This window comes from Poecile atricapillus, chromosome 1, assembly GCF_030490865.1.
Source record: "Poecile atricapillus isolate bPoeAtr1 chromosome 1, bPoeAtr1.hap1, whole genome shotgun sequence".
Classification (NCBI taxonomy): domain Eukaryota; kingdom Metazoa; phylum Chordata; class Aves; order Passeriformes; family Paridae; genus Poecile; species Poecile atricapillus.
In genome coordinates this window covers 108,023,604-108,311,961 of record NC_081249.1, presented here as the reverse complement: position 1 = coordinate 108,311,961, position 288,358 = coordinate 108,023,604, and the positions used below count along the sequence as shown (strand labels likewise).

The 288,358-nt window shown below is 37.4% G+C and overlaps 1 protein-coding gene and 1 long non-coding RNA gene across 3 annotated transcripts; one reads left to right on the top strand and one right to left on the bottom strand.

Annotated features, from left to right (window-relative positions):
* Window positions 1-73,111: 73,111 nt before the first annotated feature.
* LOC131577795 (uncharacterized) lies at window positions 73,112-85,836 on the bottom strand. Its single transcript, XR_009277282.1, has 4 exons — window positions 85,138-85,836; window positions 76,095-76,233; window positions 74,543-74,686; window positions 73,112-73,576 (listed from the first exon to the last, which is right to left on the bottom strand). It is a non-coding gene; the product is annotated as an uncharacterized LOC131577795 (long non-coding RNA).
* GBE1 (1,4-alpha-glucan branching enzyme 1) lies at window positions 84,972-223,174 on the top strand. Of its 2 annotated transcripts, XM_058835917.1 has the most exons (17): window positions 84,972-85,169; window positions 119,381-119,550; window positions 127,119-127,231; window positions 143,217-143,342; window positions 145,055-145,190; window positions 147,802-147,892; window positions 149,017-149,226; window positions 170,177-170,292; window positions 171,041-171,168; window positions 175,617-175,715; window positions 178,309-178,419; window positions 181,257-181,428; window positions 204,112-204,296; window positions 205,379-205,509; window positions 211,908-212,025; window positions 213,724-213,771; window positions 221,445-223,174. In XM_058835917.1, the coding sequence occupies exons 1-17, from the start codon at window positions 85,078-85,080 to the stop codon at window positions 221,499-221,501; spliced, it is 2,103 nt and encodes a 700-aa protein (XP_058691900.1). In that variant the 5' UTR covers window positions 84,972-85,077; the 3' UTR covers window positions 221,502-223,174. The 2 variants fall into 2 exon arrangements, with proteins under 2 accessions (XP_058691900.1, XP_058691909.1); XM_058835926.1 differs by lacking the exon at window positions 213,724-213,771 and having other exon boundaries at window positions 84,974-85,169.
* The last annotated feature ends 65,184 nt before the right edge of the window (window positions 223,175-288,358 follow it).

Sequence of the window (288,358 nt, the reverse complement as noted above, 5' to 3'; positions counted from 1 at the left end):
GTTACAGTGAGTCTCGCTATAAGGGAAGAAGTCGGACAAACGAGAATGAAAAGGACAGGAAGCAAACCAAAGACCTCAAAGAGAAGGATTTTTTTTAGATAAGTTAGTAGAAACTTACATTCCCACTCTCATTTGAAACAGCAGGGTTTTTATCAGGACAGTTCATGCCCTTACACGTGCCTGTGAGTAGGAAAAGGGCAGCTGTGACAGCTATTTGAGATGACCTTATGTTACACCCTTGTTAAAGCTGATGGCAGTGATTTCAGCAGAGCTGGCATTTCGCTCTCCCTCCGGTGTCCCCTGCTGGTGACACATCACAGGCAGGTGGCAGCTGGAAAGGGTCTCAGTCCAAAGTTAGAAAAGAAGATAATTAAAAACACTTGTAGTAAATGTTCCATGCTAAAGCAACATGCAAAGGCTATTTGGTGGTTATTTTTTCGTCAGTTCTCATATTAAATGAGACAACATAGCAATCCAAAACAATTGTAAATTCAGAATCTCTATTTTGAAATAGTTGCTCTTTCTGAAAATGGAAATATGATGTTGGTCCCATAGGAATCCTGTTTAGGCAGGAGGAAATGGTACTGTCAGTTATGCCTGCAGTGAATAAAGTATAATAAACCAGTCATGCTATCCTAAGCTTGCTTAAAATGGAAAAAAGAAAAGGAAAGGATTGAAGAATATGCTTCCAAAGGTCATCCATACAAAAATACCGAGTTTACCATTTAGAAGCCATAGATATTTTTACACTAGTGAAGCATCTGTGAGTTGCTGACTACTCTTTTGTTAAGAAAACTATGTTACAGCGTGTCAACCTATACTTGATGCACCTAAAATGTTTAAGATACTCTGAATTATCCATTGCAAAAAAGTCAGACACACACTCTCATGCATTCACTCTAGTCCCACTTATCGTATTGACAAGTAGAAAAGACATTAAATGGAATATAAATGATACAGAGCCTCGTGATGCAAGGAAACTTGACTTGATGCTCTGCTTAGCTGACAGAAAACCAAATACTTGACAGCAGTCACAGCAGCAAACATGGCTGTTAAAAGTTTTAAAGGATTTCCTAGTAGAAGCAGAAATACACTTCCAAATCTGCTCTGAGGACCATACACAGCATATGTGAAACACACACCAAAATCTGAAAAAGAGCCTTTTAATCCGCCCAAAACTAAATGCTCTCTTTCAGTTCAGTTGTTTTCTGATGTGTACAGGAGATGTTGGAAATCTCAGACTTGTTTGGAAACAATTTCTCTGTGACTGTGGAGAAACAAATCCTATGTCCTGTCCTAAAGAGCTGAATGTGTTCTCAGTGATCATTTTCCCATTTGTGTTATTTTCATGCCGCAAAAAGCATCTTAGAACTCAATAGTAATATATCAAATGAATTAATGTCTGGGTAATAGGTATTCTGAAGTGATTATTGCAGATCAGTTAGGAAGAAAGAATTTCAGTAGGGAAGATAAAATGACAAAGTGCAAGAATTCTACAGAAATGTAGAAAGTATTTAATAAAAATAAATAAAAAATAGAAACAAATATTTAATAAATATTTAATAAATATTTTAAATAAAATAAAAATTAAAATTCACGGGTAAATTATGAAGTAAAAACGTACTGCCTCAGAGAATTCTATGTAGGTTTTCCCTGTGTCCTAATTTTTTTTTCATTTTTTTTTTTTTTGTCTTGTTTCATTCCATGCTGCTATCCTGAGTTGATTTGAGTAATTGTGTGGGGTAACTCCACTCCACTACTGAGATTCTTAGTCTTTTCAGAAGTTCTCAGGTAATGTACCTTGGTTTATCCTCGTGCTTTTCTTTGAGTCTACCACAAGGATATTTCCAGAATACCTCTGGCTCTTCTCTGATATGGAAGAGGAGCAGATTGGAATGTTCTCTGATGACTCAGAGCAGAAGTGGAGAGGAATGAAAGCTGCTCTTTGATCCCCAATTTTGTGGTGTATTCTTGTTAGGGAAAGACATCCCTACAGAAGGTTGGTGCATGTGTGGTTTAGCAAAGGAGTAAGGTTGGGTCTCTTCCCAGTCTATGCATCATCAATATTGTTTCAAATCTACAGTATTGTGATAACAGACATAGCCTGCTCAGACAGAACTCTGTGGTGTGGTGTTAATAACATCTGAGATCTCTTAGCAAATCTAAGTTTGTTTCTTTTGTTTTTTAACCTCACTCATCAGTCCCAGGGGCTGCATGAGGAGCACTCATGACCATTAGAGAAATTACATCATTTGAGTCTTTTTTTTCTTTTTTTTTCTGAGCCTCTAAAATGATCCAAGGAAGGGTTCTAAAGCCCCAATGTAGAATTGATTCCATCTTAGCTGATTGTTGTAGGACAGTGCTAGAGAGATGTAAAAGTTGATGTTAACCTGCGATATTTTAAAAAAGCATATGGGTGGAAATTCTGCTCATATTCTGCTCCATATTTATTTATTGAGATAATTCCTACAAGTTTATTTTTTATGTAGTAAAGAGTGTGCTGCTCTTTACTGTTTCATGTACATTTCTGTGAAAGGTACTGAGTACTGATATGGCAGATCTGGTAGCTCAACACTTCACTGCCCATGAAACAAACCGAGGGAAAAAGAGCCCAAGGTTACCTACACATATACAACACATAGGAAATGTGTTTAATCTCACAAGATGGGGTATAAGAGATAACACATTCATATTTTTAGACTGATGCAAGGTGAATCATTCTTAGCTAGCAATGAAGTATGTAGCAGTTGTCACTCCATGTTCAGAGGTTGGGGTCATATTATTGAGGGTTCCTTAGTTTTTATCCGGAGCTTTTGCAAATTCATTTGCAACAGCCAAACAGCTTCCTGCTCTTCTGTTCCTTTACTCACACAACATGCCATTTAGTGGGCTTTTAATGTTTGTACAGCACTTTGATATCAGAGTTTTAAGTGAAATTTGCTGCATCTTTACAAGATACTGATTTGTTTGCATGAACTGGCCCTGGAGCATCTGAGTACAGCCAAGGAGATGTACCACAAGGGGAGACAGAATCTGGTCTGAGGGCACTGGCTGCTATCTTAATAGCACTAGTGATCTGTAGAAAGCATCAATTAGTCTCATACACTACTCAGTTCACAATAGCTGGTTTTGGTGACACAGTGTTATTAAGGTTTTCTGAGATTCAATTGTTCTTGTGGTTCTAAAAATCAGACAAGAGTATTTAGTAGTAGCAGGTGTTAGCAAACTATCATTACTAAGCTCCCTCAGAAACAATTTATGATCTATTTTATAGATCCTACCACGCTCATGAATCTAAGCTTCATTCCTGATGCAATTGATCAAACTAAGCCTTGCAAAGGCAGTAACAAGGCCTAGGGAGGGGATGGTTTTTAGAAGATTCTTTGAGCAATTGAGAAAATGAGAAAGGAACTGGATGACACTGTGCTGGTTAGTAAACCCAGCTAATCGATAACCTTATTATTAGAAAAGGCTAAAATGTCCCACTCCGGGAGCCTTCTGTACAAACACCATTGTAAGTGGGGGAGTATGAAAATGGGAGCTTGTGGGGATGCATAAGGGAAACAGACACAGTGTTTGGGATTTCAGGCCATTCATTATTTACAAAATGCTTGTGGCTGGCAGTGTTAATTACTTCACTTCTGAAGAAAGTAGAGGGCTTGTTCTGCTTTTCAGTCGAGAAGAAGCTCTTTACTATGCAGCATTATTTATGTGTTTGCAAGGAAGCAAGCTTGTCAGTTGATCTTATTTTATTTAAAAGCTGAAATCATTACAAACTGATGAAGTAATAGTTGAGGTGAATCATGGCTGTTGGGGAGCTGCAGGAAAAAACAAAGCCCCTGCCACAACCACACTTGCCTTTGGAAGGAGCTGAGGGTCCTGCTGATGCCATGGGAATTTACACCACAGGGCAAGGAGCTGGCTGGGATCAGACTAGTGGCCTCTGCCAGAGAGAGACAAAGAGAGAAGGAGAAAGAATGTGTTGCAGTTGTTTGACAGCCGCTGGTAAATTATGCCTCTTACCTGTAAAGTCTCTAAATCCCCTTTCAGCATCTCACAAAGAACAATAATTGTTTATTGATCTAAACGTTAACAATGTATCGCTTGTTCTTCAATAAGGTCTAGAAATGTAACTCAAGGGCAATAACTGCTTTGGATAAACAACAGACTTGATGGATGTGTGGCTTTTTTTATTTTATTTTTTTTTTCCTTTTTCTAAACTATGAGCATACTGCTGAAGCATTTTGTTGTTATCTTGATGTAATCCTTGTACACACCTGTACCTGTATGGGCTTCAGTCTGTCTTTCAAAGAGGCATTTTTCTTAGCAGTGTTTAATGCTTCCCTATAAATGGCTGTTTTAAAGCACATAAAAATGCAGAATTCTGTTTCAAATAGTTCTTTTTACTTTCTTGCAGCATCTGTGCTTTGTCAGCCGCTCAGATGTTATATAGAAAAATAAAAAGCAAAGTGATATGAGATAAAACACTTGGCAGCATAAACATCAGTGGAGGAATTTTCCATGCACTACCAGCATTGTGTGTGCACTAGGTGGGCACACAGGAACAGAATGTGTTTTTTGGATAACAACCACTCACGCTTCCAGAGGAATGTGCAATAATATGGAAGTTTGTGTTTGTGTATATTTAGTGGATTTTTAAATGAGTCTATTCTGCTTCATTTCAAGATAGGGTGGTAAGTTTAAAATGAAAGTGATTTGGTGGCTGCCTAGCGGAACACCAGGCAGGGGTTTGACCTGGCCTTTGATAATGACACCGACAGCGGGAGGCTCTAACCAAGTTATAAAACTCTCTCATGCAGAATGAGTGCAACAAAATTTCCAGATGTAGGAACATCTTTCAACCAGCCTGGTAGACCTGGACAGCTGATAAACCCTAGTGTATCTCAGCAACAGTTATTTATCTTCAAATCTTGAAATTGGAGGTTGAAAGTTAAGTAGCCACAAAAAGCTAAAGACCTCTGGGACAGGTCTCGGGTCCAAGCGAGGCAGAAATGACAGAAAATCATTGAGAACTGAAAACGTTAAAAGGTCAGAAATAAATTGTGATCTAGCCCTGTTTGACCAGTTTATCAGTTGGTATTTTGGTCTCCTTTTAAGAATGAAACAACATTTTCCCTTCTCTGATGCTGTTTGTGTTGGCATTAAGTATTTACCTACCATCTAAATATCTCATCTTATTTAGATGTGTTTCATACTCAAGAAGGGTCATGTTGTTAGAGGAAACTTTGATTCAGGAAAGTTTTCAGCGGAAATATCGATGATAGTGTAAGAAATGAGTGGCAGAGGGTTGGGAAGGTGTGGCTGCCTGACTTAGTTACACTACAGTACATTCTAGAAATTCCCCCTTGCAATCTGGGGAGTGAAATTCTGGCTACAAATAAGCCAAAAGTGAAGCTATTCTTGATTTCTTTGGAATCTCAGATCTTTAGCCTATATAACTTCTTTGCAATCTTGGCAGATAAAGTAGATTTATTGTAACAAAGACTTCAAATTAAAATATAACTATTTTAATGGCTGTACCTTTTAAATCATTCATGTGTACACCTTTTAGATTTTGATCTTTCTGGGGAATTTCAATCACTAAAATATTTCCTCTGCCTTTTTCTACCGTATTTAAAATTTATCAGAAGCCTATTCTAGAAATGTGGGATTTTCCTAGAAATTTTAGACCATTCCTATACATTTGGAAATATTAATTCCTTTTGCTGCTAAAGTCCATGAGGTTCTTGGAGCTGCAGTACTTATGCTAAGTCGTTGGGACCTTGGAATGAGTGTCTAGATGTGACAATATTTGGCATTAGGAAATTAAGCTAGGTGGATTTATATGGAGACAGCTGCTGAATATAAGCTAAAGTTAAGATGGATTTTTTCATCATTATTTCTTCTATTCCAACTATTTGCTACATTTCACTGTTTATTGTGTTTTTGTTGGTTTTTTTTTTTCTTTTTCCTGAGGCTGAAAACTGCTTTCAGCTTCATATCTTGACTCAATTGAGATGGTGTTTTGTTCTTCACAATTGTAGAACTTTGAAAAGAGTTCTGACAAGAAACTTCTTTCTATGTGATTTCATTAAACTTCAAGATTATGTTGCCCTGGAAATTCTTGGACTGAAAATTATTTAAAAGAAAGTAAGGAAAAGAAAACACAAGGAATGGGTTTATTGAATGTAGTGGAAGTGTTACTGGAAATCCTGTGAGTGTGCTTCACAGGATACCACCCTTTCTTCTAGGTGAACAGCTTCCTGATCTGTGCCAGCCAGAATGAATCATTGTATTTTGCTGGCAAAACAATTATTAGGAAAACTAAGCTGAAGATGAAAAGAACAACAGAACAGAGAAGAAAATTTGTTTGTCTGATTTTTTTTTTTTTTTTGTTCTGATTGATTTTAATTCCTCTATTCCTGTTTCTTTAAAAATCTTAACACTGCTTTTGGAATATATGTCTCCTTCCCTAGTGAATTATATTTTATACCTGATGAATCTGGGGGTTTTTTTGGTTGATAGGTAATGGTTCACATTAAGACAGATGCCATCATTTCTCCAGAAGCTCTGAGCCACCAACAGCCTAAATATTTAATGCAGAGCATTACAGACTTTAGAGGGAAATGCAGGGAGGGAGTTTAGTTTGGAGAACTCCAAATCTATTCTCTTTGGTTTTGTGCCTCCTGAAATGTTGCAGTGTCTTTTAAATCATCTCCAGTAAATGTATTGAGACATATTGGCCATGTCACTCTGTGTTGTGTGGAACTGGGAGTGATTTAGAGGGCCCATTCTACTTTTTAGGTAGAAGCTTGTCATTTAAACTCCCCTACAGATAATTGTGGAAAGGGGCACTTTAACTACATTAAAGTTTTTCCTTGCTTTTGCTTCACTCATGTGCATTAGAACTTCACCATGATTCCTGTGGAATATTTGTAATCAGTATCTTTATTTTTAAGTTAGCTGACACTAAAAGTGCAAACTCTTAAACATCCAGCTGTAATTCTATCTCATCTCTTCTGTTACTTTCTAATCACAAATGAAATTCATGAACTTGTCTTCAAGGGCACAAATCCTGCATTTCCTGTGGATCTTTGTCTCCTTACAGGTTCTTTGTCAATGGGATTGGCTTCCATAATGGAATGCTTTGAACCATTAGAAAATTCAATGCTTCCTGGAACCCAGTGTGGGCCAAAATCTTTGAGTATTTAGGACTGAAACTTTCTGAAGGGTAAATGTTTTGTATTTATTCAGAAGAGAATCTGCAAATGCTTTGTTGATATTGTTTTTAGGTTGGGTTTGGGTTTTTTTTTGCTACTCTTGTTTTTAAATCCCTGTATGTTCATGTGTAGATAAGTTTCATGTTGACCTGGCAATGCTTGGCGTTTCTATATTTATTGTCTGGATAACTGTCTTATAAGCCAGTTGGTGGTGATGCTTCTTTTGTATCTGAAGTCAATATGGGATTATTTATTTCCTGGAATGGACCTTACTCTGTAGAGCTTGGTGTCAACTGACATTCATTCATGAATACACTTGAGTGCCAAAAGGTATGAAGTGACTACAGCAAATGGGCAAAAATACTTCTTTAATGACTGCAGATATCTTTTATCTGCTTACTTCTGATATAAAGACAGGAAGGAGGACTCTTTTTAAGTTTACATGATTATTTTAAGGGATGATGTCTGGGATCAAATGTTTTTCTTTGTTATACTCCAGAAAATGGTTTCATTCTCTCTTCTGTGTTGCCATTGTCCCTGTTCTCTCTTCTGAGACTCTGTAGCAAAGGAGTCCTCGTATCTAAGAGGATTAATTTCAGGGAATATCTTTGAGGGGTATCTAATGCTGGAGATTATCCAAATTCTAACACATTGCTACTGTACATGTGTGAACTGAGATTCTTGAAGCTTGTGGCTTAGCAGAATAGGAGGATATTCTTTCGAAGAACAGTTTGAATACCCTCATATCAAGATGAAACCTTTGTCAAAATTAGTTTATTTCTTGGAAGAAGCAGAAATATGTTAAGTGACATAGGAAAGAGAAATAAAAAGAAAAAAAGAAAAAAGTTGAGCCTTGGGGCTAAAAAATCTTACAACTACAGTCAATTGAAGAGAGAGTCCTGTCATGGGAAGTGACTCAGATTCTACTTCTAGCTGCTGTTGTCAGCTCTGCTTATTATACATGTAATATGTGAATGAACACTTAGTTGGTGAAGTGCACATTTTATAACTACCCATTTTTTTTAAAATCTGAGCATAATTCAAGGATGAAGTTTGCAAAGTAAAAGGAATTACAGGCCTGTGTCCTGCAATTCCTTTGGCACATGCATCATTTTATGATAGAGGGTTACAAGCTGAATGAAGAATATTCTGTTGCTGGTTTTGAGTAACATTAACATGTCCTTTGCTGTCATTTTGCAAAGCTATTCCAAAATTTCCTTATTTTTCCTTCTGCATTGCTGTGATACTGTTTCTTACGTTCAGCTCATTGTTTGTGCACAGGTCTTTTTGGTAAAAATTAATTTAATAGTTTACTGCATGTGAAGGAAGTGGGAGGAAAATTTTAAGCAAAAGGAAATTCAGAGTGCCACACCTGGACAAGGATAAACTGAAACGCAAATAAAGGCAGGGGGCTGGCTGGATGAAAGTCAAATGGTCAGAAAAGGACCTGAGGTCACTGGTGAACACCAAGTTGACCATCTCCTGACAGTGCTCCCTTGCAGCAAAAGCCAGCAGCTTCCTGGGCTGCATGAGGCAGAGCATTGCCAGCAGGTCAGGAGAGGTGATGCTTTCCCTGTGGGGAGCAAAAACCACAAGCCATGGGGTAGATGCAGACATCCAGGTTTTTAGCAAAATACCAACAGATGGCTTTGCAGCACTGCTCCCTGTAGCTGGATGGATCAGGTTGCTCATATTCTTCACCTGCATAGGTCTGTGTTTGGCTGGAGTCAAACACATCAAGCTGGCCAACACACCAAGCAGATGGTGTGGCCAAGTTCTCATCATCAAGCACAACAAACTCACTCCAGGATACTTTTGCCAAAGACAGAAGAGTGGAGCCCAGCAATCTTTTACGAACAGAAGGCTTTTATTTCTTCTTTTTCCACCTTGTTGATGTGGCAACCTGCTAGTCCCTACCACAGAGAGTAGAGGCATTTTGTTTTGTCTCAATTACGTCACCTAACAGCCCTTCTTACAGCAGGAGGGTTTTTCAGCTGAGCTTTTCCTTAGCTGGGAGTGATGGAAAGCATCAGCACTAAATGCACTGATCTTAAGGTATTCAAGTACTAAGCTGAGATTCCAGAAATAAGAAAGATGGTCCTTACCCATCTGAGGTTCAAGAAGCTGAAATGTGATTCATCAAGCTGTGATGGTCAAGTGATGTAAACCTGTGAAAAGGTGAAAAGCCAAAAGATGTGGGGCTGGGGGGCTGTCTGCCTACATTTGACCATGCACCCTAGGGCTGTGAAGTCACAGAGTTTAAATACATCCTTCCTTTTTAAGTCACTTTGTGCCTATGACAAGACAGCAAGGAGCACGCAGAATGTGTGACTGTGTCCAAAGGCAGAAGTAGGAATAACTTGTTTAACTGTATCCATATACAGAGAAAAAAATTTTGTTCTGTTGTTTTAATTTGTATCTTATTCTAATGAATTATGTAGTGTTGGAGGTTTGGGGTTTTTTGGGGCTTTTGATTTTTTTTTTTTTTTTTGGTTCTTTTTTCCATAAAAATTACTTATAATATCCTTGCTGATGGTTGTGTTGATGAAATCATAAGGAAAAGAGAAAGGTGAAACTCTGCTGCAAGTTGTACAGCATTGCTATTATTTAATTCCACGGCTCTGCTGTGAGGTAGCTGTGGAGGATCTGGCTCACAGATTAAAGTTTGTTTTTTCTTTTCTTGTGTCATCTTTTCATAAGCATTAACTCCCCAAATGCTTTACTTGTACATAGAATGTACTTAGAGAAATAATTGCAATGGCAAAAAATGGGTCAGGAGCTTGAAGAATAGAGATTTCACTTGAGATAAAATGTTAAAATGGACAAGAAAGCATTGGATTATTGAGGAATAGAGGAAGTAAAAGAGCTGGCCTTTTTATTCCTACTCTTATTTAAAAAGTAGAAGACACTTCCCTATTTTTGTATAAGGGCTGTTAAATATGATACAGATTTGCTGTAGTAAAGGTGATAAAAGATTTTATATACCTTTTTCCCCGCCCCCAGTCTCTGATATATCTTTGCCTAAATAATGAAGAAAGAATTGTTGTAAATTGTTGTAAATAACAGAGATGGAGATACAGAAATTCAAGCAAATGTTAATCTCCATCTGGCATAATTTATTCCATATTTTTCAATAAATTTGAAATTCTGATCCAGTAGATCTCTGGTCAAAGTTTTGAAAATGCACTTTTACTTTATATTTTAATGTCAGCTGTGTCTAAAGGTTTGTTAGCTTGCAATTAATTATTCATCCACTGGCTATCCCCATAACTTTTCATATGGTGCTTCATACTAAACAAAGGAGACCGAGTTGGACTCATAGAACTGATTCTTGGTGGTTTTTGGAGAAAGTTCCTTCTGCCTAAAATAAGCTGTATTCAAAGCACTATTAACTCTGTGCTTGCTCTTAACATTTGAATTTTTTTCGATATTTGTAAACGAACTATTGCAAATGACCAGCCTTTATCTGTGTGGCTCTGTATGTACCTATATGTAGAGATAGATGTAATAAGCAGTATTAATCATAAAGCTATACAGAATGTAAACAAAACTTAATTATGTTGTCATGTAACTTTGTTCTATGTGGAATCCCATGGGCTTGCTTGGAAGTCTCTCTGGATAAACATGTTCAGCTCTGCAGGCTAAATTTCTTGGCTGGAGTTAACTAATGAGATGCCACAGCTCCTTAGATAAAGTCATCTTTAGGTTGAAAACTTTTAAACTTTTATAACTTTAGATTTAAAAAGAAAAATTTTAAAAAATCCCCAAATCCTTCATTTTACTTAAAGCGTTGATGATTTTCCCTTTGTGTTTGAAATCTCATTAATATATCTTCACTTTTTATCTCACATCTGCTTCTTCTTTCTTGCCCTTTCTGGCAGTGACCATATCTGTGAGCTAGCTGCATAAGCAGCACTCATCATTTGCTTATTCAAGTATTGCAGGATATTCAATTTCAGGTTTGTGAATTAAAGAGAGACAAGATGCCTCCCAGTTCTCCAGGTGACGCTTAAAAGAGCTCAGAATTTTATAGTTCACTAGTTAAGATATCTTTCTGAGGTTAAGTTAATGACATTTTTTATACCTTATTAGCTATCTGATGGTGCACTAACAAAAATATATGAAACTTTATTTAAAAAAAAAAAGATAACTAATGCAATCACATGAAGCATCAGTTAATACTGAAAGCCCCAAGCAGTATTGCAGAGCTGCACTCTAAGTTTGAATGTAATATATTATGAAAAAACAGAATGTTTATGATCCAGTGTTCCTGTAATTTTCTTTATCTCTAAGTGATTCATTTTCTTTTTTTACCTGTTGTATCATGAATGGGTTAAAAAGCAGAATATGTGCTCCCAGCCATGATTCCTTGTCCTCAGTAAGGAAATCAGATATACAGAGGAGAAAAACAAACAAACAAACAAACAAACAAACAAAAAACCCCAAATAATTACAGCATCACTTAAAAACCAACAGCTATTCTGGGGTCTCTGGAACACCAGGGAGCAACAGGAAAAATTATCCAAAATTTTATCTTGGTGATCCATCTCTTTTGATCTCCTTTAGTCTGACTGCATCACTTCCCTAGCACAAACCCTAAGTGATGCAAATATCCCTTTTCTCTTGGTTAGAGATGTCTATTTACCTTGTATTAACACCTGAGGGTTCAAGATTTACTGCTGCATCATGTTCTATTATCCTACAAAAATTATCCTGCAAAAGAATAGAAGGAAAAACATTTCTGTGTTGCACAGCATCCAGTTTAGATACTGTGAGACGTAATTGATATTTCAGAGTAAGGAAGGAAGAGTAGATTGGGAGTTAATTATGGAAAAAAAAAAAAAGGAATTTTAATCTGGGGCAATAAATAGCATGTAATCTGCTTTATACTTTTGAGGTGTTCACAGGTCTAAAAAGGGGAAAGGGTGAAAAGCAACACCTGCAGCTCCATCTTGATTCTGAGCAAAACAGGAGCAGGAATTGTGAATATGGCTGTATGCATTCAAAAACGGTGCTGCTGTTCTCTTTTGTATTGTTCAGTCACTTTTACCATCCAGCCTTCAGCACTGATACTGCTGACGACAGCAGCTATAAAATGGCAAGCCCATAAAATATCTTATACTCAGAAAGGAGCTTGCTGAGATAAATGAGGGAGTTGATGCCAGAGCCAAAACAGTTATTTTGGCAGAAAAATTTGAACAGATAGAAGTGAAGACATATGGCATTCAGGCCACAGGGGTGGCAACTGCAGCAGCTGAGACACACAAGAATTAAGACTTGGATGAAAACTCATTTCTCCTTTCATTCCGGACAGCTCAAGTGCCTGAAGAACCTTAAAGATCTAGATTATATTGCATGAGGTTATGTGGATGGACAGCTATAGAAAAGATTACAAATTGTGTAAGTCAGTTGGAGAAAAGTTAATGTGTTGCTCAACCTGAGACTAGACTGACAGGAAGATATCTAGGGAAGGAAAAGTGAGAGGGCTCTGTTTGAATTTTGCTGAGGGCAAAAGAGAGATGTCCAAAAACAAGAAAACATTAGAAAATAAGACCAAGTTAGGTACAGAGAAAAGAAGGAATTCACAGTCACCTGAACTTTCCTTTAGGAAATATTGCATTAATAAAATATAAAGTGTGTGTCTACTCTGTAGTTTCAAGATTTTCCCAAATGTCCCTGGTTGCCATGGAGATGAGAGCCTAAGGACTGAAAAATAGTTTGTTGAAATTTAAAATTCTACCCTGTAATACTAAACGTGGGTTTTGCCTAAAGTGTGGAGACTCTTTGGGTCAGAAGAAGAGCAGCTTTTGCTTTCAGAAAGAGCTTGACAGTGTCAGGAAAAGTATTTTCACCGGCAGTTACAAACAGCTAAATTCAGCGAATATCTTCTTTCTTCCTGGGAGGAGAAACTGTAAGAAATGGGAGTGGAGTTGGTGAGGTTTACCTCCTTTTCTCAAGCTGAAATGCTCTGACACACGGAGCAGTGCCAGCTAGGCAGGACAAAACACACTTGAAGCTAATAACTGCAGCAGAATGCTCCCTCATCCGTGCATGGTAAGGCGATAGGGATCTGTTCCCCCTGTGCGCAAATTACATAATCCTGCGCATCGCGGGGCTACGGCGGCGGGAGAAAGGGGATTGCTGAGTGAGGATAAAACCCAGCCCTCACATTTGGATGACCAGCACAAAGCCATAAAACCTGTTTCTGAAGCTTTGAGTGTGAATCTTCTGGTATTTTCTAAAAATATGCCCAGAAAGCTTGCTGCTTTGAAAGAAAAGTGCAGTTCAGGAAATCTCAAAGGGGGAAAAATAATACTGTTGCATTTGCTATTACTCCTTTGTTTCCTTCATTTTCTCAATCTATTACTGAAAATTGAAGACAAGCTTATGATATGTGCATCAAAAGAAAACTTTCCCTGTGATGGATGACAACAGGACAAGGTCAATAGCAGAGGTGATTTAAGAATTTGCTAAGATCTGTTGCATTATACCACTGCAAAGTCTGCAAGACAAAATAACACTAATAGAGACCGAGCCACATTATTCTGCTTGTGTCTCTCTGTTCATAAGAAGAAATCTTTCTGGAAATTCCATATTTGACATTCTTTCCACCACTTCAGTTGGCTCTGATTTCATGTTTGCTTGAAAGATGCTCAAGAAGTGCTTACAGTTATTTAGGAGTAACCAAGCCATTCTATGAGCTTTGAAACAGAATAAAATGTAGATTATTAAAGCTCAGAGAAAATTAAAATAGTTTACATCTATTATTACATTATTATACTATTATTATATTATTTATTATTTATTATTATATACTTTATTACATTATTACAATATTATTACTCTTATTACATTACAATATATAATATTACATTGATACTTATATAAGAAAAATAGTGTACATTTTTTAATTTAAAAAAAAAATCACTCAAGCTGAAGAAAAAGAGTTTACATAAAATGATTAGCTGAACATATTGATAGTAACAATAACAAACACTAACAAAACATACTCCCTTTGGGACAGTATCACTGTCATGAAGAGATATAAAAACGTTAGGAAGGAAGGGGAAGTGGAAAGAACAAAGAGAAAGATGTAAAATAAAAACACATTTGCACATTTTATAACTATAGCCACGTCCTCAAGTGAAGCAAAGAGGCAGAGGTGGCACAAACAGTATTTTCCTGATGAAATATTATTGCCAGGGAGAGAGTCTTGATGTAGCACAAGCTCCCTATAGTGTACATTTTTTATTCTACAGCCTGTTTACTATAGCACAGTGCTCATCATAATTGCACTAATAGGTTTTGGTTTCCTGGAGTGACCAAACGTGTCTTGGCAGGAATCACACAGGCAAGAGGGTCCGGGCAGCATCATCTGTGACCCTTTCCATGTTCCCATAGCACAGCCCTCCCCTGGTCAGGAGTCCCCAGGCCATGGGACATAAATTTTTTGGGTCCATAGGTCTGGGAAGAGCCCCCCCTGAACTGCTAATTCCCCAGAAATCAAATCTGCCAGCGTAGGACTTCTTTGCCTTATTGTTTCAGCAATTCAAAAATTATTGCACCACTGTGAAATTCCTTTAATAAAGATTTCATAAATATTTAATGCATATTAGGCCTTAAATAGAAAATATTTATAAGGAATAAATGGTGTTCAATTAAGATGCATAATTTCCAGTAACTTCTCTTTTTATTAATATTTAGAGAATTTCTTGTCTAACCCTTTTTAGCAGACCATTCTGCTTGGGGCTGCTGTTTCAAAGGTGCTCCATTCTTGGCCTTGTCATTTAAGTTCCTCATTTAATTTAAAGATAAAAAATCGTATAAATTTAATGTTCTAGTTTCTCATTGTTTTATATTAAAATGGAAAAATATATCCACTGAATATTTGAGCCATTAAAGCAGCTTTAATGAAATCTTTTTACAAAACTTTCCATATTCTTCCATCAGATAAATGGGAAAAGACAAGCAAGATGATAAACTTACTTGAACTGAATCTTGAATCTGTAAGAAATATGATGATCAATAATAAAATTTTGCTTTGCTAAGGCATCTCTAGGTTTTGCTTTCCTCTAAATTAACCCAGCCCACCAATTTCAGTGGGTTTTTTTTTTAATCAGATCTCTGCTTTCATTTTTTATGGCACAGATTGCTCTTGTGATAAGTTACAGGGCTTAGAAGACCTTTGCTTTTTCACAGTTGTGCTGTTGGGTTCTATGAAACCCTCCATTTCTGGCAGTAGGAGCATTGTAACTCAGCAGTGCCTGCTGCCTCCAAGTGGGAAGCCTTGGTTTACATCCAGTAAAAGCAAAGAAAGAGTGGTGTTAACTTCCTGGAGACTCAGGTCAGAACCTGTGAGAACACCAAGTCTGTTTGCCCCCAGAGTGCTCGGAATGCCCTGTCACAGAGGCTGGTTGCAGTTTTTAATCTATTTCCATCCAGAGCTTTAACAAATCAAGTCTGAAAAGCAGAAACTACCTCCTGTTCAAAGAAGTACTAAAACGATCAACTTCAGTCAGGTAATCTTGCACTAGATCAGAATCCCTCAGGGAAATATTTACATTTTGCCAGTTTACTCAGAGGAACAGCTCTGGGGATCTGGAGATATCCTCTGCATATATATTTTAATTTTTTTTTTTTTTTTTTTAACTACAGGAAACAGTGCTGCCAGAGCTGAAGCTAGTGATTTAATCATAGGATTGCTAGAGGCTGCAGTACCCTATCTGCTCAGAAATCAATATCTGTACTCTCAGTTATATTAGAGAAATGTTTGCTTCTTTACCTGACCAAGATATTAATTTCTATATGCTGTGTTTCTGATTTTTGTTTTTTTTTTGTTTGGTTTTTTTTTTTTTTGGAGCTAATGATTTTCAGGGAAAGTAGCCTAATTTATTTTGAAGTCCTTTAATATTGCACCATTTTCCCGTTATTGACTGGTTATTTTGTGTGTGTATATAGCACCATTCACATGCATCAAGATGCTCTGCCAAGGATTTGGAATGCTCTGTGTGTAGGAAGCGATGCTCTTCGCTGAAACACAGCCATCAGCAGGGCAGGGTGGACAGGGTGTAGTAGCAACCTTTGTGTTGCTGGTGCTACTGATTTCAGCTCAGGAGGTGAATAGGAGAGCTCAGCTGATGCACCAGGAGAGTTTAAGCAGGTGAAATGCAATTACCTGTGCTGGAATATGATCAGGATACCGGTGCTGAACCCCAGTCTGGTGAAAAGCGCTGTGGGATTTTTAATGACCACGAGTCAGAGAACATTTTATTTCTCATCCCAAGGACAAAACCTCTATTAGCAGAGTGCCTCCTGCCACTCACTGCAGTGTTGGTTTAATAGGCACCCGCAGGGAACAGTGTCACCTCCTGTGGCAAGCCACCATTGCCACATCTGCCTTGTGCGCAGGGGAGGGGGACACGGAGGCGAGAGGAAAGTGCAGAGGTTTGCTGGCTGTCACGGGCAGTCCTTGGCAGGACACAGGGCTCAGTGGGATGGCAGGGGCTGCTCTGGTGTGATTTTGGCAATGGCTGAACACATTTCCTGGTGGGAGCTGTCCCCAGAGGATTCCCATCCACAGACTGACCTACCTCCACTTCGTTCGCTTAATGAGAACAGATGAGATCGCGGCTCAAGGTGCTTGGTTACAAAAAGCACATTAAACATGTCAGGGCAGGTGATTCTCCCACTATAAAAACTGACAGTGTGGGATTAGCTGGTGCTGCGTTGGAAATCTATTAACATTTGAAGCAGTTTGAATTAGAAGTCTTAATAGAATTACAATTACTATCCCTCTCCTCTGTGAGTTTTGTTGCTATCTTTGTGTACCTTGTAACGAGAAGACTTATAAACCAAGGAAGATGTTTAACCAAGTCTCGCGTGGAGCCATACTTCTCTGTCAGATTTACAAGCCTCTATGGATAAGGCAGTAGGAGAAAAAGGACAGAAGAAAGAAAAGCCAGCGGGTTTCTGCTTATCAAGTCTGACAGCACACACCAAAGGATGGAAGTGGGTAAGTGGGGAGGCATAAAGGTCACGGCCCTGAGAGCAGGCAGGCATTGGTGCTGCTCAGAATTACCCAGGACGTGGGTAAGAGTATCCTCATTTCTGTGCTCTCAGTGCAGGGTGATGCAGGTAGAATAATAAGAGAAGGCATCATCTCAGACAGGGAGTTGGATTCATGTAACTTTTTCTGACTGAGATTCTGTTTCCTTTTGTGTTCAAGCTGACAGACAGGAATTAACAAGGTGTGCTAGTGCCAGAGCTTGAGGATAAGCAATGATTTCCTCATAACTGCATCTAAAAAGTTAGGAACCTGCAATCTTCACTCCTCTGGTGACTCCTAGACAGTCTTATAGCAGAAGAGTGAAAACAAAAAATACTAGTGATGATTTTAACAATGTGAGTGGTGCCAGAATTAGTGCAGCATGGGTGGAGGTGAGGGCAGAAAAACAGGAGGTGGACAAGTGAAGCCTCCTGGTTGGGGACCTTAGGATGGAAACGTGGGAGCTTTGAAATACACATTGACCTGCTGGGAAGCCACAGAAAGGCAAAAAAAGGAGAGAAAATGATGACTAACATAATCTGGGGGAAAAGTGAATGGCCTTTCATCCCAATGAGAGAAAGGTTGTCAAAGGAGGTCATGTGGTGATCTGTAGATAAATTGTGAGCAGGAAGAAAAATGGAAGGACCTGAGAACTGGTCTAAGGATTTTGATATGGAAGCAGTGAAATAAAATTCACATTATAGAAAAATGTTGCCTACTCTATGGACACATATGTATTATTGCATATTTTACTCTGGACCAGAGTTTGCTTTAAATTAATGGGGACAAAAGAGAGGTGACACATGAGCTGCAAGAAGGAGAAACACTCTTACATGAGTATGCATCATTTATAAAAATAGCATTTGTTTCTCATGCTGTATTTCAGATCTCTTATAGAAACTCAGAGACATCTGAGATTTAATTTCCATCAGTCCTGCTGTTAATTTTTTAAACTTCAGAATATTCTAGCTTAAAATGTAAAGCTGTTCTTTTTGGAACTTGACCTCTGTGTGTCTCAAATAACTTACCTTTGGGCTTAATTTAATCTTGATCCTTACACAAATACAGTACCTATATGCTCAAGTAAGTCTCTCTTGAATAACCTCTGTCTTCTCCTGGTGGAACATTTCAAAATATTCCAAATTATTTTTGTCTTATATGTCTTTATTTTCATCTACAGATGTTAAAATATCACTTCACATTATATCCTCACCATAATGTATTTCTGTCCTTCACCTGGCACAGCCATCTCTGAGTCATGCCAACAAAATAATTGTTTTTTTAATCTCAATATACAAACTCATCAGCAGACCCATTTCCATTAGGATTCTTTGTGGCCCCTGGTCAGCTTGTAGACCTTATCTCTGGCAGGCAGCATGACATTTCATGCAATTTTCACCCCTTCTCCAGCAATGTCCAGGTTACCTGTATTTCCTATTCCTTTACATCCTTCAGGTAAACCTTCCTGCAAAAAAGGTTCTATCATATGCTCATTTAAGTGTGCCCACTGTAAATATATATCACATCTGAATTCGGTTATTTTGGTTCATATATGCAAAAAAATATATTAATCCTTTTATCTAAGTAACAGTTCATCTGCTGATAATGTCTGCAGTTTTGAAGCTCTTGAAGTTCATTCCTTAGGGGTTATATTTCCTTTAGTTGATTAAAAAAAAAAAACATCTCTGAGATCAAAATATAGGATAAACATTTCCTGACTATAGCACAGGTACAACAAAGGAGAATTTTTACATTTTGGAGGCTCAAATGTATCCTAATTTTGAGGGGAAGAAATCTAATACCATTGTTGATAGTCTATCCAAGGTGCTTAAGGAACTAATATTTACTAATCACTAACAATCTGGGTTTCCAAATATCATAGGTTTTGATTTTTTTTTATCCATTGATAACTTGACTTTGACATTAGTAAAAACATAGGTGGCAGTTCAGTTTTGAAAGCACTTCATTTCATTAAAACCAATAATTCTATTTTTCTATATTATCTATTATTCTATTTCTAGTCTATACTACATAAAATTATTAAATTTCTGTTGCTATTTTAATATACTTTTTAATTTCTATAAAGAATAAAATATTTTATATTCATTTAGGCAATGTACCATTAAAAATTTTTAAAAATCACAAAGGTCATATTGTGAAATATCCTATAATGTATTTTATCGTGCCTTCTAAAATAATGTTCATGAAACAGGAGCAAATCAGATAAAGAGACTTCCTAAAATCTGTAATGGTAACTCCATTGTTAACTCCAACACAGAACATTTGAGGAAAAATGGAAAAAAATTATACTTTAGTTTATAATAAAATCCCGAGCAGAAAGGAAATGTCAGACAAGTATTACATTTTAAGTAACAAGTGAACAAGTCAATATTTGCACTACATAATCAAAATGGTCTTAACCATCCTCTATGTATAGGTCTGGAGAAATAAATATCTCAAAATTTGGATCAAAGAAAATATTCCTCCTTCATTTGAATCATGAATGAGCTTGGAAGTTAGCTGTACTTATTTAAAGAGATGTTCCTTTCACTGTATTTTTTTTTTTGTATAAAAAGATTTCTAGGCTATTTTTATTAGTAATTCTTTTAATATCATGAATAAAAATACTTTGATAATATTGGGTAAACTAAAATAATTAGAATTTTGAGACACTGCTGTCTCCACTAGAAGTTATAAATAGATTGAATGTTTCCAAGCATGGATGAATGGAACAAATGATTTATCAACTAGATCAATATCACTTGCTGTATCTAAAACCAGCAACATGTGAAAGGAGAGCAATATTTTCAGGCAATGCATTTTTTTTTTTTTCCCTTAAGCTAACTTACAATGCACCTTGCAGTCCTATAACACTCCTGTATAGTGAAAAGATCCTCTACTTATTTACCTGAATATTTGTCAGGCAATTTGCAAGCCATTCTCTGTTCCTGGATGATTTTCATGCCTGCAAAAGAGGGATCCCCCAGAAGATGATGTGGCCCACAGACACTGCCTTGTGCAGCTCTATCCAAACAGACTGGAAATACCCCTGGTGAACTCACCTGTAATAATTGGATAACTCTGGTAAAAATAGGAGAACGGGGGTGCTGAAAATGAATGCACAGGTGATGCTTTGGAGGGTGTGTGGTCACTGCTCTATTACCTTTTTTCTCTGGTTTGAACTGTTTTATAATGGTATGACTGAGTTAGTCCACAGCATCTTACAAGTGCTCTCGCTTTCCTCCAATGGCTAAGACATTTTCTCATCTTTTTGTAGCTCTCTGACCTTTATGTTCCTTGATCAGTAAAAAAATCATTCTCCTGGCCAGTCTTCATGTGTGATGGATTGTCAGGAGGCAAAAGGCCCCTATTTGCATTAATGAGGCTGACAAGGACCAAGCAACACAGGTAGCAGAAAAGGAATTTATTTACTTCTATCCATTGCACTTGCAGCATGAAAGCAGCTGTCTGTTGTTTTAGGATATTGAGACTTTCTCAGAGCAGCCTTTTGGTCAAATGTCAGGCTGTACTTAAGGACTATGTGGCTCAAATTTTAACTTCTGTTGCAATCTGTGATTCTGGACACAGATTTCATTTGCTAATTCCTTCCCAGACAACATGAAGACAACTTGACTTTCTTGCTCAGGGAATGCAATAATTTTCACTACATATCACAGTCCATCTCCCCCAACAATAAGATGGGCTAAGGACACCTTGTGTTATAAAGACTAATACCAACTTCTTCCCATAAGCGGTTTGAGCTGAAGAAACAAAAATTATTTCCCCCTCCCTCCAAAATCTTGAAGGAGAGAGAATTCCAGATTGCTGAGGACTTAGCTTGTATATAGAGTTCAGGAAGGAGTGGGAAAATAATGACCAGAACTGAAAGAAATTTTTGAATAAGAAATAATTTGAATAAGAAATGCTTTCTTATTCTTGTAGACTGTAAATGTATACATATAGCATGTATAACCTAAGTACATGCACATATAAATACACGATATATATAAAGTAATATCCATCTATGTAGACAAGCTGCATGGTATGTTTTATATATATATATTTGTGATTACATTAAGAAATAAAGGGTAGACGTTTTATAATTCACAATTTATTACCTGTGGTGATTACCACTTTTCATGCCAAAATGAAACACAATATCTAAACACAGACAAAGGGTCAAATTCCTTTCCTGGAAATTGCATGTTCTAGACCAATCCATATCTTCTAATTTTGGCCTAAAGCTAGGGAAATTCTCTTCTTTGCTCCTGCCAATGTCAGAACTCCCACTTCAGTGGGATCAGGGCTTACACCAAAATGTTATGTGGTACATGTCACCTTCCTGGTGAGACTAAGGCAGGAGTTGTAGCACTTCATTCCTTCCTCTGTTTTTGTGCAATACAGACATAACCTTATAGCATGTCATCTTCAGGCTGAGGGCTTTGCAAGCAAGGAAACATGAAGATTTCAGCCTTTTTGAGCATGAAGCTGGAGAATATGTCATGTTCTTTTCCCTGGCTTTAAAGCTTGCTGAAGTGAATAACCTCCATGCTTCACGATCTGCCTTTGCTGGCAAGGAGAATGTGATGGCTCATAGCTGCTTACAGCAGTGTGCATATGGCATGATGGCATACCTGGATTCAGGTGAACAGAATAACTCTGCTCAGAGGTCACTTGACATTTTGTTTTGCCTTTCTCTTTATCCTTGTTGGACAAATGGTTGTGTGTACTTGCTTGCCTCCCACCACCCACCGTCCCCCTTTCAGAGATTAAAATGTGGAAATAAACTAGTTCTTGAAAGAAAGGCTATGTATGCAGGGAATTATGTATTCCAGTGTTGTTTATGTGGATAATTTGGAATATGTATTATGAAAAGGGTTTGTATTTGCAGGACTTGCATTCTGAAGCTATTGAGAGGTGCCAGGGAGAATGCACACTTCTCTTCCTCCCGCTCTTACAGAGTCCTTGTGTGATGCTAATCGGAGCAGATTTATAGAGTGCATAGTAAATAAAGCCTGAACAAAGGGAGGTATCCTTAGAAGAAGTAAAGAAAATATTGGCTAGTTGTTACAAAAAGTGAAGTGTCTATTGTGTGCTCTGAATGGCTCTAGTATTGCAGGGAAAAGGAAAACCTCAAGATTAAAGCCAGACTATAAGCACAGCCACAGCATACCTTAAAGTTTCCATTTAAAGTTCCCAATGCAACTTCAAATGGCATTTTTTTAGGTTGGTTCTGGTTTGGTACTTTTTTGAGGGGCTGTTTATTGCTTGTTTTATTTTTTTTATTTTTTTTTTTTTTTTTTTTTTGGTTTGGGAGTTTGTGGGTTTGTTGGTTTTTTTTAAGTTTGATTTTGAAACATTAATATTTTTTAAAAGGGGAATTTTTTGCTTTCACTCAGTATGATTGTGAGTGTGCTGGTTCATAAGTACACTTTCTGACAATAACAGCTAGCCTTACAGATCTGTGAAGAAAACTTGGCAAAGAGACCTAAGGTTAATGCCTGGTATGAAGCTGTTATTCCTTGCCTCACAGTACACATAAAATTACTGACCTGCCTGAATAAGAAAATTGCTATTTTATCATGGGTTGATTTGCTGTCTGGATAGATCTCTTTAGCTTAAGAACTTTCTGTTTAAGTAATCCTGGAGCAATTTGTTTTGTTTCTAGCTAAGCTTGGACAGTAAATGTATAGGATAAAAAAAATATGCAGAGAAACTAAACATTTGAAAGTCACAGTGGATCAAAAATGGCTGCCTTACTAAATTACCAGAGGCTGGGGGTTACTTTGCAAGGTTGCAAAAAGCAAGAGATACCAAAAAAAAAGTTTAATTATATATGTTGAAATACTATATCAATGAAAACTGCACAATGAAGTTGTTTACTACAATAATTCTGATTCATCCCCAGCTGGTGAGTAAATACAATAAAAAATATTTTTTATTTAATGTTATTTGGTTAAATATATTAGCAAAGAATGTAATTGGTTTTCCCTCAATTTATTAGAAGATTAAGAATGAACAAGTGACCTGGGTTAGTCAGTGTAATCAAAAAGGATATGGAAAGATTCTCTTCCTTCTTTGGCTCAGTCTTATTTTAAGTATTCCAAGCAAGAATTCCAAGAATTATGCCAAGGTTGGCTTTCATGCCCTGACATGTCCTATGTCAGTGTCAGTCCCTGGAAATGTTGACTGCTAATGGTAGAGGAGGACCAGGAAAGGAAAACAGGAAACAGGAGAAGCATGAGCTTGTGGGACTGGGAATGTTCAAGGATGATGAGGCACAACCTGAAGTCACTGCAAGGCTTCTTTCTGTCCTTTCGGAGAGGCTGTGGCCGTTTGAGAAGGTCACAAATTATGAGAAAGTGGCAAATCAATCTGTACTCATTAAAAGCAAGGGTAAATATTCAGATAATTATAGGCCAGTCAGTCTATCTTTGGCCTTGAATAAGGCTATGGGGAAAATTCTACTGATATGCTGTTTGTAGGGACACAAAATACCCCCAACATGTTGACTTACTATCTACTTTGCCTTCCCTAAGGGAAAGTTCTGTCTTACAAACCTCTGGTTGCCTTTGGAGATTACACAAACGGCTTGGTGGATGAGGAGAGAGCACAGGATGTTGTTTACTCTGATGGCAGCAGAATTTTGGGCATGGTCTCTCATAGTAGTGTTTCTGCAGCCAAAGTGGTAAAAATAGGCTGGACAGATGGAAAACTTGCTAGGCTGCCAAATATGATCAGTGGCGTGGAGTCCAACTGGCATGTGATTATTAGTGGCATTCCTCAGCAGCTGATACAGGGGCAAATACTGATTAATGTCTCTATTAATGAGCAGAGTGGTGGGAATGATGATAAATCCTCATCAAGTTTCCAGATGACACCACTGCTGGGACCAACAAATAAGTTGGAGGGAAGGACTGTCATTCAGAAGTAATTCAGTAACCCCAAGAAATGGGCTGACAGAAATGTCATGGAGCACAATAGTGGCAGACTGAAGAACATAAGGCTAGGGGAAGATCTAAATGTCACTTTCAACTTCTTTAAAAGGATTTATAGAGAAGATGGAGCTAGACTTCTGTCAGAGTTTCACAGCAAAAGGGCAAGAGGCAGTGAACAGAGGCCGCAGGAAGGAAAAATGCAATTAGATCTAAGATAAAATTTCTTCGCTGTGAGTATGGTTGAGCAACAGACCTGGTTGCCCAGAGAGTTTTGGATTCTCCATTTCCAGAGACAGCTACATTGAAATTATTCCTGCACTGAGATGGGAGCTGGATACAAACAACTCCCAAGGTCTTTTTAACTTGACTTATTTAATGACAACAGGAGAACTGGTTATCTCCAGTGTCCCAGGATTCCAGGACTCAAGTTTATAATGTTAGAAAAGGCCTGTTAGATGGTCACATCTGTTATTTACTAAGGGGAAAAAAGATAATTGTTTGATACAGGTACAAACGAGGTCTTAGACACACTTTCTTGTTTGTGTGAATGTAGGACAGGAACCACCACATTTACTGTGCTCCAGAAAAAGTTGTAGAGAGTCTTTTGATCTCTAAAAGACAAATTGTAGCAAAGCAGCACACCACACATACAGCTGAGCTTTGTTTGCAGTGTAACTGGGAATGGAGCTCACCTTAATTCAGGTCCTGCTGATAAAACAGAGTCTAGACTTTTGGAAAGACTTGGGTAGGAAGCATCAACCAGTCAATTTTAGTGGCTGAAAACTGCACAAGTTTATGTATGACTCCTGTGGTAGAAACTTTTCAAATTTTCTATCCTGGAACACTAGCAAGTGTTTCCAAATACTTTCTTTTAAGGGTTGCAGTTATCCCCAGAAATAAAATGGAATAACTCTTGTTCTGTATAGCAATTAACCAGTATGTAGTCCTACTGACTTAGATCAGATAAAGCCAGTTCCTTACATTTGACTAACTCTATTTTAGTTTTGACCTTTTCATGCACATTAATCTTCTAACTAGCTTAATGCTGATCTCCTATATGCTACTCACATCATTAATGCAGGTTTTCTTGACGTAGACTGGTGTAAGAAATTCAGAGTTTTTTAAACCTGTTTCAGTGTTAGCAAAACTACAGTCATCCTAAGTAAAGAGGAAAGATTTAATCATTTCAAAGAATTATGATGCATTTGTAAGTATTCTGATAATTTTGTTTTATGCTGTGACACACTCCCTGAAGATCACAGTTATTTTAGTATTCATGGCCATTTGTCCCTCAGCATCACTCTTTAAGGTGTATCATGAGATATGACCACCAAGGTGCATTTGCAGAACAGGCTAATTTAAAAGACATTAAATTAATAATTTCTTGTTTATGCTAATAAGCAAGTATTATAAGTCAATTTTGCATAAAATTGTTGGCTTTACATACACTAGTTTGCAATGTAAAATGAAGTTAGATTTAAATATGTTCTTTTTAATTTATTTCCTTCAAGAAGGAGAAATCTATCCCTTTGAATAATTTTTGAGAAAACTCAGCACAAAACACAAATATCTGTGCCCATTTTTTTGTGACAACACAGCCTTAAGCCTAAGGAATTCATAAATTACATTTGTTTGACCTTGATTCTACTCACTTTGCAGAGATGAAAATAATTGGTCTAAACTTTGGGGCTTTTTAAAATTTTGATTCTGCTCTAAAGGGATGTTTTAGCTGTGATAACCACAAAAATTACCAAAGAAAGAGGATTTATATTGAAAGTCTCTCTTTAAAAGTCAAGCATGACTGCAGGAATCTTAATTGATCCTTCAGTCTGTGCACATTAGATGGACATTGAAAGGAGAATCTTAATTTTCTAACATTTTGTTAGGAACATTGAGATCTATTCTTTCCAAGATGGATGCAGGACACTACATGGCTCAGGAAACTGGTAATGCAACACCAAGTCTATTATTACCCAATTCACAGCCTCAGATTCAGACATGGTGATGACTGAAAGTCATTACCATCTGACAACTGCTCCATAAATTTACGTCAAAGGCAATGATAATTCCAGTCTGGTTTGTTAAGGGCATCTGTCCTCTTAATAAAATCATCTCTGCTATTGGTTTGGATTTTGAAGGCTAAACAGGCATAGAAAACAACCATTCAGACAAAAACCCAGGAGTGCAGAGGGGTTGTGCATATAAATACACACAGCCCGTGCTCCTCCCAGGAGGTTTCTGGAATCCTTAATTGATTCCTAGACCTCAGCCGCTCTGGAACGATAAGCAAACTAAAGGCAGTTTGCCTGGCTGTTTTCCTTGAGAGAGTCCATGATATTTCCTCACAAATATAGAGATGTTGCATTCAATCACCGAGGTTGGAATGGGGATCTATCTCTCCCAAAAGCAATAATTTTCTGATATAGAACTTAAACATTTTCTGAAGCTCGTGAAGAAGTTTTTCAGTCCCACGTTCCCACTGCTGCAGTTTAATGTTTATAGGATTGCATCTTCAGTGTGAGGCAGTGATTAGCTCCCTGTTTCAGAGGAAAACAAGACATCTGGCAAGCTGTCAAAGCCATATCTTTTAGTACATGTCCTATGTTCTTTTGTTCTCAAAATAAGCAGCATAAATGTGATGAATGTATAGATGTGAGCGTATAAATAACTAGTTCAAGCCTTCTTTCATGCTGCCTTGTTAAAGGTGTGAAATTCAAGAATTTAGGCCAGTTTATTTCCATACCTGGAAAATTATCTTATTTTATTTCATTTTCCACTAATAGAAAAGAAAAAGAATCTTTTTTTTTTCCTGTTTCTCATTGTGTGTGCAAATTTGTAGATATTTCATAAAGTAAACTTTCTTTTTGCCAAAGATGGCTTTTATTGTAAACACAAGGCTGATTTTTTTTTTTTTCTGTTGCACTGCATTTCCAGGTGAGATTAAAACTCTTACCAACTGATTCTATTCAAAAGTAATTTCATGTAGCAGCCACAGGCCAGTGGCTATTCAGCATTTCTTTGAACAGGCCTGACAGGCGTGCAGGTGGTGGTTGCCCTGTTCAGTTGCATCTTCTTAAGTTAGTTTCCCTGCTGGTGTAAACCAGTGTCACTCCACGAAATTCAAAGGATATGTTTGAATTTAGTTACGGGTGCATATATCAGAGCAGCATATTCTGAGTATACGTTCTGGGTATATTCAGACTGTGTCATCAAAAGCTGAGGCAAGACCTAAATATGAAAGCTGCAGTCCAGCAGCTTTTTAAATGAGGAAGAAAATGGTAAAAGTAGAATTCAGAAGTACACATTGTGGGTTTGGGATGCCTAAGTATGAGTGTAGGAAAATGAAAATTTCATATTTAATTTTCCTCCCCCTTCTCCCCTTACGTCCCCATTTTCCTGTTGCTATGCAGACAAACATCCTCAGTTATGTTATGATGTCTGCTCATAAGGCTTTCTTTCAACCCAACCAGGGAATTGATTTGCTCTAATAAAAAAGGCAGTCAGGGAAGGCTTTCTGTATTTTAAAGAGAGAATCCTAATCAGAGCTGTAGCACAAAGTAGGAAATGATTGTGCCAACGTGGTAGAAAGCAAAGTGCACCATGAGACAGGGGAAAGAATAGTTTAAGGTGCCATTGCCACCAAACACTTTGCATTTTGAAATGATATCTTTAGAGGAGTTCCTCTAAAACACTGTTGTGTGTTTGTTCAACAAGATGCTAACAGCTGCCCACCAAAGGCTCCAACAATTGTAAAAGGGAAAGTTTTGGGTTTGATTATCAGAGATTCAAATTAAGTGGGGAATCTGGGTTGTAGCAGCTGTATGTCTTTACAGAGAAACTGGCTGCATGGTATTTTAGAGATGCTGTTTCTAAGCTTCAGGGTACAAGTCAAGAAATTTGACTCATAACCTGACATGAAATAAAAAGCAAAGCATATGAGAAAGCAGCAGACCAGAGGGATCAGATTTGCTGGCTGTTACCTTGATACTTTTTTTGGCAGGTGATAAAGGTTAAAGGATAAAGGATTTTAAGCAGCCAAGAGGGTGCACAAGTGAAGCAGGGTCAATATCACAGGAGGAAATAAAAGGCATGCTCTGCCCCAAAGTCTAACATATAAAATTGAATAAGCTTTCAGCTTTATGCAATATTTACTCTAGGGTGGAAATTAGTAGTTTACCTTAGCAACACTAGTATCACCAGAGACATAGCCATGCTGACTCTGATTTATAGAGATGCATTTACTTTGACAATGTATTAAGTAACCTTTCTGAATGTTTTACTGTGCTTTTATGACAAACAAGGCACATTGCAACCAAGAGAAATGGTTTCCTCAGATTTCAAAACACTACATGCTGGTCAGACCCTTACCTGGCATAAATCTAAGGCTTCATTTGCCAAGGAAATAATGTTGATTTATTGCAGTGGAAGAACCAGCTCATCATTTTGAGCAGCACCATGGTTTATTACTATTCACTCTTTTAACTTGTCAGCTATGGAGTGGTTTGATTTTGTAATATCATGGTCATGAAAATGAGAATGGTTAACAACCCTCAGTGCTGCCAGATCTACTGGGGTAATTGAAGTGTGCCTTTTGCTCTAAATTCAGGGTTGGCTTAGATTTCCTTCTGCCACATAATACTTCAAATTTTAAGAACACAACAAAGAAGTCATTACTGAAAGCACAGCTTTTTATCAGGAAAGTTCTGAATTTGGTCTGATGATACTGCATGGTTCATATTATATGCTAGTTGAATTATTTAATCCAATAAAGTTGTCAGCAGTCTGAGCTTCCTTATACATATACCACGCAACCATCTTCAAAAGATACATTAAAGTATACTGAATCTTATTTTAAGTATGCCAAGCAAGAGTGAGTCTGCTGTCTTCCAGGCTAAATTATTAGCTCTCAATACATGGAAACTGCTTCTTATTTGGATGCTGAATTTACTAAATTTTTGGCTTCTTCAGTTCACGCATTGTGAGTGAATTCTGATGCTGCAGATACTCAGCTTACTTTAAAGTACTGTGGAAAGTTTTAACATTATTTTCTCCACAGTAAACGAAACAGATTTCATTTATGGCATGACTCCCTGAGTTATTTTGGGAATCTTCTTAGAACTCTACTAAAATCTCTCCTTGAAGCACAAGCACCAAGAGGTGGTACATGTTATCCCTCTACCACCTGTAGACACCTTGTCCCCAGAGGCAGAAACACGTTCCTAATTTTGTTTCACTTTTTTATACCTCCCAGGTCTACAGCTTATTGGGTGCAAGGAAGCTAGGTATTGATTTTCATTTTGTTTCTCCAGTTTTATACTCTCTTTCCACCTGGACGTCTTGTCCTGTCAATTTTGAGAGTTCGTTCTTTCGGACAGGATTTTCGGGCATGTGTCAGCCAATGCTAAATGGAGAGTTCCATCCATCATATGGAAGTGGGTCATAGGATGCATGCAGGGAGCCACAACAGCTACCACATGTACAGAAATATTAGTAATTTTCCAGGGGAACACCCTGAGCATAACAAAAAAAGATGCAGAGTGACCTCATGGCTAAAATGTGAAATCTGTCCATAGACTACAAAGATACCAACCCCACTTACAAACAGTGGTATGCTGTGAGATTTCCAGACATGCATGCATTAGGCAATTCCCAAACAATACACATGTGCTGCAGTTTTCCAGCAAATTCCAAATGAACCAATCCATTTACCTGCACCACTGACGCTAGAGCTCATGTCCAAGTTTCTTCCTGCAAAGATTTTCTTTGGTTGATGTTTTCTGGAGCAAACTCTGCTGCCCTGCAGGGTAAAATCTTCGTTCCTCATGACCAAGTGAATTTTCCTGCATTTTGCCATGTTAGTACACAATGTTGCTCTGACAACATCCCCATCAGTAAATTTGCACCTTTGTGTAGCAGATTTATTTATTTTTTTATAATTTTCACTTCCTATCCTGTAACCTTCACACTACCTTCAGACATCACTAGGCATCACACAGACTGCTGATAGAATTACTCAATAATTTTGGATGATAGATTTATCCTTACTGGACTTTACTAACAGTGCATTTACACTCTATAATCAGTTATGGTTTTTAGAGATCAGCCAGTTTTTCAACTAATTCCATCTATTAATTGCACCATTAATTTTTTGTTAAAGATCTTGCCAAGATGAAAGTAAAACAAGGTAAACACTTCTAAGAAATGTTGGTATATTCCATTGCCATATGGAATATACCAACACAGGCATGTGATCATGTCCAGAAAGAGATAACAGTCCTGTATTTTATAATAAGATCCACATCTCACAACTACCATTAAATTTCTGGGTTTGGTGCCACAAAATCTTGAGTGAACTGCCTTTTATTTGTGTGTAAAGTCTAAATGCAGTGTTTGTTTAGTACTCCCAGCAATCTCCTTATCAGAAACCTTTTCTAATATCAAAATCTGATTTTGACTTTTAAAATCCTTTAACACTTTCTCAGATTGATTCAGATCCTTGATCCAAGCCAAGGTCCCCTGTTTGCAGGGGCAAACTCTCCAGCTATATTTTTAAACATCCATTCCAGACAGGTTAAAACATAATGCTTTTATAAGTTTATAAATTCTGATACTGAATCATATTGTCTCATTATGTTAATAATTTTCTCTTTTTTCCATCCCTGTATTAAACTTGCTGTTCTTGCCATAACATTTTATTTTGTGTGGAAACATCTTACTTTGTATAAAGTATAATTGCAATTGTCAGCTGTAAATTTATTTACCACTACCTCTGATTTTTCTATCGATGGTTGCTATGGCCTATTTAATCATCAAATATTTTTAATATTTTTTTTTCTTTTCCTGCCATACAACATATTTATCTTTTTCTTTCTTTCTTGTTGGTTGGTTATAAGTTTAGTTTATGATTGGTTTTGTTTTTCTTTTTCTTTTACCTAGGGCTCTAAACTTGCTTTTTGTCTTCTAAAATTAAATGCTTAAAATTTTTACTATAAAAAAAAAGTTAATTAGTAACTTTATGTTGCTAGAAAAAAAAAAGTGAACTATATCTTCAAACTAATGGATTAATTTGTAGCCAATATTTATCAAACACAAAAGTTGATAAAGTACTAAATATCTGTATTTTCAGTGGGAATTAGAGGTTTTAAATAATTAAAATTTTAATGGCATTAATCTCTGCAGTCTGGGGTGGAGAAGTGTGTTAGTCATTTCCTGGGTTTGGGTATCTTTTGTTTTTTACCTGCCTATTATTTTTGTTCATAATCTTACCAGTTTATTTTGCATATGGTGTCATCATTTGAGATGAAAGCAGTGTTTGTTTAGCTTTTATTTATTCTTCACATTTCTAATAATTAAGAAAAGCTGAGTGATACCCCTGGTCCTGTATGAAATTTCTGTGGTTTGTGGATTTTTAATACATGCTCAGAAGATTACCAATGGTGCAGCATAACCCTGGAGAAATTGTGGGAACAGGTGAATATCCATTCTCTTATTTTGCTAAACATATGGGAGACAAGATTATTTAAATGTGCCTGCTTGCTCCTGGCATTAGAGATCGGTCTTGTATTCCTTCCACCGTGGGCTGTTTGAAGCTTTTGTGGGATGAATGGAGCAGATTAATTCCTGAATTGGTTATTGTTCCACTGAAACACTTGTGAGTGAGACGTGTGTTTGTGGCCCTCCTTTAGGTCACTTTTTCTCTTCTACATGAGTGTAATCATGCTCTTCACCACTATTTTCCAGTTCAAATCCATCCTGACTGGTACTATTCCTGTACTCTGTGCTTTCTACTGCACTCATTTCATCCCACAAATGAGCAGTGCAAGACTTGGCACTGCTATTGCTTGAACCCGATCTTGATGCAGGCCACCTATTTGTTTTCATCTCATTACATTTAGTGTTGTTATAAATGCATATCATATTATTGGCTTTTCATAAGTATTATAATGAATATTATATGTATAAGATTAGAAAATTTAGCTGTAATAATATAGTCTTCTTTATTTCTGTTATTAATGAAACTTAGAAATAGTGGTATAATACATGTATGTTAAGATATGACATAGCATTAAAACAAGAACTACTTTTGTCTGTGTAACCCAAAGACTGAAAAAGATAGCTGGAGATTTTTTTTCTTTTGTAAACTATCTCATTCTTAGATGAAGACAGCAGTGACCAGACCTCTGGGAGGGGAGGAATTTATTGCATTTCTGGTATCAGGGAATGTAAATCTCGATGGCACCAAGAGGATTGATCTATTGGGAAGGGGGCAAGAGAAAACTAAACAGAAGAACTCTAAAGATCCTAAGAAGAATGTATGAATATGTATGAGAATTTATGGATATCTAGTAGGGTTCTGTTTTTAAGAGACAGTCCTTTGTTAGTAAGGTGTGCTCTCTTGGCCGAATGCAGAGACACCCGGCCATATCTGTATATTTTACTTTATTTTTTTCTCCTAATTGTTTTTTTTATAAAACTTTTAAATCCTATAAAAATTATGTGAACCTCGTTTTTCACAGTGTGAAAAAGTCTAAACAGCCATGCTTAGAGTAGAAACTTCCCTTAAGTGCCTTGTTTCAGCTGTAGAATCAGTCTCCAAGGTGCACAGCTGAACACAGAGCTCCTGAGTTCACCCTCTTACAGAACCAAACCTCCTTGCAGCGCAGGTGGGTGCAAGACTGGACACTTCCACTTCGAGGTTTCTGTTTCTTGAGTTACTGAAATATTCTCTTTGCTAGCAAGCTACGTTAAAGAACAGCTGCTATGTGTTAGAAGTGTCAGGAGTTAAGGAATTACTTCCTAAGACCACACGAACTTGCAAACAAGTTTTTGGGGAGGGGTTGAGTTCAGTTTAAGTGGCAGATGAAACATGTTTTTAATTGCTTTGAGAGCTGCAGAAATGTCTAGAGAACAGATGATCCTGTGAATCTTAGTGCATCTATCCCTGCAGTGTTGCAAGGGCACAATACAAGTCCATGAAATAAGGCAGGTCATGGGTAAAATGGAGATGTATAACAGCTCTAGGAAAAAAAAAAAAAAATTAGAAATATGTTTTTCTACTTGTAAACACATGGATAACAGTAACAGTGCCACTTCTCCAAATAGAGGTTAAAATCAACTCCTTAGGTGCAAAGAAAGAAAAGCAAACATTTTTTGCATACATTTCTGGATCCTGTGGATTTCTCCCATAACAGTTCCCTTGGAATTAGTTCTTTCTTGATAGGAGGAACTAATTTTTATGTACAGGAGCAGTGCCTGAAGAAATCATTAGGGCAATGAATATTTCAGAAAGAGCATGGGGAGCACTTCGGGGAGAAAGGCATATCAGCAGGAAACCTGTTCTGAGGAAGTTTATGGCATTTTAAATCATTTCCTGGCCTCTTTTTTGCACGTTAGAAGATCATTATATTGGCAACATATTCATCACAAATTTGAAAGCTGAATTTTTCCCTGCTACAAGGGGAGAGGGTCAACAATAGCTGTGTAAGAAATGCATTATATTTCTTAACTTATTTGCTGCAGTAGTGCTTGGATTCTGATTTTATTGTTTGTTGTTTTGGGTTTTTTTAATAGGAGTTATGAATGACCAAAGAGCATAAAAAGCTAGATCTTGTCAGTCCACAGATGTGCAGGGTGACAATATGATACTGAACACAGCAAGAGGTGGAAGTCTGTCTCTTGCTGCTGATCCTGTGCTTGACCCCTTTGCATTGTCTCTGTGCAAGGCAGGGGCTCAGAGCTCCTGCTGCTCATTCCTCAGGAGCAAGCCCAGTTTGTGACTCCAGTCTGTGAAGTTTATCCCATTATAACCATGAGATATATTTTTTTTTTCCTTCTGCAAGCCACCAAACCCCAATGACAGGAAGAAGCTCTGACCACAGTGTCCTTTGAAGGCCTTCCCCACCCAGCCAAACACCCAGCCCCATGTCAGCACATTTGCCTGCAACAAGTTCAGGAACTTGTACTTCTGCCTCCTCCACACAATTAGGAAGAATGGATGAACCTTCCTCATTCTGAAATGTTTTCATAAAGGGGTGAGCTGATCTTGGTTGGCTGCTGGGTGCCCACCCAACCTCTCTCTCACTCTCCCTGCTCAGAAAAACGAGGGGAGAAAACAGAAAAAGCTGATGTGCTTAGGTAAAGACAGGGAGATCTCTTGCTCATTACTGATGCAGGCAAAACAGTTGTGGCATTAATTAATTAATTAATGAGGAGATTAGTTAATGGTAAAAATTAATTTACTTCAAATTAAATTAGAATTGGATAGTGAGAAACAAAGATAAAACTAAAGCATCTTTTCTTCACCCCATCCCTTTCACCCAGCTTCAACCTCAATGCTTCATTCCCCACTCTATCTCTTCCCCCTTTCCTAGCATTGTAGGAGGTTGGAGGCTTGTGGTCAATCCATAACAGCTGCTTTCTTCTTTTTGTTTCTCTTAACATCACCTGTCCCCTGCTCCAGCATGGCCCCTTCCCATGGGCTGCAGTTTTTAAGGATAAACCTAAACCAGTGTGGGCTCTTCATGGGCCACAGTTCCTTCAGGAAATATCCATCACTCTAGCATGGGGTGTCCCACAGGCTGCAGGGTGAATATCTATCCCAGCATGATTTCTCCAAGGCTGCAGAGGAAGCTCTGCTCCAGCATCTGAAGCACTTTCTCCTCCTCCTGTTACATATTTTTTTTGTTTCCTTTGTCTACTGTGTCCTGCCTTTCCTTAACCAAGTTTTCCTTGAGACACCACCAGCTTTGCTGTATCCTCTGATAGCCAAATTTTGGAGCCACACAGGGCTGTCCCTGACTTCTGCACCTGAGGGTTGCTCTGTTTTACAAAACTGTACCTTGGCTGGATGGGATGGAGTTAATTTTCTCCATAGCAGCATCTGCGATATTCTACTTACAAAACTGTCTTTATCTCAACCTAAAAGTTTTCATCATTTGTTCTTTGATTCTTTCCCCCATCCCACTGGAGGTGTGGGAACAAGTGAGTGGTTGCAGGCTTAGCTGCTGGCCAGGATCAACCCACTACAAAGTCAGGATTTTGCCCAACAGGTAGCCTCAGGAAGACAGCAGCTCCCAGCTTCTGCTTCATGTATAGATAATATACTTGTATAGATAATATACTTGTCACAGCTCAAGGCAGCCTGTGTCACAGATCAGGAGCTCCACAGCAGAAAGGACCTCTCATTACAGAGGAGGGGGACAGGAACTGTCTCGAGATGAAACCTCACTAAAAAGGTTTTAAAACAAATTTTAAAAATGAATAGGAATAAATTGCCAGGGCCAGATGTCATTCACCCATTTCAATATGAAACTGGTGAACTGCTAACTGCAGTTTGCAAATATATTCATTGTATCATCCTTAGTACCTAAGGAGAGAAAGTGCTAAGTATGACAGAAACTCTACAAAGAACTCCAGAGCAATCCTAGTTAATATAAACAAGTAAATCAGATTTCCATGAGAATAAAATTGGTAGGAGCCGTAAAATAAAGAGAATTAATTAGCGGATCCATGAATAAATATGATGCAGCAAATGAAAGTCAATACGTTTTTTGTAAGGGGAAATGATTTCTCCCTCTATGTGACAGACACAGGTGATACAGTCAGTGTCATTTACCTAGTTATGTAAATTAGCCCTGAAACACAGGGCTTCCTGAAAAACAGGAAATTATCATTAGGAGGTGTCTTTGTTGGATGATAAATCATTAGGAGGTTAGGTTTTATAATGGAAATTCATTATCGAGGAGGCCCCAGGTCCTCTGTTTGGGACTTACAGTGCTTAATATGCAAGCATATTTTCACCTTGGAGAAAGGGATGAATTGGAAAGTTAAACATGGTGATGCCAAGCAGGCTGCAAAGATGCCTTGTGTGGTGAACAATTAGATAACACAGGGACAGGCAGTAGATATTCCCAGTTTTGTGTATGGTTTTTTGCATGTATGCATAAGTGCATGTGTTTGCAGCCCTGATGAACTCTAAATAAGCTATCAGGCATGAGAGATCTGTGCTGCTGTGAAGCTGTCAGTTTTCTGAGTCAAAAATCCTCAATTTACACCACTCTGTGTATTTCTAGTACAAGAAGAGTTTGAATGCTGAGATATTGCACTTACCCCATCTCAGAAAAGGAGAATTAGAGCTCAAAGCAGCATGTGGAGAACAGGAAGGTCAATATTGCTTCATATGACAAAAGATTAAAAATACTAGGATTATTTAGAATGGAAAACAAGTGGCTGAAGTAGAGGTATGGCCTAAAAATCAGTTAATGAGGGGAAAAGGGTTTAGGTATCAATGTCTGATTGTTACAGAGGAAGCAGGGGACATCTGTTGAAATTATTGGAAAACAAGATAAAAGCAAGTGAAAATGTTTGGGTTTTTTTTTGCTAAGCATAAATTGTGGTGAACATTGTCATACATTTCCATGGCTGTTTGCACACAAATGAGTTCCAAAAGGACAAGGACACCAAAAAGTGTTAAACTTTGGGGTTCTGTATTTATCTGTATTTATCTGTTACCTTAGTAAATTTGCATGTTTCAGTTTGCCAGATCTGACTAAGTGATTCAGCATAAGGATCATAAAGGTCAATTTAATGCTATTTTACCTAAACATTTCTTCCTAGTCTATAATTTTACAGTCCCTGGCATAATGAAGAAATTTAGCCTTTTCACATTAATTTGTTCTTTTCATTTAACTTCTATTTCTATTATTTCAGTGCAAATAATGGCAAAAACACATTGGAACCCCTCCTAAATTCATGACCAATTTAGTGGGGAGTCATAGATGAAGGGAATCAAATTCCCAGATTAACTAAAAGATTACTTTCCAATGAAACATTTCTTCACCCCAAAAACAGGGAAAAAAAATCACTAGTGCACAAAACTGTGCTCTTGGTATTTGCTGAGTGTTAGACCAGCAAGTGTTTGTTGATCAGTACCAGAAGAGGTGTCCACAGAGGCTAAATTTGTCCTGTCTATATGTGTCTCCAGATTAGTGAATGAGAAGACTGGGATGTGGGAAAGAATATTTTGCAATTTCCTTAAACTGTAACAATCTCTATGAGGAAGCCATGAAACTGTAGTTTCATGTAGTGTGCACGTAATCCTAATGATACCAAATATTAAAAATATATATGTGCCATATACTATTCTGCTACAGCATATATATATTTTAAAAAAATAACAACACAATTTTCTTTAACTAATGGCATCTGCATGTATTTATTTTGGAAGGAAAAGTGAGAAGAGAAAGGGTGAATGTTTCCAGGCTAATATAGACAAGGACAAGATTTCTCACCTGCAGGAAGGGATAAAGGCCAAGGCTTGCTAAAGATGTAACCTAAAGAGGAGCTCCCTAGGCTGCAATTAGGCATCTGTCTGCTCTGTTGTGGTGCAAGGCACCTACAACAAATCATGTGGAGAGGCTGGTTGCTCATCACACCTCAAGGCAAAAAAACGTGCCTAAGAATGACTTTTGGCAACCCAGCTTAAGGAATTCATATTCAAGATTCTTAAATGATGCAACACCCTTTGTAAGAATTTTCTATAAATGTTTGTTTATGGTGGTATGTCTCAAGACGTTCACTGGGGAAAAAAAGTTACATTTTGAAACATCTGAAAATTACAAGTTTACTGAAAAAATCTCATTTGTAAAATTTTCATGTTCTCTTTCTCTCTTTTCTGCCTTAGGATCACATCGCCACCTTTAAAGGACAAGTGTTGCTACCTCGTAAAAGTGTGCTCTCAGCCTCACTCTTCAAAGTTCAGATCAAGTCATGCTGCCAAGATGTATCCTTCTGTGGCAAATAATTCACAGATGCCAACTCATTGGAGAATCCAAAAGCTTTGTCTTATGCCAGGGTAACTTCAGCAGTATTTTCCAGAGCTGAGGATTAAGTTTGCTGAAGCAAAAAAATGGCGATGCGTCTGATCTATTTCAGCAGCACTGCCAGACGTAAAGATGATTCATCAGTGTTCCCTCTTTAACAGAAGCTATCTCCAGTGGGCAGTAAAGAATGACCAAGCTGACTATCAGATGGCAAGGAGCAGAAGTTGGAACAGCATTTGACTTGCTCACTTTGTACTCGATTGTGTATCCAGGCGTTCCTGTCTAGACTTGCAGGGGTTGCTCGAGCATTTAATTACTTGAATCCCAATGAGCTGAAGCTGCTTGGTTCAGGAGATAGCATAATAAAGGCATTCTTCTGAGGTGGCTATATCATTCTTTTAAGCTTTACTGACAAGCCAGAAATAGTCACAGATTTTAAATGTTGCCAATGATTATATTCAAAAAGCATGGAAAATATGAGCCTACATTTTCCGCTACACCCGTGTTCCTTCAGGAGCAGCAAAAGAAGGAAATGTGGGCTTCACATGGAACTACTTAATTATCTGTCTGACTACACACCAGCTTTGGCCAGTGTTATAAATTACACCATGTAATGGTCCCAAAAGGGGACAGTCTGGTTGGTGCTAAGCCCTCCCACTCGTGTATTGCTGTGTAACCACATCAAGGAATGGGAGAACTGACTTCATGTTAGCTCAAGATTTTCAATGCCTGAAGTACTCAGACTAGAGGTGTCTTGCCAAAATCAATGTGGAAAGATAGATCTGACTAGCTAAGAGACTCAGGGAGGTGTAAAATATTGAAAACTTGGATTCTGCGTTTCACAAGTTTTTTGAGGACATATGGATGTCTTCCAGGTTTTTGTATGAGTGGTGTCACTGGGGTGTGTGGTATCAGGCTAAGCATGCAGCTACCTTGTGTCAGTAATTTTAAATGAGACAATTGTCTCAAATTTGCTATTTCACAATCTTTTATGGGGTTTTGCAGTTTGTTTTTTGTTCAGTTTTGTTGGAGTTTTTTTTAATAGCTTTTCCCATAGAGTTTGCATGAGAGGGTGAAGGTTTCCTACGTAGTAGAAGAAAAAGTGCATGGACTTGGGATGCAAATCCAACTGGAGAAAAACATTACCAAAGAAATCCAGATAGTCAGTGACTCATGGAAAATATAACTTGACATTTGAGCACGCAAGATGATTTGTGGCATGTGGCTTAAACAACTCCCAATTTTTTATGTCTCTTTATGAGGAAGGCTGTCAAGTCTGGAATAGCATATATGATTTATTTTTATTTCAGGGTAGAAATTGTCTTTTTGATTTTCAGTCTGCAAAAGATGAGCACTTGCCAGTGCACATTTATACACAGCCAAAAAGGAAGAGAGCATGCTTGGGGCACACAGGAGCAGAATTAGTTGCAGACTCTGTTTTTTTCTCCACAATATGACTTATATTGATACATTCATTATGTTAAATGACATCGCTTTGTATTTTTCACTACTTTAAGTAAGAAAAGGTCATACTGTTGTAATCCGTATGGTTCTGACTTAGGCAAGTAGAATAGGAATAAAAATTCTCCCCTTACAGATGAATAATTCTCTTCAGACTTTCACTTAATTTTACACTATGGACTATATAAATACAACCTTTTTACTAGCTGGGAGATACTCTGAGCTCTAGTTTAACAAGCCTTTTTTATAGCATGGGATTCTTTCACTTTAAATGTTCAGTTTTCTGGGATTACCTTCTTAAGACAAAGCATCTTCTGACTGGGTTTGCATCTGGGAAAGAGGTACATGATAATCCATTCTAGATTTGAAGGATGGGAAAAAATAACAACATAAGATCTGAACTTCCCTCATAATACTTTCATTTCTCCTGGGGAGGGAGGGTGGGTAGGAAAGGGCATAATAGGCCCTTGAAGTAGCAGAGAGAGATAGAGAAAAAGCTGTGATAAACCTCACATTCTTGTTATTGTTGCCTCTTTGAGTCACTTTGCTGCTGATAAGGCTTGTGTGCTGCTTCTTCCTCCAAGCTCTGTTTAAATTCCTAGTTTAACCATACGTGCCTTGCCTCTGGTTAACAGTGATTTGACTGTGCCTGTAGCATTATTTTACTATCATAGAAGGATCCTTGGAGGTGATAATACTGTGCAGTGCAACTTTGCTTCTCATAGTACTTACCTGTTTCCTTAATATATTAACTTTCACTTGTAATTCTAATTTGGAAAGACAAATGCCATAATCCATGGATAATTAAGAGTCTAGACTAATTCTGTCATGTCAGTGCTTTCTTAATCTTCCCCTAATCAGATTAAACCCCTTAATTTAGACGTTATTGACATTGCAGATTGCAGAATTCCAAGGAAGATGCTACTGTGTATGGTGTAGTTGGGAGTTCTTTTAAAAGAAGTAGCTGTAAATGCAATATACTGGCCATTAATAACCTCTTTTATAACCTGTTTTGCAAAGAGTATAAAAAATGAATTAAGAAATCCAAAAGCTTATTCTAACACAAGGAAAAATGAAAGCTTGCATCTGTCAAGATTTTAACTCTATTGTCTCACTTATCTTTTCAAGAGAGAAGTCACTAAAAGAAAGTAAAGATGAGGGAATTATTTTCTCAAGAACTTTTTGCAGCTAAGAGCTGCACAATGAGTTTCGCTGTATGTATTAGTGAACCAACACAAAACCAGTCCATTAATTAGAGAAACCACAAACTGTTTGTTCTCTATTTCAAAATCAACTGCAAACACTAATATTTTGGTCCAACTGTTGGCAATTGCCAACATGCAGGAGGAATGGTTTAAACCCGGAATTTCTGTTTTGTAGCCAACCCTGACTCACTAACATGGTTTGCACCTAATTAGGACATACTTTGATCTGGGCTGATTGTGTGTTGCTAATTCATTGATTTCATTGAATAAAACCACGAATGATGCCTCAGGATACATCAAGAAAAGTGAAGATAAAGAACCTATAATTACAAAATTGCATCAGCAATTGTGACCAAGTTTTATTTTTATCTCTGTCACAAAATATATTTGAATAATTATCATTAGCTTTAAAAGACATTCTCCTGGTTTTGTTAATTCTCTTCTAACTATTTTTCTCTTGATCAGAACAACATATTTTTATAGCATTTGATTTGAGACTGTGTACTTGTGATGGTGCCAGTCAGTTCTGAACACAAATTAAATTGTGACCTTGACTCTGGAAGGTTATGACTGCTTTGGACTTAGTCTTTGCTTACAGCATCAGCAGCTGGCACATCACAGGTAGTGACCATTCTCTTCTGAGTCTGCTTTGGCAAAAGAGGTCATCACAAAGCATCTGTATTCTCACTCAGAATATCCTGTCAAGAACTGTATTTAATTTTTAAGTTAAAGTAACTCTTGCTCTGATCTTAAAACAGAAGACCAAATTTATTCTGAGTGAAATGCCTACTAAATTTGTTTTACTGTGGATAAGTTTATTTCCCTATGTCAGATTTCAGCCTAAAGCAATTACTTCTGAAAGTTTATTTTGTGATGTCTTATATGTGTTTGCAGAAATGTTTCTCTGTAAATAATGCCCAAAAGCTGTTGTACAACACAGTACAATACCATTAAAATGTAGACTCTGTGAATTTGAAATATCAACGGACAATGGATGATAGAACAATGGAAGAGATTAATTTATCTTAAAGAATATTATGCTGTTCTTCATGTCTCTCAGACCCACACAAAGTACTGAATCAGATTTTTTCCATTATTAGCACTATAAAATTTAACTGATACCTGCACAAAATGTACTTGTATAATATGCATCAATCACAGTTGCTGTAATCTGAGGAATAGTAGCACTTACTTGGCTTGGAGAAAAAGATAAAAAATCTTTTGGTAAGTTGTGTTCTTTAATGTTATTTAAGTACTCAGGATGTTTTTACCCTTTAGGTTTTGTTCTTAAGCTGAAAATGGGGAAAGAAATTAAAAGGATGGGAGGAAGAAAAGATAGAAATTATTGTGCTCATATCAAATGCTAGGCTAAGAAAATCTCCCAGCTAATTGTTTCTAAGACGGACTAGCTACAGGGTTGTAAACTAATTAGGATATAATTCACATCATTTGATAGGATAGTTGCTACAAAAATTGTATCTAACCTTTATTACCAAAAGCATTCTGTGCTACAGATCAAAATTAACATTTAAATTCAGCCTGCTGACTCCCCTGCCAAAAGCCCAATTCGGTTTCCAGAACTTTGCACATTCTTATTACAATGAGATTCTTTTAACACTCTAATTTTTCTCTTTTTCTTTGTTACACTTGCGTAATTCTCAGAACTGTTTCTCTTTCCTTCGTATACCAATTACAGTTCTGCTGGTTTAGATGGGGCACAGGAACCCTGGTATAAATCGTCCACTGGCTCTTCATGGGTGGCTTTTAACTTACTTATTTTCCATTCTGGCTTTTTGTTTGTTTTTTTGTTTTGTTTTCAAGTTGTGCATTCCTCTTATAGTTTATATATAAGTTAATGCAAGTTTTCCCCCATGCACATTAGGCCTGAGGATCTTTCCCTACTTGACTAGAAGCTGAAACCTGGACCAAGCAAGTGGTGCATGTGCTTGTGGCTGGCTGTGGGAGCAGGTGACACCCTCAGCACAGCTGGGATACAGAAAGAAGGTAAGTCAGGAAACCCTTTAAGAAGACATGAAGCAGGAAGTTAATGATCTCAAGCTAGGAAAATGTCATAGAGATCTTTCAGGAAGTGTTGTAGTTGAAAATGTGAGCCAGGAGAAGTAACTTTTAGATTGAAACATGGGGATAATCAAAGATATCCTGGCTCTAACTCTAGTAACAGGAACAGTGGTGTTAAGACTGTTAAAGATTTATCTTGACCCACAGAAGGATCCCAAGTTTCCCAGAGAAGCTGTGGATGCCTCATTGCTGGAAGTGTTCAGGGCCAGGCTGGATGGAGCTCTGAGCAGCCTGGTCTAGTGGAAGGTGTCCCTGCCCTGGGAGGGGAGTTGGAACTGAACGATTCTTAAAGTCTCTTCCAAGTCAAACCATTCTATGATTCTGTGGCATAGAAGATGAGATGAGCCCTCCTTCAAAAGGGCCAGAATGGCCTCAGTGTCACCCACACCATGTGTGAGTCACTGTGTGCATGCCTTGAAACCTCTCACAAGATCAGGGAGTTCCAAAGGACCAAAAACTTCACTTCCAGTGGTCTAGACCTGTGGGGTCACTGCCACGTCCATCTCAATTCTGACTCTTCAACCCAAAGATTAGGTAATTTAGAATCTGGATTTGTAGACATACACCCTAGCAAGATGGCAGCCTTAATTGCATAAAATATTAAGAGAATTAATGCTTTCACTTCTTGTTTGAAGGTTTTTTTGAGAGAGGGCAAAACAGTGGAGAGACTTTTAAATTAAATGACGATTAAAAAGTCCACTTAAAGAGTATACAAATTTCTGCATCTGTAAGATGATAGTTGCCATGGTAATGTTGGTTTCCTATTGATTACTTGAGTAAACAGTCTCCAAAATCCTATTGACAATTTCAGACTGCAAAATAACCATTTTATTCTGCATTTCTTATTACATGCATTCAGTAGCTATCACCCTTTACTTGTGATATTGGAAGGGTTATTGTTTTAATCTCTGTTCTTATTCAGATTGTAAGGAGAGATCAATCAACATTCAGAAGTAAAAATATCATCCACACTGGGGTTACCTCTTTCTATCCTGTTGAAAAGTCATGCAATGCTTCCAAAATGCCTGTGCTTATACCTTATGTTCTGTCAAAACTATGCACCACGTGTCACTGGGTATTCTCAGCTTGGATTTTTGATCTTCCTGGTGATGACAAAGACCTTTTCCTTACTCTTCAATCTGGTTTTAGTCAGTCCCTCTATTATTTTCTTTTAAGACTGAAGCTGTTGTGGAAGTTGCCATATAAATGTGTTCATGCTTCACTTCTGATGTGTTCAGTTTGTGTCTAGAAAACAGCGGCAATTCTTTTCAATTTATTAGAAGGACCTTCCTGATAAGAGCAGTGCATTCTAGAAAAGTTCCTCACTGTTGTGGTGTTTCAGAAATATCTCTGAAGGAGAGAAGGCATTGGAAAATGTTATTACTGTGTCAGTGTCGAACATGCTTCTGCAGCCAAAAGTATTTCTAGTTTCTGAAGGACATTTCTTGCTTAAGATCACCTTATGCCTGATGTTACTATTACAGCACGGATCGTTTTCAAGATAAATAAAAAGACTTGAAGTTTATAAAAAAAGAATGAACCTGGAATATTAACAGGTGTGCATTTTTTTTTTGCCTTTTTTAACAAAACCAATTCTGATTAATGTCATCACCAAACTGAAGGTCACTCAAAATGTGTTATTCCCATTTATGATTATCTTGCTCTTGATTCCAGCAATAAATAATGTGAAAATAGCAGGGCATAAGAAGTCCTGGTTTTACTCTTTAGCTTCCTCTGCCAGTTCTTGGATGCTGATCATCCCTTCTGTTCAATCAGTATGATCACAAAGGACCAGGAGTATTTTGATTACACTGTCCTATCACTTCCTAGTATTTTTTTTTTTTTTTCACAAAACTATTTCTCAAAAGGTGTTTTTGCTAGAAATACCTTCTGTCATAAAGATTATTTTTTATGCTGCAGTTTATAAAGAGATTTAGTATTTTTCCTTTTGGGGGGGGTATTTCTTAAGACTGCAAAACTCAAACTTTTTTAATTGATCAAAAGTGCATAAATAAATAATTCACATTTATGTGTCATATAGTTGGTAAGAAAAATTATACAAACATATGATTATGAGATATTTGTAAAATGGAGAAGAGAGACCCCTACAGTAAGTCGAATTATCACCTTGTCAAGGGAATATTGCTGAAAATTTTCCCCCAAACAAATGCACATACACATCTATAATTTCTGTTCTCCAGTCTGCTCTCACTGCAGTTGTCAGAGTCAGAAAATGCACACGGTATCTCCAGCAATGTCATATCTCTGGCCTACATGTGGTGCAGTGTTTGACTTTGTTCTCTTCAGGATACCTGTCATCTACAAAGCAGACAGCCTGCAGCTTCCACAATCTGGCCATTTTTAGATCTTGGCAGTGCTCTGAGAGAGCTACTTATTCGCAGGACGTACTTGTCATCATCACCAATTCTTCATTTTTTGTGTTTTCAGAGCATCACAGGTAATAACAGAATGGAGTACTTGATAATCTGAAATAGACTTTCAGATACATTTGTTTGGAAGTGTTTCACACAGCTCCTTGAATATTTGTTTGTATCCAGAAAAAAGGATTCAGCTGGCTTCTATCTCTGCTTTCCTCTTCATCTTTCCTAGAGTTCTGCTCTTTAAACCTTAACAACAACTTTTGCAGCTAGCAGAAAAGATGATACTTTCAAACCTTAAGCGAGTCAAGTCCAATTGAAAAATGAAGGACAATTCTTCAAAGACCAGGATTTATTAATAAGATTCATAGAAGCCAAGGCTAGCGTCATTTGAACTATATCTTGCAAACTTAAATATTATTTTTATTGGAAAATATTTTGCAATTTCACAATTAACTCCTACTGTAAGTCTGATATGGTACTATAAAGTGTATATGTTTAATGCATATACTGTAATAATACCATTCACAAAATGTTAAAATATAGTTAGCATGCATTTGATAGTTAGGAATGGATTGGAAAAGATGTTTCAACAAGCTACACATATACGTGTGAAGTCAAACACTCCAATTTTTTTCCATGTATGAAAGTCTTCATGATATCATAATTTTACAAAACTACAGGCCAGAATCTGATTAACTGATCTGGAATGAAAAGGAAAACTATACTTTTCTTTATATAAGGTGTATTTTATATCCATATCTATATCTATATCCACATACATATATACATACATACCTATATATATATATACACACACACATACATATATATATATATACATATATATATATATATATTTATGATGCACAGGAAAGAATTTTTTTTTATTCTAGTTTTCTGAATATTTATTAAAACAGAAGATCTTGACTATGGCTTCAGTAATACAAATAGGAAATCTGCTCAGTGGAATATGCCTTGTACCAGGGTAGGGTTATTTCCCTGCCAATGGAAAAATGAGCTTCACTACTACAAGCTTCTTTGTAACGATTTCACAGCAACAAGAAAGTGGAAGAACCTTTTAAAAATGCAGGAGATTTGAAAGGCAGAGCTTTGGCCAAGCATACTTATGAAAATGGCTTTATACAGAAACTGCACTGAAACTTTTCCTCGATATCAAATTGGTTATAGATGTTTGTAGAAAGAATTATTCAGATCTCTTAAGGAATTTAAGCATCTAATGATTTTAAGGAACACCAAGATTTTCAAGGATCTTTCTTCCCTTTTGCTTCACCTATTTAGTCAAATTTGGAGACTAAAAAAAAAAAGGGGGGGATCTTTTAAAAACTTTTCAAGAGAAATCTATAAAATTGTTGTTAATGACTACATTTAAAGTAGGGGTAACCTAAATTACAGCTCATAAAATATTAACTTATATGGTTTAAGGACCATATTGCACTTTTGTAATCATATATGAGTTTGATTATTTTAGTAATGAAATTATGCAATAACAAAACAACATCAAACAATAGAAGAGATCATAAAAGGTCAGGGTGAGTCTGATATTTGGACTGAATTTTTCTATACCATTGAACAAAGCTAACTGACCTGAATAAAAAACTTTTATCTATTGAACAGAGACTTTGAAAGCAAAACTGGTTTATTTCACACAGCAATTTAACTCAGTTCAAAGACACATATGATTAAGTTTCTTGCAGAGCTCTGGTGCAACCAGGTACTGACAGATCAAACAAGTATTTTCATTTTTGTTTTACCACCTGCCATAGTACTCAATTATACCTGATAATATAAAAAAAATCATCATTTTTATTAAAGCCCATAATTTAATGTCAAGATGTTAACCTTTTCCAATATTATTTTTTTTCCTGCAGTTTTCTGAGCACATGGCTCTTAATTCTTCCAGCTAAACTCCTCATGTTTTAACTGCAGATACCCAGAATAGGCATTTCTCACAAAGATAACATTCATTCTACCTTTTTGAAAAGCTTCTTGAACTTTAGAATGGCCCTCATGTTTCTTCAATAGATGATTTGTTTCATTTATTTTTCTACTTTACATTCCTAATTTTCAAGGCTGCCATTAAAAATCAATTTGGCATTTTACCAGTCAGAAGCAAATAGGTAACTCATAAAAGACATGGAGTCTAATATGTTTAGAAACTGTGCAAAAGCCCTGTTATTTTCATTCTGTAGAGGAAACCCACACTTTGATAGACTAGCAGAAAGAATTACCAATACTCTTTTTGTTGTTGAGTTTCACTAGGCAGCTATAAATGTTAAACAGAGTGTTAAACAGAAGGCGGAAATTTGAGACTAGTTTTCAACAGGTTTTGTTTAAATTTGTCAAAAATAAGTTCTGAAGAAGGTATTTGGCTTGCATTTGGAAGAGTGATAATCCAGTCACTACTTTTACATCACATGGAAGCAATAAAGATAAAAATGAAGGCAAAATTGCATATTATATTAAGATCCAATTTGTAAATATCAAACTATCCATATGGGTTCCTTACTTGTCAGTCCTTTCATCTGTAATTTACTCCTCATTCATACTTTTGGACTACTCTATATTTAATTCTGTCAATTAGCAGATCTTTTCAGTTTAGAACTTAAACTTTTGATTTACCAGTTACTGCAAAGATTTTTGTTAGATGTAAGAAAGCAATTTATTTGACCAAAAGACTCCAACTGTTAAGAAAATGAGAACCTGAAAATATTTTGTGATTCTGGCTACAATTCAATAGCTACCTACATAGAATATAGTCTAGCCCATTACACAACACTTTTGGTATTTTTCTTATACATATAATCATGAATGCTATCAGTACATAGGCCTCGCTGGTGGTGATAATCTAAATAAGGCAAGATTTTTTTCTTTTTAAACCCAAAAGGATTGTATTTAATATTTTTGTCTTCCCAAGGCTGTGCCCAGAAGAGAAATTAGTACATGATCTCTGACAAATTACATTAAACCAAATGGGATCTTGAATAAAAATAATATTATTTAAGTTATAAAATGTTCTACTTGAACATGTTTAATCCAAATGACTTATTTTTAGTACTGCCAAGAGCAATACAGAGATATTTGCAACTATATTATTGAATTTCTGCTTAAAGCCAAATAAAGGCAAATGCTTTTCTGCTTTTACAGAGATTACATTTATGTAATATAATATAATAATGCATACATATCTATGCATATACCTATCTCTGTGGCATTATTCTGGTGCACAGGAGTCTATTTGTGTAGGGAGGAGGGTGAGTAAGTGGGACCTTCATCATCAGTATTGGAGAAGGTCAGAATATGCCAGTTGTTTCCAGCAGAAGGTAATAGACTGGCATGGGAGTGGGGATTGACCCAGGGATCCATAGGATCTGCAGCACACAGCACAGCAAATATGCCAGGCACCTACTAAACCCAGAAACTTTAGCTCTTCACACTCTGTCATGTAGCAAAACTTATAAAGACTCCTTTTTATGGGTCAAAATATACATTTATGAGCGGTAACATTTTGCCTAAGTGGTATCTCCCTTAAAACTGAGTAGCCTGGTAAGAAAATGCCAGGATATGCACCCTCAGTCTACACAGAATATGACTTTCCTCTCTCAGTGTGTGTAGGAGACTCATCAGAAACCAGCAGCTTGATCTTAATTTCTTTATGCTGTGACCCTTCTACACTCTGTTAAAGGGAGAGAACCTTAGCAATGCCTTAGAAAAAACTCCTTAATTTCTTGTACAGTAAGCTTCCCACTCAGCAAAGTACATAATTATGGAGTTTTTGATCTGGGATTCCTCCTCTCCCCAGTCTGATGTCCATGGAGGGTCCAGAGTGCCAGTGAGTGTGTGCTCCAGTGTGGCTGCTCTCTTTTTCCCAGGCTAGAAGAGCCACAGTTCTCCAGAAGCCCAAGAGTTACACACAGCATGAAAACCCACATGAAATTGCTTTCATTTAGCCACTGTGGTAGATTCTATATGGCCTCAGTGCATGCAAGGTATAGAAGAGTTATGAAATCAGCTTAAGCCCTTTTCTAGGGGTTAAAATAAACTACAAATAACATCAACTGCAGCAACATATTTTTCCCTTAAAAAAAAAAAAAAAAAGAGTTGTTTTGGGTGTTTTTTTCCCTCATACTACCGATGGGATTTTTTTTTTTTCCCAAGATTTTATATAATGTTTTCACTGAAAAAAAAATTCTAACAATTTAAAATATTTCCACTACCTGATAATAACAGCAAGAAAAATTGCATAAGTGTAGAGAATTTGACAGCATCTTTATTTGGGTGAGTTTTGTTTGTTTGATTTTTGATTTGTTTGAGCTTTGTTTTGGTTTGGAGGGGGTTTTTTTGGTAGTAAGGCATGAAAAGCCAAAGAACTAAAGCTCTGCTTTTGCCATATTGACACATAAACTTTCACTAATGCAAATGTTAATTGGATTAAGTCAAAGCTGAATATGCAATAAACAGGGGCAGGGCCAGTTCAAGGCTGAAACAGTGTTACCTTACAAGCTTGATCCAAAAACATTTCAAATTAGTGGCATGGGTTTTATGAAGCTGTATAAATTAAATATTGTTTCAAAAGTGGTCATTATTGAAGATCAGAATAAAAGGAAATAATAAAATACAAGAAACTTGCAATAGGATTCTTTAGTATGTTGCATATGAGTATCCAAATACCTTTTCCTGAGGTTCTTCACAGAAAAAAAAATCAGCATTATTTTTAACTGGGCATAGTACCCAAAATAATTCTGGAAATATGTGTTGAACACTTGAGAGAAGTGGGTTTTAACTGTTAACAATGCTATGGCAATTTCAGGAGGTGAATTGCATCATACATTCACTTCCATAGAATTAATTTTTATTTCTTAGCACTTAATTTCTTAATTTCTTAGACTACAAAGATTAATAAACTAAGATTACCAACTTTCAGTTGTTTAAAGCTTTTTAAAGATTCACAGGATATCTCTACATCATAAATAACTTAATGGTCATAAGTGTTATAATTAAATCACTGTTTTCTTGTTCAGGCATGCTGAAATATCTTTAGGACACTAAATTGTGTGTATTGGTTCACTATGTGTTCACGGTTCCTTTCAATTCTGTCACTCATTTTGAGACAAGATTTAAAAAAAGGTGAGGTGAAAGTGGCTGTACATACATTGGTTGCTTTGCAATCCAAAATCTACCTCCTGAGAGTATTATGAGAACAGATATACAAAATTTTCATATTGTTTTCCAGTTCAGAAATTCTGAATTGAATTCATGCAATTAAATTGTCTTTGCTTGTTTCTACAGGTTGTGGCTTGTTGTTCTAGTAGTGTTTTAATTGATTTAATGCACAAAATGTCCAGGGGGGTTAAGATTTTTGACTTGATGTTGCAAGTTAGATGCCACAGCAGAAGGACAAATTATGAGGAACTTTTAGGTTCCAACCAATTATTTGGGCAGCACAGATGGCCTGTCTGACTATTAGTTATTCTCTGGCAAGTCAGAGGTCAAAATGGGAACAATTTCAAGTGAGGATCTGGATTATTTATTCAAGACAAATTCAACAACTTTGACTTAAAATTCTGCAAACATGTATTTTTTCTTAAGAAAAATTCTGAGGAATGTAGCAAGGCTAAATGAAAAATTGATTTGGGGAGTAATTATTGTGACTGGCTTCCATTATGTAAACTCATGAGGACAATCGTCATAAAAAATTTTATGAGTTTACCTTTCCTTTGCTTTATCAGGTAGCCAATATTTGATGCCTTTGCATTTCCATTAGGAAAATGCACTATGGATTAGTTGTCTTCTGATATAAATGAGTGTCATCTATAATAATGCAGAGGAAGCTGAACAAAACTCAGCTTTTCTGTTGAACTGCCTGTTTGTTTGACTTTGCTGAAGCTATGATGGCTGTTTGTTTCTGCTCTCTTTCTCTGTATTTCTGGTTGCTTCTTCGAGTCATTAAAGCACTTCCAGCTATCAGGATGTTGATTCTGGTATTGCAGGCTATCCTAAACTAATTCTTTGGTCCCTATTCTTATTTTCTAACAAACATGCAGCCTCACAAAGTAGTCTTCTGTTCTTAAAGTTATTGTCAGAAGAACTAAGCCTACCTAAGCCTGAATGATAGGCTACAACATTGAATTTAAGTAGATCTGTGATAGAGCAAATATGTACACAGAAGGAAAATCAAGATAAAAAAAAATCTCATTAGTATGGAAACCTTCTTGGAATGAAATTGTAACTAAGTTTTGCTTCAAAATTTCAGTATTTCAGTATTTCATCAAGCTATTTCAGTAGGTTGTTTTTCATTTCTCAAAATAAAAAAAAAATATTCTTAAAATAATGGTTAAATGACAGAATCCATCAGTTGTGAAGAAGTGGAAAAAATTTAAACTGAATCATTAAACAACTTGCTTTATTAAGTAATTTTGAACTTAAAGCAACAATTTTAAAATTTTGTCAAATGTCATATTCTCACAACTCCCTCCTCTTCCACAATTCCACCAATACCTTTCTCTCAAGAATATCTCCTTTGTCATGTGTTACCATCTCTTTCTCTTGGCCATGAAACTTTGAAACACTTAATGTCTTAGAATCACTTAATTGCCAAAGAGGAATCTTGTCAAATACATTTTGTAGAAGCTGAATACAGAGAAAGCTAACTAAATTACTTTTGTAATGATTCTAAGAATTCCTGCCTTTTTTCATGAGCTCCCTTACCTGATCCCACAGATGTCACTCTTTGGATTAATGCTGAATCTGTGTATTTTTCACACTCAGAATTTACGTAGATCTTCCAAGATTGGGGAATGGAGTCAGTGGTCACCCTATAATCATTCTTCTCTGCCGCTCCTTACTCCTCACAGTTTTCCCCAGCTCCAGTGTGGGTCCTGCCCACAGGCCCCAGTCCTTGGGGATAAACCTCCAGGAAAACCCAGTTGCTCCAGGTCACATCCTCTGCTCCACCACAGTGTCCCCCATGTCTGCAGTGTGGTTATCTGCTCCACAGGCTGCTTCAGCATCTGGAGCACCTCCTCTTCCTCCTCCTCCTCCTCTCACCTTGGTGCTCACAGGGCTGTTTCTCACACATTTTTGGTGCCTTTTCTCCCTGTCCAGCATTTTCTCCCCTTCCTTAACAGTGTTTTCCCAGCAGTTCCATCTGTTTGGTTGATGTCCCGTGGCACATCCATCGTGGATCTGGCTCTGTCCAGGCCAGGGCAGCTCCTGGACCTCTGTCACAAATGTCACCCCTGCAGCCCCCTTGCTGCCAGCTCCTTGTCACAGACACCCCACACTTAAATACATCATCCCACTTTTCTTGCAGCACTTTTAAGGTTTTGCAGTGCTGGCTTCCCCACTTCAAATCTCATATTCTTGCAATCCATCAATAACCTAATTTAACATTGAATCTTAGTGATTAAGCTGAAAATGTGCTTTTTGAAGCTTGTATTTGTGGGAGGTCTGGGATTTGCTTCACAAGTGACAAGCTGTATGAGCTGCATAATATCATTTACTATCTCTCACAGGTAGAGGTAATTCCTTATTCTCCTTACTCTGGAAAAGAAAAACAAATTTAGGAGTTTACAAGCTTTATTGCTTGTCCTGCAATCATCAACATTATTTTAAGAGCAATGAAGCTTTTTTTTTTTTTTTTTTTTTATTTTTTTTTTTTTTTTAATGAACCAGCAACCTCTGATGCCCATGAACTCCTGCTAGACATACAGGAATGAAAATGACATTTTTGTGGATGCTGCATGCCATGCCCTGCTTAAAGGCTCCCAGGGCAGTAGTCACAGCCCCAAGCCTGCCAGAGCCTAAAAATGTTTGGACAAAGCTCTCAGGCACATATTGTGACTCTTGGGGATGGTTCTGTGCAAGGCAAGGATTTGGACTCCATGATCCTTGTGGGTCCTTTCCAACTCAGCATGTTCTGTGATGATGTGATACTATTTAATAAGTAGCTTGTGCTAATAAATATTACTTAGTTCTGCATCCTAATCCATCAGATATTTATCAAACTGGACTGTGTGCTGTGAGACTTAGCTCAGTGATCTTATCTCATTTATTTGAGTAATTCTGCAGTGATGGAGAGTTACTCTGTGCTTCCCTGCTGCAGCTCCTCTGTGACTGTTCACCCAGGGCAGGGCAGAGGCACATTAAAAACAGTACTCCACTAATGTGCCCCCTGGAAAAAAAGATCAGTGGGAGTTCCAGCAGAGTAGTGTCTCATACAGGCTTTGGAGGAAGAACTTTGCCCTGACTGGGGTGAAAGTAGGAGGATGCAGAGGATGCACCCTCTCTCTTAAACATGAGAATGGTGCCTCAGCTTTATGCAGCGTATCTATTCTGCATGGAAAGGCATAATGAAAACTTCCAATTTACAGGTGGGATTTTGAGTCACAGAGTAGATGGTTTGTCCACAGTCACATAGCTGTAACAAGGAATTGCAGTTGGATTTTTGAAAATGTTAGCCAAAATGTTTTTTCTGTGTTATATTTTTCAAAAAATAACCAAATCAAACCAAGAACTAAAATGCCATTGATATTGCAACACAGTATGAATATTAAACACCCATCAGTTATTGGAATTGACTTCAATGGTTATTAAAATGCACACAGATTTAGACAGTCATTCAAATGTATATTTTTGTATGTATTTGTGTTCAAGCAGGATAAGGCTCAATAGTGCTTGTTCCCTGAAGTTTGACCTGGACTTGTTTCTAATTTATGAACCCTAATATTTAGCAATATAAAGGCTAATGTTGTTTATAGATTTTGAATGCTAATAATTCTGTTCTGTTGTATAAATATGTATTTACATTGGAAAATCCTTATGAAGCTGAATTAAAGGAAAATGTAAATATCTGGGTTAATTTTTTGCACATTTTCAAGCACATACCAGAAGGGAAGAGCAAAATTGGTCATTATGAGTACATAGTGATGAAAAATGGCTAGACACAATAAAGGATAATTTCTTTGGTTTCCAGAGCATAATGGAGTATGAATCATATTTAAAATTAATGACTGAGAAGACAGATCATGATTTGAATGTCATCAGTAGCTATTTTACTCCTCCCTAGAGCTGCAACAAGTCTTTAATGAGAGATGAGTTCCTGCAAACAAGCCCTTCTAAGCTGCCTGGAAGCTCCTAATTTACAACAGAGCTTTAGAAAATGCTTTATTTTTACCTTTTTCCATGCTTGGGGTAAGAGTAGCAGACTGGGAACATCACCTTACTGTCCAGTAATTAATGTGAAGTTGTTTGTTTCCAACTAATTTTTCAAACACAACTTCTTTGAGGGGTGATGTTGGCAGCACTTGTCCATGTTATTGTTTCTATTTATGTGATTACCTTTGAATTCTGTCACTATGTGTGTGGGGTAGACATTAAGTAATAAGTCTTTTTCAAGAAAAAGGCATCCTGATGTTTTTGATAGGGCAAGATATTGAGCAGCAATGAAAGGGGGAAATCGAGGTGGTTTTTTACTTCTACATGTATGCAAAGTTGTTGTTTTTCCAGCATCAACAACAGTCCTGTATTGAAAGCTGAAGTCTGCTATTGGAGATCAAGCTTTTACTAAAAGATGAAGCAGACCTTCTGTTTCAAAGGACTGCAGGTTAGACCTCTCCTGACATTCAAACTTTGTGTTTACTGAAGCTGGTGTGTACTTTCAGTTCACAGGTTGTCCTTAAGTTGTTGGAGTTATTACAGTAGTGTATTACCTTTCATTCTACCCACCAAATCTCTCATGGCTCATTTGGCCTGCACAATGATGTTCTGCGAGATTGTTTTCATTTTTCAGTAACTTATATCACAGAGTATCTCAGATTTAGCCATAACTCTATTTTCACTGACAAGCTCCTCTCTCCCCTTCCTTTTGCAGCTGGCTCTTGAGGGGAGCACTCATAAAGCATGGCCACTTAGGATCTCAGTTTAAAGGACCTGACAAATTACACCTTCAAATAGGCACGAAGGCAGGACCACATGTTGAAAGCAGGCATTGGAATGGTTTATTTTTACAAACAGAGATAGACCAGAAAGGATACTTTCATGTATAATGGCTAAAATAATAGTCAGACTTCTGGTTTAGTGCATCATTCTTTATGCTGCACTGTCCTGTTTACAGTCTTGTAACGCCAGAAAACCACTTTCTATTGTATTTAGGTTCTCTTATTTTATGGCAATATGTAGAAAGATACAGAAGCAATTCTGCTAAAGGTAGCTGATATTTTGTTGAAAAATGTTCCCCTTGACATCATTACAGTATATTGTTTTGCAGGAGCTGGAATGGGTACAGTGAAAGTTAAGAAATCTGGTGATCTGTAGCTTGGCAACTACAACACTGGCCTGAGATCTGGAAGGCACAGACATGCTCAAGTTATTGCTATGGTGAAAAAATTTCTGGGGATATACATACATACAGATATATATAAAAATATACACACAAGTATATATATATATGTAAATATAAATACACATAATAAATATATATATGTATATATATGTATATATAGACACACATATATGTGTGTCTATATATACATATATATATGTATATATATATGTGTATATATATGTATATGTTTATAAGTATATGCATATGTATATATATTTATATATCTGTACATACATATATATATAGGAATATATATTTGTATATATATACATGCACATATATATAAATATGTATATATGCACATGCCTACATAAATATATGTATTATATATATATGTGTGTGTGTGCTATGTGAAATAACAACAACAAAGTAAAATCATCTTCCTGCATGCTACTTTTGTACATTTCAGGGCACAGTATCCTGAGTACTACATGGCAGGATTCTGTCATCTTAATAAATGCATCCTAAAAGAAAAAAGAAAGTACTCAAATGTACCCCACACCCAATATTTTGTATCATTTTCTCGATAGAAAAGACTTCTTATTTCAGTGTGATGAAAAGCTAGGTGTCAAAAATTAGAATTTAAAAGAGAAAAGTGATTGCTGTCTCGTGATCAGTTATAACATCATTTTCCATTCTCACTGCCAAGGAGGCTCATGAACTACATGGAGTAACCCCCTCTGCTCCTGGTGAGTCCTCAGTTAACAAGGCACAAGGACTAAAGGAAAGTACTCATCTTTCTCACATCTTGTAAGGGATGCTAATATTGGGAAGTTCACGGGGACATGAATAAATGGAAGGCATTCTCTGCTGTACAAAGACAACCAGTGGAAGTTATAAAACTGCTACTTCTAAAGGTAATTGCCTCTAGGAATTTCTCTGTTTCACATTTTGTTTTGCATGAGCCACACCTGGTGCAGTGTTGTCCTGTGTGGGAGTGGTTCTGATGGCTTAGAAAGGCAACCCAAACTATGTATGAACTAACGAGTTCTAATGCTCATAGAAACACATTAGAAAAACATTACACAGGAGCAATAATTTGAGATCCCAAACACGTTTTTTCCCCATTAGTGATATTTTAAAATGCAGAAAGTGCTTCTGTGAAGCATGAAGGATGGTCAGGGTTAGCTAATGAGGCTGATAGGTACAATTGCTGCACGCTTGATCTGCCTTGGACCCTAATGCTTATTTGGACTTGTCTTATTATTTTGTGGGTGTTAAGTCTGTCCAAGCTCATAATCAATAGATATGGTCATTCACAGCGTTTATGTCTCTGTCTTGGATAGCTGGAACAAAGTGATCAGAATGTAGTTTGCTAGGTTCATACAGAAAATTTCTCATGGACAATCTGAGCAAAGTAATTGCTGGCATTAACATGGGAGTCATATGAGCTGTGATAATGATACAGATAATGAACCCCCCCCACCTTTGGCCATCACTTCATTACCTACAGGGTCAGAAATGAATTTATTCAAACCTCAGTTGCATTTTATAATTGGCAATTTGTACCTGGGAAGATTTTGGTACTGTACAGTATCTTCAGGTATCATCCATCGACTGTAAAAGTGCTTTAAGTGCATCAGAAAAAAGAACGCTGGGGACCCACTGTCAAACTCTGTTGGGAAATGGAGAGTTAAAAACCCCATAATTTTCGGTCAGGCATCTTTGAGCTTTAGAGGAAACAGTCTGAACTGACAGCTTAGCAACAGCTTAGCAGATCTATAGAAACTGTGTATCAACAAAAGGGTGATAGCTTGATGTTGCATGAACATACTGAACCAAGCAGGGCAGTGCTTTGCTAAATGTAGTTCTGTTTGGTTGATATGACGACTCAATCTCGCAGAGACAGCAACACTCAGGCTGCATTTCTCTGTAAACTGTATGAAAAGCCTGGGGAGAGTATGATTTTAATTTAAGCTGTTTTTGCAAAGGCTATCGACTTGGGTTTAGGCATTCTGAATTCATTCACAACAGGGAAAGAGGCATGGGTGTCTGTCAGTGCCAGGAAGTTAAAATGATGCCCACAGCCAAGAATTCTGCCAGCATCTCCAGTGTGAACTGTGACTTGGTGCTTAGTCACACCCAGACCCCTTTCCCAAGAAGGGCTCTTGTACAGTTGGCAGGCACCTCTGAGCTGACCAGGGGTGCTGTTTCCTGCCCTTACACACCCACAGAGGTGCTAGTTCTCCATTTCTAAAAACACATTCCTACAGCCAGTCACCTGTAAGAGGTGGAAAAATGATACTAATAGCCACGAGGTGGCCAGGAAGGGTTTTCTTAAGTATCTCTTATGTTGCACTACTCATTTAAACAAGGAGCTGCTGAGCAGGACTGGCTCTTATCTGGCTACCAGCCCAAGGAATTACTGGATTTCCACTAAGGCATTTCAGTAGTTTTGGTTAGGTGTTTTAGCTGTAGGAAAATTACTTAGAATAGATCAGCTTTGACCTAGATTTCCACTAAGGCATTTCAGTAGTTTTGGTTAGGTGTTCTAGCAGTAGGAAAATGACTTAGAATAGGCCTAAGTCTAAAATGTGATCCCAAATCTCCTGCTCACTGGTTGTCTAGAGTGCCATGACTTTTATTTGCATATTTTTAGGGACCATGGGACTACTCTTGTGTGAAACAGCTAAAATCAGATCAAATGTCCACTACGGTAACAAATTCTGGAAGCTCAGCACACACCCTCAAGATTAGGTAGCTGTAGCTACCCTCTTCACATTTTTTTCCTGGACAAATGAGAATAAGGAGATTTTTATCTTTGGAGAAAGACTCCTAATAAAATACATATCAGTTTAGCTAAAGAAGAATTAAATCAAATCATGTTTAAGTTATTCCAAGTGTTTTTCTTATCTTAATTAAAAAAAAATAAATCAGATGAAAACCAATTACAAAAAAAATCCCAAACCAAACCCTCAACAATAGTAAAGAAACTTACAAAGAAATAATAAATAAAAAAAATCTTCATTTAAATTTTACCTTTCTAATTATTTCTGCCTCCAAAATTATTCCATGACTAAATGTCAGTAAAGTATATTTAAATTTTTCATTTAAATAGTGGAAAGCAGTCATAATTTTTTTCCCTCAAGCTTCTTAAACCAGAGATTTCCAATCACTTTTTTAACATAATAATTGGAAAAGCATTCACTTACTCTGTTTTTAATCTAGCTAGTAATGAGTTCACTCAAAGTACACATTGATTTTATTATGCAAGTCTCAAGACAATTTTAAGTTTTAAGATCAGTCTAAGAATTTGGTATTATAAGACTACAATCCTAAAAAAATCAAAGTGGAATAACTCTATAACTTCTTAGAACTTAGTATTATTTCAAGATATGATGTTTGGCCATAAAGCTTCAAGACAAAAATTGCTGCCACAGCATGGCATAGCAGAGGGATATCTCTGCCAGCAAACAGGTGAATCTCATCCAAAGATCTCCACAAACTCTCCTCACATGGTGGATCTGGGCCATAACTTTGCTAGGACCTTGTCAAACCATACATGCTGCGCTTTTTATATTCCTACAGGACATCCCATACACACTGGGGATTTTTCTGGTTTTCCCAGGAGGAGCTGTGCTGTTCCACTGTGATTCTTCTAGGAAAACAGCATCCAGCACCTGTCTGTCCTTGGCAGAGAGCTGCAGCCTGCTCACTGCCTCCTCCTGGGCAGATTTTAGGGCAAGGACACAGCGTTGCTGTGTTGAAGGATTTGCTGTAAGCTGGAACTGATACTCCCAGGGGCTGGAAAAGAAATGTAAACTCAGTGATCAGGTGATGGGAAAGAAAAGGAGAAAAGAAAGTTGCTTCAGGTCTGCCCTACTGCCTGCATACTGTCAGACCTTGTGGGAATTTTAGATTAAGTTTGCTGCCTGAATTTTTTGCTAGTAACAGGAGGGAACAGTATCAGGCAATTTTACAAGTGTGGCTGCTGCATTGAAATATTAATTTATTTTTTTTTTCCTTGTACTTTTGACCTGTGAGACAGGCAACTCCCTGTTCTGAGAATTAAAGCAGCAATGCAGTTTAGGCTTCAGCTGTGAGAAATGGAGAATTCTTGATATGACAATTGGTGGGTTAAGCATTTGTTTAAAACCAAAACCAACATAGGCAGCTAAATTGCACCATCTGGAGCAAGAGGCAGATGTAAGCATCTTTATTTAAGAATCAGTTTCTTATTATTTATAAAAGATGCGTGGCATTAATTCACTTTTTTTTTTTTTCCTTTTTTTTTTGTTTTTTTTTTCAGGGAGCATCATTCATGGGAAATAGCTTTGTGTAGACATCTGGAATAGAAATTTCTTATTAATTTTATATAATAAATCCAGAATAAATGCTAATGATTAATAGTCAAGATTGCTTAAGGATTTCAGATGAGCTGACAGCCTGAACAAAGCACAGGCAGATGCTTCAGACAGGCCATAAGGAAGACTGATAATTATAAGCAAAGCCAGGGAAGTGACCTTTTATTGTGGCAGGAACTGCAAGCACCACCACACTCCTCACCACCACACACCCCACAAATTACACCACATCTAGACAATCTTGCTTTCCAGCTGCTACTCTGTGCCTTTCAACTTTAAGCTGGGCATTCAGAAACTGAGGCACATAAAATCATCTGTCATCTTCCAAATTTTATAAAGTGGTATTTCCATAAGAATGCAGTCGTTTTGTTTTCACAGTACTAATTTGTTGTCAATGATTAATGAAATGGTAATCAGTTTTTACAGGGTTTGTCTGGCAAAATGACTTTGTTCATTCAGTGTTTACAGAAAAGTAGCATATGAGAAATAATTTATATGTGATCCTCAGAAACTTTTTAAGCTTCAACCAAGTTTGTTCAAAGTGAATATATAAATATAAAGATAAAATAAGGCAGTAATCTATGTATATTCAGCCAGAAACAGACTATGATTTAGAGCCTCTTAGGATAAAAAATAATGAATGAAAAAGACTGCTTAATTAAAACTTAACATTAAGTTGTGCTCTTTTATAAAGGTCCATCTAATTCTGTACAATTTTTTTCCAGACAGAAGGCATGCAAAAGATAGATTATACTAACATAAAGAAAGAAAAAAACTTCAGCGAGACTGAGGCGACCATTAATAAAGCAACCATTAGCACATATATAGAGCTTTGATAGAGGAAGATGTAGAGAGAAAAAAGTGTTTTAAAGAAGCTGCCACCAAAGAAACATAGAAAAGTTTAATTTTGAATATGTGTCTATTTTTTTAATCTTAAGGACTCTGATTTAGCTCCAAACATAATTTATGGTATGTACAATTAAAATTTCTGCCTAAATATAAGTGTGCATTATACTGCCTATCCAAAGAAAGCTACCTGCTCAATTCTTGTGGAGTAACCTAACACACCAAGAAAGGCCAAAATTATTTGTTCTTTGGTAGATCTTTGTCTTTAGTGAACATGTAGTCAGAGTCAGGAAGCTTGGATTTATCACAGTCAAAAAATTAGGCCCTAGCAATCTGCTTGGTAAAATTTAATTTAGATTCAATTAGCGATGCACTGTAGTCAAGATAAACGGCTTCAAGAAGTTGTTGTTAATACTGAAGGGGTAAAAGTTGCCTTTGTTTAATTGGAACTCCCACTGACAGTGACCCACAAAGATTTGCCTTTCGGGTTGGGTGGCTGCAGCCAGCCCAGGCTCAAACCAGCTCCTGGGGCAGGTGAGCGCTCCTAACAGCAAGGTGACAGACATTTGAATTATCAGCAAGCCATCCTGAGTAGCCTGTCCTCCTGGTCTTGTGCCTAAACTTATCTGTTACCTAATCCAGTTGCTTTTCACATTGATTTGTCGTAATTATCTACACATCTGAGGACAGAACCTGATTAATCTCTATCACCATTATTTTTATATCTAATTTTATATCTATTTCTATCACCATTATCACCTTTATTTTTCTTTTATAATGACTCTTTATAATTTATAATGACTAAATAAAACTTTTGATGACTAATATATTAGTCCTTTATAATTATCAGTTTTTAAAAAAACTGTGTATTTATCCATTGTCAGAAAATAGCTATTCCTATTTTTACTCAAAAGTGATAAAAATCCAGGAGAAAGAAAACCTATCAACACATTAAAATGTGGCTTACTGGTCTCAAACTGCTTTCAGAATATCCTAACTTTAATTAGTATTTTTTGAAAACAGAGATGTTCAGCATGGTATAACTTTCTTCTCACTTGAAAAACACAAAGTTAGAAATTGATCTTTGCCCTACACATTGACACAGCTCTGCCTGGGGTCTGAGAACCCTGTAACAAGACTGGAATGGCTGAGGAGCATCTCTAAGCCAAAAACCTTTTTTCTTATAAGACAATGATGTTAGATGTTTGCTCTTGCAATATTATTTCTTTCAGTGGTGTGGTAGACTTGGGATACCTTTAGTTTGCTGCTCAGCAGTTCATTTCTTGATTGCAGTTATACCTTTTTCATTACCTTTAAGAGCTTTTCTACAGAGGAGCATATGGCATTGGCTGAGACTTTAATGAGATATAGAACATGCCAACAAAATGCACGTTAAATTGCAATGACACGCTTGTGTCGGTAGCATGTGATGTTGTGAAATTTAATTCCTGACAAGACAATGCAAACAAATGCACTTCAGCAAACCTGTGCTCACCCAGCTTGTCCTCAGGCTGGTCCAGGAGACAGGGAAAGTGGGAGGCTGCTAGGGGGAGGAGGGAGGGATTGGGTTTTTCCCCTGTTCTGCTGGACAATTTCATAAAATAATTTCATCCTTTTTCTCTGATTTTGCACAAGGACGTAATGAGGCATGGTATTACTTGAAGTTCTAAGTACAACTGGTGTTGCAAAAGGATCTTCCAAAAGGGGTTGCATCTGTCTTACACACAGAGATTTTCAAGCACCTATACAATAAAAACAATCAACAATGGACTGTGAGTGACATGTGACCTGCTGTAACCTGGAGCCATGCACACTATTTAATTAGCACAACTGAAAATTTTCCATCTGGGAATACAAAAAACAAAATTCTCTTCAGCTCAAGCAGTGGCTTTTGAGCCTGCAGAAGGGAACAGATAGCAGCACCCCTGAGTATCTCTGACACTTTGACTTTTGTGCCTGGACTCCCAAATCACCCATTTTTTGTAAGGAAGAGTAAGAGCAATAACACTAATAATATTGTTGTGAGTAGCTCACAAGGTTTGGAAGGGTTTGGTAACATCATTACTCTGTCTTGGGAGAGATTAAAGAAATTAAATGTTAGATTCCTAGCCAAGGAATACAGATCCAAGAGACATAACCTAGGCTGGCATCATTTGATGGGTAAAATGAAGCTCTAAGTGCTCCATTAAGATTGTTCCTCTTGGGTCTTTCTAACACTCTCCAAGCCTCCTCTTACCCTCCCCCAAATGCAGAGAAAAACATGTCATAAAAGTAAAGCATGTAAACATCTTGTTTTCCTACCATGCCTTGGAAAAACAGCCAGTTAATTAAAAATTGCAGCTTTCATCCACTCAGCCTTCCCAAAGCATCCTGAGTCTCATGGTGCAAATGAATTTGCCAGAAAAAAATTACATTTTGTCTCGTTATGAAGAGTTTATTCATGTTTGTTTCACCTTGACAAAATTTGGAAAGCAAAAGGTAAGGAAAATTTGCAGTCTAAGTTATTGAGAAAATGCATTTGTCAGGTACAAGAATTTTCTAGGAAATACCCCTGGACTTGAACTAGAAATAATCTCAAAAATATTCAATCATTTGTGATTTTGAGGAAATCCAGATCTCTTTGTGAACTTCACGGGTTGTTTATAATATCTGTTGTAGAACTAGAACTAAAATCTAATCCTGGATGCAAGCTTACCTTTTAGGACAGATCTGAACCAGAGAAAATCATTACAATTCCTGTTGTAGTATATTAGAGGGGAAGAAAATCAAAATCTGAAGAATAGCCATGACATCATCCATAACATACCTCTACGATATGTGACCTGCAGGTGAGTGCAGATGCTCTTAGCATATCTTTAAAGTAGATTACTCTGGAAATTCAGCTTCAGGAGCTGAATATTAGCTAGCTCTGGTTATCACACCAGATGCCAAAGTTTGCACCATGTTGATCTTCAGGATGCCTTCAGCAGTCAGACACCTTCACTATGTCCCACAGTGGCTGTGTACACACATTTGTGCACTGTGCTGTGTCTTTTACTAGTGATGTACTGTTAGCTGCTTCTTGAAAGACGGGAATCTCTGTCTTCATGCTACTAGCAGGAAAAACTTGTGCTTGGCAGAGCAAAAGGACAATGATAGCATCTTCTTATAGTAGTGATGAAGCAAAAGGGAAAATCAGTTTACGTGAGTGGAGGATTTTCAGGGTACAGTTTAGTTGATATGATTCTGCTGAGTTCTGCAGCTGGATGAACACACCACGGGCACTCTCCTCCCCTGAGCTGTGTGCACGTACTGAGCTGTCTGAGCACGCCTTCCCTGCCAAGGCTCCACCACGGCTGTGCTGCCATGGGAAGGCCAGGACAGGCATCCTGAGCCCCAGGGGCTGCTGAATTTGGATTATCCCCAACCCAGTTTACATTATCTCCTCATGGAGTGGTGAGGCCCAGAGAACACCCTTGCTATTTCCTAGGTGTAATTTGTTTTTAGAATTCCTTTGGACTTGCAGTGCCTACGGTTTGTGCATTTGCTTTTGGCAGCGAGCTGTTAGGATCAATAAAGATTTGTGGAGATTTGCTGTTTCTATGCCAGCTACTTTCTACAAAATATTATCTTCCCATCTTAGGGCAAAAAAAAAAAGAAGTGTCTTTGAAATCGTTCAGAGACCAAGGATCTGAGCAGAAGCCTGTGTGGATCTGACAGTGTGGGAAGATGATTGGAGAGGGAGCTGAAATATCCAGCTCGGCAATTTTATTCGTACTTGCTCCCTTGTACTCCCTATTCACACTTCTCCCTGCTGGCACACCCTTATTTATCTCTTACCTTGAGCCAAAGATATTGTGCTAGTCTGAGAGAAATTTTCCAAAGGAGCTGCAGCGTCTCCTTGAGATGATAGATCCTGGTAAAAAGATCCCTTTGTTCACTTGGTTATGCACAAAGCATCATCTGTTTCCTCCTAATAGGTTTTTCTTCTAGGTAAAGCCTTTTAACAATGAGAATTAGAAACAAATTATATTCAGCTATTCAGACCTTGCAAGGAAAGCACAAGGACTGTCAGCCTTATGCCTTTGCCTTTTCCCTTGTCTGAAAAGCAGGCTACAGGACAAATGCTGCACTGTGCCCTCTGCTCCAAAGTACATGAATGGTTTATATATATTCATATATAATATATATATTTATTTATATATAAATTTATTTATATATATACAAACATATTATTTATCTATTATATAAATAATTTATATATTTATATATTTATATATTTATATATAAATATATATAAATATAAAAATATGTAAATATATTAATATATATATGTTATTTATATTTTTAGAAATAGCTACTGTAATCTGCATAATACATGCATGTATATTTTGTTTGTAAATGTGCCAGTGATAACAAGACAGTAAAGTATATGGTAACAGCCTTTTTCAGTCCATTTAGCCATTTCTAGCCTTTCATTGCATGAAAGGAAAGATTGTATATATATGGGTGATTTTTTTTCACAGTGCACAGTAGCTCTTCAATTATTTTCTCACTGTCTTTATTGGGGCTATTTTAATCCTCACAGGTTTTTGCAGGATGAGGATTGTGCATCCATACTATGGGAGCATGACTGTCCATGAGTGTGGTACCTGGACAGCTGTGTGCTCAGAAATTAATTTTGCTTTTCATTACAGGGAAGGACAAAGAAGCACAAAACTTTGGGAAGGAGTCTCCCTCATTAAATATTTACCATTTCAGTTCCAGATTCAGTAAAGGTAAGCTCTGAGTCATTACTTTTTATTTTTAGTATCCAATCTACTTAGAGATGGATGGAACGCAATAACCTTCAAATCCCTTCAGAAGTTGTGAGTTACATGAAATCATTTATTTGAAGAGCACCACGAGATAATGGAGGGCGTATTGTGTTGGCCAGGTTCTGATAACAGGGAGTGGCTACTGTGAGAAGCTGCTGGAAGCTGCTGGAAGCTGCTGGAAGCTTCCTCCATGTCCAGCAGAGCCAATTCCAGGTGGCTCCACCACTGACCAAGTCTGAGCCCAGCAGTGACAGTGATTGTGTCTTGGGGATAACATATTTAAAAAGGGGGAAAAAATGTGTACAGTGACAGCCAGAGAGGAGAGTGAGAAGAGCAGGGTGAGAGGAACAGCCCTGCAGGCAGCAAGGCCAGTGCAGAAGGAGGGGCAGGAGGTGCTCCAGGCACTGGAGCAGAGATTCCCCTGCAGCCCCTGGTGAGAGCAGGGTGAGGCTGCTGTGCCCCTGCAGCACTTGGAGGGCACAGGGGAGCAGAGACCCACCCACAGCCCAGGGAGGATCCACTCTAGAGCAGGAGGATGCCTGGAGGAAGCTGGAAACTCCATGGGAGGCCTGTACTGGAGCAGGGTCCTGGCAGGGATCTGTGACCCTGTGAAGAGAGGAGCCCACACTGGAGTTGGTTTTCTGGCAGGACTTGTGGCCCCACAGGGGCCCCATGTTGGGATAGCATGTTCCTGAAGGACTGTAGCCCATGGGAAGGACTCACATTGGAGAAGACTGTGGAGGATTGTCTCCCATGGGATCGACCCCATGCTGGAGCAGGGAGAGTGTGAGGATTCCTCTCCCTGAGCAGGAAGATGTGGCAGAGATGTGATAAACTGATTTCAGACTCTATTCACTGTCCCCCTGCACTGCTGGAGTGGAGGAGGTTGAGAAAATTGGGAGAAGATGAGCCTGGAAACAAGGAAGGGGTGGAGGGAACCTGTTTTAATATTTATGTTTTATTTCTCACTATCCTACTCTGATGTGATTGGCAATAAATCAAACCAATTTCCCCAAGTCGAGTCTGTTTTGCCCAGGACAGTAATCAACCTGTGATTTCTCCCTGTCCTTATCCTAATCCATGAACCTTTAGTTATATTTTCTTTCTGCTGTCCAGGTGAGGAGGGGAATGAAAAAGTGTCTTTAGTGTGAAAGTGTCCTGGCCTCCAGGCATGGTCAACCCACACAGAATTGCTGTTTGGGGAAAAATAAGGCACCTTATTCCTGCCCATACCCATTTTCTGACTTCACTTTTCCCATATTTAAAATTAGAACTCTGGAGAGAAGAATACAAATTGATTTTGTGAAATTGTTTTGTGTTATGTTAATTTAAAATGATCAGCTAGCACAGCAGTAATGATCACAGAGGATTGTTCTTTTGGAACAAAGATAACATATCATTGATCTGATGCTTCAAAATTCATCAGAGACTTTTAAGGCCACAAGGGAGTGTTTTGATCAGCTAGGCCTGACTTCTCACACATGAGAAGCAAAAAGAATTTCACTAACAATTCCTGCACAAGTTGTGTTTCTGGACACACACAATACTTCTGTTTGCAGGGGCTCCTCAAAGTGGAAATAAGGCTTTCTGCCCCAGAGTTTATGTTCATCAGATAATTTTAACTTCTTTTCAAAGCATGGCTGAATAATTAATTTCAATTTATCTCTGACTTGAGGTATTTATTAAAATAATGAATGGACTTCTGGAAGTGAATGAAAATCACAAGTTGTCTATGAACCTATGAGTAAGAAAAGTGAGCCAAAATACATAATAAAATGCTGAAGTATCATCAACCCCCAGTGATGTAAAAAAAAACATGCCACAGAAATAAATGCAAAGAAATAAAAAATGGCTACAGTCGTAATCCAGTGAAACACTAAAGTGTGCCTGTGACTCTAAATAATATGAGAAGCTTCACCAAAGGCAATGAAAGTGTTAAAAGTTTCAGATGACATAGGCATGTCAAGTGCTTTAACAGATTGAATTTGAAGTGCCTAGTCAAAATCATTCATTTATTTTAGCAAGGAGGTAGAAGAGAGTTTATGAGATGGTCAGTAAAATAAATTACAAAACAGAAGGAACCATAAGAAAAACCTCCTTTTCAACAGTTTGTGGTGTCAGCCAAGGATCAACCTCAAATGAGGTTCTTACTGTACAGCATAATGCACTTCTAGAAGCACAAGGTGCTACTGGCTCTGCAGAACATTCAAGCTAAAGAGAATGCTCCATTTTCAAGAAAACACTCTCTTCTGTTATTTTATTCTTTGCCATATTATTTCCTCTTGTTATAGTCTTAATTGTATTTTCAGTTATGCTGTTTTTCTTGCAATGAAGAAGCTTTTGGTGAGACCGCACCATTTCTCAGCACCCAGAGCCACCCCTGCAGGTGGAATGTACCATAATATCTCTTCAAAGACTGAAGTGCTTTATTTTTGAAGAAGCCAAAGTACATAACTGAACAGAGCTGCCATGATTAAAGTGCAATTAAGGTTGTGAAGCCCTTGAGCATCTTAAATTGTGGCATGATACCATATTTATCAGGCTATAATCACATCTTTGGCCATCCAGCCATATTTTGCTTCTTCCCTGCGCAAGATTAACCCTCTATCACAGTTTGATGCAGTTAAACTTACCACTTTTGTATACGACACCTTAATAATTCTGAGGTGGAAGAGTATGGACTAGAATTGCACAGAAGACAAGCCAATGAAGTGACAAGAACACACCCATGTTTAAGCATTCATTTAAAAAGATGCTTTTTTTTTTTTTTTACTGTTAGTGAATAATGGAGCTAATATAAAATTCTGACAGGCATAAACCTATTGAATAATTCTGATACTGCAATCTACAGGTGACTCACAAGCAATAAATTGAATGATGTTAGTTTTATGCAAGAAATAATCTTTCAAAAGTCAGAAAAAGGCATATGTATAATTCATATGGTTAATATTTGAGGTATTTTGAAGGTAAGTTCACACATTTCTTGTGTCTACATGCACATGGTTTAAATAAAAAATAAAAGGAAGAAATGACCTTCAGTTAAAAAACTTGGCAACTAGTTCAAATTCTACTTCTAAATTTGACTTTGTCATGTCTGCTTATTAGGAATATAATTCATCGCCTGGGAGTTTGCTCTCAAATACCAGTATCTATCATAAATCTGAACAGTTTTTCAACATATCAGCTTTCAGACATTGTCACAAGATCAGCTTCAATGACTAGGTCAAATTCCGGTGTTGGCAGATGACACTGTGGGCTCTTATGGTAGCCTTGTGAATCTGCTGAGGAACCAAACAACTGTGGTTCAAAAGATTTACTCTTATTTTGATGTTTTTGTCACATTTAGAAGCTGATTCAAGAAGATCCTGTGACCTGTACCTAAATCACAACAAAAGGTTGCCACCCTTTCACACAGCCAGCCTTAATTAGCTGTTAAAAGTGCTGTCCTGAGTTTCCCTGTCTTGTTTGTTTTTCCAGGTAGGAAGACCTGTTCTGGAGTGGAAACAAATATAGCCACCATGTATTTTTCCTTAGAAATAACTGCCTGTAAGCAGAGCAGATTCTTACATTTAGACACTTAGCAATGTTTAACAGATTTTTGCATGTTGCAATATTGTTACAGCTTCAAGCAGGCAGTAAGGTCTGTACTCAGGTTAGGTGTTGGAAAGACAGAGTCTGTCTGTCTGTCCAAACCAGACAACAGAGATCAAATCCAAAACTCCTTCCAAATTCAAAAGAAGGGGCTTTAAAATAGAGCAATTTTCCCAATAGCTCATCAGACTGTGGACTAGAGATGCTACTGTGTTTTAGAGCTGAAGACTCAGCTTCCAGTGTTACTCATGCAATTACCACAATTTCCAAACAGTAGCTCCAACAGCAGTACAAAAAGAGAATTGTACCTGTTGTATACAACCTTAAAATTGAAAATTTGCTTTGTTGGAGAGGCAAAAAATCTCTTAAAATGAGACTGTTAAAAATCATCTTAATTTCTATCTAATCCTGCTCCTGCTGCTTCCTCTTATCATTACTCATCTCCACATTTCCTTTTGAAGAGCAGCATGAGCCTCTTGTCCCCTTCCTTGGCTGCCTGCCTCCATAGGCTCAGCCACCACTGTGGGAGTTTCACAGGTTCTCCAGGCAGTGCTTTCCAACCCTTGTGTTAAAAGCAGGAGGCAGACAGAAAAGCTTCCCATGTTAAAGACATATTTAGGAACCATTTTTGAACCATCATCAGGGAGCAGCTTGGGGTGGACAAGACATATGGAGGATGTGAGGAGGGTAAATGTTTTCGACTACACAGCTGAAAAATGATTGTTTCTGAAGGGGGTGGGCTTGATAATACCAATCACTTTTTTCTGTGTCTGCAATGCAGGAGTTTCTCTGTGCTGATCTTGGCACTGACATTGAAATTGATGAGTGGCCTTTAGGTAAGTCACTTAATCAATGTGTTTGCAAAATGAGGATAATAACATTTATTTGCCTGCCTGAAATGGATGGAGTAAGGACAGACTGGTTAGTGCTGTGAAATGCTATTTATTAGTAATTGCAAGTACTATTATGCTGCGGACTTAAATTCCTTCTTGACTGGTAACTGAAATAGCTGAAGAACCAAATAAAAGTCTGAAATGTAAAGGTTTCAGCTAAGGTGGAGCTGGTTAACCTGCTTCCTTTTCATGAAGCTAATTAGGCTTTAACTAAAGCAATACACATCAAAAATGTTTCAAGCATGTACCTGCTCTTACTCAGAAGTAGAATGAGAGGAAATATTGTGGGATTCATATTTGAGTCACTGGGTAATGTGCCATTGATAATGGGTCAAGGGAGAAACCGGGTGTAACACAGAAAAATACATGTTCAAGCCTCTGTTCTGGGATGCAGGTGCACTCAGGTGTCCTGAGAGCAGGATGAGCAGCGTAGATAAGACAGAATTAGATGCATCATTACCATTTTCAACCCAATTAACATCCCCGCTCTTCAGGATTAAATAAGGGCTGTAACTTGCCTTTTGGTATGGCAGGCTAAAAAAAAAAATGAAGTCCTAAGGGGAGAAGAATGAATAATGCTGTGGAGCAGTATGAAGTAGATTAGGAAATGAATTACAGTAAACTGTCTTATCTGTGAGCTGGGCTTTGAGAACTCTTCTGAGGCCTCAGACTGCCCCGTTTCTCCCAAAGATGCTTCTTTGAAAAGAGAGGAACACAAGATGGCTGCCTGGGGTGGCTCAAGAACAAGGTCGTGAGATAAAATTTCTTTTTGCCATCTGTAATACTAAGAATCATCCTGTTACAAACATGTTTAGTTAATGAAGTAGTTAAAATAAATCTAGGCTGAGGCTTCTGTAACAACTAATAAAAGAGTCATAATTTGATCCTTCCTTATGTTTACTGAAACCTAACCAGCAGGGTAAGTACCTCTGACTTGACTAGAACTCGGGGGAATAACTGCTTCAGGAATGTTATACATATCTCACTTCAGCTACTTAATATTTTCATGGTGAATTTGTTTGAAATTTATCAAGGAAGCAGGAAATCAGACTGTGATTTGCAATATTTTCAAGAACACATAACAAGAGTTACGAAAAAATAAGTGGTGGAATTGTTAACAGGGGAATGACTTTGCCTTTCTCCAGTTTACAGCCTTGCTTTCCAGTTTTAAGTTTTGCAATCCAAACTCAGGGCAAACCCAGCCAGGTGGCTGCATCTCCAGAGCAGCAGTGAAAAACGCAGTGGTTGCCGAGCGGGGCACCCGTGGCTCTTGGCAGTACTGCTTGGCATACTGTTGGCAGGATGGCTTCCTGCAAGTATTGGAGAGGATAAACTTTCCACCAAGCTACAGAAGGAGAAACATTTTTCTTCCTTCTGTAAAACAGTTTTTGGAGAGTTCGCAAGTCTCTGCACAGTGGTGTGGTACCCAGAGAGAACTGTCACACAGAGGAAAATGATCCTGTGTTAATAAGGCTAGAACAGAGAGGTGCCTCTTTGGGGCTCATCAAAACCTGCTAGCTGTAGGACACTCAAAGTAGGAAGAATCAGATGTACTGAAAGCCAGACATTAAAGGGATACATTTAGAAGGAGATATATATTCAGAAATAAAGAATATGGGATGCCGTAGGCTCCTCAGGTTCAAAGGAGGGCGTCTCGGAGGAGTTCTGCTACAGTAAGATGTGGGCAGAGCCCTGTCACTCAGAAAGACTGCAATGAAGAGATTAGGCAGAGGCAAAGTCCAGCAACTGCTCTGATCCCATGGGAGACAGTGCTACTGGATATAAAGGCATTGCTGTCTGCCACTCAGTGAATGCTAAGAAAAATTTCTGGGAATATTTCATCAAACTGGTAGAAGAACATGCTCAGTAATTTAATGTTCCTTTTGGGTTTTGATAATCATAGCCTTACAGGAAAATCACTCAAAATGACATTTGAATAGCTATGTCAAAATATCTAGCAGTGGCAGTGTGCTAAGTATCCACAGGTAAAAGGAATATCATGCAAGTTCAGTTGAAACAAGACAGAGGCACTCAATTTTCCAGTTATGAATTCTAGTCCCAGATTATCATGGTTCCTATGTTCAATTCAAATTCTCTCCCCCAAAAAATAGGTGCTGACTTGTTTAGAACAGGAATGTATATTTAAAAGTAAAATCTTCCTTCATTTCCCATGTTTTTACTTCATTAGACCTTGTTTTAACCATGAAGAAACTCGGTTTTTGTTGATACAGCAGCAAGGTATGTAATTCTGCCAGCAAAGACACAATTTCAATGAGTGCTATGGTAATTAATATGTACATGAAAAAGGAGACATTCCATCCACCTTTAATGTGCTATTCTTAGCACCAGAAGTACTTCCAAGCCTGTGATAGGAGGAGATTAACCTTACCCTGTCAAACTTGAGAGACAGATCAGAAGTGCTACAAGAGGGGGAATTCCAAGTCATCTCAATTATGTGGTACCACATGAAATAATTATATTTAGTTACCCTTCAAAATGATAGGTTCTTGAGGGGTAACTTTTATGTACTGCTCCTCTAAGCATGGCTAAACTCTGAGTGTGCTGCTTTTGATTTTTAAATAGCTCACACAGCTATAACCCCTGTGTGTTTTCTCTAATGATGAATGGCAGTATTATATTCACAAGCAGATATCACATTCTTGAAAGATTTTTTTTTTCCCTTAACTATCCAGGTTTACAATGTAAGACAAAAGAAATTAAAGGCTTTGTTGAATCTTCTCTAAAACAGTGGAAAGTTATCAGAGATTTTATATTTTTTACTAACAGAGATAATACACAATACAAAAGACATTTTTTTAAAGAATTAAAAGAATAAAAGTAATCAAACCTCTTTCAGTTAATATGCAAAGCACTATTTAAAATGTATTAACCTTAAAGGCGTAATGTAACATATTTAAACTCAGAGAAAGAGTTGTTTTCATGGTTCTGAGTATTGAATAGGTTGTAAAATTAATTTAGTACAGAAACACAACAGAACCCACCTCAGTTCCTCTGAACTGAGTATTGAAATAGGTCTTGATGTTTATGAAAAATTGAACCCTGATATAAAAATGAAATCATGTGAACAAGCAGGACAGACATCAAAAGCTGAAATATTTCAGTTTATTCTAAAAATGAAAAAACAGGGCAAGACATTTGACTGTTTTAAGTTAAATTTGCAAAACATTTTTAGATTTAAGAAAAACTGGGACAAGAGGTGATAGTTTGCTTTTTTTTATTTTTCATTGTTAGGAATATCTATACTTCATGGAATAGAAAGGAAATTAAAAAAACAGGAAATTTTATTTTTCTGTAACCAGAATTATTTTTCTGTTGCTGGCAGTTGGTTCTTGTTTTTACACTTATGAATAACCAAGCCTTCCTTTTGCAGAAAAGGAATGGCTCCTTGCGCAACTCCTTGCAAAACCAGGGTAATATTCTGATGACACTTGCATCTCATATTTCACAGTGCTGTTCCTTCATCAACATGCAATGACATCGTGGAGAAACCATCATGCCTATCTCATCCATTGATATGCTGTTTAATTTTCTTCCATGTAACTTTGAATTTCTTAGGGATGTCAATGCCATATGACTTACTGTAAAAACAAAGGGAAAAAAAATCAACATTAAATCCAAGAAGAACTAGACAAGAGAGAGGGAGAAGATAAACATGCTAGCACATAAATCAAGAAAACAGACCTAAAGCATAAAGTATTACTTTGGGATATTACAAATTTAATAAAGGCAGTATTTATAAAAAGAGAGCTAGCATGAAAATTCCTAAAACACTAAAAGAATTCTACTGAAGAAGTCAGCTGAAAAGCTTTATTTTGAGCAATATAATACAACTCAGATACAGAGTTCTTCACAAGTCTTCATGTAAATCTTATTCAGAGCTGCAAGTAACCCAGCAACTTGAACATAAACCTGAAAAAGATCCTAGTATTAATCACTAGTAGTAGTGCTAGAATGATTTCATCCTACCAGAGTACATCTTTTTGACAAGCACAGAGGCAAGACTGGAAACAAGTCCATCCATTCAAAAATCCAAAGAATGTGTATGATATTTCATAGTGCTAAGAAAATAATAAGACATAAACAGTTGATCTTGCTTTTTACTCACTTTTAGGGTGTCTAATACATGTCCTCATTCATCAGCCCTTTTAAATATTAGGTACTTCAGATGATTTAAGTCAGATTGATAATGACAGTGAGTGTCTTTTAATGCTATGACTGGAATAAGAATTTGATTGTACAGGTTATGTTCCTTGAGACTCATTGGTTCCTTAATGACAGCAAAGTAGTCACAGTTCACAGAAATTACATGTGTGTACAAAAATCAGTCCAGTGAAGATGTGAGACTATTTTGAAATGACAATTAAAAGAAAAAGAAATAGAACACAGATGTAAGAAGATAAATATTTGGCACTATGTAACATAAATGACACGAAGAAAATTTTGGTGGATACAGCTAAATTATGTGTTTTTCACTTAGAGACTCAAGTAATTTAAAGTAAGAGAAGCTAAAACATCCTATGCAAGATGACACAGTTAATACTTGCCCTTAAGAACTGCAGAGGAAGGTTTTATGTTCAGAGGACGATGGTCCAGATTTAGAGAATGACTCAGCTCCCTTTGTAAGTGCTCCTTGTAAGTGCATGTGTTGAAGCAGATGACAACACAGGAGTTGCTGAGGAGACAGCTGAAGGAGGTCAAGAAGCAACAGATAATTCATGAATTTTAGGAGTAATTTGGTATTTTAACTGTGTGCAGCTGAAACAGCAAAGGAGGAAATAGAACAAATAATTCTAACAGTGTGGACAATTATCTTATGAATGAAGAAACCTCTTTATTTGCACAAGTTAATTCCTTAACCATAGACAATAAAAGAACCAGATAATGACAACCAGAAAAATGTCAGGAGAGGATCAGTGTAGTTTATGAGACTAAGCTTTAATAAGGGTAAAACGTGGAAGATTTTTGAAAGTATTCCTACTATAGATGGTACTATTCTTACTAGAGAGTACTATTATGGCTGCTACTTCACTGCTATAAACCTGACTGACCAAAGGCAGTGAACTGTATCACTGATTAAAAAAAAAAAGTTTAATTTATAGAAGGTTGGTATTAAAGCAAAAATAGATAACAGAATATAAATCTAATAATATATATAAAATCATATTATATGGTATATAATATATAACAATATATTATGATGTATCTATAATAAGATATATAACAACCTATAATAATAGAAACCTGTAATGATAATTTTGCCTGCAACACTGTGTTATGAGTTTCTGTGATAGCACAAAGTAAATGGCAGGTGGGTTCCAGAGACTCCAGATAACTGCAGCTCCATGTGTTCTCATTTATCCCAGCACAATTATTCATATTTCAAATTCTTTGAGAAAAAATAGGCGGATTAAAAGAAGACATAAAAATATTTGTAATTTTTTACCAAGACATAGCATTTTGAATGCTTAAGTATTTCAACAGTGTATTTATCAACAGTTGGCTAATGTAAAACTAGTGCACAATGAGCTGATTTTCTCGTGACCCCAAAAGCCATAGATAGGAGGTTTTTCATAAGATCTGTTGGGATTTAAACATAAATTTGGTAAATACTACAAAAGCAGAATAAATTGGAGGATGTTTGGCTTAAGGTTTTTATATTCTGTATTAACAAACTACTGAATTGCTGACAGGCTGTAAAACAGGCCTTTGAACAGTATAAGCATTCATGATGTCTTCCATTTATAGATGCTTTTCTTGAGAAGCTCAATGACATATTTGAACTTAACAATGCAATGACCTCCAGTTTTATACAGCTCTGCTGACTGTGCACTTCAGCAAAACTACTGTGATTTTGAAAAATCAGCCTGTCTCTAACCTGTCTCCTGGATTCTCCACTATGGAATTACAGTTTTATATTGCTTAAACTACTGATTTTAGTAAAGTAAATGGCTGAGTGATAGAGGAATAAAATTGCAGAGGATGGTAGAAATCTGAGAGCCAAGGAGTAAATATACTGTGAAATATTCAAACTAGCTGGGAATAGATAAGAGGGAAGAAGATGTTGTAAAGTTTGAAAATAAAAGCAAACTTACCCAAAGCTGAGGAATTAGAATCCCCCAAGGTAAACATCACTGTTTTTCTTGTGAAGGCCTCGGGGCTGATGACTTATAAAGCAAGTCCCACCTCTTGTCTGCATCAGGAAAACTGCCAAGCTCACGACTTAGAGGCACACTGGAAAGGTGACCAGAACATCAGAGAAGTGAGGCTTTTCTGCATTAATCAGAAGAATTATACTGTTAGAATATTTACTGGGCTAACAGTAAATTCTTATCAGTGTGTATATGGTGCAGCAAAGAAGATTTTCAGTGTAACAAACCAGTGGACAACATGGTCAAATCTGTCTATGAATCTTTATTTTTGGGCTGCTGAACAGCCAACTCTCTGAAAAAACTTTAGTAGGAGGAAGTCTACAGTCATCATAGAAGACTGGAAATGAATGCAGCAGGTGTGCAGTCCTGTTTTCTGGCCATTATCTCATTTACTATAAAATCAAAAAATATTGGGCAAAACAGGTGCTTCAGGATCACTAACAATCCAAACAAAACAGAGAAACAGTAGTTACATCAATTTATGATCTGGCCGTGACTCACTCCAGCCAAACCTTGCCATGGTAAGTGGCAGGTTTTGTTAGGGACAGGGAAACTTTGTTGAAAATCTGAGAGAAAGAGGAGAAACCAGACGGCAGTCAGAGCAAGCTGATGATAGGTGGATACTGAATGGAAGTACCAAGTCTGCTTATACTTGCTTTAAAAGGCTCTGGTTATAGTCCTGTGTGACCAGAGATCTCTGTCCCTGTCCCTTTCTCATGACCCAGCTGAGTACAGACTGTTTTTATTATGGCTTTACCTGTAAAGGACAAAATAAGGTAGACTGATATAGGAATCAAGGAAGGAGAAAAACAAATCCAACCTCTTACTACACATGTCCACTCTGCTCCTAGAAATACCTGTCTTCCTCTCCTTTTGCAGAAGAAATGGCTGGGCTGAGGGAATGGCTCATTCAGCGGGGATAAGCCTTGGAGACACAGATTGCTGCAAACCAGCTGTTCCTGCAATAGCAGCTGCCTGCCCTGAGTGTATGTGTAACACTGTACGAGCTTGAAAAAGAGGCACAGAATTTGAAAGATTGTATCATCTTTCAAATGGGGGGATGGATCACAAGCCAAAAGAAAGCAGAGATTATATTAGGACCAGAAAAAGCTGTCAGTCTCTGTTTGAAGTTTTTGTGGCAAGAGACAGGCAAGCCTTGAATTAGGACCAGGGTGTATTTTAAGACGGTAGTGGATGTCCTGGACACAGAAATGTGTTTAGTTTCAGGGTCTGTGAGCTGGTAACCCATATGAGGGAAGAAGTAATGTAGTGGACACTAAATAATAGCAGCCAAGAAAAACAAACAAAAAGTCCATCAGAGTGCATGACTCAGATGCTATAAAACCTGCTCTTTTTTTGTCAGCATTCACTCTCATATATTCTTCTCTGGTAAAAGTGACAAAAGGGGGATGACAAAGTGAAAAAAGGCACAAAAGTAGTCCATGCACATATACAATGGTAGGAAGAAAATAGTGTAGTAAAGAAATAGTGAGACCTAGAACAAACACACATAGAAACAACACAAGAAAAGTCAGGAAGTGATCCTGGAACTAGCAGATCACTAACTGAAGACTGGCATAAAGAAAAAGGCAGCTAATTGCTAATGCCCCACCTTTGCAGACACCAAGGTGAACCTCCCCACTTGGGGATGGCTCACACTCCTGGTGGAACTACGGGACAAGCGGAAAATGAAGAGCCAGGATGTGGCCTGAGAAGATAACATAATGCAGAAAGAAACAAAGAAACTGCATATTCAAGCAGGAGAAATCAGAACTGCTGTGAGCAGGGTGACTGCTGATGTGTGATGATGTCCTGCTGCAGGGGATGATGGTACAAGCATGAGGAAACCTGCACCGAGTGGCTGCTTAAGCTAAAACGAGATTGGGCACCAATAGGAACCGTTTTTTGAGTAGGATTGTGTAATGGAATACAACATCCAGAGAGAGAATTTTGAGAGAGAAACAGAAGGCTTAGAGACATCTGAAAGGCAGGGTGTTTGAAACTGAGGAAAACTGACAGAGAGCCATCAGCACTTAAACTATTCTAATGGAACTGGGACTGCATTGACTTGAAAAAACAAAATTTACACATGTAATACATGATTGCAACTAATATATTACCAGTGAAGGTTGCTATTTGAATTAAAATATAAATTTTAGCTGTTTGCTTTAAAAAAAAACTGTTATCTAAAAGAAATTATCTAATAATACGAAGAAAATTTTTGTACTAAGTAGCAAGGAAGTAATTGCTTTATTAGCATGTACTTCAACATAAAATATTCAGGAAACAGAAATGCAGTTAATAATCCTGTATATACTCAGAAACTCATACTGAAAGAGGTGCTGGGTGCCTGGGTAACTAAGGTAACTATTAATTATATTTGTTCCTTTTATTTCCCAAAGATAACACAGTTTAAGCTATCCCTTCCAAAAGTACTCATACTGGAAGCTGCATATCGTTTAGTTTTCTTCACTGCATAATTTTGTTCAGCTGCATACATATTGAAAAAGTGAAAGGCATACCACTTTTCTTTTAATGCCATGGCTGATTTTAAAAACAAGTATGATATAAACCTTTCTAATAACAGAAAAAGGATCCAACCTAAAGGATTTATCTCTAAGTGAGAAATAAACCTATGTGAAGACAGATTGGTTCTTCCTAATCTGTGTATATTGATGTTGCCCAAAAAAATGTCTGTGTATATATCTGTCTTAGATGAAGATTTCTATGTTTGTAGGAATTTAGAGTTTTGAGTGTTCTAAGAAGAAAAGGTGAATTACTAAGGCATACAAAATTTCCTATAGAAAATTGTATTGCATACAATACAATCACCTGTGGCAATGGATTGCACACCTGTAAGTGTAGCTCTGTATCACTGGGATTGTGAAGGCTGTGCCTTCAGTTATTGTACTGGGGATATTCTAAGACAAAAAAATACATAATTATGTTCTCAGAACCTTTTGTGTGCTAAAGCATTTTCTGTATAACAAGTATCCATTGCATATATGTATATATAAATGCATTATTAATGAGGGTGTTGGGTTTTGTTTTCTTTTTTCCCCAAATTTATCCAATATTTTGAAAAATGAAAATTCATTGGACTAACAACAAGTTTTTAGTTCTATATTTTGTGTTTTCTTCTAATTACAGCAAAATTTTGAGTGTAGCACTAAGGATCTGGTCCCTGCCCCATTCTTCTGTTCATTCAACACACTGTTGGTTGTGGCTGAGAATCAGTTGGGTCAAATGCCACTAAAAAGTAAACCAGAATTAATACTGACAAGATCTAAAAGACCGTCTGTGGAAAGCATTTTGGACTTCCAAAAGTTCTGCATTTCACACACAGTTTGCACCAGATCCATCTGCTTTTCCTGCAGTGAACTCCAGATAGACTTGAATTCATGAATACAACTGAGGTACTATTCTGCTTTTTGAAAACTAAAATAGTTCTATACATACTAATGAATTTGTATTGACAGAGCTGTCAGAGCATTAGTAGTATGCATCTCCTTCTTTCTTCTCACCTCACATGACCTCCCGAAGGATTACAAGTGTTACCCTCTGAACGATTATCTGGCAACCTCACTTTCTTTTCTGAGTAAAAGGCCAGGCAGCCTAAATGTCTGTAGTGTTTCAGGGAGGGAAGTGGGACTGTGCAACCAAGAAACACCCAAAGTAAGATCATTCCTCGGGGTTTTAGGAAAGACCTGACAAAGCAAAAGTCAAGCAGCAGCAAGAAAGCAAAACTGCTGCTGATGCTGTAGGGTTTCATTCTCAGTTCTAAGAGTACTGGCTATAAGGAATACAATATTTGACAAGTGTTAATAAGTTGCTTGTTTAATAGTAATATATTTTTACAGGAACTGCTGCAATAATAGGAAGAATGTTCCTCTGGGGCAACTATCCCAGAGAGCTCAAGCTACTTATTTTCTAAGTGTTAGATATAAACACACATTGGTAAAACAGAGGTGGCAGCTATGAAGAATTGTGGCATGGCATTAAGGAGAGTCCAGAATGTTTTATGTTCTTCCTGCAATGCACACACATATACAAACACCAGGAAATTGCAGTAAGTTGTAGAAAGTTGTTACTATTGGCAGTAATTACTTTTGAGAAATATAGAAGGCATACAATTGACAGAGTATCTACAACATCCAAAAATATTACAAAATTCCTGAAAGTTTTATTTGTGTTTTGCATCTGTGAACTGTTTCACAAATTCTTACTTGATATTTCAGTAAGACTCATAGACACTTTCACAACAAATACTGTTCTACATCTGTGGCTGTTTTAAAATTGGTATTGCACTTTGAAGTGTCTTGATTAATGCATAAACAACTTTGAAAGATATTTACATTTTTTTATATTCTGTTATATAAGGTAAGGACACCAAAGCATAATCACACTGCAACATTGTGAAAGCAAGAAGCAGTCATTATTTAGGACTTTCAGGTTGTTGGAATGTGTTTTTACTTTGCTCTGAATGGTAAGTGAAAATGGCTTTCCCATCAATTGTGCTTACTGGAATCTTACAACTCTGAAACTGGATTTTTAGTGTTTCAGATGGTGTATTTGGTTTGATCTTTGAAGATGTGTTGTTGCTCCCATATCAGGGCAAAGGTGATACCATAAAATATAGTGTCAATACTGTACATTTCTTATAAACCCCAAACTTAAAAAAAGCTCTAAACTAAAAGATATATACCAACAGATACTTGGAATGTTTGCTGCAATTTTCAATGATACATGCTTTGTTCTTCATATGTATTCTAACACTTGAATCCTTGCTGTAGTACAGTTTTAATTATGGAACAGTGACGTGATGTTTGGCAGCAGCTGTGCAACACTGACCATTTCCTTTCTCCTATGTGTCTCACCTTGGCAAATCCAAAGATAGGGATAAGTGTCATGGGATCATAGAATAGCTTGTGTTGAAAGAGACCTTTAAAGGTCACTTACTACAATCACCCTGCAATGAGCTACAGCTCCATGCCCAGTGTCTGACCTCTCTCCTCTCTGGGAAAACTACCAAGATAAATGATTATTTAATTAATTATTAATTAATTAATTACCAGATAATTATTTTTAAAGGGGGGCATTTGCTTTGTGTCTGGATGACAACTGTGCAGCTAATTTCCTACGGATCCTTGAACAAGTAACATGGGGAAGTTTGGCTGGCCAAATAAGCTAATTTTCCTTCAAACTTTGAACTCCACTTTGTATTAGGTACTGAATGTGAAAAGAACAGTCCAAAAGTGGGAAGTTGAAATGGGTGCCTTAACATGCTCAGATGTCTGAAATGTCAATAAAGGATAGGGGACCCTTCAAGAATCCATTTTTCTGGAATAGTGAAGTGCAAATACTTTTGAACAGCTGTTTGTCTACAGCAACAGCTTTTCTTGATAGTTTGCATTATGAGATCCAGTACAGGCACAAGTCACAGGTTGTCAGCTCTTGCTCATGGGCTGCCTCTCATCTTTAAGTCATGGGCAGGTGCAATGGCAATAAAAATACATCTCCCTACATGCAAGCAAGCACGGTGGGCCAACCATACCTAGCTGTAAAAAGACTTCAGGAAAAGGAGTTGGGAGAAGTTTTGCCCAGACTAAAATGATAGCAAGTCTTCAATTACTGAACTGAACCATATAAAGGATGTGCATTGTTAGTTGTGACTTTGAAAGATCAGCAACTCTTACATGTTATCAACACAGAGTTAAAAAAATATCCTACTGCCTTTGGTACCTGCCCTCTCTTCTCAGACAGGTTAAACTGTGGGATTGGGCAGTCTCTGTATTAGCTGCAGAGCAGAAGCCTGCAGCCCAAAGACAACTCAGACAGGAACTGCTCTAAGCCACTTGGTTTAGAAGAACCTGGAGCTCAGGAATTTGCTCTGTAAGAGCCAGTCAAGGCCAGAGACCTCACAGATCCATTCTGGCTGAAATATGAAAAGAAACTATTGATGAGGGAGAATCTGAACCAGTGCCTTAATGAAGAAAAAAGGTTTTTTCATAACTTTGTTCCTACAGTTCATAATCTCTGTCATTGTTTGCAAAGTAAGTGCAATATATTAGTGAATCAAAATGGAGGTGCTCTGTGACAGGAGTAGCCTTTTTTCTCTTCAAAATTTAGGTTTATGTTTGAATTTTGCATATTAGAAAAAATCTAAATAGATTTTATAAATTTTACTATACATTGTATAGTAAATGCTCAGCACTACTCTGCAAAATTTTAAAGTATACATAACTTAAGCATGAACATCCTTTGAAAGACTACTTTGGAATAATTTATATACTCCAGCCTCACTGGTAACTGGGTGCCAGACACATGCCTTAGACACCACTCTTATATGATCCACTGCTGTCCCCATAAAAGAGCAGTTATTCCCAACAGTCCTACTCTTTCTGCTTCTACTGGCAGCAGCTGGCAGCTTTGTTTCCATCCCTGACAAATGCACAAAGACACATTCAGCTGTTGGGACAATATTCATTGTCTGAACTGCTGGTTTTGCCTCCAGGTAGAGAATTAAATGGTAGTGTCCTGAGAGCCGACCTCGGCTCGTGGTAGGAACACCAGGATCATGGTGTAATCAATGATTAAAATAACATGTGCTTAAGTATCTTGGAGTTACTTGTGACAAAGCAAGCAGATAAAATCATGCCCAAGTTGTAAAATGAAAGTAGTAGATACAAACAGTATGCTTATTCATATTCTGGTTCACAGAGTGTTAAATATATCACTGGGGCTTTGTCTGTTATAAGGACAGCAGCTATCTGCAGAATTTAACTTCCTGAAGTTCAAGGTTGCTTGTATATGAGGCTGGATGCTGTGTCATTTCTATTTAAAATGAATGCTATGAACCTCTCCAGGGAGGTGCAAGTCACAGCTACATTCCTACACAAATTGCTAATGCTCGTTCATAGAGGTCTTTCTTGTGTTTATGCTGAAAAGCTAATAATAATGTTGTGAACTTGCTTGGGCTTCCTGACAATGAAAAAAACCAAAGAAACTGTGCTAAAACTGAAGCTCCTGTTTCAAATGGACATGCATTCAGAGGCTACAGGAATTGCTCTCCCACCTCCATTTCAAAAAGCTAGTGCCCTCTCCAGTACCAAACACCTGGAAGCCCCAAAGCAGCAGCACATGTAACTTGCAACTATTGCAAAAAACCCCCAATTTCCTGGCTCTTGATAATAAGCTGGAAATTCTCTTCTCCTTTTAGTTGACCAAGCTAGTTAAGTGCAAGAGTGAGGGTGACCCATTTGCAGGAGAACATGATACGATGCACACAGTATGAGGAAAGAAGCAAAAAGAAGATGGTAGGAATTGTTCAACATTGATTTAGCACAGGCACTGAAAGCACTGCCACACAGAAAGTTTTGAGAAGCCCACGTAATTTTAAAATAAATTTTCAGTCTCCAGTGACTGAAGAAATTGTGGCCACTGTGAAAAAAAGAAATCTTGATCTCTCACAGCAGGATATGACAAGTAGTTCTGCTACAGCATAGATGCTGCTGCTTTCAATAACCAAACCAAAACTCCTTGGGTGTCCTGTTAGGGTAACTGGTCTTGCAAGCGGTGTGACTGTTGCCCTACAGTCTGAGGACAGAATATTTGTTGCACTCCATAAGGAGAAAAAGAACAAAGGTACTTGGACTTTTGCCTGTGTAGTTAGAAACTGCTACAGGAAGGAAATATAGTGAGGCGTACATGCACTGTTGATGAAACAAACAATTTCACTGTAGCCAGTTTTGGGAGAAGTAATAAATGAACTGTTAGTGCTCATCACACACCGTGCTGTTAGTCATCGGGCAGACAGGAAAGAGAAACAGCATTTACATTCAGAGGAAGCCAAGATAGGAGGGGGATGCGTCTCAAACTGAGAACAATTTTGGAGATGGTTGTGGGAAAGAGTTAAGGTATCTAGAAGCTGAAAAGTTTATAAACTGTGGCTGAAAAGCATTCAAAAGAGGCCTCTAAATAAACTTTCTCACCACATATCAAAACAAAGCAAAATTGCTGGACCTTAAATAAAAGTGCTCAGTGCTGGCCTAGAGGCATGGTCAGGCTGGTGATTAGTTGCCTTGGATATCTGGTGGCCTGTCCAAAAACGAGACATGTTGATATTAGGTCAAAAACTTCCACAGCAATCTACCTGTGGTAGTCAGCATTTCGAGCTGCACTAGGATCAGCTGAACTAATCTCACCGCGTTTGGAATGTGTGTCTGATAAAGCAACATTTTGCTGTACATAAACGGTGCTTATGAGAATTCACGGATGTCCCCAGAGTCTTGTTTTGCTGAGCTGTCTGTGAGCAGGCCAGCACCCCTATCAAACAGTCGAGAAATTTATTCCAGCACTCACGATGATGCCAAATCTGCTTTGGGGGGTGTTGATGTTGGCTGGGGAGTGCGGTGGGCTTTATGTGTGTGGGAACACAGAGTTCACCCGGCAGCTGACACACTGAAAAAGACATCAAAGAGCCACTAAGAAAACAAACTGAGGGACCGCCGAGCCACGGCAAGCAGACATCCCCCTCCAGCCGGGCGGGTCGGCTCCCGCAGATGCTTTCTTTTTTTTGTCGCGGGTTTTTTTATTTCCTCTGCTGTCACCCCACATCGTTCGGAGACCGGCGCTTCTCTCTCACCGCCCGCGGCCCCTTCCCGCTCCGCAGTGAGCCGGGGCTGCCGCACCGAGCCCATCGCCGCGGGGACGCCGGGCCGGGCCGGGCCGGGCACCCCGGGCACCCCTCCCGCCGCCGCGGAGCCGCAGCCCCGCCGCACCGCGGGCGGGGAGGGGCGGCGGAGGCGGCCCCGGCGGCGCCCCGGGCGGTGGGCGGGGAGAGGCAGGGGTGCCCGGCCGCCCGCCCGGCCCCCTCCCCGGCTGTATTTAGCGGCGGCGCGGATCGCGCGGAGCCCGCGGCGGCGACATGGCCGCCGCCAGCACGGAGCCGCCGAGGCTGCAGCAGTTGCTGGAGCGGGACCCTTACCTGGCGCCCTTCCGGACCGACTTCCAGCGCAGGTACCGCCGCGCGGAGGGGAGCGCGCAGCGGCCGCCCGCCCGCCTCTGGGGGCGCCCGGGCGGGCGGTGTCCCCTCCCCCGCGCCGCTCTCCCCTCCCCTCGGCCGGGGCGGCTCTGCTTCCCTTCCGGCGGAGGCGCCGCCGCGGGCGGAGCCGCGGCCGGGGCTCGGCGAGGCCTCCCGGGCCGGGGCGCTGCAGGGAGGCCTCGCCCGCGGACCTCCCCGCCGGCCTGGTGGGGCCGGGCCGTCCCGTCCGGACCCGGCACCCCCCGGGCTCTGCGGCGCCTCGGGTGGCGGCGCTGCTCCCGTGGGCCCTGCGGGGGCGGCCGGGGCAGCCGGGCCCCTGGGGCACAGCCGGGGACAGCTTGCGAGAATCACGGAATCACAACAGGGTTGGGGTTGGAAGGGACTTTAAAGATCATCTGGTTCCAGCCGTCCTGCCGTGGGCAGGGACACCCTCCACTTGTTCAGGTTGCTTAGAGCTGCATCCAGCCTGGCTTTGAACACGTTTAGGGATGGGACAACCACAACTTCACTGGCTACCCTGTTCCAGTGCCTCACCTCCCTTACAATAAAGAATTTTTTTCCCAGTATCTGATCTAAACCTATTTCTAGCATGAACCTGTTTCCCCTTGACCTGTCACTACATGTAAATAGTCTAGCCCCATCTTTCCTGTAAGTTCCCTTCAGGTACTGTAGACCTGCCATTAGGTCACCCCTAAGCCTTCTCTTTCACTGGCGGCACAATCCCAGTTCTCTCAGCCTTTCCTCATAGGAGAAATGCTTCATCAGCTTGGTGGCCTCCTCTGGACTCGTTCCAAAAGGTCAGTGCCCTTCCTGTGCTGGGGATCTCAGAGATGGATGCAGTCGGCACGTGAGGGTGATGCACTGAGCTAGTGTCGCTAACAAATGTGTTTAGCTGCAATAATCTGTCAATAAGCTGCTCTTGAATCTCGTCTTTCTGGAGAATTTTCCTGCAGGCACTTGTTTTGAGGTGTCCCTGAACCGCCAGCTCAGCTGTTTGGCAGACCTGCAACGCACGAAGTAGCAGAGTGTGCATTAGGTTGGTGCCAGGTTGCCGATCTGAGCATCCCTTTTTTTGTGCCTCTCGCTGGGAACTGACACCAGCCCTCTGTCCAGGGCTAGTAGCAGCCTGGGCAAGAGGAGGCCTGCATCCTGCAGAGCCAGGCTGCTGGGCTGGAAAAGCTGCTGAGACCTCACCCGCCGATTGAACACAGCCATTAGGAGCTTTGATGTTGCACATTTATGTAGTGTTTCACTAGTGGTCCTCTGGCAATCAAAGTAATTGTACTGACCAATGCCCTGTGTCTCAGAAGTCTGGAAAAACGTCTGTGTGTGAGGCATAAAGGAAATAGAATTATTTTTTTTTTTTTAATAATCTTTGGCTTTTTTTTTTTTTTTTTTTTTTTTCTGTTCTTATGTTCTTTATGGCTTAACATTACCAAATGTCCTGTTAGGTTCTGGTATTGAATAGTGGTAAATCTAGATCTTGTAAAATAGGATTAAGGATTGAGTAAACTATTAGGCTGACTTGCAGAGCATTTTCTCAAACTAATCTCTTAATGACAGAACAACTGAGAGTTTTATACAGTGGTTCCTGACAAGCTTCTGGCCATGCAAGCAGTGCTATAAAACACCTGATTTTACAGTGGGGAGCCAGGGTGTAGGAATTAACAAACAGGCAGATCTGTCTCTTAATAAAAGTAGTCATTGAAACATTTGGGCTTCCTGAATGTGCCTGCCATCAAAACAGTTATATTGTGGATAGTGTGTTTGTATTTCTGAGGCTAGTATGACTGTACTGAGTGCAGTGAGTTTGCAGAACTTCTGTGTACTTCTCAGGTTTGTATATCTGGAGCACAGAGCTTCAGATGGTTCTGTCTCTATCTTGAGACTTTCTGGCTTCTGAGCCTCCAGCTGGTCACTTCCCTTAGAATTACTGTGGAAACATGTATCCTGTTAATTAATTTAAAAGAATAAAGGAAAACTTTTGTGGCGATCTCTGATAAACTGGATGATTTATTCTAAATTCAAAGAAGCAGCACATCCTGTGGATGGTAGAGAGTGCCAGGGAGGGGAAGCTGTAAGCACAGGGAAATGCCTGTTAGTGTCTGCATGCAGTGCTCATTGCAGTTTCTATGAATTGTGATTCAGTCTACATTTAATGGCTTTGGGTGTGTTTTATCAAGAGTGCCCAGGAGAAAGGAGTTTTGCAGCCTAATTGATGTTTGTGTGAAGAACCAGTTCTTTAGGGCCTTCAGTATATGGGATTTGCTTACTTTATTGTCCAGTTCCTTTTCTGGGGGAGGTGGTGAACAGTCCTTCACAACTGTGTGCCCTGTGTCAGAAATCCTAAGCAGTGTGGAACTATGTGATCTTTGTTTCAGGCTGAAGGATTCTGATGCATTTCAGTGATAGTTGGATGACCCATCACTGTGCTATAGGACTTGTTAAATAACTCAATGGATTTGGTTTCCTACAGCATAAGTGATGCAGGAAAAGGCTGTGATGAAGCTGCTGGGAATATGTGCTGTTAAGCAAAACTGTGTGTTGAGTGTTCGTCAGCTGCTTGCCATGGCCTTATCATAGGTAGGACAGGAGGACTATATTAGCAATGAATTTAGTTTTGTAGAGTAGGAAAACTGAGAAGTGATGCTACTCAACTGCTGAGCCAGTGACAGTCTGTTCATTATTCCTTCTGTTACTGTTGTCTGATTTTCTCTAATTTTGCTCTGGATACCCCTGTCCAGTGACATTTTTTTCTACTTGAATGGACAACAAAGGCACATGTGGTGCCATTTCAGAAGGTCAGGTTTTTCCTGATAAAGAGGATGGGAGCAGATTTGGTGCCTGGCACTCTGTAGAACTAGAAATATTTTACTTGTCTATTTTTACTTTGGGAAAAAAAAGAAGTGAAAGAGACTTGACCAAATACAATGTACATGGGTGCATTTCCTGTAGTGGTCTGAATCTCTTTGTCAAGTTTGCGATGACATTGACCTTACTTAATATTAAACCAGATCATCATGGAGTGATAGAAATTTGATCATTTATAGTAATCATACTGTGTATTGCTTAAAGAAATAAAAATTTGGGCTTTTGACAGAGGATTAAGGATGCTTGAAAAAAAAAAAAAAGCTTTTGAAACATTTGTTGGTAGAGATACTTATATTATGCCTAGTGCAGTAAGGTATGAAATAGTCCTCCTTTTATCTTGCTCAGTAAAAGTTTTTTTTTGTAGAAGTGACTGGGAATTAAAGGACTTGGGGCCTAATCTTGGCAGTGACATCAGCAAATTGCTGAGTTGCCCTTTGGGCTTGAGTCTCTCTGCTCTCTTATCTGTGACACTGTATTAGCATGGCCAGGTGATTGTTAGTAGGGAACTTTTAGCTGTGTATCCATGACTGTCAGAGGCTGCACAGGTGACTTGGTTATTGTCACACTCAAAGACTGACCATTTCTGGTGTTGGATTGTTGGTGTTTGATTGGCTCAGGACCTTGTTGGGTTGGGCTGGGTATCTGATGTATTTTCTCAGCCTCTCCAAGAAATTCCTCAAGAAATTGCGGAAATTTCTTTTTTAATACGTGACTTAACTTGATGCGACCTTGTTTCTTCTGCTCTGTTTCCCTTGGAGTGCAGCCTGGCTCATTCTTGTCTTTAGGTGCTCACAGCTACCTGTCCCTGTAGATAGCTTAAAACTGTCAGTGGATATGAGCAGCCCACGCCTCCTCAAGTTAGTTTTTGCACTTCTGTTCTGAGGAAACCCATTTCTCAGGTCCTACCTGTGTGCCATAGGTAGTTGTCCCAGGGTGACTTTATGATGTTTGTATCCTCAATCATCTGTTCTGTTTATGCTGGATGTTAAGTTCTGCTCATTTAAGACTGGTTCTGAGAGTGAAGCAGGGAGAAAAGAAGCGCACAGTTTGTTTGCAGAAACTGCACTCTCTCCTCTGTATTCCTGCTCTGGACTGTGTTGTCTGCAGCATAGACAGACAGTGGGACAGACCTCGCCTTTGCTTTTTTGTTAGTTTTTTTTTAAGCTAGCTGAGGCAGAGAAGTTCCTGAACTGTGGCTTTTCTTTTTCTTGGAACTGATCTGCCTTGCTCTGGACTGAAAGCCCAGAAAAACATGGGGAGCTCACACCTGTGGCTCACCAGGGCCCGGAACGTGGCACTTTCCAGTGCAGGAGGGACTGATAGACTAAGAGACACCCCACGGCAAGGACTTTCTGAATTTGCCACCTCTTCAGAACAACAAGAGGTTCCATTTTTAATATTGTTAATTTTTTATGCTTGTGAATGCTTTGCTTGTTAAATAAATAAAACTTTTCTCAAAGGAAATATTTTCTCGGCCAGCTGGGGCAGAGCCGCTTGAATCCACTTTCTAGAGAGATCCCTTTGGAAGTTTCCTCCCAAATTTGCACTAAACCAGTACAGTAGTAGATGGCAGACCAGGAAGAAAAAGCTGTCTTCTGGAGAGGTTCAAGTGTGTTCTTGCTCATCTATGCCTTCAGTAAGTGCACGCCTCTCTTACTGTGGTCCAGATCTGCCTCTCCTGCCCTGTGCTGTGCTCCTTGACCCGCAGGACGGTGCCCAGGTCTGCACAGCAGCACAGCTGATACTGAGGTCTTTGTGCATTCTTTTGTTTTAACTTTCCCTCTCGAAGGGAGTAGTTTGCTGAGGGACAGACAGGCTTTAGTCACATCAGACTGGATTCTGCAGTGTAATATGATTATCCTGATTCACCTTGAGAATTGCCAGACCCATGATGAAATGAATTGTGATGTTGCCTCAAGTTCTGAAAATTTTCCTCTTGCTTTCAAGGACTGTCGCCTTTAACCTCTTGCAAAGTTTATCTTTGTACTTTAGACAACTGACTGTTTTCCCTCTCTTTCATAAAGCCTTGAGAAATGCTGAATGAGTGCTTTTATAGGAACAAAGGGTTTCTCTGAAGAAGTAATACCTAAAATGTGATGGTAGGACCTAGTACTGCCCTAAGCATGGAGGATGGACTGACATAGTTAAGTGAGTGACTAGGATGAAGAAAGGCTTCTGGTCACATTCCCTTTTCAATACTTTGTCATGCCTGGGCATGTTGCAAATGACATTCATGGGGAAGACAGAAATCTGTAATTTTTTTTTTTTTCTTTTGATGAATGCCTAAATTTGGTCCTGAGTCAAGGAAGGAGTATCTTCTTTGGGATGAAGGGAAATCAGTGTCTATATAATGAACTGCTCAGCTTTGACCCAAATATATATTATTCAGATCTCTAAACAAGAATTTACTTAAAAAAACAAATGAAAAAATATCCTCAAGTGATAGTGTTTGTGTTGGGTATTGCTGTGCTACATTGTTTGACCATCTGTGATATGTTTTCCCTCAAGTATTTTGTTAAGTCTCAAGTGTTATTTAGACTAAAGACTTTGTATAATTTAGTATGTATTCTTAGTCTTTTACCTCTTAGAGCATAATTGGTTCAATTAAAACCATTAATGCCTGTGGTGTAATTGCATTTTATGGAATTACAAACTGGTGTTAGGAAGTACTGCCTATTAGAATTTTCTGCTATAACAATGTGCATGGATTATTATATTTTACCAGACCATTCAACTGCCTCTGTAACCTATTGATTATGTAGTCTTTGGTGAAAGCGTTTTTTGAATAGTTTAATTTATAGCATAAATAAGTAAAATAATACCAGTGCATAGCTTCAGTCTTTGTCTTCAAAAAAACATTGTTTTGTTGAGCTAGACAAAATGCTGCTGATAGTGCTTGGCCATTTGAATGGGTTGAGACAGAGGGGTTCTGTTCCTTCTGAAGTGTTGGCAAGTTGGTTGAGATGGGAGCACATACCCAGTAGCTTTTGTAGCTGTATCAATTACAAAGATATCGTGTCTCATGGCTTACAGCTTTCTTGTAGTGTTCTTAGATCCCTCCATTCTTATGAACGGGAAATACCTGCCATTCTTCCATTTTTCTCTCTCATTTTGTATCTGCTTAATGTCAGTTTAATGCTGCTTTATGGTTCCACCTTTTTTAAATCTTTTTTGAAGATGAACCGTGGTGGGTACCTGACTGAAGTATTGAAAATGAAGAGATGTTGAGTTGGGTGTGATAGGGCTGAGTAGGAAGGCAGCTGTTGGTGTCTTGCAAGTTTGGGAATGGCAGTTGAATGGTGACTAAGCCAAAATCCTATTTTTAGATGAAGATGGAAAAGGGAGAAGGACTGGAGTATGGTCTGTCACAGAATTAACACAGCTATTATGTGTCATCAGAAAAACTGGTTTTTCCTTTTCCATTTTGCCTCACACAGACTGTTGTGTTGAGTGGGGAGAACTAAATGTTCATGAAAAACTATGTCATATATGGCTGTATTTTTGTTGGTTTTGGTGGCATCCCATAAATTCAGTAGACTTCTGTCGATGCTAGAACCCTGCCAATTTAATGGAATATATCCTTCTGCATTATCCTAGTCTCTAACTCACGTGCATTTGGGTGACTAACCGTGACAAGTGTAGCTTACTATCTCACTGATAATTATTGAGTGTGTGAGGAAGTACTTACATGGGCCAATCTACATCTAGAATATGTGTCTCTGGTGTAGTCCTCATCAAAAGATTCAAGTTGGAATTGTGTTAATAGCTGCTAGGTTTATAAAAAGGCAGGGAAATATAAGCATGTAGGTACTGTTTTTTGTTAGCAGACCAGTTGCCTTTGTATAAAAATTAAAACCTGGTGTTCTCTGAAGAAATTAGTTGAGGCCCCCTCAGCTCTGTTATGTAGTGTCAGCTTATCTGAGCATGTTGGATCGACTGAGAATTTGCCTGGAATTCTAGAACAATTTATTACGTGACCAGGAATCTGATTATTGTTTCACTGTAATAGTGAGGAAAAGCTTTGTCTTGCTGAATACTTTACATTCAGGTATTTATGGATGTTTCTTCACGACTTCAAAGCTGTAAAGAAGGCATTCTTGTGGAGGACTGTCTTAAATTGGCGTCCTATCTCATGAAGATACTTTTCTACCCCTGTTCAATTTCAATATTTATTGAATATATTTATAAGACACTTTTCTTTCAGGCTCCTTGTTACCTTTTATTTACTCCCAGTATCTAATCCTAGCTGTTCCTTAATTTTCTGCCTTTCACAGAAGATAGCTCCTTTTGGCTTGTGCAATGTCAAAGATCTAAAACCTCTCACTCATGCTTCCGTTTGCTTTGTACTTGCTGAAACTTTGTTTCATACAGTTATTCATCAGGTTAAAAAGAAAATAATGTCTTCAGGCAAAGTGTCTAGTGCAACAAGATCATGTCTTTGTATTTAAAATGTTTAAAACATAAGTTTTCTTCTGGAAAAAGAATATTCAGCAAAAAAATAGAAGTTTCTACCTAGAATAAGGCTACCTCTTCCCCAAGTATCTGACAGTTTGATGTTCTTGTAGCACCTCATGTTAAGAAATTGAAAGCCAGTTAGAGATGAGTCCTAACTCATCAACCTAAAGTGGATTCTACAAAGAATACACCTCCAAGATGCTGCTCTTGGAAGCACCTAATTAGTGAATGTTATCTGGGCATTATTTGCAATTAAAATTTAGTATAGGCTCTTGGTAAAATAGATGTCTGAAGACCTGTCAAAGGACCCAGATCAATTAGTTCTAGTATGTGAACATGTTGAAAAAATTGTTCCATGAATCTGGGAAATTCTAAGGTTCAACTTATTTGAACTTATTCTCTTGGTATGCTTAACAAAAAAGCCTTACTGACAGTTTTAGTCATTCAGCTGTGATTTCAGTGACTGGTATTACTTGCAGGTAGAGGTAGCTGTAATGCTTTTTGTTACACACCCTCCCTTTCTCTTTGATGCTGTTGTTCAGGCATAGGATGCTTTGCTTCCTTTCTATCCTTGTTGTCCTGGTGTGTTGCATTGCCTCTGTTGGTACTTAGCATGACTGCCCTTGTGCTTAGTGATGGAGAGAGAAAATATTTTCAAAGTGGATCATGAATTTCTGGTAAGGGTGGGCCTGCATTCTCCACAGGAGGAAGGCCACCACTAAAAGGTTATGCCAAGTTCAGAAAAATGTAGCCTATATATACGAAAGGAGTGATGCTCAGTCACACAAAATCAACTGAGATGTGTTGGTTTCCATAGTTCATAGAATAGAAAATGTGAGTTTCAGCCCTTATTCCTGAACTGGTGTTGTGTTCATTGAGTGAATTTGTATGTTTCACAGTCTTTGAAGGGAGGTTGGGATCTGGATTCTCCCACTGACAAGTGGTTCAGGTATGGGATGCCAAAGGAAGGATCCTTTATGGTAGAATAGAAATGTAGAGGAATCATGCCAAAGTACATTAGGAGAGTGAGGACTTCAGGCTTATCAGTATTGCTTCTTTAATTTCTTCCATTCAAAACCAAACCCTAACATTTCTGTCAAGAATAGGCTTCTGCAAGTGTGGATAAGTTGACATACATAATCAGGCTACATGGATCCTGAAGGGTGTTTGCTAATCTGTATGATTGTAAGATAATTATTTCTGAGCATTGGTTAGGGTGTGATCTTCATTGGTGCTCATCCTTCTCTTCAAGAGGGAGTTCCTAGAGGAGGTTCTTTAGGAGACATTGTCTAGGGACAAGTGAAAAATAAACTTACTACAGATCACAGATGTAGGTGGTTTATTACAGTTAGTTTGGGGACTTTTTTTCTTTTTTCTTTTTTTTTTTTTTTAATTGAGAAAAAAATATATTAGATGGTGGCTGAACTGTGCCAACGGTGTGTGGGTCAGATGTCTGTTCTGAGGGCACTCTCTTTCCTGATGGGTCCCTGAGAGGCAGGCTGCATTAGTGTACCTCCAGGTATTCCTGATAGTCACATGTGAATGCATTGTCATCATCAGATCCAAGTGTTTGGTTGTGTAAGCATTTGATAAGATGATTCAGAAGAAAGGCAGGAGGGCCAGGGGGAATTGTCTGAAAGACTCTTATTAAAATCATGCTGAGTTTACTGTGTGTTGTAAATGAAAACATGCTGCACTACTACAACTGTTTGGAAATTGCCCATCTAGAATGTATTCACTGCATGAACATAAGAGTCAGCAGCTCATTTTGCAGCTTTAGGGGGCATCCTGATTGTACCTTACCTGCTATCCCAGTAAAAAAATAAAAGTAAAAAATAATAATAAAAAAATTGATAAATTCTGTCTTGTGTGTCAGGCTTAAGCAAGTTAACACTATTATTTGACACCTGTTAATAGTTAACATAATTGTTTGATACCTGTTGCAGGATATATCCCCAGTATATCTGTTCCTGGTTTGATAAGGTTTGGTAAGCTGTAAGCTCATGGATGCTTTCCAGTCTAAGAAAAATAATTCCATTTCTATCATAAAAAGTTATGACTCCTGAATCATTTTCAGCAAGATTTAATTTGAACTGAATAAAAACTTCTTAAAAATGCTACTCCTTTAACAAAATGTTGAAGCTTTATAGAAATAGGGAGTTTGCAATACTGCTTTGGTTGCTTGGGCAGCATATAAATACTTGCCCAATAGGTTTATATTGTTACACAAACAGTAGTGATGACTCCATAGAAGCATTTGTGACATAGCAGATGTGATGGTTTGGGACAGGAGCTGGTACAGGGGCTCTCCAGAGCTTAGAGCTAAAATCTATCTTTTTTGAGAAATAGAAATTAGAGAGCAATCTTATACTTGGTACATCAATGTAAAATTTAAGGCAAATAAATACTTTGTGTTGGTTCTCAAATCCTTTCTCAGTCTGTGTTTTGATGGGATTTGTCATGTGTTATCTTCCATGTCCTATCTGTCTGCAGTTGTCTTTCCCTGAAAACCTTTGACATCCTTAAAAGAAATACAGAAAGAATGAGGAAAAATCCCTCCATGGTAAGAAAGGAGGGAACACAGTTGAAAAAAGACAAGCGTTACAACTTCAGGGGCTGTTTAGACTACAGCTTCTTTGGAGAGTGTTAAAGCAATGTAAAGGTAAAGCTTCTGCATGCTGAATGAGCCAGGTGATTTAAATCTACTGTGTGAACAGCCAAATCCTGTCTCTCAGTTGATGTGAACTCCCAAGCTTTAACTTAATCTTTGGAAAGCTCATGGATCATTGTACCTTTCAAGTTGAATAAATGGATATTGTTTTTAATGAAATATTTTACTTCTGGGAAGTAAACAGTATGTGTCTAGTTCTGCCAATGGCATGGCCTCTCTGAACATGTATGTGAAGTTGGTTTTTTTTTTTCCAGAAACAGTCTATTGGAAAAAGTTTTTCATTTCCCTTTCAACAGGGATCAGATGTCTTCTGTATATTTTTTATTGTCAATTAAAGAGGAAGTTATTTAGAAAAATACAGCTTAAAAAGCAAAGATAATTGTCAGAATATCATTAAATCTTTCATCCTGCAGGTAATGTGGTGGCTGTACTATCTTCTTCCTTTGGTCCAGCCTTCATGAGGCTTAAATAATTGTACCAATTTGCCCATGTTCTTTTTAGCTAGGGTGCTCTTTGTGCTTCTGTTTCTCTTCAGCCCTTGGCTACTCTCTTGGTGCTGGTTATCAATTGTTTTGAGCAACAACAGGTGCTTTTTGGGTTACTGCACTAATTTCAGCATGTAGCAGGAGTAGAAAAATAATCTCCTCATTGGCAAAAGCCCCAAAGTGGTGGGAAAGAGGCTGCAGCAAAGCGTAGCGTTTGGGTTGCACACTTTGGTCTGTGTCCATTGTCTAAGCAGCTTTTCCCCTTTCTTGGAGAAGGCAAATCCAAAGAGGCGTTTCTGGCTGCTTTGTCAGGCAGCGAGGGGGAAAGTCTAAAGTGATAAAGGGATTAAAAAGGTCAGTTGAGGCAGGAGTTTGGTACTGGGAAGAGTATCAGAAAGGTCTGTGTTTTAACTCTTTCCTCCCTGCCCTGTCTCCACATACAACCCCCAAACACAAACCTCCACCGCTAAAAGTGGGGAGGAATTGGATCCCTAAAGCTGTGTTTAGTCTGTGCAAAATTCAAGGTAGTTATATCTTAGCTTTTAGTGGTGTAAAGTTTGTTTTGAGTATGAATTCTAGTTTTTATTTTGTTTGCTATACAGCCTTTTATGTATTTTCCTCAGACCATAAAATTATCGTTATTAATTGCACTTAATGTGTGTAATGCATAAGTATACATAGACACAGCTTTTTTTGAGGCATTTTAGCCGGTCTGTGTGAAAATTCAGCCTCCACTAGAGTTCATTGGCAAGTTTAGCTATGGCTTATAGAATTCATTGACTTAATCTATGGTGTATTACAAATTTTCTAATAAGAGATTCCTTAATGCCTAATTTTATAAACATCTGAAAGGTTTTTTCAAAATATTGCTGCTTTATTTTAATCCAGTTTACAACAATTGGAAAGTATTTAAGGAAAAAAAAAATGAGGCTTGTAAGAGTCTTTTCTTTAAATAGCAGATTACTATTAAAAACTCTTGCTATTGCAGTGTAATTTGAATGTGATTACAGTGATTAGCTCTTTCAGACAAAAATTTATAAATAAGAAGTGTTAGCATTTAGAGATACTTGTCAAACTTCTTTGCATTTTCTTTGTTGCATCAAAAATTTTGGACAGAAGGGCCTTTTCTATTTGCTACTTGTCCTAAAATAAATAAATGTATGAGTTCATAAATCAGATTATTTTCTACTTCACTGGAACACTGTAAATTCATGTAGTTAAAAACACTTCAAATCTGAACACTCCCTCTTCATCTCCCTCCTGTGCCCTCAGTTCTAGATGCCACAGTTGATGTGTATGTAGGCGAATGTAGAGCTTTCCTCAAAAATTCAAAACCCTAATAATTGGAATGGTGCTTCTTTTTTTTACTTTTTTTGGGAAAGTGTCCTTGGATCACAATGTCACTGTCTAACCAAGTAAAGTATGAAATGTATGTTGTTTTCATGTTGCTGTGGGATGGTTGAAAAGCTCAGATTTGTAGGAGGCAAGACCTGGGGGAATTTGAAGAAGTTGGCTGCCAGACTTAATGTTGCCATGTACTATGTGGGCACATTTAGTTTTGATACTTGCATATCAATTCCACCCCTCTAAACTCAGAATTTGCCATGCACTGAATGCTGATTTATTGCAGGAGCTGTCTTCTCCCCAGCTTGAAAGTATTTTGTTTTGGAGATAGGTGTGAGTGTTTTGGACTGAAGATGTCATGTAAGCTAGTTTAAAATTCACTTTGTCCTCACATTCAGGCAATGATTGCTACCTGGGTGAACCTTCAAGCTGCTCAAGCCTTAAGAATAACTCCAAACAGAGCAGGTGTCACCAACTCCTTTTCTGCAAGGTTCCCAGTACGTTGGGTTTCAAAAGATTTCATGTATCTATTGCTTAAACTGTTTCTGTTAACTTTTTCAACTGGATAATAAAAATACAAGGTTCTTAAATGACAAAGAAAGACAGTCTATAAATCTGGTTGTTCAAAAACATGCTTTTTCTTCTGAGGAAAGCAATCTCCTGCCTTTTCTGTGAACTGATAATAGGATGAAAAAGTTTTCATAGTACAGAAGTTAACCTAATCCTTTACACCTTTAATTGGTAGAAAGTGTCTGTGGGTTCCAAATTAGTAAAATTAATACACTCAGATTGTGTTTGGAAATGTGTGTTTTCACAAATGTATTTCAGCTACAGTTTGTAAATTTAGGAAGGACAGGAAAAGCTTTACAAAAAAAAGATTAGGTGGCTAAATACAACTAGTGATCATTCTCACTTGAAATTTTATTAAATTTGGACTGAAATAGGGCTTGGATGTCAACTATTTTAGCACAGCCAGTAAAGCAGGAATGTTGTTACTGCACAGTAACAATGACTGGATTAAAGTGTCTTTGCATTGTGAATAGGATCTCTTCTGGACCATGAAGTTATGGCCTGAGTATTACAAGATAACAAACAATGTCTTTGAGTGTGACTATCAGGCATTCCATATTTTGGCCGGGCGATTTGGCTTTTTGCTTAGCAGTAAATAGTATAAACAATGACATAACAAGACTTTCTTCTACAGCAGAAGCAAGTACTTCATCTGAGATGGGGGCCTTTGAGTTGCAGAGTAAGAAGTAAGGCCTGACCTTCCCTAATATCATAAATAACATATTGCCATCAAAGTAGATGTCAGACTGAGCTTTCAGCAGCAGTCAGGGTTGACTTGAGTGATTTCCAATTTAAAATGGAGGTAGCTGTAAGTGATAATTATGTCCATTAAGTGTCAGTGTAGACCACTTTGACCATAATGACTTCTGACAGAAACAGCTCCCAAGCTTACAGATGCAGGAAATTCCAAGTCTGTCGAGATGTGGTTCTTCTCCAGGTATCTCACTGAACAGGTTGTTAGTCCTTATGCAGTGGAGATCAGCATTGTTTGCTGCAAACCCAGTGCCTGTCCATTACTGTTACTCAGTTTTAACAGTGTTTCCTCAGAAAGGTGTAGTGAGTTCTGGAGTGTGGGTTGGATAATAAATTGCACTCCTTGATGGGGAAGCCAAAAGAGGGAGTTATTGAAATAAAGTCCAGAGAAAGTAGTAAATGTACACAAAAAGACATTACCAATATAGTGTACAGTGTTGACACAGTTTATGGTATAAGAGAATGCTTTTCGTAATACAAATTATCACTGACGCCCAGTCCAAACCTGTTACAAAAGCTTTATTGATGAATAATTGATGATGAATTCATGTAATAGCATACCCACTAAGGACTTTTGCAGCCAGAAGGATGATGCTCACCAGTAGTGCTTGCTAATACATTGGCAAGCATTTCTAATGTAAACCTGGTTTTGGAGCAACAGTTTTCACAGTTGGAAAGGTTAAAGGCAGCTCCTGGGTACACTTGCATAATTCCTTTAGACGGTGCTGGGGCTGACTGAAGTACATTTGTGCAACTTGTGGACTTTACCAAGAGGTAACAGATTGAACTTCAGGTATTTGACTCCACTGATTGCTGTGGGTTATCAGTTTCAAAGGGTGCTCTGCGTATTGTTGACTCTTGTCAGCAGCCTCTGTGTGTAATTGCGTGTTTAAATAACTGTAAAAATGCCACTGAGATTTCTCCACAGATAGGTTTTTATTAAATGCTTCATGACATTTGTCTAATACAAGCTATGTTTATTCTGTGTGAAGGAAAGCGATGTGATAGTAGTAAACTGTGGTGGTTTTTGTATTTATTTTTTGATGTTTTTTCTAAACTAAGGTATGTCTGTCCCATCTTTGCTTGTTCAAAAGAACAGATGTGCTAAATGTGTCAATATTTTTGTGTGTGTGTGTGTGTGCTGTTCTCTTATTCTGTTTCTTAAGTTTATCTTGGTTATCTTTCCTAGGCTGTGTGGATTGTTTACCAGGAACTGTAAGAAATTCAAGGATTTGTCAGAAAGGAGGAGGCTTTTAGCCTCTGGAAGCTTTTCTAGCATTCATTCTGACAATATTACTCCATGATATGTGTCAGACAGCATGGTGCTTAGTCATGTCTGTGACAATGATGTTAACTACAGACAATGCATAAATATTGTTGAGTTGAAGGTTTTATCCTTTGGTTTTCCATGAATTGCCATAGTGATGATGACGAGTTGAGAAAAAACAGGAGAATAAAGACCAAAAGCAGTCTGTGCTGTTTTGGTGTTTGAGCATTATTCCTGGTATTGTCAGTGAGTGTTGCCAGTTAGAGCAAGGTAAGACAGATCTGTATCAGAGAAACAATGGTATAAAACCTTAAAATTCTTAAATTAACTTGTTTACCACCTTTTTGGAGTTGTTGGAAGCTGACACTTGCTTCTACCTGGCACAGAGAAATATAATTTTGATCTGATGGCTCCAAACTCTAGGTTTGATATTTCTGATTATGCAAAAGCATAAGTAATGTGTAGGAGAAGAAGAAGGATAAGTTGGTTTTGGTTTTGCTTTTATTTTCAAGGACCATAATTCTTGTGGCAAGGAAACTGTAACAGAAAAGTAGGCATAAATAGTAATTTGTGACTGATTTTTAAATGTCTTTCATACTTTTCAGTGGTGTATTCCCATACATTTTTTCAGATGTATGGGTATTTTTATTTTAAACCAAAAGCTTTTTTTGGTGGTTGTTTTGTTTGTTTGATTTTTCCCCGATATCTATCTGTGTTTTCTGATTCTATTTTGCTGAAGTTTTTGATTCTCAAATGTCAATGTAAAGAAAGTACTCCATCCCCTACAACTTGTAAATTACTTCTTTGGCTTTTTAAAGCTTTGTGCAGAATAGGCTGACCAAGACTGAGGTTGCATGAACAGCTCTGTTGGAGAAGATAGCAAGGAATTGAACAGTGCTGATTGAGAGTTCTTGGGGTCTTGCTGTGCATCATTGAGGTGGTGTTCCTGCTGTTTGCTTTCCCCTTCAGAAGACAAAAGGCATTGTAGAAACCTCAAAATTCAGAGGGTATGAGCTTTTACCTGGTAAAAATCTAATAGCCTGTAGGATGTAAAGAGGCATCTAGAAAACAGTAGAGACAGCAGTGCTGTTGTGCATGTGCTTTGGCAATGAGTGCATCATTTCTTAGACTAAAAGCTTTGGCTTTTTTCCTGCTGTTTCTGTTGATACTCTTTCATCAAGTGATGTAAATTATGAAAGAAACCATGAGGAAATTGAAGCAAGGAGAAAATTGCGGTCTTGACAGACGACTCAGGAAAGGTTCCTTTGTGATATGGAATATAAAGTGGGAAGGTTTTACAATGATGGATCTTGCCAAATACATATTACATATATGACCTTAATTAAATGACAGAGCTATTTATTAAACAATATTTAAATTGTGTATCACCCCAGGAAGCAAGCTAGTCTGTTGCAGTTGCAGTGTAGGATATCAGATTATAAGTTTAGTGTTTCAAAACTTGGATTGACTTGGTAGCCTGGATAGGTGGTGACATGATGAGGATAAAATATTAGGGTACTGTTTCATATACTACCATAAGGTTCAAATATATGGTGCTGCTTTTACTATTCATAATGCAGCCAAAACAAATTTGGGACTGGATGAATGCAGTGGGATTTCATACACTCACATGCACGTACACATAGAGTGGCTACTGTAATATAAATTTGAATTCCCTTCTCATAAGTTCACTCTGAAATTTTTAAAAATCTTCATTGCCTCAACAAAAATAAAATTAAAGCATGTGGGTGTTCGTGAGAGCCCAGACAAATTTGGGAGCAGAAGGAAAAAAAAAATAAAAATAGGAAATGCAGATTTGCAGACAAGCTCTGAAGATTGTCATGAACGATTGGGTTACATCTCTTTCAGAAAGTGTCCAGACTCTGCTGTATTCTGTTTTCCAGCTATGAAGGGGAAGTGTGTGGTATGGGACTTGTCTGGGTAGGGTTTTAAAATAATTGTTAGGGTGGTCAAAAGATAACTGGAGCAAACAGGTTGTAATTGCAACCTGTAGTGTTGCTTTTCATGATGGTTATTGCAGTGACATAGTAATTGCAGATCTCATGAAATCTCAGTAACTTTTGTGGTAGATTATTACTTCTGCCTGCTCATTCCTTTGTGCTCTGCTGTGATAGCTGACAAGGGAGATGACCAAATGCAGGGAGCTTAAATAATTGCATCATTGTATCATGGTGTATCATGCTCTCCATGAGCAAGATGGCTATCAACCTTCAGGTGAAATAATGGCATATTTCAGTGTGAGTCTTCACTAATTCTTGGTGTTCTGATATCCTGATTACATATCACTAAGATATTTTTATTAGTAGATAGAATCACATAAGTGCTTTTTGTTAAATTTTTAGAAGTACAGGTAACTGTCAAATCTTAAGAAAATAGCTTCTGCATTATTCATGATGCAATTTGTATTGGATACCATCATGTCAGTACTCCAGGGAATGGTGTATATATATATTAGGGAAAATGTTTGTACCCTACCAAAACCCAGCCAAACAAAAATCATGTTTTTGATTTGATGCCTTAAGTTTTAGCTTTCATATTTGCCAGATTTTGTACTGCATTAGTGTATAACTCTGACCTTCATACAAAGTGTTAGCAAGTTCTCTTCACAGTGTAGTCAGACAAAACTGGACAAAAGGACAAAAGTCCTTTTCCAGCCCAAGAACCAAGAACACCATTGCAGTCCCAAAAAGTACAAACAACAGTGAATTGAGGAGAGCGATCTGGGAGGATGGGACTTCATAACCTGAAGCTGTAATTGGACAATAAACCCCAATGTGTAAATGGAACAAAACTTACAAAAGTGTGAACACTCGTGACCAGGTGTCCACCTTGGGTGGAGCCTTGGCCTGGCTCCTGTACTGCCCAGGGTGTATCCTTTGAAGACCTTTTAATAAATACTCACTTTATTCCTTTAACTCTGTCCAGCCTCTGCCCCAGGTAGCCTCTAAAGGCATCAAAACATTTCTGATAATGCACAACCCTTATGATTATTGCAAAGCTATCTTGAATTCAAATAGTATGAAAGTGTGAAATATACAAGTGTGTTTTCAGGTCTTAAAAAATACTTTCATCACACCTTCTGTTTGCTCTTTACATTAATTACCTTTCCTGCATTTGCCTGCCATGAGAACCATTTCCTTGTAAGCTTTTATTGTCTTATTTTTACACAGGGAGCAATCTGGAGTAAGTATTGTGGGTGCTCAAGTCAGCACCTCATGGTCTTTGAGAAGTTTGGGATTCTGAGGCTGATAGTATAAATCTTTCTTTTAAAAAAGTACAGCAGTTGGGTTACTTTACAAAGTAGTGGAGGGAATTCACTCCCGAGTGTTAATTACAAAATAAAGAAATATGTTTTAGAAAAATGGAAATTTGATACTCAAATACCTTAGTACTTGGTAGTAATCTAGAACATTTTTTTTATTGTTCCTGTAATGTCTCAGGTGTATCTGTGTTGTAAAAGTCCAGAATAAAGGTACTTGTGGAACAAAATCTGTCTGATTCTGTTATTATTATAACATATATTTAAATAACAGTGAAATATTCAATTGGAATATGCTACATACTACTGAAACCCTTCATGAAAACTCATGAACACTCACAGGTGACCTCAGAGCTCAGGGAGTAGAGGATTTTGTCAGTTTGTGTGGAGCTGGTGGCATGAGTTCATACAGCTCAAAAATAAGGGAGATTACAAGTGCAAACTAAAATTGTGGCAATATTTGTTCTTCAGTCTTCAAAATTGTTAATGGAATGGGATTATTTGGCTACTCTGTTCAAGGTGTGTTATTCATGGATTTGGTGGGGGGACATTGTTTGTGCATGTGTATTTTCTGAGACTTCTTGGGAGCGTGGTTTTGTGGTTTTGTTTGTTGGTTTGTTTTTATTTTCACGTTCTGAATTTCTCTGTGAACTGTCCAAGGAGTGAGCATTTTCTGAACTCAAGCAGTAAGCAAAGTTTGAAGTTCACTGAATGGTCCTAAAATAGCTGTCCTTGATGCAAGTTAAACTTAGTGTTAGTTTTTTTTTGTTTCTTGGTCAACAAACAAAATAGGAAATCAATAATTAAGTAGACTGAGATAGTTTCTGTTGCAATAACCCCCGTAACTGCTTCTTTCCCATCATCCTCCCACCAAAGCCAAACCCAAACCCAACCCCAACCAACCAGCAACAAAAAACCCCAGCAAACAAAACCCCCCCCAAAACCCATGGTCATCTCATTGCTATTTGAAATTTATCCTTAAAGGAAAAATGGAGGGTGCCTGACACTGATATTTGGTCTAGAAAGGGCTAGTTGACCAGCAATGAGATAAGATTTCATTTTTAATTTTAGATCTTGCATTCTGTTTATTTAATAAAATGTTGCCATATCATGTTCATTGTCATTCATGTTTGCTGGCATCTGCCTCTGCCAAAACACATACTTGGAAAGTGCTTACCTGTTTTGCCCGATAATTACATATGTAAATAATGAGCTAATTAAAGAACAGCTTTTCCCTTCAAGATACCTTCTAACAGAATGAGTTTTGTTTTGTTTTGTTTTCACAGACTTGTTTTGTTTTTTTTTTTCCCTGTGTCTTGGCTATGTATGAGCTGTTTGAAATGCCAGATTCATAAAATTGTATCATGGCCAGTTTGACTTGTTTTGAGACCTGTGTGGAAAAAAGTTCCCCTGTTAATCGGGGAGTTCATAGCTTGTCTTTGCCCCAAACTGAGGTGAAGGGGAAGAGGAAAGCTTTGCCAAAAGGGAAAATTGTGGGCAAAGAACAGATCAGGGCTTGGCTGTGGGACCCTGCTTTTTGCTTATCCTGGACTTGGAAAGTGCTGGGAGCCCGAGGAACTAAATGGGAGGGCTGGTGGGGAAGCTGAGTAGGTCCTGTGTGCTGTTTAAGGGTCTAAAAGAACAGGGTGGTATCGTGTGTGCAAGTTCAGATCTGTGTTGGACAACAGATATGAGCCTTCCCCAAAGTCAAGTGTTACACCAGTGCAATGCAGTTCTAGCAACTCTTTTAATACTAGAAAGAGGGGTGAATTGCTAGTTTGGACTCATTAATATTGCCCAGATCACTTTTTGTTCATATTGCTCATTACATATACTGACTATGCCTTCATTAATCTAGTTTTTGTAGATTTTACCTCAGTAAGCAACCTGATTCAGAATAATTGATAAACTTAGGATGCTTCTCTTAAGAAGCTGTCTGGCAAGTTGAACATTTGTTTTTTTCAGCTGCATTTCCTAAGATCATCAGATTGTTTGGGTTGGAAAAGACCTTAAAAATCAAGCAGTTCCAGCCCCACTGCCATGCACAGGGATGTGTCCAGTGCAGGTAAAAGAAAGAACATTTAAATTTAAATCCTGCTTATTGTTCTCCTCCTCCTCACAGGATATTTGCATCTTGTGCTGGAAACCTTAAATGAGCTTTTGCTCCATGTAGGACGTGAAATGTAACTGCATGGGCTGTGTGATAATTTGGATTTGGGAGAGAGGCTGTGGTTCTGGGCTGTTTGCATGTCTGACCTGTACTAAAGGACTGTGAGGGAGAAAGCTTCCACTCTCTTGTCTGTCTGGTGTGCTGCTGGAAGCTTTTTATCATGACCAAATTCAAGTGTATTTTGTAATGTGATGCATTGAGACACCACACCAGGGCTTTTGAACAAAGGGGTCTGTAAACTTTGTCACACAATCACCCACTCTGTGGCTTAACATTTAAAAGAAATCAGGAGTTCAATCAGTGTGCACATTCTTAAAGACACTAAATCCTTAGTGCAAACAAAAAAAAAAAAGTGAGAATAATTATGAATCTTTCTTAGAGTAAATGAATGATGGACTATAAAAATTCAGATTTAAAAATAAGGGAGATAGATATTAACAGCTCTTTGCTGTGTAAGAGGCTGCATGATGTGTGGCATTACACTAATTCTAGCCATCACACTGCAATGAATTCTCCAGTGGATGCCTTTACTCCCTCCTTGGTGATGCAGAGGTATGTTTTGTCCTTTGCAAAGGAAGACAGATGCTAAACTACTTTCAAGGTAGTGGCTGGGCTGTTTTTTTCCCATGGTTTTGTGTGTTTTAGCCTTGTGGAATTCTTGTGTGCATAGATACAAATGCACAAACAAAGAAAATTAATGCAAGTTTAGGGGAGGTATTTGCCAGTAATCCAAGATATATTAGAATGCTTTGGCATTTCCAGTGCTTGTAGTATTTGTGTCGAGATCTCCATTGTTGGTTTTATATATCTTATGTTCTTTGTGATGGTTTTTAATTTTCTTTTTTTTTTTTTTTTAAGCAGAACTTTTTAGGTACAGTAGACGTGAAGTACTGAATGTTCAGAGAACAATTCTGGTCGAAGGGGATCTCTCAGTACTGCTTATAGCTCAGCCTCCTGCTCAGGAATGGGTTGATGTTGAACTGGGACTGGATTGTTCAGGATTTTGTTTTCTTGCATGTCACACCGACAGGAGTAGAGATTCTGCACCCTCTCCGGGGCCTTGGTCCTAAGAGAATATTTATTTTCTTCTCTCTAGCTGGCACCCCTTGTCAATTTTTTGCATGTATTCTACTTGCAAATCTTTCATCCTGTACCAGTTCAGATGACAATTGAAAAAGGCTCTTAACTGGCAGTGCACAAACGATACTAAACTAAACTGCTATAGATGGTAATGTAGGTGTAGCTTTGTAAAAGCTGAACATGAGTACAAGCTCTCCAAGAGGAGAAGGAAAATTTTTAATATGGCTTTTTAGGAGGGTTATATACAGTTTACAGGTTATACATTTATTTCTGGAATAATAAATAGCCAGGTTACTCTGATGTAAAAAGTAAAATGTGATGAAAAATTAAGCACATTAATTCTTTGCATAGCTAACGATGCTGTTTTTCCTTCCTTGGTGCCTTGGCAGTATTAGTATTATTATTACAAGCTTTATTTTTCATCTGTAGCTCACAAATGAAGAGGTTAATTTCCTAAAAGTCTCGGAATAGTTGAAGTTTTGGTTCATGGTTTTTCTTCCTTGTTATTCCCTTGTGCTGGTGCATATCAAGTTGACCTCAAATAAGGAGGCTGAGCTGACTGAAACTTTGGGACTAACCTGTTGTCCTGCTTGGCTTCAGTTTGTATGTTTTTCTTTGGCAGCTCTCCAGGCTGGAAATTGGAGCTAGTACTATATTCTAGGCTTAGTTCCAGTAAAAAAGATACTACTTTTATGTTTTGTTATATGAGTTTCAGGTGTGAGAGGGGGTGTAAGCAATCAGATTTGCAGATAATCACATACATACTTACATTTTTTAATCAAGACTATAGTGCACTGCATTTTCTGTTTTGTACTTTAATGATAGACAGGTACTTTAAAATACAGCTTTTCATGCAGGTCAGCCAGTGCAAATTGTCTAAGTTCCTTTAGAAAGAGAAAAAAAAATATACTAGGTTGTACCTTATACTATTTAGTATAAGTGTATAATTACTTTTAAAATTATAAGAATGTTATAATGAGTGGAAAATTACTAAAAAGGGCAATTCTGTCCAACATATAATGCATTACTATGTTGTTCAACCTATTTGCTGTTGAAGCTTATCCATCTGTAGTGAGTGCTTAGTAATAATATTAGTTTTCTGCAAAAAAGGTTTTGTATAAACAAAGCTTATATCAAAATTTTATATGAAACATGGCTCTAACTTAAATGGTTGTTTTCGAAGGTCTATATAGTCCTAAGTAGACAAGATGAATCTGAAAATGCAGAAAAATAAATTTATCTACCCAGTAAATAAATTGTTCATCTTTTATTTCTTAGCTCCTCATATTAGACAAGGGCTCATTCCATGATCTCTAAAGTTTTCCCAGTAGTACTTCATAGTAAGACTAGTTACACCTGCATGTGCAGTGTATCAGGATCACTAACCCTGGCAGTTGCAGACTTTCTAAGTTTGTAGTTCTGCTTTGAATTGCTGCAAGTGGTTTTCTCTGTGCTCCAGGTTACCTCATCGCTTCAGATATTTAAAATTCTGCTGCAAACTTCACTGTCTTGATGTGCCTTGAGCTGAGTCTTGCATAGTAATGAACTACTAGTTAAAACTCTCCCCTGTCTTGTTTGCAATTTTCTTCAGTTATATTAATTCAAAACTTGAATCATAAGCTTTACAATATTTTGACAGACAAATCACATTGTAGGCAAGACTCATGTGCTTGGAGGCTGCAAAGTAAATGATGTCTAAAATTATTGGGCTCTCCCTAATATCCCATACAGCTACAATCCCATTGGAAGGGAGATGTCTTGGAAGTTGTCATATGTACTTAGGAGCTTAAATCATGTGTAAGGGGCTATATGGGATGAATCAGACAGCTGCTGGGCAGTGTTTTTTTCTGCAGTTACATGCTTAACAGATTTGGGTGATGCAGCAAATCATACAGTTTTAGTCAGATTAGAGATCATGAAGCTTAATGTTTCACAAGAATAACCCTACTATGCAAAATCTGAAGTCTTCTGTTTTCCATAAGATTAAAATATTCAGTATAACAACGTGGAGAATCTGATGTTTACATTTTTTTGGATAATACAAACTAGTTAATGACTAATATTTCTTGGCATTCATTCTAACTGAAGTCTGGAAAAAACAAATGTCTAGATTGCACCCTGAAAATGCTTGGCTGTGAATGACATAAACTGTTGTATAAACTACTCACAGCAGCCCTTAACAACAATACTTGCTTTTTGCTTGCTTGTCTTCTGTAGGAATAGACTTGATTGCCTGGGAGTTACAGACATTTCTCAAGTACACAAGTTCTAATTATACTTCCAGTACACTGACAGTAAATTATGAAGACTTGGCATTGTGGACTGTATAAATGTTTGAGTGTTTGGCTTCCATTGTTGGTCCTGTCTGCAGTGAAAGCAGTTAAAAATTAAATTTAGAAAAGTCTGTGCTGTGGAGCCACTGTGGTTCCTCTGCTGAGGTGACCAGAGTTGGTGTGATAAAGGTGTTCCTCCCCTCACCCCAAATATCCCAGATCTTATTTTCTAATCACTAGAGGTGACTTTTTCTCCCTTAAAATGATCTTCTCAAAAGGCTGCTTTTTCCAGGCGTTCCAGGGAGCGCAGTGAGCAGAGCAGGCGTGCTGGCAGAGTTGAGTGTGTGTTCTGTGTGAACAGCCCCCACAGCTCCTGAGCCTGCAGAGACAGCACTCCCTGATCAAACCAGGGATGGTTGATCAAAGCTGGCAGAGTGGTCAGTAATAAAAGCAATAGTCCTTCTTTCTCATTCCATGCTTAATACTTGTTTTTTTTTTTTAGCTGTGGTGCTGTGTAAAAATCTCACGCAGGCTTTTCTCTCCTGGAGCATTGTGTAGTTTTGTTTGTTATGATAAAATACAGAGGTAAATGAAAAGTGCTTGATGACTAACACTTAGGCCAGTAAGAAATCTGCAATTGCAGGATATTTATGTGCGTGACAGAGGGATTGGGAGTATATGTTTGTGCATGACAAAGGAAACAAATCATGTCTTTTAGATCATGCACAAGTACATGCACTTGCACTTGTTACATTCTAAAACTAATAGAATGTAAGGGGTTATTTAATCAGGTGGAATACTGTAGGTTTATTGAGAGGAAAATTGTTACAAGGAGAAGGGTTTGGAGAGGCAGTAAAGAAGCCAGAATTTGCTATAGGTACCTTTTCTCAAACCATCTTTTTCACAGTCTCTTAAGATGGCTGTCCATTTAAATCTGCCTCAAGCTTGACAAAGAAACAATCCTATAGTAAGGGGAGGTTGTGTTTGTTTGATATTTATCAAGAATGAGAATTTTAAGTTTCTAGCATATCTTTCAAATAGTGACCTATACAATAGTTTGAGTATACCAGCTGTTGATCTGATCCATTATATCATGACTTTATTTTTAAGTTCTGGATGTGAAATAACACTTTAAGGGAGGTGAAATAAGACTTGTGGAAATGAGCAATGAAGCTGTAGCTAGAGCAGCTGGGCAATTTTCTGTCAGGGAATTCAAATAACAATTCTTCCTCCATCGTGTTTTTTCAACCAAAGTGGGGATGAGTGGCAAAGGTAGTGAGGAATATTTGGTGTTTTATTTCAAATAAATTGGGAGTTCTGACTTGTGATTTAAAAGCTTTTTTTTCTGTTTGGTAGATGAATAAGTCTTTCAGTTTTAATTTCTTGTGAATTTATGTAGAAAGATAAGTCCCTAGCCTTGTGTTGAGCTTCATTTATTGCAGTTAATGTTTTCAATATGGAAGTCAAACTGATTGCAGCAGACTTGAAATCCAAGTTTGAAAAGAAAGCCATGTCTTATGTTTGCTGCTGTGGGAAGCTAATAAAAAACCCAAACCCACAATATACAAACCAGCTTTAAAACAAAATTAAAGTTGAAGTTGTTGAAGTCTATTATTATTTTGTCACTGTGCAGGGCTTTTACAACCCATAGGAGGTGTGTGAGCTGGATCTCACCACACAAATAAATGTTTTCAAAGTGGTACCAACTAGTGCTTCCAGATTACTGGAGTCCTGCAAGAATTAATAACACTTGACTGCCAAGAAAGGAATTGCAAATTATTTGTACAAAAATTCCATTTTTTTCCCTAAAGTCTCTTGCACAGCTACTTTGCTTTGATTGCAGCTTTTTAGTAGTGCTGTAGTAATCCCTGACTCCCCCAAACTAGACCTTGATTTCTGTTAACACAAAGGTGGTCTGTTAGTAATAGCTAGTGGTGGAATCAAATGGGAATTGATAAGCTGTTTTATACAATGTCATTAAAATGAATTCTGGTAAATAAAACATCTGAGTTCTTTCCAGATTAAGGTGCTTTTAAGCATTTGTTGATATGATGAGTAGAAACAGTTTTGAATGTTCCACTAATAAATAACATGTTTAGAAAAGGAACAGTAAGCTGCCTTTAGCATGGGGAGAAAATCTAATCCTTGGTTTCCAGTTAAATAGTAATGAATAACAAGAGGAACTTGTGAACTTATAATAAAAATGCATTAGTAAACCAGATGAATTTTTGACTCTGTTGTGTCCATATTACAAACAAATTAATAATTATATTGTTCCTGTAGGTTACCCGTGAATGTGATTAATGTTCAGTGTTACATTTTCTACTGTGTTCTGGCAATATGGAAACCTGAATGTTTAGCGAGAACACAATTCCAAATTAAAGCAATAAATCAGAGTTAGTGAAGTAAGGTGTGCAGTATGCCCCTCTCCTCGACAGTCACTGAGAGAGGGCAGTGTCTTATCCCACTTCTTTTGGCAGCAAGAGCCTCTTTATCAGCTACTGTCGTTCCAGTCACGCTTGTGTTCATGTCTTTGCTACATGCTCTGCTGATTACCTTGGAAAAGGGCAATGCTGTAACTGTTCAACTGACCTTTCAGTTTATTTTCTCTTGTGTAATATGAAACATGAGCTAACGCAGCCTTAGTCTACTGATTTTGAGAAAATCTGTCGCTGCGTTTCTGCAGCTTTCTGCTCAGATGTGATGGGGTTTCTCTGTAGTAACATTAATTCCAGAAACTCCATCAACTTCAGATATCATCACAACAGTGAAGCAAATTATTACAGCTAAAAGAGGGGCTTTAGTGTACAATTCATGAATAATAACGACTACTTAGAAGAGGAATAGTGAAACAATGACTATTAAATGAAGAAATCCTATACCTAAATAAATGATGTATGCTGCTGGTAAATTTGTTTCCTTACATGCAGAGAAAAAATATATAGAACTCTCATTATTTTATAATTGCTGTCTTATTTAGACTGTATCCTCATGATAGGGAAGCTGTAGTGCTTTGGTAGATACAGAATATACATAGCTGTGCTATTCCATGAGGTTGTAACTTGGTGTACTATTGTAAGTTTGGGGGTTCGCCTATGTTTTTTTTTTGTTTGTTTGTTTGGGTATTTTTGTTTGTTTGTTTTTAATTTTTTCTTTATTTGGGCTTTTTTTTTTGGTCTTTGTTCCTTGTGGAGTGTGTGCTTTAGTTGCTCAGTTTTTTTAAATGACTTTATTCCTTTTATTCCATTAGAGGGTTGAAGTAAATGGCTTTCTTGTAGGGAGTGTTGATACATGTACAGTTCTTTCTTCTTCTCTCCTGGAATTGATGTCTCTAAGTAGTTTGCTGGGCTTCTGATGGAAAGAAAATGCCTCTTGGTCCTTCTAAACACTAGTAATTTGTTACACTTACCCTGCGAGGTACATCCCTGTGTTTCTAATAAACTGAAGTGGGTGAGATGAACTAGAGTGTGTATAAGAGAGTCTCTAAATATTGGCCAGGGGGGAGGTGGGTGGGGAGGGGGATTGGGATTGGTTTAGATAAACCAGTGGAGCAATTGTTAATAAATGATTGCATTAATTTTGCATTTGGTTCTGAACTGAGACCTCTGTGTGTTCATTCTGAAGCTGATGACAAAAACATTTCAGTAGTCAAATACTGCCAAAACAACTAAGTTACTTTAATGGTTAAAGCAGGGGAAGATGCTGCTGGTCAGCAACAAATAATCTTGCTAAAATACTATGGACTGATACTTACCTGTATTAGACCTCACAGCTTATAGGTCTTTACATCTCTGCTAGAAATTGCTGATAGGATGTCAAGTAAATCTGTAGTTCCCCTTTTTCTGCCCATTTTTTGTCATGCTTTTATGTACTAGACTTTTTGTTAAGGCTTGACTTGCATGGCATTGTACTCTAAATTATTTTGCAAGGAAATTATGCTGAATCAGATGCCTTGTCTTGCGTTGACGGCTTTCAACAGAGCAAGTGATTATGCATTATTTATCCCAAGCAAATATTTCTTAATTTTTGATGCTGCATTTCGTTTGAGATGTGAACTACATTAGTGTTCTAGGCATAAATGCTTTACCTCAGCATTCTGAAATCGTGAAACATCCAAAGAGAATTGGGAATTATTATCTGCCAAGCAGAGAAAATTTGGGAAAGCTATTTTTCAAGCTTTTGCCTTTCTTGCTTGCTCTTATGAGTTCTCTATTGGATGGTCTTCTAGCAGCTAGTAAAACATGTTTTTGGTAGGAATTACAGCATAAATGGTTTAAGTTTGTAAGTTCCTTATTGGAATAACTATATCCTCAGTTTACTTTGGTATCTGTTGATTTTTTTTTTACTTCTGAAAGGAACTTAATGTCATTGGCCAACCTGCAGAAGCCTTAATTTTCAGGTAAAGGTGTGTTTTAAATTGACTCTGATGTTGGAGAGAGGTAAACTGCTTTGTAGTGAACACTTTTGTAAATGGAGCAATTAGAACATCTGGGGAATTCATATTTAGGTATGGGGAAACTTTTTAAGATCATGATTTCAGAATCATATAACAAGTTTACTTTTAACCTGCGGAAAAGGAAAATTAAGTGGTCATCTCCTGGATCTTTATAATCATCATCTACTGCTATCTTGTGCTTCTAAAGCATCGCTCTCAGAATTGTTCTAATATTTCAAAGGTTGCATGTGTTGCATGTTGTTGATGTTCCTTAATCTATTTAAATGTGTATTAAAAAGATTTCTTGAATGGGACAGGATTTGCTTGCAGCAAGTGCAAGTCAATCAACTACAACTATAATATTGGTAGAAGTTAAAAATGCAGGAAATCTGTTGTTCTCAAGTAGTCATACCCACCCAGGATTTACTGTGCCTTTACTTCCTGTTTTCCTTAAGTGTGGTTACTCTGTGAAATACTCTGAATAGCCAAATTAAAAGTTCCTGACATAGGGTGGAGAAAAGAATGAAGTAAAACGGAAGACTCCAGTTTTGGTGCATTTTCCCTAGTGACAAATGACATTGAAGAAGCTGCAGACAGGAATTTTACATCTGTTCTAGTTCAGAGTGCTCTGGTGCCTTTGATTTGCTGGGCAGCAAAATTTGCTTTAGCAGGAGCTTTATCTCTCCCACTTCGGTCTTCCTTCAATCCATTGCTTTCTCACCAGTTGAATGATGAGAGATTGAGGGAATAACAGGCTACAGAGTAAAGGGGAAGATGAGAATCAGACTTGCTGATCTGAGCAGGGCCTCTGCACTGGCTTTGGCATCAGTGTAAGTCTTTGTAACTGCATCTACAAGTGATTACAGCAACATTAGAAAGAGGTAACAACCCCATAAAGCTATGGACTGTGGTCCATGACACTGGCATTAATTTAAATGTTTGTACTTGCTGGAAAACGGAGAATTTGGTTATAGAGAGTACCTTATTGGGAATTTTCTTTCATTTCCTATTTCCTTTAGTATATACAGAATTGGGCTTTCCATATGGATAGCAGATACCATTATCAAAGTCTCTGCTACTTGCTTTCATCTTTTGAATAAATTAGCATTAATACTGGGCCAATACTGTAGAAGTGTAAACTATGACAAAAAGGCTGATGTGGACAAAAATCTAGAAGATTAATAGCTACTAAAACCAGCATCATAAGCAGAAGAGGGGCTAAAATCATTAATTTCAGTGTTGTCGCCACAGGTTTTACAGTAAGATGACTGTTCTATAAACTGCAGTAACAACAGCTTTGTAAAATAGCGTGAGAATGTCCCTAAAAATGTCTTGAAGTTTTGTAGCCATCTTGGTGTTCAGCACCAACCTCTTTAAATGAGAGTATCTTGTATGTTGCCAAGGCCTTTTTGGTTATTAGTTTCTGTTTAGATTTCCTGTGATGCTTAAGAAACTAAAGCTAATCCGGTTAAATTTAAAAGTTTAAAATACTACAATACCTCTTTGTTATTTTATGAGGTGTCCGGGAAGGAGTTAGTACCTCTTCTGCATGGAAGAATAAAGATGTGAAAGCTTTACATGGGGCTCTAATTCAGTGCTTTGACTTACAATCAGACTTCAATAATCTGCCAGAAGTCTTATTTCAATAAAGCATTCGACTTTGGGGAGGAAGGAGAAGCTTAGCTTTATTTTGCTTATGCTCCATATTGAGACTGACAATTTTAACATATACCTGAAACTTTTTTAATAGGTTCAATAGTTTAATTAACTCCGTGGTTATAGGAACTGCAGAATCAGGGGTATTTGTATATCAAAGTTACAAAATAAATAGAACACTATGTTTTTTGGCATAAGGCTGTATAATTTTGAATAAAACTAAGAACTCTTTACTTCTGTTGTAAAAGTTTTAGTTGTATAGGTATCCATAAGAAAAAAAAATATTTGAGAGTGTTTCAGTGATAGAAGTGTGAGGAATAAGTGCTCACCTGATATGCCAACTCCTGAAGTGGCTGCTGATGTAATATTGTCTTTACATGTTCACTTGGAGGTTATTTTATTGGCAGGATACTTGTTTACTGGATAGTCATTATAGTAATTCATGTTTGATGTTTTAATCCTGCCTCTATGGAAAGTCAGCCAATTCCTACACTTCTATTCTAAGGCTTTAAACAAAGCTGCATTTAGAGCATGGGATTTAAAGCAATGCTGTGTTACAAATTATGAATGTAACAAAAGGAAAAGACTGTTGTGACTGTGTTTCAGGTGATGTTTACGATTACCAGTGTTTCACATTGAAATAATGATGGGGAGGGCAAAAATGTTGGTGTAAAAGCATTTGATAATAGATTTCTAATTTGTTTCAATCTAGGTGTTCAGTGTTCTTGGGCTAATGCCAAGACTGAAATCTTTTCAGTAAGTCTGAAGACAACAATTTCAGTATTTCAGTTTTAAGAAGCATTGATCTATTAACAGAGGCTAGATGAATGAATATGGGACTTGAAAACCTTGCTTTTTCATAAAAACTCCAGGAGTGCACCATAAGCAGCTGCCCTTCTGCTGCCTGCACTTGTCAGAAGTGTATTGCTGTACCTGTAGTAAAGGACTTCACGTACAACTTCTTTCAGTCACTTCAGATGCTCTGTTCAGAGTTCTGTGGGTCCTCTTGTTGCTCAGTTTAGGTTTTGTTGTTTCAAAGGTAATGGTTGTACTTTTCAACTCATAGTTGGGTACAGTTTTTACCTTGTAATCCTCATCAGTGTTATGCTGGGAAATTGCAAAATCTTAAGAGACTTTGCAGTGTCTGAGGACTTGAAAAGTATGAAGGCAGAAGTCAGTCTTTTCTTGTTACTATAGCTCTAGCTGCTGAGGTCAGCTGTCCCCATGTCCAGCATGTTGAGATTTTCACTTATGTAATGCATTCAGAGCCTGTCATATGTCATAAAGTATATACATGCACAGCTGAACATGACATAACTTTCAGTGTTGAAGAGGAGATCATAAAATGTAGTCTTAATCAAGTATCTATATCTAGTTTTAAGACTTGTATGCTATTAGTGAACAATATAAATATTAGGAATTGGTTGAACAAAAATATCTTCTGTCATTTTCTGTGTGTAATCCTGGGGTGTCATTTTGGAAGATAAAAAGCCAGTGTTTCACAAGCCTTAGTAATATAGAAATGAAAGCCAAAATATCTGTGAAAGTAAAACCTTAATGCAAACCCTAAATCTGGACGTGAGCATGTACTTAACTCAATCCTTTCTTTCATTCAGAGGAGCAACAGGCTGCAGTTGCTGCTTTACAGGGCCTTTCTACTGTCTTACAAGGCCTTCTGTGACAAGTAATGTTGTTCTGTTCCAGATGTATTTCATCTCCTGAGACGAGTTTTCGGAATAGTTCATAGCAAAAGTAATTGCTCCATTTCAGGAGTTGGTGAGTTTTTTCCGGAGCTTTGAGCAAACTGCAGTTCCTTACTGGATAATCTCAGGAGGTGGTTAAAAAGAATAAATTCTTTTTGGCTGTAATTTTAAATCAATTACAGAGAATTGTTGCAAAAATCTTTATTTCTGCAATGTGATGCAGCAATAATAACTGAATTACCTTAGTCTGTTAAAAGAAGCATGCCTCTGTACAAATACAAGGAGCATTCTTACTCAATGTACATGATGCTGTGTTGCTTGTCCCAAGTCTGTCCTGTGTAAAAAAACATTATTGTAAAAATCTTATACATCCTTGCTCAACAGTTCATCTAATAAGTACCTTTTCTTGCTTCACCTCGGTCTCCCCACCAAAATAATTTATTGAGCATGTAATCTTGCTCACCGCTCTTTGCAAAGTGACCAAAGAGAAGTCTTTTTTTACAACACTACTCAAGATCACTTCATATATTAAATACCATGGTCTCTTTGTGTCATGGTTTGCTTAAACAGTGAATTTACTGAAAGAGAAAAATTGAAGCAGTGGATGTTCTTAGTGTTTTTATGACAAGAATCAAGAGTTTACAATGTCTGAATTACTGGGGTTTTTTTTGGGTTTTTTTCCCCCAAAGATACAGAATCACGTAATTGCTTTCTGAAAGTCCAATTTCATCCATCCCACATTCAAATCTGGAATTTGTCAGATGCTTATTTCTCTGGAATGAGATGAATGGGTTTGATTCCTAGGGAGGGATCATGTTGAGTTAGAAGAGCAGGCCACTGGCATGCATTGCACTTCCAGGTGATGTGAAGTAAATCATAGCCTTTTTCTTTCCTGCACTGAGATTTCAGTCCTTCTTTATGGCCTGCTGTTCTTCTCTGGTAATAAAGGATTCATTTCCTTCTCCTGCAGTTTTCAAGGGTTTGTGACTGGCTGCTGTGTGAAAAATGAAGCTTACCACTCCTTTTACTTTCTGCTCAATACGGGAAATACCCCATCCACCGAATCACATTCTTAAAGCTGTGACGCTCTATTTGTGGCAAGAGTGGGGAGGAAAAGAATAATTTTGGTTAGATAACATATTTCAAAACCCCCTCTTCTGTTTTACCTGGGCCAATCTCATTGCTTCAGTTAGATCTTCTCTGAAGTTACAGATCTGCTTCAGCCACAGTGGAACAAGGTGGAAACAATACATGTGACAGGCAGCAATTTTGAAACAGCTTACATATGGCAGAGAAATAGGGATTTGCAGATAATGCTCCAAATATACTTCTTATTGTATTTTATTTTCCCCTAACCAATTAAATATATGTACACATGCAAAACCTATGTCTGTATGTATATAACTATACTTGTATCCTACAATAAAGAATGAGTTAAATTTCAAAGCTGTAGTGGTTGTTTTATTTTTTTCCCTGAGGAGAACCCTTCAAAAGTAGAGTAATTTGAATTTACCAGATGATATATGTTCAAATTCTGAGGCGATTTGTGACTTGCTCTGTGTTTTTTGTATTTAAGCTTTATATAAATCTTTGTGATTGCAGTTGTTTAAAATGTAAGCCAGTCAACTGAGTTTGTATACGTATATATTACACTTATAGTTGGAAATCTGACAAAATATTTTCCTTCAAGGACATAAATGAAATTGACTTATCAAAGCAGCAGTAGTTAGTAATGCACTTCTGAGGATTATACCCATGAGCAAATTGTAAAGGAATAATGCAGGTGGATGGACAAAAATAGTTATGAGTATATTCGCTACAGTGTATCCTGGAGGCATTTGCAAATCTTTCTCCCTTTAAAGATGATCATCAGTCTTAATAATAAAATAATAAAAACTCACTGGGAGATTAACCTTAAAAGTAGTCATAGTACTCTAAATTAATTCAGGTAATGCTGTTTACAGTAGCTAGTAATTAGACATTTTAATCTTCTACTTTGAACTAATTAGGGGCCAAAAAAATCAAAACTTTGCAACAAATCACAGAGTTCTAAGTCCTGACACTGGAAACAGACTGCAGCTTCTTTTTCCTTAAGGATCAAGATGCTATTCCATAGTGCTGGTTTAGCATTTCTGTTTCCTATTGCAAATTGTAGGAAGTGTAACAAGGCAGTGTAACAAGTTTGTTTTTGCTGGGGTTCTTACTGATTTTTATATACTTCAGAAGACTCTTTACCATTTATGAAAAGACAAACACATTTCTAATTTACTTCAGTAGTGTCTCACTGAAGACAAACAATAAAAAAACTGTACAGATAACATTAATTAAATGTTCAACTGCAGCTTTTAGCTGTGCTTCTGCACAAAATAGCTCATAATTTAGGGGTCAAAGTTGACTCTCTTGTTTATATTGTACCCCTGATGTTACCATCAATTCCAGAAACCTACCTGGAGAAAACATAGCAAAATATGTCAAAAAACTCTAAGCTCTTACAGGCAAAGTTTTATGTTAGAGGTTTAGGGCATTTCAATTCCTACTGGTGTAAGTGGGGTATTGTCCAAATAATTACTTTTGTGAAGCTGTGGTTTTTTCCAAATTGTTACAGAGTCAGGGACTGACTGCAAAGTCTTGCTGATTATCTCTGTAAAGAGGTTGCCTAATGAGCCCCTTTCTGCAAGGACCAGATGGGTTTGTCCATGCTGACATGCTGTACTGCAAACTTTTCAATGGCCTGAGAATGTCTTGTCTATTAAAACTGGCTGTGAGAGAGTGGCAGGCCCATCCAGCTCTCCCTAGGAGTCTTGTGCCTGATATTAGTAAGATGGAAGGAAAAGTGCTAGGCTGTTCAGAGTGTGAAGTTCTCCTGTTGTGTTGTAATACTGGGATTTCTTGGCTGCCAATCAGGAGGTGTAGTTTTATTTAGAAAGTGCAAAATGTTCCTGTAAAGTATAGAAAGAACTGACAAACACAAAGATGGCAATTTTAGGCTGTGAAACAGCCATGGAAAAATTGTATGGTTTGTATTTGAGGTTTTTTTTTTCTATTCCATTAGAGAGCAGTGAATCTTGTGTTGTGTGTTTAATTAATTTTTTTTTTGGGGGGGTTTAAACTTGCTAATGTAAGAGAGACACTTGCTAATCTTTCTTAAAAATGTTCTCTGTTTTCATTGCAAGGTATTCTCTGTTTTATAACCACTTGAAGAACATTGAGGAAAGTGAAGGTGGCCTTGGTAAATTTACAAAAAGTTACAAAACCTTTGGAGTTAACCAACTTGCAGATGGTGGAATATACTGCAAAGAGTGGGCACCAGGAGCAGAAGCAGTGTTTCTTGCAGGTGACTTCAGTAAGTATTCTTAGGAAAATTTCTTCCCTGCACAATGTTTTACATCAGTATTCTCTACATTTAAAGAAAATTTTGTTGCAATGATGAAATTCTGATAGTAAAAAATATGTAATGGCTTAAATGAATAATGTTTTCCCGTGTGTTGCAGTAGCTTATGAAGATGTGCTTCTGTTGCGTGGTCAGTGTTAGGTATTTTTTTTAATACCCCAAAGGCAATGAGTCATGTCCCACTGGATCACACTGCAACTCGAGGCTGTATCTAAGCTTCCTGAAGTTCTTTTTGAAGCTTTATAACTAGGCTTTTATAAAACTATATGCACAGAAGCAAAAATAACAGTGAAGTAATTTGCTTCATCTTCTATTACTGATCAAACAAAAACAGTGTTGTCTAAGGACCAAGGCCAGAATTCTCACCCATTTTGAGAGTTTAGACGAAAGTTCTGCTGGAAAATGGTAGCCTAAAATCAAGCCAAATATTACTGCATTACTCTGTTTTGTGAGGGCAGAAGGAGGAAAGATGTCAGCAGAATGGGATGGTGGCTGTATTACATGGAGGAATTGCCTTGCTTGCTCTGAGAAGCAGGAAGACTTTTCCCTTTGAATTTGAAACAAAAATATAAATCTTCTGATTTGGAGGCTAGCTACAGTCAAATTGTGTTCTAAAGTTTTTAGATGAAAGTGACATTCATCATTGCTCTTCAACCCTGCAATATAGTTCCTTGCTCTTCTTTTTGTTTAGGGTTTTGGAGAGTTTTGTTCTGATTTTCCCTTTCACCTCTACTCTTGCTCTGTTAGGTCTGCCAAGGTACTAGGTCTTGCATTTCTGGTTCTTACTGAACGGGGACTTTATCTGTGAAATTATTTAGTTCATTTAACTGTGTTTCAGAAGCATGCAGTTTTATTTATCTGACCTTGATTTTGCAAAAATGCTGATCTAGGGAGTGTTCAGTGTATTTATATTGCAAAAAAACAATAGGAAAAGAAGTCCTTTGAAGCAGTTAACTACTTCAGCTTAGACACAAAACTAAATGTCGGCCATTCCTTACCCCTGTCTGAGGAAACTATTGAAGGGAAACTCCATTGTAGGAATGTTTTTATTAAAAAAAAAATAAATCCTGTTTTTGATGCAGAAGTCAAACACAAAAGTTAGTGTAACACTGCTTTCAGCCATGTTCCTGTTTGATATGGTTAACATAGTGAATGATAAAGAAGCTTTTCTTGAAGTGCTGCTTGTCATTTTATTGGAATAGACATTGATAAATATGTTAGTGTAGTTCTTGCATTTTAATATTGAAATTGGATATGTCCTCTAATTCAACACTGAATAATGAGTTCTGTATAGTTCACCCACTGCTAGATAACAGTGATTTCATGTATCAGTATAGACTGCAAGGCAGCTAGATCAGATTATTTTCATAGGTCGATTTTATATGTATAAATATAAGAAATTTCTCCTCCTTGTCCCTCCTCTACTTGCTGCAACTCCACCCATTGCTCAAGATTTTCATGGGATGGGTGCAGGTTAAATTTATAAACACAGCTAGAGTGCATTTATTTTAAATATGTATTTTTAAAAGCTAGTAATATTAAAAACAGACTTTTAATAATATGTTTCATATTTTGAAAAGAGGTTGTAACTTGTAAATTGGTTTATCAGGTTGGGGGTGGGAAGTATATGTATACCAGAATAGGGTAGCTAAACACTGGAATAGTTTTCTAAACCCTACTTCATTTAAAATATTTGATGTAGTACATCGTATGAAGCAGAAATTTAATATCTTAGAGTAGTTGTATATAGACCCTAATGAAATATGGAAAGAAGAAGGAAAAAAAGATTAAAAAAAAAAAATAAAATTCGTTGTAATGTGGACAAACTGTGTTTCTCCTATATATCAGTCAGTCATAGTAGAGTATTCATTCCCAAAGGGGACAACAGTGTACTTGGAAACACTGGAGGAATGGAAGGTTGTCATTCAATTCTTGAATAATATTCTCATGAGAAATTGGATTGCAAAACCCTAAGATTTAGAGTCATTGCTACAGATATGTTTAATTAAAACTGAATCCTTTTAACCTTTCTTTAAATTTTCTAGCAGGTTAAAGTCTCAGACTAAATTTATGATTATATTGTGCTTAAATTGGATATTGGGATAGCCTTTAATAAGATTTTTTTTTTTTAAATAAAACTTTTTTATAAAAAGAACCGTAGTGTAGCCACGTCACGGGAAGTTGGAAATCTTAGACAAAGAAATAAACCTTGGACTTAGATGACAGAAGCTCTTTAAGTTTTAAGCTGAAATATGGTGGTATAGAATATAAAAACTGTCAATGCTTTTTTTTTTTTTTGAGATGGATAGCAGGGTTTTCCTTAATAATATGGTATTGTCTGAGAATATCTTAATGTTTGATGTAATGACACAAAGTATTAGTCTCTGCTATTTCATCTTAAGGATCAAAAACTAGTAAAAATTAAAATGGCCAGTATAGGTTATATACAGAGACCTTGAACTATTTTTTTCCAAATTTCTAATTTAGCTGATAGTTAATAATATCTTGCTTATGAATTATGTGTAGGATAAATATGACTAATTTACTTCTTTAATTATATACATGTGAAGGTATTTTGACCCAAATTATGGTATTTTTATACCTTATTCTGAGAAACTTGTAATTAATGGAATAACTCCAATTTACAGAAAAATACTTAATATCACTGTGCATTTTGGGGGAAAAAAAAAAGAAAAAGCTAGAAACTAGTAATAGCACACAAATCTGTAAGTGCATTGTAGAGTGAAAAACATGAATTCAAGAAAATCTCAATGCTTTCAGACCTAGTTTTGTCTCTTTAAAACTCCATCATTGAAGAGAAAAAGTATTGTATCTATTCGTGCTCTAGCATGATGCTTTACTCTAAGAAGTATTAAATGAACATCCCAAAACATTAAGATTTGTCAATTAGTGCTTTCAGCATCTCAGTAAATCAAGTGTATGAGGCAATTAGTCAGCTGAATTTCCAATACTAGAGGCACTATCAACAATATAACTCCTTCAAAAGCTCTCAGTGATAACAATGAATATTTCATTTGTGTGCTCTGTTGCTGAGGATCCTGGTGACTACTGGCAATTTATTGCTGCTTTACAATTAACTATTTCAAAATAAGTCAGTGAACTGTGAATTTTGAGAGTAACCCACAGAATTTATTTGGGAATTGGAGCACTCACATTAGTATTTGGTCATGCAGAGGCTCAGTGAGTTATCAGTAAACAATTCCTTAATTTTGAAAAGAAAGCTACTGGTTTTAAAAAGCTTAAGAGTAAGTATGCATATATTGATTTGGAAGTCAGCATTTGTTATAATACATTGTTATATTTGTGGTTTCTGTTCTTTTATTTGTCTTCCCTCCTTCCCAGCTAACATTGATCTAAAATTTTGATAAGTCTGGAATGTCTGGTTTGGTTTTGTTTCTGCTTCCTTTTTCTTGCACTGGTGAGGAAGGCTTCTGCTGTGGTTGGATGGTGAAGAGGAGGGTAGGATAGTATGTTCTGGGGGGATATTTGTCTATTATTTAAACTCTAACAGGATCCCTTCAGAGTGAAAAGAGAGTACCTTAAGGCATTGTACTTCCTAATTTGGGTCTCTCACAGCTGACTAAAATTTTATGTATCAGAATGTTTTGGATTTTTTTTAATTCCAGATTTTTACTGAGATAGATTCTAGGTAATGTCATGTTATCTTACTGAATTTCTTACTGTTTCCTTCCAAGATTTTTATAGCAAAATACTTAAGTTTGATGAGTAAAGTCAGCGTTAAATTTCTGTGGGTACAGATGATTGAAAGTGGTAGACTGTAATATAAGGTGGCACTAATATCCAAGGAAACATCCTATCAGAGAATTAATGACACTTGTTTTTATGTCAGTGTTTGAGCTGTTTGCCCAATTTCCAACAGCTCAAGAGCAGAAGCATTAATGTAATCTGCTTTAAAAATTATTAACGTGGCAAGAGGAAGACCTAATTGGCCACGTGTAGAACAGGATAGTGTCCTTGGAAAATCTCTCCTGTTATGTTCTGATTTCATATTCCAGTCAAGTGGAATACACGTATCTTGCTGGGATACTGGGATTTTGAAGCTCTTTCCCTTGTCTGAACTGCTTGTCTGATAGACTTTCTTCATGGATGATGTGTGTTTGCTGAACTCTCTATTCTCTTTAGACGCCTTTAGTTGATCAGAAATTATGTGGAAATACAATTGCTATAAGAGATTTGATTTCACTTGAGAATTCAGCCTTATTTGATAAAGATTTTTCACTTTTGAAAAAACAGCTACAGTTCTTATATTGGACAAAGTCAATTGTTTGGTTATTATGCAAGGACTACTCCTTTCCTCAGTGAGAAGTGTTAATTTCTTGTGTGAAACTCCAAGTTGAGGCATGAGCCTCAGAGGTGTGGCTATATCTTGTCTATGTGAAAACAAAATCAGGAGATGGAACAGGAAGTCACTCAAATTGTCATTTATCTGGAAATATGCATTTAAATTGAGTTTTTTGTCACAAATGGTAGAACCCAAACCTTTATAGCTTTGAATTCTGTTCTACATTAAAGCTCAGTTCATGATTCTTTGGCATGCTAAGGGTGTAGTTTTGAGCAAGTTCCCTTGTGCTTCCTGTTGCTGAGGTAGGATGTAATGTTTAAATAATTGACTAGATTTGGAAGATCCAATCACAAAGATGAGACAAAACAAAATATCAGGCTATCAAAGATGTCTTCTGTGTTGGATTAAGCCATAGATGAGGCTTCAACTTTTGTACAGAAGCTTTTGCCTTTGTGTGTGGCTTATGGGTATTCTGTGATGGTGTCCCTTCTCCCCAACACCTGTTCAAGCTGATTATTTGAACTTCTGCTGGTAATCTTCTCAGCCTTTTCCTGTTTGTAGTTGTTGGCAGAATCTTTGAAGTCTCTGTTCTCAAGCTAAGATATTTCTTTTGACATTTTCGTTTTCATGTTCATAATAGTCTAGTAATCACTTGTTGGTTAGTTGAGGTTTTTTTTCCTTTTTTTTCCCTCAGGCATTTTTGGCTAAGTTTTGCTGAAAAATCAGAAAACCAAGCAGTAAAACTGAGAGAAGTGTGAGCCACTCTCTCTTTAAAGGGAACCTTCAGTTCTCAGGGTGTTCTATGTTCTTTATGCCTCTGGCATTAATACAAAGCAATGTTTTCTGTCATAATCTTTCTAAGTGAGCTCCTCTCCAGGGGTAATTAGTAAACAGTATTAGTAAACAGTGGGTTTAAGTAGGACCATCTGGGGCAGATGGGTATTGCTTTGCATTTATTTTTAAATCATGAGCCACAGGCTTGCAGTCACAGACTGTGGCTGGGAGCAGGAGGGATTAACAGGAGCATCTGGCATTGCTGGCAGGTGAAGGGGAAAGTTCAGGCAACTTTGGCAGAATTATCAAATCTGTCTGTGGAGAGAAGAACTACTTAAATAAGTAGAGAGATGTAACCATTCCCCCTCTGAAGGAGGGAAGAGATGTGGTTTCAGTAGAGGTCATGAGAATCTTTTTTAGTATTGTAAGAATGCAGTGGTTTTGGTGAACATGATTAACTCCATGCAGGTTCCTCTGGGTGAATTTTATAAAAACTGGGCCAAAGACTTTCTTGCTGTTACTTTTAATTTTGCTCAGTATTTATCACCTGGCATATGTCCAGTTTGTGCATTGAATCAAGAGGTGTAGCTCCATTGGAAAGAGTTTCATGAGAAGCCATGAAGATGGTGGGATATCTGTGGGGAGAGGAAGATGGAAAGAATCTAGTGTAAGTCCCTCAAGATGGGTCTTGACTGTCATTAATCCTAAATAGTTTTTTAAACATACTTCTTGCGACTTCTTAACATCTTTATTACATTTTCCATCTTCTGTTTCCTCATTTTTGCCTGGAATGTTTATTTGAGACAGTCTAACTGTTTGTAATTAAAAAAGAAAAACCAAACCTTTCTTAAAGTGCTGTATTCTACATCTTTTTACCATGTCCTGAAATTAAAAAAAAAAGTATCTATATTTTAATGCATAAACACTCTTTATAGTTTGAAGTTTAGACACTTTATTAAGGAGTATTGCTTAATTGCCGAGGTGTTGTTTGTTTGATGTTGGTCCTAGTAGATATTAGTAGTGTTTGTTTAATTGTTTTTTTTCATTGAAACTTCAGTGTAAAGCCAAGGGGGAAGAAACATTCAAATCTTACTAATATGTAAGTTCTTCTGCTGTTAAGTAATAGTTTAGTAAATACTTTCCCCCTGCTAATATGTGTAATTTGGCTCCACTATCCAAATACTTTAAACATAAAAACTATCATCTAAATAGAATACTGAATTAATTGCATTTCTCTTTTACTCTCCACTGTAAAATGAGTAGGTACCAGAATATTTGTCTGGCATAGTTATTTTTGTCACATTGTGTGGCCTTGTTTGATTTGTGTCTTTCAGTGTTCTTTAACTAAAGATTGGCAGTTCTTGGGTTTAAACAGCTGTGCAAATGCAACCAACAACTTTGAAAGCAGTCTGGTCTTTCTCTGAAACTCAACACATCCATGCATTGCTAGGGAAGATAATCTTTTTGTTGCACAGCAGATAATATTTGTGATTACTGGTGTTTTGGAAAATACATATGCTGATGAGTAGAACTTCTTCGTTTCTCTACCTCCCCTGCTGTGATTTCCATGGTGGCAAAAGTGATGATTCTGCTTCAGTTTAGCGGTCCAATTTTTTATTGAAATTCTTTTAACCCTGACATGTTTAGTAGCAATGTTATTTTATACAAGTCTGAGTTAATATTCTTGAACTGAAGGCTGCTTATTCTTCTTTCAATGATGTGTGAGTTTAGGTGTGGTTTTTGGTTCTTTGTTTTGTTTTGGTTTTTTTTTTTGTTTGTTTTTTGTTGTTGTTCTTATTGTTTTTATTTATTACAAGAGACCATGCCATGGAAATAGATTAGCACGAAGGAGATTAACATTTGTTGCCTTAGCATCTTGTAATTCAGTTTTCTGTGTTGACTGGTTCCTATTTAGCTTGAGTCTGAGTCCTTGAACTAAGGCAAAAAAGAAAAAGGGAACTTTCAAACTTAGTGTTACTTCCTTTTAGCCTAGAAATGACTCCATTGCTGAAGTGTGTCAATTCAGAAGTGTTATCTTTACTCCATTCCGAGGAGTTAACCTTGAATATGCTTACAGACACTCCAGACTCCTTTGGCAGGTGTCTGCTCAGTTGGACAGGCCAAAATGACCATCTTCAGTGCTCAGTAAATCCAAAGAGGACAAAGAATCTTGAGTTGTAGGATTTAAGCTTGCTTCAGTTTTTTTGGTTTTTTTAGTGACAAAGGAATCTTCTTGAAGACTTAAGACTGTGGCATTTCATTTTACCCCTTTTGAATGTGTGTGCAGTATCAGGTATAAAAGTATTTGTGTCTGCTCTCACTGAAGTTTATTCTGAAAAAGATGGAACTCAGACTTCCACCTTTGAGTTGTAATTGGATACATTTTAGGATGAACACTTAGTATTGTTTCTTATATTTGCAGATGGCTGGAATCCATTTTCTCATCCATATAAGAAGTTGGAATATGGGAAGTGGGAGTTGTTCATTCCACCTGAAGATGGCCATTCTCCTGTGCCCCATGGATCAAAGCTAAAGGTGTTGGTTTTAGACTTACTCTACCTCTTGTAAACCTTCTTACTCATTTACTGCCCATTTTGTTTTCTTTTAAGTAAATTTATCGTCCTCTAATTGTTCTAAGAAGCAGAATCAGTTTATCTAGTTGAACAAAGTGACCTAAAGGAGTGAAATATTAAGCATCACAAAGATTTTGGGAACAGGCTGAAATGTAGTAGTAGGGTATTGCACCATATTATAAAAGGAAAACAGTTTCCAAATTGATAATCTGAAAAAGAAAAAATAAGTATAGGTAAAACATTATTTGTATTTGATGCAACTACATGTTATTAGGATCCTATTAAACTCTCAATGTCTTGGTAATTATTTCAATGCTTTTAACCATGGCTTTTCTGGTGATTTTTTTTGTTGCTTTAATGGTGCATGCATATTTGTAAAACTTCTACTTACCCTTTAGGAATTCAGAGTATTGAGTGGAAGGCTTAAGTATGTGAAACTGAACACAGTTGTATTTCATGAGCATCCACGAGCTTAAAATGCTTTCGTCCAGAAATTAATGGAAAATTTCTTTCAGTTGTCAAATGCCACAGTTGTTTGCTTAGTGCAAATACACCCAATGACAGCTAACAGCAGAGTTGATGATTTCTAGGTGAATATTGATTTAAACCAGAGATATTCTTTGTTGCATGCAGAGCTTGAGTTGCAGAGATACTGGGTGCTAATAGAGGGCAGTAATAAGTAGTAAAGGAAAGAAATATACTGAAGTTACCTATAGATTAGGAAAATTAAGAAATTGCGAGCAAAATAATATCTGTACAATATATACAAATAATATTTTTATTATACTACTATATTTTCAGAGATCCCATCAACACAACTAAAATACTGAAAAAAAAATCCTCATTTTCTGCTGGAAATCAGCTTAGGGAAACAAGAAATCTGTTAAACCAGAGATATGTATAAAAATGCTCTGGAAATGCTTACTCAGTGTGTGTGCTTATCTCTGTGCTTTTTGTTACGGCTTATGAAATCATCCCAGTAATAAATAAAGATAAATTGAAATTTAGGAATAATTATTCAAGGACGAGAAAGCTGCTTTTATTTTACAGAGCAGGAAAGAAAACAGTTGTCGGCAACTCAAAAATGCAAAGTATTATTTAGCAAGGTATGAGAGTGCAGAATGGTTGTTTAATATTTTCCATGGTTTTGAGACAAAGTAGGTTAGATTTTTTGATTGTTGCTAAATTTACATTCTGTGTTTTACCTACAAAACTCTTGACTCATCTACTGTACAATATTCTATGCTCTTTGTAAAGATAAGAGGTGTGAATGATGATGAGTGTTGGTAATTATTACACATAATAGCAAAAAAGCATAGATTCTTAAATGCTTTTGGAGCAACGTAAAATGATTTTTTAGATAATCACTGGTCATAACTCCTTATTTTGAAGTACAGGTCTTGATAGTGTTTTCTTCCTGTTCAGCATTTTCTTTGAAATCTGAACTCCGTAAAGCAAGGATTGCATTATACATAATTTGTTTAGTATGCAGAACTTATACTGATTGCTCTTGGTACTGATGTACTTGCAAGATGAATTGCTCTACTCCCGTAGTTGCTCTGTGTTTTCTGAAAAGCCAAAAGGTACCCACAGGCAGAGTAGAATGAGAGTTTTTCCTTTATTTATTTATTTATTTATTTTTCTTGTTTTAGGCTTCTTCTACCCTGTTACTTTAATTGTGCTTTCCATGATCAATTTTAGGCAAAGTTATGTCTGTCATTGACACTCAAATTACATTATTGTCTAACAGGCTTTTGAAGCAGGAGTGCCTGTCTGCATGTGAAACAAATTTTCTTTGGAGTATATGCCTTAATAAAAGGACCAAATATTTAGAAACTTGATTCATGAGTGTATGTAATCATAATTGATGGCTCCATCCATATGGAGCTACTCCCAGCCTCATCTGTAGCTTTGCTAGTAATCTTCCATGACATTTTGTTTTTGTTCTGTGGTGCCTTCAGGACTGAATCCAACACTTCACAATGTGTACTTGTGATGTAGTCAGAGGATGGGACTAACAGAAAAAACAAAAAAAGGCTTCAGTAAAGGTAGTTCAAAGGTGGTTTATCACAAAAGCTTTTGGACTATTCACATGGTAGTCATGTATCTTGCCTTCATGCTACAGCTGATCTTATCCACTCCCATTCTACCGATGGGTGCAGAAAGCTTCTGCTTTTCTGTAAGTTTTCCTTGAGCTGTATGGTACAAACATTTATGCTTGTTCATAATGTCTGTATTTTGTGTATTAGAGCACAGTTTTGCTGTTCTTTGTTCATGTAGAAGCTGAGAATATTGATTGTTTGCAGATAGAAATTACTATGCAGATTGCAGAGGTAATGTTGAAGTACACAGGCACTGGTGTCTGCACCAGACTAGACAACAGACATCTTTCTAATAATGATAGTATTTCCCATTTTTCTTTACTAAAGAAGCCTAAGGAAATCACAGCTTTAAAAGTTTCTTTTGCCAGTATGATTCTTAAAAACTTAAAATAGTCAGCTTCAGACATTACTGTGGTGATTAATCTGTTAAGGGAAAAAAAATGTCTCCTCCAGAAGGTCCTTGTCTTTAGCTTCTGTCTACTGTGTTTTGATCTTCAGTTCCACACAGGCAAATGCCAAGTTCTGAAATGGTAACAAGGTCATTTCTTTTAAATAAGTAATATCTAAGCCAGAATGGGAAATGGATGGAGTGTAGTCAGTGACACTAATTTAGATCAGGTCACAAAATATTTTCATGGGAAAATAAATGAGGAGCAGAGGTCAAACGTTTGCCTGTTTTCAATAGTAGCAGGCTGTCTACTGTAGCTTTTCAGGCAGTCTTCTCATATGTAAATGTAAACATTGCAGAAAATGAGTAATTAAAAAGCCTGCTGTATATCTTCTGACACTTTTCTGTGTGAAGAGATGGAAGCTTATGATAGTTGAGTGACTCCCTTGTGAATTTTGACATCCATCTTCAAAATAAGGTTACCTGCTAGAAAAGGGTATCTTTTCACTTTCTCCCATGGATCAATTGGGAGCTAAGGGTGAGTTAAGTGAAAAAATACTGTTGCTATTGTGGTAAGATAGTACTGTCTTTGAAGCTTCTGACAGATGTCACAAGTGAGCACAGATTTAAACCCAAAGCCAAATGTTATCATTTCATAAAAGAAGCATTTTTACCTCTCATTATTTCTAATGAGGTAGTTTGAAAGTGTTTTCCTTAAATAATCAGCATGTTTGTCACTCTACAGTGATAGCAGTTGGGGTGCAAGTACTTACCTTTTGTGGTGGAAAATGATTTTTTTCCTTCATTTCTGGTATTCTTAATTACCTTTTTACAGAGCACAGCAACCTTCTAAAAAAATTATCATGGATAGACTTTTATAGCAAGTCTCATCATGTGTGGTCGTAGTAATGCAGGAGTTTAATCAGTGTTATGCTTTGTCCTTTTACTGTTTATTTTTAATTGATTTTTCCAACTGCTTAAATGTACCTGTAAATTAAGTTTTCACTGTCGTTGGCAAGATCCTAATTTTGAAATAGTGTCAGGGATAGTAGGTAAAATTAGGGATACGGATAGTATTGGTAAAAATTGAGATCTTAGTATCTGCACTGGGGAATTTGCTTAATGTTATTTACAGGAATGCCAAGGAACAACACAGAAAATGGAAAACAATTGGCAAATTGAATCCTCTAAGAATTTAAATCTAGTTGAAACTAATTTCTGAATTCATGGTCAAGCTCTAAAATATTTTCACACATCTAAATAAGAAAAAATGGCAAGATCAGTACTTGAAAAATATTGGCAATTATAATAGAGCTACCTGTTGCCCTGTAACACTAACTAGGAAAAGAATCTTTATAGCAGAACACCTAAATTTTCTTTTGTGAGCTGGAGAGGATGTATTAAAATACTAGTGATTGTTCAACTTTCTAGTAATAACAATAGATGCATGATTTCTGAAATTATTACCAGAACAAAAATTTTTTAGCTTAATAAACTCATCTGACACTTCAGCTTACCATGTGCTGGGTGGGTGCATGTATATGCAACTAAATACCACTTGAATATTCATGAAATGTAATTAATATGTTTTTCCTGGAAAGAACACCTCAGAAAGTGGTAGAAACTTTTTTAAAAACACTGCATTACAGTATTTGTTAAGTCTGTATCCTGTTCTTCTTCACATGTCTGTGTGTGTGTATATATATATATATTTTCTATGTATTGAAACGGTGACAATGTTTTTTTGGGGGGAGTACCTTGTACTGTAATGAGGTGATTAGATTTGATAACCTGGGCACTTGTTAACACAATATTTTTCTACTGATACTCCTGCATGTTTGAGTGGTTTCAGTGATTGCTGAACAGGAGTTATAGGTGCCAAGGCCAGTACAAGAGCGAGAACAACACAGTTCTTTCATCAGTTTGTAGAAAATGCTTTCAAAGTTCACTGTGATTGGTTTTAATAGTTTTGCAGTCCAAATGTATTACCCTTTTTAATATTCAAGTGTGCAAAGGAAGAACTACATTGAGTCAGAACATTAACAGTTTATTAATCATGATTGAAAGTACCTAAAAGTACATTTGTATTCATGAGGTACTGGGTAGAGGAAAGCTAGTTGCGAAGAATACTTTTAAAACTTAATCCTTACGGTTTTTACCACTCTATCCTATACTTCGTAGTAGGTCTGCACGCTATGTGTTAAACTTGTAAACCTTGAAGAGGAATCAGATATGGTGAGGGGGTAGGTTAATCTGTGTCAGGGAATGACTGCTAGTAAAATTCATCAAGTGTAATTACTGTCACCGATGAAATAGATGGTGCTGCAGCTGACCCCACTGATCAGGAGGTGCAGCAGCATAGTACCAGACTGGTGTGGAGTTCAGGTTTCATGCACTTCAAGCACTCTGTAGTAAAACGTGTTTATAATGGCAATGTGGAAACCCAGGAAATCTATTAGTAATGGCAGGCTGCTGGCTAGGATTCTGGGGAAAGAAGTGTTAAAGATGTGGTGGACTTTTCAGGGTTGTAAGATGTAAATAGAAACAGAATAATACCTGGTTACAATGGGCCTCAAGGATCCTCTTGTCCAGCCACTGTTGACAAAAGCATGGCCTGGTCACGATGGCCCAGCATCCTGTCTAGGTGGATTTTAGGTGTCTGACACTGGGGAATCCAACACTTTCTTGGGGAGATTGTTTTCATTATGAGGTAAGTTATGTGCAGTCAGATGGCTTTCACAGAGAGAGTCTTGGGTACCCTGAGCAGAGGTACTAAACTTGATTTCAGTGGAAACCTTCCTGAAGAAATGTTTGCTGTTTCCTTAGAAGTACACACAGAAGCACTTCTGGTTATTCTGGTTTTTACCTTAGCTTGGGGGAAGAGGGAATATCCTTGCTCAGTCTGCTGTGTTTTGTGTCACTTGAATATCATGTCTTAAATTGTCAGTAAGATAAAAAAAAACCAAAACAACCAAACCCAAAAAATAATCACCAGATTTGCAAGTTCGAACAGTGCATGAAACAAGTGTTCTGCATCATGGTACATACCCTGACATGTATGCCTGGGATTTTGAAGTTACTACACAGCACTTAAATCATGTACCATATGCATTTCTGGATAAAAGTCATGCTGACAGGAAGTAGAACATTAATTCGTGTTCCACTCTGTGATTGTGATCCATGACCTTCAGCAAGTTATCGTAGCCTTTGGGTTACAGATGAAGTGTGCCAGCAGGAAGAGATGTTACCTCACTGGGAGATAAATCCTCTCTTGATGTTGTCTGTTTGAATTTAGTAAACAAAGTGCAGCTCCTCATGGGCTCATAGGGGAGGTTGTGGCACCAGTGAACTGTTGTTCTTTGGAACCTTTGTTGAAGACTGAGTTCAGTACTTTAGAATATTCCTGTTCAGTTATTTTGGCAGACTTAGTTCTCCTGTGACTTGAAGATTGCACAATTCTCTGGTAGGTTTTGCTATTTAAAAATACTTTAAGATAGTTTACTTTTAGTTTATCCATACAGAAGACTAATTGTTTAATTTACTATTAGGTGTGCATTTAATCAAAATGTGATTTTTTATTTTTTTCTTGAGGAAAAGAGGGAGACATCATAAAGAAGAAGAGGTCTTGAAACAGAATTTAAGAGTCCATATTAAGAATATATAAGCATTGCTGTGATTCTCATGGGAATTGTTTTTTGTTTGGAGGATAAGCTCAATTTCTATAGAAAGCTCCTGACATTCTCTGCAGTGTGGCCCAGCCACCCAGTTGCAAGGTGCGTTCTGCAGCAGCTGTCCTTGATACAGATGCTCTGTAGTTGAGGATAAGTAATACTTAATGCTTGGGTGCCCATATTACATACTTATTCAGCTTCTTTTCTACTTGACATTGCTTGAAACAACTCTGATAAGTTACACTTGTTGTATGTGTAATGTGCTATTTTATTATTATGGTTGCTTTCCAAACCGTACTCTTGTACCCCAAGCCTCTTAACTAAGAGAATAACAGAATACATACAGGAATGCTTCTATATTGTGCATACAAATTTTTATAGTCTTTAAGCTTCATCACTGTTCTTACGGTAACTTGTTTCTGGTTAAGTCATAGAGAGGGAAAATATTTTTTCAACTGTGTATTTTAGAGATTCCTAAGTTTTCCTTTGATTAATTTTTTTTGATGAAAGGTTTTAAAAATCAGAATTCTAGACTGAAAGAAAAATTTGAATGCTTTCTCTCAGTTCAGATGTGTGTTTTCCTGTTGTGAAAATAAACTGGCTGTCCCTCATTCCTAATAATGCCACCCTTGTGTAGGTAACAGTTATAAATCCATGTACTTGGATAATTAAGTGAAGTATTTTCTATGCACTTGACTGTTAAAATCAATTGGGAATGTTTCTGTGTGATGTCGCTTTCATTTTTAACAACTCTCCTATGATTTCCTGGATTTTGAGTTTGATTTTCCTATGGTATTTTTATCTGCATAGATATTTTATAATACTAGGCTACCGGCTCCATCTTTTGAATTATATTTTTATTCAGATAGATAATGCAGTGTTTTCTGTATTTTTTGTTAATACTAGTTTCTCTTAGTTTTCTAAGAGAAGCACAAAAATAAAAAAAAAAGAAAAAAGCTTTGCTTTTTAACCTGATCAAGTAAACTAGTTAAAGATGTTCAGAAGTTCTTCAGTGCAATTAAAATACTTAAATCACAAATGGAGCTTCATCTCCCTCTTTTGGAAAATCAAGGCATGACTTCAGGACTTGGTTTAGAAAAGAGGCTTTTGCCTCTTTCATATCTTGATTGTAATTTAGTCCTAATTTATTTTCTTTTCCTGAGGGAGAAGGGAAGGGGAAACAAGGGGGAATTGTGAACAAATATTTAATATCCATGAGTTTAGATTGTAATAGCTGATGTTGTGATATATTTACAGAGCAAATAAATCTCTCTCCAATGATTTCTGAATGGCACAAATTTGTCTGCAGAACTTTGTGAAACATGTAAACCACCTAAAAAGTGCTATTATGTTTGATAACTAAGGAATATTTTTTCAATATTTGATTAAAATGCTCATCCCTTTAGCAGGTTTCTTTTTCAGCAAACAGTTAGGAAGAAAAAGCAAACCAGACAACTTTGTATCAACTGACTTAGTTTTGAGTAATCATAAATTGATCAGGAAAATAAAGCTGGGGGAACAAATAATGTGACTAGTGTTCTATTACCTTTTCTTTCCAGTGTAACCAATTTGCAATTTAGGAAGGAGAACAGCCTGGAAGAAGCAACATGCTGTCCATTCTTTCCAAAATTTCATTTCAAGGTTTATAATCAATTCACAGTAAGGAAATAACTTCAGTCTACAAGCACCTTGACAGATACACTAGATTTCTTGGTTATTTGGAGCATCCTGTATATGAATACAGTATGGTAAAGTTTTTCAGGGGAAGTTGAGTTCTGGAAAGATCTCCCATTTTCCATGCTTCTTGCCCCACCAGTTTGGGTGGAAGTTTATTTGGGAAGGTACTCCTGAGCTGGGGGAAGCTGAAGTGTTGAAGAGCTTCTGATTCCTGTGCAGAAGCAAGAAGAGCAAGGCAGAGTGCAGAAGCTGTGTTTGCTTCTTCATTTCTTGCCTTCTATTTCTGAGGCTATTAAAGTGAAAAAATTATCTGGCCTCTAATAATCTGTCAGATAAGGTGAGACAATTACAGAATAATGCTCTTTGCCATGCTGTTTCGTCCTAAATTTTTATCAGGCTTGAAAGTGAACTTTCAGACAAGAAACTCTGGATTCCAGTCCTGGGCTCTGCAGCAGGTTGCACTGTGTTATCAGAGTGTTCTGCTCTGGTCCTATGCGTTAAGAACCAACATTCCAAAGTTCTGCCTCTAGATTCCAGTGCTTCTCTCACAAATCAGTGCTGACCTGATAGAAAGAGATGAACTCCTCTGTGTGTTCCTGAGGGGGTGATGTAATTTTATTTGCTGTCATAAATGGCCTCAGTTTACACTGTCCACTGGCAAAAGATCATCAGAACCATGTGTTCTATCCTGGGTGCCAAAGTCAGGGCTCAGTCTTTGTGCATGAATAGCACAGGTGGGGGTGTACAGGGAAAGGTAAAAAGGAAATTTATCAGCTCTCAGCTGATAAATTGCAGTACAGTGGGAGTGGGTCTTTTCTCTCAAGAGGTGTAGATTGGATATTAGGAAGAGGTGGTCATGCATTGGAACAGGGAAGTCATGGAGTTGCCATCCTCAGAAGTTTTCAAGAACAGACGTGGATATGACTTGGGAATATGGTTTAGTGGTGAGCACAGTGCTGGGCTAGCTGTGGGACTCTATGGTCTTTTCCAACCTAAACAACTCTGATTCTGTTTCTGGAGCAACTTGAGGGTGTTGAAAAAAGGATGTACAATTTAAGGAAAAGAATAGCAGGATTTTTTTGGTGTCTTGAATGAAGGACCTGTCTTTGAAACTGAACAGCATTTATAGAATAAAATCTAAGACCAGGTTTTCTTACATCAGCAATATGTCCAAAGTATATTGGGTCAGATTTTTTTGTATTCTTGTAAATTTTTAGTGCTTTTTTCCTTGGTTACCCTATTTTCTACAGCAAAAGTAAAACTATAAACTTTATTTTCTACAGTGCACATTATACTAAAAAAATCTTGGTATTCAAGCAGTTGTTTTCAGTTTTCAAGTACTTTTAGAACAACTGAGGGAGGGAAATACCTTGAAGCTAAATTTCTAGTAAATTTCATGTAGTAGAAAAACCTTGTTATCACAGCATCTAATATAAACTTTCTAGAGAGTTTTTAAGAGCTTATCCTGCCCACATTTTATGTTTGAGTTGAACTTGCTTTTAAGTCAGATGCATGTTATTGAGATGGTGTTTCCACCTGTATTCCTGTGGCTTTTCTATTTGGATAATTTTGTGTCAGAAATGAATAGATCTGAGGCTAATGAAATACTGTAGGTTGTAAAATACTGAAATAATAGCTTATTGCCCTTATATTACCAGTTGCTGGCATTTCCATATTTATATTAAAGCTAGTCCACTCTCTTTTTATTAGCTATTGTTGGTTTGATGGCCAATTTAATTTCATCATTGTATTAAAAGCCACATATACCAAGAATGATTCTAAGCGTTTTCAAGCTATTAAAGTAATGAAATAATAATACAGTGTTTCAGAGCAATTTATTGGCTTGCATATATTCATCAGTTATTTAGTTATCATTTCATCATTTTCCTTTCCCCAGCTCAAGTAGAAATGATAAGCCATTCTGTAACAAATTTCTCAAACAGAAAAAATATGTCTAAATTTTTTATATATATTTTTAAAGAACTAGTTCAGAAGATTATACTTTTAAATCAAAATAAATTTCTAAAAAAATAAGAAATGACAGCATGGCTTTTTTATTTCTTATGTTTGAGCCTGTCTCCTAATTAGTGGAAACAGAGGCAGACACCTTATGGGAGCACATCATAATTAAATGAAATGCTCATGTATGGATTTGAAGTCTGCTTTAGATGCAGGAACTGAAAGCTAAAGGACTGGTTGCTGAGCAGAGAAGTTGTCTGATCTTGTGCAACTGTCCCTTGAATTAGTCTCTCACACTGTTCTGAAGATCTTTGTGTGTGTACACTGGGAGCTGGGGTAGCCAAATGGAGCTGATGTGAAGAGAAGATGAAGGTAGCCAAGCACAAAAATAAAAAGGATATCTATAAGCATATATGAATTTTAAATGTGGTAGTTTGCAGCCTGTTGCCGCAGTTTCATCTGTCATAACAATAGTGCAGCCGCATTAAGCTCCATTTTTACATGTGGATTTACATTTTATCTCAATTTGTATTTATGACAAAGCTTTTAAATTTGTTGTGAACCTTTCATACTTTTTTATCATTATAGATTGCCTAAGAAAAAATGTGTGGTGTCTGCACATAAAAAGCCAGCAGATTTCCCTGAGTCACAGTAGGTTGAAAATTGTCTGAATATAAGCACAGAGTTTTCCTTTCAGTGCCCCAAGACATCCAGAAGGAGTTGCTGGATGTACTGTGGGTGATATAAAAGGCTTGTGTTATTTTGGAAAGGCAGGATAATGGGATACCCAAGAGTCTCAAATGCCTGAAAAATCAGGGCCTCTCAATCTCACTTGTCTTGCATTGGCAGCATCATTACATTAAATGAGACCTATTTCAGCTTCTGAATTGCTCCTATGTGTTATTGCGTTTTCTTTATGATACTGGACTGACCTCAGAGTGATGGTTTCCCCTTAACTGTAATAAACTGCTTTTGAGAGTTTTAAACATCATCAAACAGACTCATAACCCCTGTATTTGGTTTTATCCTACAACTTACTCCCCATTCCATAAATTTCCTGTCCTCTAGTGGACAGGCATGGAACATGTTGTCACTTTGGTAATAATGTTTTTGTGAGGTTTAGGTCCTGCTTTGTCTTCTGGTAGTCCAGCATTTGGAAAATTGCAGTGGAATTTTGCACACCAGTTTTTACTTACCTTCAAAGCCAGCCTTTGTTGGTTATGTTTCCTCTGGCTGCAGCCGTACATTTGTTTGTCTAGTGTTTTTTATTGAGATCTGAAAGTTCTTCAGAATTAATCACTTAGGAGCGCTGATGCCATAAAACTCAGGTTTAAAGTTGTGGTTTTTTCTATGTTGGGTTACTCATCTGTGAAATCCACAGCACTTATTACAGTGGTTTGGGATGCTAAACTTCAAGATGCTGAACACTTCAGATAGAGAATTTGAAAATACACCCAACATCCCTATAATGGGAAATGAATAACAAACATAAATTTTTAACCTTTGCATCCCAAAGATGTACAGTGTAGGTTAAGGTCTTCACTTCTGTTGTTTTGCAGTTGTACTTACATAAATTGTGTGTCTGTGTCATGTCCATTTTTAGAGCAAATTGACTTTTTAATGCCAGGTTTTGAAGGACGTTTTCATTCTGTCTTCCTGACACTTATTTCTGTGAGACCATTTATTTACATGTATTTATATCTGACTTGGAAGCCAGAATCATGTGACATTGAAAGGTCTCATCAAGGATTTTGAATGTTTACCTCTAGGGGTGGTGGGGAAAAACCCTAAACTATTTAGGTGAGCTATTGTAAAGTTAATGTAGGAAAATTCAGCATAACTTACTTTGAATTTCCTACATTCTTGTGTTAGAAGTTTCCAATGGGAAAGCCATCATGGAGACTCTGGAAATAGGGGAAGAAAACCTCTTTTGGACAGAGTTCTAAACAGGCTTGCTGTTTTAAGACACTTCACTCTTGACTCACAGACACAAAAGAATCATGATGTCAGCCATGTACTATATGTTTTGTTAATATATTTATCTCATGTTTCACACAGAGATGGTTAATGTAGATGGTGGCAAGTTCTTTACAGCTGTTATTTTGTCTTTGTTTAATTCAGTCTAAATTTGGGCAGTGTAAATGTAATTCTTTTGAGATACCAGTCTCTTTCTTCTTAGACAGTTGTTGCTGTTTTTTAATGTATTGAGGAGGATATATTAGTTTGTGTCAGAAACTTGGATTTCCGTTTTTTCCCTTGCACTTTTCCTCTTGTTGGAGTGTCTTCTGTAATAATAGGATCAGAAATACAAGGATTATTTTTACCTAGGATTTTCTTTAACTTAAGTCTAAGTAACTGTAAAAGAAGTTACTTGTGATGAGGGGCTAAGCTTTTGTCAGTGTGCTTGGCTCACTTAACATGTGTTTCATGCTATAACAGTATGCATTTTAAAAGCTTTACTTAATGGGGGCTGTAGTTTTTTATATCAAATGGTGGGATGTGCCTCCTCATATACACTGAGGAATGATTGGGACATGCCTTGTGAAAATGAAGTTGGTAAATCCCAAGGCCAGTTTGAAAAAGCTTAATTTCATGTACATCATGGTTTAATATCTGTTCTTTAAGGAACAATTTTTGAGTTAATTACAAAATGTAGAGTCAGGTATAAGTCTTGATGAACTAGTTAGGCTGCAACTTTTATGAATTTGTTTTTACTCATTTCAAACTAATTTTGAGGAAAAGTACAATGCCTGTTAAGCTGATTTATAGGTACTTTTCCCAAGGCGCTGTGTAATGACTGTATTCAGTATTCTTTATGCATGTAAAATCTGTAACAGCATATGTAAAGTATACACAGCAGCTAAGTTTTATATCTGGACACTGCAGAGAAGGGACCACAAATCGTAATTTGGGGTGAGTGGAGCATGAGTTTTCACATATCTTTGTTTTATGTGTGCTTTATATTTTTACTCATTTTATTACGACTTTTACTTATATGCAATTGTTTCAAGAAATAGCAAAGCAAATATGGGAATTAAAGCAGTCAGACTGTTTGCATTAGAGTTATATTTGTTAGTCTTGGGCTGAATTGCTATTTGTTTTGTGGTGCCATTCAGATTTTTCCAGTTCCTTTGCTCATGCTTCAGCTAAGCATGGTGATATGAGAGCTCTGGCTCAAGAAACTTCAGAAAACATTATTTGGAGTCTTTCTATTTCTAACTTTATTAATAAAACTTTATACAATGTCAGGAGAGAGGAATAAGATGATTGAGTACAGAGCTTGATAATTAAGCCTAGGAGAGACTTTGTAAATAGTATTGACATAAAATTAAGTAAAGTATTAAACAAGCATAGCAACTAAGAATTGAAATTGCCAGGGATCACTTGATTTATCTGTAAGGACACTTAGTTATGCTTCTACAAACCAGAGAAGGATTCAACTTTACAGCTCTTGTGTTGTAATAATTGTTTTCCTTGACTCTGCTTTCCCTGTGCAAAGCCCATGATACTCAAAAATTACAGCAACAAATGAGACAACTTCAGGTTTTACTGTAGGGGTAAGGTTGATCTATAGCCATGGCTAGATATATTTGAAAAATATTTCTTAAGACCACCTATACTGTAAAGAAAGCAACAAATAAATTTTCTGATTACTTGATTAAAATAATTGCTTCCCCACTTTTTTTATATTTTTCTGATATTTGCATGGTTACATTTCATTACTTTTATTGTTGGATAAATGTATCTGGGATTGGACTCTGTAATCTTAAAGGTCTCCTGCAGCCTAGTGATTCTGGGATATCCTTTTCTTTTGAGCATGGGAGTTTTCGTATATGTTTGCATAATAGAACTGAAAACAAAGTTTTAAAATGAATGAACCCAAAAATTTAGGTTGTGTGCCTTAAAATAGAGCAGACTCTAAAGTTGAACACTGTTCAACTGTGTAGACCCAAGTTTGAACTGTAAATTTCCTCCACTTGTTTATGGCTCTGCATTATTACTATCATGATATATGACAAATAATTGTATTTATTATCTATTAAGATTGTGTCTGTGAAACTTGTACAACTTTGTGTAAGTCTGTCAATTCCTGAAACGTGTAACCCTTAAATTTGGCTTTGTAGGTGTTTTGAATAAATACAAAACTAGCACTTGAACAAAATGGCTTCTGAATAAATGGTAAATTAAATGCACTGGTGCCTCACAAATGGGGGAAAATAAGGTCAATTTAAATGACTACAGAACAACAGAAGTTCTTATACTTTGTCAGAAGGATGGGATACAGAGATTAGTTGGGCAGTATAACTGTGGAGGTATAAGTTGAAAAGGTGAAATAACTGGTTGGTCATTTAAATGGCTTTCTAGTATCTTTTCCTAACTTTTTCATTGCTTAATGGTTTTAATTAAAGACAGTACGTGACTGGATTAATATATCACAATAAAGACATTTACTTTTCCCCCCTCCAGTATAATTTCTGGATTAAACCAGTACTACAGCTAATTAATGTTCTGAATGTAGATTAATTACTTCACATTTCTTAAATGTGCCCACCCTTCATAAGCCTGTCTAGTATGAATTATGCTAAAATATTGGAAAAAAAGGAATGCCAAGATGAGTAGGTTATTATATGCAGTAATCATCTTATTTCTGTGATGGGTAAATTGGGACAAAATAATAAAAGAGGAAATAGCACCATCAGAAGTGTGATATTAGAGAGAGGAGATAAGTTTTAATATTTTAAGAGTAATTTGCAAATTGTCAATGCTATCAGCAAGGAGGATCTTCACAGTATTGATATAATTTGCAGAAATACTCTTTGGGTCAGCTTTGCTAGCGCAGCTAACAGAATAAATTTTCCATGCAGCTTTACAGTGTTTGCAATAACTCTCCACTTTTTCTGGTGAGGTTTTTGATATCAATTACTCCATCTTATAAAACCTATTTTGAACTGTTGGAGTTAGACTACTGTTTACTGTTTACAATTGTACTTCCTCGCCTTATTCTATTAACTTTGATTAACCATCTGCATATACATATTTTCTTCTCTGTTGGTCTAGATGACCTGTTAAAGGCCCCTTTCAACTAAACATGTTTCTGTGATCCTGCCCTCTTCCATGACTGGGTTAAGGACACAGATAATCTATCAAAACAATGAAAGATACTTGCCAGAAGTGAAAAGGCCGTTCTTTGATAATTTCTGCTTCCAGACTACCTGTTTGGAATTGAGACCAAAGACAAGTAACTTTTTTTTTAACAAAAAGAGAGAAAGGAGTGGAGAAAACCTCAACCCCTTTCCCTTTTCATTTGATGTTTCTCATAATTTCATAGTTTTTCTTAAAAAAAAAAACAAAAAAAACCCTGTAATACCTACAATCAAACTAAAACATCTCAGTCATCACTTCCTTAAAAAAAGCAGAGTTAAGAATTCTGTGCTTTCACTTGCTTGTACATTTCTAGGTTTTAAATTTGCAAACCATCTGTGTTACGGTTTTAGTGGCAGCCAAGATACCAAGCAAAACCAGAGTGGTGCTGTTCCTTCTGTGCTGAGGAGAGGGGAGGTGAGGTGGGAGGATGTGAGAGAGGCGGAACTTTTTCTTTGCCTTGACCCAAAAACTGTCGTGTGCTTTTTGTGTTATCTGTGGTTCCGGGCTATGTGACATTGTTAAGGACTCACAGAGCAAGGAAAAAAAAAGATGGAATTAAGATATTAAAATTGCCTTACTAGATTGTTTGTTTGCCAAGTTAAACAAATCACAGTTCTCATCCTAATGACATTATTCTGCATGTCTATTTAAATTTATAAGAACATGGAAAGGAAATAGCAATGACAGGGGTAATTAGCAAACCTAACAGAAATCCATTTGGGAACACTTCTTCTCCCATCACTTACGTAGAGCTTATATATATTCTCACCTTTCAGCTCTTGCTGGTGAACATCACTCCTGTCTGACACGTCTGGTTTACCGTCCCTTTGCAAATCATCCCTGAGAGCAGGGTCGTTCTTCCTTCTCTTGACTTGCATTGTGTGTTTGTGTGTTCTTTAAATTAAATTTCTGTCTAGTCTGCTATTTCATTCTGTGCTGTGGCTTGCATAGAAGGCGTTCTATGAGTTATAAGTGACTGCCTGCATATGTTGTGTTATTTTATAGGTGGTGATTCGTGCTCAAAACGGTGCCCTCCTCTATCGTATTTCACCCTGGGCAAGATATGTGGTCCGTGATGAAGACAAAGTGAATTACGATTGGGTTCACTGGAATCCACCACAGTCATATATAGTAAGGCTTCAATTTTATTTTCAAGAGGTGTATCATGTTATCTTTGTATCCCTCTTTGGAGGAAAATAAAAGGAGAGAGCAAACTAGTTAAAACAGCTGAGAGATGAAGGGCTTTTGTTCATGGCTTAGACAGAAATAAATGACTTTAATGATGGATATTTTTTAGCTGCTTTTTCAGCCTACTGTAGTATATATAATATATATTAATGTGGTATTTTAGACTTGGTTTACCACCTGTTGGGCAAGATTGACAGATATTCTGGGACAAGATGGCTGTTTCTGGTAGGGAGGAGGGTAGGGAATTACCAGTACTGGATTTAGTTACCTGCAAATGCAATATTCAGTACTCAACACTAGGATAATATTCCATGAAGCCAGAAGAAAAACTTCCAAAATGAGGTGCCCATGCTCCAGTCAAATCCTGGTTTCTTTGTATCAGGAAAATTCTGTTACTGAATTTAAAGCCCTCTTTCTTCTCATGCACTGCTGTAAGGGAGAGAGCTCTTTGCATGATGTATGAAAAATACCCTAGGAGAGCATTTGGAAACTTCAGACTGTGAGTGATGTTGTTTCATATTAAAGCTTTTCATGTTTTCCCTGAAAAATGGTATGCAGTGGTTTATATTAGAGATGCTGTAGCCTCTATTTTGAGTTAAATTTTCTCATCCACCTCAACTTATGAAGCAACTGCTTGAGAGAGAAAAGGTTACTGGCATGGAAAAGATTTTCTTTAAAAATAGATAACATAATGTACACTGACTTTTTTTAAAGTGTGTAGTCTTTATCAACTTAGTGGCCTGCTCTGTGTATGATGCTGTGTGACATCTCAATGTCATCAAGAAAAGGAATGGGAAGGTATTTGGAAATGTAGTGATTGGGATGACCTAGAGTGAAAAAGAGGCCAGAACTTTTGGGTGCAGACAAAGACTTACTGAAAAAACCAAACAAATTTTTTATGAATAGTTGAGGTGTCCAATGGAAATAAACCTCAGGTAACAGGCCTCAAACAGTAGTTTTGTTCTTCAAATTGTTCCTTTAATTTCTCTTTACATGTGTGTGTTCAACTAGTTTTGTTCTACCTTCTCAAAATTTCACCTGAATAATAAACTAACAAAGAGGATATTAACTTCAATGGCCTCTGTATTCTTCAAATATTTTCACCCATCCAGAAATGCTGTGTACTCATCTCCAGAGTTGGGATTTTTAAATTATATTTTAATTAGAATATAGTAATTAGAATATAGTAATTAGAATATAGGTGATTCTGTGCTGTGAAACTGTATTCTTTAGGAATAATTTATAAATTTCAGTTAAGAGAAGGCAGCAATTTCACATACCTGCAAAAGGCAGGTTTGCTTAAAAAATAAAAACCTATCTTACTGTTTTCTCTATTTTCCAACAAGCTTCATAATGATTTAGAAGGACATCAAATGGCCTGGCTGCTATCAGTTTGAACACTGAATTGTAATTTGAAGCGTATGAGAAAAGTGTTGAATCATGAATATCCAGTTTCTTGTTCATAAAGGATGTTAATTTCAAACAGACATTTGCATTAACAGTTTAAAATGGTAAATTGCTTCTGAAATGTTTAGAATGGTCATAGAAGAAAAACACAATAAACCTTAAATTGTTTTTGATGTTGTGCACATCATGTGATTATGACAACACTCCTAAGCTGTTCCTAATGACAACTCTGATTTTTTTCCTTATAGCATAAGAATCCTTCTCCCAAGAGATTAAAAAGCCTAAGAATCTATGAATCTCACGTGGGCATTGCTTCCCCAGAAGGAAAAGTAGCTTCTTACAAAAACTTCACATACAATGTACTACCTAGAATAAAGGACCTTGGTAAGTAATACCAGAAATGCTTGCAGAGGTAATTTTTATGTGCCTGTGCTTGTTAGAAAAGATAACTGTCAAGTATCTAGAGGTATTTTTTGCATTTCCCAGTTACACATACTATGAAAATAGATTCTTAGGCAAGCAAAAATTATAAACAAGTGAAATCTGTGGAGAATAAAGAAAGACTGAAAAAGAATATGTGAATCAAAGTCCATTCCAGATTTTTAAGTAAAATATGATTGTTAAAGGCCAGATAAGTATTACAAGGTAATTTGCTTTTGTCATGATTTACTTTCAGCATGAAAAAGGACCTGTTTTTGTGACAGTCTTCAGAAAATGCTTCATTCTTAATTGGTTCTACTAGTGTAAAGCTTAGTTCTAAGGAAAGACAAAAGAATTACGTGGATAGTTCTTCTTTGTTTTGCCAGAATAGGCATGCTAGACTTCTTTTGTACCTGAACAGTAATTCTGAAGTATCAGAACAAAGAAACTTTAAATATGAAAGACCTTCCTCAGGAAAAGAACTTCTAGTATATAGGAGAGGATGTTTGAAAGAGCTGGTACCCTTATCTCAGGAAGCAAAGCAAAACTGTTCACTTCAATTTCACTTTAATTATTTCTTCCCATGGTGTCTTTGCACTGTTTTTGTAATGGACAGTGTTAGAACTTACTGCCTCTACTGCCTTGTGATGAAGTATATATTTTACATTGCTGTAAATTAATCATGACTTCTGTAGCTGAAACCTCTGTGGATGGTGGCTGTTTTTGTGTTTGATTTTTTTAAATTTTTTTTATTTATCAGAGTGCCCGAAGAAGACATTTTCTTGTAGCTTTACATGTTAAGTCAGTGTTTCATGGCTTTTGCCTTTTGGTAGAGTTGAGCATGCAGGTGAGATGAGGGAGTTTGCACATCTGGAAGTCCTTAATAAAAATCCAGTTTTGGATTTTACATTATATATCTGTGACTCCTTACTGATTAGGAATTTCACTTGTCCCAGGAAGTTAATAGGATTTACAGAGTTAGGAAAGCATTTTGCTTTGCCTACAATTTTTTTCTTTGTGGAGAAATGTCATGAAAAGGATGATACACCAAATAATAAAAGCAATATCAAATTTAGGGTATATAAAAATTATAACTAATGTTCCATCTTGTTTAGATTAAGTAAATGTAATGGGAATTAAGTTTTTTTTTTTTTAAATATATTTTTAAGGTCTGCTAGGTTCAGTTTTGGAGTGTCCTTTTAGGACAAGCTTAAAGACGTCACTGTATGAGAACTCTAATATATTACTAGTTTGTAGAAATATGTGCATGACAAATAGCAAAATAAGTAGCAAGCAAATTGAATGAGATTAATTTGATGCAATGTTGCTGTTTATTTATAAAAATGCTGTAAATAAAAATAAGTACAACAAGCCTGAAATATAAACCAGCAATGAATCTGACAAATTGCTGAGCTCACACCACTGTCTTCTAATAATAGCTCTGGTTTTAAATGCCACAGCTATAAAAAACAGGAAGAATAAAAAATTCCACAGCATCTTGTTGAAACTAAGAAATGAAGTGAAGGTTTTCTTCAAGCAGAGATGCAAGCAGAGAAGTGATGATGGTATGAGTCCTAATAGCCTGTAGATAAAACCTGATTCTTTAGAATTCCTTCCTTAAGAATGCACTGAGATATCTGAGGTGATGCAATGCAGTGTTGTCCCCCAGCCCTCCTGGACTACTTTGGCTCTTGGGTGAACTTGGAATAAAAGCACATGACAGTTGTGTTTTCTCTTTTTGGAAGGCTTTTGTATTTTGGAAGAAATAATTATTAAAGTTGGAAAAAAGTGATTTTGATGGGATAAAAAGAAGATGTCATATGGCATGAAGTTATAGTATTCCCTCTAAGGTGGAGAGATGTGGGTCTGATAGATGGGCCACTTGGTGAATAAGGAATTAGCAGGATGGTCACACTTAGAGTTTCAGTCAATGGTTTGATGTCCAAGTGGACACCAGGGGTGGGGTGGCCTCAGATTGAAGGAGAGTGTATTTAGGTTGGACTTGAGGAAGAAATTCTTTACTGTGAGGGTGGTGAGACACTGGGATAGGTTACTCAGAGAAGTTACAGATGTCCCATCCCTGGAAAAGGGGTGTTGAGCAACCTGGCCTAGTAGAAAGTGTTCTTGCCCATGGCAGAGGAGTGGGAACTAGAGGATCTTCTAGGTTCCCTTCCAACCCAAACCATCCTGTAATTTTGTCATAGTATGTGTAGCCAGTGCCCTAGACCCCCTGACTGCAAGTGTATAAAGCTGAAGCAGTTCAGGACATGCAGGTTAGCATAACTAATATTCTGAAGCTAAATAAGGATTACACTTATTCCTGTCTACATCTGGGAGATTCAATATGTGTAGATCACTTGACAAATTGACTGTTTCATTTGTAATGGAGATCACATAAGTATAAACTATTAGCTAGAATTGCTTTGTCAAAGTTACTGGATCTTTAGGTATTAACCATTAGGGTGAGAGGCAGCTAAAATGAGAGAAGACTGGAATGGATACTCTGAAGACAGGTATTGAATACTCTTTTAACTATCTTTTAGGCATTTGTTTGTTACATTTCTTTTTATTATAGGCTATAACTGTGTCCAGCTGATGGCTATTATGGAACATGCATACTATGCCAGTTTTGGTTATCAGGTCACAAGTTTCTTTGCAGCATCAAGGTAGGTTTAAGTACTCCAGCATCTTCTCTGTTCTTTTCCCTTCCTTCCCATCCATTGAAATCAGTATTGTGTGCAGGTGTGTGTTTGCAAGAAAGTGTATAAGGGGAAGCAATGGCTTAGGTATTTGCTCTACCTTCCTTTTAAATCTGAAATCAATTTGGCACAGTGATCAGCTGCTCTGTGAAACACTTTGGATAGCATACAGACAAAGAGTTTATGAGTAACTTCAGCTGCCATAGCATATTCCAGGTAATCCACCTCCAGCAGTCTTTATGCATGGGCTTGGGGTTGTGGAATTCTTGGCAGTAACAAACAGGATGTGTGGGGCTTTCTTTTATGACAAACTATACACTGTTCATAGTGAACTTGATCAAAATCATGGGTTTGTGTGTTCTGTGGGAACGCTTTTCCTTACAAGCTTGTACCAGAATAAGATTTGAAGCATAGGGTGAAATTACATGAGAAATTAATTCAGGTAGTTGTTAAGAAAATTATGATAAATGTGGAAGTCATATTTTTTTTTATTTTTTAATTTTTAATCTTAGAGCAGCTCAAGTGGCAACCTGGCTAAATTTAGATAGGAAGTTTTTAACTGGCTTAATTAATTGAAAAAAGATGTGTTGTGCACAGAAGACAAAAATCCTTATTTTAAAAAAGAACATGGCGGTACCTAAACCAAATAACTAAGCAGGGAAACAGCAGATGATGTATTTTTTGGACTTTGTGGATGTACATTTACTTCTGTAATCATTGTGTTACTTTATTCCAGCAATATGAATAAATTCTTGTCCTTCATGAACTAAGGAAGTGTTTGATATTAAATAGCAGCTTTAGGTTGTATCTGTAATCTTTTATACTAAATTTTATGTATCATTAAAAAGGGAAGAAGAAAACTGAATCTACATCTGTGAAGTGCTGTGTGGATGATGGCATTCTTACAATGAAAAAATGGACTGAAATGTTAGTTTGTAAGCTATAGCTACTGCTTAATAGGCTGAAAAAAAATAACCTGTGTACATCTGTAAAGCAGGTGGTGAAGAACTGCTGACTTTCATGTAGTTTCCATGCTGAATGTTCAGTATTGCCAGCAGAAGCCCTGATTGTACCTCATTGCATTTTCACAGCCGGTACGGAACTCCTGACGACCTGAAGGAAATGATCGACGTTGCCCACTCAATGGGCATCACAGTCCTGCTTGATGTGGTGCACAGCCACGCCTCAAAAAACTCAGAAGATGGTCTCAACCAGTTTGATGGTACAGATTCTTGTTTCTTCCATTCTGGATATAGAGGCAATCACCAGCTCTGGGACAGCAGGCTCTTTGACTATGCAAAGTGAGTATAAAACACCACTTTCAGCTGTGCTAATAGTTATTATTTCACAGCAATTCTGTTAACACTATACTCCTCACCAAACTGGAAAAATCATTTGGATTGTTTAACAGTTGCAGTTTGTGGAGTTCAATTTCTCTATTTGCCTGAGTGCTTCAAATCTAACACTAAATGGTAGTATTTCAATTTTGTTATTTTCCTGTCATCTATTGCTACCTGTGTGCATGTTATATACCATGTGCATTGTATGTATTATATAATGGTGCAGTTATTTATATATAAAAATATATTTCTATATACATATAAATTTAAATATATGTTACATAGGAATATATAATAATGTATTTTATTCATTATAGAATATATTAATATTTTCCTACTATGTATATAACATGTTGCATATATACTATAGATTATGATGTTATATAAAAATAAAATAATAAGAAAAGCTGATGAAAACTTGTAAGCTCTGTAAATTTATTGACAAACTGTCAGGTTGTTGAAATGTAGGAAATGTTTCCCCCCAGGACAACTAACTCCATTTTAAAGAGCTTCTGGAGGTCAATCAACAGTTAATACAGAGCAGAGGTCATTTTCAGTAGACAGTTCTGGAGACCCAGTTTGGGCAAGCTTAGTTACCAGTATAAATATAGTACATGTCAAAACACTTACTAATTCCAGATGATTATTAGTATTTAACACAGTATTCTCTGTATCAGTATTTAGCACAGTTCACTCTGTATTCTTTGAGGTATTGGGGGCAAGGAGATTGATCTTGTACGTTGGATGTTTCAGTGGTTTAAGTGGAGAAACAGGCATCATCAGCCAGTCTCTTTCAGTCTCTATTTCAGTCTCTTTTTCACATTTTTTTTCTGTTTGTTCATCTCTGAACCACCTTGGTTCTTCCCTTTCCTTTCCTTTGTTTCCCTAAACATTCCACAATAAGTTTTGTGTAACTTCACAATCTCCTTAAAGCATGTAATAATAAAATTCTGTATAGAATCGATCACTTTTTTTCCAGGATAAATTCTCTTATATCTCCCCTTGAAATGCATAGTTTTGTGACCTTCTTATCAATTACAAAGTTCTGTTTTAACCCTTTCAAGGTTACATTTGAATGTTCCTGTGGTGGCTCATTACAGAGCAACTGTAGAGTTCTGGTCCCTTGTTAACCTGTAAGTTATTAGGGTTTTTGTGCTGCAGGTTCAATTTCCTGTTTTTCCCATTTTTCTCCCTTGCTTGCACTGAACTGCCATGGACTAGATAGATATGATTGTGTTGCACTATTACAAAAGCCACATTACATATCATAGGCCAACTGTTTAATGGAACTCACAATGTCAAATAAACCAAGTGACCGGTGTGAAAACTGATTTGTGCACTTCAGTACTTAGTAGAATGAGCTATTTTTTATTTACTTGTTATTTGGGACAATTTTACAGGTTATTTCAGGGGGAGTTTTTGAATTGTAATTTTATTATTATAAGAAATGCAGTTTAGTCTTTCCTATTAAGCTTTAAATTTATATTAAAAATATATATATATTTCAAATAATCTTAAAGCTTTAGTATCAATATGAGAATATTACACGTTTTATTTCATGATGCTTGTGAGTAACCAAGAAGTGTGTGAGTACCAGTGCCTGTAGAGAGACAGCATGATGTGGTTATGGACCTTCCTCTGTTCCAAGCAGATGCAGGTTCTTCCTACTGGGAAAGAAAGTGATGCTGGTATTGAGTGTTTGGGGGTATTTATAAGTGAGAGAAATAACCAGCTCCTTTGTAGGTTGCAAATGCAATGTTAAATATTTCTTCAGAACTGAAGAAATGCCTCCATGGCTTGGTTGGATCAGTGATATGTTCTGACCTGTACTGTGGAATTTCTTTTTATGCTATGGCATTGGAATAGGTGCCAGACTGAATGCTGGAAGGGAGGAGTGGAAAGAGCTGTGAGGGAGAGAGATGAGATTAGAGAATAGCAAAGACCAGAGAAACTGAAGCTCTGCACAGAATGACTGAGGGTCCCTTGAAGGTCATTTCCCAACCTCTACCCCTCTCATGATATGCAACAACAAATGTGGCGTTTTCTTTTCAAATGGTTGTGGAAACCCTTTCTTCCCTTCAAGAACAGGAAGCTGTGAACTTTTTTCTAGTCATTAAGGGATCCTAATACCTGAGACAGTAAATATCCTTTATGGGTTTATAGTCATGTTTTAAGGCTGAAAAGATAGATGTAACCTTCGTGGTCCTTGTAACTTTCACAGAACTGATTAAAAAATAGCTTGCACTTTTCCCCCTATTCTTTGTGTGTGCAGTTTCCAAAAAAAAATTGAGAATGAATCAAACTGACATTTCATTGAAAATGTTGGGTTTGGTGGTTGTTTTTTTATCCCCATTTAGTCTGTATTGGCATTAATCTGTATTGGCTAATCTCCATACCAGTGCATGAGCAGCTCTAGTCTGGATGAGGCGAATATAAAAATATGTGAGAGAGACTCAAGTTGCTGGCAGATGTTGAAAATTTGCTCCAAATAAATGACAGCAAACACAGTCTGTTGAATGGTCTACAGAAAAGCTTGCTTGCTGAGTGAAATTTCTTCAGCTAGCAGAGCCTTCTATCCTGTACAGAGCTTGTACTAAATCCCTTTCCTTCTGTAGTGGGAAGTAAAATCTGCAGGTACTTAAACATCAAATGCAAAGAATGCTCAATTCACTATGGAATTGAGAGAAACTAATTCTCTACCGTGAAAGAGATTAAGGAACAGTTGCTTTATCAGTTTAGTCTGTCTACATTTTCTTTGAAAGCCAAGATGTAAGTTTATCTCGCAGCATTTGCAAGATTATTCAGTTGTCTGTGAAAGGGACTGTGAATACTTGCTGTAGCAGAATGTGGGAAAAGATCTATATCCGTGCTAAAAAAAAAAAAGGATTATATCCCTTGTGTACTTAAGTACTATTTTTTAGTAAAATTCATGTAAGTAGAGAGCAGCTTCCAAGAAAAGCAATCATAGTAAACCTGTTCAATGGACAGCCTGGGCATTGTATCTTTGCACCACAGTGCTACATAAAAAGATAAAGGCATATTTTTAATTTTTAAATTTTTAATCCATATTTATGCAAGTGTTGAATGAAGGGGGAGCTTTTCTGTAAATTGTGAACAGCATTTTAAAATTATGCTGTTCATGGTGTTGTCATAGGACAATAAAAACTCAATTTCATTGAAATAAGAACCTGCAGGTAAGATAATTGGCCAATAGAATACTTTTTGCTTAACTTTTTTTCATTAAAGCATATAAACCATGCTTTAAAAATCTACCAAAAATAAACATTCACTTTATTAATTTTCATAGCTCTTGCACAACCTTGTGAGTTTTTCTAAAATCTAGATACTGGGCATTTTTTTCCTCAAATATGCTAATTTGGTGACTCTTCCTCTCCCTTATCTCCATCCTGTCTGGCTATATCTGTGTGCATCCTGTTTCCCTCAGCAGCCAACCCTAAAACCAGAATCACAGTGCTTCAGTGAGGATAGCAGTTGATTTTAATATTTTCTGTTGAAAAACAAACTTCTATATAATTTGTTTTGGTTCCTGTTTAATATTGTGACTTTGACCCCGAATTCATGACAGGGAAAATACTTTAGTGTAAAAGGGGTGCCAGAAGCTCTGCACTGGTACTCTACTTGGCACTGTATAGTTAATTTTGGAGGAAATTAATGGCCTCTATTGTGTTCCTGTTAAGGGAAGCTCTCTTGGAATACATGTAAACACCCTCCCATCTTTAGTAAGGATTCCACTTGTAATTAATTTTGCACAAGCAAAATACATATTTTTTTTCCTCTTAGAATCATATTCAAAGGTTATTCAGCTGTCAGGTTCATTAGAAGTGATATTGTACACCCTGGAGACCAGGTGGGATCACAACTAGAGTGGTTGATTGTATTTTAATTTAAATTCATTTCTCCAAATAGCAAGTATGTCTAAAATACTAATCAGGCAAAATAATCTAAAAATAATTAAGAATGAGATACTACCTAGTAAAGATTTTCCCCACAGCACTACATAAGTAAATGTGCAAATGTTGCCCTTCTAGACTTGTGGAGGTCTGAGAATATTGTTTCGGCTTTTAAGGCTTTTCCTGTTCTTTCATTAGACTTTGTTGGATTCTATTTTCTCTTAATCCAATTCTGAATGTCAATAGGTATACTGATATATTTCTGTGAGCCTTTAGGAATAATGGTGGAATTAAAATTCAGAAATCATGTGATGCCTTAAGAGTTTTTTTGGCTTGTTGTTTGTTTGTTTTTGGTTTTTTTTTCCTTTTTTTGGGGAGGGAGGGGTTAGTTTGGTTTGTTTTGTTTTGTTAATATTATCATGCCCCTTCTCACCTGAGTGTTTTGGCAAAATTTTGAGCTATTTCACAGTTTAGGGGATGAATTTGGTACAGAAGTCAGAGATTGATTTACAATGACGTTTTAACTTTAATTACTCCAGCTTTCTTGAACGCAGCAGTATGATCAGTAAGAGATGATATTGGTTACAAGGATTTGGGGCTAGCAGATATCCCAGCAGCTCCTTTGGGGCTTTTTTGAGGCCTCATTTCAAGGCTTATTAAGACTGGATGCTCTGTCCATATTTTTGGGGTTAAAAATCATAACTAAGCCCTGTAATGGGAGACATCTCGTAGTAAGTTTTTTCTTCATCAGTTTTATGAAGTTTATGACATCCATGCCAAATGTGCTTTGAAATGCTACAGGTAGGGTTTAGTATATATAAACACTTTGTCCTATTTTACATCAGGGCAACAGATGACTTGCTAGTCCCCTGCTGCCAGTCCACATGTTCTCTCCAGCTCAGTCTTCTGAGCTGCTGGTGGGACAGCTGATTATAGCTCAGCACTTTTGATGTGGTTTTTGTTGTTTTGTTTTTTGTTGCTTTTTATTTTTTTTTTTTTTTAAATTCAATTATTCTTAAGGTGTGTTACAAACTGCCATAGCTCAGAAACTGCTTTTAACCTTGCTGTCAGTGCTGCAGAAACAGGGCAGCTGTCAGCTGTTGAAGCTTGTGTCTTTGTTCTGGTGTAGGTGGCCTCTTCCCCCGCTTGCCCCTCCAGAGTGGGGTGGGTCACCTGAGGCTTTTTTCCCTTGTCCTGTGGTCCAGCCTCAGGCAGGTATCTCGGGTACTCTCTTGCATCTAAAACATCCACCTGTGTTTGGATGCCAGACAGTGGCCTTTTCTGCCACCCAGTGTTTAAATCCTGCATAAACCTTGTGCTGTATTTTCTGGGGAAAAAAAGGTTCCCCTGATTTTTCTTGACTTTAGGATCTGACTCTTTAAAGACATGTTTATCTTCTAACATCTTCAGCAGCCTCTTAAGCTCGCTGTTTAGTTCTTCCTTAAACAGCTGTTCTTCTCCCAAATTGTTTTTCTTTCTTCTGATTGCCTACTTTGCCAGTCTTTATCTGCCACTGAGGTGATGATGGTATGTGGAATGAACTGGAACATAAATCTTTCAGAGTTTAGTGTTTGGTTAGTAGGGGCACTTGCCTGGGCTCCTAATTCTTTAAACATAGCTGTTCAGAACGTTTTTGGTTTTGTTTTCCTTCAATTCAGTGATGATTTCTAAATATCAGTGGAGGTAGAGGCTTGTTGCCTTCTTTGGGGAGCATCCCCATGATTTGTACAGCTCTCAGGATGGTGTGGATTCGCTGCTACTCTTTAATGCTTACACATTAGCATTTGAACTCTGGAGTCCCATGGTATTAAAGTTTCTGGTAATGCTCTTAAGGAAAATTGCTACGTGAGTATGAGATACAGACTGCAGATAACGCTGTGTGTGTTCTTGCCATCCACCTCAGGGGCCTTTTTTTGACATGTTTCAGAGTGCAAAGATTTGACTGCAAACCTCATGCACACAAAGGATAGGTAGGATTTAAAAGCTGCTGGGACACTCATTGCTTCTGAGATGACACCTGAACAGACTCTGCTGGCCAGGCAGGTGTCAGTCAGGTGGGAGAAAGGGGAACACCACTACTTGTCACAGACCCTTGATGGTATGGGTTGTCCTCTTCACTGTTTTGTGCCTTTCCACGTTCTTCCTTTGAATCCTAGTGCTCCTAACAAACCTGTCTGTCTGTAACTTTGCCTCTCTTATTTTATCTAGTTCTGATCTAAAGACTTTTCAGTTTTCACCCAGCTGAGGAATTTCCTTAGAAGCTTAAGCTGTGCAGGTTTTGGGACACTGTTTGGGACACAGAAAGAGGAGATGGATAAGCAAGCAGGGGTAGCTTGCACATAATCAGTGATTCATATCCAGTTGACTTCCCAGAGTGTAAGAACTGAAGTGCTTTCTTCTGCAGCTTCTGAGGATTTGGCAAGGTGCAGGTTTGCTGAATTTAGGCACTAGTAAGGACATCCAATGCTGTGCCATGGTTGTCACAAATAGGTTTTCATTGAGGAGAATCTTTGGCCATAATTCCAGCTAGGCTAAAGGTAATGCAGTGAGAGTTGACAATGAGAGATATTCTCAGTCATGTGATGGCTTCTTGGTATATTGTTGGTTCTAGGGTAATTACGATAGAACAGGGATGTAAGTTGTGTTTCATTATGTGAAACATAAAGCTGTGCTGATTTTAATTCATTTCCTGCCAGTCTTCCTCTACCAAATTAGTTTAGGAAAGCTCTGTATTTAAAGATCTGCATAATATGCATTGGAATTTCATTTGGTTGGCAAAGATTATTTCTTAATGATTGTTTCAAGGAAGTTCTGCTTGTAGCATAATACTGAGATTTTTATTCACCCATCATAAATGTAATTATTTTGATTAAAGATTGTCCTCAAAAACACTGTCTGCCTATGTTCCTTAGCACTCTGCTTCTAATAGACTGGATTTTGATGATGACTGTGACAGTATAAAAATACTTAATAAAATTTAAACCTTAAAGTTTAAGACCTTCCATGCCTAAAAATCTTTGTTTCTTTTTAGTCATCATTGTAATTGCTGGTAGGCAAACGCTTTCAAGTATGGGGACATTGCAGTTTATAAATTGCCTTTTTTGTAGGGAATGATTACTGAAAGCATTGGCAGAAGGGATGATACATAGGAACTTATTACAATATAATCAGAAAAATGTAAATAACAGTGCAAAAAAGAGAAGTCTTAGCCATGATCATATGATTTATAGCATGTTCAGTCTAGAGCTGCTGTATAAGTGCTTTACTTTTTAATTTTTAAAGTTTTTAATTAAACAAGCTTAATTGTTTTACTGTACTGTACTTAGTTATAACAGACTGTGATGCTTTAAATCCATAGCTCTAAAACTCAGAGCTTCACATAGGAATCAAGTGATTGCTGCAACAGCTGACCATGAGCAGCATCTGTTGTGAATAGAAGATTGTGCTGGAGAAAAGGCTGATGGTTGTTTAAGTTTGAGAAGAGTCCAGAAATGAAAAGAGCCATGTTGACTTTCTTCTAATGGGTTTTTATCCAGAGAAATTCAAGGTTGGAGGAAAGTTAGGCAAGGTATAGTACATAATCATAGGCATTCATAATTCAGAGCAGAGAAAGAAGATGGAAACATTAACACAATTGTTTGGGGTTTTTTGATTCTATTTTGTACATGTTGTACAATGCACAGATCCATTTGAAATCTGTTTTTTGAAAGCTCGTTGGAGAGAGCTAACAGAGATTAAATCACAGCTCTGGCTACAAAGTAGAAAACAAAGAAAGTGCAGTAGCATTTTCAGAAGTCAGTAGCCTATGTATGGCCAACAGATCAGAAATAATCTGCAGATAATTATGTTGATCTGATATATTACTTACAGTATTGAAAGGGATGCCATGTTTTCTTGAGAATGGCATAAAAGTTCCTGTCTCTAGAATGTGAAAGTGGAGATAGAGGGCAATGCATGCAACAGTGCTGGGCAGCCTTCTGTCTCTGTCCAAAGAAATTGCTTCCCACCTATAGCCACTGACTGAGATTCAGCTTGGGATGGGACTGTACTGTGATAGCATGCTGAAATTTACGGAATTTTTCATATTTTTATATTTATATTATATATATATATATATGTCCTTATAATATTTATAGTATAAGGACACAGCTGTATATAAATGTTTCCTGTAGAGGTTATTTAAATGCCAGAATTACTTTGGAAAACTGATGTTACTTGAAGAAATTTTATTTGAGTTGATACTTCAGAAATTATTGGTGAAATTGTAAAGAAGTTAAAAAAAAAATTAATGGTTCCACCGTTCCCATTATAATAGTGGTGGATGGACAGGGAGCAGCTTTTGGCTCTTTTCTGGCTGATGTAGTTACAGGATAAGTCAGAAGAACTGAAATAGTTTATTATTTTATTTATTTATATATTATTTATTGATAATTTATTAATGAATATGTAAGATACTGTATTAAAAGCTTTATCCCTGGGAACAAAGCAAATTGTTTTATACCAGGTCAGGAAAAAGAGTGGTTTGTGTTTTTTTAAAAGCATTCTGTATTTTCTTGGCTGTTTTCTCCATGGATTTGCTTTGGGCAGTTTCTTGTAGAAAATGGTATCTTCCTAGTTTGCCATGAGAACTGCCATCAAACATCTCTTTGTCTTGCTTCGTCTTTGTGTCTCTTCTGTGATAAGGGGCTTTTTACTCAATATTTTCATGTATCTATATTACAATTTCTTGTCAGCACTTGAAAATTTGCTTAAATTTATTTGGAAAAAAATAAAATTAATTGCCATAGTTATTAATTAATAGTTTAGACAGTTGACACAAGTTTTTTTAAGTTATTCTTCTACAATTAATGAGTTTCTTTCAGGCAGAGGAAAGCAAGTGTACAAGTAATACTTTGTAGACCTTACCCCTTGATTTATTTAGTGTTACTGCAATAATTAAGTCCTGTCAAGTGTAGTTTTAAGGACAGATACATGTGAACAAATAAACAAGAATGAAAAAGCACATCCATAGTCACTACTATGTGCTTTAGTAATTTTTTTCTGTAGGAGACGACTTAATTTGTTCAAACAAAGAGCTGAGTATGAAGTTCTCTGAAGAATTATTAAGTAAAAGTATGGATTTTTTTGTATTTATAATATATTTAGTCATTGCACAAAGAGTGTTTAACTGAGTGTATTTATCAAAAGCTTCACAATGAAGAGAAGAATGCTCTTTGCAGTCTTTATTTTTATTCTTTATTCCTTTAAGATATGTGAAGAAAGTAAAGTAATGGCTGTTGTCACTTTCCTGATTAAATAAACACATAAGATTGCTTCTTCGTGGCTGCAGGGATTTATGTAAACACCATAGAATTTGTCATTTCATGATGTGGAGTGAAGCCATTTTCCTTTCTCCCTGTCAAAAAGAAGTTACTCTATACCCTGTGTCTTTAACCCACAAAACTTCAGAGAGATTGACTCTCTCCTTTTTTCTCCAGTGCTTTAGAGTGATCAGCTTTTTCCTCTTGCAATTTGTATTTAGCAACATTTTGATTGCAATGTAGCACACCTTTGATTAGGTCATGATATCTTAAAACACATTTTAGCACAGGCTTATTATTAGTGTTATATCTACGTTTTCTAAGACAGTTCTTCAGTAGAGTAATAGAGAAATTGGTGTCTTTTGAGGAAAAAAATCAATTTTTTATTAAACCTCAACTCAAAGTGAAATCATCCCTATGAGTATGGTGTTACATTTTCATACCCTGACCTTTTGCAAGCAGGTGGAGGCAGTGCTAAATTCCCCCTTGTCTTCCCTCCCTTCCCTTCTCCTCCAAAGGCAAAAGAAAAAAAAAGAAGAAAAAATGGAAAAAAAACACTTAAGTTATTGTTTCACTTATTATGACACCACGTTAGTCAGGCTGATAAATAATTAAGATAATAAATAATAAGAATAATAAATAGAATTTTTCACACAAAGGAAATATATATACTTCACTGGCTTCAACTGTCAATGAATGACATTTTGTGACTGTAAATGTGCTAAAACTGTAAATGTAGCCACAGCTATAAACAAAAAAACTTTTCTTGTTTGAATTATGTCATTTAAATGTAACAGATTTATTTGAATTTATTTAGTTTTAAATGTACTAAGCTTGGACATTTAGAAGCAGGTTCTAAAAGTTGGTGCTTAAGGAACCAAATTACATAATCTCTCAAAATGCTATATATACAGTTGATTTTAGGGATAATGACTAGGTGAAATTCACTTTTTCTTGCTGAAATTTAACTCTTGCCTTTAAGATTTCATGGTTTCTGTGTTCAAAGGATCAGTGAATTGGAGTAATTAGTCAGCCAAACACTGGAGAAAAAATATCCCAAAAGCTTTCCACTACTATTTCTCCCCATTTTCTGAACTGAGTGTTTAGTGTTTATTACCCTGGATTTTTAGACTATCCACTACCCTGAAATCTAAAATCTTAAATTTTTCTTCCTACAAACTGGGGGATTATAACCATTCTAGGGTGGATGCTTAGGCCATTCACAAGGTGAATGCTTTTTGGAGAGGAAAAAAGTCAACTACGGACACTAAAATTTACATTATCAATGTTTCCAGGCTTCCTTTGCCACCACTATCTTGGATAAGGGCATTGGAAAAGATGAAAATCTACTTTGACTTTGTTATAAGAAATTTCAAGGTAATTATTTTGTCATTGGGTCAATTGGGGAGGAAACTGAATGTCTGTCAGGAAATGGGAAACAGCTTTCAGCTGGATGTTCTTTCTAATCCTTAACCAGCTAACAAATTGGCTAAAAAAGGTAGTGACTTACAGAAAGTAGTGTAAAATGGCATTCTTATAAACTCATTAATTGTGTACTGGAAAGAGGAAATGTTTTGTAGGTTTCATCAATAATTGCTCTTAGCACAGAGCCATCCTCACCCAAACTTGGAAAACCAGCAACATTTTATTAAAGTCTGAGCTTGAGCAACTCATTTGCCAGCAATGCTAGACTGTCAATATATGCAAGGAAAAACTTGTTTTAAACTATTTCAGAGAATTTTAGCTTTAGTTTTCTTTGTGTTCTGTCCTGGTCTAGAAAATGATTTTTTTTTTTTTCTATAGTATTATGAAGTTTCCACTTTAGGAATATTTTAATTAAAAGTTGATATAATTCTGCTACCACATAAGCCAGTATCAGCAATAGTTGCACTGAAATGTGTCTGAAATAGAGAATATCTGTAGTAGGAATAGTTGATTTCATTTCAGTAAAAAATCATGGCATTTCAGTAAAAGACCTTACTGTTAAAAAAAAAAAGACATTTCCAATGCATGAAATACACTGGTAGATTAAGATTTCCAAATGGTGATCAGTAACAAGTGGTGTCCCTAAGGAACTTATTGGGTTTGAACTTTGTGGATAGCACCAGACTGTGTGGTTTGAGGGAAGAGATGCAGGACAGGGCACAGGTGGCAGGACATGGGACAGTGGTTTTAAACTGGAAGGGTAGGTTTAGATCATGAGGAAGGACATTAAGAACAAAACTTTTCATGGTGAGAGTGATGAGACACCAAAGAGGTTGTCCAGAGACATGGCTTGTGGATGCCCCATGCCTGGAAATGTTTAAGTTCAGGTTGCACAGGACTCCAAGCTGAGGGTATCTGTGCCCTCTGCAGGGCGGTTGTGATCATTTATCATTTAGATAATCCCTAAAGATCATTCTGTGTTCTGTGATTTTGTACAAGTTCTCATGCACTAACCAGTTATCTTAGAGGAACAGAAGTTGGTTTGAAACTCTCAAAGGGTTCTATTGCCTTGTTGTGTGAGTTGCCATTCCATTGTTGACTTAAAAATGTAAATACAGTACTCAAAGCTTTTTCAAATGTGGAGGAATGTGTTGTTTTTAAACAACTTTGTAAGTAAGCTGTAGGCAGTTAAATATGGTTTTTGTAATTTCTATGTAAGGACACTAATTATTCTCTCCATATTTTCAAGATACTTTCTGAGCTTTCCATTGTCACAATTTAATTTCAGTGAATTAGTGGGAATACAACTGAATGCATTTTGGCACAGTTTCTTTCCCCCCTGTCTTTTGTGGAGTTTACAAATGTGGTGGTTACAGAAAGATAGTGAGTATGTTAAAATGCGTTCAGGTCACAAGAGGTTTTAAAATAGGTGCATAATGCTTGAAAAATAGAATAATGGAGAAAACAAAGTATAGCTGTGAATCAATACAAGAATTACATTGCAGGTATTTATTCCCAAGATGATTCAAATAATAATTTCACCATGTATTTTACTAAGCAAAGCTACTGTAACAATCTATCGTGAATGTATTTATTGTTCTCATATTTATCTTCATGAAGTACATATTATATAGTTGAAATGGCAGTATCTAGTAAGAAATTGAGATTAAAAACACTAGGTGTCTTTGAATACAAACCTGGTTTTCAGGTCTCTTAGATGAAAAAGTATTTATGAAACATACAGAAAATGTATTTGCAAGTTCAGAACTCTATTGGCACAGCCCAATCTGAGCTATATCTTTCTTTAATTACATTTCTGAAGAATGTAACTTCAAAAAGTGCAGCAAAGAGAGAAATACTATGCTGTGCTTAAGGATGGATTCCTATTTAATATGAACCCTGTGCTTCAGATCTCCCATGCTGGTTTGTGCAAAAGCACCAGATTTGCATTCTGTGCTTACTCAGAGCACGGGGACTGCTGCATGCCTGGATCAGCTTTGCCAGGTGGCTGCTTCCCCTTGCAGATTCCCTGAATCTTGTGCTGGGGATGATCTAAGACAGTCTTCAGGCTCTTTAAGCTTTCCACTGGAAATGTTTTTTTCTGTGAAGGTAATAACTCATTGTACAAATTTTTCTGCCCTCCAAGCCAAAGTCTGTCACGTAACTGAGCATTCTCATCCCGCAGTGCTGAAAGGAACATTTTAGACTGCATCCAGAACAATTGCTGATGCTGAGGATAAAATCTGGAAGCGTGAGAGGAAGTAATCTAAGCCTTGTATTAGCTAATATTAACATAAAGAGTGAATTTCCCTTAGCCCCTGCTTCCCCAGGATTAGAAATCAGTAGATTACCATTCAAGACATGGAGTCAGTATCTCAGAAGCTTCCTGTGTTGTCTGTTCTGGATGATGACTGATAATGAGCACTTTCACTCATCCTAAAATTTTCTTATCCTTCTGTAGATTTGTCATTGCTACCAACTGCCTAGTTGGGATGAAGGGAAGGATAGACTTCTGGTCAATAAAATACAGACAGACAACAAAGTTTTCAGGGATTCAGTGTGCTGGTCTCTTGAGGGTCTAAAGTAAAAGGATATTCAGATAATATCTTTTAAGGTGATGTCTTAGGTTGGTAAAATGCGAAAGTTTGCCCCTTTTTTACTCTTCTCTAACTTTTAGAAATAGCAGAGTTTTGATGATATGTTTGTACTAACTCTGGAATTGTCTCAAGGGCAGTGGTCTAGTCTTGCTTCACTTCTCTAGTGCTATTATTTAGGATTTTTCAAAATGTTCTCTTTAGCAAAGAATTCTGCTTCTTGGCTTCTTAAATACTTGTTGCTATTCATTAACATCAGAAAAAAAAATGCACCTGAATTCAAATTAAACCAGTTTGTATTTGCATTTTGAAGGTACAGGCATAATACAAATGCTTTAAATGTTATTGTGTGTAACCAGACACCTTCTCAGTGTCCCTTTGAGGTCACTTGTGTGAGCATAAATTAGGGAACCAGTATTTCAAAGTAAAAAATTAAATTAGGTTTATAGAAAGCACTGTTTCATGCTTTTAATAAGATGGCTGTTAGAAAATAGAGCTTAAAAATGTTAACAGTTGGCCAGGTAGTTAATATTTTTGTCACTGCTAAAGGAATTAATTGATTTTGAGTGTAATTTTGTTTTCCTGTATAGGGAATAACAAAAGTTGAGTATAATTATTTTGTATTCTTATATGTGTATAATAGCATACTATTTCAGGGGAGAAAAAACACACCTCACAACAAAGTAGTTAAATCTCCCCTGATACTTGATTCTTTACCACTCCCCATCTCAACTCTGGTGCCATTTTCTGGGTAAAGTTCAGGATAATGGTCTGTTTAAAATCAAAAGTCACCTGATCTGTAATAGTTTGTAGCTATTTGTGCACTACATTTAGACTTATTTTGAAAGCAAACTCGGTGTTGAACAATAAACTACTGTTTAATAATGGAAGTAATGAATTGCATTAAATTATATGCAAATTCTGACAGTACATCTTTAAAGTTGTGATTTAGTTGTATTTTGTAGAACAGCAAATTTTGTTTACTAATTTGCAGAGTTGATTATATGACCAAACATATTTAATACTGTCTAAGAAGTTTATTTTGGGAGAACAGAATTTTAAATAATCTCTAAGATTTTCATTTTATTAGTGTATCATTTACTTGGGTAGAATATGAGTGGGACAAATGCTAATTTATCCAAATTGGAACTGAAATCCGTGTAGGCTTTATCAGCACTTAAAAGCATTTTGTAATATTATTTTTGATACTTTCTCTATTTTAAAATGTGTATGCCCTGCGGGCTCTGTTAAAACTCAGGTAATTGTCTTCAGTACTTCCTTTTTTTTTTTACTTTTCTATTTACCTCAGGAAGCCAACTGAGCAAAAAGCATCAAGAATATTAAATTTCATTACAATAAGTACCCACCTGCTTTGCCTCCAAGGCTGTTCTTATATTCACATTTTGCAGGACATAACCTTTGCTGAGTAGTATTTGAATTATTGCTTCCATTTTATAAGGCAAATAACTGAATGCTTTATTTGATGTTAGTTTACTCTTACCAAGTGTGGATAGGACTATCCAGAAAAATGTAAGCCTAGGACACTGCTACTTACTTGCAGGTTATTTTAAACCCCTGTATAGTCCATAGTTCATTTGAGGAGAAAATTCCTTTTCGTGCAAATGGCATTTCAGGAAAGCCATGTGAATATATTCATAAACATGTTTAATTCATTGGCAAAATATGAAAGAGTTGGTGCAGAATTAACCTGCACAATTAAAACGAGGTGTCTTTTCAAAGCATTGATCAAATATCTAAGCAATTGAAAATTGGGAAATGCTTGTTTCACCATGCTGGATGGCACTGCTTTGTTCCAACAGAGGAAGTAGAATTTTGAGGGGAAAAAAGTTAAAATACTCTCATGAACACATCACAGCTACTGGTTCTATATGAATAAACAATGTGCCTATTTCGAAGAAATCATTTTCCCAAAGTAATTGCTGAATATGGGTCTATAAGTCTAATAAATGCAGAGTGCTGTTACATTGTTTACAGCATTTTGAAAATAAAAGTGCTTTCTCCCTACATAGCAGTGGACTTATGGGGTTCAGGATTAATGGTTCCAAAAGGTCTGTTGTCTGGTGTGGCATTCTAGAACTGTAATTTTAACTAAAATGGAAAACCCTGTGCATCTTCAAAGCTGCTACTCTTGTTTGCTGTCAATGCAATCCAAACCAAGTTGAAAAAGCGACAAAATAACCAGTGTTCTGCTTAGTAGAAGTTTTAAATAGAAAAGTGTAAACATATCAGACATAACGTGGGTTATGTCTAATATGTATTAGTACTGTTATTTTATATATATTTATATATACACATATATAGGTATATATATGTATATGTATACATACATATGTATATATATGTGTGTTTGTATACTTATACATATATAGGTATATATATGTGTATATATATACACACATGTGTGTGTATACATATATATAATATATATATTTTATATATCTATATATATATATGTATACATACATATATTTTATATATATATATTTGTAATGCCAAAGTGCTTCTCCTGTAAGAAGTTGCTGAGGGAACTCAGACTATTTAGTTTGGAGAAAAGAAGGTTCAGGGGAGCCTTATTGGTCTGTACAACTTCCTGACAGGAGGGTGTAGCATGGTGGGTCATCATCTTCTCCCAGACAGCAAGTGGCAGGACAAGAGGACATGGCCTCAAATTGCACCAGGGGAGGTTTTTATTGTATATCAGGAGAAATGTCTTCACTGGAAGGGTGAGCATGTGTGACAGGCTGCCCAGGGGAGTGGTGGAAGAACCATCCCTGGTAACATTAAAAATGTGTGCATGTGGCACACGGAGGGACATGGTTTAGTGGTGAATATGTGGTTAATAGTTGTGCTCAGTGATCTCAGAGGTCCAACCTAAACCATTTTCTGATTCTCTGTATTACACATATAATATGTATATTTGTCTGTGGTTTATGAGGAGTTGGAGTTTTGCCCACAAAAAGGCACAGAAGTAATTGTGCAACCCTGCATCCAATTAATTTACCCCTATTAACTTTTACTTAAAAGGAATCAATGATTTACTTTGTGAAAGAACTTCAGATCTTTACTGAACAAATGCTTCAAAATTTGAAAATAGTCCTTTCACTTTGATTTCTCATGACATTTTCATAGTACTGCTTAAATAATTAAGGACTTTTCTTCATAAGGTTCGCCTCGAAATTCTCAAATACTTTTTAATTTTAATGCAGGGAATGGGATGTTAAGGATTAACCAAAGATGTCTTCTGCCACAACTATTGATAAAAGTATCCATCATTTTTAACTGTTAGAGAAAACTTTAAATCTTTCAGTAAATTATTTGATGTATATGTAATTACATATGTGTTACATATGTAATTATATAATATTAACTTTGTAATTATGATGGCATCAATAAACCTCAATTTTTGTGGCTAAGAATAAAACCTTCTTCCTGGATTTGGAAAATAATTCAGTGATTCTGTCTCTTCTAGGGACTGATACAGGGGAAATGACATATTACTGCTGACCTCTTCTGCTCCCAGGTTATCCTATGCCCCAAGAGGACAGCTCTTGTTTATTGTCTTCACAGTCCATTTTGGAGACATAGTGCAGTCTGGATAGCCAAACACAAGTTCTTTTGCTCTGTTAAAGACTTTATCACGTCCTGTTGACTGATAGAGCTGAGTATGTTGCAATGGAGTGTTGTTCAGAACAATTGGAGTGCAGGTGTTGAGGACAGTGGTGCTGTGAGTCAGGATTGCCCCTTGGTCTCAACAGGCACTGCCTGCTTCAGCTTCTCAACCCCTTATGGCTAAAGAGGACTTGGGGTCTTGGCAATGATATTTTGTAGCTGTCAGAGGGGTATTTCTTGTGATAAATTACGGAGGTTGAAGCACAAAGGGGTTTGTTGTTGTTGCTGTTGTTTTCCAAACAGGGTAAGACTGGTTACCCTTTTGTATAACTAATCAAAGTTCATCAGAATAGCAGGGAAACTGCTCTATGCTCATAAGCAGTGGTGAAAAAACAAATATATCTGTATTAGATCTAAAATGTTTAGGCCATAAAACAACTTGTACCAGATTCACTGAAAGTTAGCATTATCGTTAGCAATGTATTCATTAGACTGCATGCAAATTTCTTTGTTTAGCAATTTTTTGATTGAATTTAAACCAGTCAGCTATTGAAGTGTTTGGGGGTACTTTGAGAAATAGTGATTTAGAAATTCAGTGCTACTATGTTTTAAGTTAATTAAGCACTAAGAACTGAAACAGGTATATCATCATAAAAGTCTAGATTCTTATAAGGTCAGCAGTTCTCCAGTACATAGTAATAAATGCAATTCCTGAAGGTCAACATTAATATGGTTCAAGAATTACATCTTCAAACTGTATTAGACATAGCCAATATTATTTTTTGTCCATAGTGACAAAATTAACTGGTTTAAATGCATTGCTTGCATCTCAATATTTCATGTTCATCACGGACTGGAATTTAAAATGCTTATGGAGAATCATTATTTTGCTTTTTTTTTTAGCATAGAGGAAAAAAGCAAATAACAAGTGTGTCTTGTAAGCAATTTCACATGTTTTCTGCTGACCTAGTATAGGAAAGTTGTTAAATTTCTCATCACCACATTAAATCAGGTCATCTAGGTAGATGTGCTCATTTCACTTTTTCAAACAAGAAATCTGTTTTTAATAAACGAGCTATGGGCTCCAAGGGTGAGAGGAAAAAAATCCAGCAATACTTCTCTGCAAAGACCTTCTTTGTTTTGAATGTCTGAGTGAATTCTGAATTACTTAGATTTCTTACTCTGTAAATCATTCTGTTCCTTAATGATGATACAGCATAACCTTCCTTTGATCATGCATGCAAGGAAAGAACCTTCTCAATTTTGTAATATGTAAAAATGTGAGATTTTTAGGGCATAACTTAATATATGTTTTTTTCCCAGAAGAAATTATATTCCTAATGAATTCTATCCTGTTTCCATATCTGTGTGTAAAATACAAGAAAGTACTGTTTTAGAAATCCTCCTGAATTGCTGCTTCTTTGGTGGATGTGTCTGAATTATGCCTCTTCAATTTTGCCCTCTGCTGGCTTTCTTCAAAGTTATTTGTTCTGTCAATTTCTATGTCTTAATGTTGCTGCTCCCATGAACAAATTGACTTGGATGAAAAAATGAACCTTTGTCTGGTTTGTCTGATTTGCATGTCTCAAAAAATCTGTTGTTCTGGCTCATGTTTTGGAGCTGTGTAGTTGTCTCTGTAAAAGTCAGTATGGTTGGTAGTACTTGATATACTGCTTAAAATATTACCCTAAAGCTGATTTTTCTCCCAAGTTTACACTAAAATCCAAAATTTATTTATTTATTTATTTATGATCTTCTTTCCCATGTGCAATCAGATGCTTGGAAAACTGCTGCTCCTACTCAGGTTTTTGATCTCATTAATTTTCTAATACTTTGGTGTAACAAATTCATCTTGTTTGTTCTTATTGTTGTCACTTTTTCATTTAAAAGTCATTACAATTTATGTTCATACTGGTTCTCCATCTTTTCCCAAAGATCAATCTTCAGTGCCAACAATGGTGGAAAAAATTACATTTGTTATCCATTTTGAGACTTCTGTATATGTTTTACAAATGTACAAATCCTCTTCACCATCTTAAGGACTTTAGGGTTATAAAGTCAAGCACTTTGTAATGAGAAGAAATAACTTTTAAGTGGATGGTGCTTGTTGTAATTAATGTACTCTTTGCACATGCATTATCTTCGTTCTGTGTGAGATACTATTTCTATTTACTAAAATACCAGGCTCTTTTCTCACAGTATTTGGCTTGCAGGAAATAGCTTTCTGTGAATTTCATGCTGAGTCAGAAAAAGATACAGCAAACGTTTGCACAAAATTGCTTTTTTGTGACCAGTTTGCCAGTTTGTAGGACTTTTGATACTTTTCTACCCTTTCAATATCAGAGCAATCTCAATCTTGTTCATTCGCTCATAACCATCTCACCTGAGAAATAATAAATATATGGGAGGTTCTTCAGACAAGCTCCTGAGATCTTCCTTGTGTCCTGTTAACTTCTGAATTGGATGATTTGAAGCAGGGGAGTGTAGCAATGGAACAAAAAAAAACAAACAAAACAAACCTTGTCATGTAATGCATGCCCAGGAAAGGTGTTGAACTGAGGGAATTCACAGTGAGGTGATTCACATTTCCTAAATTTGGGGTATTGATTTGGTACTATTTCTGTCTTCATATGCCCAAGTGTGTATCTCTGTGCAGTGCATGCAAAAAGAAGGAGAAATATTATAATTCTATGACAGTTAATAAGAATTGGCTATTTAGTGAGATCAGAATTTGACTTTACGTGTCCATAGCCTCCCATCTTTTCCCCTAATGCCATATACTCAAGACGTAAAGCATCCTTCATATGAAGAACTTTTCTTGAAGGAAGGAAAGTGGTGACATTTGTTTTATCAAAATGGAGTTTATTCCTTGTGTCATAATTTCTTCCTGAATTTACTGTTTCTGATGTCTGTTAAATGAAATATAGGAAGGGTCCCCTTTACTACCCTATTCCTACCATATGCATAGATAAATTGTGGGGTGGTTTATGCAACATTATCCCTTCTGTCTCACCCAGCAGAGGGTGGCTGGGGAGACCCTGCCTGCTCCTGGGCTCTTCTCTGCACTGAAACTTGGTAGGAGGTGGGGTTGTAGCAGTGCTATTTTGGGAAATTGGTTAAAGATAAATGGTAACGTTGACAAGTGTTGAAGATGTGGGCCAGTTTCACTACATCATGTGTTGGCTGAATGAGATGGATGAGCTCTTCAGAGCTGTGGCTTGCAGGAGATGCACACAAGAGTGTCAGAGAGGGGTGTGCCATGGAAGGTGGACAGTAGAAATAAGATGTGTCTTTTGAACCTACAGAGATCAGTGCCCAGGGAGAGAAGGTGATGAATAGTAGGAAAACTGTTCATGAAACTATTTTATTCCTTAATATCAAATTCTTTTCTTGAATGTTTCCACATCCTTGTTCATTTTGGAATCTCTTTTATATTTTGATTTCATCTCCATGCTTTGTGTTTGTGTGCGTTATATCCCATTCCCGTTGTTCTGAATTTCAAAGTGTATGTCTTCAACTCCACCTTGGTTTACTTTTCAAATGTGTAAATTTGCAACATAGTAGGTGATTTGGTATTCTACTCGTGACATGTGATTTGTCATTAATTGGGAAAGCAGCTTTTCAACAGCAATTATGCCTAAAATTTGCTATAAATCTATAAAATCATAAAATAAAATTTTATTTCCTTTTCTATAACATCTTTTCCCACAGAGTGTAACAATCCTTAGAGAGGAAAGGAAAATTACACCAGCAAGTATGGGTAGTAAAATATAGTATATGGGTTCAGAGAATACCCTGTTAGATGTCTATGTAGATAGCTGACAGATTTTACTAACCTCCTATCTCCAATCTTAAGATTTTGTGCAGTAAAAAGGCAAAGACTTAAAGACAAACTTTTAGAGAAAGGTTAATGAAAAACGGAGAAGAAGTCATTAAAATAATAAAATGTACATTAGAAGTACCACATACGCAAGTGGAGGACACAGTATAAGGAACTCTAGTTGATCCCAAGATTTTTAAGGCTTAATAAACTATGCTGATGTTATTTCAGCTGGGAAGTCCTGAGATTCCTTCTGTCTAATTTGAGGATGTGGATTGAAGACTATCGCTTCGATGGGTTCCGCTTTGACGGTGTTACGTCTATGTTGTATCACCACCACGGCATTGGTAAGCGATTCAGTGGCTCTGAGCTGCTGCAGCTCTGTTCCCATGGCAGAGTTTCCTGTGCTGGAAAGTTCACTCTTTCTCACAGGAGAAAAGATCTTTAGCACAGGAGCTAGAGGGGCTTATCTAGCTTGAAACTAGGTGGGAAGGGAAAAGGGACAAAACCAGGCTTGCTAGTGATGTACAATGGTGTGGCACACCCAAAACTTGAGGATAGAAGCACTAGGAAGATCTCTCAATCTTCTTCACAAGATGTCAGCTACAACAGACCACACTGAAAGTCTTTCTGTACCAACACATGCAGCATGAGGAGCAAACAAGAGGAACTCGAAGCTTTAGCCCAGTCCCAGGGATTTGACATCATTGGCATAAGCAAGACTGGTGGGATAGGTCCTATGGTGGGAGTGCCACAGTGGATGGTTGGATGATTGGGTGGGAGCACAGTACAGCTGGCACAAGCAAGTTCAGAAGATTCCTAAAACACCTGGATGATACAGAGTGTGATTCTGGGGGATGGTCCTTTGCAAGGCCAGGAGTTGGACTCAGTGATCCTGATGTGTCTCTTCCAGCTGAGGCTATTCTGTGAATAATAAAAAAATTCCAGATTTGCTAATTTTCTTGCTTTCTTGATACAAGGATAGATGGAAAATCATTAATACGTTTTGTGCTTATAAAATTAAACACTGTTTGAAATATCTTTGTTTTCTAAATAAAACCTGACTGTGGTTTTTAAAACTTCTTGTCTTATTAGGCACAGGGTTCAGTGGAGATTACAATGAGTATTTTGGCCTACATGTGGATGAAGATGCTTTGTGTTACCTGATGCTGGCCAATCACATGATTAAAACCTTGCACCCAGAATGCATAACCATAGCAGAGGTAAGATAATTTTGCCATCCTCAGTGACATTAATATTGATTAGTTTGCTTTAGGATGTGAATTTCCTGTTAATTATCAAGTCACACTTTGGGTACTCAAGCGGTGACATGAGCTGAAAAATATTAATTAGTGGACAGACTTTGCCTGGTGGGGAAAAACAACCTGAATATGCACTCTGGGAATTTTCTCTGCATTAATAGATTATTAATTAATGTGGCGATTTCTTTTCCTTTTTTTTTTCCTTCATCACCTTGAACTTGTAATGAGAATTGTTTTTATTAGTTTATTACTTGTGCATGATAGCCATTAGTCAGTAGTGCTCTGTGGTACTAAAGATTAACAGCCCTAATGATGTTTTGCATATTTTGAATTATATTGGTATATCTGACAATTACCCTTCAAATTAAATGCAATAAGCTTATAAATGTTGACTATATAGGCTAATTTAAATTTATTACTAAGTTTCTCCAGGTTTCTAAAGGAGTAAATAGACTATATTACTTGAGTTGATTGAGATCAATTTTTTTGACTGAAAAATGTTGCTGGCACATGGAGCTTCTAAGAGTATGAAACAGCCGGGCATTCAAAATTCTGTGCATATTTTCACTGATATTTTGTCTTTATCCAGAAGAAAAATCGTTTAAACATTGAGTATTTTTTCTGTTACTATGTTTAAATAATTCAATTTCTTTAAAAGAAAAAGTGGGATCTATCTGATATCATTAGGGACTATATGGATTTCTAATAAAAGGGTTTGTGATGCTTAAGAGTTCTTTTTTTATCTTTAGGAAGCAAAATACTGCTTAACTTTGTTTCTTACTTACAGTAAAGTTTTCTGTTATAGACATCCACTGCTAAGAGCTAAATGACAAGCTACCAAAACAGCATCTGGGGAACAATCAGTAGCAAACTTGAGGTATTTTCACTGAGCTGTAGGCTTACTTGAAATTGAATCAGTTAATTTTCCAGGTAACCCTAGATCATAAGCATTCCTACCAAAGAAATTCTGAGTTTAGCTGTCTTGTTTTACCTGACCTAAGAGTTCTATTTTTTTATTTTTTTTTTTTAGTAAGATGTGTCTTTGGTTTCTCTTGCTTAAGTTGCAAGCTGCTTCTTTTTCAAGACATAATTTTCTGCCTCGGGAAGTTGCTACATGAATCATAGAATTGATCAATGTGCTTCATGGTTAAAGGAGAATTTCAGAAGGAGAAACTATTGACATAATTGAAAATTACAAAAGGCAATGAAGAATGTCTGCTTGCCTATAAAATCAGTGCCATGTGAGAAAAATGTTTTTCTCTGGCCATAACTAATTATAATATATTCCCTAATTAATGTAATTAATTGTTGATTTTACAGCTTTTTAATATTCTGTATATTCACTGTCTTAGTAATTGCTAATTTTTTAGGTGTTACTGAGTATACGCTTATTTTTCATTTTGTTCTTCTAAATAATGCAGTGATTAAAGTTTTTTAGAATGGGAAGAAAAAATGTTAAGTAAAATTGTTATGCCTGAAGTATTGTAAATACAAACAGGCAAAGAAACAGTATGCTGCGGTTTCTGTTTTTATATGCAGATCTTTTTAAACTTGCTCTGCACAAATGCTTTGAAATTAGCTGTTTGATTGTAGTGTAATGGAATGGCCTGGGTTGGAAAAGACCTTAAAGTTCATCAAGTTCCAACTCCCTGCCATGAACAGGGACACCTTGTTCCTAGCCCAGCTTGCTCAGAGCCCCATCCAACCTGGCCTTGAACAGGGGTGGGGCATCCACAGCTTTTCTGGACAGCCCTTGCCAGTACCTCACCACCCTCAAGTGAAGACTTTCTCCCTAATATTTAATCTAAACCTTTCTCTTTGAAGCCATTCCCCCTTGTCCTGTCAACACATATCCTACCAAAAGTCCTCTCTGTCATTCTTGTGGGCTCCTTTCAGGTACTGGAAGGCCACAATTAGGTCACCACAAAGGCTTTTTTTCCTCAGGCAGGACAATCCCAATTCTCTCAGCCTTTCCTCACAGCAGAGCTGCTCCATCCCTCTGATCACCTTGGTGTCTCCTCTGGCCCCCGGCTCCAGCAGCTCCCTGTCCTTCCTGTGCTGGGAGCCCAGGGCTGGATGCAGCCCTGCAGGTGGGGTCTGAGCAGAGAGGGGCAGAGGGGCAGAATCCCCTCTCTGCCCTGCTGCCCACGTTGGATACAGCCCAGGACAGATCTGGATTTCTAGGCTGCAAGAGCACCACTGACAAGTCACATCCAGCCTCCCACCCACCAGCACCCCCAAGTCTTTCTCAGTGGCTGCTCTGGATCTGTTCACACCCAGCCTGGGTTGATCAGGAGGGTTGCCCCAACCCCTTGGGCTTGAGTCTTCTTAAACCTTGTGAGACTCCCATGGGCCCACTCAAACTGCTTAAGACACCACTGCCACAGCCATCACTGAGAAATGGGATTCCTGTCTGGAGCCAGCATACCTGGTTTCATTCCCAACATTTTGGCTTACACCAGCCATGGAGCAATGCATGAATAGGTTCAGTCCATCCATTTCTGTGGGTGTTGCTGCCTTCAACTAGAGTTACAGAGGAGAATAGGGCTTCTGCCTCAGCTTTCTTTACCAATTGTCCTGAGGCCCTGAAGTCCTTTTCGATCCCCTTTGGATCATGTGGTGCCACTTCATTGCCCCCTGTGTGGAAGATCAGTAATGGGTTGTAGTCTGTGGGCTGTACCAGGGTAGGAAGTTTCCTGGTAGAAGTACATTTGATGGAAGATCTACTAAACAAACTATCTATGTTTTTTTTTTGTCCAGTTAAAATTTGTAGACTGATATAAATACTGTTAAATTTGGAATTTTACTTCCCAAAAATATGGATTTCAATATTGTGACTAAAGTAGATGGAAGCTGCTTAAATCTCAAACTTGGACCTCCTCCAGGAAGGCATCATGGCATCACAGAAAAAGGCTTTTGTTTCATATCATCATGACCTGTATAACCTAGAGACCAAGAATCTGTATCTATCCTTTCTGACTGATTTAGAAGAGTTGTTTAATTTTTCATCACATCCAACAGTTTGTAAAGAATTTCCACTTCACTGTTTGTTTTTTATAGCATGTGGAACATTGGTGCAGTTTTGTGTGATCCAATGGCTGCTGACTGAAGGGGGATAACGCCCTCCTTTGATCTCCCAGCTCTGCTGTTCACACAGCCTGGGATGTGCTGGCCATCCCTGCTGCCAGGCCAGGCTGCTGGCTTGAGCTCAGCTTGCTGCTGGCCCGCAGCCCCAGGCCCTTCCTCCCCAGCAGAGCTGCTCCCCAGCCTGGCTCGCCCAGCCCGTATGGATGCAGGAGGTGGCTCATCCCAGGGTCGGATTAACTTGGTGACATTCTGTGTGACATTTCTGCTGATTGATTCCTCCAGCCAGTCCCTCTGGATGGCAGCCCTGCCTTCCACCCCTGGGATGCCATCCATGAGCTTCCTGGTGATCTGGTTGATCTCCCCCCTTATGTCAGTGTCTGTGTATGCCTGTATGTGTATGTGTGTATGACTTGAAGTGTAAATATCTTTTTCGCTATTCCAGTGCAGCAATTGGATTGAAAACTGGATTGGATCCAGCAAATCAGAATAAGCTTCCTAATTAAGCCCTGGTTCTAGTCAGTATTAATTCCATAAATTCTCTTGTGTAGATGCAAGAGGTGTTTGTTAATCCATAACCGCTGTCAGTGAGAAGCCATTCCCCCACAAAAGCTAATGAAATTGAGTACTGATGGATATTTTGCAATTATTGGAGACTCGCATTTTCTGTCCAGATAACTTTAGAAAAGAATGCTGCATGGTAAAATAGCCCTACAATACAGTGAAAAAAATATTTTGAGAACATGGAATTACAAATTTAAGAATAGTCAGCTTCCATCAATATACAACTGGAAAATTATGCAGTAAGAGCATGTCACTTTCCAGGACTAGCTGGATCAATAGGTTTGGTTTTGGGAAAAGAATAGAGATTGTATTTTTCTTCCTTAGCGTACTTCATATTTAACCTTTTTTTTATGCCATTCCTTATGCAAAATATCAATAAACAAAATGAAGGTTTAATTTCTCATTTGTTGACTGCTTTGTACTTTCTATTGATTACTCAGAGCTCAAGAGAGCTAATTATTTCAAACTCTTCATCTACTGAGGTCTCTTCCCATTCAAATATCTACTCAATTAAAAATATTCTGAGATAGAATATTTGATGAGGAAAGTCATAAGGATTTTCTTTGTAACTTTTACATTCAAACAGCACATCTGGGTACAGTAATAGCTGATTTAAATTTATTCTTTTCTCCCTTAACCAGGTCAATCTGTGAAGCTGTTTATGGAGTGTTTGTATATCAGTATTATGATATGGTGGAAAATATGCAGTAATACTTGCAATGCTGTAGAATTTACGTTGTGGGGTGTTTTATCTGTTCCAGGATGTTTCTGGAATGCCAGCTCTCTGTCGGCCTGTCGCAGAGGGAGGAGGGGGTTTTGATTATCGACTTGCCATGGCCATTCCAGATAAGTGGATACAGGTGAGAACTTAAAAAATACATTCTGCTCTTCGGAGTGGGGTGTTTCTCTGTCACTGCATACACATAAACACTTCTGAATCCCACTGACAAGTTTTGCTTTCTCTTGTGTTAATATGCTATTGAAATAAATTCTGACAGGCTTGAGCACAGGTATTAGAGGCTGAAATGAGAGCTGTCAGAAGTTATGTAGGTTTCAGGTGAGGAAGTTCAGGAGCTGGGATTCACATTCCAGCTGATAATTGTTTTCTTCGTGCAATACACATAAGCTCAATTTCTTTGAAATGACCTTTATCTTGCAACAGCTGTAGAATGTGTAATCTGTATTGAATGTGAACAGGTAGATAAAAAGTTAACCATATGCATATAAATATAAAAAAAAAAAACACAATAAAAAATCACTCCATAAACATGCAATAAACCCTCCTGACACTGGGCATAGAAATTGGCATTGAATATAAATAGACCTGAAAGTTTAAGCAAAACCTAGGTGAATTATCTGCAGTTGGTGTGGGTGGGTTACGAAAAGGAATAATATAAATTTGTAAATATTAATAAATTCTGACTACAATAAGGATTTATATCATATTTTCCTTAATATAGAGGATCACAAGGAAAGGCATAAAATGATCTGAGAAGGTTTCTACTGATGTTTCAGAGAAAATTTTTCAGTTAGACAGAAGATTACACCCAAATCCTTCAGGCTGTCATGATGATCTGAAAACAATAAATATTTTATATGATCATTAATGCTTCAATAAATATAGTGTGTAGCTAAGAAAAAAAAAATAGCTTACCTTCATCATCTTTCAATATTTTAACTAGGAGGTAGATGGCCAATTCAAAAACAGATTTCAAACCTCATTTCAGAACATATTGAGAGCTCTTCCGAGACACCATCATTAAAATTTGGAATGAGTTATTTAGACATTTAGGTCCTGGAATGCAGTAAGGGTTCGTTTTTTTAACAATAAATACCTAACTGGGATGTTTGTTGATTTCTTGGAGTTTTGTTAATTTGGGTTTTTTGTTTGTTTTTGTTTTGTTCCTTATCGTACTTCAGGGCAGGCAAGATAAGCAATTTCATAGGTAAGCAAAACTCAAGTGACCAAGTTCATGTTACATGGAAAGAAAAAAGACTGTAGAATTTTGCAAGTGCAAAAGATCTACAATCTCATTTAGCAAACTCTGATATGGTCTGCTTCATTTAATTCACAATACTTGGCTAGGAAACATAACTGTGCTGTAGTAAATTCTGTTCTTGAACTGGAGGAAATGTCAGTTTTTCCAGCTTAAGCATGTACTTGACATGGGACAGTGTGGAACACTGATGGGCTGTTGAGTGCGAATCAGTTGTGACTGAGATTTTACAAGAACTTAGAGTGATACAGGCAGGAAGCTTCTTGCCAAAGAAACTGCAAATAAGTGACCACAGTAGAAACATGGAGTTAGAGAAAGACATGATGCCAGAGTTTGTTACCACATTTCTTGAAAGGAAAAAAAAAAAAAAAGCTTAGATGATTGGAAGGGAGAAGTTTAGATAAACAGTTTATCATCTGTTATCAAACTCTCCTAGACTGCTTACTCTCATTTCTCTCCCATTTTTAAGTACATACCTGTTACTAGGAAATCTTCTAGTCAAACTTGTTAAAATCAGTTTGAAAACTAAAGAATCTCCATGAGATTCCATGAACTAATTCTGGGGAATCTGTAAAAGAAAGATAAACTGCTTGTTGCAGCAGTGGTTGTACTAGTTCAGATTCTAGATAGATGTAGTAAGTGATAGGATGCTACATAGGCACCTTGATGTGTTCAGAGCCAGAATTCATGGACTTAAAGAAATCAACAAAGAAAGGAGGGAAAAAAGACTGTTTAGGAGGACATGGGGAATTACAATTATAATGTTAAATTTTACATTGTGGCATTGGCCATCTTGGTGCTATTGCCTTTTTATCACTTCTGTTTTTATGTCTATATATTTGTGTTTATGCATTTAAGTCGTAGTGATCAATGGAGGTCCACAAAGTGGTGTAGGAAAAAAAGAACAAACTAACACTTAGATTGAGCTTGATTTAGCAGAGGAAGGAAATAATGTGATATGAGGCAGAAAATTCCTGTTAATAGGATTCAATTTAAATTGCTAACAATCAGGAGGTAGCACTGCACTGCCCAGTGGTTAAGCTTTATTTGGAAGCTCCCATATCCCAGGGTTGCATTTCATGATAATGTGAACCAAGTAGGTCTGTGCCCACATATTTCTTCCGTGGTTTTGGTGCAGTGATCTCTTGCAGGTCCTATCAATCATATTATCCACTGTTTCAGAGGATTCACATAATAAATGGCAAAGCCTGTCATCCAGGGAGGTAGAGGAGAAACAAAGTATTCTAGGTATTTTATTTATGTGGTTAAATTGAAAAGAAAAAAACCCAACTCTTTGGATTATCTGAGAAAGCTCATCACTTCAAAACTTGGGAGAGTGAGAATACAGTTCACAGTCCATTGGAAATTCCTGTGCCATAATGTTATATGTTTTTATATAATGTTATATGTTTTTAGTTAAAACAACTTTTCATTGATCTTTCTTTTATTTCTGTAGATAATTAAGGAGCTGAAAGATGAAGACTGGAATATGGGCAATATTGTGCATACATTAACAAACAGACGGTATGAAGAAAAATACATTGCTTATGCAGAGAGTCACGACCAGGTATCTTCAGCTGTTTTATTGTTCATAACCAAGTAAAAGATCTTGTTTAGAAGTTTGGTGTTTTGTTTTTTTTTTTATTTTTAATGAGAAAGGAGTTGAGGAGGATGACAAGAATTACAGAAATGGGTAGATTTGGACTAGTGCTCTTTTCTTTGTTCGTTTGGGGTTTTTGGATTTTTTTGGGTTTTTTGTTTTGTTTTGCTTCATTTGTTTTGCTGTGTTTTTATTTTATGATCCTTCCTTTTAACAAAAGAACCTTCCCTTGATTGTGTGGGTAATATTGGCTTTGTTTTTAAGAAATGAGTCGTAGATTCTTGTTTTGCCTGCCACAGAATATAGGGAGGTGTCTAATCCATGCTTTTGAAAATCCTGTGTCCGTTAAGTAAACTGGAACACTATTTCTGATAAGCATAAACAGTATGCCAATTTAAGAAATTTTCTCATGACTTTTCCCTTCATGAAAGTCTTTCCTCTCTGGAAGGATTGAAAACATCCGCTTTTGAGATCTGAGTGAAATATTCTGTAACAGTTTGGTTCAAAGACAGCAATTGTAATAGTTCTGTGTATGGAAAAACAGAAAAGTAATGATGAGTTTGGATGACACTTGTCTGCCATAATCTTTTTAAAATCTTATTTCTGAAGGGTTCAGAAATACATAATTCAGAAATTGTTTCAGAAAACACATAATTAGGGAATTGTAAAATTAGCAACTACAACCCTTTTATTAAAAAAAATATATTTTGTTTAAGTAACCAAGCTTTCCTTTATATTATAGAGGTTGATATTCCAATTCCAGTACTTCCTATAATAAATGTCAACAGAAGTGTCCAAAGCATGTTGTATATTTTAAAAAGACCATTCTGAGTTTGCCATTCATTATATCCACTTTATTTGTGCCTATTTATATTCTAATCTCAAAGTCTGTTATAGTGTTCATTTAATGCATGAGCCTGATAAAAAACTTCAGAAATTACTTGGAAATGTATATTATTCTATAATAAGGTGCTTTCATCAAAGCTGCTTATTTACCCTAAAGCACAACATATAACATTACTGTTGCTGTTCTTTTATTTCATGTTGAGTTTTAGCAATTGTTTTCCATATCACTTTGCATTTTCAGTTTAAAATGTCATACTTAGGGAAAAAAAAATCTCATTATTTTTAATTAAAATACAGCTATGATTACAGACTTGAATCAGGCTGATATGTGAAAAGTAGGATAGAGAAACAAAAAGTGTAGATAAAATTCAATCTGAAGATGCCTGAAGTGATGCACGTGAGAGTACAATCCTGGTTTCTTTTAAGCTGTAACACGCCATGAGCTGACTCTTGCAGTCAGAATACAAGGCCTCATGGTTATAAGAAGAGTGTGAAAATAGCAACTCCAAAGCTAAAAGCTGTCAAAAAAGCAGATGCAGTCCTGGAATTGTTATGAGTGGAACAGAGCAAAGAGTACAATCAGCATGGCACTGCAGTCTTTCCTTGTTTGTGTGCATCTTCAGTGTTGGAGACAGGTTTGGTCCTGTACCTTAAAGAATATACAGCATAACTATAAATGCTGTGAAGATGAATAGCAGGTGTGGATTGATTTTCATAAGGAAAAAAACTAAACAGAATAAGATTCTTTTGGGGGTAGCAAGGAGATCATTGAAGGGGGAAATATATCCATTTATAAAATCACAACTGCTACAGAAAACATGAATAGGGAAACACTTAGCTGCTCTTCCAATAGAAAGATAAGGGGATATTAAATGGCACCAACAAATGCCACATTCTGAGTCCAGAAAGCAGTTGTTCATTGCAGTCTTCAGTCTTGTCATGGGCACATAGGATTTTTTTTTTTCCTTTAAATAGGGTATTTTTTACTTAAGGGAATAATCTATATATATGCTGTTATATTGTCAGCTGTAAAATGAAAGGATGAGTGTGCTTTTCAGCTAGACCTGCTTACAATTCATCTATATCTCTGGAATTTAGTAAATTTTTTTCAAGGGCATAAAACAAGAATTGGGCTAATTGAACAAAAATCAGCTATTGAAATATAAATGCTTCAAAATGTTTTCCACTACCTGCCTGCTAATATTGAATAGCTTTTTATGGCCTTTCTCAAGTATCAGTGAGCACTAGCAAGTTAATAATTCAGATTTTTCTTTCGTGTGGAATCACAGAAAAACAATCACATTCTTGATTTCATATAAGTGAATGCTACATAATCACTCTGCATGTGTGAGTCAGAGTTTTTTTATACATTTATTTTTGTATTCCAGGAACCTTTACTTTAGACGTTCACTTTCTCATTTTCTGTGTTTCCAATAAAAATTCCCAAATGGAAGGTCAGTTGTGACTTTGTGAGTCGATGCTGATATTTCACATTTGATGAAAAAGTTCTTAGAAGTAGTTAAGCAGTTTGACCCAGGTCAGCAGGTGAAATGTAGGACCAGAGGTTAGACTCTGTTACCATACACACTCAATCCCATCAGTCCAGGAGTAACAGTGGGGAGGTTGCAAGGGGAAGGCAGATAACTGGGGCTGACATCCAGTCCAGGCTCAGCTCGTGGACATCCCTGCCTCGGTTTTTGGCAGCAGACCACACAATGCACAGATGCAGTGATCAGAATGTAGGGTCAACATGATCTGATGATCATTGGCATTGGCAGGATGCTTCCTTCAGGAACAGGGACTGGGTCATGCACACTGAGCCACGTCCTTGGCTCCTCAGTGATCTTGCAAGTCCTCCCCCTGTGATACAGACCACCTGTTTTAATAAAATCCCAAAACCTAGAAACATTTGTATTACACCCAAGGGTCTTCTTCAGTGTCTTTCTGAACTGTTGTAGGCACTGGTTGGTGATAAGACACTGGCCTTTCGCCTGATGGATGCAGAGATGTACACAAACATGAGTGTGCTCATGCCTCTGACGCCAGTTATTGATCGTGGGATACAGCTTCATAAAATGATTCGTCTCATTACTCATGCACTCGGAGGAGAGAGCTATCTGAACTTCATGGGTAAGTAATCTCAGGAAAAAGTCTCTCATTTTCTCATCTACAGAATGCGTGGCAGGGAAGTAAAATGATCTGACATCATCTTATATCCACAGTATTTATCACAGTGCTGAAATTTGGAGCATAAGTGCTTTTATAGATTTATTACAAAAAGGTAATATGCGTTGTTTTTCTGTCTGTAAGATGTATGATAAGACAAGAAAATAAAACCAAGATGGTTTCTAACTGCAAGAGAAATAACTTTTACAACTCAGACTAGTGCTTTAATTGTTGTTCTGCAAGCTTGTCAGGTGATGAGCAGTGGCTCACAGTTTGTATTTAATTTCTATTCTTTTACTTCCTTAAATTTTTTAGGGTAACAATGAATTTACTGAAGATAGCTCTGCTGATTTCAGTTATTAATTGTCAGGAAGTAGTCTGGAGCCAGTCGACCTATTTCATTGCTTCTTATTTCTTAATGAGGTAGGCAAGGACAAATCACAGACACAGGAGGCGCATTCTGTTATCAAAGAAAGCACAGAAATTGTAAGAGTTAGTGATACTTTCTTCTGGTCCATAAACTGTAAAATAAAACTGTTGCATTACTTCCTAAGCACAGTTTCCACAAGAAACTGTTAGTCTAATTTAATCATCAAGTTAGTTTCATTTAGTCATCTTAAATGTTGACTATTCTTAGCTTTATCCAAAATTCCAAAGCTATTTATGCTGTCTGTTCTTTGCCCCATTCATTCATTTAATTTCTTTGCAAAATAGTTCTTTACAGTAAAAATGTCATGTGGTCTGATAAGTTCTGTATAGCATTTGTGATACTCATGGGGAACAAAAAGGCTGAAAGCCTACTACAAAATCACATCTCAGTCTTCTGATACTGTAACACTTGAAAATTATAGAAATTTTAGCTTAGGATTGTCTTCTACTTTTGTGGTTAAATGTTTTGTTATATAAAGTTTAAGGGGACTGTTGGATGTATATTGTCTTTTTTCTATAATATGGTGTATTTAGCATCACGTTTTCTGATTCAAAACCTGAAGAACATAAGACACTGGATTTAAGTTTGCCTGTAGTGGTGCATATTCTCTATCTTTGTATTAGGAGAACACTCAGAAAATACTGTGTTGATTTTCCTAAAAAGAATTGAAGCAATTTCGGTACAGAATAAACTAATTCAGCATATGCAATAGTAAAGTAAAATAAAATAGTAAAATAGTAAAACTGTTATTTCCAATAAAATGCAGGTGGTTTTTTGTTGTTTTTTGATTTTTTTTTCCTCAAGAGTGAAGAAGAGTTAATGAAATAAATACTTATTTATTGTGCAATCAGGCACCAAAATGTTCAAGGTACGAGGCGTATGCTTCCATTCAAACTAGTGATGCTACAATAGTTAAGGAAACAGGTGCTTACTAAATAACCTCTAGCTAAACTGCAGGTGTCTTTGCTCCAGATTGACTTAGTAAGGTTAGAAATATAATCAGTAATGCAATGTGGCATGTTAAATCCAGTGTGTCAATGCTGGCTGATTGAGCAATTAATATTGGGTATCTCTGAGTACTGCAAATGGTTCAGTAACTACATTATAGTTTGCTATATGTAAAAGGTGAAAAGATTGTAATAACTGTTGGAGGAGAAAACATATAAATTCAGAATGCTGGCAGTCTGGTGGACTTAAAATGCATGTTGCAACATGCTATCTAATTAAGCAAATACAGTGACAAATGAGTTCTTTAATTTGCAGGTTTGTCTGAATGCCAAAGGTAAGAAAGAGAAGCTTGCTGTAAGGTGGGGGAAGGAGTGGAAATCTTCTTTCACAACACCTGGAGATGGCATTCTGGGTGTCTCTGTGATCCCCTAGGTCCTTCCATTAAGACTCTTGTTCTTTTTTGTCTCTGAACAAAGGCTGCTTTCTGAATGCTTTGCTCACCTTAAGGAAAAGCAAACCTCATCTAAAAAATGTTGTGTCTTGAGTGGAAATCTGTTCTCAAATATATTCTGGAATTTCTTTTTGAAGATCTGTAATAATATTTAATTTTAATTACACATGTGTTGGAGCATCATTTGGGCTCCATACATGCAAGCAGGTTCCTGGTGACAGAAGTTGTGCATCAAACACTGATTGTGGCTTTCTCTTTCTCACTTTTCACACTGGATGGTTCTCTGTCCTTCTTACATGTATCTCGTAAGAAACCACTGCAAAAATCCTGAAAGTTTTTATTTTTATTTTTCATGTTCCTGAATGTTTAATTTTCACTGGAGGCTTTTATTTTTCTTCCCACTTGCCCTTATCCCTGTATTGGCAATGAGAATTGTATGCAAACTTAAAAGTGAATAAGGAAGCTCTGTCATTTCAGCAAATTGGTTCCCTTGTTACAAAAACCTTTGGGAGCATTCTTTCCTCCAGTCTGTGTTCTAGTTTTATGTGCTGCTTTCCAGGTGATCTCTTGGGCTTCCTGTGTGCATCTGGCATGGAAGACTTAACCTAAGAAGGGAAAAGCTCCATATGCTTGGCTGAAAAATAACAATGATAAATGTCCTGCAGCACTCTCTGGAAGGCCAGCTTGTTTCACAGTAATAGTAAAATAGTAGCAACTGTTTTGAAACTTCGGCTGTGACTAAAGTCTCTTCCTTCAGAGCAGGTAGAGAGCAACAAACCCAATGGAGCTGTAGTTTGAGCAACCCAGCTCCTACTTTAGCCAGATTTTAATACTGAGACAGGCCAGTTACGAATCAGATATCACAGAATTTTAGGAAGTCACAAAAATTCCATGTTCTTCTGCACAATGCCTTAGTTAGGAGCACATGTGCTTCTTAAGGGTTTTTTTTCTTTACTATTTTTCTATGAAGGCCTTGACATAGACAATGCACATCTGAATGTCTGAACTTTAATGATGCTTATAGGCTCAAGCAGTTACAATGTGAGTATATTAAATAATGAAAGTAGTCTTTTTAATTGTAAATAATAATAAAAAACTCTCTCTTCTACTCAAGTATTTTTGTTTGTAGTTATAGTGATATTAAAATAGCATACACATCTAATTAACCTAAAAATGGAAAAGTATATGCAAAAAGTATGTAGGGCCATAGATCTCTGCCCTCCCTAATTATCAGGATTTGAAAACAAATCCAAAATAAAAAAATTGTATCTGACTAAAATTCTTAATTTTCAATTTTAGTTCCCTACAAAATAACAAAGAGATTGAGCATAATTCCTCAAGCACTAAACAAGGACTAATAGAAGTTGTTATAAGACTTCTAGAGTATTACAGGAATCATCTGGTCTCAGCTTGAAAATAAAGCAACCACTGTTGTTACCCAGCAATGTTTAACTTCAGTGTAAAGACTCACACATATTTCCTGAAAATAATACTTGAACTTATCACTGCAAACCTGTTCTGTGTTTACATCTTATATTTTCATTTCACTTCTTTTTTCATTCTGCCCCTGACAACAAGCTGTAGACATTTTCTTTAATAATATTAATTAAAAACCTGAAGTAAAAATGGTGCAGCATAACTGACAATATAAGTAGGAATGTTACTTTAAATAGAATCTGAACTGCTATTTTTTTATTGCTACCTCTTCTAGATGAAATAAGAATTGGATCAAGAACACAGATATTTAGCTTAAACCTAAGGGAGTTTGGTTCTCTTTGGCATGTTGCATTTTTACACTTTTTTCTGTTCACTTTATGCTTCTTACATCTGAGCACTAGTTACAGGGTGACCTTTTTGACCATCATCTGAAGAGTGGCCTTGGGAGAGCACATACTCTTCAACCTCACTCACTTCAGTAACCTCCTCTTGATAAGCAACCTTGAAGTACTCACTTGGAACAGACTGCAGCTTTAGGAGAGTTAGTTTAAAATCATCCTTCTTAATATGCTTGCCTAGGAGAGGTGACAAATGTGCTGCCAGTTCCAGCAAGTGCTTTAATTCCATGGCAGGCTGACAGAAAACAATTATGTTCACTTTAAAGTAGAAAACAAGGGTGTAATCTGAAATCTCACCTACAGTTTCTCAGAGACTTAGTGATAGCCCACCTACAACTTTGTTGCATAATACCCCATATGCAACCCCACTCACAACTTGGGTTGGGCAGTGGGAGTGGGAAGAATCCAAATTTATATATTAGGCTTCATAAATCACTTTGACAGTCTCTTCTGCAAGGTCTAGAGGTGCAAACTGTTAATATTTATTCATTTAGAGTTGATTGAAGCAAGCTTCATTTCTACACTTGCTCAAAACACATTAGAGTGACTGGGAGAAAAACAATTAAAGAGAGAGACTGTCTCATAATTCAAAACTAAATCACACACAGACCTGTCTTATCCCACCTCTCTTCACAAATTAAGTATGTCCAAATAATAGCAATCTGTTGTGCAGGTCAGTTGTACATGCTCCTTGAAAGTGTAGGGAATAAAGCACTGTACATGTGTGTGTTATTTAAATACAGAAATAAAATTGTGAGCAGCAACAGTTTATATGTGGTGGTGCATCCATGTCCACATTATCACCTCTCAAGGCAAAAACCTTGAAACAGAAACCTTCATAGTCAGCAGCATCCTCAGAACTGTTTGAATACCAACACTTGTGGCAGCTGTGTTCATGGAGTGAAATCCAGGTAGGATTTTCTAGGACTGTGGAGGGAATAGTCTTAATTGAGGTAGCTGGCATTAATGGCACTTCGTTTTTCTCTTGGTTCGTACCCACATCTGCTGGGTATGGGCTATGACTGCATTACCAGTGGAGAAGATATATGGTACATCAAGGCATTCTGACACTGTGCACCAGTTACAAGGTGTTGGGTTGTTTCTAAGGATGGGACTGCTATTTTATTTAATTTATCATTATGCTTAGTAGCATTATTTAACCGTGGGATGCTGTTGCTGAAACCTCTGCTAGTGTCTAAAGCTTTGTTCCCAGGGCTCCATCTGTTGCCTTGCATATTATAGGATTTGTACAGCTCACAGTTCAGACTTGTGATATCTCCATTATCCATGTGTGAGTGCATGCAGCCTTGTATACTAATATAATACTTGATGTGCTGGGAGGGCTTGCTAAAGAATAATGAACAAAGTTGTGAAATTAATCTTTAAGTTATTAGAGTTGTAAGAGTTCTGTTTCTGTTTGTATGACAACCTTTATTTTTTCACTTCATTGTTATTTTATTTGTTGTTGTTTTGAAGACCTCTATATATTATAATTTTATATAACTCTACACTGTGTATCGCAACTGTACTATGTACTTTCAGCAAAGGTTTTTATAGGCTTTTCTCTTTCCAGTTGTTCAAAAATGTAGTTTATTACAGAAATTACGACAAACACATATCATTATGAAAAGCTTCTTTCACACCTGTATTTCTGACTCTACAGGACATGGATGTTATTCTCTCCTGTCATAGTTGTTTTTTGGTATTTTTCTCTCTACTGCTATAAGATTCAGAATTTCTTTGCAATTAATTATTACTAAAATATTTACAGATGGCATTGATTAGTTCTACTTAGTTGTCTTTTATGGGAAACAATAATTAAAATTGGATCAAAAGACTAAATTATATTTTGCTTTCATTTTCTTGGCCTTAAGTTCAAATAAATTTAAAATCAACGGATTTACCTCACTTTTAGATTTTATTGCTTTCTTAATTCAGAATATAAACACTGTAGTAAAAGCTCTTAAAAAGTCTTAGATATCATAGAGGTTGTGCATATAAACACACAGTTTTGTACATAAGAATCTCTTTTGATTAAACATAAGACATTGTCCAAAATTAAGAGTTGAGTAAAAGACAGACTATTTTTGCTTGGTAGTATGAAACTATGGTAAGTTTTTTAAATTTGGTAATATATAGGGACATTTTTATATCTTCTTATGTAAATTTTTCTATCTACATGTGTGTAAACATTTCTTTGCATATGATTAATTGTTTAACCAATTAAACACGGCCATCTTACACTTCCTTTGTTGTGGTTAACTTTGATTCAAACAAAATGCTTTGACTATCTTCTGTTTATATGCACTTGAAATCCTTTAAGCTCTTACATAATACAGTGACTTAAAAAATGTCATAAACCCTGCTTCAATCTATGAGCAATTTGTTAATCATTAGTGCTTCACAAGAGCCTTCACATTATTAGGTATGTAAAATGCCTTTTGGAGATGATTTCCTCAGTCTTCGACTAATGCTCTGTGATCCAGGTTGAATGGCACAATGCAAAACTGAAAAGAAATGTAAAATATTTTCAGATTTCAAGTCAATATTAAGTAAATCTATAGATAAAAGTGAAGTCCAGCATTCAGGTCTCCATTATAATTTGCCTTTTTGAGAGAGAGTAGACTTTTTTGGGGGATTTTCTCTGTTGTACTTCTTCAATAAGTTCATGTAATAATACACAGTTTTCATGCAGAACTTGGCCTCTGCCATGTCAGAGAGCAGATGAGTAAAGTTGATTTCTGAGTTTCAGTGACACTAATGAAATGCGTACTGCAGGAGTCACTCATTTCCTGGATGCCAGGTGTCTACAGAAGTGGTCTGCCTGATAAAAACTAAATCTGTGCAAGAACTTTGTGTTCTAAGAGCAGGAAAAAAGGGTAAGCATGCCCATTCAAGCAGGGGTAAATACAGTGTGGATGTTAAAGCTTTTGTCTTTTCTCCTTGTTGCTCACTGTATTACATGCAATTTTGATGCTGATAATTTATCAGTACTTGTTTTAAGCTACTTATTTGAAACCCCCAATGCTGAAAAGAAGCAGCAGCAGCCTCTTACCACACCCAGCTGTGTTTTGCTTCTACTTTTTGCAGTTTGTCTGTACTCACTAGTCTGGAAAAGGCTGAGAGAAAAATGGATCTATGTTCTCCAAAGCCATCTACCAAAGAGCAAAAACTTTCTTCCTGATTATACATCATAGGTTGGCTTTTAAAGAGGTAGAGAAAGGTGATCCAAATCAAGTCATCTAGCAACATCAGGCTCTAGTGAGCTGATGCAGGAGCATGCAAAGGGCCTTCCTTTGGTGACACATTGCTCTTTCTCAGGCTGCTTTCTCTGGGCAGTGCAGAGCCAAATAGAATTAAACCCCACGTGTTACTCAGTAAGGAATTGTTGGTTTGAGACACGACTGCGCAGGTGACATTTTGTATTTGTGAAGTCTGAGTAATAGATCCTTAGGCATATATTCCAATTTGGATTTTAATGCGTGCAGTTGAGATAATTTGAAATGAGTTCATCTCAGTAGTGTCATTAATTCCCCAAATCAATGTAGCTTAAGCTGAGATAACACTTTGTGATGACATTGGAATAAAAAAAGGATGCCTTTACATGTTCAAGAGCTTATTTTCACAAGATGTTATTAGCTTAGAATCTTCTCATTGTCCTAATTTTTTGAGGCCATCAATCCAACAAACACAGAGGAATTTGCTAGAATAAGATTTTGAACCACATTGTAGTTAAATTTGCATTAATTTTTAAGAGACAAGGTATTTTTTATTTCTCCTGAGAAGCGGTAAAGTCTGCAGAGCAAAGCATATTAGCAGAAGAACATCTTTTACATATGTTGACCTGTTCTGTCTTTTGAGATCTTCAATCTGAAATTCCATAGATTTGTAGAATGTTTTAGGTTGGAAGGGAAACAACCAAAAGATCATCTTAAACATCATTAAGTCCCAACCATCGTGTCACGGGCTAGGACACTTTCCACTAGACCAGGTTGGTCAGAGCCCCATCCAGCTTGGCCTTGGACAATTCCAGGGATGGAGCATCCACAAGTTCTCTGGGAAACTTCTCCATTCTCACCACCCACACAGCAAAAAATTTCTTCCTACTGTCTGATCTAAGTACTGGTAGAATTTATAGTGGGGTAAATTAGAAAGGGAAATTATAAACACAATACAATTGCTTTTGGCTGAAAAGAAATTGAATTTTGTTGGAGGGAGATTGTTTTTGGGGTTTTGTTAGATGATTTTTTTTTCCAATAGTACAGGTACCTTTTGAGTTGGGATGCCTTGTTGAATATAAACCACTACTTCTGTAATAGTAGTAATGTTTTGCATTATGTAATGTGCTACATTAAAATGCAGGGCAGGAGGAGGAGTAACAGAATGAGTGACAAATGTCTCAAGGAGAACAGGATTATTCACAAAGCCAAAAGTACCAGTGCAGTCTTCTTACAGACAGAATCTTAGAACTTTTACTCAGTTGGGATAAGTATTCAGATCCTTTTGTGAAATTCAGAGCAAGTTCTGCAAGCAAGGTATTTTAATAGAATATCTTCTCAAGTGGCATTTTTATAGAGAGATTATTTAAAAGCAATCTAGTAATCCACTCACTCTTGATTTAAGAGTCAATCTCTAGTCTATGAAACAGCTCCCTTAAGCTTCTCATATTTTTGTTAATCCAGCTAACTGTTAATACAAAATACTGCAGGAAAGCCTGGATCATCTGGGTGGTTGTGTTATAGGTCAGCTCTTTGTGCAGCTTAAGTTTACAACCTTTATCTTCATAATGGGGAAATGTATGGTCTTATTTCAAAATATTAATGGGCAAAAAAAAGGATATCTGATGGAGAACATTAACCTGTGTTAACATACGCTGTTGGATTGGCAACATGCTTTTCCATGATTTATCTTGCACTCCTAAAAACAAACAAAAAACTTGGTTCAAGCTGAGCTGTTCTTGTTTGTTTATTTTCATGATTGGTTATTTATTGTAGTTCCTTTTGGCTGCCACCATTTTAACAAGTCATGAATTGTGAATAATATTGCTTGAAGGGAAAAGTGCAGAAGTCTGAGCATGGGTGGACCTCTCCCATAACTCACATTTTTCTTTCATCTAAGCTAACATAAGCCAAGTGCTAGTTATTTATAGATACCAAAATACTATGTGAATGTATATTCTATATTCTGTAAGTTTTCACTTGTGTTACTATGTTTTTTTTCTCCTTGTTTAGTATTTAGCTGTAGTTAAACAGCTGTTATGTATTTCTTCTAAATATATGAATAGTTACTTCTTTAAAACTCTTTTTCAATACATTTTGTTTAGCATGGAGAAAAGGAGGCTCAAAAGTGACCTTATCACACTCTATAACCACCTGAGAGGAGGTTGTAGCCAGTGGGGGTGGGTCTCTTCTGCCAGGTAACAAGTGATAGGATAAGAAGAAATCATGTCAACTTATGCCAGTGGAAATTTGGAATGAGTATTAAGAAGTTTGTTTACTGAAAGACACTGGAACAGGCTGCCCAGGGAAGTGGTGGAGTCACCATCCCTGGAGGTGCTTACCAGATGTGGCTCTTGGGGACATGGTTTAGTGGTGGGCTTTGCAGCCAGTCATAATGATTTTATGACTATTCAAAGCCCACAGGCTGATAATCATGCCAGAGTATTGACATATTAATTTCAATAGATGAAAGAAATCTTGCCTTATTCGTGCAAATCTCCTCAGCATGTGAAATTTATTGTTCTGTTTGGAGAGAGGGAAAAATATCAGGAAGAAAAATCAATATTGTACTCAGCTTGTTACAGTTCTGTCTGTAACTAGTCTTAGAAATATAGTAAGCTATGTGTTAATATCCTGCTTTCCTACTTATGTGTTGGAAAGGTGTGTCCTAATTAAATATGAAGCAGGGAGTATCTTCATTTAAAATAGTTTTCATTTTGCAGAGTTCAGCCTAGACATAATTGAAGTTTCCAGGGAAATTGTTGAAGTCCCTTTTTGTATTTACTAATTGCCTTAATATTTATAGGCCAGAAGGGCTGTTTTTATTTCCTATGTGGAAGGCTATTGCTTGGTTTGTACACTACTCATAAGAATACAGAACTAAATACATTGCTTGCCTCTGGAAACTGAAATAGAGGAAGGGGCTTGTAGAATTTAATAAATTTTATCTTAATAAAGGTACTGTGTATACATCATAGTCTCTCAGTAAATTTTTTGATTTGTATTTTTTTTTTATTTCCCGGTTCATAAAGGGATGATGTGATCCACGTTTGGGATACCATGAGGCTGGGCTCAGGGACATGAGAAGTTTTTACCAGGCTCCTGTTAGGGCCCTGTCTCTTTTCTTCCCTCCTACTGTTACCATGATGTATCAGGTTTTCAAAGTGTTTTCTGACAGTAAAATGTTCCCATTAAGATATAAATAAGAAAACAAGTACTGAAATAAGCTACCACCATAATGTGGCTGTGTTAAAGGAATGAAATGAAACAAAACAAAATTAGTAATGACATTGGAAAGTATTTTTTTGCAGATAAAGGTGTAATTTTACTTGTTTCAGAGGATTCTTCTCCCCTTTTTTTATAGATGATCTGTGTAAAGCATTTATCACTTGAGCAAGTTTACTTTTTTTAAAGAACAAAACCCACAAAGGAATGAAAAATCATTACTGAGAAATTTCGTATGTCCAATTCAAAATGTCTTTGTGCAAGTAATCTCTAATGGTTTCTTGTCTGGGTTTTGTGTTTTGCTTTTGTCATTTTGAATTTCCATACAGCATTGCTGGAGGGGGAGAGGAGAAATCATCGTAGTGTTTGTGCATATTTGGCTTTCCTCAAACAGTTGTAACAACACTTTTCAGACATAGAAGCAGGTTTGGTTGGGGTTTTTTTTGAGATCAAAGTTTACTTTTTCCCTTAGCAATGAAGTTTTGTCTTCAAGGCAAAAACTATATGCAGTATATTTTCATCTTGGCCCCTAAAAAAGCTGCATATCTTCTTTGTGTACAGTGCAATGACAGCATGAAGTGTAGTACTTCAAATGCATTCATATTTCAGTGAATTGCTTTTGGAAATAATATTTTTTAAAAATGAATGCATGCATACAGAATTAATTGCAGCAGTTACGTGAAACTTTGGGGTAGGGAAAGGAGCAATTCATACAAACATATGTTTTTACTAAAAAGGTGATCAAGGGAAAAATTAGAAGTGGCTACCTAAATGAGATTGTTTTTATTACTTTGTACACTAGTTCAGAGATATTTATTTCAAACTGAAACACAACTTTTATTTCAACTGAAAAACAAATTCAAATTTTATCATGATTTAAGCAGAGATATGTAATCTGGGATTAGTTTCTGCTCTGATTCTCTTTCATCAGTATAAATTTATTTTCTGTCCATTAACTTGGTGTCAGAGAAAAAATCTAAAATTATTAGCTAGTCATGTCTTGAAGGGCTTACAGCTTTGTTATGCCTTTAGCTGTTTCAGGTCTTGGTGCTAATTTAAATGTGTTTTGAGTGTAAGATGAATACTGTCATGATGAGATAGTGGAATGAACAGAGAGGATGGCTCATGGTGAATCTGTTTTTCTTAGATGTTAAATCTCAAAGGTTCACAGTTCTAGACCATTCTTTTACAACTATTTACTTGTTTCCTAACCTCTTATGAACAGAGTTATTTGAAAAAAAAATCTTGTGTGAAGATAGATAACCAGTGTGATTTCATGAACCTTCCTTTCTCATGGGAATTACTCTGGACAAAGGTTAGCATTCTTGTCTCTAAAGACATTTGTTCAGAGTCATCCCTTCCTCAGTTGCCACCAGAACACATCATCCAGAATTCAGCTTTTCCTCCCACCTGCACCACAGAGACAGGAAAAGCACTGGATCACTTTCCAGTGGTATATCCCATGTTAGATTTCTTAATGGGTTGATACGTGTCTGGAGTTACCTATGGAATGTGCCCATCATCAGGAAATGGAGTGTGTTAGTGGGGCTTGGATTTCCCAGCTATTTGAAAAATCTTCTGTACTAAACCCTGAAAATTGTAAGACCAAATAAAAAATTGGCAGAAGCTCTGCCTGATGATACTCTGAGTACCTCTTAAAATCTTTATCATATGACCTGTTATTAGGGAGCAAATGTCCATAATCTTTCCTCTAGTCTTTCTGGCTGTGGTGAGAATGATTACCTGAAGGAAGGAGAGTGGAATCATGCCACTTAAGTCAGGGCATACAATATGGCTCTTCTGATGCCTCTTAAAGCTGATTTTTAAGGCATGTCCTCTTCAGAAGTACAAGGGAAGGAGATTGTGAAGGAGTAACTAAACATGCAGAAAGGGCTTTTTTGGCTGCAACTGCTTTTTGAAAGGCTGTGATTACAATCTAGTTTCTTTCTGTATTATATTTTAAATTTCAACAAACAACTCTTCTCTCACTATCATGAGATTTATTTTTTCCTGTCTCCTTACATAACAATGACAAGAAACAAACAACAACAAAAGGAAATAACAACAAAACAAAAAAAAAAGATTAACACCTTCCTGAATAACTGCTGTTTCTATAGATTTTGGTGACTATTTTAAAATTCACTTGCTGCTTGCAGTGAAGGTGCCATCAGTATCAATCCCTTAAAGTCCCTTTTTTATAGGAGCAATGGTTTTGCTTCAGCTTTCAAAACTGTTGCCTGCTATCTTATTTTTTTCCCTCTTCTTTATTTTCTTTTTTTTTTTTTCCCCTTTTTTCCCACTTCTCAGTTGTGCTGACAGTGGTTAATGTATAGGTGAGTCAAGAATATTCTTTCCATTGTGAATCCAGCCCATTTGGCCATCAGGATACTTGTAAGGGTCTGCCCCAGCCTGCACTGTAGTTGCAGTCTCCACATGCCCACTCACACTGGAAGACCAGCAATTATTCTGGTATAACTAATTCTAGATTAGTATTAGGAGGTGATGTTCTTCAGAGGCTGGTTCTTAATTACAGCCTTTCTTTATCCTCTTCTGGTCTTGTAAACAGTTCTGAAAGAATTTTAATAATATATGAACATTATTTTGCTATGATATTTTAATTTTCTTTTTGTTCTTATACTCTGAGATGTGACTAAAGATGGCTCAAGGACCAGGTTTAAGATGCTTAAAAACCAAATTTTGTGACACTTCCTTTCATATAAAATGTGCATACATAACTTCCATATGAAGTAGTTGCAAATCTATGCTGCATTTTAAAATCTGATGCAGTGAGCATTCCAAGAATAAGTATTTTTGTGGAAGCAGCACATCTCAATGATTCTAAATGAATCCTGATTTTTAACATTCTTCAGGTGTAGTCTGATAGACTCATTGTATATTGCAAAAAGTTCAGAATATCTTTTGAAAACTGCATGAGATTTGCTCCTTAGTCTATCTAGTAAGAGGGAGAGGGAAGACCAGGGCAATTAGTGCCTTGAACAGGTCAGAATTACATCAGAGGTTTCTCTCATGAATATACCCCTTCTGTTCACCTTCATTAATAGATCTCATTTACAGGCAAGGCATTTTAATTTAAACCATGCATTTTCTGTTCAAGAGCAGTTGACTTTAATATGCAGACTCACAGTCATAAGTAGTTTAATTGATTATCAGGCAAATGAGACTCTTTTTAAAACCTGCCCTTTTTGTAGCATGACAAAATATCAGAGACCTTTACTCCTCATCTCTAACTGTTCTTTCTGCAAAAAAAAATTAAACTTGAAAACTTCAATACCCATTTCCACAAAGAAAACAAAACCAAAACAACAAACAAAAACCCCACCAACAATGCAAATATTCTCGCCTTAGACATCCTCATTATGATTGACTCTAAAGAGCAGAAGTCTTGCAACAGATAATGCTGTCGCCATAAAAATACTATGCTAGGATTTTTGAAATGTGCTAAAACCAATACACATGACTTAGAAAAATTGCTTTCAACAATCTGGTTAGTCTTTCATAAATTACTTTAGTCTTACATAAACTACTTTTCATCTTTCATTTTTTATGTAAGAGTATCTTGAAAAAAAAATAAAAAATCCCCCACAAAACAAAAACAAAAGAAGCCCCAAACTGTGAAGCTAACATTGCACAAGTTGAAAGGGGGGGTACAAAAGACTCTAAAACAATGAACACAAAGGGGACATTCTTCTGACGTACGCATAAATTATGTTTATACCAACATAAATATTTTCCATCCACTGAGGATACTGCTTTTGCAACACGTAGCAAAGCAGCAGTTTTGTTCTTTCAGTGTATTTCAAAGCTAATTTTCTTCCCAGATAGAGTTAAATTGTTGTGAGCAGAAAAATCAGGGAATTATTTCCACTTGGTAGAGTTTAAACTGGTTATGGTACTTGATTAATCTCTTTATTTACTAATAAGTAAAAGGCAAATGAATCATAATGTAAATGTACTGCTTAATTTGGCATAGGCCTAATGAGAATTCGTAACAATTGAGGCTTCCTCTTTTCTCCTCAGGTTGCACAAAATATTCACATTTTGACAAGGTTTTTGGCAGACTTGTCATTCCCTAGCTTAAATAGTTAATTTTTACTCCAGGTAATGTGATTCTTCTCGAACTGTTCTTTAATCTGTCTGAACTCCTGTTAGAAGGTTATTTGAGCAGCCCCATGTTTTACCTTGAATTATTAGCTAAAAATTCCTTCCAAAACCCAGCAATCATACTGTGTTGGAAATGCCAAGAAGCAATGTGTAATGCTGTGTTGTGTTGTGTTCCCTACGGGGGTTGGTGGTTTTGGTTTGTCTTTAAATAGGGCTAGAAAACACCAAACCAACATTTGTACTGGCTGCTCCATGTAGGTATCATCACTCTTTCCCAAGATAATATCTTATGAAGAGTTACTTTTACAGCTCATGCCGTGTATTGATTTCACAAAAGGGTTTAGTATGAGCATTTGAAAGTAGCAGGATAAAAGATTGGTTTTACTTGTTGACCACACTCAAAGTTCTTTCTCTGCACATTCAATTCTTTTTGTGAGTCTCCCTATAACATCTACTTTAATAACTGTAGAAAAATGGATTATTTAGCTGTTATGTCTTCTCTGAGGACTATTTTAAACTATTAATGAAGTGACTCTTGAAATGTGGATTTTGTATTTATATTTTTCCCAGCATGGTTGAGTTTTACAAATGGCTCATATTCCATTCATCCCACAGCAGTAGCCCTGAAGGCAAAGGAATAGTTGGCCAATCTTTTCCAGTGTTGGTCCTTGGCATTTATTTTCATCTGTTATGCAATGAAACCCAAACCAACACCAAAAATCCCACACAAAACCAAATTGCAAACAAAAAAACCTAAAGCCTTAACTTGATATGACCTTGAATCCTCCGTGCATGATTACTTAGCATCAGTCTCATAGATTATTTTGCTGTGAGGTAGTACAATAAAAATTTGAATGTCTTCCTGTGAAGTAGTGAAATTGAAGTAATTATAGAAAGAAAATGCACTGCTGAATAGTGGGAAGGCTGGATTTTGCCAGGGCTGTGCTTTTTTATCAGCTGACTAAAGCAAGTGTATTTCTTGAAACACATTGTTTGAGGACACTCTGTAAGAGAAACCTGACTTTAAATTGCTCACAGCTCTTTTAATTTATGAAGATGTTTTGTATTGTGAGACATTGCTAATACACAGTTCTGGATCACAATATTTGCCTTTCTCCTTAATGATAGATTTGGGTTTACTGACCAAGCACTACACACATTATGCTGGAGTGGTGCTGTCAAAGTCCATAATAATTGAACAATTGGAAAATATATCTGTATATTCCCAATCTTAATTCTATCTTCCAATTAAATACTGTTCAGAAAATAATGGTCAAAACCCTCTTTGATACATGTTGCCATGATGTTTAATTGCTGAACTGGGACCTGAAATAATTTCAGTGTAAAAAGTTTATCTAATATGATGTGTGGCTAATTTCAGAATAATTTCACTATTTTTTAACTTTTTAGTGTGGTAAAATTCTCCGCTAACATTGAAGATTTTCTGCATGAGAATTCTATAAGTTGATATTAAAATTTGAACTCTTTTCTTTCTATAAACTCTTGAGAGTAGAATATTGAATTTTACTCTCCATGATGGTTTCTGAATATTCTTTTTGTTTTGTCAAGGACAACTAATTCTTAAGCAAATATCCTTATATATCTAAAGTATAACTGCAGTTTGGTGTTAGCTCCACCTAAGAGTTCAGCTGTTGTGTAGTATTGTGCATGGAAACAAATACATCTATTGATTCCTTTTTCTTTTTTAATATTATGTTTATTAATATTTGTGTGTATGCAACTACACAGCAGGAGACATTACAGGAACAGGTTGCTTTGAAACAGTGCTGAGTCCTGCAAACAAAACACAGCTTGTACCTTCCAAATTCACAAATCACTTATGTAACCTTCAGAAAACAAATAACTCCATTTCCTTGTCTGAACCAAAGCATAACTGTTATGGAGACATAGAAATACCATTGATTTGTTTTCTGCATCAGAGGGGTCTTAACATTGGCAGCCACAGCCTTGAGACTGAGCTCATCAAGGGTCTCTGCACTCTAAGAGCTGCAGCAGTGCCCAGGTACCACTTCAGGTGCTGTTTGGAGTTTTCCATTTCTTTGAAGAAAAAGTAGTGTAGCAGTATGATGCTGTGCCTTTTCAAAGATTTTTAAAGTAATTACATAATTCAGGTTTTGAAAATACCTTAGTAAGTGCCCAGGTTCACTGGAAACAATGGCAGACGAGAGATGTTTTAAGATTGTGGGGATCTTAAGAAGGATTTTTATAGAGCAGATGTTTTTAGGAAGTTTATAAATACATTCTCAGCATGGCAGGGTTGAACCAGTCTCAGGTGGAGGGCAGGAGGCAGGTGTCAGAAAGAAGCTTTAATCTCAAAGCAGTGGTATGGGAGTCTGGGAAGAATCTTGGGAATGTACTCCTTTGAGGACATTAGGTAAGAAGAGGTTTAGAGGTGCAACCAGAAGTATACCCTGCTTAGCTGATTTGTACTGTTTCAAGAAAACCAGGGCTTCTCACAATGCACCTTCTGTTTTGATTACTGACATCTATTTTAGAATGCCTTTTTCCCCCTCTACTTTGTTGAAAGTTTATTCCAAATTTTTATTTCAAATTTTCTCATTTTGTGCTGTTAACAAATGCATAGTTATTTAAGTAATTAGATTTGTTCCTGTAACAAGAGCAGGATAATACTGAACTTTCATTTTTGATTTATTTTAATTTTTCTATGCATAAAACATTATGTAAGTGGTCTTTTTCTTCTGTTTACACTTTTATTTCTTAATTCTTTATATGCTCTTTCAAAATGAATTAACGAAATTCATACTGAAAGGAGTAAGTTTGTTGGATATCCCAGGGCAAATGGACTGACACCTTTCTTGCACCTCTTTCTGTTCCTTGTCCTAAATTCACTTAGTAATCTCATTAACCTGTCAGTTATGGTACTGGTTAATAATTGGCAGTGCACCAAACTGAATGATCTAGCTAGAACTTTTCTGACTGCATCTTCTGTTAAAAAAATTATTGATACAGATTTGTATTTTCTTGTTAGGTTTGAGGGGGTTTTGTCTGTTTTGTTGTGGGGCTTTTTTAAACTTTGCAATGTGTTCTGCAATATTTCTGTTCTTAAATATTTTAGCAAGCTCTTGGAAGTGGTTGACTAAATAATATATACTGTGCCATGTTCACCTAGAGCCTGGTGGAAATGTCACAGTATCAAAGTCAGTCTCTTGTTTTTACCAGGATGCAGCTAATAGTAAACAGCAAAATGGGAACTGTTTCAGTGTAGAAGCACCACAAAGAATTTAATTGCTACTTTATTGTTTTAAATACTGTATGAGGGCATTGAGTAAGTTGTAAGTCAGAAATATATTATTCTACACTGGGAAAGGAGGGCTAAAATGTAAACTTTCAGGCCTGAAAATTTCTAAGATGAATAAAATAATTATCCTCTCAATATCCCCTCCTAGCCTAAGTAACTCCTCATGATACTCTTTTTTGTTTTCTTGTCTGTTAGTCTCAACTGCAGAAACTCTTGCTCTGCTCAGTGAACATTCAAGGGAAAACTTTAATCTGCCCTTAGGAACTGAATACTGTTGTCAGTGAGGCCACTGATATTTTATTCAACACTCCTTTGCTAGAACACTGCAAATAAGTAAATGAAAGAATAATTCGTTCCAGATAAATGTGGGGTTTTTTCTGTATAAATATAGTTCTGTGAAATACCAGCATGTGGGCATAACCATTTTATGATCTACTTCTGTTGGAAAATAAAGTAAATCATAGTAAGCAATGCTATGGCCTGTTTACTATGCCTGTGCCTGGTTGTTCCTCTGTGTAAGAAATCTCAGCCATCCAGCCCTTCCTAACAGAGGTGCAGAGTTGATGCTTCTGAGGAGAATTCTTTATTTGTTGTTATTTGGTTTGGGTTTTCTTTTTCTGTAACTTATCTGGCAAAAGAGAGGTCTGAGTTTGAAATATGAGAACTGAACAGTGCCATTTAGTATGGTTGGAATTTTTGTTGGAACAACTGGAATATTATCTCCTCTAAGAACCTGGAACTATTTTATCAGTGTTATAAAAGTGTGTGGTACAATAGCTCCCAACTGTTAAACATCAGTGAGAAATGAGTGAAGACAGAGCAAGCCTTGATGGGAAGTGGGAATGGGAGAGAAACAGCAGGAACTGTATCCCTGTACGGAGTATTGTGTGTCTGTGTGATTTAGGGCAAGCATTTTAAGGACTCAGTCCTTCCCCATGTCTTGGATACATTGGAGGCATCCTTGTGTTCCTCATGACTGTATGATCCCAGAGGAGACGAATTCTTTGATCCTTTAACACAGGGAATGTTAAATGTTCCCTCTCTTCTCCCCTAGGAGACACTGGAGATCTAAGCTGCAAAACAAATATGGTGTTTACCCTGATTTTTATCTTTCATAACTTGGGAGGAGACATATCTGTTATTTTTCAGAAAATAGGAGAAAAATACATTTTTTCACAGAACTATCTTTACCAATTACCCTCTCTGCCATTATCTCATGCTAGAGATTTCTTCTATCTGTGTTTTATGCAGAAGTTAAAATATAATTGTTAGCCTGAATTAATTTTGTAGTCTTTTCTGACCCAATATGTCATTAAATACCAGTGCTAGAGGATTAAAAAAATATGAAGGTCCTCATCTAACCGCCAGGTACTTCAGGAGTCCATTTGGAATTTCACTTTATTTTATATTTGCATGGATTTCAGGACTATAGGAATGCTTGCAATGAGGCTCATTCTCCTCATTCAGAGGCAGTATAGTGTTTATTGTTTGGGATTGGTAGTTATGACTGTTAAGAAGATTTGGTACAAATATGAGTAAATACAGAGTATCAGAATTACTTAACACCCAAATGCTTTACAACTAGGGAAAATGAAGATTCACTGTTTGAAGTGTTTATTGTTTGAAATAATGATATTTATAATGATATGCTATTTAGATCTGATTTACATTGATTCTATTTATAGTCTGCAAATTGTTGCACTGTCATCATTGTTCACAAAGGTAGTGATGGTAAATTCAAAGCAGTTACAACTCCTGGATGACTTTATTGTCTGGTTTCAGTAAATCGGTGTAACTGCACATACCTTGATAGATGTATTTAAATGTGGAACTGTTGGAATTTTGTCTCAAAGTGTCCAGTCTCCAGCTCATCAGCTTTAAATAGGATCATTTTGTTGTGTTTTAGATCATTTAAAACCTTGTTTAGCCTTATACACCTAATTAAACTTCTTACCTTTGATGTATAAAGTAAACTGCTTGTTTTAATTGCTTCTAAGTATTTAGTGCCATACTTAATTCAAAATGAAAATAACTCCTAACAACATCTCTTGAAACTGCCTGCTCCATCTTTTAAATATCTCTTCAGTTCTGCTTAGGCTTATTCTTTGAGAGAGAATTGCCACTGAAGGTGTCTAAAGAAGGGAGATCAAGAAAACTTTATTGACCTCTGCAGTTCAACTTCAAAAGAACCAGTGGCAGCCTAACTTTTTTTGTGGTGTAAATGCATTTCTAGCCTCATAAACAAGGGCGGCATAAATTTGCATTATGGTAGTAGAAAGTTAATTTATTTGTTGGAATTGTGATCTTGAAATCCTGTACATAATAAAGTTGTCCAGTGTGTGCAATATGCAGGAAATAGCAAACTTCAATTAATTCCTAGATAAAATTAGCATGCATTGCACTTCAAGGATTTGTCTTTGTTTTGTTTCTCTAATCAAAATTTCAGTTAATTTCAGCTTTGTTCTCTGCCTCCCCCACATTAGTTCCATTGTCTTGATTTGCATCATTTGTGGCAGCTGGCATCTTTTCAATCTGTGGTTTAGACCTTTACATCAAACAGTAAATTAATTAGAGGAAAAGAAATCCCAGTTGTACTTCTTGATAATTGTGGCAGCCTCTAAGCATAGAAGTGAATGTTGCTGAAGCTTTTCAGAGATGAGAAGTGTAACATGGAGGCAGATGATGCTTCACCTTAGTGAGCCAATAGCTGTCTCTAGAAGTAGGTGTTGGTCACTTACACGTGCCTTTCCTTTCCTAGTCACTCTCTGTCATTTGATATGAAGTTAAACTAGAAAAAAATAGCAATTTAAAAAAATACCATTAGATGTAGGGTTTTTTACAGGATGCATGGCCTTAATGCATCATAAGATGCAGGTGAATCCTAAAGGTTACTTTATTTTCTATTTACCACAGCTGAAAAACATAACCAAAACTACTTGAATTCATTCTGTTACAATCTGTGAACTAATTTTCTTCCTATAAAGAGAAATCAAGTGACCCTTTTACAGTCAAGCAACTAGCAAAAAGGCTCAGAAGATTCTCATAGATAGAGACTGTCAAGGTACATGCAGAGTTTAGACCTTGGTTTGTGTTTTTGGCAACAATAAGTATGTTAGTGTTTTGTCAAATTGCTGCACTGTGCTAAATTCCTTTTTTTTTTCTTAGTAGCCATTAGTAATAGTTAGGAAATTAAGACTGATTTTAGCATTTTGCTGCACTTTTATTGTTCCCTTTAAAAAGCCAAGACAACGAAACAGCTTTGGAACCACATTAGTTACTGTGGTGGGGAAATAGGCAAAGCAAGTGGAGGTGAGGGAGGTGTTGCACATTACAAACCTGAAGGAAGTCTGCTCAACTTACAGTGAAATAATCTATGGAAATGATGGGCTAGTGCAGTCTAATTTATTTGCTATCTTCTATTGCTTATTTCCCCCATTTTTGTTTCTTTCTTGAGCAAATACATACGATTTCCTTGCCTATCAGTTCAAGATGCGCGTCATCTCTGACTTTCTGATGTTTTTTGCTGTCTTTAGCTGAACTATCTCATGTAGTTCATCTTTTCAATAGTGTGCAGATCACAAAAGAAGGTAATACCTTGCCTAGCTCTGCAGAGAATATTGAATTTGGTTAGATACAGTGTCTGTTTTGTAGCAATATCTTTCTTCATTTTCCAAACCGTATTGTTAGCACAGTTTAAGAACTCAGTCCAGCATTTTTCCAAGGTTATTTTGAACATCCTGCTGTGATTCTGATTCTTTTATATTTGTCTCCAGTTTTGAGCTGAATATGAAATTTAGTGGTTTAGCTTTTGAATAGGAAATTTAATTTACAACTTGTCAGTTTGTTTACAAAGCTGATACTACTCTGAAGGATTCTCCTAAATATATATGAGGTTTCTCTCTTTTGTCCTCTGTTCATTTCTTTGTTCCCATGAAGCAGTGAATTACAGAAATCATTTAATAAATCAAAGTTCATAGTTGTCCCTGCTGCCTGTATCCTCCTGGCTTTCTAGGCAGTGCAGGCTGGATGGGAGGGCAGGTGAGTGGTGGATGCACATGCAGGGTATCCAGCCAGGAATCTCTTGCCTTCCCTTGGCATCCTTGCTCTTTGTCAGCCCACAAAGCTCGAGTTCATTGACAAAACTTGAGTAACAGTTTGTGGAAATCTGAGGATCCTTTTACTATTGTTTTTTTGTTTGCTTGTTTTAGTAGAAAACCTCTTACATTTCATCATATTTCTTTCCATACATATTTCCAGGTACACATATTTCTGTCTGTTTTATGGTGAGTGGGTTTTGTGTAATCTTTGAAATGTTTGTCATGAATCAGCTATTGTGGGCTTTGAAACAAATGTTTAACTTGCAAGGTACTTGATACCCTTTAATCCTGTGTCAAATAGTCCAAAATGACAGAGAGTGTGCAGGACAGCAGGTTATAGCATGAGTTAAAATTATTAAATGCATTTGGAGTTGTCTCCAACTGTAATAATGACACAATATATAAACCAAGAAAACTTTGGATACAGGAAAATCACTTAAAATATTGAGTCCCACATGAGGTCTTGTTTTGAATCTTTATCTCTGACAGCTGAGATTTGCTTTGGAGATTCTACATAATAGAAGTTAAACTTTTTCTTGACTAAATGTCAACCTTCCTTCTTTTTGAATGTGATCCAAGTTCGAATAAACCTATTCTCTGTCTTCAAGAGAAGTCTGCTCAGTAGTTTTTTGGGCTGGATAATCTGGGTGAGACTGGCAGACTTGTGAAGCTACTGCTATAGAAAACTAAACTGAGATATGATGGCACTTACATACACAAAAATATTTGGAAAATTTTTAAGCATGGTGTGATAACATGGAGTTCATAATTTGTCACTTTATACTTCCCCTGGAGTCCACAGATATTTTGTTCTTGTAGCTTTAATGGCCAAACAACCCTGCTAACACAAATGGAAGTTCTGAGAGACGTATTAATAAATGAGAGACATAATAGTAAAATGACTGGTTTATATATGGAAGCGGATTCTTTGGAATTTAAAACTTGTAGAAAGGAAATAAACATTAATATATTTTTTTCTTTGGCAGGCTTAGTGTACTCTTAGCATGTGATTTCATGGATCCTTAATATTTTTAAATGCAGGTAATGAATTTGGACACCCAGAATGGCTTGACTTCCCCAGAATAGGGAATAATGAGAGCTACCACTATGCCAGAAGACAGTTTAATCTTACTGAGGATGATCTTCTTCGCTATAAATTCCTAAATGCCTTTGATAGAGATATGAATAAATTGGAGGAAAGATTTGGCTGGCTTGCATCTCCCCCGGTAAGATGTATATAGAAAATGTTAACTTTTAGTCACCAGTTGGGTACTTGTGTAGAGTAACATTTCCAAATTTACGTGCTGAAATTTCAAGCAGCATTTTTTATGCGCTTCTGCATATATTTCATGTTGTCAAAACATGGCACTGAATTATCTTTCACAGATAATAGAGACCTGAAACCTCCTTTTAGCTTCATAATAAGGTCCTTTCCTATCATTTTTCCCTATTTTTACTAAGTATCTGTGGATTGGATAAAGCAAACTATAAAATTATCCATAATCCAATCCAAGGAATGCTCTGAAAAAGTATAAGTTGTTCTGACATTACATTTTATAAAAATACTTACTCCATTTCCGAGGAAAAACTTTCAGCAGAGTCTAATGTAAGTAATAGTCTTCTAGTCCTCAACCTGCTGCTTCTGCATTTCCATTTTTACACTAGTATCACACTGTAATTTTTATGAAAGAAAATAATTGTTTTCATTTCTCAGTGTTTAATTATTCTTCTAGCCCACTTTAAAGAATTTTTTTTAAATTGATGTCTAGATATTTATTAATGGCTTTACCAAGTAAAACAAAGGTGGTATGTGCAGCCATTTATTGTGGCTTATCAAAGCTGTTTCTCACGCAGAATTCTAAAAAACAACCAGAAAAATATATTGAATGCTTCATTTTCTGAATTCATAATAATGTATATGTGATGCAGATCCCCATAACAAATAGGCTGAAGATTTAATTTGACAAAAACAATCCATTTTTTACTAAAGGAAAGTGTGATGGAAAGACCATGTTATCAAGCAAGAATTTTTCAAGTTCTTTATGCTGAACAGGCTTCAACCTCTGAAACTTTACATTTCCTTGTAAAAAGAAAGCTACAGTTTTGTAATCAAAAACATTATATGACATTTCATAGATAAACAATTTCAGTTTGCATGTTAATTCCTTTATTTCTGTTGCTGGAATATTTATTTACCTGTATTACTTCAAATGAGGTACAGAAGCAGTAGGGTTTTTCTTGGTTTTGTTAATTCATTGTTAGAAATTAAATATTTTTAAAGTGTTGATTTTTTTTCTTTTCCCCCTAGGCCTATGTGAGTGAAAAACATGAATCCAATAAGGTCATAGCATTTGAAAGAGCAGGTCTTATTTTTATTTTTAATTTCCATCCATACCAAAGTTATGTGGACTACAGAGTGGGTATTGAAACTCCAGGAAAATATCCTTTTACTGTTCCATTTGTGGGGAAAAGTTTTAGAAATTGAAAGCTATTTTATGTCTTTTTTTTCCTAATATGAATTCAACCTGTAGTTAAAAGGTAAGAAATCACTTGTTTGTCACCAATATAATGTTGCTTTAATTTTTTGTGTACAGCAAAAAAAAATAATCTATAACTTCGTCTTCTTCATTAGAGAAAATTTTGTAGAAAGCAAAAGTAAAAAAAAAAAAAAATGCAATTTGAAGACTTGTGAAGCTGTTTTTTACAATTCTGTTGAAGAATGGAAAAGGAAGTAACTCCCACTTAAATACATGACAGAAAACCACCACAGGGGGATGATGCTGCATGGAGTCACACAGGAAAGTGCTTAGTGCAAACCTTCATCAGGGAGTTTGTATTTATACATCTCTAAAACTGGGTGGACTGGGACTGTGCTCTTAGATCAGCTGAGCAGTAAATGATTGCTCGAGTAATTGACTGGTTTCTGCATTTGTGTCCAAATTCTTAACGACTCCAAAAATTAATGCTGATTTTCTGGAGGAATTTTAGGTGCCCAAATTGAGTTTCTTTCAAGTCTTTTGACAAGCACAGCCCAGTGACACTTGTTGTGTCAGTTTAAGGCGCTGCAGTTCCAGTTTTAGCCTGCTCTTTATTTATCAGCCATTCAGGGTAATTCTGTGTTTCAGTTGCTTTAGTTCCACCATGGAATTTCCTGTCATGAGGATTCCAGAGCTGCAAACAGTACTCTCTGGGATGGGGAGCTCACCAGAGAAGAATGGAGGAGCTATTTCATATCTAGAGGAATGTCCTTATCTATTTAATTTAAATATTTGTGGTGTTTTAATGTTGACTAAGGTTTCTTCCTAACTCTTCTCCTGCAATTAGAACCACGAGTTTTGTGTATAGTTTTGTAATGGAACCTTTTAACCTAAGACTTCAATAAAGGATGTCCTACTATTAGGACATATGGTAATGTGATGTTAAATCCTCAGAACAACTTCTCCACTTGAAAAGGAATTACTTATGATCCCTTTGAAACTTAGATATGAAGAGGAAGTACCTAAAAGCAAAAGTTTGTTGTTAGTCTGTTTGTTTCTTTTAATAAATAAGTGTATTTTTAATTTGATACCATTTGCTATTATAAGCTGGAAGAGACAAATTGCTATAATATATTGATCAAATGGTTTTTAATTAAACATTTCTCTGAATTATATTGTGACTTGTGGGAAATGGGATGATCCTTTCAATACTTAGGTTTAAGTTTGTTTTTTGGATTGAATTAGACAAATTAGTGCATCTAACACTTGCCATTAAATTTGTGTTTATTTAAGTGGATGGCTTTGGTCTATCCTTTTATTGTAGTGATACATATCTCTAAGCTGTTTTTTATATACAGCTTCTAAGATATGGTACCAGGTACAATGTTTCCTGCCTGGCCTGCATTTTTGTAGGCAGTTCTCCATTCTGAACTCACTGAAAATGTCATTCTTCTTGCAACTGTTTATAGGCCAACAACCCTCTTTATACTTTTATAAGAGAGGATGTCGTCAGTAGACATTACATTCTGCAGGTGCTACCTGGTTTGGAAGGTGTTTCTGTGGACATTCAGCTAGTCAATCTCTGTATGAAAAATCAGTCAGTTTGTGGTCAGTTTTTCCTTCCTCCTTGTACTTCAGTACAAGTACTTCTCTCTTGACTTATTTTCCCTGGCATTGGGTTGTTCTGTTCTACAATTTGTTCTTCTAAGTTGCTGTAGGCATGAGGTATTCAAGGAATGAGACCTTAGTTTTATATGTGAGCATGGGGGTCCATGAATGTTGAGCAGTATGAATTGCTGCTGGCTTATCTCTGTATTTTGACATTTCATGTTGTCATATACTGCTCAAGCAGAAAAAAAAATGTCATGGGAAAGAGTGCTTTCTTTATTTTACATATTGCTATTTTTGCATAGTGTGTGTCATTACAGTCCCAGAGTGAATGAAGACCAGAGTGGCATGAATTTAGGGTTCATAAGGACATTCAGGTACTCATCTTTTCTCCCTGGTGACCAGTGACAGGACCTGAGGGGATGGTATGAAGCTCTGTCAGGTTTAGGCTGGATATTAAGGAAAAGTTCTTTACCCAGGAGGTGGTTGGGCACTGGAGCAGGATCCCCAAGGCAGTGGTCGCAGCACACTAAACGTGACAGAGATCAGGAGCATTTGGACAATGCTTTCAGGCAATTATAATCATTGGGGCTGTCTTGTGCTGGACCAAAAGCTGGACTTGGATCCTAGTGGCTCTCTTCCAACTCAAGACATTCTATGATTTGTAGCCAGAGTTGTCCATAAGCAAAGAGCTAAATTCAGCCTGAGGAATCACAAATATTGTCACCAAAATGCTGCAAAAAATACACTTTTTTTTTTTAAGAATCCCCACATTAATTCAGGCTCTCTGACATTTACAACGTACACCCAGAGCTTCTAATGAGCAAGTAAGGTCATTTAAATGAGTCACTGGCTGCGAATGCTGAAGGCAAAGACGCTGCTTTGAAGTGCTGCTGTGTAACTGTCCCTGCCTGGTAAAATTCTGGCACGTTGAGACAAAGGACTTAATTTAGGATCAGTCAAATGCTAAATTCCATCAAGGTAGTTGATACTTAAGGTTAATAGGTGTGAATAAGAGATACAGCATACTAATGTGGGAATGCCTCTTTGATGTGCATGGCAGAAGACGGAGGTTTGCAGCACCGTGAATCTGTGTAAGTATCAGAGTGGCATATCCTAGTGCCCAGTTTTTGAGTTGTTATGTGAAGGAAAAAGAAAAACATTTCTGTGCTTATGCTGGAATTTTACTTCATAAATTATTCTCTTTCAGAAGCCTTTTCATGAGAAAGGCAGCTTGAACTAACAAATTATTTCTGCCTAATTTGCTTCAGTTTTGAGGTAGATGAACAGTCAATCTAGGTCAGCTGTCTCTAGTTTTCTGATTGTAGATAAAACTTTGAATGTTAATGGAGAAACCATTCATAAGTTTCCAATTTTATGTTTTTAATACTTCCTAGGCCTTTCTGTGGAGTAGTGCTTGGATTTCAAGGCCAGTCGGCAGTGAAAATTCAATATGGAGACCTTTCCTCTGTTCAGTGGGAACATGGGAAAAGGATGGAGAGAGAACAGGAAAGGGGCTTAAAGATTTCAGAAATTACTCCTTTTCCTGCCTTGAGATTCCACACTTGATTTTGTTTAGTTACTTTTCATCAGTGTTGGAAGTCTCATTAAAATTAAGCGATATGTGTATATCCCTCCTGTTTTTAACTAACAAGGTTTATTATCTTGGCTCAAAAGGAAATCTGCATTTTATGTTTATAATTACCAACTAACATGAATTGACATATCTGTAAATTTGCTTGTGGTTTAAACAAAAATCATATTTGGCAGAAGCAAAAAGGGACAGTACCCCCTCTCCCCTCTCAGTACTTCTGCGTGTGTTGTATTTTTAAATGGCTTCAACTGCCATTGAAATATCCTGAGCTGAGTTTTATCGGGCCAAGGTGTTTTACTTCATTACAAAATTTAGCTAAATACTTTCCATATGCTTTTTGTCACATCTAGGTTGAATCCTTAGTCTTTCAAATTAGCAGTGTGTGGAGAGGAGCAAAAGTGGTATCCTTCATCTTGAAATTGGCTATGCTAGTTTTTTCAGTGAAATTCAAGAATTGTTAAAAGCAAAATGGCCTAACCTCTTAAGACTCTAGCACCCCCACAAGCACTGCTTGGTTTCTTTTATTATCAGTAACTGTTGGAATAAAATACAAATTACCCTATTTTATGATTTGCATTTGCTTTGCAAATGTGTCACTAAACATGAAGAAGATTAAATTTTAAAATTGTGTTAAAATATGGATTTCAAAACATTATAAAAGCATAGTAACTCAGTAATTAATGTGGTAGATAATGCGTCAGTTTTTCAATTTTCAGCTCTATCTATACAAGGATTCATTGCTTTTGCTGCTCTCCTCCCTTGTAGTGGGTGGGAAATTTAGTTGGAGCACCAAACAGAAATCAGGCTTTTCTTTTTTTTTCCAGTGAGACTACAGACTAGTATTTCCAACACTGTCACAGAAACAAAACAGACATCACTGCATAAAAAAATACTTCTATTATATACCTCATTAAAAAGCACATCTATTGTTTAATGTTTTTGTGAAAGTAATCTTCAGAAAACTAGATGCTTGTAAAATTCTGAAATGTGAAAACTTTTTTATGAGGCTTTAAGTTGGAAGGTAAATGCACATGTTCACCAAACTAGTTATTTTTCCCTGATCTATGAAGATCTTAAAATTCTTTTGTGACCCCATTATTCAGGATCTGGTTAACAGTATTTATACAAAATATGCTATATATGTGTGATGACATGGTGATACTAACTTCAGCACTGCTCTCTGGCAATGCAGACATAATTTTATGGATTGTTTTTCAAACAGCATAGCCATAACAATGGCATTTGCTGTAAATAGTTTTGAGAGAATCATTAAACATGTCAGGGCTTTTAACAACACTGATAACTTGTTACATTTAATGTATAGTTCAGATCACTGAAACAAGGTGTGAAATGTTTGATGGAGGCATTCTCTTGCCATGTTAATCAAATGTGTAGTGGAATAATAGCAGACATTGCTGCTGAAAGGATACTGACGAGAGTGACTGGATCTTGTAGTTTGTGGCTTTACCTGTTGTACGTGGCAATAAATCAATGATAATTTGATGGAGTTTATAAAAGAAAGGATGGGAGAGGTGTGTGTGGTGTGCACATGAAAACCTTTGAGGACTAAAGCTGGCAAAGTATAATTTTCCAAACTATTTTAATAAGGAAAGATAACAAATATGCAGATTTTGCTGGAGAATATGATGTCTTTGTGCACGTGCCCTGTAGAACTGAACATCTAGGCAGTTTTGGACCATTCTCTCATTTTGCTGCAAACACTTGTGGGGAAGGGATTAGCTACCATTTGTGATTTGGGAGCTAATTGGCAGCTTTGCTGTTTTCCTTATGTGCATTTACTTTTCTTCATTGCAATCTTCAAGACTGAAGTGTCTGAGAGTAAGCTTGTGGTTAATTCTGTGTGGTGACATGCTTCAGCCTTCCTTGTCACCAGAGATTTCAATCACTAGGGCAGGTGCTTGGGAAATTTCCCACCTCAGCTGATGGAGTTATGTAAAGACACTTGAAAGCAATTCTGTTTATACCACAATCCTTCAGGCTTGTTTTCAAAAGGTTGGCAAACACAAAAGCCTAAGAACAGTTTAAGAACACTTTTTTGAAGGAGTGTTGCTTTGCTCATCCCTAATCCTATTAAATACAAGCTGTAGGAAAGTAAGATTCTTCCATGGCATAGAATAGAGGAAGCAGATTGTGGATTATAAAGCATTGTTATTTCCCTCTCTCTTTTGGGTTGTGGGGAGTGGATATAGCTTTCTACTGTAACTGCAGGAGGGAAAAAGATGCTTTAATTATGTCCAATCAAGAAAATACAAGGTACTCAAATAATAAAAAAAATTAAATATTTTATTTGTGCTTGTCCCTAATAAGCAGAAGTTGACTTTTAAATATGAGTTAGCTCTTTATTTATTTGTTTATTTATCTTTATTATCCTTATTTATTTTGTTATCTTTATTTATGCTTTCTGACTTTATTGTTTCAACTTTATTTCATCTTTTATTTTTCGCTAAATCAGTTTGAATCCTTTTAAGTATCTACAGGTATTCCAACTCATTGCTACACTTTGTTAAATAATTCACTCCATTTTAACAACTGCAGTCAGAATATTTGTATCTTAAAAAGCCTTCTCTTACAATATATTCTTTCTTTTGTTCCTCTCTGCTATAATAATTTCAGCTCTTTTCCAGAAGACTCTCAGAGGAGTTGTGGGGTTCTCTTCTGTATAATTACATGTTTTTCTCATTGACACTTGTTCAGATTCTGGCAGACTGTAAAATATTGCTAAATACTGATTGATTTTGATGGTTACAATTACGTTACTTCTTAAATGCAATTCAAATGCATTGTTTTGTTTAGTGGTACATTTTTAGTCTAGTTCATCACCTAAAGTGCTGTGTATATCTGATGTAATGCTATAAACTTATCATTTATGGCAGATTGCAGAAGAGACTGGGAGGTACTTGCTTTAACAGGAGTCACTGTGCTAAAATTAAATTTTCAGGGCAGATCTTCATATGACTTCTATATGTTCTGTATGTTTTCCCGTTATTTTCTTAGATTTTGTTACAATTTTTGCTTTATGTTGTGTATATCAGCATGCTTCCATTACTGCATTATTTCCATTCCTAGTTTTTGTAGTTTTTTTGATTTTTTTTCTGTTTAAGAGGTAATTGGCATAGTTCCTTAACAGTTGCCTTTAAGTATAAAATCCTTCTGGATTCTGATGCTGGAGAATATGGAGGGCATCAAAGGCTGGACCACAATACAGAGTACTTCTCTGAAGAATATCCTCACAATTATCGACCTAATTCAATTATGGTAAGTAAATTGTTTGGCGGTTTGTTTGTTTCAATTTTACTTTCATCTATGTAAGTTTTGCAATTCTTTGGACAAATATGGAGTCTCTTCTAGTATTTGGGGGAAGGGGGAATTTTTAATTTATTTTCTGAAATTAACCTTTGTCTAAATACAGCATAGATAACATTATGATTTTATTATAACCGATAATGCCAGCTAATTTTTCTCTTTAAACCTTTCTTTTATATTTTCATGCACTTTTTGCAGTGTCTGGCACACAGTGTTTCTTGCCAACATGCATGCAAACCTACTAATATGCTTTTGAGTTGCTATCCTTGATATTATAATTTGCTTCATTTTCATATTGAAAAACTGCATCTTCATGCTTGCTTTGTTTAAAGCTCTGCAGAAACTGAACCTTATTTTGCTGTCTTGAAATCGTGTGCTTAACTCTACAAACATGGATTAGAACCAATCGAGCCAAACTGGCTTTTTCCTCCTTAGTTCACAGAAAAACTTTGCAAAATAGAACAGGATTTCTGTTCTCATCAAGAAGTTCAAGGATTTCCAGTCCTAAACTGATATGAATAACGGGTAAAGAGTTTCCCAGAAATCACTTGGAATTAACTGGGAGACATATCCTTGCATACAATTTCTGTTAGATGAGGTGGTCACTAATAAAACTCTGCCTTTCTTAATTGCTCTTGAAATCAGAATCATCACAATTAGCAATTTCAAAATGTAATTTTTCCTAATCTTTATGTATGTATATGTGTATATGTGCATGTATTTCCCATTCTTTCTATATGCATTCTCATGTGTATATGCTCACAAGCACAAGAAAATAAGATTCAGAAAGGCTGGGATTTAAGGCAAGAGTTCACTGAAAGAAATCTGAAATCACTTATATTGCTGAGTAGATTTTTACACCTAAAACATGTATGTGGGTGAAGGGTGTGTTTCTCTATGCACAGGTATATTGGTAAATGTGAAAACCTGCAAATAAGTTACATTTGTAACCTTAAGAGCCTGCAAAAATGGAGCATCTGAACTGTTTTGTGTGAGCCACTCCCCTTCCATGGCTGAACAGAGCATGAATTTCTAGTGTCACAGCTTTTCTGATGAAGTCTAAACTCCTGAGAGTTATTGTCACTTCTAACCTCTCTCTCTCTTTCTTTCATTGTATCCTGAGTATTGGCATTTCTTTCATTTGCATGATTTAAAATACTTTCATTACGTGAAAGAATTTTTGTGCTTTCGTCGGGCTTGGTGTAAAGGCTCTTAGGAACGGGGTTTGGGTTGATTTTTTGTTTTTAAGGTATCTGCATGTGACAGTGCCTTCACAGCGTGGGTAGGTATTCGTGCTAATTTGAAATGAAAGGTCTAAGATTTCATTCCTGAGGGTTATGTCGCAAATTACTGCTTCCAGAGTTCTTGCTTCGTGTGCCCAATTCAAATACATTGCCTGGGTGATTGGAGAGCATCTTAATTATCTATCACTAACTTAACTTTTGCAAGCCAATTAACTGTAATTTGGAATGTGTATTTCACATTTAGTCCATTATATTTAGTCCAAGGCTCCGGTTTGCTAGGAGAATGCGGAAGATAAAGCACGTGGCAAACACAGCAGCATAAGCTGTGGCATGGCAATTGCACCTCTAGGTCAGAAAGAAACCCAGGTAAACTTTCTCTTATGTCCTTCTGCCACCCAATTCACAGAACATCTCCAGCCAGCCCCCCAGAAGATGTCACATGCACCAAGTAAAGGTAAAGTACCAGTGAAAGGACACCAAGTAAAAGTAATTGCGAAAAAAATCTGGAAAACCAGAATTCAGCAAATAGATCTTCATGCAAGAAAGAACAAAAGTTACACTAAATGCCTCCAGCTGCTATTTTGCAGTAAAACAAAGATGTTTTCTTTCAAATGGCTATTTATATCCAAGTTATTGGGTAATTTGTCCTGCTTAGGAATGTCTTTAGTCTTTATTGCAGTTTCTAAAATCTAACTCAAAAGTCTTCCCACCAAATTCTTTTCAAATGACGTATTATGTCACCCTAATAAACTCATGAAAGTTATTTTCCTGTTGTTTAATAATAATTCATAATGCATGAGACTTTAGTTTCTTGTTTCAAAAATTTTAGTTTCTTTTCCACCACAAACTTTGAAGAAATAATTTTATAATGAGAGATGCACCTCCCTTAAGGTGTGTGAGTAAACATTGTCAGCAAAACATGCCCAGAGGGTTGTGACAAAATAAAATCACATGCAATAATTCTGCTTCTCAAGTCAAGCTTAAGTAGCACACAAATGTGTTACAAAAATAGGAGATTAAATGTGACATGATTCATTCTAAAAAATCACCTAATAAAAGTAATATTCAAGGTGGCATATCAAAATGAGAAGAAGGGAGATATGAAATTCCTGGAGGAAAGAATCCTGGAAGAAGATGAAGCTTTGTAAGCATTGCTGAGCATTTCACTGTACAATTTTGAGTCTTGTTTAGCAAAGCTATTAGAGGGCCAGAATTCAAAATCATCAGACACACCTTGAAAACTCCATAGAAAATGCACAGAAATGCCCTTTGTAATATGACTTATTTAAATAACTGTGCTTGCACTGCTTTTTCTATAATGGATTGTTAACAAATACATGAAATGTACATAACATTCCATGTAATCAAATATTTAATAACAAGCTGTGAACCATTTTGTCGCTGTAAGAATAGACTCTTTTTACCACAGCTTCATTTCTGTTTACAACTCCACTCTGGTATTTTCATACCAGTCTTTTTGGAGGCTTGTTTTATAAAAGATGTGTGCTTTTTGAATGCTTCTATAAACATTTAGTCTGGCTTATGTCTCATCATCTCTTTGCTTGATGTAAATTGAGTTCTGCACACACATTTCAGCCCCTGTCAGATCTTAGTGCCCCTTTATGGATTAATTCATTTGTTGGTACCTAAGTTGGCTTTTGTGGCTGGATGTGAAACTTAGATTTGGAGCAGGGGGAAGAAAAAAAGTAATTTTTTAATAATACATCACTCCAGCTGTCTCTTTGGGCTTTTCTAAGGTATCCAACCTGACTGAGTTTTGCTGTAGGAAAGAGCTAGCTATCAATGAGTGTCCTAGTAAATTTTTTGTACCATGCCAAAAGTTTGAATTTATATGAAGATGGAGGGGTTATATTTTCCTACTTTGTGCACCAGCAGAAACTGAGTAATAAGCAGGCTTAGTGGAATAATGCAGAGGATGTTGTGTCACTGGAAAAGCAGTATATGATTTATTGTGAAATATAATTGCTTAACATATTTCAACTTTCATAGATTTACTTTTTCTGTAGTTCATTCCAATTAGTTAAAAAAAGTAAATAGGTCTCAGAGTATTGCTTTTCCCTGTCCCCAGCCCTGTTTTTTTTTTGTTTCTCTATTTTTGGCATTCAGCAATATAATCTTTTCACATTAAATGAAAGTGAAATTATATAGTTTATTTTAAGAATATCCTTATTAAAGGCTTGAGTTTTTAACCTTGACCTTAATGTATAGTATTCAATGTCAAAGTGCAACTTCCTGCTTCCTTGAGTCTGTGGACAAATTAAAATACTCCCATAGATTGAATTGATCTAAAAGCTTTTAGTGACCTTAGCTTTGAAAATACTAATTTAAATAGCTTTCATGATAAGGATTTATGTATTGAATTTTAAGGGACTGATGTGATCTTTAACTGTTTTCTCCCCTGACATGCACCGATATACATATTAAATGAAAGAATGTTTGCAGTTAGAAAGTTAACTGTTCAAACTAGGTGAATCAGTTAGAATTTAATGCCACAAAGGTCTTTTTGATTTGTACCTCCTGGTGATTAAGATTTCTAAATTCTTTTGTTCATCTTCATTGATCATTTGACTTCTTAAAACCACCAGCAAATGTAAAGTTACTCTCGTAGTAATTTTGTTTCATTCTATCTTCATCTTCAGTGTCTGTGTTTTTCAGGGTGTTTTGCTGTCTTTTTTAACGTACTTTTTTCCCAACCTGACAAAAGAGTAGAGAAGATAATAGAAGAGAAATTTTGAGACACACCCTGTGCAGTATATGGACTTGTTTTGCATAAATGAAGCACAAGAGTCTAATAAATTATTTTCTGCATATTCATGCTGTATAGCTGTAAATTGAAAAACAAATTGGAAGGCAGAACTTTGCATTATCTTAAGCATACCTTCTTTGTCATGTGCAATATCTAGCAAAATGAAAACCAAAATGTGTGAGATTTTGTATAATAAATTATAGTCAGAAAGGAAGAGCTATCATCTATTTCATTCTTTGATGGTTAATTATATTCTCAGAATAGTGTCCGTGTGTGACAATTAGTGGTGATATAGGGACAGAAGATTGTCTAAAGCCTTCATTTTAATTAAAAGTTTGGGATAATGTTGGCACAGGCTCTTGTGACATTGCCTTCTGCATCCACCAGCTGCAATATGTGCTACTGAGTATTTTTCTGCAGTGCCTGATCTAGCTCTGAGTTCTAGTAATTCTCCCATCTGTTACAAAATGACCTTGAAATTATTTTTAGGGCTTGGTGTTTTCCAATCCTGAAAGTCAGATGAAGAGTAGTTCATTGCAGTTCCAGCCAATTTTGGTTGTGCTTGCACCTGGTACTGAATTAGTCTGACAGATCTGAAAGTAGCAGTTGTCATTTGCAGAACCTCATGCTTGTGGGCTTTTAGATACATTTGGAGATTGGTGTATTTTAGTCCTTTCCTGAAATATGTAAGGTGATATTTCTGCCTAAAGCTGCTGCTGTTCACAGGTGCTTCCTACATGTGGTATTCCCGTATTCTTCCTAACTCTTTAAATCCCTTTTATTCCTAGAAGTTTTCTGGATATTCACAGAAAAAAACAAACAAACAAACAAACCAAAAGTATAAAGAGTAAGAATTTGGCTGAAAAATCTTAGATTCCTTTTTTGTCTCATTACTAGAGATACTATCTTAGTGCCAGGAGCCTGGATCTGTGTGGGACTTGCCTAGTTTCAGTGTAGCTGCCTCATATGGACATGCAATATAAAAAGGTCAAAGGTGCCAACAAAAACCCATTTTGTATTTGACTTATAGACAAGATTCCTATGCCCCACCATCCTCTCTGCTAGTACATCTGCCAGTGAACTAACAGCAGTTACTCCATTCCTGCCAAATTGGGACTAAAAAGACTTTCAGTGATATTTTATGACTGAACGTTTGAAAGTTAACTTTGTCAAAAACTGTCTTTGCAGCTGAGTCATCCTGTCTCAAACAGATCTGATGTTTTCCAGTCCCCATGTGACACTCCCCCATCAGAAAAGGCCTCATGAACCTTCCTGTGTGTGTTTTTAGATGTCTTCTTGGCTTCCTAAAATAGTGGAGTTCATGTGAACATTAGAGGGTTTGAGGTTGTAAGTTAACAACTGATTATCAAGAGCAGAGGTTCACTGATTCACTGAGATCCTGAGAAACTTCCTGTGACCTCAGAGCTCACCCTGCTTTCAGCAGGGAATTTGGGTCTCCTGAGGCCCTTTCCAACATGGGTGAGCCTGGAAGTGGCTGGAAAGGGTGTTCAGAATGATCAGAAAGCTTGGAACAGAAGGGAGACTCTGAGGGTGATTTGATTGATGACAGTCAAGATGTGTGTTAGCTATGAATGAATTCTCTTTAGTGTTCTGTTCTTTGGGTTTTCACTTCTTTCCATGTTCATCAAGCGAGCCTTGGGAAATGGTGAAGGAGACATGAATGGGATAAAACTTGTGATCAGAAAAAGCAGGTTAGAAGAACAGAGATCAATGGAACTGAGGCTGGTGATTGAAAGTGTGTAATTCAGCAACAGTATATGAAAGAATAAACTTCTGAGACACTTCCTAGGGTATTGAAAAAGCAAAAAAATTACGTATCTTTGATAGTGTTTTTTGCTGATGAATACCTAGGTTTCATCAGGAAACCTCTATGTACCTTTAGTATACTTGTCTCTTTTATAGATAGATATATATATCTCAGGCTGTATACTACATATATATAAAATGAAGAAGGGCAAGAAGGTGATTCTGCAAATCTGCTGATAAGGAAAAAAAAGGTAAGTCCCTTGACAAAGGGAAGACTCAAACCTTTGATGGACAATATGGACAGTACAGGAGTATTCAGTGATTTTTTTTTTTTGGGCTCAGACTCCAAGGGCAAAGCCTGCTTTCAGACCCTTTTTGTGTGACGGTGCATGACTGAAAATAAAGTAGCAGAGCAATAGGTTAAAGAGTCTGTATGTAAGTGGGATACACCCAGAGGCTTGGATGATTTCAGTGGTTGCAAAGCTGGTGACTATCATCTGAGAAAACTCATAGTGGTCAGGCGAAATTTCCTGACAACTGAACTCAGGGGTCTGAGGGGTCTGTAGAGCAGTTCCTTCAGAAGACAAGAACCAACTCCTCTTGCAGTCTGTGTCCAAGCAAGTGGGTTACATGAGATAGGTCAGTCAGGAACCCAGCCTGGATTTAGCAAAGTCAGAGCATGCATGGTCAGCCTGATTGCTTTCTTGATGAAATGTCTCAAGCTGTGCACACAAGGTTGCTCCAGTCAGTTCAGTAAGATTTTGAGTTTTGTCTCCTGCAGCATTCCTGCCTAGGAGCTGAGGAACCAAAGGGCTGGATAAGATTGTTAGGTGGGTTAAAACTGGCTGGGCCACTGCTGTTTCAGCAGTCAGAGGCTCTGTGTGCAGGTGTTGACTGGTACCAAGGAGGGAACTTTGGGAATTGTGAGGGAGCTGATGCTGTTGGAGTCTGGAGCAGTGACCAGCATGATGAGACAGAGCACAGTTGTAGATGACACTGAATTAGAATGAATCATTGATCAACTGAATGTTCAAGGTCCAGTCCAGACACATCTGGAGCTAAGGATAATCCATACATTTATATATTTGAAAGTATCTGGACTCAGATATACGATAAAAGGCTGCATTTCAGCTTATCTTGTCAGCAATGAATTCCTGACTTTTTTAATAAGTGTCACTTAGTGGCAGGTTGAAGCATATGCTAGGAGCACAGTTGACTTGGTACAATGGCTTGAAACAGTCAGTACGCTCAGTAAAAATACAGAGAAAATAAATTTAATTTAAGGAGGATATGTTACTACAAGAGTGGTAATTCAGTGAGAGGTGCTGAAAGAAAAGGAATCATACTGGAGTGAAAAGGCTGAGGAAGTTTCATGGTTCAGGCTCTCAGAAGGAGGAGAGGAGGTGAGAAATCTGAGCTGAAGACCCTGCTGGGATCCTGGGCAGATAATCTTCCAGTTTTCACCTTACCTCAAGGAAGACAAGTGGTCTTTCCAACCTCATTGGTCACATTTTTCTTCCTCAGTCCATCACACAAATGTTCTGAGTTCTGTCTATTTGAACAAGTAATAAAGCCAGAGCACACAGACTGTAGTATTTCTGGAAATATTATTGGGCTGGAGGAAAGGAATAATGCCTATGTATTTGTAACAAATATTATCTAATAGTTGTGTAGTATTTTTCCTTTAAAAAAAAAAATGTACACCAGTGGAATGAATAATCATAATCTTATTTGTAATTATTAATATGTTTAATCAATAATTTTTTTCTTCATTGTTCATGCCGTATTTGTTGCTTTTTGTAGCAGATAGCCTCAGAGGTGGTTACACTGACCAATGAAACAAGATTAGGAGATAGTGCCATATGTGGCTTTTCTATGATTTAGCAAGAATATCACCAAGATAAAAAACTCTAAAAAGCATGTTTAATTTCCCTAGGTAAAGAAAAACCAAGTAACTGAAGTAATAAGGTGGCAGATGCATCTCTTCATGGCAAATGGAAAACATAGCTGTCATTAGTTTAAATGCAATCTTCTGCGCAAGTTCCTAAATTGTGCTTAAACCAGTTTTAAAATTCTGGTTGTCAATGAAGTGGTTGGAGTTGGATGATCCACACTGCTCTCAGATTCTCAGCTGATGTAAATTGACTTTAAAGGAATTGGGCTAATTTACTCCTCCTAGGATCTGACACATTATTGACCAGAGTATAATTGAGAATTGCTGTGTCCTACATTAATGTTAATTTTTTTTTTCCCCATAACCAAAGGAACATTTTACAATTTCTTTCTTAGAAAACTTATCTCTATTTATTCTTTCTCCCTTACTTCATCATCCAAACCCAGAGCACTGAATTTCTCAGTACACAACTTCAAAATCTCTCCTTTGAATCTCTTGAAAATCTTTTTCTCCTTGAAAATCTATATGTTTTGAGGTAGTTGACTTCATTAAGTATTTCCTCTCCTGCACCGGTTTATAGAAGCTATTTATCACTGAAACCTTAGGGGAAATCATTATGTTCTCTGCCTTTCAAGAAGCATTGGACACTGCTCTGTCTGATTCAATGAAGATCAGCTGTTCTTTTCCTTTTTCTCCTTTTCCTAAAGCTCTTTATTGCTTTATTCTGTTTTGAAAACAATGAAAGCCTTTCAGGCCATCAGGCTCTCGTTAGCAGATAATGCAGCTGAAATTGCAGAATATTAGACATTCCACAGGGATGAGGGGTAGTCTAAAAGAGGACATTGTCAGAATGAAGCCAATAATCTTCAATCTTGTGTTACCTTTTATAATTGCATTTTTATTGACCTGTTGAGAAAACACATTCATAGACCTGACAACTGATGGAGTACCATGTATCAAGGTAATTGGTAGATACCACGTATCAGTCTTGTTTTTCTGATTGTGACTCTGCTCAGCTTGGAAGGAATGTCATGTAAAATATATTGCCACGAGTTCTTTGGTGATCTATGAGGAGTCTTTTGATTATATGTGTTTGGGTATTTTCATGGTGTTCAGGAGAAAAAGGGAAGAAAAATGCAAATATTTAAATGGTTCATTTTGGTTCTGTCCAATCTCAGGAGTGACTTTTATTGCTCAGACACTGACATTCCATAGGTGCCAAGAGTGCAAAGAATATGCTCTTGTGTCATCTTGCTGGTATTTACCTGTAAGAAATGACATCACAGACCTTGAGACAACTTTAATTCGCAGCAAAAGAGAGTTGCAAAACTTTGTAATTTATCACTGACTGGTATGTTGACCTAGACATTCTAAGGTTTTTGAAGCTGGTCATTGTAAGTCATATGAGGCCCTCTCCTGGTAGCCACCTAAAATATATCACCTAAAATATATCAAAATATATAAAAGAAAAATAGAAAAGAGATTGTAATTAGGCTGCCTTTAAAATTTGTGTAATCCCAGTGCTAGGGACTAAGCAGACAACAATCATTCTTTAAATTTGGTATTTATGACCCACACCAATGCCCAAATGATGGATTTTTAGCAGTTAAAATGCTTTTTTTCCATATGTTGTTACTCCAAAGTTGTGTAAGGTTTCTGTTTTTTCAGCTGTTCTTGTTCTTGTCATATTTTTTCCTAGGTGTACATTCCAAGCAGAGTGGCTCTTGTGCTTCACAACACAGACATCCCAAAGTGAAGTTCTCTGTACCTACCACTGAAGAAGCAAGTCACAAAGTGCTGATACACTGTACTAGTACTAAGTATAACAAAACTTGCTCTAAGGAGGCTTTCTGAGGCTGAGTATAGTAATATTAGGAGTTTAAAATGTAAGATTAATATTCACATGTAATTGCAGAGCTCTTGACTTGCTAGAACCTCTTTTGAGGAAGCTTTACAAAGAGGCAGAAAGGAAAACGTTGGGTTTGTAGTTCTCGTAGTACAAAATTACAATTAAGGTGTTGCAAAGCAGCAGGTATTCTCATTAAATTGTTGTTTACAGAATTTTATCAGGAATGATAGGAGTGATCCTGCTCCAAAGTTTGTAATTTCCTATAATCCTCATTTTGATAGTGAATTAAAATATTCATTATATATTAATGCTTCTTACTAAAAGTAAGTAGTTTGCTTAAATAAAACAGAAGTTTTTGGCTAAAAGGCAGCCTTAATGGTTTGTGGGACCTAATTTGAGGCTCCTCTTCTTCAATGAAGTCTAACATGGAATTAGAAATGTTTATCCAAAAGGATGAGAAGGTCCTTTGAGAGTCTTGTCCTTAGACATTTTTTATTTAATTACAAATGCACATTTTTTATTTAATACAAATGTTGGGCAGCAAAACGAGCAGGCCGATTGAGTGGGGGCCTGCTGATGCTATTGTGTGTGCTGGTTATCTGCTCCCACCCAAATCACTTAGTCTGAGCATCTCACTTGCTACAGCTGGACAAAAATGACACAACTCTTTTTTATTTAGATCACTAAAATGTTCAGTAAGAAGGGTCTTCCTGCAACAATACCACACTGGAAGAGGTACTTGAAGTGTAGCTCTTCCTGCTGCATTTATTTCACTAACATCAGGACCTCACAATACTGATTTCACTACTTCCAGAAGCTGCCTTTCAGCTCGGAACACAATGATGTTCTTGCACTTTTATAACTTTTGAAACATTGCTTCTCGTGAAGAAGCAGTCTCAAAATTCAGAGATCAAACTAAGGTGTTTTTTTATTAAAATTAAGATAGATAATTATTGGAGTGCTGCTAAGATAATTCAAGTGAGTTCCTTCACGAGCTACAACTTTTTTGTAAAGAGTAAGATTTTGTATATTTGAAAATGTATTGCAGAGTATTCTGGAAAATTAATACCAAATTAACGAGACATGCTTTATTTTGTTCCATTTATTTAAAAACATATTTGAATTGGTTCTGAAATGAATGTCTTTTGTACCAATCTGAATTTTCTAACTTTTAAAGTAGCCAAAGAGGAAGATGTCCGTGACCATTTCCAAGTCATAATTTTACCCAGTTTCCTTTGTGAACCATTGTGTAAACTACTGAATAGTTAGTGCCAACACTGACAATCTATTCACAGTTCTTGGAATGCTTACTTGTGGCTTACTTCCTAAGCAAAATAAGGGATGGAATAATGCAGCATGATGGAAAACAGTCTTTTGCAGAGTTCACACTGGAAGGACTTTGTGGACATCCCCAGTCTGATATGTTCTGTGTGGCAGAGGATGTTATATTGCAGTTGGCTACATTAGGATCATGCTTCATTTTCCTCTACACCAGTTTGATCATTGTTTGATTGTGAGCTAATAAAAGCATTCCTGTTACGCTATGACTTTAAATAAAATATACTGAACTGTTTTAGCAACTGGAACTGTTTATCTTTTTTTTTTTCCCCAGATTGTTTTCCTTGTAGTGAAATAATGAGCAATTTCTAATACATGTCATATTTACACTGTATTGATCTAATACATTTTATAGGGTGGTTTGTTTTTTAGGGTTTTTTGTTGTCTTTTTTGTTTTGTTTTGTTTGTTTGTTTTTTGTTTGTGGTTTTTTGTTTTGGTTTTTGTTTGGGTTTTTGTTGTTGTTGTTTTACTGGCACCAGTTCCAGATTTCAAAATGTAATGGCAAGCATCTGTGTCAAACCTTTTTTCAAGAGAAGGAATAAATGTATGATGTGAAGTATAAACTGTAAAATCACATGCAAAATAAACTCTAAGGAGGAGAAAACAAATGCATATATGGTTTCATTCCTTGCACTGTAAAATGATTTTACAGCAATCTTAACACTGAAAGATAGATTAGATTTTGCTCCATACTAAAATCAGGGACTTGTCTTGGTCAGAAGCAGTCATAATGAGATTGTTAGAATATTTGACTTACGCATATTTTCTTTTACATAATGATAGATTAATAAAAGTGCACAAACAAAATTTGCAAGGTGAACATGTAAATACAGAAAGCATATAATTAGGGCTTTTTGGAACCCACTTCTGCATTGTAATGGTGAATGTGCTACTGTCTTGCAAGACTGGAAAACTTTCAATACCCATGGAAAGCAAATTTCTTCCTCCTGCTCTTTGACTATTGATGGGTTATGAAGAGAAATTCAGCTTTCACCTTCCTTCTAGTGACACTGTGATTGCAACCAAGGCCCCTCCTTACAGTCATGTGCTGAGGTTGTCACCATGTCTGGTTGAAGCCTGGCACATTCTGAGCAGCAGATGAGCTCCAGAGCTATTTTGCTTGGCCACATCTCAAATCAGCTCCTTCAGGGAAGTGACTGAAGTGGTCCATGGTGATATATCCCCAGGCACAAAGCTCACCACAGATATTTAGATGTAGTGAAGGAACCCTCTTTAAAGATATACAGGACTGATAAGAATTTATATTTCAACATTTGGAAATGCAGAGCTCCCTGTCACCTGGGAATTCTTATGAGCCCTGGCCCCAGAAGTTGTTGCTCCACAGTTTCTCTAACACACCATGAGAACTCAAGCTCACCTTTACCTGCCATTTTATCTAAAGATTCTTCCCTCTTATCTAAAGACCTTCCCTCTGTCTTGCACTGTGTGTGTGAAGGGTTTTTTGTACTTAATAATTCAAGTTACTCTCCAGGCCAGGTGCTTATTTTGATAACAGGCATCCAGTACTCTGGTGTGTTCTATGAGCAATGAGTTTTAATTTCCCTGCTGTTTTCTCCTCCTCCCACAACTCAAGCTTTACTGTCCTGAGGTTTATTTTGAAGATGAAGAATGGAGTCATTATTTAAAGCTGGTGAGTACTTCTGGAAAACAAATTTAATTAGAAAAAACTTTTCAAGGTTTCTGTTTTGATTTTTTTTTTTTATCTATGAAGTTTTTCTTGCTCATTCTATTCAATTTAGAATAAAATACTTTTTTAACCATATGCTCTGAAAGACAGGAATGTAGTGCTGGTAATACTCTGCCAAAAGGAGAGCAGCTGTGTGAACAGTAAGATACCAGATAAGCAATTGTGTGGTACTTGCAGGTACTGCAGTGTGATATTTTTGTGTATTAAACTGTCACAATTCTGCTTTCAAATGATGTTTTAAGTATCTTGAAGTAGTTTTAGCTTTCCCATTGTTTTTCAGGACTCCAGGTTCTTCACAGCCTATTAATGGTTAAAGAAAGAATTTCCTGTCTATTTAAGTCTCATTTCTCAGAGCTTAAAAGTGAGTCAGTAGTTAAGTAGCAAAGAGTGAAGGTTAACTGAATGAACAGCATAAATTGTTTCCTTTAACTTCAATAAATGTGGACATTCTCTTCAGGATATGTTGAGGTGTATGGTTTTCTTGTCTTCTGATTCATAATTTAATTTTCTAGGAATTTAAGTATTTTATCATTGACTGATGTTTCATGACCAGGCATGTTGTCATTGTTGAGCTGCTGCTACAGAGATGAAGCAGTGTTTTACAAATTTTTATAAATCCTCCCTTAGCTGGGATCCCAGTTTCATAAGAATCAGCCTCTAAGTGGCATCTTTGTAACAATTAATTGGAATGGTTTTGCCAAGGAAGATTCTGCACATGTGTGTGTTTTCACACCTCAGAGTTTATGGTGCAAGTGTTTTGAAAGGGTTAAGAGTGTAATTTGCTGTGATGGATAGCTGGTTTTATACCAGTCTTACTTTTTAATTCTGTTTGGCTTTCTAGATTTTTTTAGGGTTTGTTTCAAATTCCTGGGGAGAGAAGCAGTGTCTTTCTGAAAGTTTCACAAGCATTTAAGGAAAAAGAGGGAAATCCAAAAGTTTTGGTTATGTTTTTTGCTTTTATATAGGGAGAAAAGTTTTTTTTTATTCATGGAATGTTTCCTTTAAGTAGGCTTTTTCAGTTTTTGATTTATGTAAAAATAAGTTGCAGTAGTAGTGATAGACTGACATGTGACTGCTCTTCTAAAAATAATTACATAAGTTGTTGGGTAAAAATAACTCTAGTTGAATACTTCAAAAATATTCTGCTTATGGAAAGGTAGAAACAAAAGCTAATGATGACTCATTAGATGAGACAGATTATATTTGTCATGCCTGTGAGTACAATCTTTACCCTGTAAATATAAATAAGTCTTGGCTATTAATGGTAAATTAAAGCCTAAAATACATTAGAACGAAACGTAAGAATTTGTAGGTATTGAAGATACCAGTCTGAGCTTAGCTGCTGGTTTTGAATATTTACAAAGATATTTTGAACAGTGAAAAAAAAATCTATGACTCCAATTTAAAAAAAAAAACCTGACATCAAATTAACTCCAAATTTTCAGTATTGTTAAAAGCTAGAAGCAAACTTTCTCAACTTGCTTGTTTCTTCTGACTGTGCCTCACAGATGACAATTTAAATGTATAGAACAAGAACAGTCTGTTATTGAATATTCAGTGCATTAAATTTACATTGTTCTCTCTTTGCTGGTGGTATGAGGTTTATGACAGAATAGATGGAGTGCATTTAGGAGGAGACTGCAAACACTGAAGAAACCAAGCTGCCAGTGCTGAAATGGGTGTCGTGGTTTAACCCCAGGCTGCAGCCAGGCCTGAGGCAGCCACTTGCCCACTGCCCACCAGATGGATCAGGGAGAGAATCAGAAGGGTAAAAGCTGGAAAACTCATGGCTTGAGATATAGACAGCTTAACAGGAGAAGCAAAAGCCATGCACACAAACAGAGCAAAACAAGGCATTCATTCCCTTCTTCCCATGGTTGGGCAGGTGTTCGGCCATCTCCAGGAGATCAAGGCCTCATGACACATAGCAGTGACTTGGGAAGACAAATGGCATCACTCCAAACATCCCCCCCACTTCTTCCTTCTTCCCCTCACCTTACACAGTGAGCAGAATGTCACGGGGTCTGGAATATCCCTTTGGGCACTTTGGGTCACCTGTCCTGGCTGTGACTCCTCCCAAAACCCCAGGCACCCCCAGCCTCACTGCCAGCATGGCAGTATGAGAAACAGAAAAAGCCGTGGCCCTTTGTGAGCCCTGCTCAGCAATAACAGAAACATCTCTGTATTATCAGCCCAGTGTTCAGCACAAATCCAAAACACAACTCTGTACCAGCCACTGAGAAGAAATCCAGCTCTACCCCAGCCACATCCAGCATGGCAGGACTTGGGGACAAGCACCCAGCTCTCCTGGGCTACTGGGTCTGGTGGGGCAGGTCCATGCTAAATTAGTATTGCTAAATCAGTGTTTTGGCTGTTGCTGCATGGTGTTTGTGTAGTGTGAGGGCCTTCTGTTCCCTGTCCTCTCCTCACTCACCCCTTGCTGGGGAGTGCCTGGACATCTCCCTGCTCATGGAAAGCTGTGAATGAATTCCTGTTGCTGCTTTGCTTGTGCATGCACCTTTTGCTCTGCCTGGTGAAGTATTCTCACCTTCTTTCTATTCCCTCACCCTCCTGGAGGAGATGGGGCTAAACAAGCACATTGTGAGGATGTTTGGCTGTTTGCTGGGATCAACCCACCACCCCCAGCAAAAACTGAGAGAGCTGTCCACCTCGGAAGGAAATCGTCTGGCAGGTGGGAAGTAGGTGAAGTCACTTGAAGTAATTTGAAAATCATTTGGAATAAAAGGGTGGAGATCAATCCCAGCTTTCCTTAGCTGCCTTTCACAAAACACTGAATGTGTATCTTGTGTTTATTTGGGTTATAGAGTGAGACAACTGGAGTAGGTTAATCATCCTGCTGTTCAGGTAACACCTGTATGAAGGAACAGTCAGTCTATATATTCACTCCATTTCATGCCATAAAAGTGTAAAAATATTTTTCAGCTTCAAAATGGAAGTAAGTTCTAATGTAAAATCTTTCATTAAAGTTTATTCATTATTAAGGGGGAGGATGGGATAGAAGCTTCTAGCAGAAGACTAACTTCTGGTTCAGTAAAGATATGCAAAATTAACTAAAATGAAAAACTGGTATTTAAAATGTATGGAATTTTAACCATTTCTTTTGCACAAAGCTCCTTTCAGCTGTTGACTGCTGCTGCTTGGTTTGTTTTTTTTTTTTTTTTTTTTGTTTGTTTGTTTTCTTTGTTTGTAACACTGGTTTTAGACCAAAGGCAACGCTGAGTCTTTCTGTATTCTGTATCCTGTGTCACTACACTTATGAATGTTTGAGGCAATCCCAGTTATCAGTCAGAAGGTGGGTTTAGCCTTATTTTTGGAGTTTCTAGGGTGGGGATAAGAGGAGGGACTGAAGATGTTTCCTGGTTTTGTTAAATACCACTTAAATTCCTGCCTTTGCAATTCCACTAATCATTTTAAATCTTTGACTGTGGCATGTCTTTGCTAGAAAACAGCTAGCCCCATGCAGCACCAAAAAAAAAGCATGTCTTTAGACTGGCATGGGAAAGCAAATTATGCAAGCACATCATGTCCAAAACTGAAATGAATTTTTCTATCCAGGTTTGTTTATCTGAAGGGACTTAGTGATGGTCACTTTGTGAAATGGAGCGGATGAGCTGTGTGGCATAGAGAACAGGTTTTTGTGCTGAAAAAAACCTATTTTCCCAAGGCAAAAAATAGTCCAGTATTTCAACTATGGTTTGGGTTTTTTTTTTTTTCATTAAAAATATTGGATTCTGACAAGTGAGCATTTTCATAGGAAGAGATTTGTCAAAAACCCTTCCAGAACAGTTCCATAGAAATAAAAATACTATTCAAAATCAATGCTTACATTATGTGCAAAGCATAGACACTCACAGCTTTAACTCTGTTAGTGCATGCAGTTGCTTAAAGGGAGTTTTCATTAAATTCATTGTGTAATTGAATTACTGTATCATTTTTATGGAGGGAAAAAAAAAGCTTTTTAATAATCATGTGATAGGGCCATTGAGTTGGCTTTCCATAGGCCTCCTTTGACTTCTAAAATTCCAGTCACCTGTGTAGCTCCTTCCTGGTGCCTTTTGGGGAGCTTGGCAGGCAGTGGTTTGACCAAGCTGCTGCCCTCAGCATCTTCTTTCCCAGCTGGGCCAGGCTGTCCTGGTTGTTCTCCTTGCAAAAATGCTGGTGGATGCCAAGTGATGAACTGGACTGGGGAACTGATTTTGTAGAAATCTTACTCTCTGGAATGGCATAAGCTGCTGAGATCTGTAGCTTGAGCTGGAAAACTGACTCTTTATGTCTGATAAACATCTCAGTCTCCCTGCAACCTGTCAGTGGGGATGAGTGCTGCATTCACTCGTGTTACTCATTCAATGGTTGTGCTATTACACAGAACTAACTCTTCCCTCTGTTTTTCAGTAACCTTCTGGATCTACTAGCCCTGTTCCTCAAGCTTGTTCAGACAAGTGCAATGCAATTCCTCATACTCAGGGATTAAAACAGGGGACAGTTCTTTATGACAATTAACTCAATTTCAGAAATTCCCAAGGAATTCAGTAATGTGACTAAGTATTTAGAAACAAGCTGAACACGATTTGCCCAACTGGGTAGAGCTGGTACAAAACATGAAAGGAGCAAATATCCTGGAGTTATGCATCTGCTGCTGCTATAGAAGCTCTCGCCAGGAAACTCTTCCCTTGCACTGCCTGCTTGTTACAGTGGCTGATTGTAATAGTCCCATTTAAGCTTGAGTGGTGATACACACCTTGTTATGTAAAACACTGTGCAAGGTTGTTTAAACATGAAAGATAATTGCTGATTTCTTGCTGGCTGTAGCTCACAGGTAGACATTCCTGTGACTGATTAAATACACTGACCTTTACTATTAACATCCTTGATGAGTTTCAAGCCATGGTATGCTTTGATGTGAGGTATGGCTTTCAGCCTGTCCTGTCTGCTTTTGCTTTTTCCTGAACAGAGCTTGTCAATCTCACTGTTTACTCTGGACAATGTAAGCAGGTGTCTGGTGTGGTTGTGGTCCCTGCAAAGTCCAGCCACATCCCAGGACTATGCCATGGTCATCCCTATGTGTATCTAGCTGTTTTCTTTCTATTGCATTGAGCCACGTGGATCTTCTGAGCAGCCCTTGTGTCCCTATCCCTTCCTATATTTCTGTCTCCCACCTCCCAGGGAGGTGGAGGTCTTGATGTGCAGATATTTGCAAGGGCTTGTGCCCATCAAAATATTTATTAAATCTCTCAGGAGCTTGGAGACACAGGGAACTGCAGCACAAACAAATGTGTTGGCCTATGTTGTACTTCATCCTTAAAGGTCCAGTTTCTACCTCTCAACTTCCCCAGATTTTACAGATTCAGCCACTCTGGGCTGGGGGCCCCTTTTCAGGGCTGTCCCTGACCTGAAAGGATCAGTAGAACTGTTGCCTTTGCAGCAATGACTGGAACAGCACAGATGAAAGCTGCAATCAGAGGTGTGTGAATGAACCACCTTTAGCTTCTTAAATTTATTCCTCTGTGTTACCTGCTGAGCAATGCTTGTATGTTGCAGTTTGGGAATTTTCCCCATGAGGAAAAATGGTAAGTCTGAGCATGTCTTTGCATATTTCTCAGTCAGTTTTGTGTCCACACATCTTCACTTTGCAAAGCTGACACGTGGCAGATGACTTGCCCAGAATTTGAAAGAATCACTCCCAAACTCACCAGGTACAGCCTATTGCACTTGTGGAAGCAAAGAATGAAGACATGAAGGGTTTGTGATGACACATCACCTGCTGAGGTTGGTCTGGTGGCCAGTGTATGAGTGAGAGTGAGTTGATGTGAATCCTGCTGTAACCTGCTGGAGTGGTACAATCAAATTCACCCTCTTCCCATATCTTTTAGAGGAGCCAGTCTTGTCCATACCAGTATGCAGGTGCTGCTGATGCTCCAGGGATTACAGGTGCGATGTCAAGAGCTCGGGTGACAGAATGACCAAAGTAAACAAGAAATGAAACCTCCGGTGTGCCACACATATACACAGTTTAGTGTTTCTAGCTCCCAGTTCATACTGGAATTGATCAGCTGCTCACCTCATCTTTCACAGTGACTGCTGCTGGCAAAAGACACAAGCCAGCAGTAGGTACCCATCTGATAATCCTCTTTCTGGGGAAGGCAGGTTTGTTTGGGGATGGAGGGCACATGATAGAGGAATCAATGGGAGCACAGATATCCAGATATCTCTGATAGGTGTCTGTAGTGAAGCTGTTTCTCCTGCTTTGAAGTCTTCTGCTAATGTATCTCAGTCAGAGAAACACGAGCAATTGGGCTGTGTATTTTAAGTTCCCATTCTGTAGTATTTTGTACCCACTTCTTTTCTGCATCTCTGACTTGCATCATTAGCAACAGCAACCTACTGTTGCACAATATTTCCACAAATTATGCTGCTTAATTAACCAAGTGATGTGTAATAATGCTATGTGACATTTTTCTAGAAGTGTTACCTAAAAGCCTGAACCTCTTAAAGTGATAACAGGAAAGTGGTAGTTGAGTTCAGAAAGATAAATGTTGCAAATTGTTTGGGAGCCCTGCAAGTCTGTGTCTACAGCAATGGTTCAGATCAGAGCAGTTTGGTAGCGAGTCCTCGGATGGTCTCCACTTACCACGTGCTAACACAATTCCCAGATCTATTTTGGGACAGAAAAATGTAGATCCTTTAGAGGTGGAAATAAACAACAGCCTCCTCTGCAAAAGCACTCGGAATGTGCCTTGGTGTGTTTTGCTTAAACCCCCAATATTCCCATGCACGGCCTCTGTCCACTGCAAGGACTTCTCATGTGTATCTAATAAATCTTCCTGTCAGGATGCCTCAGCACAGGAGGTAAGACTGTCTCTCATCCAGAGCATACTGCCCAAACCACATGGAACAGCAGTGTGAGGAGCTCAGCAGCCACTTTGATCTGTTCCTAAAATATTTGCTAACGCAGATGTAGCGTAATAGGCCAGCACTATTACTTCTAAATTTGCAAGACTTTACTGTTGTCAATCCCTATTCCTTGGCTTAAGCCCTGTTCTTTATGTAACACTGAAAACCAAATTAAAGTTATAGAAATGTTTCTGGAACTGTTTCCACAGAGCTGATGTTGTGAATCTACAATTATTTTTGCAGTTATCTTAATGTAGCTGTTACAGCATAATAACAGCCTTTAGTCATTGTTGTTCTGCCTGCTATGGCAAATAATGTGCTTGTCTAATGCAACAGAAACTGCAGTCAGTAGCAAAATCTTTAATATCTAATTTACTAGATCTTTTTTACACTTTTTCATCTGAAATGCAGATTTATAAATTGAAGCAGTGTATGTAACATTTCAGTGAACGAAATCATTACCAACAGGATGTTTGGATGGCAACTGTAATTTGGCTTGGGAGGTATTTTTAACTGGGACTGATTTGTCTTCATGTGCCAGAAGATTTTTAAAAGCTAACAAGTTTTATGTTTTGTTTTGTTTTTTTTAATGTGAGAAGGGTTTTAATTTATATAGTAGCACATAGTGAAACACTTAGCCCCCCTCACCCCCTGGAGACTGCCTGTTTCATTCCTAGGCTGCTTCACCTGGGGGCTGCCATTCCCACTGGTACAGCCATAAGCTCAAAATCAGGAGCTGGTTCTCAGTCTTTGAGTTTGGTGCTCCCTGGTGCCACAAACAACACCTTTCCTGCAACAGCCAACAGCACCTGAAGGGAGCCCACAAGAAAGATGGAGAGGAACTATTAACATGAGCATGTAGTGACAGGATAAGGGGGAATGGCTTCAGAATGAAAGCAGGTTTGGATTAGATATCAGGGAAAAAAATCTTTACTTTGAGAGTGGTGAGGTCCTGGCACAGGTTTCCCTGGGAGGTTGTGGCTGCCCCACCTCTGGAAGTGTTCAAGGCCAGGCTGGATGGGGCTCTGAGCAAGCTGGGATAGTGGAAGGTGTCCCCTGTTCATGGCAGGGGGATTGGGATGAGATGATCTTTAAGGTCCCTTCCAACCCAAACCATTCTGTGATTCCATTATTATATTCACATAAGGGATCGTGGGGGATGATTTTCATCTTCAACAGAAGCTCAGAAGAAAAAGTGATCCAGATCTGTCACAAAGAGGATACACTTCAGGATGTTCATTCACTGCTTTCAGAGCTTGCAATGCATTTCCCTTACTAAATTATTCCTTAACTTCAGTAATGAAAAAGCCCACCTGTGAGCTGGATGGGATGAACACTGCCCTAGATGCCCTTCACATATTAGATTTTGCTCATTTTCTGCTGCATTTTGTCATTATGCTGTAACATTGCATTCTGTAGCAAATGGAGTAGCTGTGGAGGGTGCCATGTTGTGTGATAAGGGTACAACAAAGGTATGGAATGGTATAAATGGCAAGAGTTCTGTTTCTGGAGTAGGTAAAGGAGACCCCCAGGTGCTGCCCACCCCTGGTCACCAGAGACAGGCATTGTCCAGTCAACAAAAAAAAACACTGACTTCAAATAGATATGTTGCTTATAGAATAATCTCTGTTTAGGTTTTCATTTGATATCACAGAAAGAAAGACTAATTTATAAATACTGTTTAACTTCCAGTAAAGTTTAAAAAAATAAAAAATTTTAAGAGGGCTAAACAAAAGTATGGAAACTCTCGTTCTCATTCCAGTCCTCCAGGAAAATTCATTCCTCAGTTTCCATAAAAATCCAGCAATAATTTTAAATTAATTTCTCCTCCTAAGCAGACATCAGTGTCTTTCTGGTTGAATAATTGAATTTATTTGTTTTTTTCATGACACTGATAATATACAAATATTTAAGAATCATATAAACAGTTCTTATTTTTTGCTGCCAAAGTAAAACAATGCTCTGTAAAGTCTGAAACACTTAATTTGGCCCAGTCATCATTCTTGAACGTCTTGGCCTTAATGTGCCTGGGGAACTGAGCAAGGTGGACCTGGGATCCTTGATCCTGAATAGGGGAAAAAGCCAGACCAGATCTTTGCCATGACCTTAAGTGGAAATGATCCTAAAGCATTACCTTTTGATTTTAGGAATACCTGGCCCACTGTGACTGTTCTGTCTCTCCTTTTTAAGGCTGTTTTGTCTCCATAGAAAGCACATGTGTACATTTCTGGATGTGTGTGTGCCCTGTGCATGTGCACACAAAATATATCACTTATTCTTCTCTTTGAGTGCAAGATTGCATCCATACTGGTCAGATTCCATCTGTTTTAGGGTCAGGAACAGCTCCTGTTTGTATGCCTGAACAAACATAACACAAAAGTTCTGGTTTACTTAGGAAATTCCCAGATATATATGCATAACAAATAAACAATGAAAACTTTCTTAACACATCATCAGATTGTTCATTTACAGAGATTTTAATTTTTTTAATATTTTTTTTTAGGAACAGGATGAAAAGACTGATCTTCCTCTTGTGGAATTCTGTTAATGAGCCTTTTTTTATAGGCTCTGCATTCATTAAGGAAAATATACAGACAAGCAAATATGCTTGTCTATTTCTTTCACATTAAGTATATTTATTGAAATATTAAGTGAAACTGTTGCCCTGACAACTTGCTAAAACAGCCATGGAGTCTGTGTAATCCTGAATGCTCTTGCTTAAGTGGTTTCAGTGCTATGTGTTTGTTAGTAGATTCTATTGAACCTTTCATTGAACTGGGTTCTCTTAAGTAAAGGAAGTAAATCAGGAAAGTTCTGGGATCACAAATTCTAGATTGGTGGGAACTATTATATTTCCTCCTTAAAGCTGTGGTTTTGTCTTTGTGACACAGAGATGAATTTACCAGCACCCTGATACCTTAGCATCAGAACTACATGAAGTGGAAAGCAGGATTCAAGGCTCAGTATACTGAATTTGATGAAGTGTTTTAATATTGTAAATTTGCCCAAAAAATTCTGCCTACCTCTCAGGCTGGCTAAGAATTATGAAATGGAATTTGGGTTCCTTCAGTTCCTGAGATATAGATACAGCTATCTCAGCCAAATAATAATCGTATAATAAGAGCTGATAATGATTGGCCAGTTATTTCATCTTTTTGATTGCTTTGCCTTCACCATCAGTACTTTTGCTGCGTCGCCAGTCTGCTCTGCTGTGATTTAACTTGTTATTTTATTGCAAGTTCTGTCAACAAGTTCCCAGCACCCCTGAAATTGTTGTGCCAGTTATCTCATAATGTTTGATAACCTCTGCAGCCGACTCCCCAGGGTCAGGATTTGTCGCTCAGGTTCTTGCTTTCAGGATTGGCAGCGCCTTGGGTGTTCCTTTAGCACCCTGGAGCCTTTGCCTAAGAACCCTTTGGTGCTCTCTCGTCTTGTAATTGCTCCATGAGAGGAAAGAGATGTGTGGGATTGTGCAGAAGAGAATCAGCAAGATGAATAAGCCTACCCGTGGTATGAGCCACTGCAGAAGGATTCACATGTTACACCTGAGTCAGGGAGGGGCTGCCCTGCCCCACCCCTTCTCTTTGGCCACTCTAGACATGAATTTAAGAGCTTGCTCAATTGAGGGAGGCTGTGAGATAAAAGCCTTAAAGAGGAATATAGATCTCTTATGCTTTTCTTTCGTGTTCCTTTTTCCTTCAGGACTGGGGAGCTCAGCATCACGTAGAAATGATGTTCAGATGCTCAAGGCATCGCTCTGCCTGACTCGTATCAAGGCACACTGGACCTCCTACATCCTGTCTTTTGCAAAAAATTCCCTGGAATTACTCTGTAGGAAATGCTGCAAAAGCTCATTTAAGGTCAATGAAAGCAGTCACAGTACTGTCAGGGCTGCCAAATCCAACCCAGGCGATTTATTTTCTGGCTCCCTTTTGCTTACCGTTTGCTAATTATAAATGAGTTTTTCCCCTTAATTATTGAAAAGTGCAAACGCTTTTATGCTCTCCTGATTTATATATATTTTTAAATTAAATTTTGAAGGACTGTGGTGCTTATGATGAGAGTTAAACACATTTCATATCTTAATAAGCCTATTTTTATATTATGCTGCTTGAACTACAATCATGCTAAGGAATGTAGTGGGGGGAATAAAATTAATGGGTTACTCTTGAAGTAGAAAAAATTATTCATTTTTGATAAAAGATCTTTTTGATAATTTACTCTTGACTTCACTACTTGATTTATCTCATCTTCTCATATTAATTTGTTTCTAATTTTTTTCCCTTATGAGGCTTTTTAGCTCCAGTAACAGCTCTGAGATGGTTGGATTGATGGACTACAAAATTTAACATTTTTGAACTAAAAAAGAAAAGGGCTTAAACACTTGAGCTAACAAGCAATATAACTTTCATGTAATAAACTAGAAATTCAGCTTTCCAGTGCCTTGATTTAAGATGCTGGAATTTGATTATTTAGTTCTCCTACTCCATCTAGAGTAGATATGAGCTAAAGCTGCTTGGCCTCTTCCTTGTTTTCCCTCAGCTGTGTAATTTTTTCCTCAAATGTTCCCAGTACATCTCCCTGAATCCTCATTAAAACATTAGCCCGTGTAACATTATCAATGTTATTACATCTCAACATTCTCAGCACGTGTGTTTTTATCTCATTTGCAGCCCGTTGGTGCTCTCAGAACAAACTGGGCCGGTCAGAATTTAACAGTCCTTGTAGGGCTGCTGTGTTGTTTAATACGGATTCCAGATATTACTTTCATTACTGCAATGATTTTTAAGGACCTAGGCTACTCCTTAGAGCAAATACAGAGATCAGAGTGAAAGGAAAAAACAAAAAGGCAAATGAAATTAGGAAAAAAGTAGAGTGGTTGGAAACATGGAAGTTAACCAGGACAATAAGAATTTTGGTGAAACAATGGTCTGTGCTTAGGACTGTGAGTGAATCAGAAGAAAAGAACACTTTCTGAATTAATTGACTGAAGGTGACAGATCATTAAATGAATCTACCTAAATCTAATGCTAAAAATCTTCTATCATATCCTCTGTCCAAACTTTAAAAAGCAACCAAAAAAAAAAACAACAAAAACCCAAAAAAACCCCACAAAAACCCCACCCAAAAAACAAACCAAAAACATCCCAATCTCCCTTGCCCTTAAAAAACAACCAACAAAAAAACAAAAAACACCCCCCCCCCCCCAAAAAAAAAATCCAAACAAAAAAACCAAACACAAAAACCCAAAATCAAAACACCAAACCCAAGACCAAAGCACCTGAGGGCAGGGAGAAGAGTTAAATGGACTTTGGCAGATCAGCTGGAGGTACTGACAGAGGGAAAATTGTAGCTCTGTACCCTGGAGTACTTCCTGCTACTTTCCCCCAATGCTTGTTTTGTTCTTTCTTCTGTTGTTTGCATCCACCTTATTCCCTGTTTGTGCCCCAAAACAACACAAGGTGATTCCCAACCAGCACCTGGGAGGTAGCAGAACACCTGCCCAGGCACCAAACTGCCCAGACTGGCCAGGTGATGGTCTAGACCAGATGGCTGCAAGGAGCAGTTTTAGCTGAGATGCACAGTCTGTGCCTTCATGGATGATGGATCACATTTTATCCAGTTATTTATAAAATAAGCATTTTCCCCCTTTACTAATCTCCTGTGTTTGTCTGTGTTGGCAGCAGCACAGCACGAATCAATTGAGATTCAATAGGAACACTGTTTCTTTCTTTTTTTACTAGGAAATATTACCTGATATATAACAGTACCGAATATCCCCTCTCTAGAAACATAAATCTGATAGTTTTTAGTAAATTTATCTTGTGCAACTTGTTGAATATAAAAAGTCACATTGACATACTATAATTTTATTTTTTTAGTGTATTCTAATTCTTTCTCACTTGTTATCAAACTGTGTATCAAAAGGTGTTCAAGCTGTTGCATTTAAAAGATTCTTATTTTCATCCACCTATAAGTTCTTGGTCGACAGCTCCCATATGTGACATATCCATCTTCAACATTTTCTTTGCTGAGTACCATAGATGGTGAGTTTGGTTTCTGAATGGCTAATATTTAATATAAAGCCCAACTTAAATTGTTTTGAACAAACTGATACCTTAACTCTGATGTTTACATACAAATATTTTTTAAAGTTTTACTGCTCAAAAAATGAGCAATTTTTTTTATTATTTAGTAATTATCCCTCATTTGTGTGACTTTTATTCTTATTTAAGGTTGTCTAAAAAAGTATAACGTTTTGTCCTCCCCAGGTGCTTGCAGCCCTCAAATGTTGCATATTCCATTAACACACACATACTTTCCTTTCCACACTTTACCTTTTAGTCAATTCCTGGCCAAATAGCACATTTGCAGTGATTTTTGTCCTTCCTAGTTAATTAGTAACTGAGCAATCACCGACGATATTCCAATTTTCTGAGATATTTAGTGGATTGGAGCTATGTATGACATTTAAAGCACCTGCCCTAGATTCTAGGCTCTTCTAGTATATGCTGTGATTAGAATAATGAATACAAATGTGAAGAAGGGAAAAAAAAAAAAAAAAAAATCAGGCTGTTCCATATCATAGCTTTTTCAGTCTTGGCCTTTGCCTTTTAAGTCATTTTTCCACTTCCATGAGGGAAAGAGATGAGGTTTGCAGCTTTCTCTGGAAGGTCAGTGGCCCGAGGCTGCTCTGAGGAATGAGGGGAATGAGCCCAGCACTGTGCCTGCCTGCATGGCAAACCCTGTTCACTGCTGTTCCTGTGCCTCTGGCCACAGCTGGAGTTGAGAGGGGTTTTCAGATCACAACAAATGTCTTAGGTAGGGTAACTTTCCCTGGAAACCTCCAGGCAGTCTATACATCTCCTGGTAGAGCGGTAGGGTTTAACAGAAAAGCGAAAAGGGGAGAAAAAGAAGGGCTTAAAAAAAAAGAGCAAAGAAAGAATAAAAAATCCTCTAGTGAGTGCCCTTTTGCATTATTTTCATAATTCAAGTTAATGAGCTGCATTTTTCAAATTCAGCTTAACTTTAAGTGTGTAACACCACCACGGGCAATCCTTGCCACAGCATCAGAACACATCTTCTGTCTGGCCTAAAATCCTGCTGAATTTTTTCTCCCACTTCCCTGGATATCTCTGCCTGCAAACAAGGTTTTGCAGTTGTGTATAACAGTGCAATAAGACTGACAGGTGAAGTCTGAATCTGTTTGGCTGTTGTTTTTCAGAGAGTTTTGCCAAATTTTAGATTTTAAATAAACATTCAGAAGAAATGTAGGTATAGGCAAATATCAGCTCCCCTGGCTCAGGTGCTGGGTTTTGTCTGCCTGGACAGAATCTTTTGACAGCTCTCTAGAAGCTGCCCCTGTGTTGCTGGCAGGAGTACAGAAGGGTCTGGCTCCATCAGTAAAACTGTGTTAACTCAATCTGCTTTTGACTGGAGTTTTTGCACATCTTTAACAACCTTCCCAACCTCGTGCAGTCTATTATGTCCACTCACTTACTGAAATCTATCCTGATCGATGAGAGGGACACTGCACTTCTTGGGAATTGCTTTTGGCTCACTTGCTTTCCTTCCTGTAAGTCTCCATAGGCTCCTGATGGAGACAAGCAGATCTATTGCTCCTTAAACTGCCAGGGGAGGAATCAACACATTCTTAGGCCCATTATTGGTGGATTAGTAAGTAAGAACACCTTGTAACTCGAACTGAAAAGGGGAGGCATGAAGAATTATCTGCTCTGAATAGACTGACTTTGTTGTCCGCTTCTCTAGTGGCTTCATTTTCCAGGTGATGCTGTCATTTCACCCAATTCCAACATACAAGTGCTACTGAGTAACCAAAAAGTCATATCCATCTGTCATTGTTAGCTTTTTGTAAAACTTATTGTGTACCCAGACTTCATGAAAGAGAAGAAGGCATTTCAAAATATAATTTTTCATTTCTCACAAGTTCAGACAGCCAAAGCAATTACTGAAATTTTTCCAGTTGTATAGTGTGTTACTGAGAGCTGTATTTGACCCTAATGTCAGAAGTCTAGTTGGGAAAGAGTGAAGTAGTAAATAACAAAAGAAAAGTCTCAAATAACAGATGTGTCAAAAGGGTATGAACTGGCTGGATTTAGATCTTACAGTTTTGAGTTTTGAAATGCTGAATTTTACAAATGTTGAATTTTGAATTAAATACATGTTGAGTTTTACAAATGCTTTCCTCATGCATTCTTAATGATCTCATGCAGAGTGCTTAACCTTAATAGAAGTCCTGGCTTTAAAACAAGTCACATGCAAGAAATATAAATAAATTTATAAAATAAATGAGCATGTGAGTGTGGGCTGTACAGTGGCAGTCAGTCTTTCCCAGTGAAAGCTACAGACAGAAAACTTAACCTTTCCACCCCCTGTTCAGCTTCAGCAGTTTTTTAGAAGCCCAGAGAAAGTGACATCTGTTTTCAGAATAGAGAATATTTGCATGGTAAAGATTGCAGCAAATTGTTAAAGCATTAGAATAATCTCTGTCTATTTTTTTCCCCTTAATCTTCTTATTCTCTTTTAATATTACTCATTTTGTGTTTTTATGCAGTTTTACTTTGGGGGAGAATTATTTAAAAAACTATGTCTTAAGTTTTGTGCTGGGTATTTTTTTTATTACTTTTTTTTTCTTCTGTACATTTACAGGGTTACTTTGCTTTCTAAGAGGCAGTGGTGGTTAGAATTCCTTTTTACCTAATTACAGTGGGAAAAAGTGGCATCTGAAAAATCAGAATAGTGTTTGTTTCCTGTGTGATCATCTGTTCCTACTGTTTATGCTTCACCTGGATAGCTAATCCTTTTAGCAGTGCAGAAGATTATGGAGCTACAGACAAGAGATTATGGCTCCAGGTGAGGGATAAGCAGTTGATCAAATGAATGAAGGAGAAAAAGAGATTGTTTCAATGCAAATATTCCCTACTAATTAGGGCTAGGGAGAAGAATTGAGAAGAAATGTGATTAGTTGTCTTTCTGTCTGTCTCAATAGGATTTATTCTTTTCCCGAGGAGTATGCCTTAAAATTTTCATTAGGAATTTAATCAATTCTTCAGGAGACTGGTATTACCTGTACACTCAGTACCATACTCCTGTGTCAGCTTTGTGAAGGTCTTTTCTGTCATTAATGATAAATGTTTGTTTTAGGCTTCCTTTGTGGCAGAATTTCCCAGGGCCAGGAGCCAAGGATCAGGATGAAGGATCTGTCAGGGGTGTGTGGTCAATGATTTCCATGCCTTTGCTTACAGAAATTCACATCACCGCTTCATCCTGTAGTATATTTCTGGATTTTATTTATCCTGGCAAACACCGAGTGAAGTAACAACTCAGCAAAAGTCTTCCTCACTGCAGGATCACTCTTATCAATTTATGAAGATATTGGAGCCCACAGTAGCAGCCAGTGCAGTCAGGTCTTTAGAACGTTTAGCACTTTCCCCTTGGTGTACTCTATACTCTGACTCGTCCACAGAAAATATTTCTCTTCTTGTGTAAAACAAAGAGCAAACTAAGACACTAATTAGCTAAATAGTACTAGAGCTACTCCTTTCCCCACATCCTGTCCCTGAGAGGATCACATCAGAACAGAGGCAGTTTTCTGCTGGTTTTACCTGGGACCTCTGGGTTCTGCTACAGTCCAAATATTTGGATTTTTCCTCAAGCATTTAGTCATGTCTTCCCTTCCCATTATCTTTGCAGAAAGTTGTGACCACAATTTGAAATCAGTGTTTTTTGCTGAAGTTAATCCAATTAGCAAATAGAAGCAAACTGGAAAATGCAGGATTAATTTCATTTTAGCCTAAATTGGGGTTCAAACTTCTGCAAAGCAGTCACGAGGTATTTTGTTCCCACGTGCAGGTTTTGTTTCTTCAGTTCTCAGAAAACTGAAACAGAAATGAAAAATTCCTGTCTCCACTTCAATGCAAATGCCAAACTGAGGGTGACATGTCTAGTCTCCTAATTTTTCATAGGTGCAGCTGAGAAGAAAATGGAGCTGTGCTGTTCCAGCCCAAACCCTGCTCCATGCCACGTTATTGGTACCAGAAGATTGTTTCTCTGTGCTTTTCTTATTCCTTGAAAAGAAAAAAACCCTGAATACCAGCAAACCCTGGCTCAAAGACAGCATGTGAGTTAAGTACAGAGAGAAAGAATGATTTATTGTGTGAACTATGTTGTAGACTCAGAAAACCTCATAAATTGTTTCCCAATGTGTATGTGCAAGACTCAATTAAATGCAGGCAATTAAAAGCTCTTTTACAGAACTGACAAAACAACTTCCCTACCTGTGGAGACATTCCTTCTGAAAAGATATTACCAGTTCCCAAACATGCTTGGGATTAAAACAGAAACTTGCTAAACATTTTCCTGTCTTTATAAAAGGACACTCTTGATTTACTTGTGACAGGCATGCAATTTTACAATCCTTTTATTTAAGCTAAGAATAAAATTCTGTCATGTTCCATAGAAAATAACAGAGAAGAGAGAGAATAAATGCAAAATATTGTTTGTTTTTATGGATGATTTAAAGTTTTGCCACCTGACATAGCTGTCTGAATAAGTGCAATAAGGTGGACTCAGCATACAATGGACCACATGATAGTAGAGAAAATAATTTGCAATTAAATTAGGCCCATGCAGTCTAATCCTTGAAAAAAATATATGGATGCTGACACTTGAGTCACTATTTAAATTTGAGAGTTGTGCTATTAATAATCAAATTCATTAAGAAAGGTATCTGCAGTATATTTAATTAATTTACTGTTGCACAATACTAGTCTTTTCCAGCTTTTGAAGTCAGCCAGTATTTATAGCAAAAAAGTGCTGCTAGGGACTTTTAGGTTGTAATTAATAATTGTTATGTCCCATCATTTAAGAGGCTTGTCCCATCAATATGCTTCTTCTGTTTATTGCTTAGGAGTTTTGTAATAATTAAAAATAAAATGGTGGAAAGTAAATTAAATTCTATATTATGGAGATATTAATGGAGAAAAAAAAAACTACACCTTGTACAATTAACAACAAAGGAGTCAAGTGTTTCTTTAAAAAATAAGAGCTGTGCTTCTACTGAAATATGTGAAAGACATAATATATGGAGTTTAAAATAAAAATTGACTCTATCAGGTTTAGTTATGGCAGATTGCAGGTCAAGAGAATAATTTTCAGGTGCTGTACAAGCGGAAAGGCAAAGAAGCAGAGCGAGGAAGTGGCGTTTTCAAGGTCAGGGCTGATGGCAGCGCTGCAAATGCATGACTGAAATCAGGCACTTTTCTGAACAAAAGAAAAAGCTGTGTTTTGCTGTCTCTCATCCACTGATGCTGACTTCTGGTCCTTCCCTTGTTAAGCACATGTGAGCCCAGCTGCTCCTCAAAACTTCGTCTGGCCACAGCCTCTGCTAGTTAAAAAGTAAATATTTGAGAATAGCACCTTTCCTGAGATAACTTCAGAACAATCAGTGAAGCTGCACTGATGGATTTTCCACCAGCTGTTACTTGGGCCCTAAAGTTGTGTGTGAGAGATATTTTTCCTGCTCTGAGGCAGAAGCCCAGACTGTGGGATCTGCAGACAGCCTTCCTCCGTGACTGGGTGCTCCTGTTCAGCTGCACCTCAGCCTGCAGAGAGACAGTCCTTTCTTCATCGCTTTTGTACGAAAAAATTCTCTCCAGTTCTATTAATCTAAATTATCTTTATGCTGTTACTGCTGGGAGAAAAGCAACTGGTTTCAGAGGGTGGAAAATGCTCCACAGTTCCCATGTGGTAGCTCATTCTGGTGAGACCGTATTTTCTCAGTTGTTTGATAATTTTGTTTTACCTTTGTCCTTCTAAGCCTTATCTTATGTGAGCACTGATATTCTAGATGCTAATCTTTCTTCACAAGCTTCTTAATGTTAATTTCATTTGCTGTACCACTGAAGCTGTCGGTCCCCCCAGGCAGAGGCAAGAAAAGAGCCAACCCAAAGCTCTTTGAGAGAGTTTTCAAGGTTCACCTTCCACCTTGTGGAGGTCACAGTACCTGCTCATCAAAGATGAGCTACTAGCTAAGCCATTTTGTTCCCCACAGTATTTTCTGCTGTAACATGTTTGAATGTTTTTCAGTATTTCATTTAATTTCTCTAACATCTGTGAAGTATCAGTGAGCTCTCAGAGCCCTTTGACAAGCAGCCTGACAAACCAAAACCCAGTCCATTTGCTGTTTTTTCCATTATTTTGCTCAGCTTAGAGCATGACACAGAGTCCACCATCTTCTGGTAAACGAGGCTAGAAACATTTATTGATAATTCCTCTCCACACTTCTTTCCCTTCCATCCCCTGGGTTTCTAGGTGAGCATGGGTAGCTTGCATAATTTGGCTGAGAAAGTTACTGCCCTCAGCTGCAGAGTGTAAATCAACAGCTACTTCCATTTACACTGAAGTTCTGCACTGTAAACTATGGTTCAAGGTCTGCTTGTTGATCAGCTAAAACATCTTCTCCACGGTGGCAGTGTGAAAAAATTAACTGTGAAGAGCCTGAAAATAAAGCATCTTGTTTGTAATTAAGCCCCCTTTTTATATTCTTTGCTGAGTAAATCTAGATGACTTTTGTCTCCTTAGTGACACATTCATTACAGAATTACCGTGGTGATTTGAGGAGCAGCAGCTGAGATTATTATGAGTTCTTCTGGAATTGGTGGGACACAGGCGGAATATAGCATGAGTTTTCTGTCCAGCAACATTTAGTATCTGGAGGAGGCAGATTGATGCTACTTGCTGTTGCTGGCTGTCTCATTCTGCATGTGTCTGGCACCTTAGGGCAATTGCTTTGGATTAGAGACGGCACTGAGCACGCAGAGGAAAAATGGCACTTTGTGTACGCGGAGAGAGCGCCTCACAACAGCCCTTTGAACCAGCTCATTTGTTCTGCTCGCTGGCTGGGAGTCCTGTGACTTTATCTGCTACATGCAGGCATGAGAAGGGGAGAGAAAAGAAAGAGCCCACTTGTGCTCAAGGTTGTGCAGGTTTGGTCTGTGGGCCGGTTTTGCAGCGTGTGAGTTGCGTGATGAACATTTGTTTATCCGGGCGGTTATCTGCTCACCTGCGTGCCCCTGCTGGTAACCAGGAATAGTGGGCGCTCTGTCAGAGCCCAGACACGCAACTAAACAATTGTTTTATTCTCCTGCAGCGTGCTTTATTTTTGTTTTGTTTCTCCAAGTGGCCTACTGCACACTGAGTAGCTTAAGCTGCCATTATCTGTGACTAGCAGCAGTTATTTAGATAAATGAAATCATTGTATTTGCCTTATTGGCAGTGTAGTGGGTGGAAAATCTAATGGCTTTGTTTGCTGGAGCATTTTGGCATTCGCTTTAGCTTCATGGGGCCTCTATCATCCATTAGCTTTTACTAGTTAATACTCTCAATATTTACTCTGGTTCTTAAATAAGTCTGTTTTACATAAGAATATAAGAAAAAGCCAACAGGAGCATTTTAATGTTCCGATTACGTTGTGATTTAGGAGAAGTAAAAACAACCGGTGGCTGAATTTTTGGACCTTGTAACTTGTAGTTAATTAGCAAAATCCCCTCAGCTGGTGGTTTGGGCTGATGGCAAAAAAAAGTTGTGACGGATTGTTAAAGGGTGAGAAGGAAGATTTGCTCCTACAGAAGAGACGAAAGTTACATACATATGGTGCACCTAATTTTCCTTCTTGAATAAGAAGCAGAGGACACAACTATGGTTATCCATTTTCCTATACAGGTGAACATTTTGACACTGGGAAGGAACCTTTTTTTCAGTTTAAGGAATGAAACATTTAGACAAGTTTCTCCTCTGTATTCACAAAACAACTCGGGTTTAAGAGTTTTCTTATGTGACTTTACCTTTCATCTCTGAACCACTAATGATGAAATAGAAGACTTTACATGAAATGTGGATGTTGCTCACTCTGAAGATAAAAAACTTTTCCCATCTTTTAATTCCTCTCCTCTTTCTGCTGTGTTTACCTGAAGATGTTTGCATGAATCTGTAACCTCTCCATGCAATCCTCTTTGATACAGGTGTGATCACTTGTAAGCCTGTCACGAAGGACTGGATAAGAGAGAACAGGCATTAAGTGCACATTCCCCAGAGTATTACTGGGAAAAAGTAAAAAAAAAAAAAAAAATACTGATGGATAATATGCATTTTCAATCATTTTTCCATTTTAAGTACATATTTTAAAATTTTCTTAATAAGCTATTTGCTTTTGAAATATTCGTATTACACTGCTGCAGAATGATTCTGTTTAGGCCATTCTCATGTCAATTTTCCACAGCTCCTTCAGACAGATCCCTTTTGGTTTGCTGTGTTCCATGGTTGGCTTCAGATCAGAAATTGTGTTCCAGAGAGTAAAGAAAATTTAGTTAGCTTTGGATTTCTCCATATATTTTGAATCAGGAGAGCGGTAAATATGCAATTTAATAGAGATACAATAATTGGATTTTAGATCTTCAGAAAAAGCAAGGTGGATTTGAACCCAGAATATTTTGCATTCTGAAGACATTTTATTTTTACTTGTTCTCTGTAATTAATGGAAATCTGATGTCATTTTTCATATTGTGGGATGGATCAGCAAATGGGCTGGAGAAGTGTTTTTCCTACTGGATTTTAAGACCTCCAGTCTCACTTAGACCTCTACACTGAGCTGTCATCAGGCATGCTCTGAATAAAACTCCTCTTCTGTGCTGTTATAAAAGTCTATTTGACCAGCTCTCACATACGCTGTGCATTATAGATGTGTGCTTGGGAGGCAGAAAGATGAGTCCTGAACTCACTTCAGGGAAGTGAAGCGCTGAAACTTCCTTTGCCTTGCTTCCTCAGAGCTCAGGAAGAGAAAACTTTGAATTTTGAATCATGTTTAGAAAATTCTTCAGGGAACACTAATGGCACATATACATACATGCATGTATATGTGTATATATAAACACATATATAACAGAAGTGTGGATCTAGACTGTTTATAAGCAAAAATTTGGGTTAGGAAGAAGTTTTTCTTCTTACTTTAAATATGATTACTGTGAAAAAGCCAGTCCATTTTTACAGTCAGCATGTACATTCTGGTTTTGTTGGATATATATGGATTTGAGGTTCTGCCTTCTGACTCCAGATTGGTTTAAAAGTTTGATTAAGTGAAACAGGTCTCAGTTTTTAGAAATCAGCCACAAAATAATCAGGAAATGAAAAGTTTTTACTACCTGATTTTACCTTTGATTAGACATTTTACTGTTGTGCAGGCAGAGGGAAGAAGCTCCCTGCAATAACCTAGAATAGCAGAGAGAATCAGGTACTTTCAATATTATTAAGTCTCTTGGTACTAATCCTTTAAGCACCCTCCAGCAGATTGGGAAGTTGATCTAACCTTTGCTGTCAGTACCTATCAACCAACCTTGCACTCAGTAAATGAATGAGCTGAGCAGGGACAGTGTTGCAAACTTACAGCTTATTTGAAGTTCTTGCAGTAAATGGTGTCTCATTGCAGATTCACAGTTATATGTTGTTGTTGTTGTTGCAGAATCTGGTTTTAGGTATGTTTTGGAGGAGGTTTTTTTTTATTTTTTTTTTATTTTTTTTTAATTCTGCAGTCTTTTGTTTTAAAAAGGAAAAAAAAAACAAAACCCTCAAAATTCTGTGTGGCTTCTTTCACTGTTTCAAAAGTTCTGAAAGGTTTTTATTTCAAACCAAGCATTTGAACTTTTTTAGTATGACTTGGAGTTGCCAGTACTAGAGGAAATATGTATCTCTGTTGTTAAAATTTAAAGATCTCTTGTGTCATGATCCAGTAAATGATTTTGTACCCTACCTAAGCTGCTCTGAAACTGGAGGACAGAAAGATTGAAATACAGCAATGAGAGTTTTGGTATTTGTCCTTGACCTTTTCTGCACATCCAAAGCAAGTTCTCTTTAACCTTCCTATGCTAGAAGAAGCTTCTTTCTGCCTTTTCTCACACCCCAGAGTGTGTGTTAGAGGTTATCAGGGGTTTTGTAGCTCCTCCAACCCTGATGATCTTTTAAGAATATAGTGTAAAACAATAAACCAGGTCAAATGAGGCACAAGTGCAGTGCACAGAATAACTGTGCTATGGATACATACCTATATTATTTTAGTGGACTATTTGAGGTGACTAGATTTTTTTTATTTTTTTTTTTTTTCAATAATGTAGCCAAGATTTCTATCTTCATGAACAAGTATTTATTTCTCCAGGTTTGATTTAGCTTCCATCACATGATAAAGGTATCTGGAGGAAAAGTTAGCACTGAGAAGGTCCCCAAGACCTGATAAGTATCCCTGTATTATGATGTGAAGGTCGAAGTCTTAATTGATTCTCTACCTGAGGAAGGCAGACCCTTGCTTGTCCTTTCCCATGAAAGTCTCCTAATTGTAAAGCTGGAGGCTAGATTGGCCAGCCTTTTTAAAGAAAGTGAAGGATTGTCTCCCCAGCCCCATGATAAGGGCACTCCCCAGGCAAAGAAGACTGGAGATTGATCCATGCTTCCCGTATCAAGTGCAAAACCCAGTGCAATCCTAATTACTGCACTGCTATGACACATTTATCATCACTCTTCCCTCTCCACCATCTCTGCTCAGTGTTTCACAAGACAAGGAGCAAGCTGAGAATGCCAGCCCTGTCACTGCATTCCTGCTCTAGACACGGACAAAAGCATGGCAATGCTTATTTATTTTGTCCATGAATGAAATGCTCTGCTCCTAGATTGCTATGAAAAGAAAAATAGCAGCACAACTCCCACTTCCATTTCTAGCTGCTTTTTAAAAGGAAAGTGTAAGTTGTCTGTCTGTGTTAAAAAGGTTCCCAAGTCCTGCAGGACTGTGGCTCCTGACTGAATAAAAAAAGCTAACCCAGATCACACAGAGACACCTGAGAAAGATGAAATTTTAAGCACTTCTCTCTTCCACAATTCCTTCTATCTAGTTTAGATGATCTTTGAATTATAGCTCAGAGCTTAAAACAGGGCTTCTGTAACTTTTGTGGAGAGATGTGGGTGTCGAAAAGCCAAGCATCACCATGCTGTAGTCCTGTGTAGTGTTGGACTGCAGTGACAATGCTGGCATTCTCAGCTTGCTTTTCTGTCTTGTGAATTATTTCAGCAGAGCCAGTGGATAAGAATGAGTAATTATGGAGGTGTCATAGCAGCACCATAATTAGGATTGCATTGGGCTTTGCTGTTAAATTTTACGCCTAATGCTCCCCTGCTGTCCCCCGTCAGTACACCACATTTGAAGTGCAGCTACAATTAAACCATCATAAAACAGAGTACACAACTAGACAAAATGATTAAAAGGAACCTGAATCCATGTGTTCTTAGTCTGAAATTACTTTCTTATGACATTGGGTGTTCTTGCTGTAGGTTGTAGATTTCCAAGCGCTTCCATTTGGTAATTTCTCACTCTCCCCCTCTATTAATATTATAGTGTGTCACCTTGGGCCCTATTATTTGTCCAATTGCAACATCCACTATGACAGAATAGAACTATAAATATTCTTGGCTCTGTTTATGCTTGAATAGTTCAACATGCCTCAGATGCCTAGGCACAGTTTGTGAGCACAGCTACATAATAATCCATAGGATATAAAGCCAGTTCTCCTTTTGAAATATACATTGGAGTTTGTTTCCTTTAGCTTGGATATTCACATCAGTGTTGTTTTCCAGGAAGCAGGCAGAACATGAATGAAAAAGTCTCACTGTGCTGTTGAAGCCCAGAACACCTGCAAAAAACTGCTGGAGTTTGAAATAACCCCGGGGTATTTTTGGCTTGTTCTTCTTTTATACAGCATTTGTTCATTTCTTTTTTCCTGTGGTATTCTGCATAAGGCATGAGGTAGCATCCATCTGGTAGAATACAGACAAGAGGGAATGCATGGCTTAATTTGGGGGTTTAAAAACTAAATGCAACACCTATGTGCTTATTAAATCAAGCAAACTAACTAATGATTTGGGTGTAGGGGTTAGGTTTTCAGGTCTGCTTCAAACATCTGCATTCTTTAGCGAAGCATGTAGGGTTGGAGACATGACCCAGGTTATTATCAGGTGATAATATGTGAGATAATATATAAAATGTGAGACAGGAGTTCAGAAATGAATCCCTTTGGTTGGGCCCAGAGGTCATGTGCTGAACTGGCACGGAAAAGCCCCAGTCCATTCGCGTGTGTATTCGCTGTGTGGGTACTGATGTTGGAGATTGCCACCTTGTTTGGTGGCAGACACAGTCAGAATCTGTGACTTGCCCTTTTCCAGACACATTGCCTCACTGCTGGGATCTACTTCTGGAGAGTTATTTGGCTCCATGGAGCAGTAACAGGGAGCCTGAGCTATACAGGAATTTGTGTTTGCTCATCTAATGAGACTGACATTTGTAGGCCTACTACAAATTAATGCAGCATTCTGATGTAGGGCTAAGCAGGGGTCCTAGCAGCAGGTTTTCCTTTTGTTTACAAGTTGTTCTGCTTGTAAAACCATTCAGAGAATCCCTACCAGAGAAACTATTCAAACTTAGTGGAGTTCTCATTTATAAAGACCTTACTTCAGGAGGAAGATGGGTTACTATAATTTTTGCAGGCATGCATCCTGTTCCAGAAAATATTTAATTGCTTGAAAATACTGTTGTTTTTCTTTTCTCTACAGCCTGCAATGCACTTCAGACAGAGAAATATATTTTACTCTAGGAATTTTCACAATAAACGAAATGTTATTTATTCTATTTTTGTTACACTTTACACTACAAAAGCATGAATATCTTTTAGTAACTCATTAAACTGACAGTCATTACAGTAGATTAATTTAAAAACATTAGTGAAAACACTGTAAACTGCTCTGAGGCCAGAATGTGTGCAATCACCAAAGTTTACTAAAGAATGCCATCTAGAGGGCTTCGACAGAGCAGAAAGAACACTTCAGTGTTTTCAGAGAAGCATCACTGTAGTATCTCTGTAGGTATTTTGTCTTAGCTCTATGTAATCTTAGTCAAAACTCGGCTTTCTGCATGAAGCCATGGGCAAGCATGCATGTTTTGACTGGTGACAGGGAATAAGCTGAGGTTAGTTTGATCATTTTTCTGATTCACAACAGCAATTTAAAACAGAGCGCGGTTTACAGGTTAGATTTTTTATCCCCTGTGTATGCAGCAAGACTTTCAGTTTTCATTCACTTCATCTTTTTGATGTAGAACATAAAAAAGACTTTTCAAATGGTACTGCATAATAAATATTTGCATCATCCTTACAGCAGAGAATATAGATAAATGTCTTCTTGTGAGTATAGGTGAGTGAAACTATTGAAAGCACGAGAAATATTTTTTTCTTTCTACTGCTGTCTGTGTCTTAACAGGCAGTGAAACAAAGCTTTAGAATTCTGAAAGCAAAGAAACTTTTGCTTGAAAAGGAAAAAAAAAAAAGAAATAAAACGGAGTGGCAATAATAGTGTCCATGAGGTTCATTCATTAGAAAGGAATTCTGTAGCAATCCTCACAAGGTAATAAAAAACATATTCACATCCTGTTTTGTTTTTGTTTTTCCACCAGTTATTCATCAGTTAAATATGTGGGTTTCTTATCAGGATGGCAATTGGCATTTCATTTATTTGACAGGGCTGTAGTCGTATCACTCCCTTAGAACCTGGGAAAATGGGCTTTGGAATGCATTTTTCATGATTAGATACAGCAGGAGTGCCAAGTAAACATTAAATTTTGAATTTGAATTGAGTAATATTGGTGATCCAGGGTTTTCTTATTACAATGATAATCCTGAACCTCTTGATAAGATGGTAGCATATGTGTGTCAATTTCCTTTTTATGTTTAAAGGACAGGAAGGTACCAATTTGGTTCACTTTCAGCTTTATTTTCAGGGCAAAATGAAAGCAAGTAGTCCCAGCAGGAACCTCCCCTGGGTGTGAATACAGAGAGGTTATGCAGGGACATGTAGGGAGATCTGTCTTGGGCAAATCTGAGCTTTGATTCAAGTTTTAGATGTGCCTAATTCTGAACTGGTTTTGCCTTTTCTTGAGGAAAAAAAATGGAGGGAAGATTGCCCATGAAAGGGTTTTCTTCATTTCCTCTTTTCTTTCTCACTTTGGCTTCACTATAAATGATGTAGTCGAGTGCACCCATTATGGAGAAAGTACCAAATATTACATTCTGATAATAAATGTACAGTTGAGTCTGTGATGGAAATACTTGCTGATATCAAGGAAGATTTCTCAATGTGGCGTTGTAGAGGGGGGAAAAAAAAATAAAAAGCTTTTTCACTTTCTGGAGACTCAGGCAGAAGGGAATAAATTGTGCTGGTTATTTAAGTCCAGATTTTTCTCAGGAGAAAAATCAGTCTGAGACAGTAAAGAATAAGGCAGAGAGAAGCTCCAGCAGACTCTGTGCTTTTGCAGCATGGGAGCTGGATTTGGTCCTTCCCAACCAAAGAAAGAAGCCAGTCTATTTGTATTTTAATGCAGCATAAGATTAGAGGAGATTCCATGTGTGTACAGGCTTGCTTTTTTAAGGATGATTCTTTAATATTACCTTTCAATTATTACTTCAGCAGATCAGTGTTGCAAAAGCTGCTGGTCAGAGGCTCCTGAAAGCAGCTGGCACAGAGGTAATTTCAGAGAGACAGGGAGTGATGCTCAGCCTTGGGTGGAATTGTGCTTGTGGATGTGCACATAAAGGGCCCAGGAAGGAGCAGAGCTGCTATCAGCTCCACAACCTAGATAGCAATATTAACAAGTAATTAAAACTTGATTCCCTCCTCCATCTTCCCCTGCACTGTTCCTCACCTATCTTTAAAAATAACCTAAAAACTGGTTATGAATATTAACCTTTCTGCTGCTACGGAGAAACACAACATGCGGTGGTGGATTAATAATTAAAATCAGGAAACTAAGAGCACAAGCACTCGAGGGAGCCAGCAGCAATAACGTTATTGAAACACCCAATTTAAGAGTCAGAATTTCTCAAATAATTTAAATGTTAACTTTTAAGATGACCTATAAAATATCAAACAACATATAAATCAGCAGCAGCTACACTAACTTTTTGCGTAATTGGAAGTTTATAATTGTCCTGTTTCACTGTCTCTCTGTCTTAGGAGAAACAACAAAGTCTCAGAAGCCCAGAGACCTTTCTAGAGTGGATATACACAAACAAATGAGATTTGAGCACTTCAAGTAAAATAAACACTGCAGCCAGAGGAGAAGAGGTGAGGAAAAAAGAAGATAAGTGATTAGATGTTGAGCTCTGTGCAGCTAACACTAGGTTTTTGCCTATAATCAGGACTGCCCTAGTACAAAGGAGATCTGAATGTCTCTGTATTATGATATAGCCACTGGTATACTTGAACAAAAACCAAACCTGTGCTGCAGGTTTTGTAAGGACTCCTGGGAATTGCTAGCCTTCTTCTAAAGCTGTGACTTGTTTATTTTTTAACCCAAGCAATTTTTATTGGTTTTTAATTTTTTTTTTTTTTTGGTCACATTTCTTGTTTTGCTCTAATTTTTCTTCTGCCTCGTACTTGTTGAGGAGAATATCTTAGTCTGATCTGCTGGCAGTCTCCCACAACAAATTGTTCTCCAAGCCCTTGGATCAGGCAGCCAAAGCCCTTTAGACCTTGGGAAAAATCTCCTGTGAGACATGTGTGTGTCACAGTGGGTTCTAAACAAAGCAAATTAGTCCATACAAAAAGTTGGTTTAACCTTCCTGCATGGCCCTGTCTTGTACAAAGTAAATGTGAAAATCTGAGCCAAGATTTTCATCTCTTCTAGCTCGGATGCTTCATCCATGACATTTCCTGGTAACAGCTCATAGAGCTGTTGTTTGGTTTCTATTTCTTCCCCTTCTCTTTTCTTTTTTTTTTTTTTTTTTTAATTTAGGAATGGAGGTCATGGTCAAAATAACTTTTTTTTTTTTTTCTCTCTTCAGTTTTCCAGCTGCTGCCTCTTTGAATACCTATTTGCACTGAAGGGCCTCTAGATGTGCTTCAGAGGAAGCCTGCCAAAATTTCAGAACCCTGCTGTTTTTCAGTGAGAACAGGCCACCTCTCAGATACTGATCTCAATAAAAGAGAGTTTTTGTCATTAATAGAGACTAACAGTGAGAAAAGCACTAAATCTCAGAGATCTAAAATGAAATAGATGAGGAGCAAAAAGCTTTCATGCGGTGATATTTATTCCATGGATGTTAAACAATTATTATATATTAATTCCTTAATTATTGTGTCTTCTGCATTATTCTGAATTATTGTATCCTTCTGGCTGCATGAAGAAACAAGAAAATGGGGGAACATGGGTTTCACACCAAAGTTCTGAAATCTTCATGAATTAAAAAAAATGTGGTAATGTTTGCCTTCACTTTAAATGATGAAATATTGCTCATTTTTCAGTTCTCTCTTCTGTCTTTTCCCCTGTCCAAACAGACTTGCTGTTGTCACACTGATTGAAAGTAACTTACCTTTTTCTTACCTGAGGTAAGTTCCTGTTGTCTGAGAAATGAGGGGCAGCACTGTGCAGCATTTTGTCTGGAGCCTTTCTAATTGGGACTCTGCCTGTGTGCTACAGGTCCTTTTGATTTGCAGCACTCCAGGAGGCTAACTCGATTTAAATCACAACACAGGAAGTAAAATACGTATATGTGTGGGGAAAGTAGCTTTTTAAGTAGTTTGGGTTATGTTAGAATTTATAACAGAAAATAAAACCTTGAAAGTCTGCATTTCTTTTTTCCTCTTCATCATTTGTGTGCTTAGTCTGCTGGTAAAAATATTAAGGTGCAATTAGTCTTTCTAATTTGAAACGTGTTGCCTTTCCCACAGCCACATCATGTTTGTTAATTCTACATGTTGCTGTAGCATCCAGAAGCCAAAATTATGATGTAAACCTTGTCATTCACTTTGCTGTATGGCAAACCAGGAAGACACAGTTTTTCCACTCCCCAAAGTCCCTGTCCTTCCTTATCTTTTGGAGGTAAATTAGAATGTTAACTATTCAGCTGTGTGCATATATCACCTCTCATCCATCCGTCTTCTTGACCAACCATCATAACCTGTTTGAACTCTATGGCTACGAGAGCAAAGATCAGATTTGAGGAAATGCTTAAATGAATAAAACAGTACAATGTGAAAAAGAGACAGGGATGTGAATTTTTGAAACTTGATTAATGATAATTTAAGGGAGTCTTGAATACTCTCCACTACCTCCATCCCACTTCTAGGTGCCTCTGATTGCCCTGCCTTCATTTCTCTGCTCAACCTTTTTTTTCTGCACTGTATATTTTCTTCTCCCCCTGTTAGTCTGTTATATCCTCATTTGTATACGGTGTGTTTTCCATCCTTTTCCAGGACTAGGCCTATTTTTTCCCCTTGAGCACTCTCATTTCCCTCTCCATTGCTCCCCCCACTTGTCTGAGATTTTCAATCATCACTTGGTGGCAGTGGTCTCTGAACCTCCCTGTGCTCACATCTCTGTACCTGCCGCGGAAAGGAAAACACATTACCTGATTCATTTCAGAAATGATTTTACAGTACGTCAAGATAAAAGGGCTTGGGGATATAAACAAGCTCAGAAATATTTTGAGATCAGGTAGACGTAATTAGAACACAGGCTGTTGATTAGATTGCTTTATTTTGCAACAATGTGAGTTTAATCATGTTGGAAATTGGTTACGGGATTTCTTGTGGTGATTAGATATTTCCATCGTGTTTTAGTCTCCTTTAATTACACAAATAAATACTGGTTGTTTACTTTTTTCAGTTTGCTTTTTTCTGTCAATGTGCAGACAGTATCTAGGCCCTCTGCTCAGCAGCAACAGTGTGACCAGATTCCTCAGGGCACCTGCTGGGAGAGGAGACCAGAGCTCAGGGCTTTTCCTCCATGAGAGGATTATTCACTGCTTCCCAACTCCCCCCTCTCCCTGCTCAAAGCTCTGCCTCCCTCTGTCCAAAACCCCAGACCACAAAGTACATGTGACTGTGTCCAGTTCAGGCTACAGAGAAATGCTCTTCTTGAGCAAAACCACAAAAATCAAAATGGCACCTGACTTGCTGTGGGCAAGTGCAGGGCCCTGTAGCTATGTAATTCACTGAGCAGGATCAGAGCTCAGCCTGGATGTCTGGGATATCCTTCCAGAGCCATGTGGTGGCCTGTAGGGATGGCCCAGGGGTGGTATTGCCATGGCAATGTGAGGAGCACGTTTGGTGTTGAGGAACACATTTGGTGTTGAGGAACACATTTGGTGTTGAGGAACACATTTGGTGTTGAGGAACACATTTGGTGTTGAGGAACACATTTGGTGTTGAGGAACACATTTGATGTTTAGGAAGACATTTGGTGCAGGGAGCTCAGGGTGCAGCTGCAGATGGAGCTGCAGGTTCACCTCTGGGTGGGAACCTGAGACAAGAGGCTGTGAACAGCACCCCTTGCACAGCAAAGGGCACAGGGAGCTGTGGCACAGCCAGCTGAGGGACACTGAGGCACATGGCAGGAGCCCATGGCTCCATGGCTCAGGAGGAACAGCGGGACTTTGGCACTCTTGGGCTGGGAGGGGGTAAAAGCCCAGGGGTTCCTTTGCTCAGGGTCCCTCCTTGGAGGCACAGCTCAGGCTGTGTGTGTGTTACTGCACTGTGGGTAAATGGCTCTGTGGAATAAAACATCTGAGACTCTGCTATGGAAATCCTGGGACTGAGCCAGTGAGGAAACCTGGTCTGACTGAGTGGGTGTGCAGGGAGTCAGGCAGGGACCTGCCAGGGGACTGGAGCCACCCCTGTGGAGGGGTGACAGTGCCAGCAGTGACAGTCTGAGACACTGGGAGTGTGGCTGCCAGAAAGCCTCATGAATGGTCACACTGGGAAGTTTCCTTAACAGCAGGACCTGAGTTCAAGTGGCTGTTCCTGCACCATGCAGAGCTGGCCCTAGCTCTTCCATCTCTGGCAATGCTCACATCCTGTGGAGATGCACCCACACCCCTTTATTTATCTATATACATATAAATGTGGTGCTAGGCTTTCAAAAATAAGTAAATAACTGACATAGAAAGCAGCAGAAACATCTCAGCATTCTTCCACTCTTCCACCCCTTGCCTTGTGAGGCTGCAGTCTCACTGAAGAAGGTTCCCCACTGCCTTGGCAGAGCTCCTCAGCTCCCTGGCGGGCTCTGTGCTGTCCCTGCTGTGTGTGGATAGGTGTACATGTGTGCACTGGCTCCAGGGGAGGGACAGCAGGGCTGGCAGAGCCCTGCCTTTGCTGCCACAGAGCGCTGCACGTGTCAGCAGGAGATGGCCAGGTCAGGCAGACACAGGCTGCCATTCCCAGGTTTTCCACTGTGGCCGTATCAAGGTCAGGCTGATGAGATGTAAAAGCCTCCTGGGCATGGAGCGTGTGAGCTCCTTGTCCTTCAGCATGACAGGAAATTTATGGGACCCCAGGAGACTGAATGCACCAAACTGGGCCTGATAATCTTGCAGGAAAACAAATTTGTTGTTTTGATTATCCTCCCACATTTTGAGCCTCTTGAATCAGTTTCTCACACCTACCTGGCCAGATTATTCACACTCTGCCTGGGCTTCCACTCTTGTACCGTTTCTATGGCATCTAATGCACCCACAGGCTCAGCAGATAACAATTCTATGGATTTATTGATATAACATATCATAACTGTGCTCCCATAATTATTTCCCAATTGCAGATAACTATTTTTGTCCTCTTCCTAGCTCTACTCTGAAGTGTCAAATACAGTCTGCTTCAAAATTTGCAGGTACATGTTATCTTGTGGGCAGGCACCATGATTTCCAACATTAATGTTCCTCTAACAACAAGGAATGGATGACTTAGTATGTGATTCTGCATTATTGGGGCTTAGGAACTATTCTGTATTTATCTGCCAGGCTAAATTCCATAAAGTAAATTTTAAAATGTGTTGTTAACAGATTTTTTTCCCGCACCAGAAGTCTATTAAACTTCGGGCAATCCCTCTGTGTGCCATCCAGAACTCCAATTAAAGGTGTAGGACATGACAAAAAACAGTAGCTGTGTGTATACTTATCCAGAGAGCAATATTGTCCTCCTGGGGTATTGTTGCAGGGGATGGAGATGCAACAGGTAAAGGTTTTGTGTCTCCTTCCCCTGTAGATTGCTTTTCAGGACTTAATTCTAATGTGTACACTGAATTCAACTTCTGATGATAGGAGAAACTGTTCCTGAAAATAGGTCAATATGGTGAGGAATTAAAGGGAAAATATTGAGAAGGAAAGAGAAAAATGGATTGTGTGATACCAAGAAGATAATGTTGATGAGAAGTCCAGAGAAAGAGATGATAGTAGAAAGATAAGGAGTGTATTTGAGTATGCAAATTTGAAACATATGAAGACCTATAGAACAAAATAGAGATCTGAATAGTAAAATCAAAATTTTGATTAGTTATTTCAAGACATGAATAGAGAATGTGGTCCTCATAAGGACATTTCTATTACTTTTTCTATGCAAGAGTGAATTTTCAGTTCAGCTTGCTCACTTTTTTTTTTTAATTGAAGTTTTTCTATGGCAATATTTCATTTTGTTCAACCAAATCACTGTTGCCTTGGTCATGTATAACTCCAGAAGCATCATCAAAATATTCTGTGGCTCATAATTCTGTCTCTGAATAACAGAGTTGCCTCTCAGAAAGAGTGGTCTTAAACGTCTGGAGTGAATGCTCATATGGTCAAATGGGCTATGTGAACCAAAGAAAATAAAGTGAGGTTCATGTCTCCAGTTTAATGTATTTCCCTCTCTCTTCTAGTTCATCCTGGTTTTGGAAAAGTCAATTCAAATCTGATGCTGTTAAAACTTTAAAAATTTAACGTAAGAAAGGAGAAGCATTTCTCCACAGTGAATTCCAGAACATTTTTGATAACCCTGCCTAAATGTGTGATAAACCAGTTTTTAGCGTAGCCTTCTATATTATCTCTTAGCATAATACCTAGCAACTCTTTGGCAGCGTAATCCATAAAGGCAAAATAATACATAAGAGATGCAGTACTGAGGTCCAAACTCTGCTGTGAGAGGAAGGACATTCAGATGCCTTCTGTCCATCCATGAAAATCAGGATGCCTCATCTTTGCATTTTTAAAACTTCTTAATGAGATAAGTAATGTTTTGCCTGAGCCAAAGTCCAGAATACAGAATTTCAGGGTCTCTGGAGTAAATAAGTTTTTACTACCCCATCCACGCTTGGGTTAAAAGCACTGAGAGACGTGTGCATTCTCTTGCAGGGATGTGACAGAGACTGAGCAGGTACCACCAGCCCTTCAAGCTCCTCTTCCCCGCAGTCTCTGGCCACAGTCCCAGTATTTATCCAGGGACAGAGGTTCAGAGGGGTTAGTGAGCGTGGAGGATGGCTTGCAGCATGAGAGCAGTTCATCCCACGGGACAAATTATTTACACAGCCCATGTGGATGTAACAGAGATTGCCTTCTGGGAGGTGGCTGTGCTTTCTGAGCAGGACTTGTGAGGCTCAAGAGGCTCCTGAGTATCATTCACCACTATTAAACAGTAATGACAACGTTCTCTGGCTCCACATTGTTTTCAGTCCAGCAGTGTCAAAATCCACAGTGTGTCCCTGAGACAGAAAATTGCTGTTCTCATTTTAGCCATGCAGATGATGAAGCAGAATGGGGCCATGAGTCTGTCACAAGGACAAACACAGCAGGGCTGTGGCCATGGCAGAAACATTAATGGGATTTTTCTGTCATAATCCAAGGATGTCATCACCAGCAGACCACGAGCTAGACCCTAGGCTGAGGGTGATTCTGGGGGGAAAGATGTACAATGATTACACTGATTCCTTCTCCCTTGCCACCAGCTTAATGTTATTTAATGATTGTTTTACAGCAGTGCCCCTGGGCTCTACTCTGCTAGGCTCCTTGCACACAATTAAAAACAGAGCTAATCCTTACCCCAGCCATAGGTTTTAGGCTGTTATAACTTTAAAGCAACCAAGATTTCCCTAGAGAGAAAAAAAAACAACCAAATCCTAATCTGACTGACTGTATTTTGTCCAGAATACTGGGGAATTTTCACAGTGTTCTCACAGAAAAATAAGATACAAAAGACTGTGTTTATCATTTACTAATAAGTTTCACAACAAATTAAAATGAAGTACAGTAAAGATTTTGTCAGTATTTTTATCAGTTTGTTCAAATATTCTCTGCAACGCAAACTGAAAAGAAAAGGTGAGATTGTTGGGTTTTTTATTTTACTTTTTTAAACTTTTTTGTGGTTTTACATCTGAGGTAAATGTGTTAAAACAGTAAACCCCAACCTGACAGATTTCATCAGGTCTCTGTATAACAAGCACTCTCTTTCAATCTTAAAATGTCACTACTGTATAAACCTTTTCAATGTTCTCCCCTTTTCTCAGAGCCCTTTATAAAGCCATTATGATTTTAAAAAGGTTTTATTTCTCCCAGCTCCTGCATAGAGAAGGTAAAACCAATTGCATCGTTTCCAGGACATTGTGACCTGAGGTAATTTCCAGAGTGCTTGAATTGAAACTTTTATGAAAGATATGCACCCATTTGGCCCCTAACAAGAAAAAATGTGATCGCATACCTTGCTAAAGTTGTTAAAGATAAAAAAAAATGCCCATAAATATGGTTGTGTCTCTTTAAGTATTTGGAGTATACTAAAGAGAGTAAATAACACTACAATTTTCACTGCAGCAGCCGACAGCTGGCTGGCTTTAAATCTTAGTGGAAACAGCATTCTGGATGCTCAGAGCCTCCACTGTTCCATTTCAGCTAAAGGCAGGATTACTTGAGCTGTATTATATCCTCCATCTCATTTTCAGCTCTATTGCACCAATTATGCAGCCTGGAGGCTTATGGAGGCTTATATTGAGTTTCAGATAGATATAAGAAAGTCGCCTATATTCTCCATGATAAAAATAGTCATTAATTACTGAGATTTGTAAACCGCTTAGCATCCTCCTTAATGTGGTACATCAGGCACTTTGCTGAATTCTATGGCTAATCACCAAAAAAAAAAGTGTGAGGGAAAAATACTTCTTGAAGAATGTGATCTTTCTTAGCTGGAATTGAATGCTGGAGTTAGAGGGATGAACAGAAAAGGCTCAGCCACTTCAGTATGAATTTGGTTTTCAAGGGCTTCGTTGTTTGTGTCTATAAAGTCGATTAAACATTGATGCTGGAAGCAGCCCTTTGTGCAGGGTTCACCAATATAATCAAAGGTCTTCCCGAATCTGCACAGTGGTCTGATTGCACATATATAAAAAAGGAAGCCTTATCTAAATAGAAAATATATTTTCAAGTATATGAGGGTACCAGAGTGAATTAACAAAAGCCCTTTTATGCTTCCTCAAAAGGACAGGAGCAACAGCAAACACTTGCTAAATCTCTACCCACGTGAGTTATGCACCAACCACTATAATGACAAAATGTCTAATTGTCATCTGTTGGTGGGCTTTCATAAGGTGAAAGACAACCAATCAATAATAATTTAAAAAATTAATTCAAATCAGTTTTAAAATGTCTGAACTTCATATTCCAAATTAGACATTACTGAGGGAGTAACTTCAGCTTTCATTTTGTTGTGTGTTGTGGTGGTCGGATTTTTTTGTTGTTGTTGTTGCTGTGGTTGTTTTTTCTTTTTAAGAGCAAGGAATTCAGTCTATTAAAGGAAAAATCATTTAACTTGGGTGGGTTTTAAACACTTATTTACCACCTAATTTTTCTTAATTTGAAAAGTCTCCATTTGCAGCTTTTCCTTGATTCTCCTGAGATGGATGATTTAATTATAGAAGCAAATGGGTTGAAGTCTTTTATGGCTTCCATTACACAGAAGGGAAATGCCTCTCTGTGCATAACTTATCCACATAAACTTTCCCCTCTAGTTGGGAAACAGCAAGTGCAATCAAGATAAAAAGATAATCCTGCAACCTTCATCTGTCTTGCAGCTGAAAAAGCACTGTCAGAAGATGAGTTTTCACAATAGAATCAGTTAGTGTGGGTTCTCTGGCGGTCTGCTGGACTGACTAAAAGTAGAACCAGACCCTAAAGAGAAGCAGCAGTGAAGATTGAGATCTTTGGAGATATTAAGTGAACCACAGCAGAGGTTTCATCTCTTCCACAGCTGCATCAAGCTCCAGCCATGGAGAATCATTAGCAGATCAGCATCCTTTGCTCACTGCCAGGTCCTTCAGGAGCAAAATGAAAACAAAATCCAAAACTTGTCTGAGATACAAACTCTGGACAGTTGAATTTATTCTACTATTACCTTTGTGTAACTGAGCATTATGAGTGAACTTCCATTTTAGACTTCATGTATTGCAACACTCCCTAAGAGCCAAATTGTGAAACTGTGAACTTAATTATGTTTAGGACTTCAGACAGACAATCACACCTCACAGTTTCCAAAATAATTGACAGAAGACAGCTCATTTATTTTTTCACATTCGACTAATTTTAAGAAAAAATTGAAATATTCTATCTCAGCCTGCTTTTCTAATATTTTCTTCTTTCCTTCCTCTTCCTAATAATAATGACAAGACCAAATAGGGTCTTACTGATTTATATCTGTATATGTCCAGGTCCCTTTAGATTTGTACCTCTGGTGTGGTATGACAATCTTGGTGATGGAGTATCCAAGCACTGCATGTGGCTCTTGAGTTTCTGTGAGCAGGCAGAGGTAGATGAAGTCATCCTGGCAATTTTGAAGTGTCATAAACAGCAGGGACCCAAAAAGAAAAAAGGCTTTTCAAATTATTTACCATTAATTACTTTTAGTGAAGAGTACAGTTAGCACTTTAAAGATGCAAAGAAAATATATCGCTGACTGAGAAAGGTATCTGCATGCATTGAAATTTTTTATTTTCTCCCAGTATGTATTCCCATCTTTTAAATTTCACCCAGTGTTTTTCCTGACCTTCATATCTTTTGCAAACAGGCAATTACTATTCATGGCATTTTCCATCAGATTTGTTTGCTGCTATGTATTGGTTCTAAAATTACAGGTCTCATCCAGTTTTAATTTTTTTCCTTGTCACCGATACTATTACAGATTATGCCATGGCTGTGCACCAGAAGTATTTGCAACGCTGTGGAAAGGAGAAATAGACTTCCTAAAAATTCACATCCTTATTTAATGCTTTCATAATATTTCTCTGCTTAGGAAACGGGACAACCTGCGATGCAGATTTCATAGCTTTTAAACACTAATTTACTCTTAATAGTTTTTTCCCCAATTTGCTGCAACAAGATAATTGTACTGACTGTGCAATGGTGAGTGAAAAAAGATTAGAATATGTGGCATTCCAGTGTTTTTGACAGCCTGATGTATTGCAGCTTGAAACATACAAGTCTTTTCAGTGTTATTCCCTTGTGCTCATTAAAACTGAGAACAAGCTTTAGGAATCTGACACTACTTTCTGTTTTTAAGGGAGAGCAGAAATAAGCCTTTTGCACTGATCCCATTCACATGCTCATACTTGTGACCGAGGGGCTAATTTCCTCTTTCAGTTTCATTCTCATTTTCAATCTGAGTCTGAAGGAAAATGAGGATAGAGATGGCCGAGTGGCACCTCCAGTATCTGTGAAATCGGATGACAGCATTCTGTGCTGAGTACAAGTAAGGGCAATACCTGACTCTGCAGCTATTATCTCTGTAAGATGGTAGCCAAGGAGAAGGAATTACATGACTTTGTAATGTTAGAGAGGAGATGATCAAGTCAAATAATTTTTGTTTGATATGACCTTTGAGTGCACTCCCAATGCAGCCTGAGTTTTCTGTCACCAGCTCAGCTCTCATGCGACTCTTGTCTCTCGTGCCAGGTTTCCTTTTTGAAGAAACAGGAGGGCTAGGGAGTGCTTTAGACTTGGTCATAAGGATGTAGTGAAACAGCATTCTTGATGGAGTTTCTGCTAATGAGCTCAGTCCTAGGCAAATGCTGAAAAATGGGTAACTCATTTCGCAGAAACTCCTTTCCTCTCTTTACGGAAGTATATCTTGGGTTATGGTAAAATTTGGATCACGTTCTGCCTTCTCTGCTGTAAATCACCATGGGTAACAGAGGAAGAAACTTCACCCCAGAGAAGGGATTGGGTCACACAGCATAAAAGTCAGTCCTGGAAAGAAAAGAATATTCCTGTCAAGTGTTTAAACACTATATGCCCCTTTTGTTCCTAAATGGGGAAAAATAAGTGCTAATAGCTCCGCCATGTGCCGCAGGTTCCCTGGGTTGACACTTGACACTTGCCTTATGTCACTCATCTAGCTCCATGGCCATAAAGATTTGATTAGGAGTGTGGTAGTTCAGCAGAGCAGAGTGAAAGGTGGGCTATCATTCCAGCAGATAAATGTCTCAAGTAAGTCAATCTGACTCTTGTGCTTTGAGTTTAGTGTCTATTGTATACCAGCCAAACCAACCTTTTAGATTTAATAGGACAGTCTCTTGACTTTCTGAAAGTTGCAGTTCACCGGGCATTATTCCAAAATGCATCCATTTCCAGCACTGAAATGACTTTCAGGATCAAACCACTCTTTGCATCTCTGGTTTTCACTAAGATTGCACTGTGAAATTCACTAAGATTATCCTGTGAAAACTAAAGACAAAGTCAAAGTGGCTTTTCTCTCTCACTTAATCGCCACCATTAATGTTTTAAGGGCAGTGCCCAGTGGCAAATTTTCACATTAAGGAGTTCTGTGAGAGCTACCTAAGCCTGGCATAAGAGATTTTAAATACTGTCCCATGAAAAATATAAAAAGCAAAAGCTTTCTGTTCACCCTGCCAGTTGAATATTTGGAGGCAAAATTAAGATGGCTTTTAAAAGGTTGTGTCTTTTAATGAAGTTGCAATATTTGGAGTCTAATAAAGGATTATGGAGCTCAACAAGGTAAATGGTAAAACCTTTTTATTTTTTGCATAACATTTTTGTAGCCTACCTGGAAGAGAAATCTTTGTGTTTTGCCCTAAAAGCTGTGGAAGTGAGGCTTTAGGTTCAGCTTAAGGCTGGGCAAAATAATAGGGAAGATAAATCACATATAGCTGGAATTATTTTGAAAGGGAAACAGCAGGCCATGTTTTATTGATTCCTATGTTCATCCCTTCACAAATATTTGTATTCATGTGAGTGAAATTTTATTTGTAGAAAAGTTTGAGAAATAGACTTTTAGGCTGTAAGCTGAAATCAGTTTCATACTATACCAAATCCATTTCAGGTAAAAAGTGAAAGTAATAGATTTCTGGTTTTCCAATTAAATTTGTCAGAAGGCTCTTTTCTCTCTCTTCCCTGACTCCCTCTCTTTTCCCTAGGTACCACTCCAAGTAGAAATGAGTCATGATATTAGAAAAAATTTCTTCACTGAAAAAGTGGTCAGGCATTGGAAGAGTCTGCCCAGGGAACTGATGGAATCAGCATCCCTGGAGGTAGGAATGGATGTTTAGGGCCATGTTTTAATGGTGAACATGGCAGTCATGAGTTAATGATTTAGCTCCATGGTCCTAGAGGTCTTTCCCAACCTAAATGATTCTGTGATTCTGAATAGCCCAGTTCCTTGCTGTCCTAATTGCCACCATTACCTAACTCCACATACAAATTCAACATTCTATATAGCAATTCAATATCTCCAATAATGAGACTTCTGTAACATTTTTCTTTATAGAATAATTATAGAAAACTCTGTATCAAACAGATCTTTAACAGTCTCAATAAAAATTATTTCTTCTTCTTTATTGATCTATCTTCATTGAGTTTTTCTCTTTTTTTCTGTCTACCCATTACACAGTTCTCCATGCATTGCACACTTCTTCCCAGTCGGAACTACCTTGATGAGCTGCTGATAACAATCTGAATCTTGTCTTTGACTATCTAAACAAGATTTGGGGGGACCTGATTTAAGAAATTCTCTCCCTCTTCCTGCACATCCCCCTGCCCTTGCTGTTTTCTGACATGTCTTTCTGATATCTGCCAATGCATAAGGAAGATGTATCAAGAAAGTCCTCCTCTGAACCAAGCAGATCTGCACTGAAACACTCTTCCAAAGGCTCAGCAAGGAGATATTATCCTTTTGATACCTCCAGCACAGCCCCACATCAGCTGAACCAGAAACCTTTGAGGCAGGCTGAATTCCAGGAGACACAGCCACATATCCTTGCAATGAGAGGAAGTCTGAGCATCAGGGATTGTAGCTAACTTTCTTAACCTAATCCAAATTATCTGCCAGAGATATTTAGAGTTGCTAAGGAAAAATATAGTTTTTCAAAAGAAAAACACAGACCTCTTAACTTTTTAATTTGTTAACCTGGCTTCCCTTAATTGCCTTTGCTTCAGTCTGCCTCTTCCAGGAATGTACTTAAATATAATGAAGTGTATCATCAAGAAAGAGAAGAGCTGAAACATATCCCAAGGTGACCTACAGCAGTATTAATTCTCTAAACACAATTTTCAAGCATGTCATAGGCTAAATGCTGCTGACATGAGATCTCTAAATAATTACAGACTTCAGTCACATTGAGAAAAATAAAAGTATCTTTGTGAGCAATTTATTTTTTTTGCTTAATTTTAAAATAATTAGTTATTTTTGTGATTCTTAACTACTTGTGTTTTATCCAGACTAAGTATTACTGTTTGAAACTAATAATCAATAGACATATCTGGAAAACAGCAGATGGGCTAGTAAAATTGATTATAAATCTGATATTCCCCTACCTAGCACTGCCTCAAGCTAAAAATCTTTTAACATGTTAGAATCAGACAGCTTTTCTGCTTCCTCAAGAATCTCTAGCCCTGCAAAATAAAACACTGAAACTGTATTTTCAAATGATTTTCCAAAAAGAGCAATCAGTTGTTTTCTACTTAAAAACCAAGGGATTAATCCCATTCATCTTTCACCTGGAAACTTCCTGGCAGATTTTGGGGAGCTCCTTGAACGAGAACCCTTCCCCACCTTCATTCTAGAAATACCCCTGACCAGTTAAGTTTGGTGGCATGTTCCAGACACTTCTGTGTTTCTGAACAAACCCTCAGAAAGCTTTTCCTTCTGCTGGTTTCCAAAGTTTTTAACAGGTATCCAGCATGTGAGGAGCTTCCATCCCTCATTTTCCCATCTGAGGTGTTGCTGCCTGCAGCAGAGAGCTCCAGCAGACAAGGAATGCTGAGAGGAGTCAAGTGTCTTGGAGGTTAAGATGCAAACTCTTCACCCAGATAATGAAAATTGCTCTGTTGACAGGGATTACACCTTCAAGCACTGACCTTATGCCATTCAAGTCAGTTTAAGATGCACTTGTATAAAAGACTGCTTTAAATATAACTCCACATTATCTGTGGAGAGTTTTCTTGGTTGTTAAACAATGATGAGGAGGAGAAGCTTTATGAAAGCACCATAAAGTTCTGGCAATAATTTTAGGCATAATAAATGCTAGTCGAGCTTGTGAGTTTTTTCATGTTCTGCTCTTTTCCAAGACAGCTTCTCAGCTTGATGGAAAACTGTTTGTCATCTTGGGCAGGAAATCTCTTCACACCTTTTCCAGGACCAGTGGCAGTGGGTAAAGTGTGTAAATCGAAGTTTGGGGGAAAATATTATGGGTTTTACTAGCAATTAATGAGAGGAAAATTAAGATGTTTGCCCAGCAACACTGCTGGTCTGGGCTGTTTTCTCCTCATTGTGGGGCTGTGAGTTAAGTATGTGGATCCTAATGAAAGCCTATTGGGTTTAGACACCCTTTAGTCTTAGCCTTCATTGTACCCCTTGGAATTAGAAAGTGAATGTGTGTAGCAGATGTTCCCAGCCTGCTTTGCCTTATTGCAATTCCTACAATACTTGGTTACTTATCTTTAACCCATTTCTGAAATCGATGGTGTCAAGCCTCTCTGGCTTCACATAATCTAATATGTTTTAAAAAATGATTTTTTCTTGCCATCTTATTCTTTCTGCCTCACTTCTGCATCTTCCACTGACTTTAATTAAGCTTTCCTTGGGTTTGTGACCTTGGCGAGCTTTTAAAAAGAAAGTGAACTGACTTGCAAAGTGATTTTTCCCAATCTTTTTGTAGCCCTGCTGGAAATGTGTGATGTTTGAAAATATAGGCTGTTCATTTAGGATCATCATTTGTGCATGGTGTGGCAACAAGGAGAAACCTCAGCTACCTAATTATTAGATTCTAGTAAATAATTTCATTACTCTGTAATTTCTAGTTTGACTTTTCTAGCCCTTCAGGACCTAACTATAAGAAACATAGAAAAAAAAATTGTTCTTTCAGAGAGGCAGTATTGAAAGAAAACCTCTTTTAAAAGAGTGCAGAGTAGAAGATGTGTAGAAATACCTAACACAGATTCTCAGCATGCTTGTTATCTTCCTTACCATTTTTGCCCCCAAAAATTTCTAGAATGGTTGGGTAGAAGGAGATAACTCTTAATTCTATCTATAATTACATTTGTCTGGTTTCCATTGGAAGTCTGAATAGCTGCTTTTGTCCTGATTTTCGCTGCTATGGAATCTACATGTAAATCACTGCACGCTGCCACGCTCCAGAAGGCTGGACATGAAATTCCCCTAAAGCTGAGGGTATGGATACCAGATCTACAGAGGGCCTTATGTGCAGAATGCCTAAATGGGCCTAAAACTTCACAGGATTTTTTGGTTTGTTAGCTTGGTCTCCTCTTTCTTACTTGGAATCATTCCTTTTGCCAGCTGCTGTACCTTGTGGATGGCAAGGAGTGGGCAATCCCAGGAGTGAACAATGGCACACAGAGCTTTGTGTACAGCTTTATAATCACCTGCCTTTGCAGAGGCTTCTCCTCCTGTGCTGATGGGGGAGCTGGAGGAGCAGAGTGTGCCTGACCTGCCCAGTCCTGCCTCTTTAGCAAACATCACATTGTGCTGGAGAGCCCACTGGGGTCAAGAAATGAAGGCAGTACTGGATGTGTCTGCACACACAGAGTAAGCTCACAGCAGGAGGGAGGAAAAAAAGCTTTGATAGGCACTACATAATGTACTAAATAGCACAAAACAGATCTTAGGAAAGGCTGGAATTTTAGTTTTGGGTCCAGGTAAACACTACAGGGAAGACTACATTGTGCTTTGACCTACTGACCGATAGTAACACAACTCCTCATTTATATTTGCTAGGAATGTATTTTGGATTAGCCATTAATTGTAACCGCCTTTCTTTTGGAAAAAAAGAACAAACAAAAAAACTCCCAATCTCTTCAAAGAGATTATGCTCAGTGTTAGTAAAAAACAACCTTGAATTAACTGACTGACTGCTGCTAAATTTAGCAATCCATGATATGATGCTATTAAAACTCACCTGATACCTAGTACTCCTGAAGCCATATTCAAGTATGTTGTAGTTTTCCACTGAAGACAAGGCCTTTTCACATGGTTTTGAACAACAGATTTTTTTTTTTTTTTTTTTTTCTATTTAGATGACTTGGTGTAGAGCCCAGCAAACTGCAACAGATCCCTGCAGCAGTGGTCAGTACCCTGATTTTAGACCTGGAAACAGAATATAAGGACAGAAAGATGGGATACTTTGTTAACACTGCAGCAGTGCTTTTGCAATCCAGGTGAATCCTGTGCTTGGAATGAGCCTGGGTGTCCCTAAAGTGCCACTGCAGTGCTCTGTATGGACACAGCCTCGCTGAGCAAGAGGGGACAACTCCCCTCCCTGAAATGAGGTACGTCTGCCAATGTTGCTGGATCAAGTGCTAAGCCTGATTTTAAAGAGCATTGGTTAAGTCACTCAGGTAAAATTTAATACAAGGTGTTAATGATGTCATAAAATTAATAATATCCACTCCTTGAAAATCTATGAAAAGTGGATGTTTCAAGTAACTGTGACATTCAAGTCACACCAGTTCTGTTCCTTTCATTCTGTTTTTCTGTATTTTTTTTTTTTTTTTAGTCCTTTGGAGTCAGTCTATTGTTGCTATTGGATTAAAGAGAAAAGTTAGAAGAGGAATGGTGAGAGCAGACAAGTTGAAAATTGTTTTTCATGTGCATTTTTCCTCATGAAGCACTCCTTGGTATTTTTAAAAGCGTTTGAGTGTTTTTCTGCTCCACTTTGGAAGGCAGGCAATTAGCCTCCACTAGTACTGCAAGCCTTGGGCCTTTTAAGTAGGCTTGTGTTGAAAAATGTGAGATGATGAAGGAATAAAAGAGCTGCTCCTCAGAAGAGCCTGGACCTTTGGACAGGAGGGATGCTGCCTTTGGAACAGAATGGGCACTGAGTGCTATTCCACCTGTGTGCTGGGATGAAGTGCATCCTTTTGCCTGGCGTTTCACCTAAACAGAAACTTCTGCCGTCACAGAATCGGTTACATTCTCTACAGACATTCTGCTCTTAAAAAACAAACACCTTTTTTCCATATGGCCTGAATGAATTCACTGACACATTTGCAGGCTGGGGGCGTTTGAGGGTGACAGAATTCTCTGCCTGTCCTAAAACACACAAAGATGCAAATGGTTTCCTGGAATTACTGAGGATGAAAGTATGCCCTCAAGTTTCTGAGCATAGATCGATGTTCTATTTAATAAATCTTCTAGATAAGGGTGAGGCATTTTTTTGTCATATTCTGGAATATGTACAGCATCAGCAAGAAACTTTCTGGCAATTTTATTTTGACATCTGAAGCCCAGAATCTCTTAAGAGATTTAAAATTAAATTATTATTTTTTACAGTCCCTTTAGGAGTTCCTATTTAGTCAACAGTTAGGATTCGGTTTAAAATAATTCATTGCTTGCTGTCCTGATAGTATGAGCTAGTATTCATGCAGAACACACTTTTCAATTGGATTTTGAAGCTGTATTTGCAGGGGTGTTTTGGAAATTTTCCTTTCTCTTACAGGTAGATCCAGACCAATTGATAAGAACTATGATCCCAGTGCCTTGAATTCTTTCTGTGTTAATGAATGGCTGCTCAAAATGTATTATAGCAGACCAGATCCTTTCTAGGCTTATCTGAGATAGTTTCAGTTTTAAAATGTAGGTTATCTGTATAGATAAATAGGTGTTGGGTTAGAGGCAGATTCCTTAAATATGATGGTACTTTATCCACCAGCATTCTGAATCTGCCTGAAGTGGCAGCTTTGTGCTCTGCTCCCTTGGTTAGAGAGCAAAGCAGCACAAGAGGAAAGGACCAAAGTTGTTATCTGTGTCAGCCACCCTGCAAGAGGAACCCTGGGTTTAGCTGGCTTGTTTTGACACCTGCATACTTGCCCTCCAGCTTTGCCCAGGCTCAAATGTCCATTAAACCAGATCTTTGGCATTTTAGCTCTTTCAGGTTGATGTGAATGAGAAGCTCATTAGGAGATTTCTAAGCAAAATTTCATAGATGGATGAGGATGTTAGGTGACATTCCTCTCAAATTTTTAGGCTTCTGAAATGAAAATGTTTATTTTTTTTGGGTATAAAGAATGATCATGACACACAAGTTTGGGTGATATGTGAATCATTTTTCCTTTATCATATTTTCTGATAAAATAACTTGAATTTGTAATACTTTTGCAATACTTTTCATGTTAATAGCTGATGAAATTCCTTGTAGTTTCAGATATAAACAGAGCCATTTTTTCTTGGCATACTGATTGTTATTTAGATCAAAAATTTATCTTGCTTTCATTTCAAACATGCTTCTAAATATTTTTTGTGACTGAAACATTACTGCAATTCCATGGATACACATTGCATTTGAAATAGTCCCAAAAGAATCTGGTGACAAACCTTCCCATGTGGAGAACAGTTGCCCAGAAGAGAACAGATAGATAGGAATTAAAGTCATTCAGAACTAACATTCTACAGGTCAACTTCAAAGAAGATTTATGTTCGTGTTTTATTTTTTTTTTCCACTTTACTCCAGGTCATGGACTGTATATGACTGATGTTTCTGCAAGCTTTGAGAAATCCATCAGTGTTGCATTGGATTCATCATCTTTCCTGACATAAAAATTGATAAATAGGATGTGCTTCATAGTTAATTCTTATCCCTGCTATACAGGCCATACACATAAAAGGAAAATCCCTGTGATTGTGAAGAAACTTTTGACAAAGCACACATTCAAAATGATACATGCATATGAGGAACATCTGAAAATTTGCTTTCATAGTCTGTCTGATCAATATCAGTAACTGAGGAGAAAGAGATGCTGCGTCTAGACACGCAAAGATGCATATCAGTTATGCTACAATAATTTTTAAGGCAAGGTACACAGCCACTTGACAGATGGTAATTCATTCTTTAAAGCTTCCTGTTTTCCTCCCTGACTCTTGAGTTGTCATGATAAACTTGGCACAGCTTTGTTGCTTGGAAGGAAGTTAGCTGTGTGACAGAGGAGCATGTGTGTTGTATGAGTACATACACATGCCTCAAATCATTATTATGTAACATATCCCCAGGCACTGCAGCATCTATTTGCAGCATAGACGGATGGCTGAGCTTCTTGAATTTGAATAATTCATCTCTGAGCAAAATATATGAGTCCCTACTGCTGGAACATTCTCTGATATGTGTTTCTAAACCTCTCCCAAGCAAGAAGCTCAAGAGGAGATGCAAAGCAAAAAGAGATGATCTCAAGGAAGAGAAGGTTGAGCAGTGTGGTGAGCTGAAGTGCTGCTAATCATGGAGGGCCAGAATTGATCCAGATGTGGAAACCAAGCCCAACACCTGCAGCTTGTTCTGCTAGCTGTGGCTATTTGATTTGTATTCAGATGGTGACCAGAAGACCTCAACAATGATGAGTTCAGTTACAGTAGGTGTTGGACAGTGCATGAAGATTCAGGTCATTTTGGAACAACCCACAAGCTGAACAAACCAGTTGAGTTATTCTGTTTTATTGCAAATCATTAGGAAGTAACCAAACAAGATTTATGGATCTGTGTCAGCATGTCTGTAAGGTCAGCTATCATGTATTATAGTAATATGATACATTTAAAAGATACAAGGGGAACAAAAATGTTTCAGTGTGCCAAAAAAAAGAACAGTGTAGGAAAAATCCAAGTCCTAGCAGCTGAAATGTAATGATATTCCAATCAGCCTCGCCAATGGGGCAGGAGAGTTCTAGGAGGAATAGTAATACAGAGGATCAGATTTGTCTTGCAGACTTAAAATAGTACCAATGAGAAAAATTTAAAAGTCTAAAAAATTATTTGAACCTTCTTAGATTCCTCCCTGACCACCCTTTACATGCTCTCAGGCATCTTCCTTTTTACTAGAAATATGGATGCTGTCTCTATCCCAAGTAGAAAAACTGTTCATATGAAAAAAATTCACATGAGTAATCTAAAAATGGAGAACAGAGAAAGGAGAGCTTGGAGTTATTCAAAAAGTGTGTAGCCTTCATATTGGAAACATTTACACATGTTTAAATTTTGTTTGCTTTCCAGCCTTGTTGATGACAAGAGCTTCTCTCTTCCTTATGTTAATATAAATCAGGAACTGTAGAAAGGAAAATGATATTTCATTTTTCTGAAAGCAACTTTTCCTACCTTTTATCTCTTTTCAGAAAAAAAACTAACTCAAATACAAGGTGTCATTAAGGGCAAAGAGTGTACCTTTAAAGGATTTGGTGCAAATTTATCTTGTCAATATTAGGGAAAGTTAAGTAGCTGTGGAAAAAAAAGCCCCCAACAATTGCTTATGACATAAAATTTTCCTTTCTAGCAGTGTATTAAATTAGATATCTCTGCTGCTGTCTTTGCTCTTTTAAGTACCATCACAATTATATTAGTCAGTATGTGAATGTCCCCAGCTTTCCAACTCTAACTGCAGTGGCAGTTCAGAACAGCTAAATTTGTATTCTTCCATTTCATTTATGCTCAGTAAGGAAGACAAATCACTGCCTCTCATGAAATCCAATGTGGAAGAATTTGGGCCAGGGTATTTCTGAGACTGGGTGCTGACTTCAAAGGAGTTGCATGCAGCTCCCTGTTCAAGAGGTGCAGCCCTTTTCAGAGCTGAGGATGAGTTAACTTGGTGAAGAAGAATTCCTTGCTCGTGTGTTGTTTCGGGTGAGGGTTTTTTTTTGTTAATGGGAGCAGGTGTATTGGGTCAGGAAATATTCTCTTTTCAGACACCTGAAAGAAAACCTGGCTGTCAAAATGCATTTGGAATGCAGGACAGGCAGCCCTTTCATCTAAGAGGGAATTGAGGGGCACTGACTGATGACATCTGAGCACTGCCAACACTTTTGAGGGATGACCATTCCAGATCTGTCCTTCAACCATGCCTTTTGCTCCAGCTCCAGTTACACTTGTTAAAAAGAGAGAGAGAGGGGGAAAAAAAGAAAGACAAAACAAATGGCCCACAACAGGTTTCTGGTTGACAGCATGGATTCAGGAGAGCTTGTTAGAGTGAACAGATATTACTTTCAAATACCTCTGCAATAAAATTTTGCTGGCAGCAGGAATCCATATTTTTACAGAAAAATAAACCAAGATTGTTTAGCTAGATGTATTACAATAGACCTTGGAGTGTGGCTGGGGAAGAACACATAGCTAGTAAAGAAATAAATCTTTAAGTTAAAAGAATTTATTGCCACTTGGTATAATTCAGGTTTTTATCTACTGGCTCATATTAAATTTAATGGCTAACCAAAAAAGAAAGACTTGAAAAGAGATAACATAAAAAAAAAATAAAAGGGGAGAAAGGAGAGGGATAAATGATTAAAAATCTGTGTTAATAACCTGAGCTCTGCTTTGCTAGAGGCATTTTTAGAATTGGACCAGAATATAGGAATGAGATTAAAGCTTTACATTAATAGTGGAGTTTTGCAATCAATGTGAATTTCCAGAACAGAAAAAAAAAAAAAAAAAAAATGATGACCACTTCTTTAAGAGGTTTGTTTTAAAGTGACTGATACAGTTACAGGTTTTCTACTAGATATGAATCCAAAGATAAAATGAACCTAAGTTGTCAGATGTTTTGAGATTTGGAGATTTTATATGTACCCATAATGAGTTAATAGATAAATCATCTACCACAGAGGCAGCACTGCCTTTTTTTCTTTTTTTCTTCCCTTTAGGGTAATCTAAATGTAAGTAAATGTAAGTATACTCCTATTTAAGTGCAAGAACTTCTCACCTTTCTGAAACTCTGGCAACTTTGAATCATCAGAGAGCATCAAGGCAGGAAGATCCAAAAGAAGTCTTTCACTTCAGCCATGTGTTGAAGATTTTTTGGAATGCTATCTCATCTCTCTTTCCTGAAGAGATTTAAATTTGCATGAAAAATAGGGGAATAGAAAGCCTTAAGGATTATTGGTAAAATGTGATGGTGTGGGTTCTTGTAACTATGCCTTGTGTTAATAAAGGACAAATGTGTGAGTTACAGACACTGTGCCTTGTTTTTCTCTCTTAAGGAGAATGTGAATACTTACTGATTCCAAAAACATATTGTGAGGCTTCATAAGTAAGTATTGCCTTTTAGAGAAATATAACTAATTCTTATCATTTAACCTGGTATTAGCTAAAAGATAAATGTTGATTTGTAGTCAATAGTGACAGACCATTTTATTGAAGGGATTTTTGATATCATGTGGAAAAATTCTGAGATTTGCAATTAACATATTGCAGTTTCCAAAGTGATAAGATTCTTACATGATTGTAAATTACTGCTACTTATTGCCCATTCTGCTTTCTGCATGAAAGTTCAGGCAGTTCATCCAAAGTAGCAGATTATTTCAATTAAAAGTGTCCTCTTGGATTTTGTACATACCACACATGAAACAAAAGACATTCTTGTGTGTGAGAAGTCTTGAATGAAATATTTGGTATTTTTATTTGGGTTTCTTTTTAAAAGTGGGACAATCTGCAGCTGACTTAATGCCTGGTAGTTGTTTTCAATGGGCACTTTAAGGTATATCTGCCAGCAGACAACCCTTCTGCATTGGCCTGGGAGAGGAACCAGTTTCAGCAGCATTGTGCCACAGATGCTGCCACAAATGTAGTTAAAGGTGTTAGCAACCATGGTGTTCCACTTCACCATCCTGAAAATGATACTGGAAATGATGATCCTCACCATGGAAGTGACTAGCCTGCATTCCAAAGGTCTGCACCTGCTTTTACTCAGCTCAGCAGCAGCTCTGAAAGAGCTAAAGTCAGTGCTAGCAGTATATTTGCAGTATAACAGAGTGAGCACACTTTTTATCCACCCCTCCTCCTCCTTCTCTTTCTTTTTTTTTTTTTTTTTAACAGCAATTAATTTCAGCAATTAATCTTCCTCCTTTCTGGTTTATTGCCTGGGTGCCACTAAGGCCAGTGTTGTGATTGTAGTATCAATTTTATTGGAGGTTTACCGCCCAGCTCCCTCAAACCCTACTAATTGCTGACACGGGTGGTACTAAGGGAACAGGAATGATATAGGAGGTACAAGGCAGAGGGAAAGTTTAGGGCCAGAGCTGCTGAAAGGAGCATTTGGAGCCCTCAGAGGCTGCCAGCTCCCAGCAAGCAGAACTGACTCACAAACAGAAATGTGCAGCCTCTGTGTGAGCTGAGCATCCTTTTCAGCGGCTTGGAATTATTCCTGTGACAGCCACAGCCCCGCTCCCGCTCAGCCCACACTCTGAGAGGATCAGCTGGGATCTGGAGGCTTCACCAGGGCATGAATTCAGGGCTGGCCCTGCCATAAACTGGATGAGAGATGCTGCATTTCAATTTGGATTGAACTCCACGCCACTGTGGCTTCCAGACTAGAGCTGGCTCGTTTCTTGTTGATTTGGAGGCCAAGCCACTGGAATGAGTACCCGTGGGGAAATGTGTTCTGCTGGCTGATCTCCCTGGCGAGGGTAAAGTGGGGGTAACCTCATGCAGTGTGCAAAGATACAAAAGCCATTAAAAACTAAATTATGTCTTCAATGAAAAGTAGCAGAAAAAAATGTTTTTCTTTTGTCATTTGTTCTATCATCCAGCAAGTTGTAACTGAGCAAATTTTTTTTTTTTGCTGTTACATAAAGTAAAAAAAAAGGGTTATACTTGTTTTTATTAAATTTTTAATTAGCTTTTTATTTACAAATACCTGGGACAGGCAAGTGGTATAAAAAGTCTTTCTCATAATGGTTCAGAGCCATTGTCAAATTTTCATTCTGGGCAGAATGCAATGTGGAGAAAAATCTTGGCATGTCAGTATTTTCACATTGTTCAAAAGGTTTTTAAGGTCAGAATGGATTATTCAAATAAGAATGTGACCTCCTGTCTGCAGCATGTGCCACAAAACTTAACCTGTCAGAGGAGTTTCATTTTAGTTTTGCTGCCTTTAGCTCACCTTGCCTAGCTTACTGTGAATATTCAGGATTTGACAGGCTTCAAGGAAAATATGTTGGATTCTGGAAAACATACACATCAAATCAAATGGGTAAGTAGTCTGGGTCTAATATGAAATTTTCAGGGGAGTCAATCACCACAGTATTTTTCTTTTCTTCAAGATCTGTATGTGCACATACTTCCCAATCATCCTGAGTGATTAAACACTTACTGAGAATGGCTGACCTCATAGACCTTTCTGACCTGATTACTGCAGTGGATGTATTTTCCTTTCTGAAGATCTTTTCTTTATGCTCAGCCCAGGTTTTTCAGTTGAGGTCCATATTGGCTGTAAAGACACTCATCGTGGACCTTGCAGGTCACAAAGTGCCTAACCAAAAATTATTATTTTCACATCAGAAGGAAGGATACATAGCAAATATTATGCAGGCACCATCACCAGCTCCCACTTCTTAATGACATTCCCAGTCATCTTAAAATACAAAACAAAACAATAAAAAAAACCAAAACCAAACAAGACACATCCAAAAGCAGGTAGTATTTCTTCTATAAATATCTTAGAGATGGTGTACTGTCTAGATGAAGGATTCCACTTGAGATCCTCTTGCTCTGCTAGTTTCTTAAGCCACCTATATACAACTAGGTTTTTTTTTTTTTTATAATGTTCCTTATATTTTAGAGCTTTCTGTGGCAAAAATTTTGGCGAGGGTCTGAAAAAGAATGTTGCATTAAGTCAGGCTAGGTAGAAGGAGACGCTTCTCACTAATTTACCAGACTTTTAGTCTCTAAAGTTTTCAGTGGGGGTAAAAACTGTTATTTGGGCAAGCTTTATTAAACTCTTTGGGTCTGTTTGAGGGGCTGGGAACTGATGTGAGTGAGAAGTGGAACAAGCACCCTTGGCCAAAAGCTATGGCCTAGACACAAGTTACCTCTTGGCCAAGCCCAATTTTGCTGACACCTGAGAAGAAGCGACAAGATTATCAGGCTGGCATCGACAGCATCAGCATGGGTGGACAGGGCTGAGAGCTTTTATGTCTATGAGGTCCAGAGATGACCCAGTTAGGGGAGAGCCACAGCTGAACGGAGCTCGCCCTTCCCAGGCCCGTGTGAGGAAAACAAGCAGATTCCCCCCAGCTAATCACGTTAGTGCTGCTGACAGCCTCTGCCCTGCCTCCAGGATTTTGCAGCTCTGTTGCTGTGCCAGTGGGGTTGTGTGTGGGTGATAGCCTGTGCATCAGGCTCTCCTCTGGCTTGTTGAGAGCGTGGTGGATTACTCCCTTTCGTGTTTTGGCTGCACTCGCTGAGAACTTCTCCAACAGCTAAAGCTGCTACTTTTAAGCAGCCACAAGAAACTGATTTATCTGTCAGTGCAGGGGAATGTGCTTTGCAATGCAGTAAGCTACATATCTGGGTCACACACTTCATGGAGTGAGGCAGCTGTGTGCAGCTCAGTCAGGAATTAGACAGCTATCAAGTGTTGGGTTTGGGGAAGAAGGAAAAAGAATCCTCAAACAGCAGGGAAGGAGTCTTCTTTGGGATAAGAATCACCATATGTTTAGCTACTTTCTTGCCACCAGCTGGACAGCTGTACTTTAAGCTCTCTAGAGGAATAAAGGAAACCTGCCTCTTTATTGCCCAATTTTTAAAGGAAAAGCATTTTTTAATTGGTTGGTCTTTGTTTTGGACATCAATAACACAAACAGGTACCCATAAACCTCTCTCTTAGGCCATCCTAGCCTGCTTGTACTATCACATGTAATTTTAAAAACACTGGGGGCTCTTTCCATGAGTGTTTTCCTTATAAAAGCAGCCTAGCCCAGCATTCTTTTGGATAAGAGAGGGGAAGAAAATCAGTCTGTACCTCTCCTGTGGGAGTCTGAGACAGTCTTTGAACAGCTTCACTGGAAAATAAGTTCCCTAACCATTTGCTACACTAGCTTGTGAGGGGGAGAGCTGTGTCCCTTTACTTCCACAAGGCTCCCACCTCAAAAGCATACAATACATACCATACAATATGGTGTGGAAAGTGCAGGATCTTATGACTTCACCTTTCAGCATCTTGCAAGAGTGTGGCATCAGCGATGTGGTTAGAGCCCAATTACCCATCTGAGAATGGAAGGATGAGACAGGGAATACCGTGGTCCAGAAGAGGATGAAGCCCCATCGTTGTGTCACCCTTGCCTGGTACAGCCAGGGCTGGTGGATCCCAGACACCAAACAACTGGGAGGAATTGGTGGCTTGTGACAGCAGCTCTCCAGTGGGTGAGTAGAAACAGGACAGAACATGGCACAGGAAAAAGTGTAACTGCTTCCTTAAGAAAAAAATTTCAATGTTCTGGGATTGTTGCATTCTATTTTCATCCTATTTGCTTTCTAATTTTTTTTGTACAGTGTATTCTTGTAAGTTTTTAGCTTGTGTGGTGTCCTAATAAAAATTTTTTGAAGATACATCAATTAGATAATGTCTACAAAGATCCTGATCATCCTTTTTTTTCCCCTTGTAGCATTTTTGGGTTAAAGTACCTGATTGGCTTGGAGAGGAGTGGTTTGGAAAAGGCAGGAGCTTCATTTATTGTTTCATGTGGGCTCATTAGATTGGATTGTTCTTAGCTGATTTATTTAAAAAAGCCCAACAACAAACAAACAAAAACCAAAAACAATGCAAACCCATGAGAAGGCCTGCCTGACTATTTTCAGGAACTTGTTTTAATTCTTTTTCTCTTCTGATAGTGAAATGGCAGTGAACTAAATTTAGCAGCTGCAAACTAAAAACTCTATTTCCTATATTCAAGGCAGGTACAAGATAGCAATATCTGTCTTTTGAAAATTGCTTTTCCCTTCCCTTCTCCTTCCCTTTCTTCCTCTCTCTTCTGCCCCTGGTTGATGAGGCCACCTTTTAGCTGGCAAGAGCACTAACATGGCATCGTGGTGTTGAGCCTGTGGGTCCTGAAGAGGCTCAGTAGGTATCACTCTGTTCCCCCAAATACACTCACATTCTGTACTTTAATATACCTTTGTACTGAAGTGTTTGCCTGAAGTGAAGCTCCCTTTTTTTCCAAGGCCTGGCTTTCTGAATATAATCCAAAGCTCATTAACAATATTGAATTCTGCAGGGGGTTGTAGTCAAGGGCAAAACAGACTAAGTCAAATTGAAGTCTACCTCACTGGCATGGTTTAACCCTGGCTGGCAGCTAAGCACCACACAGGAAGTACAGAGAACAAGGAGAACCAGAAAAAAGGAAAAACCCCAAGAGTTCAGACAAAAAAACCAGTCTGATAATTGAAAAAAGTTTATAATGATAATGATGATGATGATGATGATAATAATAATAATAATAATATTAATAATATAATGAAGAAGAAGAAAAAGGTCACAACAAAAACAGAGAGAGGAATAAAGCCCAAGAAATACAAGTGATGTACAATAGAATTGCTCACCACCTGCTGACTGATGTCCAGGCCAGCCCAAGCAGTGACAACCCCTTCTAGCCAAATCCCCCAGTTTATATATTGGGCATGTTTTTCTGTGGTGTGGAACAGCTCAGCTCAGCTGTCCTGGCCGTGCTCTCTCCCAAATCCTTGTTCCCCTCCTCACAGGCAGGGCATGAGACACTGAACAGTCCTTGAGTGAGGGCAAGCACTGCTCAGCACCAACCAAATCATCAGTGTGTTTTCAACTATTCTCACACTGAATCCAAAACTCAGCTCTCTACCAGCTACCAGGGAGAAAATTAACTCTATCCCAGCCAAAATGAGCACTGACATTACACAAAAGTGGATCTTCCAAGGTCAAATATACGTATGTGTATATACATTTAAAATTTGAAAGATACAACCTTGTTTTGCCACTACGAATTCAGCATTGTAGTACCAGTTGTGAAGTCATTTAAATGGGTGGCAAGATGTGCTCACTGGATTCAGAGGACTATCTCAATTGCATGGTTTTGAGCAGCAGCTGATGTTGTAGGGTTTGGGTAGTTCTATTTCTGAGTTTAGTATGCCAGAAGAATTAAGATATATTCTTAATAGAATGGTTTAGAATCAGCCTTATCTGTCATATAATACTTGAAATAGTGAATGTAGCCTCTTTGCATTTTGGCAATTTGATTGTACTGAGTGTGGGGAAAGAGAGATCACAGCACAAGAAAAATTCACAAAGAAGATTTGTATTTTTTTATTTTTTTTTTCTGGAGACATAGGACCAGTGCCATGAGAATTATAAAAAGATATAATTTAACATAACAACAAATGCATGTAACAAGGCATCAGGTCACAAAATCTTTGGATTCTGGGGCTTTTTTTCAACATACAGCACTTCAAATAAACTCTGATCATAATCCAGCCAAATTTACAGGTGCTGTTCAGTAGGGGAAATGAAAATGAGGTGGTTCAGAGGTTATGAAAATGAGGTGTGCTTGAATCCCTTTAAGGATGCCTGAGCCATTTCGCAGACCTGCACTCTGTCAGGGGTGTAAAGTGTAACCCTGAGAAAAATTTGTGCCCCATTTTTCTCAGGGTTACACTTTACACCCCTGACAGAGTGCAGGTCTGCAAAATGGCTCAGGCATCCTTAAAGGGATTCAAACACACCTCATTTTCATAACCTCTTACATTCGCCTCAGTAAAACTCTGTGCTGCAGTCGGCATGTGGAACAGCTTGCAAGGAAAACTTCATATCTTCCCAGTGCCTGTGTGCATAAATGTAAAAATCTCCATCTGCTAGTATGCACTGATACCTACTGGCCAGTTCTGTTGCTGGAAATTTAAAATCTATAGCCAAGGTAACCCCAGTGCATTTTAAATATATTCAGAGTCTGAAGATCATATATTATATTTTCTTTTTTTTTAATTCAAGCAGTTTTTGCATTCAGATTGTATGTGGGGTAAATTTGAAAATCTTTGCTGAACATGTTTTTAAATGCTTCTTTTTATAAAGGTTGATAAATTCTCAGGGAATGATATCAATCTGGAGTCAGACCTTAAATCTTCCTTGAGGAGAATGGGATAAAACATTCACTTTGGTCATGGCCATGATTTTTATTTTTAAATAATAATAATATGATGTCTACTCTAGAGCGCTATAATGACTTTAAACAGATAACAGAAGGCTTCTGCACTATTCCAGAAAAATTAGTTATTGAGCTTGAATAATACACATTTAGGAGGGGATTGCAGGGCAGAGGACCCAATGGAGCCGAGTGTTTCTATGACAGAATTAATATGAGCTACTATAGCTTTAGCTCAGTGTTTGCTGATGTAATTCCATGATAGAGGAAACCTTGTGAAGTGATGTAATTTTCATTCAAATTCCTTCCTTTTTTGGTTAAATGCAATGCAGACAGACTTCAAGTTGAAATAGTACTCCCATATTGAGTGACCACAGACAATTTTACTATAAATAGTCCTGTACACATTTATAGATTATGGGCAGATAGGGTCAGAAAACCAGAATGGTTTAAAAGGCCAGAGTAGTAGTCCATCAAATAGTACCAGGGATAAAAGAGCATCATATGTGTCAGTGCCTAGTTGCAAATTGCATATAAGTTTTATCTTTTTAGCAATGCATGATTTTTTCTTTCAAATTCATGTTGTCCTGGAATCATGCAAAGTAGAAGGAAGGCTTGGCCAAAGCCTTGGATATCGTGTTGTAAAAGATGTGTATTTCATGTTTTCTTGCTTATTCCACAATGCAAAAAATGCTTTAAATATCAAGTATGAAAAATGACCACAAAACAACAAGAGGCACCTGTCATTAGCAAAAAAGAAAACAAGCTAGATACAAGGTCCAGGAAAAAAAAAAAATCTCACCTTCAGGTTAAAGGCAGACCACAAAGGATGATGGCTTCACATGCAGTTAATGCTCTTGTGTGGAATTATCCAATGTAAGCATTTTCCTCAGTATGTTTAGCCAAAATTTCCTGAAATTGCTCCCAGACATAGGGCACCTTGCAGTTATTGCATTCTGGTGCAGTAACAGAAATCTTCATAGGGAGAGTGTTATGTGAGTATTACTTCTAAAAATGATGACGTTAATTCAGCTAACAATTTCTAAATAAAAGTAAAAAGCATCCTGTCGTTTACCAATTCTACAAAGCAAGACTTTAGGGAACAATATGGCTTTACAGAACAACTCAAGTGGCACAAGTTAAAATGTGTTTATGTTCTGGCAGGAGCTCTTCATATACCTACCCTGAAGTCCCTGTTTCAAATCACATTGACAGGTGTGGTTTGCAGAAAGCCTTGGTGACCTTCACAGAGGCTACTGGGGACCCAGGCACCCCAGGAGGGGCTTCACCCCTCTGGAGATCAGATTATTTCAGCACATGAGACCTTTCCTGCCAGTGAAAGGAGAAGTTGCTTCCTTCTGGTGAGTTCCCATGGACTGAGAATATTCCCTGCCCTGGTTTTATCTGCAGGCCCAAGGCAGAGCATAAGGAAGGCTCTGAACGGGTCTGTGAGGTCCTCCTGTGCCCCTCTGTGGGGCTGGCTTAATGCTGCAGCCTCTCCAGAAAGGTCCCAAGGGTGGAGGAGCTGGCAGTGGGGTGTGAAGGCTTTGAAGAAGGAGCAGCTTCACCTTTGGTTTAAGTGCAGGGCAGCCAAGCTCCTGTTTGATGCCTTGGCACTCCTGGATCCTCCTGAAAACTGCACTGTGCTGCCATTCACATCCCAAATCAGAAACAGGCTTTTGTCCCAGAGACCTCATAGCTGAGAGGAGGGTCAGCTGAAGAGCTTTCTCTTGGAGAAGCTGGTCTGGGGCTGTGAGTCATTTAGGGAAATGATTTCTGACTAGCTGGTAATATACCTAACTCTGTGTTAAAATTTTATACCTTACAAGTCTGCAGCCTTCCTAATACAGAAATATATTTAAAGTGACTAATCATATTTATCTTCAAGGGATGTTTTGCCACAACAATTCTAGAAAGCTGGTAGTTGAAAATGAGGGCAGAGATTTTTCTCGAAGTTCTGAGTAATTGCAGTCTTCCTGGTGCTCATATATTGCACTAACTTCATTTTATTACCCAATGCATCTTTCCTTCTTCCAATTAGCTTCAAGTAATTCCCATGCCTGAACCTTACAGAAGGGTTTCAGAGTTGTAGGGATGGCATTATGTAGCCTGTCCTCTAGGTTTGTAAGACATATTTCTTTCAGGGTGCAAGGAAAATAAACAGAATAACATGTTCTGTTGGCTGTTGAGGCATAGAAATACCTCCAGGTATCTATTGACTTCAGATTAGTGTTTCACATCCAATCAGAGAGATTTAATTAAAAAGGATTCTTTAGTGATACAGACACAACCTTACTCAGTTTAATAGCCTGCTTATTTGCAGAATCTTATGTTGAGATTTGAGACTGACAGAAACAAATATAAACATGTGGTTTAGAGAGATATGAAATTGGGCATTCCAGTTCTGGGAAATTATTTTACACCAAAGAATTTTCTTTTTGGAGAAGTGTTAGCAAAGGCTTCAGGTAATTTGGGGCACCCATAAGTGGAAAAAAATCAATACTGAACCAATGAGGTCAGTGTCAAAAAATATTTTTGTACTTCATTGTTGTGTTCTTGTGGATGAGTTTGGTTCTCTGCAGCCCTGCCAGTGACTGGGAAATATCTCCATCAGTGCTTGGCCCAGGAAGGTGTTTTGCCTTCAGCTCTGTGTAATAATTACTGGTGTAGTGGGGTGGACCCGCTGCTTTTGTGCTTCCCCTACCAGCTATACTCAGTGGAGCTGTTCTCCATCTGTCCTAGTGAAGGGTGACACAAGGAACAGATTGACTGATGGAAGAAGCAGAGGCTGTAGCACTGTGTTTGCCACCATATTGGGGTGGTGGTGGGTACAGGAAATGGACAGTGATGAGTAGAAGAATTGATTGTAGGATTATGCTGTTTGCTGTGATTTGGGGGATGCTTTAATGCCCTAATAGCACAGGCTATTTTCATTCAAATTTAGCAAAAATCCTCTAAGTTTAAAGGGCTACACAAACTTTTATGCAGTCTGAACTTGGATTTGAAAGTTCATATCCTCTCATCTGCATATGCTAGGGCACGTTTGTATGCTCACATTCAGTTTATTAATTCTGCAACCTATTTTCTGTGATGTAATCATGGAAGAGCAGGGATGAAAATGTGCTCATAAACATTACCTTTTGCCATTACTGTCACCCCATGTGCTACCATAAAGCAACATCCTTATTGGTAACAGGAGATGCAGACAGGAGTTGCTCTCTGCACTGTATGGTGTTTTAACTGTGCAATTACTTCAGTAGTTAATGCGAACTGCGCTGTGATTTGTGGCTGCATTCCTGCAAGTATCTCTCAGTAAATCAAAGTAGATGTGCCAGGGCTGTTACTCAAGTTCCATCACAAATATTTAGAGGAGTACATCAAGACCACTGAATTATAGCTGCTAAATTGCTGGGAATGGTACCCATGAAAACAAATCCTGTTTGTATAAGAAAGGAGACACAATCATTCTTTAAACACTGTGATAAATCTTACTGCTCTGAAAAGGTTGAAAGGCATTTGCATTTGGCTAAGGTATTGAAATGCATCTTAATAGACTTAAATGTTCAGTGTTGTTAATAAAGAATAGCAGAACACAATCATTTTATGGGCATGATCAGGTGGGTTCTGTGGAATTGAGGTTTGGTTCTGCAGTTAGATCTTGCTCATTGCCAAAACTCTCATTTCTCTGTGGCAGCAAATCATACAATAAACCTACAGACAAATATAGGACCAGAGCTATTATCCTATAGAGACATTTGTTTAGTCAACAAATGTATGCTTAATAAAGAACACAGATTACTACAACATTTTCAGAACTGCTGTTAGCTTGATTGGTGAAATAGTCCCCTTAAAAAATTCACTGAACTCAGGAACAGTAAAATAGAATAGAATCAGTATCTCCAGGGGTCTGTTTGTTGCTGTATAATTCTGAGAAATAAACCTTACCAAATCAACTCTAGTCAAAGGTAGAGTTCTATGCAGCCTCTTTCTTAAAATGTAGTTAACATTTTAAAACGTTTCTTCACTCCTTTTAAAACTTATTTTGAAAGAAGAAGATAATTTTATGTACAGCTTTGCAGGCTCAGAATGAAATCCATTCCTATTAGAATCTATGCCATAATAAAATCTGAATGCTATTTCCGATTTAGTATTCAGTATTATTTTGTGTCATGGAATATGGGTGTCCCAGGTAAAAAATTCTTTCCTTCTGAAGAAAAATAATTCCCTTTTCTCTATCCTTTCTTCCTTTGGCCATAAAAATTACTTTCATTTGTCAATGAGGAAATGTTTATTCTGTCTCAATATCAATGAAGAATAAGAATAAATTCATACCTTAAAGAATATCTTGTTGATATCACCCATCTAAATTTTTATTACTTGTTATGTTCACTGCAGTGACTACACACTGTACATCCAGGGAAGAGGAATGAAGTTGTCAAAAATTCCCTTCATTCTTACTCTCTATGGAAAGTAATTTTTTTCTATCTTTTACAAGTCATTGATACTGATAGGAGCTTTACAAGTTATTTCTTTTGATAAGGTACTTTTTAGACTTTCACTGTAGGGAAGTTTTTTAGTGGGTGCTGAGTTCTTCACAAGTTTTGTGATGCTTGACAATTAACAATTAACAGGTAAATATACAGTAAATAGAACAAGAAATATAGCAAGATATAACAAGAAATAACCAGAAATAAATAGACTGACCTATAAGCTATCACCTGATTGCCACTTGTTTTTCTGAGTAATATGAAGCCTAGAGAAATGGATTTAAAAGAACTCTACCCTCTCCTATACCAAACAACAGAAACCCACCCAGGTGATCTCCCCTGACTCTTTCAGAAGGGTCAGGGGGATTCCCATGTGGAGCCCCAGTAGTGGTAAGCTTTGCTTGTTATTTGTGAATATGTGCATTCTAGGGAAATTTGTCATTTATTATAGAGGAGAGTAAGAGAGTAAACCTGCCATTCTTCTGCCAGAGCCTGTTTAAAATGCCCAGAACCTCAAGGAAAGCAAGAAAACTGACAGTGCTCCCTTGAAAGCGTGACCTCGGTTTGTGGAGACTTTTTTTCTTACTGCAAGCACCTCTTTGTTGCCTTGTCTGTCCTTGGAGCCAGCCAAGCTCCTCCTGTGCAGAGCCTCCTCACTGTGCCCTGCACCCAGGTGGCCAAGCCCATGGCCATGGATGGCCTGTCCCTCTGTGTCCACCCCAGGGCAGCCACCTTTGCAAATCCCTGCGCTGCACAGCAAATGCCACCCAGCTCCTCCCCGGGCTGAAAGGTCTTCTGAGGTCTCAGAATTGTTTCAGCCACCTGAGTTCTCCCTTTTGAAGCCAGCACTTTTGATGCTCTGAACACCAGTCCCCAAAGAGCAGGGTCATTTTGAACTGGAGAATCAATGATGTTACCGAGCTGGATTATTTGAAGACAGTTTTGTTGTTGCTGTGTAACCTTAGTTCAGTGACAGACTCTGTGTGATGGGGTAGTTCCTCTGATCAATTTATTTTTTTGTTTTATTGTGTTTTGCTAAACTGTCCTTTGCTTCTGAAACTAACTTGCATAATCTCTGTGTGATTACAGAGACATTAGATTAATTACATTTGATTACATATTGCACTTGGTAGTGCTTCTCTGTGATTTTCAAATGCCAACAGCACAATGGAATACATGCTCCAGCTTAGAGCCAAACTGAAATATGAAAACAAAGCTGGTCTGTGAGTTGTAATCCTTTGACAATACAGGCACTTTGTGTGCCATATGATATTGTTTTAAGTATAAAACGTTCCTAAAAGTTCCTTATATTACTTTCCTATTTAAGAAGAAGACAGCTGGGTATGAAGGCAGCAGACAAAGCAGTATAAATAATGTGAGCTTCAACGCATAAGAATTGCAGTGGAAATCAGCAACCTTGGAATGTATAGCAGTCAGGTCTTTTATCTCAAGAAATAACATGGAAAAATAACAGCAGAATTATTCTGTGACATTCACACTCAAAAATAACAGCAGAAACAAGTAGAGTGCTTTGAAATTCACCACCTATAACAGGAGCCTTTTGAAAAGCAGAATCACCTTTTCTTCCTCTTATTAAATACTAAACACTACTAGTCAAGGAAGCAGATGCATTTGAAATGTAAAGAAATTCAAGAAGTCACTCTACAGCCACGGTTACAGAGGAATTCTGTTTTGAATAACAAAAAAGAATTTCCTCTTTCCCTGGGATCACACATTATAATTGGCTTTCAGCTGATATCAGAGCCACAGGAAAGGCCAATCTCTGGGGCAATGCATTCAGGACACAGCTTCAGTTTGAATTCTGAATTGGGTTCTTGTGGTGTGAAGAATATTCTGAATATTTACACATGCTTTTCCTTTTCTTTTCTTAGAACACCATTGTCCTGGGATGTGCTGTTTCTGGATTGACATAATTGTTCTGTAAGAAGTGTGTGAGTCTCTCAGGTAAATACAAAGCTGTTAAAATGTGTATTATGGGAGTTCCCTTTACTTACCCAACTAGCCCTCATTTTCAGAACTATTATAATCTGTTG

What these genes read in the sequence shown, in the direction of transcription:
- GBE1 (XM_058835917.1), top strand. Translation starts at nt 85,078, where the DNA reads ATGGCCGCCGCCAGCACGGAGCCGCCGAGGCTGCAGCAGTTGCTGGAG. An exon ending in GTATCACCACCACGGCATTG is followed by an intron (nt 170,293 to 171,040) that starts GTAAGCGATTCA and finishes TTGTCTTATTAG; the next exon opens with GCACAGGGTTCAGTGGAGAT. An exon ending in GGTATTGAAACTCCAGGAAA is followed by an intron (nt 205,510 to 211,907) that starts ATATCCTTTTAC and finishes AGTTGCCTTTAA; the next exon opens with GTATAAAATCCTTCTGGATT.